This window comes from Larus michahellis, chromosome 5, assembly GCF_964199755.1.
Source record: "Larus michahellis chromosome 5, bLarMic1.1, whole genome shotgun sequence".
NCBI lineage: Eukaryota > Metazoa > Chordata > Aves > Charadriiformes > Laridae > Larus > Larus michahellis.
This window is the reverse complement of record NC_133900.1, coordinates 79,319,222-79,607,579: the sequence shown is the minus strand read 5'-3', so window position 1 is coordinate 79,607,579 and position 288,358 is coordinate 79,319,222.

The following is a 288,358-nucleotide window of genomic DNA, read 5'->3' as shown; positions in this document are numbered from 1 at the left end:
AGTAGGCAAAGTATTAATATAGATGCAAATAACTGCCGTTAGTTTCCATATTCCAGTCTTGGTCCTAGGCCAGTCTTGTCCTGAGTCTGATACAACTGATCCTTTAACATAGTTTCTATAGTCACTAGTTTGCCCTGCCTCTGTTCTAATATGGGAATTAACTGGATTTATGATTGGTGGTGCTTCGTCCTGTTTATTCCACTTTGTAAACAGAGTGCTTGTAAATCACAGATTTTTCAGATCGGGTGATTCATATCGTTAAGGACCTGGTTAGTGTACATATATTCTATACTATATAGTTATACATATTGTCTATAATAGAAAATAGAATGCAATTTGCCAAGAAAACAAAACTGCGGAGCATCAAGAAAAGAAAAAGCACATCAATAACAGCAATTTTGCAAGAAAAGTTGTTGTCTTTGCTGTGTCAAGGCTTGGGACTCACCTACATAATATTCTTCAGGGCGAGAAAAAAATTCTGACTGTCTTTCAATACTTCATCATCATTACACAACACATTTCCTACTGCTACTGTGCTAGGTCCACCAGAGCTAATTGCTTGATGGATGTTTTCTATTTTTCTACTTCTTCTTACTTTTACTTAAGGTCAAACCCTTTTTCTTCATAACAATAGACCAGAAAATAATATGAAACACGTGAGACAAATAATAAAATTGGTAGTGGTGCAGACAAAACACTGCAGCTCTTCTACAGCCAAAAAAACCCACAAAAACCAAAAAAACACAACCCAGTAAGCAAAATGAAGAAACACCACAGAGAATTAACACTTAATGTAGCTGAAAGCTTCAGGAGAAGCCAGTAGGGAGTGCTAATCTTAGGAAAGAGCTTGAAGACAGAGGGAGATGTTCTTCTTTGCCAACATATGGTGTATTGAGGAGCTGAACATGTGAAGAGAAGGAAACGGGAAGGGAAAAATGGAAGGGAAAGCCGGAAGGGAAGAGGGAAAGGAGGAAAATGGAAAAATAAAAAGGAAAAAGGAAAAGGGAAAAATGGGTAGGGGGAGAAAAAAACCATTGTTTTTTAAGTTCTGAAGTGGAAAGTCACCTGTAAAAAATCATGCTACCCACTTGTATTGCTTCTACAGACAACCTCAGGATTATACGTAATTTAGATATCAGTGTTACTTTAGCAAACTGTGAAATGACAACTACCTGAGCTACCTTGTGTGACAGAAAAGTGCTGTATTTCATTAGTGTTTGTGAATCTTTTTTTTACATTTGGACATGAAGTTTTTTAAAAAGTATAATCTCCATAGGTGTAATTGCTAGCCTAAGTTCATGAAGTTATTTTCATAGAACGATTGAATCACAGAATGGTTTGGGTTGGAAGAGATCTTTAAAGGTCATCTGATCCAACCGCCCTGCAATGAGCAGGGACATCTTCAACTAGATCAGGTTGCTCAGAGCCCCGTCCAACCTGACCTTGAAGGTTTCCAGGGATGAGGCATCTACCACCTCTCTGAGAAACCTGGTCCAGTGTCTCACCACCATCATTGTAAAAAATTTCTTCCTTATATCTAGTCTAAATCCTCAGTCCTCCCTCTTTTAGTTTAAAACCATTACCCCTTGTCCGATTGCAACAGGCCCTGCTAAAAATTTTGTCCCCATCTTTCTTATGAGCCCCCTTTAAGCACTGGAAGGCTGCTATAAGGTCTCCCTGGATGGAGCCTTCTCTTCTCCAGGCTGAACAACCCCAACTCTCTCAGCCTGTCCTCACAGCAGAGGTGCTCCAGCCCTCTGATCATCTTCGTGGCCTCCTCTGGACTCACTTCAACAGACCCATGTCTTTCCTGTGCTGAGGGCTCCAGAGCTGGGTGCAGCACTGCAGGTGGAGTCTCACCAGAGCGGAGGAAAGGGGGCAGAATCCCACCCCTCGTCCTGCTGGCCACGTTTCTTTTGATGCAGCCCAGGATGCAGCTGGCCTTCTGGGCTGTGAGCGCACGTTGCTGGCTCACGTCCAGCCTTTCACCCCCCAGCACCCCCAAGTCCTTCTCAGCAGGGCTGCTCTCCATCCCTTCATCCTGGGGGTTGCCCTGACCCAGGTGCAGGACCCTGCACTTGGCCTTGTTGAACCTCATGAGGTTCACATGGTCCCACTTCTCCAGCCTGTCCAGGTCCCTCTGGATGGCATCCATCCCTCAGGTGTGTCAACTGCAACGCTCAGCTGGGCGTTGTCCACAAGCCGGCTGAGGGTGCACCTGATGCCACTGTCCATGTCATTGTTGAAGAGTACTGGTCCCAGCGTGGACCCCTGAGGGATTTTCCCCAGGAAAGTAAGAAAGCCTTTCATGTGGAGACCTATTAGATTCATTAGCATAGCTCAATGCTTAACTTTTTCACTAACATTTTGAGCTTTTACATTATGACACATCCCAGTAAAACGTATACAAATATACGTCTTTAAAAGATGCATTTAACTTAATTCATGCATTCAATTCTTTTTGCAGCTGCTGACAGCACTTTTGGCTTCCTGACTTTCAGGCACTTCTCATCCACCATAAACAACCCCTCACAAAGAAAGTAAATGAAACTGAAACCGTAAACAAATAAGAAAATTGGATTTATTTTCCTGCTTGCTTTGACACACCAGGTATGACAGCAAAACATGACAGAAGTGCAATTTAAAGGTTAAATTCCTTAAGAGGGCCTCTGGGCTTATCATAACATCCAGAGATCTATTTCAATTACTGAAAAAATAGACTTTAAAGTGGATGAATGCACACAGTATATTTGTTCTTTGTTAAAATGTGAGTGAAAAAATTCTTTCCATTATCCTTTTTCATTGAAAGTACACTCCTGTCTGCCTGATAAAATATTTCCTGTTTGTATGCTACAGACTTGCTAAACATTTCCTCTTAAAATTGCAGAGTAAATAAAGACATTTACCTGGGCATATGGCAGAGAATTAGAAGAACTTCCTTGTAAATCTTAACTGGCCTATAAATCTCAGAAAGTGATTAATTTTGACATTTTAAGAGGAATACCAAAAAAAGGAAGGAGAAGACTGAGAGCAAGAGCAGAGGCAGAAGGGCTGGCACTAATATACAAAAAATGAAACAAATGGGTAACCCTTGCATGCCTTAGATATTTGGAAAGTTTCTGAGAGCAGTAGAAAAAATGTTATGCTTGTATCAGTCTTCTATCCTATTCCTTAATGTAACCAAATGCAGTGGGAATCTCTATAGAATCAAGGGACATTTCCGGTACTTACGGGTAAAAGTTGGGATGAAAATACTTTCTTTTTTATTGAAATGCATCTTTTCAGATCTTCTTAAAACTGAAAAACTTTAAAGCTCCTGTTTAGGCAATCTTTAGATTGTGTTACTTTTGAAGTTGAGGAGTCTATTCTCTCATTCACAGCAATAAACCTTATAAGCTTGTAAATGATGAGATTGGAAAAGGTAGAGTCGGTAAACATTCCAGAACGTGACGTCCTTGTCTGAACTAAACGGTGTAAACAATTTTAATGGTTGGTAGATGCTAAATGATGGTAAATATTTTTAATTTTCACGGTAAAAGTGATTTAGACAGATTGAACTTTAAATTGCAGAAATTCTGGACGCTGCCTAGCTCTGTCTTTGCGTATTGTTCGTGACTACGTAGGCAGTCAGAGGGAAACAAATAACCAGTTGTCACTGTCTTTGATAGTTCTTGAATTCTCATTAAGTGCAAAATGGCTCCTGGCCCTTTTTAAGGCAATTAGTTAAGAGCAGAAAAGGGCATCAAACTTATATCAATAATCCTCAGCAGTTGCTAGTAACATCCTAGTGAAATGGACGTTTAACTTCCTCTTGGGCAAGTATACATCATTCTCTGACCTTTTAGTTCTTTGCTAACATCGCCAATGAGGACACAAAATTCTCTCAATGTCAGATGCTGTGTTTTCTGCGGTGCGGACACCAGTCACAAGGAGCTCAGCTGAGACTAACAACTTCTGTAGCACAGGTCACTGAACAACTACCAAATGCTCAAAAAAACCCAGTGACTCCCGACTGCAGAAGATTCAGAGCAGGGAGTTCGAGGTGAAAGACTTCATAAACCGTTTCCATTTCCCTAAGCCATCCAGCCTCCTCCTCCACTCTTTTTCATTATATTTGACATTTTTTAGATTTAATCTTGGTTCCAGACTACTAGCTTGTAGCTGTGGGCTGAGGGGATGAGACTTTTCTGAGCTGTAGAACATATTAAAAGGGAAAAATATGAAAGGTATGTGGGAAATGCAGGCCAGACGGAGTTTAATAGAGTTAGTTGCTAAGCACAGCCACTTTCAGGAAAGAGTCCCATTTCTAATGTTGCTCCTGAAAGCCAAGCCAACTTTGTAACGAGGGGGCTTCTTCTTCAACAACTGCGATTGCTCTGTGAAGCACTGCATGACGTCAGCACCATGGAAGGGACGGAACTGTCACTGAGTTTTAGTCAAAATTGCCGAATTTGCTCCCAACAGGGGGACGGAGTGACTGCAGCTCTCATTATTTGCAGAATGGGCCTTATTTCCTCAGCTGAGCTCTCTCTCATTCTCGTTCTGCACACGTGCAAACTCTCAACCACAAAGTCAACTGGAAAGATACAAAGAAAAGTATAAACAAATGTAAGATGTCTGGCAATGCATCAGGGTATTTCTCCAAGAGGCAAAAAATTAATAGACAATGAAAAGGTACGAATTTTTATTATTTTTATTTCATCTTTTAAAATGCTATGTATGCCCTTGCATAAATTATGTTAAAATATAAGACTAGACTACAGAATAATTTGTCTAGTTTAAGACATTCAGAATAAAACAGTAAGTGACAAGCTAACTCTATACGTACTTACTCTTAGCCCCAAAACCCAAATAGTAATCCCAGCCTGCCACTTCAGTACTCCATGGCAAAATGCGAGACAAACAGTTCAAAGCACTTAGGAAAAGCAATTAGACAGTTTTCTTATTATTACAAAGATCTTTTTACTATTAGCCAATGTTTGTGTGCACGTGGCTTTACAGATTGATAATTTTTTTCTGAATACGAACAGATGTAGTCACACACGCTCGTATGTATACAAAATGAAAATATGGATTCTGGAAATACATAAATAGGTAGCTAGCATTTATTGTATTCATCTGTATACATATATATATATATTCCAAGTGTACGCATAATTGCACGTGTTCCATGCTATATAACTGCGCATACAGATTTTTTATGAGAAAGTGTAGGAAAATCTAGAATACGTGGGTATATGTGTGTATATTTAACTGTTAGAAATACTGCAAGAACACAAATATTTGGAGATGGGTTTACATTACTCAAGCATGCTTGAATAATTCAAATTTACCCCATATTGCACAATAGGCTCTAAAATATAACTATTCAGGTATTGTGATTTAGATACTGAATTTTAGCTAACTACACTGAATTCACTTGGGATGAATGAAAACAACATTTGATCTATTATTGTCTGCCTGTTATGAAGAAGGAATGGGTTTGAAATATATTCTCTATATTACAATATACACCTGCTTTCTGCCCTGAATAATAAGAACCTAACAAAAGGCAACAATTAGTAGTACCTTCAGCCTTGGCTGGTGACTGCATGATGGTTAAAGGTATACAAAGGCTTATATACATTAGAACGTTTATACTTTTTCAGCGCTGCGGGATCCTGCAGTGTGTCTTTTGTAATGAGGAGAACAATATTTTATAAACCTGTCTTGGTTAACTTTTTCGCTTGGTAACAACAGTGTAGTATGTCATATTTCTATGTCAGAGAACACCCATATAGGCATGTAGGCAAGGGTAGTTCATAACTGAAGCATACATGAGCTCTGCTTTACCTTCAGGGGCAGTGCCAGGGCTGCCTGTCCTTAACCAAAAACAGAACAAATTGCCCTCTTTGGGCTGCCTTCCTACAGGTCCCATATCTGAATGCAGTAATGTGTTAGACATCCCAACCCTTTCCTCACCTTTTGGTGTGGGACAGATGGAGAAAATGCACCTGACCTGGACCTGGTCTCTCTGTGCTCGTGGTCACGAACTGGCAGAGGGCCATGCAAACCACACCACTGCTCCATACTAATCTTTCACCTGCCCAAGCCCTGCAGTGGCCAACAGCTCAGAGGCACTACAATTCTTTGCTTTGGAGCAAATGCTGAAATTAAAAATGAAAAAAAAAACAAAACAAAAAAAACAAAAAAAAAAGTGTCTGGTGTTTGTTTTCAAGATGTGGTATGTTGTAAAGTTTTATCCAGCTGACATTTCACCATAGCTCAGATGGAGAATGAGAATGTTAAAATATGGATATTTTCCATGGATCACCAGGCCCGTTTAAAAACAAAAATCAATAAGCTTGCCCACAACAGAAAGATTTCTTGTTAGATTTTTTACCTGCATTCCTCTGACCCTGCTGGGAAAGGCAGAGTGTGCACCCAGGACTGTGACTGAGCACACAACCAACGCAATCTCAGATTTCCTCTGGGAAAACAATCTATCAAAATGTGGCTTCGGACTACAAGAAAGATTTCTCAGCATGAGCACCAAATATCATGGGTACTACAGAAGAGAATACTTTAATTAAAATGTCTCTGGATTATATCTCTAACAATTTCTAAAGTTCTCTTCTCCTCCCTTTTTCACCCAAATTTTATCTTTGAGCCAAGAGGAAAAAAGCACAGAGGAAAAATAGGAATTAATGCTGTATAAAGATAAACACTTAGACAAAAAGAGTCAAAAAATCCCAACAATTCATTAAAGAACCACTACCAAAGTCAGTTAGTAAATTATCTGCAACACCGATTTATAAATTGAGAAAGTTGCTGAGCTATTCCAGCACTTGCAGCTTTTTCTTTCTGTTTCCACCCACTTCAAAATCAATCGACATTAAATGTATTCCAGATACATCTAAATAATACTGTGTGAAATTCACAATTTTTTATTTCATTACATTTAATGATTTCATTTGGGATTGATCTAATCTCTAACCTTCGAGTTTCACTGGTTAGCTATTAGTCAGACGTATACAAAGACAAACCAAGAGAATGATTTAGGAACTATTGTTATAATTGGTCGAGGAAAAGAGAGAAACTGTCTATGCCACTATCTGAGCAGGCGATCTGTCATGTAATATTTTCCTTACAAAAATCTAAAATTTAATTGGCTCTGTCAGTGTACCTCATTATATATTGATGGATGAACAAGTCTTTTGTTTTGAAAGGAGAAAAGGTTATAAAAGACATATTTTTGTGTTCAAAAGTAAAACAACACATGCATTTCCCCAAAGAAGTGGTTAAATCACCATCCCTGGAGGTATTTAAAAGACGGGTAGACATGGTGCTTAGGGACATGTTTTAGTGGTGGTTTTGCCAGTGTTAGCTTGACAGCTGGACTCGATGATCTTAAAGGTCCCTTCCAACCTAGACAATGATTGTATGATTTTAAAATGTATCTTATATGACAGTCATCTTTTCTTTTACAAATGCATACTTCCTTACTCAAAAATGTATCTTCTTCTGAGGCTTGGAGTGATTTAAGTTGACTTCATAATTAGTTAAAAAGAAATAATTTCCGGACTTCAATTATAATAGGCCTATGCCAACAGAAATGGCTTACGTCCTTCTGGTGAATAAACCGTAACGGTAACTCTCCTCCTTCAACTTCTCTCTTCTTGGCTGGCTTCATTTAAAGTCAAGACGGAAAAATAATCATTCAATTCTTTCAAATTGGTAGGATATTATTGCTAACGCTGACAGACAACAACTCGGGCATGCAGGAGAACGCATTGCCCTTACTGTCCAGCTGAACACAAATACCTTTCAATGGGAGACAGGAAAGAGCACAACAGACACACCGAAAAAGCAAATGAAAAGAAAACCCCTTAAAAATATAGAAGAGCATCTTCTTTTGATCTGCAAGCATCACTGAGCGTTTAGAACGAAAACAAGATGGTGACAATTTGTGTGGTGGAACCACTTCATGAAGGAAGGACAATAAAAGGGAGCATTTCCTCTAATGGGGAATGCACAGCAATTCCTCAGGCGCTGTAACTGGCAGCCATAACATAACACACTGGAAGCAATGGGTATTTCAGTCCAGTATGACATTGGACACCCCTGTTTTCACTCATGCCATTCAGTGGACTCACTGCAGGTAAGCACATGCTGGTGCTGAAGCTTTTCTGACCAAAGAAGCAAGGCTGAGTTTGCACCCATACAGCTGGGTTAGCTCATGGAATCTAGAATCACGGAATCACAGAATGGTCAGGGTTGGAAGGGACCTCTGGAGATCATCTAGTCCAACCCCCCTGCCAGAGCAGGGTCACCCAGAGCAGGTGGCACAGGAACGCGTCCAGGACAGTTTTGAATGTCTCCAGAGACGGAGACTCCACCATCTCTCTGGGCAGCCTGTGCCAGGGCTCTGCCACCTTCAGACAGATCTACCTTCAGATGGTCCTCAGATGTCACCTTCAGATGGTCCACCCGGCCCAAAAGTCTGCATATACGATTCATTTCTTTCTAAGGAACCAAACAGCCTACTAAAAACACTGTGACTGTTTCTGTAGAAGTAACTGATATGCTGAGTAAAATTCAGCCCCTTTGACACCAGTGGTAAAACTCTCACTGACATCAGCACAGCAAAAGTTCAGCAAATTTTATTGAATTAGGGTACAGCAGTAGGAAGCAGAAGTGTTTTACATTTTCCTCTGGGTATTTAGTGGGTTGTAAACTTTAGTAGTTGCACAACTCCCATTAGTGTCAATAAGAGAAATGTGACTACGATAGAATCAGTTCTTTCTGAGGATGTTAAGTAACAATGAACTTAAACGTATATACAGCAAAAAGTTTTATTTCAATGAAAAACGTGCCTGTGTTACTTTGTTCCCCCAAGGTCTACCCTAGAATTTAGATGAAAGTTTACTAGTTACCTTGGGAAAATGTAATTTGTGAAAATGGAGCTTGTCACACCAGGGTCAATTTTATTAGAGACCAGCACTTAACATTGCTGGTCATAAATAACACAGCATGTAATTTTGCAAAACTCAGGGAAAAAAATGTAGTTAATACTATAGCTTTTTGAGAGGAATTATAGATGCATAGTCCTTATAGATACAAGAGTACAGAGTGGGTGAGTGGAATATTAGAAAGAATACTTCAGAAAGTAGATGTCTGAAGTAAGATTTAATCTTTAGGGCAAGGACTCTAGCAGATCCTAGAACTGGGAGCAGAAAACCATCTGGCTCCTCTGCAACATAATGAAGGGAGTCTTCTCATAGCTAGTCAAATGGATTATTTACCTGAAAATTTTAGTCTTAAATTGATTTCTGGAGAAAAACAGTGAAAAAGTACGGGCATGAAAGGGAATCGAAAGTATGTTTACTAGCCTGTCAGGTTGTAATTGTTGTTTGATGGTTCCAACACACAGAGATAACAATGTTTCTGAGAAAGAATCAGTCAATCATTGAGAATTTTTGTTGTTCTGCAGATGTCGTTTATTAGTTTATGATCCCGTGAGTCATCAGGTAGACGAATCCTAAGGCAAAAATATGTTCCAAAGATATATTTATGTTGACCACAGAAACTGTTCTGATTGCCCTGAATATCTTACTTTTTAGCAGTTTCATTCACGTGGTGCTTGCAAATACGAGTGGTGTGTAACAGCTCGTCTTAGACAAGCTCACCTTTATTCCATTAGTCTCAGTGGTATCTGAGCTTGCAAATCCCAAAGAAAACATTTCAATACCAACACTGATTATTAAAATGCTGATCATTTTAACAGGCAGAATGAAGGGGAGTGCAAAAAAAAAAAAGATAGAGACAAGTGGGAAATGAAAGCAGCAGCAGTAAAAACATGCAGAATGAGGAATAGAGCCAGAAAAAAAGGGGAGGGAAAAAAAAGTGGGAAAAACCCACACCTGCCTGCTCAGGTTTGGCAGAGGCATGTAGGTTTAGCATCATTTCATTCCAGTGTGAAGCAAAAGTGTTTTAGTACTACTGCCTATGTTCTTTTAGGAAGCTGATTACTTCACACCTAGAATAAACATTTAAATACAAAAGAGAAATTAGGAGTCTTCTATTGTTCCACGACATTTATGTCACACACACACAAGACAAAATGCAATTCCATCGAATTGATCTTTGCTACTTCCCTTTTGCTTCACAAACTAAAACCAGGACTGCGTAGAAGATTAACATATTTTGTTGAAATATTGCTAAAGTAACACTGATTAAATTGTTATACTTACTACTAAAATAAATATAATAATATAATGAAATAAAATTGCTATTTTTTTTTTTTATTTCTTGTCAAGACAGGTGATAACCTTTTCTTTGTTCTTTCAGATTTTTTTTCTTACTTTCACACTGAGACGGGATGCTTGAATTTCCATGATGCTGTGACAGTGCTGAGACGCTCTGAGGAACAGTACATGAGGCACCATTAGTTGCATGATGGTGAATCAGTTGAGAGCCAGCCCCTTGCATCAAGGGTGGCAGGGAGCTGAAGAGGTGTCTTCTAAGCCAGAGCTTGTGGAGCCAGGTCTCAGCGTATCCCTGTCTTTGGTCCTAGAACAGAACCAAAGACACTGAAGAAAATTAACTGAAGACTAATTTCCAACTGTGCCCAAGTGTTGGATTTAAATTTACAAAGGAGTCTGAGTCTCCTAAGCACCACTGGTAAATCCTGCTTCTGATTGTTGTCCAAACGGTGTGCAGGAGCTATGAGATTGACTTGGGAAATATACATGCACTTTTTTATCACATCTAGTCAGACTTCTCCCTATTGCAACTTGTGATTGCTGCCTCTCATTCTCAGGTTCCGCATCTGCGAGAAGAGTCTGTCAGAGCCTCTGCACCACGAGGAGAGTCAAGCCCTGGACCAAGTGCACAGAGAGGTTGTTCCATGTCTCTCCTTACAGATAGTCAGTACCAAATGGCCCACGGCTCTGAGCAACCCAGTCAAACTTTGCACTTAGTCGTTGAAGAGCAAGGTGGTAGACCAGATGACCTCCAGAGGTCCCGTCCAGCCTATTTTCTTCTATGCTCCAAGTTTCTAAAGATTTTAAATAAGAAAAGCCTATTGTTATCCTTGCCCTTCTGTCTGACACTTTTTTTCCTTTATACCTCTGAATTTTTGGAATTTGTGTGTTCCCCATTTGCCTTCATCGTCTTGTGAAAGTTCCTTTCAAATAAAACGCTACTTTTTGCCGTTACTTCTCTTTAGTTCAGAACAAATAGTACTTGCTCCAAGACTATGTCATTAATCCACAGGCTGTAAAAGACTGGCCCAGTGCATGAATTGCAATCGAACTGTGGCATTCTCCACTCCAGTGCCTGTCCAATTTTGTCATAATGTAAGATTTTGCTTTACAGATACATGTACTGTAACTCAGTATAATTTACTTTGATTTGCAACAAAAAAAACCAACAAAAAAATATTCAAAAATCATAAATAACAACAAGGAAATAAGAAAATATTCCTTTTAATTGATCATAAGATAAATAAATTATTCCCATTAATAAAAAAATGATTAAAAGTCTAATTCTGTAAGCATGATGATGATGTAAAGGTTAGAAGCCTGGTAATTCTCCATTATACATTGTATTTTCACTCAAAGATCAGCAGAAGCTCCATTATTAGACGACAGTGCTAAAATGAAACATCCTGCCTGGAGTTAAGAAGGCACGACGTGTTCGTTTGAAAGGAAAGGAGGGCGTCATTTGGTGACACTGCAGGAACCTTCAGAGGAGCAACGGGGTTTCTTTTTTTTTCAGTGCCTCCAATTGACTTCTTACGCATTCAAACGAAGTCACTGAGATTAATTAAATTCAAGATACGATTACAAATCCAGTAATGCACACTTTTGTTTTGGGCCCAAAGCAAAGAGCATACGACAGTAAGCATATATAACCTATTGGTTGCTGGTCGTTCTGTTTTGCTATTTGAACTCCATTTCTTACAGAAACTCAAAACTGTTTCTCCGATCACATTAAGGCTGAAAATACACATATAAATCGACTGTGCTAACGAAGTTTCAGTTATAGTTTTACATACAGTACAAGAGAAATTGAGAATAAAAAAAACCTTAAAAGTTTAAGATAAGATCAAATCATTTCAACATAATTCTACCGCTTAAAGACAGAACATTTCTTTTTATGTGAATCATTTTTCTAATTATGATTTTAAAACTATACCAATTTTCATTAAAAATGTGCATTTCTAAGGTAGAAATCTACTATTATCCTCAAATCTCATTAACATCAATTATATCTATTTTTCATTTCTATCTCATTAAGCTGTATTTCCTTTTAAATTTTTGCCAGCTTTGTGACTGGCTATTGGAGATCCAAAATGAGTGTCCAGTGAACCTCAGTGATCTGTGAACCACAAAACGTTTTGCTTTGTTCCTACTTTCATGTTCTAAATAGAACTTCACCTTGGAAATGGAGCATGGTGTTCAATTGAAATAGTAACATAAGGGAACAGTGGAGAATATAAATTTTTGAAGAACCGAAAGAAGGGGTTTTGGGGTGGGGGAGTGGGCAGGGAGTTGTCTATATTTACATTTTTCTTGCAGTAAAACTAATACTTGGTGCATTGTGCTCACTTTGCCCTGACTAACTGAAGTCCTGACTGATAAACACTTATGTATGTACATAAGTTCTTGAATGCCGTCTGCCATTTTTTTTTGTTTGTTTGGATTTTTTGCTTTCAGCAATACTAATTGGTCTAGGTAATCATGGGTTTCCCTAACGCGCCTCTATTTGAAGACCACATGGTGAATATCTGAGGTTCTTAAATATTTTTTACTATAGATCTATATAGAAAGGTTTCCCTATTCACAAATATAAATGCTATATCCACAAACGGGCCACTTTTATACATCTTGCAACCTGGTGTCCTAAGAGAGGGACAAAACATTCATGGGCAGAACTGGACCCCCGTGAATTCACAAAAGCCAGCCTGCTGCCTAGTCAGTGACTTAAGCAACAAGGGGCTTGAGGAAAGTTCACTCCAGACTCCAACTCCAGTCTCTCTCTCAGACTGTTTTGAGTCATCTTTCGAAAGGTCTTCCAACAGCACTAGAGCATCTGTGAATATAAACCAGAGACACACGGGACCTGTGGACACTATTCTTATTATAGTGTAGGATAAGTTAAAGATCCCTCTCTCCTACTCTCAGTTTTTTGAAGTGAACACTAAGCAGATAGTCAGAGAAGAAGTAGAGGAACACATGTATGCAACAAAGTCATATCCTTCGGATAGTATCCAACGGTGACTTTATCTTAATTCGATACAGTTCCTTTTCCAAACTACTCAAAGTTTATGCGGACAACTGCAGTGACTGCAAAATACCACTGGAGCAATGCTCTGAAGAAAATTTTATGCACACTAACTCTTCCTGTGTTTATACTTCAATTTATTCATCACATATAGGGACAATACCTCTTTTCCATTCTTGAATTCTTGGAGTTCTGGATATATAACTTGTAATGTGAAGACATACTTCACCTGGTTTTGCTTTTGTTCAACATATTGCAGATCCACAGAGTATTAAAAAGTGATCCTTATTAACCAGTGGATCACACCAGCATTTTACCCCCACTATAGGAGTTGTTTACATTGTGTGGCCAATACAGTAGCTCTTCCATATCATGAGTCATTAAGTGCCAGTGGCATCCCTAGCAAGTGCCAGGCCCTTTTCTGCCTAAAATGGCATGGTAAACGACAAGAAATTTTTAAGCTGACTTTCTACAAAGAGTCAAAATTACTCTAGGAACTCTCTACCTTGACTTTTTGGCAAAATTGTATAAAGATACAAAGGCAACTAAATAAAAGTTACACAAACTTGGAGATTAGGATAGATTTCATAATCTCATTTACAAAGACACAGCAATGTTTACTGTGGCTACTTTGACTAGAGAATTTCTGATTTGGTTATCTTCAGCAGAGCCTAATACTCTTAATTCCAGACATCATATTTGGCTTTGCCAAATACTAGCAAGCATAGGTATAGCAAGGGCAATATGCAACCTTGTTGACAGCTTTAAACTATAGTTGCTTAAAACTGTATCTTTAGAGGAAGTAGCTTCTTCAGTTTCACGGAACAACAAGAGGTTCTGCCTTCCCTTGTCTTGCAGGGACAGTTAATTGCTTGGCTCTTCTCACTTGCCTCAAGGCAGCTAAAGCGGTTTTGCAATAGGAGTTGAGAGGCAAGACAGGGAAATTAAATTTGTTCCGATTTCTTATTTCCACTTTGATAATTCTATCCTTTTCCCACTCAAGGCCATAGCTGTGAGAAAGCGATCATTCTCCTTCATTCCTTATTTAAGGATATTCTTTAACCCTCTGACTAGCAGGTTGAAAGAAACTTGAATCAGAACTCCGGTCACTCAGTGCTTATTTTGATACTTTCTTCAGTATGTGCAGGCAAGAGGTGGATAAGCTGATAACAACGGGTTTTTTCTGCAGAAGCAAGATAAATTCTTGCTAATAAGTATTGTATTATTTAAATAATTAAAATAATAAATACATAAAACTTAAACAACAACTATTTTTATATGAAAATTATTATGGAATCATTTACATGATCATTTCACATAATCTTTATCAGAAAAAATATCCTTTCAATGGCTATTGATATGTGTATCAATTTACATATGAAACTTTCTGATTTTTGTTATTTTTCATAGAATCATAGAATCATAAAGTTTTCTAGGTGGAAGGGACCTTTCAGATCATCTAGTTCAACCATCAACCTAACTGACAAAAACCATCACTAAATCGTGTCACTAAGCACTACGTCCACCCGTCTTTTAAATACCTGCAGGTATAACAATTCCACCACTTCCCTGGGCAGCCTGGTCCAGTGCTTAATAACCCTTTCAGTGTAAACATTTTTCTTTATATCTAACCTAAACCTCCCCTGGCACAACTTGAGCCTGTTTCCTCTTGTCCTATCACTTGTTCCTTGGGAGAAGAGACCAACCCCCCCTGGCTACCCCCTCCTTTCAGGGAGCTGTAGAGAGCGAGAAGGTCTCCCCTCAGCCCCCTTTTCTCCAGGCTGAACACCCCCAGCTCCCTCAGCCGCTCCTCACCAGACTTGTGCTCCAGACCCCTCACCAGCTCTGTTGCCCTTCTCTGGACACGCTCCAGCACCTCAGTGTCTTTCTTGTTGTGGGGGCCCAAAACTGGGCACAGCCCTCGAGGTGGGGTCTCACCAGTGCTGAGTACAGGGCGACCATCACTGCTCTAGCCCTGCTGGTCACACTGTTCTTGATGCCAGGATGCTGTTGGCCTTCTTGTCCACCTGGGCACGCTGCTGGCTCATATTCAGCTGGCTGTGGACCAACACCCTGAGGTCCTTTTCCACTGGGCAGCTCTCCGACCACTCTTCCCCAAGCCTGTAGCGCTGCATGGGGTTGTTGTGACCCAAGTGCAGGACCCGGCGCTTGACCTTGTTGAACCTCACACCATTGGCCTTGGCTCATCGATTCAGCCTGTCCAGGTCTCTCTGTAAAACCTTTCTACTCTCAAACGGGTTCACACTCCCACCTAATTTGGTGTCATCTGCAGACTTACTGACAATGCACTCAATCCCCTCATCCAGATCATTGATAAAGATCAGGTTAGTCAAGCAGAACCTCCCTTTCATGAACCCATGCTGACTGGGCCTTATCGCCTGATTGTCCTGTATGTGCCGCATAATGGCACTCAAAATGATCTGCTCCATAACCTTCCCAGGCACCGAGGTCAGGTTGACAGGCCTGTAATTCCCTGGGTCCTCCTTCCAGCCCTTCTTGTGGATGGGCGTCACATTTGTTAGACGCCAGTCAGCTGGGACCTCCCTGGTTAGCCAGGACTACTGACAAATGATGGAAAGTGGGTCCGTGAGCACTTCTGCCAGCTCCCTCAGTACCCTCAGGTGAATCCCATCCGGCTCCATAGACTTGTGTATGTCCAGGGTGATTGAACTGGCTTAATTTCAAAATTGCCTTAGTCTGATTTGTTAAGATGCTAGAGTGCAAAGATCAAAATCGTTACTTTTTTTTAACACCTGAGTCCTCAAAATGGTCACCATTTTAAAATCGACACAGAGCAGCTGTATCCATTATCAGATTAACTGACAGATGGGAACTGAATTTCAAACAACTTCCATTATTTGGTGGGTAACAAGATGATCTTTCTTTACTTCTATTGTGGGTTCCATTCTGAAGATGGAACTGGAACAATATTAATATATTAGAGTGGCCTTGGAGTGTATGAACTAAATTCTTTTTTGATGAAATTAAACTAGATGTGTTTCTAGTGTCTAGCTGATGTACTCCAGTTGCAAATGGGTATTCAGTCCCTGGGGCACAACTAGGATTCATCTGAAGTTGAGGGGAAAAAAGAAAAGATGAAATAGGTACTCTTTAAGTCAGTACCTCACCACCAACTGAACTGCTTTCTAAAGCAGATGTAGACAAATAACCCAATAACATAGACATTTCGCTTTTTTTTTTCGCTTACAGCCAAGCAGCAAGTAAACTATTCCCACTGTCAGGCGCTTAACGTGAGAGCCTGAGAGCCCACGCTTAAACTGATTGTGGCATAGCGATGTTTGGAAGCCACAAGCTGAAATGAATATTCACGCTCAAACAGAATACCATTTTACTTCTCCACTGGGAGTAGAGTGCCACAAGCAGTTATCATGGAAGTATTTGACAAAGTTTTTTAATGGCTGAACCAAACCAGTGACTAAATTTTTCATATGCACTTTGGTGTTCCACTGAATTCAGGCACAGGTAAGTTGCTTCCTTTTACAGAAAGTTCGGTTCGATTGATGAGCTGGGAAAGATACAGCCTTCTTCTCTTACTGTTGCTAGCAGCTTCCAGTTTTAGACTTGACAACTTAGGAACCCAGGCTGAAGAAAAAAGAATGAGATTGTTAGGTTTTGGTAGCGTGTTCTGCCTTTGGGTTAGAGAGAACAACCACTGTTTTGAGATGGGGCTACTACTAAATACTTTGACCAGGGATAAAAAACCATTTTGAGGCGATTCTAGCATTCTCTTAATATAATAAAACACCGTGTTTTACCATTTTTTATATATATCGTCTTCACACCAGCACCTGCATGTGCTTAAATTTGGAAACAATGACAGAATATTCTATCACGTATTCTTTTTCTGCTTGAAAATGGTTATCTGGTTCTTCGGAGTAAGACACAGAGATTCCGTTAGTTATTATCTGTAATAAAACCTACCTAAAGGATAAGTTTCTTTAAAAAAACCCACAGTTTAGCCACATAAGTAAAGCTCTTAGGATGTCGCATAACTTATAATGAGTATTTATCAAAGCACTGAATTTTTCCTGGGTTTTGGTTTCTCTTGCACCTGTTGGTTTTCATTTGATAATGACCATCATCTACTCTTTCACAATTCAAGGAGGAGCTCCGGCTTACAATTTTAACCATGCACTTCAAAAGCATTATGTTTTCAGTAACGCTTTCTGTTCTTATTATGAACATTATCATGAGGACTGATTAATTTTCTGTCATTCTCTGTCCTTGTTACAATTCTTGCTCTGAGAATAAGACATTAAACTTTTCATGTACAATATATTATGCACTTGCTCTACTGCATTAACCTTTCAGATCTTCTGTATTTTAGCAGGCTGGCAATTTTGTTCCTTTTTTAAATTTTGCCAGGGTAGTGGAAGGAAAAGGTAGCAGAGCCAACCAGTCAAATGCCAGGAAAACGACAAGGTCAGTGTAAAATCCGTCTACCCTGTGCAAATGTAGAAGAATATAAGCCTAAATTTTAATGACAATATTATCAGGAGGACAAGAAAATTATGATATTAAGAGTGAATTAGATTGATACAAACCACTTTTTTATTCCTGCTTAAAAGGATAGCTTTGCACCCTGCGATGGTTTCCTAGACTTAACTGGTGCTGTCAGTTCTCATTAGTAGCAAAAATGTCTCCTCCTTTGGATCAGTTCCTTTTGTATAAGCCCGTTGCTTAGTGGCATTATTTATGAAAGGCACGTGACAAGAGAAACTCGACGTGTAATAAATGGATTTATAATGCCCTTTTTAATGCCATAAAGTTAATTCTGGTTGCTAGAGGGACTTTGAATGAAAAGTTTAACTCGTTCATAATCTTCAAAAAGATCATTTAAATGGCTATCTTTGTGCCTAAAGGCCTCTAGCTAATTTAAAACTAAAGTCCAGATAAGCACCAGCTTCTAAGAGCAGAACACTCAGGGATGTTTTGGTGAAACTCCACAAAAAGCCATGAAATCATAAAAAGTGTTCAAGACAAGGCCTGATCAGGAATGTTCCTTGACCATTCCTTTAATCACGTAAAAGTCAGGTAGGGAAATTACTTCTGTAATTCCAACTCCCACCAGAAGGAAATTAAAAAGGTTGCAGATAATATTCCTTTTGTCTCTTCCTCTCATCCTGACATCAGGCTTGAAAAAGAGAGTTTGCAGAAACGCTTTCACATAGTTTAAACATATAATCTAGAGCAGTGTTTCAGTCTCTGTATTTGCCATAGACAAGTTAGTTTAAATCCTTTATTTATTTCATTTCTTTACATTTCAAGAAAACATAAGTACTGTCTGACACCTACAGTGAAAATGAAGTGAATTATTAAGTGAAGAAAAAAGAGAATTATTAATTTTTAGACTATCACCTGATGTCTGGATGGGTTTATTAACAAGCAAATGATAAGATGTAAAGTTTTGACACCAATTTGTGGCATTTGACTCGATATTTTGAACTGAATTGCTAAAAGGCATGTGCACAGCAGAGTAGATTTTATTGCTAGAAATTCTAGTAGCAGCTGATCCTTTGATCTTAAACAAGTCTGAAAAAAACCACCATAATACAGAAGCCTCACTAATGACCAAACTTACTTTTAAAAATATTATCTAATAAGAGCAAAAGTTGAAACCAGCCCCCAAGCTGCTATATTTGGGTATTTCCTGTCTTTAAACCAAAATCCACAAAACCTGAAAATTTTTGTAGAATATTTTCAACAAAATGTTTTTAATTACACAGAACATTGTAATTAATGGAAATTAATTATTAAATTTAATTGTTGGATTATTATGATTCAAACAAAGCATAAAAATTTTATCACAATATTTTTTCCTCATAGTTCTTCAAATTCATAAAAACCACACACCAAACGCTTCACTTCGGAAAAAAAAGGGTCAAAGTAAAGTTAGATAATACGTTCCTAATAAACTACATTTTTGGAACTGGAAAAGAAGTTTTGAATTAATTTTTCTTTCCAATCTTTATTGTTGAATATAGTTTTATTTCAGAGTAGTAGAATAGCCTCACGCAAGTGAGAACAAACTTTTTTTGACAATCTAAACTTATAATCCTTTTGACAATATGGGAGCTGATCCCTTTCCATGCAGATTCATTAACAAAATCACTAGAAATACTAGTCTGTATTTCTCCAAGATAGTCTCAGGATTAGGGTAGTGACAGGGGAAAGTAGGATGGATCATCTGACTGATAAATCTGACAATCGTGGCTTATAGTCTACATTGTCTACCTGTGATACTGACATTTTAGAAATGTACAGGAAGTCTAACAAAATAATAGCAAAAGTAATTAAATGGGAAGGCAATTATTTTTAATTCTGGGATCTGTGTAAATACCAGTCGTGGAGTTTATATTTTTACAGGTTTTTAGCAATTTTCTCCTAAGTGAGATTTAATTAATAAGATTTCTGCTTTACTAACATAAGGTAATGTCTTACAAGAAGAGTTCTGTAATTTGTTTTAAATTTTGCCTGTCACAGAAGGAGGATATGTGATGTATATTTAAATACTAGCTTGGAACTACGGTGGGACTGCTAGACTTTTACGTTTTTTGAAAAAACAGACAGAATCTTTGCTTATTAGTAAGACCATTTGTAAGTCATGTGATCTCTTTTGAGAGAGGTACCTGAATTTACTGCTAGATTCCTGCCTTCCCCAAGCTCAAAGCCTCTTAAGGATTCTGTCTTTCTCAAAGAATTAAAATTTAGAGCGCTGATTTCCTGGGGCAAATAGCAAGTTGGTAAAGTCACTGTGATGGTACAGTCCAGTTGCTGTTTAAAAGAAAAGGTGTTTTACTAATCTCTCCTTGAATTACGTTCTCATATATATCCAGCCATGTTCTGTCCAGGTTCAGTCACTGAAGATCTTTTAGTCTTACATTTTAATTATACTACACACCAGTACCTTTAATAAGATATTTGGTGAAGGGTGAAACATCCTAGGGCAATGCAACAAGTCAGCTTTAAAAAAAAAATCAAGCAGGCTTTATTTTTATGGTCAACCTGATTACAGAGCATGCAATTATGGTTTTGATTAGTATATAGGAATCCCAATATATAATAAGGATGTAATATTCAATGTCATTCTAAAAAGTCTTTCAATAAAACCCTATTTGACTCTATTTTTTTTTAAATGGAGGATATAATAAATCATCAGCCTATCTATCTGTTGAATCTCTCTTTCTAACGGCCTTGTAATGAAGAACCCAACAAACTGTACAAAATACATTGTGAGCTGGAGAATCCTATGGAAGGCTATCTAACAGTAACAGAATGAGCTTTTGCTAAAAGAGAACAAAAGAAATCTAGTTTTCTATCAATCTATTTAAGGCAGGCCACCTGGCATCTCTCCTATGCGCCTGTATCACAGAGTTTGACATGTGTTATCAAGATGTTCCTTCTAGATTATCAGAATCCATTTTAAATCACATTTAGGATCACTGAATAATGGTACTACTTTAGTTAAGTTACTAGCTATAAAAAAGAAAGGGAGGGGGGGATATCCTGTAGCCTTCATGTCTCTCTGATCCTGGCAATGTGATTTTCTATAATTCCCTCAGTTAGTGGGAACTGTCTCACTTATTTTACATTTTTGGCTTTCACAATTATAGCCCAATTTTACAAGGGAAAATTAGTTTCCCTAAGGTATGTATTCTCTTGTTACATGAGAGGTGGGATCCAGACACTGTGAATTCCTGGCAGAGACTTTTACTTTCCTGTGTTTTCTTCATTTGGTGGAAGCTATTTCAATATTATTTTATATTTTGGACCAGAAAAGTTATAAATAAGTTTTAGAAGAGGAAACGTATTTCCTTCCAATCAGAACTCTATTGTTCTACTAAACCTAAGTTCTAGCCCCAGAGGTATATGCACTCTGTATTTTATGATACAGTTCATAAATGTTTCAAGACTAATTTGAAACTAACTATAATTTAGACAAAGCTTTCTGTCCTAAATTAAGTCAAGTTTGCTTAATTAGTCTTTCTCTAGACTAAACGTTGATTAATAACTTCAGCCTTTGTACATTTTCCTATAAATTACTGAAAGGCACTGTATTTTCTTACTTTATGTTTATTGAGTTTACATGTAAAGAGTACGCATTAATTTCACAATTCTACCAATTCAATTTAAGCGTCTTGACCTACATGGAGAAATAGCACTGCAATGTATTTTATTAAAAAGTTCTTCGTTTCTTGTTCAAGTTTGTTTTTATTTTACCCTTGTTCAGTCTTTTGCTCCAGTTCCCTCAATAGCTTTGTCTGTCTTTTCAGTTATTTCAGTGTACAGTCTTTCTGCTGAGTATACAGATAGACGTCATTGTTTACATAGAAAGTGTGATTTTATCTCGAATTAGTTAAGTGAAATGTACATCTGAATCCTGTATTGGTTTAAATTGGGATTATACGGATTAAGTTTAGTAAAATCACGGTTATAACACATACCCACGTAACTAGTGGATATACTTCAGATCCAAAGAATCTCTCTCCACGAGGTACAATAGTAAATAGCTTATTTAAGTTATGCTTTTGTTACCTTTACATGAAGGTAAGAGTCATATTCTCATCTTTATATAGTTTTTTTTCATTTTTTTCTGTCTTTTTCATTCTTTCATTCCCTTCTTTTTTCTTTTCTTTTTTTTTTTTAGTTTATTTTTTGCTAGATTTCCCCACTTTCTCTGGCTTTCTTATCCTCTTTGCAGTATTTTCTACCGTGCCTCTTCCTAAGCCTTGCTTATACCTATTCACCCATATCTACTTTCATGTAACCTTTTCCTTTCTGTTCTTCATTCACTTCTATCCATATTCCTGCTTTCTGCCCCCTGATTCCCTTCACCTCTACTCCCTAGTTGTTTTCGAGCTAGCTGGCCGTCATTCAAACTTCAGTGGAACATCTGTTCGGATGGTACATGGGGCAGAAAGAGCACACTTTGAAGAATGACACAGCCCAAAACACCACAGGGTAGAGTCTATAGGTCAATCTGTTATCTTTGGACATCTCGGGTATGAAAAATGCAAGCTTGATTCTGAACGATAGGATCAGTAAAAGCAGACCGTAAACCTTCTATTATCTCTACCATGTTGCTTTACGTTTTAATCAATTAAGGCTTTTACGTTACCTTTAGGTTATAAAACAATGCTGCTTTAAACACAGATGTGGAAACAAAACGTCTTTAATGGAGAATACGATTTTTGAAGATAGGAAAAGGCTTTGGAGAAACAAGCACAAAGTTATGCCAACTCAAAGGGAGTTCAGTCTGCCGTATCTTGAAAACCACCCTAAAGCCTGATTAAAAATAGGCATGTGAAGCTATTTTAAAAACTCCACACACTCTTATTTTCAGTGTTACTGAGGCTATTGCACAAGAAGAACAATGATGGTTTCCCACATCAAGCCAATATCCCAAAAAATCTTAAATAAGACTGAGTATCTTAACAGTGAAGTTTAGAAGAACATGCTTGGATTAATATTGCTAGGTAATTACTAGATCTGTTTAGACCGTTCTGGGGCATGGGCACAGGAAAAGGTGGAGCTATGTCTGGAATTTTGGTCAGTAAGCAGCAATGCCGATACTCCCTGTTGCTTAAAGATTTCTAGCATATTTTGGTGGTTCTCGCATACAGCTAAGACAAGAAGGAAAACAACAGTAGCAAAAACTAATTAAAGATAAACAACAAAATAAGCAACATCATCTCTTAAAACTGTTATTTCTGCTTTGCTGGTGAGATAAGGCACATGTGAACTCTTGCATTAATTAAACTGTTAATATTACAACTTGGCTTCCTTTACAAGACTCTTCATTAAGCCTTAGTTCCCTTCCTCATTTCTTTTGACTCTGCAGTGGGTTGTATTTGTCTTTCTCCCACCAGCTGCTACCCACCACTGTATAACCATGAATTCTGCATTAATGAAGAAAGTCCTATTACCAATTCAGAACAACTTTTTGTTTACTCGTGTATGACAATGGAGGAAGCAGTGACAAAAAAGGCAACCTTATGTTACTGTCAGAATGTATATTTGATAACATTTGTGACCTTGCGTTTGCTTTTCTTTCTGTGCTTATTTCATCTTTTATTCCTATATAGCCATCTGTGATCCTTACATAGAATATAAATCCTTTCAGGATGTTTGTGCAGCAGAGAATACAACAAGGACACTAAAAATGCAACAGCCGTTAGGCACTATTTGAGTCCAAACAATAACAATAGCGGTAGATTGTGTTTATATGTGCCTTCTGATACTTTACAATTTTTACTGCAAGGCAGAATTTACTGTGCTACCCCAAATATCTGTGTTCAACTCAGCAGCAGATAGGACGTGAGAAAAAATAAGATAACAAAAATGCTCGTGCTGCCATGCTAATGTCATGCTAACTCTAGAAAACTGCTTCATTCTGATAAAACTAAAGGTGTTTTTCTATTCCAGAAAATCTTTGACAAAGAAAAGGTGCATAGCTGCAACTAGCATTTGAACTATACGCACTCAACCATTTGTGGCCCAAATCCCTCGCTCCTATGCATCCGTCCCTTCTCCTTCCTGTCTTTCCTTCTCCTTTGAGTCTTTTCACACGTCTGTCCTAAGAAAGGACAAAGCGGTACAGATGTTATGTTTACATCTTTAAGGATGCAGGAGCTTCTAAGTCAGGGAAAGACAGATATATCAAATCCAGCCTGTGCCTTAAAAGCAAATGGTGTCCACTTGTGAAATACGTATCTGCTTTTGGAACTGTTTCCCCTTTCACAGCTGAGGTGGACAACGAGAAGAGCTGGGATGAGCAGAGAGGGGAACTCTGGACTTGGAGAGAAAAAGGAATGAACCTTAAGAAATCATGAAGGCTCACTGAAGAAACACTTCTTTCTTCTCCAGGGCTGGGAAAGCTGCCCAATATAGTTAGCATTTATATTGCCTGGAAATTACATTAGAACATTTGGGAGAAGTTTTCTTAAAATATGGATGGTTTCAGGGCCAGATTTTTTGGAACCATACACATGCATGGTATATTTGAATATTGTGCAAATATTTATATGTGAGTAATGTATCAGTTATTTTTGTCGGTTGTGCTGAAGCATTTGCTGCATAGACATTTTGTTGCTCTGGAAATCTGGCACTTAAACAGTGATAAAATAGTTTTGCAGACCAGAATAGAGCACTTGGACTCAACTCTCACTTCTAGAGAGAATAATATTGAAAGTAGCAACCATGTGATGCAGATGGACATATTTATCTTCACGTCACCGTTGTGCTTTCAAGAACCGAGATGAGAACATGCAACTGTCTGCTGGTGCGAAGGTGTTCTTTGGGGCCTTTGGCTGAAGAACCACACTCACTCCTTTCTAGATGTCTTCTGGGAGTGGGAGAATTGAAGTAGGGTCACAAGTGCCCAGCTTTGCTGGGACGTGCATAAAGCTCTGTGGAGGAGCGGGGCAAGTCTCTCTTCATGCTGCTCTTCGCGCTGCCAGCTCAGCAGCCACTGGGGCCAAACCAGGCAAGATACATCAACATTTTTAAGAGAAACAGTGTGAAATGGTCAAAGGTTGTAATTTCCAGTCCTTGGGAATTAAAAAATTTCAAGTGTAAAATGTGCCAGAATTTTCTGAATATTCAGATTATTTTCTTAATTTTTCATTTTAATATAATAATAATTTTCAGAATATTTCACAATATTCATACAAATTGACTATACTACGAAATGCTGTCCCTGTTTTTCCTTAGGCATGAAGCTCTGTTTCCTAAAGGCAGATGAGCCATCAGAGGGGGCGATTCAGAAAGGTCAGTTCAGTTTTCTAATTCAGAGTAGGAAATATTGACTCTGAGATTCTTTTCACCTTTTGTGGCTAAACATCTTAATTATTTATTCCGTGGTTCATGTTGCCAAGGACTGTACTTTAATTTCAGGACTTTGAATGGTAGCAAACTACTTCTGTGGGCCTGGGATAGAGATCTCCTTATTTTAAAAACAGAGCCGTAGAAAGGCCTAGTTAAAAGGAGATGGATACACCCATTTTAAGTCGCTTTGTGACTGCTGCTTTCTTTATCTCCCTGCAGATGACTTTTTGCATTGATCAGATAGAAACCGGACCACTTCACTTTTGCATGAACCCGATGCCAGAGGAGATCCCACCCTCTGTCTGACCAAGGGGTATCTCTTCTTCCCCCCATCCTTGTGCTCATGCTAGAATGCGCACGGCCGTACCAGGACTTGTTACTTTAGCAGAGGTTGTAAAAAGAAATACAAGGCTCTTGGGTTCGTGTGGATGACAGGAAGCCACGTTACTAAAAAATAAAAAAAAATGTCATAGAACCATAGAATCGCCTAGGTTGGAAGGGACCTTTCAGATCATCTAGTCCAACCATCAACCTAACTCTGACAAAACCCATCACTAAACCGTATCTCTAATCACTGTGTCTACCCGGCTTTTAAATACCTCCAGGGATGGTGCCTCAACCACTTCCCTGGGCAGCCTGGTCCACTGCTTAACAACCCTTTCAGTGTAAACGTTTTTCCTATATATCTAATCTAAGCCTCCCCTGGCACAACTTGAGGCCGTTTCCTCTTGTCCTATCACCTGTTACCTGGGAGAAGAGACCGACCCCCCTGGCTACCCCCTCCTTTCAGGGAGCTGTAGAGAGCGAGAAGGTCTCCCCTCAGCCTCCTTTTCTCCAGGCTGAACAACTCCTTCATACACTACACGAAATGCAGCAGTTTGTTACCAGCAAATACAGTTTTAAACTGACTCATTTCTTTAAGAGCGAGGAGTCCTTTTAGCAGTTAAAAATGCAGGTTCAAATAATGTTTGAATTTTCCTAACTATATTAGAGAGAGAAGAGTTTACTTTCAAAATGCCTCATCCTACATCTTGAGTCAAAAGCAGTCTTTGACAGTGCCAAATTATCTCATTTCAGTGACAATATACTGCTAAAAGGAACAATCTAAACACTTGCACTAAATGTCAAAAACAGTCTTCGCTTTGCAAAAAATAATAAAATCCCTTTGGCTTTATTTATAGAAATCACATGACAACTCTAAGCTTTTTTACCTACTTTAAACAAAAATATATACTACAATGGGAATGGCAAATGGTTTAGAGAAAGCTAATTAACTTTCTCAACCACAACTTTGCAACGACAATGATTTGATGAAAAAATAGTCCATTTCAAATTTCCGTATAGTTTTCAGTTGAATTTTTAAAGTGGATTGTTTGAAGTGGGGTTTTTTATTTTTATTAAGTAGTTATTACTCAAGGAAAGAAAGTTTGACTAACATGTGAAAACCCCTCACATACTCAATAAAACCAGTATGTTGCTCTGAGCTGTCTTCCTCAACTGGGTGCCTTCCAACCTGACAAGGAAGAAGAAGCCCTGCACAGGCAGGGCAGGCTCCCTCTCCTTTCAGGATGTGCCTCACTGCACAGCGATGGTATCAAGTAATGACACCCTCTAATGAATTAGGAAAAGAGCTTGAGGCAACCTAGAAAACATTCATGAATAGGAAAATTCAGCCAGATGATTTGTTATTGTGTGGTAACAACTTTACGGGACTGGAACACCTCTCTTATGAAGAAAGGTTGAGGGATTTGGGTCTTTTCAGTCTGGAAAAAAGACGTCTGAGGGCAGATCTTATCAACGCTTATAAATACTTAAAGGGCGGGTGTCAGGAGGATGGGGGCAGGCTCTTTTCAGTGGTGCCCAGGGACAGGACAAGAGGTAACGGGCACAAACTTGAGCATAGGAAGTTCCATCTCAACATGAGGAGGAACTTCTTTACTTTGAGGGTGGCAGAGCCCTGGCACAGGCTGCCCAGAGCGGTGGGGGAGTCTCCGTCTCTGGAGACATTCCAAACCCGCCTGGACGCGTTCCTGTGCCACCTGCTCTGGGTGACCCTGCTCTGGCAGGGGGTTGGACTAGATGATCTCCAGAGGTCCCTTCCAACCCTGACCGTGCTGTGACTCTGTGATTCCAGTTGGTCAGTACCTGATGCAGAGTATCTTTTCCCACGTTGGGCTTTGCTGCTGACCTCCTCCGCCTGCCACCGGCGCTGTGGGGTCACTAATCACCGGCATACAGCTTAACATGATTGAATCCCCTGAGCAACGAAACTCTCTTCTTATAAAATAATCTCCTGGTATCCTAGTAAAACAGGCTGCTGCTGGTTTTCCCCAGAGGCTCTGAAAACCAGCTGCCAAGCAAGGTGCAGAGTCCTGGGTGACCCTCCGTCACCGGGATCGATACCGCTCCGGCCCCGGGTCCGAAGTGTTAAACGCATGACTGACATTTTGGTCAGAAGGCTGTTCTGGCTGAAACGCTGGTGATGTTTGCTGTTCGAGGGAAATAAAGATGTCATTCGAAAACTGGAAGAGTCCTGACATCTGAGCGATTGAATTACGCTGTGCCGGCGAGGTGCAGCGGGGAAACAATCAGCAAATAACCAGCCTTTCCAAAGAATACAGTGTATTTCTACAAGCTGTCTAAGACCTGCAAAATATTGCGGCTCTGCAATATAGAATATTTTACGTAGTGAAATCCAGCATTACCACACAAGTCAGAAACATTATAAAATATTTCAAAAAAGGAGCTACGTATTTTATTCATACAGGATGACATTATCTTAGCAGATTAGGTATAATTCTTGCTAAAAAAAGGATGTATTTAAATATTTATATAACTCATTAATCAGGGAAGGAAAAAATATCTCCCTCAGCAATAAAGATTTGTGAATGGCTAATTACCAGAACATATTAATTTTTAACAGATTAATTTTTTTTACCATACATATCTAATATTTGGCATTCATCCTTGCGTCCATAGAAATTTCTGGATGTCTGCAATACTTGGAAAGGGAATTAATCAAGGCAATTACTCATTTTCAGAAGAAGCGATTTATGGGGAAGGATTATATATCCTTTATAGTTCTGACAAACAATGTAAGCACAAAGACTTTGCATGTTTCTTCCCAGCTTTCAGAACGATTTTGGACCCATCGTTTCCACAGTCCGGGTAAAAGAGTTTTCCCTGCCAAACTACTTGATTTTGAGAGTGACTGCTTGTCAGTTGTTGTTTTTCTTGGAAAAAACTTAAAGGATTCAAGCTTGATCTCAGCGCAGACTATTGAGGTGTGGTGGAGTTTTCCATCACAAGCAACACAGAAATTAAGACTTGATGATTTTTCTAAAACACACCTTCTTACTCAAACACAAGTGTACTTAAAAGCAATTTTGGGCCGGCATTGAGCAACAGATCCATTCGGTGAGCACAGTGGTGTCTTCTGGCTGTGCCACCTAGTAACCTAAATCACAGAAAAGTGACTTTTCTTTAAAATTGATTTGTGCTTCCCAGGTAAGCCTACTCAACGTGTCTGCATTTTACAGCCCAGCTGACATTATGGGAAGGACGTTAACTCCCCTGCAGCAGCCTTGCCTGCAGCACTAGTGATGTCTCTCCTTCTGGCCTTTGCTCCGAGCAATTTGCAGCGTGGCTCTTTGCGATCCCCTGCTTTCCTCTCAGACCGGGGCAGCCTGCCATACCTCTCCACTTACCGCCTGGAAACCCTCCCAGAGGGAGGTGCGAGGGCAGACAGGGATGCTAAACGGAAAAGAGGCGTGCTTGACCGTTCTCGCGAGCAAACCGCGGCAAGTAAAGTGGACTCCATCCAGTATTAAATCCAGCCGCTTTTTTGAAAGTCTCTTCATCTCAGTGTTCAGTGCAGCCCCAATTCCCCGTCTGTGCACAAAGAGGGTTGGGCGAGAGGATCCAGGGAGCCCTTCAGCTTTCCCAGAGAGGTTCTTGACTATCTGCTTTACATGTTCTAACTGCAAAAGAATTTTAAATGCTTGCCCTTACTCCCCCCGATCCTGCTGAATAAAGTACCTTGTACCGTCCTATTGTCTCCATTCCCCCCGCAAGAACTGCGTTTTTCTAAAGGCTGTTGTCCCTGCCTATGCCTAGACGCCAAGGTCAGACGGCAGAAGTTATGAGATAGGGGTGGAAAATGGCTCTTTGCAAGAGTCATTGCAGTGACTTCCTGAAGATACCCTCATTCAAAGATCAGAAGGGCGGGTGGGGAAGACAAAGGCACAATCACCAGTTACTGTGAGCTGTTGAGACTCTCTTATAAAGTCACTGGAATGCACGTACTGCACGCAGTTATTTGGTCCCTTAAAGGTTGTGTTGGTTTAGTAAAGAATGAGAGTAAGTTTGTGCTCTAATATGCCGTTACAAAAGTTTTAACTCATCTTCTCTTTTCCTGTTTTCATCTTTTTGTTTTGTGTTTTGCTTTCTTTTTTTTTTAATTCTAAGAACTAGGTAGTGCTCTTCTTAAAGGATGCGATGCTCCTGCATGAAAACGTTTTTCGTATAAAGTGATTAAATTCATCTGGGATACTCAAATCACGTTACTTGTGTAAGTATTGATTATTCTTGCAGAAAAATATTTTTTCGTCCTGCATAAAGCTCAGTTTGTTGTAAGGTGTCTCTTAGGATTTCAAATACTGGATGTTAGAAAAAAATTATCTGATAAATAAATGCTCTGGGCGAATGATAAGCATATAGGTAGTAGTAAACAACACAATTTTGTGAGATAAGGGATGGCTGAAAATTCAAGTTTTAGAAAAAAATGAGAGAACCAGTGTTCTAAGTGTTCTGTACCTTAATTATAAACTTAACACATTCACAAATATCTGCAGTTTAGGCTATATGGCACTGTGCTAACATGCAGAAAAATGTAAAATAAACTCTTTATAAATCCTGTTTATAAGAGCAGAACAATCTATCTTTCACTTTAGAAGCTGTAAAGGCCAGAAAGGATCAAGAAGCAAAAAAAAAATAAAGATTTATTTTTCTATAGTTCAATTTAGTAGCAAATTTAATTATAAAAAATCCACACAAGTTGTATACATGTAAATGAGATTCTCAAAAAAAAAATTGCAACATTATGTATTACTGATATAATTTTAGTATACTCTTCTCCTTTCTTTCCAGTTCGTCTTTGGGAGATGGATTTATCAACAACGTAAATGCAAGATAGGAAAGCCACTGTCCTGTGGTTACCTTTACATATACAGGAATTGCTAGAGGTAAATTGTTCGAAACTGGCTTGATTGCACTTTCACCGTTAATTTTCAAATGTCTTGCTGGGAAATTTTACAGTTTTGTACTGTAAGTAAAATTTACTGCAGTAAAATACTGCAAAATTGCTAGGCTTGAAATGAGTTTTTGTAATTCAAATGTTATTTTCCAAAGTTCTGGTCATAAGGAACATATTAAAGTTATTTTCCCATTTTAGAGCATGACTCCAAGGGTTTGGGCTTTACTAAAGACTGTAAATAATCACTCAGATGTGCTTAAGTGTAGTCACATCAAAACTAAATAATGGTGAAAGGCTAATGTCTGAACTTAACAGCTGAAAATACAGAGTGGTATGAAGAAAAAATAAAGGTTAAAATGAATACTATCTAGAGAAATGACAGAAAGCTGCCATAATGAAAATCAATTTGATGACATACTCTATAACTTTGCTTAGGCATTCTGAAATCTCAGCCCCTTTGTCAGGTAGAACTTGTCCTTCTGAAGGTCTGTGCTGGTCTGGGCTGTTACTTTAAAGCCATTATTTTAAAGACTTCAGAGAGGTACAAAGAAAGTGCAAAGCAGGTCGTCCTGCAGAGGCAACAGCAGGTAATACAGAGCTTAACACAAAGTTCTCGCTGTAGAGGGGGGGACGAAGAGACACTTCCCCGCAGTTACTGATGTTACACGTTAGGAGGGGTCCAGTATTCAGGGGTACTTACACCACCTACACTAACTGTTTCACCCTCATTTTCATTTCCCCAGTCCAGTGTCTGCAGTCTTTCACGTCACCAATACAAATATCTTTATTTCTCAGTACCAGTAATTGCTCGTCTATTGAAATTTAAGTCCTGCTTTGATCTTAAAAATTTTGCATCATTTCACTTCTTCCTGTGTAAGGACACTCCTCTTAGAATTATAGAATCGCCTAGGTTGGAAGGGACCTTTCAGATTATCTAGTCCAACCATCAACCTAACTCTGACAAAACCCATCACTAAACCATATCTCTAAGCATTATGTCTACCCGTCTTTTAAATACCTCCAGGGTACCACCTTTTAAATACCTCTTATCATCATGAAATCCACCCTTTTCTGGTTTCATGTTCATAAGCTGGTAAACACCTCAGAGATACCTCTCTAAGTTTTTCCACATCGCCTCAAGCTGACACTATTCCTCCGGTGTTTTACTGAGCGTGGTTTTCCAAGTCACGGACTTTTTGCATCCAGCTCCCATGTTAATTCCCTCATTAATTAATTCCACAGGCTGAGAGGGTTGGGGTTGTTCAGCCTGGAGAAGAGCAGGCTCCGGGGAGATCTTAGAGCCCCTTCCAGTACCTGAAGGGGGCCTACAGGAAAGCTGGGGAGGGGCTGTTTGCAAGGGCATGTGGCGATAGGATAAGGGGCAATGGCTTTAAACTAGAGCAGGGCAGGTTTAGATCAGACATTGGGAAGAATTTCTTTACACTGAGGGTGGTGAGACACTGGCCCAGGTTGCCTGGAGAGGTGGTGGAGGCCCCATCCCTGGAGACATTCAAGGCCAGGCTTGATGAGGCTCTGAGCAACCTGATCTAGTTGCAGATGTCCCTGCTGACTGCAGGGGGTTGGACTAGATGACCTTTAGAGGTCCCTTCCAACCCAACACATTCTATGATTCATGATTCTATGATCCACTACTGTCCATCTCGTGTCTTCTCTGAGACTCAAGAGTCCACAGAGCTGATACAACACCCCTTCATACCGTCTGCAACCCATTCCCAAAATCCTTCTTTTCCATTGCTTGAAAACTCCCCCCACGTCACTCAAGGGTGAGTGGCTCCCTCAGCCATTGCACCGCCTGCTCTGCTGCATTATAAATAAGAATAAGGCCATTGTTAGTGTAATCTTAGCAGTTATTTGGCACCAACCTGCAGAGATTAATGGAATCCATACAAAAATAGGAAGGAGTACAAACTTTCTAGCCAGACATGTGACACTGTTGGACCAGGCTTACATCATTTTTCATTTTCCACAAAAATGGAGGGAAAAACACTGCAACTGTTGAATGTCTTAAGACATACACAGTACGTATACACATACATATGAAAGACCAGCTTTGCCTTGCAAAGCAATCAGTCTCTTGCAGGATAAAGCTGGCTTTCAAAATTCCAGCCAGGGACTTAAGGAAACTCAGTGTAAATATAAAACCCCACCAGCTATTTTTGGATATACACACATAACACATTCATGTCAGCGAGTACTGGCAGATACAAAACACACCAGTGTAACTGTTAGGTGATCTGAACTCCGAGTGATGGCAAGCAGTGGCTCTAAGTTGTTTTTTTCAAGACACTGGTCAGAGAAAGACAATTTGCTGCTGATCCCAGGAGAAAACTCATAAGCATCTAGGCATTTATTTGCTGAATTTACCTCCAAGTGCAAGTGGGAGTCAGAAACTCATAAAAAGGGTGAACGTTACTCTCCCTCATCGTCCCTTACCAAGCTCTACCTCAAACCTTTGCATTATCCTGACCTTCTGTGGAGGAGAAGTCAAGACTCTTGTTTGTGACATGAACATGATATTTGAGATTTGCTGTCTCCAGGGCCATGGATAAAGTTCTGACTGCTGTTCAATAATTTTCAACTTGCAAACTCATGGTAGTTTTTGCTTCCTATTTAAATGTAAAGGCAAAATTCAGCAATCTCCTGATCGTTCTCTACTGGAGATTTTTTCTTCTAACAACACAGCATCCTTCCCTCATACTTGAGTGTAGTCCTCAATCTAAACAATATTAGGAAACAGCTAGTGGCAATGCTGTTATCAGTCTTTCTAGTAGTGCACAGCTGCTATCTACATATTGGATTATTTTATCCTCTGTACTAAAACTGAGATTGGCATGGCTAAGTGTAAATCTAAATAAAACATATCTTTCCTTGAGAATAACTATACGACTAAGTGAATATTTCTAAGTTTTTTACAGTAAAAGTTCTCTAACGCGTACCTGTGGAACCGTACTCATCCAGCGAAAATATCTGAAAGTTCTTTTTATCCTTATCATTATCTATACCTCATGCTTTCTCAGCATCCAAATGGAAAAATATATTAAGGTGTCAACCTTATCTGACTGAGTGTCAAAGCTAATACCCGTAACAGCCACCTCTGAATATCAGCTCAATTTGTCCCACTGATAAAGTCTGATCTCTATCCACCAGTACATTAATTTCTTTATTTACCTGATGTGTTTAATCCAGCTGCTATGTTAGCACCAAAATTAAAAAGGGAAGAAAGGTCTTACATGGCACGATAGAAAACTATTCCAGTTTCTGTGGGATCACTTTGTGATGACCAAAGCCTTGATTCTGAGGATTCTGAGCTCAGCATTATTGTTAACAGTTTAGCTTTGCTTTTGCTTTTTTTTTTTTTTTTTTTGAGGGGTGGGAGTTAATAAAAGAGAGATGACGGATTACCAAGCGAAAATCATGGATTTTCTTTTTTATCTGAACACATAAAAACTATATAATCTGTTCATAAAGTAGACATTTTTCTTCCTGTTCACTGAAGGCTCGTCTCTAGTTTTCTCAGAACTGTATTAGACCTTGGGGGTCTCAATAAACAAGTAGAAAGTCTTACCACATCTGCACTGGTAATTTCCTTAAAGGCAATTATACCTAAATGCCAAACCTGATTTTTACTTGGCAAAACTTTCATTTAGAGCAATTTCTATTCACTTAACACCATCAAAGCAATTCAAAACTCCTTGTATTTCTCTGAAGATGCTTAAACTCAGAACAGTCTTTTGCATGTCTTGTACAGCAGGCAGAGAACATGAAATTCTCGTCTTGATGAGTTCTGTGGATGTATTTACTTAAGAGTCCTTGCTGAGTAAATTACTCTTACTGGGCTTAGGGTCTTTCTTCAAGCCGAGTTCTTCAAAACAGCTTGAGGGACGGTATCTCTGAACAGTCTGATTGAAAGCACGTGCCAAATGTTTTCTGTAGAGCACTTGCGTGAAGCCAGGTAACTTTTAAATACACAGATGAAGAGTGAGGCATCCATACAAGTTTCTTTAGCAGCATGTGTTGCACATTTGTCATGGTTTCACCTGGGATGGAGTTAATTTTTTTTGCTAGCAGCTGGTGTAATGCTGTGTTTTGGATTTGGGAAGGGAATAGTGCGATGGGGCACTAGTGGTTTTGTTTGTTGCTGAGCTCTCAAGGTCTTTTCTGTTCCTCATCCCCAGCGAGCAGGCTGGTGAGGGGGACAAGAAGTCGGGAGGGGACACAGCTGGGACAGCTGACCCCAACTGACCACAGGGATATTCCGTGTCACGTGACATCATGCTCAGCAATTAAAAGCTGAGGGAATTAAAAGGAAGGGGGGGACGTTGGGAGTGACGGCGTCTGTCTTCCCAAGTCACCGTTACCCACGATGGAGCCCGGCTTTCCTGGAGATGGCTGAGCACCTGCCTGCCCGTGGGAAGCAGGGAATGAATTCCTCCTTTTGCTTCGCTTGTGTGCGCTTTTGCTCTACCTATTAAACTGCCTTTATCTGAACCCACGATTTTTTTTTCACTTTTACTCTTCCGATTCTCTATGGCTGTGTGTTCTAGTCGCTGGCTTGGGTTAAACCATGACAACATTCAGGAGCAAACCAAAATAAACAAAAAAAGCATTTCATAACTTCCTGAACAATCATAACATCTCACTGTTAAGGATTTTCAACCTATTGAATCAAAACAAATTTTTTTTCAAATATTTGAAAAAACTTACCCCCCACCCCAGTGAACCCTGTTTACATGGAAAATTCTAATTTTCTGTAGTAGCTTGTGCCATCTGTGGTGTTTTCAAAAGAAGAGTGTGAGAAAAGGAAAAATTTAAAATTACTATTCATTCTTCTCATGCTTATAAATAGGAAATACACTTTAAAAAAAAAAAAATAGAAAAGAAAATCCAAGCCAGAAAAATGCAAACTCCAAAAAGGACATTTGAGAAAATACAGAAACAATACACATAAAATGACTGTTTGCTATGGAGGCATTTACCCAGCTGAAAAAATATTGTCCAAAGAAATGTTATAGTCTTACTCAAATGACAAAGAAGTCTTGAAACCTTAAATACTCAGAATCCATTTCAATAACTTCAATAATCAAAAGTAGATTTTAATGGCATTTTATTTTGGTTTAACAAAATGAAGCAAGACTAAGCATTTTCGTTTCCTTTCATTTTATAGAAAAAATTATCAATTGATTTCTAACCCTAATCTAAATTTTGGATTTAGATTTAGGATCCGATGCTGATTTCGCTTAAGACCTATATAGAACCGCAGAACCTGTGAAAACTGTGTGATAAATAAATAAATAATTTTATCCTCCGGACCAAAGTTGCATTTCCAGGACATTTACAGAAAGAAATAAAGAACGATATCTTGATCTAAATCTAGCTATAGTTGCAGATATGTACATATGCAAATACACACACTGTATTTATAATGTGACTATGATGTATACAGATATTTTAAATTAATATGCGCCATTATTATTCAGTCATCCCCTATTTATTCAAGTATTTAAAATGGGATGTCCCTAAGTTTGAAGCTATACCATTTCCTTCAAATCTAGCTCTTTGGGTTCCACCTTTAGTTCTGTATAAAGGCTCGGCTCCGAGGCTGCCTGGCTGTGCTCTGCTGGGCACAAGCACCAGCGCAGAAAGGAGAGCGTTCCCTGGAGCTCGGTACTCCGTCGAGTTGAGCCATAGCAGCGAGGTAGCACACATTAGCCGTCACGTAATAAAGCTGAGCCAAAAAAAAAAATGGTTAGATAAACCAAAACAAAAGACTTGCTTAGATCGGTAACGCCACCTGTAATCCTGCCACTGCCGGTTTGGGGAAACATTTTTATAATTTGTGTAATAACAGCAACGTAGGATGCAATTAAGGCAGTGCATCTGCAACGCCATTATTTTAATTGTTATGCCATTAACGGTAAAATGTTGTAGAGCATGCACAGGTGGGAAGGTGAACGAGGAATAATGTTTGTTGCAGACCGTCCCCGAGCCGTAAGTCTGTTGGTATAGTGAAGCGGTACGACGATCACAGTCAGTGCAGGAGCTGCAGCTTTATTCTCTGTGCTGTAATTGCGCTACACAAAGCATTGCGGCGCACAGATTTGTTTTCACCGCATTTAGTGCGTCGTGATTACTGGGCTGTTTCCAGATATATTTTGTCATCTTAGAAGGATGATGGTGTGCATAGGTGGGTAGAGGAGGACTAGTCATTTTAGCTGTTACACGTATTGGTTTAAGTCCAAGAGATTCACAAGTTAGCAAATGTAAACTAGAAAAGAACAATTGCAAACAGATGGTGTACTACAAAACTGGTGAGTGTTTGACAGGATGGTAGCAAAAAGTTCACTGTTTGCAGATATGATTCTGCACTGTCGGGTATGTATTTTGAAAACTGATAGTTTTTTAGCAAATTATTGACATGCCAAAGAGTTGAATTTAATTACCCAGTTCTTAAAGTCAATTTTTTTCCTACTATCTGTGAGCCTTACAAGGAAAATAACTTTTTAAGATTACTGTCAGAGGGCATCCTTTTTCATTTATACATGCTATTCTTTGCAGTTATATTAATCCTTAAAGTTGCATTAGAAAACTTGAAATATATTTTTTAAAAAATCCTTACTTCCTACATCTGAATATCCATATCGGAAATCAGATTTACAGGGATATTTTGTTATTATATTTACTCCATTTTGAACCAGATTTTCAAAAGAGCCATTCCTTGTTACTAGTCACGTGATATAAGGAAAAATGTTTTTAATTATAATGAACTATAAAGGAAATTAACATCTACATTTCAACTACAGACAAATACCACAATAAGTAATGAGGACAACACAGCAATCAGGAAATTAGAAAGGAAAGACCCTGACAAATTTTTGTAACCAGAAAGTAGAAATCTAAAGTTCACAGTGAATTATCATTCTGAAATTTTGGTAGTTGATATTTTATGGATGACATCTCAAAATGAGTCATCACCTCCATTTGAATTGGTCTATAAACAGCAATAATGGGACACAGGCTGCCTGCTGTTTAGTGGATTAAGAGACATTCTGATCCAATTAAGAAATATTACAGTTCTGCAGCTCTTACTAGAAAATATCTGGTGTTTGATTTAGGACTGGGGGACATTTTGAAGAAGCTGATCTGTGTAGAAAATCAATTCAAGTAGCAGCCTGGGAAAAGCTGAAATTAAATGCAAACCTTTAAGCATAGTTTTGGGAAGATTTAAGAGTGCTGTACTTAAGCAGAGCTGTGCGGCCCTTGATAAGCTATTCTTTGTAACTTTAATTTTATGCTTTAATGATCATATAAATTAATAACTTTTTAAAAGCCATGTATACACTACTGTGTCCTATTTTCCATGGAGGAAAATTCAACTATATTTTGCAGGAGCAACATAAAAAAATAAAAATAAAAAAAAAAAAAACCCAAACCAAACCAAACCAAAACCCCACAAACCCCAAAACATGGAAAAACTCAAATAGGTATTTATTCCTTTGGGGAAAAAATAAAATTGAAGACTCCCAAACCCCAAACCTTACATTTAAATATTAACATTGTATTTTCCATGGCTTTTTACCCCATAAAATACATCATAGAATCACAGAATGGTTTGGGTTGGAAGGGACCTTAAAGATCATCCACTTCCAACCCCCTGCCCTGGGCAGGGACACCTCCCACCAGCCCAGGTTGCTCCAAGCCCCGTCCAGCCTGGCCTTGAACACCTCCAGGGATGGGGCAGCCACAGCTTCTCTGGGCAACCTGGGCCAGGGGCTCACCACCCACACAATAAAGAATTTCTTCCTAATATCTCATCTAAATATTTAATCTAATTTAATCTCTTTCAGTTTAAAACCATTACCCCTCGTCCTATGGCTCCCCTCCCTGATCCAGAGTCCCTCCCCATCTCTCCTGGAGCCCCTTTAGGGACTGGAAGGGGCTCTAAGGTCTCCCTGGAGCCTTCTCTTCTCCAGCCTGAACCCCCCCAGCTCTCTCAGCCTGTCCTCACAGCAGAGGGGCTCCAGCCCTCCCAGCATCTTCATGGCCTCCTCTGGGCCTTCTCCAACAGGTCCATGTCCTTCTTAATTTGGGGACCCCAGATCTGGATGCAGCAGTGCAGGTGGGGTCTCGCTTTGAGCAGGACTGCCGCTTATCTCAGTGTACTACCAAACTGCCAAATCGTCATCCCGCATATTACACTGCATCTTGAGAAAAGAGTCACTTAACTGTAATTGAAAATAAAATACTTTAGAACAAGCAGCCAAAGGCAAGCAGATAAAACTGAAATTAGCAAGAGAGTCAAACAGCTTTCCAATATGCTGTTGGATGAGCAATAGATGGAGGTGTAATAGGCCAATAAGTACGCAAATTCCACTGCAGCAGCAGCAAATACTAATTACACCAATCACAAACTTTTGGTGGAAGTGGCATTACATAGCTATATACAGACACACATACATGTTTCATTAATAATGACTTGATATGCACTTTCATAAATTATATATTAATAACCAGTATAAATAATGTGGTTAGATTATATTTTAAATAATAATATATGAACAGTGCTTCATTCATTACACTATATGCAGGTCTCAGAGCAGTGAAAGTCTTGTGTCCTAGCATATCATACTTTGTCCTCAATTTCTTAAAGATGAAGCTGTCATTTTAAGCTTTATAACACCATCTTCTTTCAGGGATCTCACACTGATAGACTGCAAGCAAGAAACTGATAGCCAGCTGAATAGAGAACATCTGGTTGGTTCCGACCATTTTTCCACTATTTATGTTTGTAGACTTTCTACAGCAGTAACTGCAGAAAGATGCCTGGGAGATATGTTTTCACAAAAGCCTTCACATTTCTCACTGGCCTTTTTTCCCTCTTCAGGCACAGAGATGCACAAATCGCATGCTTCATATTCCTTGATGAAATTACTTGAGGATATAGATGGATAGCCTTCTGGAGCTATCTTTTCTGACTGAATATAGCACAGGTGTCACTTAAATGCAGTGAGTATCACGGTAATAATCAGGAAGCATTTCATGCATTTAAAACTCTTTTCCTTTTAAAGATACAGTAAACTGTGGTTCCAATTGCTTTGTGATAACGAAAGCTCAAGATGGGTTGAAAATCATCATGACTGAGCATAAGTAGGAAAACAATTTTCTGCCAGTTTCACGCCTTTATTTCATTTCGACTAGGTAATTTTGAAGACATAGGTGTCAGTTTACAAAACAAAAGCATCCCTTAGTCTTTCTGCCTAGAAAGACCTAGCAAATATTCACAGCTTCTGATGAGGTTAAAAAAGCTGGAGTAAAAAAAAAAAAATAATAGCAAAACTCAGCAAAAATTACCAACAACAACAAAAAATCCCTAAAATTATTTTTATAGTTTAGGCCGCTCTTGGAAACTGCGGATGCAGCTGTATTTTGGAATTGCAGTTCTGCGAAGGAGGATCCCCTTGCAGTGGACAGTCAGTCCTCCCCTGTGTAGGAGAAGCAAGCGGCGTACCCTCCCAGGGGTGCTCCATCCAGCCTGGATGGATGCTCCTGCAGATCCCCATCCTGCCACACTGCTAGACCTTCCACTTGGTTGGCTGAAGTCAGCACTAGCTGATGGCACCTCACAGTGGTTCAGCAGGTATCAGTGCTTCCACAAGTGCCTTCAATTCACCATCTCAGTGATATTCAGCAAGCGTGGGAGAGAACACGCCCTCCTTGCCAATACCTTCATAGTTCATACTGCATCAAAAGAAGCGTGGCCAGCAGATCAAGAGAGGTGATTCTCCCCCTCTACGCTGCTCTTGTGAGACCCCACCTGGAGTACTGCGTCCATCTCTGGAACACTCAGCACAAGAAGGACATGGACCTGTTGGAGCGGGTCCAGAGGAGGGCCATGAAGATGATCAACGGGCTGGAGCCCCTCTGCTATGAAGACAGCCTGAGAGAGTTGGGGTTGTTCAGCCTGGAGAAGAGAAGGCTCCGGGGAGACCTTACAGCCCCTTCCAGTACCTGAAGAGGCCTACAGGAAAGCTGGGGAGGGACTGTTTGCAAGAGCATGAAGCGATAGGACAAGGGGCAATGGCTTTAAACTAGAGCAGGGCAGGTTTAGATCAGACATTAGGCAGAAGTTCTTTACACTGAGGGTGGTGAGACACTGGCCCAGGTTGCCCGGAGAGGTGGTGGAGGCCCCATCCCTGGAGACGTTCAAGGCCAGGCTTGATGAGGCTCTGAGCAACCTGATCTAGTTGCAGATGTCGCTGCTCACTGCAGGGGGGTTGGACTAGATGGCCTTTAGAGGTCCCTTCCAACCCAACACATTCTATGATTCTGTGATTCTATACTCCTTGCACTCTCCAATTTGATGTCCAAGCAGAGGACTGCTCAGAGACTGGAAGAAGTATGTATTATTTCCTTTAAATTAAAGGAAAGAATTTTACTTCTATGCATGTAGAAGTAATACTGCGTAGCTGGTGATTTTAAACAAATATTAGGACTGACCAAGCTACTGACTGCAAACTGATAAAGCTGAAAATAGGTTTACTGAGGAAATAAGCCCAATTTCATATTGTTTGCATGTGCTGGTTTCATTTGGAGCCTACTATAGCAAATTGAAATATTTCCCCTATAAAATTATTTCCCAACCTTAATATGCAATCTGCTTGTTAAAGCATGAGATTTGATTATTCCCACTTGTTTAGATGCACATGTGACTAGCTAGCATGATATAAGCAGTCCTTCACAGTATTTAACTCAGCATTTGACCTTCCAAAGAAACTGTGCACAGATGTTCTGTGCAGTGGATAGGATAATATTCCCATTCTTTTGTTTAAAATTTGCTGCTTAACTTAATTCTAGCATGCTACTATTTTTAATTTTTTTAAAAAATGTGGTTATTTGTGGGAACAGCTGAAAAAAGAGAAGGCTGATTAGTTATCACTATGTATCATCCTAAGGAATAAATTTCATGTCTAAGGAGAAAGAGTAACTGCTCAATTAGGTGATTTAATTTCATTTCAATTTTTTTTTCAGAGGGTTCTCACTGCAAAAAGCAGTAGACTTCACAGAAGCAGAGGCAGCTAGACTTACTGCCACTGTCAAAAAGGTCAGAAATGATGTTTAGGAAACAGAAATGGAACCAAATCCCCAACTCTGGATCAAGGTCAAGACACAAGTTATCGCATGGTTTAATTTTCAGGGATTCAAAATTTTGATTGATGGCTGTGTCTGCATATTTTTCTATGACTATCTTGCTCAAAACGGGAAATTGTGCTCTTTTATTCTTGAGCTAACCCTGTTGTATCTAGTAGAAATCACAGTCTGGCTGAGCAGCTCTGGCTGTATGAAAGCCTGCTTTCTCCAGCGGGTTCTCACAGAGCGAATGAATTTTTCAAAGCAGAGAGAAAGAGAAAGGATGTTATGAGCTTTATGCAGAGAAGCAGACAAGCAGACTACAGGGCTGCTTTCAGCAGGGAAATCTGATACAAAGTACTGTATTTGCTCCTTTGACTTCTTTCCAAAGAAAAGTAAGTAAAATATTATATTATTTTTATAGTTCTAAAAGACACTATTCAGCATCGTACCTTATCTCTATCTACCTGCCTTAATACACCAAGGAATAACTTCTTTTGTGGACTCCCTGGACTGGCATGAGATACAAGGAAACCAGGAATCTCAACATCAGGGACACACCACTGGGGATGGGGTTGCATCGTAGGGATGCTGTGAGGCAGCTACCCCTCTTTTTCACGGTTCCATTAAAGGCATAGCCGGTGTTTTCACTGACACCATCATGCTCACCCATTTATTTTACTGTTATCGATCCCTTTAAACCTTCTATCCATTTTTGTTGTTTCCCTCTTCGCTTTCTACCAAGGATTTTGTGCGGTTTGGCATGTCGGGTTTTTTTTTCGCCATGAAGCTCCGTGTGCTGTCTCAGCCAGCTCGTTTTCTCTCTGGACTTCTAGAGATAATCATTTGTGATTGCAACGACGTGGAGAACTCTGCTATGGGAATGCCATTCAGCAAACCTTACAGGTACAAAATGGTTTTTAATTAGGGTGCATTTCACATACAGATTGCATTATCCCACATGCCAAAATGGCTCTGTTACGGACAATTATTTTAATGTAGTAACAGTGGATTCATACAGGGGCTATTGAGGAAAGAGTACTGGAGAAATGTCAGCCATTGTGAAACCAACAAAACCATTAGAGTCACTCTGAGCTTCTGCTCACCAGCTAAAGTTATTTTATTTGTCAACCTTTAAAATACTACATAAGTGCCACGCTAACACTGTCTTGCCCACTGGAATTACATTAGTGCTGTACACGAGCGCGGCAAGGCAGGCTGCAGCACTCCATATCCACAGCATAACGCATCGAAACGAACGGCTGTTTCGCAGTCAGCCTCAATACGGCAACGATTTTATCTGAGATATCTTTTCCAAGGTCACGCAAGAAAGGCATCTTTGTGCTAAAAACAGAATCCAGATGTCAGCTGAATATAATCAGCCAGAAAAATTTCTGTAGACCCGGCTCCTACCAGCACGTCACCAGGTGAGCGCTTGGCATCCCTCGCTCACGTTTTCAGCCCGAGCCCTTCCCTTCCCCTCCGTCACCTCACGACTTTTTTATGGCACCCATCAAGTGGTCCGAGCTTCCAAAACCTGTCCAAGTCACCCCCTCGGGGGTGGTGAGGTAAGGGATGGGCTGAACAGCCCTGGAGATCCAGCTCAGCTGCGCCCTGGGGGAGCAGGGCTGGCCTCCGCCGCAAAGCTCTGATGGAGTGGAGCGTGTTCACTGTGTTATGGAGCGTGTTCGCGCCCTGTGTATCAATGTCAGACCCCAAACCGCACTAATCTAAAAATAAACAGAGTGAATGGATATTAAACGTGCGTAGCAGTCACTGGAAATCACTAAAGAGTATTTGTAACAAAATGCGAGGGATTTACCGTTCCCATTAGAGTTGATATCAGCTCTGTGGCTAGAAATCCAGGCACTAATGCTCCTAAAACTAAACCGCTCTCCCATTTTCAGTACCATTCTAATAAAATCCAAATGAAGGGATTTAACTGGAAGCCATCCGCAGTGCCACTGACACGCTGCTGTTGGTTATCCCAGGATGTGCAGTATCAACAACTGGGCAGCAGCGCTGAGTGCATGGACAAAATCCAAAAGCCTTTTTTTCAGTGCTTAACCACAGAGGAAATACAGCCTTCTCCCTTGTACAACACATACTGAGCTATAAGGTTGCCAAAATAGCTTGTTATGCGGAAGCCCTGTGCTACCAGAAGATAAAAACACCGAACTAATTGTTTGTATTAGGGCCTGTAGGCCCTGTGGCATTTTATATGCAAATACACTTGGGCTTACATGTGTATTAAGTCAAATCGATGAAATTATCACTGTAGAATGAGCTGAAATGATAGAACATTGCCTTTAATTTGAAAAGGATTTGCAATTCAGCACTTCCATAGAAAGCTAATTGAAATGCACTTACGCTGCTGAAAAGCGGTGATAAATTTATGAAATGCGCACAATTATTTTTAGCTGTCAAAATACTTAAAATCATAAGCTGTAGATAGATAATTAACCAGCTAGTACGACTGAAGACACATGATTTAATTTAAGAGATGAGCCCAAAAGTATCACTACCTGAAATACTACTACCTGAAGATGAGGCTGCGGAAATAAAGATGTAACAATTAAAATGTGCCTCTTGAACAAAGTGTGAAAGCATATGCCTAATTCTAAGCACATGCCTAATTCTAAGCAAGCATATACCTAATTCCGAGCACATGACTACACCAGTAACTTCATCATACTAACGACTCGTACAAGTTTTTAGCAAGGTCTTTAGCAAGGTTTAGCAAGGTGCTGGAGGAGCTACTTAGACAAAACTCTCACTGCATGATTTAGCAAAATTTCAATCACAGCTTGCTTTCTGCGAACACAGGTTTGCTATTTTAATGGATGCCTTGTACCGCAAGGAAGAAGGGAAAGAAGAAAGGCAGAAGTAATGAAAAAGAAACTTAAATTACAGTGAACTTTTCACCTGATAGCAAGTCCATGCCAAATCAAAATGCATAGTCCTAAATAGTTTACTGGCTGTAACAAAAAGCACACTTTTTTTTTTTCTTACAAAGTATATTTACCATTATCCATGTGGTATTTTGTAACAAAATTTTCAGATCAAAGGAATTGTACTGAAGTGCGACAAGTAATCAGTTGCCTAGATTAGCAAAAACACACCAGTGTTACACTGAAGTTATTGAACTGAAAAAATTGAAATATTAAAAGTATTAATGGTATGCTCTATTTCCACAGAAACCTTGTTTCTTCTGTTTTGTTTTTGGTTCTCTTGACTTATTTGCTCATACCTCTATATAAAGGGAAAGAAAGAGGAGGAAAACAGACTTCAACTCATCGCACCACTTGCTGTATTTCTCCTTTACTATCTGACAACAGAAAACGAAATGGGAAAATAGTATGTGATAAGGTTTTCCACTGAAATGGCTGATGTGCTAGGAAGTATCAAAGTTCAAAGAAATAGTTGCAGCAGAGAAAAGGGAGCTTTGGGGGAGCTTCAGGAAAGCCCGAAGCAAATATTTGAAAGTGTTTTTAAAATTAGGTGGAGATATTACTTTTTTTCTTTTCCCTGTACATATAATTTGCATAACAGGTGCACAAATATAGTACTTACTATGTAAATTAAAGAATCCAGTGCTGTGAATTTTCATAATATTTCTGTATTTGTTTCTCTTTCCTGTATTATTTGAAATCTGTGCCTATATAAAGGGTATTTGGACTTTTTTTTACTAAATGGCATGAAGCCAGTATGGACAATGTCAACAATCAAGATGATCTCCTAATACATACAAAAATGTCAAATACCTAGGTCAGATATTTTAGAATGGAGTCTAACAAAATGGGATTCTGTATTTTTTGTTATCTTCACCACATTTGTTTTGTGGCTGAAGTGTATGGGACCACTGATGTGAAAAATTCGAAGGACAAGGTTTCAGAAAACATCTTTTCAGTGTAGAAGACTGAGTGTATAGAATAGCATGTGAAAATGAAAGGAACCAATACCTAAATGCATTTCTCATATTTAGACAAACAGAGCATTAAAAGGAGCAATTCTGGAGATCTATTCCTGAATATGCTTTTTTTTTCTGCTTAACATAGAAATTTTTCTGGGCTTCATACGAGCATAGGGCTAGAAAGGACTTCGTTGGTCAAGTCCAATCACTGTAATCACAGGCACTCATGTTTATTTCACCACAGTCCAAAGAACGTTCAATGCCACCTGCTCAACAAGCTTCAGAAAAACCTTTCATGCCTTGTGACAAGCTTAAGACTCTTCCACTTGAAGGCCACTGAAGAACTCAAGGCTATAAAATGGCTATAAAAGATAAAAGAGAACAGAAAAGACCGAAGACCATTGCATCATCAGGGATATTTCAAAGTGGTGGCTAGAACACAGCTCATCTGAAACAACAACGCTTAATGTAAGACCCTATCTTTACTGGGATTTTAGGTATGTATAAGGAGCTGAGAGGAGGGAAAACTTCTGCACTTGTAATTCGAGATTGTTTTCCATACTAAGAGCAGTAATTACTCCCTAAACTCAAAAGGCTACTTATTGTCTATTGTCCTACTCAGTAATTCAGTGTTCTAACATAAACACCTTGCTAGTTTTCAGGTGTGGTAGCACCATTTTGTTTTAGATTTGCCTCATCATATACAAAATGTTTAATTTCTGGCTATTGCTAAGAAAATTTGTCCCAAGTCACAACAAGAGAAGACGGACTGCCATTTAACTTTTCCTGAATATCATCTCAAATGTAAATTTTCAGTATTTTCAGAAGGATTGCATTTGTTTCTCTTTTATTTTTTCATTTCATAGACGTTCACTACTAAACTTCAGAAGTAGTATTATAAACATGGCCATGAAATCCAGAAGTACCTAGAACATCAGATTAACGCGGCTAAAATTCATGTAGTTCTACAAATGTATAACTATTTCGCAATGCATTAAAAAATGCCAAAGTCCCCGAGTGACTTCTGTTTTGTAGTCCAACATGACGAAAAACGGTATAAGGATAAAGATTACTCAAGGACAGCAGTGAGACACAGTTAACGTGCTTTATTTACAGTTTTCCTCCGAAGATGCGAAGTGTCAAGAGAAGGAAGATGAAAAGAACGTGAAGTTTTACTTTACCTTGAATTTCCTGAAAGTAGTTGGTATGTTTAAAGTAAGTGATGTGTACTTATATTCCTTTCATGACCCCCAGGACAATTCCACTGCCCAGAGGTTACGTGAAGGAAAAGGCAGGCCTGTATCAACTCTGACTTCCAACTTCCATTGAAGAGCACTCCTAAGTCTTGGGTAGGTAGCCAGTCTCCCAGATCGAGAGTTGAATTTCATGTCCAGCTGCCCACCCTTAATGACAGAGCAAATTAAAAAATCTGTCTTCCTCAAAATTTGTGTTTGAAATCCAGATCAAAAAGCTGTGGCTTAGAACCATTTCTACCCTGGTGTTATTTGAAAATCAAGTATTTTTCTATGAGCTCACATTCCAGTTATGCCCACAAGGATCTGAGCTATATTGGTACATAAAGTTGATAACATTAAGGGAAAACAGAAAATCAGGGTATTGAAAACACAAGTGAAAGATCATACCAGCGTGCCCGAACGTAATATTATTTTAATTTTATTATTGTTTCATTTGTTTAACTGTATTGACATCAACAGAATTATTTCCAATATTCACAGTCAAGTTACTTTAACTACAAAAGTAGCTAAAAAACATGAGCTGATGTGGTACACGCTCCCTCTCACTGTGATACTTCATAGCATGTAGTGGCACACTTTGCAGGTATGCTGTCTCCTAGATTCTGGGAAAAAAGAAAAAAAAAAAAGAATAAAAAGGATGACCATTATTACTCTTACTCAATAATGATCTTTTCAAGCTGTGAATTCTAGGTCCCACCCAGAGAAAGCCCATCTTCACATGTATACAAATCCATAAAAATGTATTGGAACATAGAAGAGGTAGGTTTTTTAAGAACCTATTTTATAGAACCTATATTAATATTATTTTAATAAATGTAACTCATGAATATTTAATTTCCTATGTCTTCCTAGCGAATTCAAAAAGGGATTTTAAAGCTACTCAGGATATCTCAGACTTTATTATTAGGAACTGAATTGGGTTTTTTGCAGACATTTTTATTTCTATGAAATGTTTTCCATTTTACAAATTTAACACAAGTAAATCAGATCTTGATTCTATTTTTAGGTTAGTTAATTATGAATATTGACAAAAAGAATACTTACTATTTCTTAAGGTATTTTAAATAGAAATTATTAAGACATTTCATTTATTTCATTACTGATAGATTGAAATTGATAAGCAAACATACATTTCCTGCAAGCTCAATTGTCATTATTAAGGTATAAAACCGAGACCTTTATTTAATTACATCATCCATATCCATCCAGTCATTTAATCTTGTCTGTAAATATGAAAATTATTCCAATATCAAACCTTATAGTTCTTTACACTTGAAGTACAATTGTTTTAAAAAAATAATAAAAAGAGAGAGAATTAATTATGAATATCACTTTAGAACATTTTTGCAAATATATTTTTTTGTTGGTTTTTTCCTACAAATTCTGTTATGCCGCAAATTTTAATTTGGCAAGAGAGGAACAACACCTTATACATAGAGTCAGGAACTTACAGTTATTTTCAGTAACATTCTAGTGGTCTAAGCAGCTACCACTGTTAAAGGTGATACCAACACTTGTGGTCCACATTAGCTACTTTTTGCTAATTAACAATAAAAATACAGTTATAATTGTTGCACACAGACTTCTTAGCATCTGCCCCTCTTCTCTGCTGTTGTTGTTAGACACCCAGAAAAGGCAGAGGCTGAAGCTGAGGGCCCTTCTTCCGCCGGTGGGTGTTGGGTGAGTCACCTTCACCGGGAGGAGCAGACAGCCGATGGGATGTGTGTTGGTGTGTAGGGGTGCTCTTCCACTTTGGTTCACTTAGCAACACTTTCCAACATTTTCAAGAAGTCTGATGCTGACACTGATCTGTCTGTAACTTAAGTTATGCAGTGATTACTTCTCTTTACTGAACATGGTGCAGTTTTGCGGGGTAACAACTGCACAATAGCAGAAAGGTGAGCTGAAACTAAGAACAAGTCAGAGGTTAGTCATCTGAGCACTAGACAACTTTGCTGTTACATGCAGGAAAAGCTAGACAAGAGGCATCTAAACCACTGGCAATATGCTGTCACAGCTGAAACCAAACTAAAACAAGCTGAGGCCAAGTCAAGTCGAGACAAGGCCTGACACGTCCTTATGTTGCTTCGCTAGCACAAGGCTTGTGCTAAGCAGTGGTAACACCTTATGTGCTGTTCTCCTGGGCTATTGGGTATGCTTGAAAAAAAAGTAATTTTGCTCTAAAACCCCGTTTTTGGGTTACCCTACATCATGCAAGTATTGAAACTCATCATGGGTCGGAGGTGCTATGGCTCAGAATTTGATTTTTGCTTGTGTTCATAGGAGCAATGGCTGGTCATCAGACAGGGTACGTCATTAGACTATTCAGGGGCATCAATAACGTCAAGTCAGGTCTGGCAATAGTTATGTAGGGCTGAATTCACAAACTGAAGGTTCTTTACCCTGGGATAAATCAGCAAATGCTTTGAAGATTAATAGATCCCCCTCAGGGTACAGCAAATGGATGTGTTACTATAATGCGAGCGGTATCTCCAGGGACCATGTGACTCTCCGTGCAAGGTAATCGATGTCTCCAGTGAGGCAACAATGGCTTCTGAACTAAATTTAGAAACTGTATCACCGATAAAGAACCTTCAGTGTATTCCTATTATTTCAAATACCAAGTTCTAAGTTCTGTAAGTATTTATTATTGCAAGATCCAAAGAATAGTTTATACTAAAACAATAATAAAAGGCTCATAGACTTGTGACGTAAGTTGGGTGACATTGACAATTTCTGTGTTTTATATGGTGCAAGAAAGATTTTTCTTAATCACTTACCTTTAGGCAACTGGTGAAATAAAGCATTTAGTCAGTCAATCAGTGAGATTTGGGGTTTTTTTTTAATTTTTGTGTAGTGAAAAGAGTGAAGTGTTAGTGTGTGTAAGTTTTGGTTAGGATTACTTCAATGGCACGTATTTTACAAATCCCCTATTATTGCATAGCACAAGTTTTTGTGAAAAAGAAGTTTTCCTCTTGAGAAAAATATTTTCTGTTTCCAGAACTATTTTTACAAGTCTTCAGTAGTGAATAGCTCACTGAGGGAGACACAGATTTGCAATTATTGGGTGATTTAGTCTTGTCTTGTTGTTTGTTTTTTTTTTAAATTCTGAAATAAAGCAGAAGAACTAAGATACTCACAGGTCAAGGGACTCTCAGGACGTGTCTGCATTAGTATTTTACTTTGAATAAGGAGTGTGCTTTTGAAAAGGATCCTGTTTATTCTCACTTCCCACAGTGTATTTGTATTGTGGAACTGTCTCACAACCTGGGTCGCTACCAGTGACACTAAAGAAGATGTGCTTCCTATTTTCCAATTGATATGCTCCACTATTATTTTCTGATTGCTAATGAGTTCTCACACTATGGGATCGGCTGTGATTAGTTCAAGATAAACCCCTCAGAACGCCCATAGAGTGGATTTGGGGCACAGAATGCCTATAGGGTGGATCTGGAGCGTTTGACACAAACAGTCCGGCGTCAAAGTTTTGCTCCTGCTGTTCTGGGCCAAGTGCTACTGAGAACCTGGCTTGAGGCGTCAACGAAACTGAACAGGAGAGGAGGAATTAGTGGCTGGACAACTGCCACAATCACTTCAATTGTCCAGTCACCTCCTGGCCAGATCCTGGAAGTGAATTGTTGCTTTTTTTGGATATAAGAATTCTATTGTCCTGTCCCACTGGATCCCCAATTTTGACAAAAGTTTATTCTCCGGTGTGAACAGACATTAGTACTACCAGAACTGAGAAATCATGCTAACTGAGAAATCATGCTATATTTTGTACGTTGAAAAGCGGTAATAATATCATTTTTAAATAAAAAAAAAGCGAGTATAGAACTAAAGGCAATTAAACCTCCCTGAGGTTATCTCTGAATCCATGGATGAAATCCTGATCCTGTTGACTGAAGTCCATCAATTCTTGCCACTTCAGCTGAAGCACAGGGTGGCCTAGATGAGACCTGACATCCACAAAAGTGAAAATCCTGTTGGTCAGCATCTCCCCAGCATCACCAGCCTCTCTTTTCTCATTGTGATGGTCTTTATGGTGCAATCCCTTCTCATTTCATCTGTTTCTCTTTCACGGGCAGAAGCCAGTACAAAGCTGTGTCCTTCCGTGGGAATTGCTGTAATGTTTATTTTCAGAGGAGTTTGGGCATTTTTTATGACAGGTTGATTATATGATGAAAAGAAAGGTTCAGAAAGGAGACTGAATGCCACTGATTCAATTTCCAGAGCATTATTTTTTTGGCAAATAGTTAAAATTATAATTTAAAATGTTTAAGGTCATATAGTATACTAAAGAAGTCAAAGAATGAGTTGGGAAGAAAACATTCCCTGAAGCAAAATACCAGATACTCTGGAAGTGAGAAACATCCAGCGAACCAACCTGTGTATTATTTAACATTTCCCATGCAAAAAGCAAATACCACTTGAATTGGAAACTTAGTGCACAGTCATCCACACGTATGACTTTGCTTGCAGCTGGTCTTGACCACAGGAGCTAGTGGTATCAGAAACTTTGTTATTCACTCAGAAGGAAATTGCTTGCCTTTGAAGATCTGTACAGACAATACCAGCCTGTGCAAAGACTGGAATGTTGCTTCCACTCTCCAAGTGGGAATCACATAAATTTGAAGCCGTAGATAGCTGTTCTCTCAGTACTCGTGGAGAAGGGTGTCTCAAGCTGCTTTTAGGAGTACTATAACTGTTCATAGAAATTTGAGTTTGTATCTGGAATGTTTATCTGATACCTACCGTGACCTACCGAGTCCAAAGATTACAAGAAAATTTCTCACCTCCCCCATGGAAAGCATTTGAACAACACTGTAGATTACCCAGCATTCCATCTTCGCTCATTTTTTTCACTGTTTAGTGCAAAAAAGATGTGTTACACACATTCATTCATATACTACCTGCTAGGAAAGATATGAATACGAGTGATTGAATTGCATTTGGGTTTTATGCTGAATGTAAGCGAGTACGGAATACTAATGCAAGCATAAAGGCACTGCAACTACAGCCATTTGTCAGTTTTGGAGCTCTGTTTGCAGTCAGATTGGAAGGACAGTAACAGAAAGGTTTTCCAAACCCTTCTCAGTTCTGGTTTTCTCTTAGTGTAGTTTTGTGCCTAGCACTTCTGGCGCTGATTTTAAATTTTAGTTAATTTTAAAATCGTACATTATTTAATTTTGTATTCCACTGAGCTAAAACACGAGACCAAAGTTGCACACCTAAGTCATGAATTGCCAAAGTGAAACATAGTTAACATTACCACTTTCATCCTGTGGATAAACCTTCTAATGCTGCAACTCTGTGGACTTTTACCCCGTAGGTTATAGGAAACCTATATTATTATATTATTTCTTTTCAAAAAATCAAAAACAGCTTTCTCTTCCCACAAAAACTACTGAGATGTTAAAGATTATTCCCTGTTTAAATCAAAAGTCAAAATCTTTTGCGCATTTTCAAGTTATGAAAAAAAAGGACACTCTATACCTACCTCTAGGATAGCTGGGAAGGGGAGGGGAGGGAAGGGGGAAACAACCACCAATTTAAACAAATCAAGCTGCAGTCTTTAGTTGTGTAACGTCTACTTGGAATATTCTAGTGAACTAATTGCTCTCCTTTGTTGGGTCTGTTTGTCCTTTTTTTTTTTTTATCTTTGGTCTTAGAATTATTTCCTAATGAAAAATGGCAGGCTTTATAGCATAGCCATGGGAAAATTTGATTAAAAACCAAAATCACGAAATTTTCTCCTGCAAAATATACATAATCCTAAATGTTAAAGGGGTTTAATCTCTTTTTTTCACCTTTTCTGATAGAAGAGAGCATAGTTATAATATATACCCATAGTTATAATATAGCTTTATAAGTCTTATTTTTTTTTAGTGGAGAATAATTTGAAGTGCTGTCACAGATGAACTGTTTATGCTCTTCAGTTTGTATTTAATCTAATAACATCCTAGAGAGGACTGATCTCATTCACATCTAATTTTGGTCAACAGAATGTCTTTTCATTATATTTCATGTTCTTTTCAATATTATTACCCAGGAAAAATCACAAATATTTTTCTTCTTATTATTCACACTGACTGTCTTCCCTTCAGGATGTCTCATTTTTATCTTACTTTGATAATTCCCTTTAATTTACATATGCTTGTTGGTAGGCTGCAAATTAACTCAAGTGGAAAAAAAAAAAAATCTATAAAAAAGAGACCCAAGTGCCATTAGGGAAAGCTCAGTGAAAAGTTATGCTTAAAATGCGATGGTAGTCAAAGCAAACAGAATGATAGCATGAATAAAGAATGGGTTTATGATAATAACGGAAGAATTACCATGCCATTTTATAAATAGATTGTAAACTTTCACCCACAGCTCTGTTTTCAGCCTGGCCCCAGTGAAATCATGGCAAACTTATCTTCTGAGTCCAGCAGGGGAAGGATTTCATTTGGAGAGGGCTCTGAACGCGGGCGTCAGAAACTCCCTGCCCAGTCACTGCTGCATCAACGGTGGGGTAGGATACTGGTCAGACTGGAGGAAGGTGAATAAAATCATATGGAGAGGTGATGGGTACTTTTCTACGCTATTACACTGTCTTTTCACAATCGTAATATTCAATAAAGTCACATAAAATAATAAATACACAAACAAATAAATAAATAAATGGTGGTAGCATACATTCTTACAGAATGTTTTCCCCTTGATTAACCTATATTTTTGTCTTTTCTAAAACAACATTCCTTTATTTCTAACTTGCTCATTGTTAACACTGGTTATAGTCCTGTGTCGAAATCCATAGAACAGGTTTAGGACCCTCCAGCATCCATTTGGTTTGACTTTACATTTTTGGGGGGGAAGCTGAGGAAATCAAAACAAAAGCAATGACCCTTCTGCTTTCCGTATGGCACTATGATAAACATTTTGAAGCATATGTTATGGAACAGATGCAAAAAAAGTAGCTTAAATAAATTGTGCTGGCATCCGGTGTAGTATAATCATCTGAAACTGTCACATTAATGGTTCCAGCTTATCCTGCAAAAGCAAAATGTGATAAAAATAGCCAGAACAAGCAAACACTTACTGGAACAGTAATTCAGTGTATGGAAGTGATTGTTTGAATACTTCACTTACACAGCATATCAGTTAGTATTGGCACTAAAATAGATAGTAAAACACTGAAGCTTGACTAAGAATGACTCCATAATTCCTCCGAAATAACGCCTGTTCCTTGGCGGCTACAGTCCTTTGTGTAATCCGTACCAGCCCAGACTGACTGCCAGAATCAGTTAACCGCCAAAATCCCCAAACCTCCCCGAATTTATATACATCTGCTTGTCACAAAATGCTTATTGAAATCAACAGACTTACAACTGATTGCTGTCAGATAATCACAGTTTAATTCCGAGGAATCTTTTTCATCTTGTGCATTGTTTGGCTTGGATTACATGGTGTGAAACGAAACAAATCTGGCCTTACTGTTAGTACAGTTAATTTAAAGTGGATCAACACTATTGTGAGGAGGGCAACTGAAAGAAATAGTGCAGTCCTGGTCTATATTTCTTCCTTGCCTACAGAATTATTACTTATCTCTAGCTTCTAAATAAGTTGTGGCATGTTATAAACATAATTTACTATCGAGCTTGACAATAAATGAAAAGAGTAATTTACTGCTCATCACACACCTCCAATTTTAGAAAGCCAAAATGAAGGGGGAAAAAAATCTTATTGGCCATGTTACTAATTATTTATATGTCTCATTAAAAGCTCAACATTTTATTCACTGCAGCTATATGATTCACCACCCTTATCTTCAACTACCACCTACTGCTTTGCCCTTCCTTAACTTTAGAAGTTGCATTAGAGGGTTTTGTAAAGATAACTGGACGTGTACGTATTTATTGTAAACCAACTAGTTAGGAAATAAATCCGTTCATACCTGCGGTGCATGTTATTATCATCACAAACACTTGCTGCGTATTTCTACTTCTTTTCTTCTTCTTCGCGCTTCAGAAAATGCATGGGTGAGATTCCTCTCCCTTTTCTCCACAGCTGACTAATAGCTGTGAGTATTCAGGGGGAAAAATGATACTTAAACTGCTCATTTTGAGGTAAATTAGATTGTGATATTTTTATTGGATACAGGAAAACAAGTTCCTATTTAAACAAAATGCAATAAAACTAAAGGAAGAACACAAACATTAGAAATGTTGGTATGATAATGCCGTTATCTTGGCAGACAGTTAAAGACAAAACATGCAACAAAAGATAAATTTGAATCGGGAAAGTAGTCAGAACACTGCCCCTTTTGCAAAAGAAATGTCACGGAGAAGGAGTTCATAAATCCGCATTCAGCCGATGTGTTACAGCGAACTCAAATAACAATAGCTGCAAAGACTGCATTATCGCATTACCCACTTCTACCTGTTTAAACATTATGAGGGAAAGGTAATACCTGCTCCTATTTACCAAGCAGCAAATGAAAGGGCAGAATGTTCCTGTTTCCTGTGGAACTGGCTGACCCTTGTTCTCCAGGAGAACAGTTTGCTGCTAATAGGAAAAATAAACAACAGATGGCCTGGAGGGAGGTTTTGGTTCTTTTTTTTTTCTTTTAATGGGTTTTTACTTAACAGAAATCTGTTGCTTAAAGTAGGTCATTGTTAGCTGGGGATAAAGAACTACAATAGGTCTTAGCAGTTTAGATTAATTGGTGAGAAAGACCACCAGCCTGCCAGGATTGCTTGGCTGCCTGAGGAAAAATTAATTTTTTAAGGAAAATATTGGAGTTTAAGTTCTTTGTTTTAGCAGAAATTTCACCCTTTCTGTTCTGCGTGTTTGGTTTCTGATAACTAGAACATAAATTCAAGAGTTTTCTGTGTTTCATTTCGGGTTTTGGGATTGTTCGATGTTTGCTTTTTATCTGAGCTCCAGGATAGAAACGTAGCAATCGTATAATACCAAAATGCAGGAAATCAGTGCAACTCCCTATCATAACAGTTTTCCATACCGTGTCTGGATACTTTAATATATTTCCTGACTATATCTCAGGGTTTGCATTTTTGAAAGAAAACGGGTGTTCTTTTAAGGGATAAACCCAAGACATTAAGATATAGGGCAGGGTTGGGAGGCATGAATTGATAACTGCAGTGAAATATTGTGAATACAACTTATACAGCACAGCACAACATTCCAGATAGCTTCAAAACCTTGTCTTTGTGTGGATGGACCAGGAATCAATCAAAATCTGCAGAATATTTTCCAGCACGTAATTTCATATTTCAAACCCACTAAAGGTTTCTGACGAAGAGAGAGGACAGCAAGTAAATGAAGCTGCTTTTTTTTTTTTTTCTCCCCACTAGTAATCTCATCCCTGAACTGTTAAGAATCTTCTTTTTTATGGTACTGAAAGCTAAAAGAAGCACAGCTTCTGACTGTAGCCAGAAAATATAGCTTCCCATAACCTGTGTGGTTAACTTCTGTACCGGCGCGTATGTCACCACCGAACCTTAATGTAGACATATCTCTCGAACTCGGAAACTGCAAAGTTCAAAAGAGAAGAGAAATGGAAACAGAGTAATGATAAACATGGAAAATAGACTCATAGACTCATAGACTCATAGAATCTTCTTCATGGTTGGAAAGGGTCTTTGAGATCATTGAGTTCAACCATACATGCACCAAAAAAACAAAAAAAAACAAAAAAAACCACAACCAACCAACCTACAATCTCTGCCACTAGAGCATGCCCTGAAGTGTCACATCCAGACGTTTCTTAAACACCTCTAGGGATGGTGACTCAACCACCTCCCTGGGCAGGCTGTTCCAGTGCCTGACCACTCTTTCAGTAAAGTAATTCTTCCTAATATCTAATCTAAACCTCCCCTGCCGCAACTTCAGACCATTTCCTCTGGTCCTGTCATGATTCACCTGGGAGAAGAGGCCAACACCCACCTCTCTCCAACCTCCTTTCAGGGAGTTGTAGAGGGCAATGAGGTAAAATAAAGAGAGAACTCATGCTTTCTTTTTGTTGGGAAGTCTTCTGGTAAATTGCAGTATAGCAAATAAGGCATCCAATAGAGAGCACCCAAAAAAAGGATGGTCCAGCAGTGGACTAGAAACTGAAAACACTGTATCAGGTGGGTCTGGGTACAAAACTGCTTTACTCAGGAGAGAATCCAGAGGAAAAAATTAAAAGAAGAAAGAAAAAAAAAAGGGGGGAGGAGCCAAAGCAGTTTGTTCTGTGTCACACGCGCTGTTCCAGCTGATGGGTAAAAGCATTGTGCTGTAGACAGAAACAGAGAGCGAGCTCCAAAAAAGTGAAGGGGACAGAGAAAGATGGACAACAAAATGTACAGAGCAAAATCTTACAGCTACCCCAGACTCTCCATCCAAACAAAATGATTCTTAGGGGGAAGACTTTAATATGAAACCACATCTTCACCGCAGAGACTGGTAGTTGACGGGGTGCAGCGTTCCCTTCGTAGCACCGAGGAAGGCTAAAACCTGCAGACGGAGCAGGAGAAAAACAGGGAGGGACGGTTTAAGCTTAGTCCGAAAGAACCTTTACACCCCAGCAAGAATGAGAACCACCCAAAGACGGATCAGAAGCAAGGAATATGTAGTTATTAAAAACATAAAGTAAAATTCCGTCTCTGTAACGACTTGCGGAGACACCGTCAGCACAGCATTTGGCTGACTGTTCACATTGATTAGGGAACTGAAGATTTAAACAGTTTCATCCTGTTTGAGTTTGGTTGTTTCAGCAGACAATAATGCAGACAGTGTCAAAAGTCTTTGGGGACTATGGGAGAGCAGATGACATCTCTACTGCAAACCTGGCGTTTTTCTCTATGGCAATTTCTCACTCTCGAGCAGTTTCTAATTCTTTACCCCTGGTGCTAAGGCAGAGGTGAGAACACAAGTACTGATACATTAGTTCTCTTTCTCATATCCAAGAAAGTGACAATGATGAAAAATACATACTAGCACGTATAGTGAAAATGAAAACCTGTCTAATTTTGGTGTGAACTACACTGGAAAGAATAAACCCAAAGACAATGATGAAAGAAAGGGGAAGGATGTAATACAAAAAAAAAGCCAGGTTCATTGATCTGTTAAAATACATATTAGTGTTCATCTGTATAACACAAGGATTCAAATGGGTGGTGTTTAACGACTGTGGTAAAAAGAGCCTGATGGGAATCCATATTTAAGTGTGTTCTCAGTAAGTGCAAATGCAAATACATGCATAAATACTTTTTTTTTCCACCTTAAAAGTAAACAACAGAATGCTCCAAGTGATTGTCAGGTCAATGCATTGAAGCAAGAAAACCAAATATTCCTATGGTGGATGTTGATTAAAATATAAGAGTAATGATATAAAATGTATGGGATGATTTGCATAACTGAAATATCAAGATGGAACATGTACAGGCTTACATGGAAAAGATCCAAAAGCAGGGAGCAGTGGCCGGGGGTGGAGACTGTTATGCATCAAGGTGGTTTACATTTGATGACAACTACAGTTCACCAAAGAAGAGGTAATAGCGGGCTTCTTTGCTGAAGGAATCTTTTATACATTTCTATCTTCCTGCTTTTGTCTCTTAAAAATATCCCTGGCAGGAAAGTATAAGAGTCTAGTCATTGGGAGAGTAAAAAAGGTGAAAAAATCAGAACAAATGAATGAGAACAGACCAAGGTCAACACGCTCTGGAACAATGTGCGCTATTGAAGTACACCTCAGTAGTATTTAACATAATGGTGCAGGTATATCAAAGGAAAAGGCAGGGAAGTTTTCTTCCTGTTGTTTTGATTTTATTGAAGAAGTGACATGCCTGTTTATGAAAATTATAAAAGAATAATAATAATTTACAGAATTTTCGTAGTTCCAGAAGCAGGCATGCAAACAACCCAATTTAAAATTCGTGAAGAGCTGTTTTCCTACAAAGAGTTATTTCACTAATTACCACTATAATAAATAAAGCTTGTTGATCAATACTATATAATAAACTTATTAGTGTAAAAACAAGCTGAAATGTGCACGGTGAGAAAAAAGGAATATTTAGCTGAAAAAAGAGATGTGATTCAGAGGCTTGTGGGCTGTGCATGTGTTTTAATTATCTACTCACATTTGAAGCTTGTGCCTTGATAGAAACAGAATGAAAGGAAAATGCTGAAAAGATTTTTATTTTCTTAACATAAGGCAGTTAGAGTGAAGCGAGAACAGAAAAAGTATTGACTTGTAGATTTTACTTTCCTTGTGTAATTCAAAACAAGATTAAAAATTTAAAATTGACCTCAAGATAAGAAAGAACAGTGGCTATACCTGTGCGTTATATGCTTCGTGTCAGAAACCAATCAACAAACCCAACACAAAATCTGCTATTGCTAACCAAAGCCATGGATAGAGGATCAGCCACTAAATAAAAAAATAATTAGTACTTTCTCCTATAGCAATAGCTTTGCTCCTCTTAGGCTTCAGTATTGAATATATTAAAAAAAAAAAAAAAAAGTTAAGTTTCTAAAACTTTCTTTTAAAAAGATATTTAGAGGCATTATTTTTTAAGATGTTGGTCCAAAATGACATAGGAATTGAGTATCTAGATATTTTTGGAGAGCTGAGCCCCAGAGTCCTGAAGAAGTTAACTAATGTAATGAAACTCTCAATGACAGGAACACCTGGGTTGGTGTGGCAATACTCGGGCTGCGTCATTCAAGGGTACATCAAGATAGCAATTCAACTTCTTGAGAAGAGATCCAGGTATAAAACACACCTTTTTACATGCATTGATTTCTGTGGGAAGGAAATCGTACAAGCAGACCAAGACAGTAGAACCCCTTTGGTGAGGTGTGACCTGAATGTTTGGAAAATGAAGACCTCTGGAGGCTCTTGGAAAGGCAGTGGACGTGCAGTCTACGTTTACCAGCTGGTTCCATATTTCAAAATTGCTTATAACTACAATAACTTGTGACTGAATAACTTAACTTCATGGTTTCCACTAGAACCTATTCAGTCACACTTCCATGGAAATATTTGCAAAATGGCGGAATAAATTTTAGAGGACTTCCCAGAGGCATATGGACGCTAAAAGAGACAAGCTTAGAGGGATTTTGAAATAGCACCTAACTACACTGTTCCATTGCAATGGAAACTTGGCATATAGGGAGTGTTATAGTGCTCTTACAGTAGAGCACAAAATGGGATACAGCCAGAAATTAAATATTTAAATGCAAGAACAAAGACAGAAATCCCATGTGACAAGAGTTATCTAGCAGCGAAGGCGCTTACGTTCACTCAGTACTTATTTTAGATTCTAGAGCTCTTTAAGCAACAGTTTTGGCTCTGGAGAAGTTGAGCCGAGTTCCTGCTTAACTTGCTTTGCACTCCAAAGACATGCTGGGAGAGCTATCTAGACTCCATCCAAATCACTAATAGTCATGACTTAGTAGAAGTTTTGAACTTAATGATTTGTGTTTTGTTGTTGTTGCCACTTATATAAAATTTACCCCAAATCTTGGCCACTTTAAGTACCACATTGCACTCAATCAGATTTCAAATAAGAACACTTTTAATAGGAACATTTATATAGCCTTCAGCCTTAAACTATTTTAAGACATTTCACTGCATTCAGTTTTTCTCTAGTAAAACTAAATTAGATTGTTAACATTTATTGCTATTTTCCCCTATTACTTAAAATGACCTAAAAAGAACATATAAAACATTAAATGGAGACCAGAGGCATTCTAACAAATTATCTTATTACCCATATTTTTTTCCTAACTCTCTAAACCATCTGGGTTACTGGGTTTTACTTCTGTGTATTTTTGTGTATATCTTTCGAGTCTATGCATTGTAGAACAACCAGGTACAAATCCACACGATATGGGAGGGGTGTAAGATCTCACAGTTCTGTTTTGGCTGTACATATATAAGTAGATTTCTAAACTACCTGACTACGTTAAAACACCCACAAATTTAGCCTGTGGTCCAAAGAAATCCTGCTAGAGTTCCTGTGTTACTACCCATCCAAGTTCCAATGTGCTTAACTCAGCACTTTCCAGGCACACTGCATATTAGACGCTACGCAAATTATTGTGCACTGCTAAACAAAGAGGGATCAGTTGTCCTCTAACTGGAATCCATGGAAGATGGCAATCAGCCTCACTGAAGCCGCTATGCAATCCTCAGCCTTGTTTTATACTATGGGGCCATAGGAAAACCCGTAGCCACTTTTTAAAATGTATGAAGTTTGTTGCTAATTACAGCCTTTGATAATGTGCTGCATACTCGTTAGCTGCTGTTTCAGCTCGTAACGCGAAGAAAGGAATGCAATAGAGCCACCAGGAAAAAGGGGGATACTGGGGAAACTGGGTGGAAAAGAAACAAGTGATCAGAGAGAAGCAAACATGAGCACAAGAAAAAATAATGGGCAAAGGGAAAGGAGACCATCAAGACCCAAGACTTAAACCTGTACTAGAAAATGGAAACAGGATGGTATGTCCTCTCTTCTACTTTGACCATCAGCCATCTAAACCCCATAGTTAACAGGTAAGTCAGACCTGTTTCTTCATCCAAAAAATTCCCAAGGTCAAACTAGTCAACTCTGCACAGCTTAAAAGGACTATGCACCACAATGATGGGCTCACCAGGATTCACTTATATGACAACAGGGTTTGCAATTAGCTTAGTAAAATAGTTCTCTGATCAATGCTCAGCTGATAAAAAGACAAAAATAGTAAGGAAAATCTAGAAAAGGAACTGAGCACAAAGACAAACTCTGTGTCAATGGTAGGATTGGTTTTAATAATCCTTAATTAAGTCATGAACTTACTGGTACAAAGTGTTTCAAAGATGAAAAAGGATATACTGACTCAAAAGAGAAATTAATGCATAGAGAAAAAATCCACCCGATATCGATTGAAAATGATTGTTTGTATACTGTCTTCATCTTCAGAAATTCCTGTCCTTGTTTGCTGGGCCTGAATGATACAGCAGGAGACGGATCATTCAAAATGTTTCCGTCTCTAATATATCTATTACTGACGATTTTCAGAGAAAAGCTACTGGGGATGCCCAAAGTATAGTAAATTTTAAAAAAGAAAGGGAGAAGTGTGGAAAAAAAAAAGAAAGAGGTGTGTGTGTGCGCGTGTGAAATGTTTTTCAAGTATCTGATCTTTTCCTGTTATGGAAAATTTCCATCTTTCAAAGTTACCACATCACTGTTTGTATTAATATTTAGTATTGTTGTCTCTGGTTTTTGTATAATTTTATTATGTATTTTTTATGACTGTATGAAGGACTCCTCCCCAAAGACCTTCTCATTTTGAACATCCTAAATACTTTGACAACAATAGAGGAAATTGTATACGCAAGGGAGGATGCTTATGGTTTTTGAATATGAGCCATTTTCTAGAAATTATTCTAGAAAGGGATCAACATCTGTTGTGTGTCCTTAACAGAGGTGATACAAGTACTTTCAGAAAGCTGTTGTCTGTGTCTTCCAGCATTTCTGGACAACATTACCTAAGGGTAATCTGTGACATTTCACCCTGCTCTGGAAACCAGACATCAACAAATCAAGGTATTTATTGCCATTTCAGAACCTCTGTCTTTGACATCTCTAAGAACCCTCTATGTATTCTTGGTGATTTTAAACCTTCCCCCTCAAAATATTAAATTCTGCAAGCAACGTTGTTAGGATGTCAGTACATAAGACTCTATTTATACTTTACAGGCTCAAATAAAAACCCTGAATGGAGCTACAAAAAAAGAACAGAATGGGACCTATTTTCAAAGTATATCATATCAAATTTATGCTGAGATGGGCTGCTCGCTTATTTAAAAGTTCTTTGGGTGATTTCTGAGATGATAAGTAACACTTTCGAACATGATATATCATACATTTATACCTTTAATCCATTTTGACATGACATTGAAGGTACCTATTCCTTTGTCCAATCCTTCATTATACATGTTCTTTCTGCTGACAATAGTTACTTATCATAAGTTCATGTTTGACATATTTAGTGAACAGATCTACAGCTTCCATGCTTGCAAATTTGCGTCTAATCCCCAGCTCAAGACAATTTTAATTTAGCATTTTATTGCAATTTTCAACACACTCCACAGTAAGGCAAAGTTTAAAATTGTGTGAAATGCGAGCAAAATTGTCTCATAAAAAGTGTATTGTTTTCTCTCTTTCTTTCTCTCTTTCTTTCTCTTTCTTTCTTTCTTTCTTTCTTTCTTTCTTTCTTTCTTTCTTTCTTTCTTTCTTTCTTTCTTTCTTTCTTTCTTTCTTTCTTTCTTTTCTTTTCTTTTCTTTTCTTTTCTTTTCTTTTCTTTTCTTTTCTTTTTTCTTTTCTTTTCTTCTCTTTTCTTTTCTTTTCTTTTCTTTTCTTTTCTTTTCTTTTCTTTTCTTTTCTTTTCTTTTCTTTTCTTTTCTTTTCTTTTCTTTTCTTTTCTTTTCTTTTCTTTTCTTTTCTTTTCTTTTCTTTTCTTTTCTTTTCTTTTCTTTTCTTTTCTTTTCTTTTCTTTTCTTTTCTTTCCTTTTTCGCCAGAATGGAGTGGAGCAACACTTGACAGTTTAATCTATCCTAGCCATGTCTGTCACGTGATTCTAAAAATGTTTGGTTTTCCTCCCAAGGCAGTTCTGTTGTACTGTTACACTGTACGAATGAATCGGAGCCAAAATACCATCTATTCTTAGGTCACTCTTCATATCTGAAGAATTATTGTCTTCTCACCAGTGCAGTATGGATCATTCAAAATATTTCAGTCTCTAATCTCAGTATCTATTAGATTAGATACTAATTCCTTCTTACTCTCCTGCACAGAAATACAGCCGTCTTCACAGGGTGTCAGTGTGATTAAATGGCAAAAATGGACTTAGAAAGTTCAACCCATTGCTGAGGATTTTGAGTTATGGTGGAGGAAGCACAGCAGTAGATACACTTCCCAACCCATTGCTGCAGTTCCATTGTTTGAGGACTGTAAAGGACTGCTTATGGACTGGTTTAAGCCAGTTTTGTTACAGCAAGAAACAGAGTGAAGTTTTCAGCAGCTCTTTCATTATAAAACCAAAGCCAGAATTGTTCCAAGTGAAGCTGTGAAAGACGTACACATTCACACCACCTTGTCTATTGTTACTGGTCCTTGCTGGAGCTGTGGGGATCTCAGGAGACAAGGAAACTGGAGAAGTGACACACTGTGAATCACTGATATCTGAGCTTTACCTTATTATATTGAACTCCGTTACCAGTAACAGCCACAAAAATCGAGCTATTAATCACTTTGAGTCCTCAACATCACTGAGCAGCTGAGAGGAAAGGGGAAGGAGTATGGCCAATAACAGCAAGCTGAAATAACATTTTCAGGAGAAAATATGTTGGAAGGATAAGCAGAGACCCAGCCATCCTTACAGAACGGGTTGTAAACATAAAGAAATATTTCACTCGTGAAGCAGAATGTTCTGCAGATTTGTTAGAAGACGGAGCCTGCTCCCTTCCTCTCTCCTCCTCCATCCCGCATCTGCTAAGTATTAAGTTTTACAGACATAGAAATAGAAACAAGACTTTGTCTCCTCTTTGAATTTTTTGTTCGGGAATATTAGGGCTTCCCATTATCCTGTCCACTTGGTAGGTTAATCCGTGTGGTAGCCGCCTATAAATTATGTTGCTACTCACGTCCTTCTTTGCTGCCCAGAGGTTTCTGCAGGGGAGAAGCACAGGCCCAGAGGGATGCTGAGAGAGCAGCCACCCACAGGGATGCTGCCGTGCCACCTCTGCTCAGTTCGGATGTCAGGGTACGCCTCACTGTATTTATTTCGGTACCACAAAAAGCTGTCTCATTAGATCCAAACATCGTTTTGTCACTGTGCTCAAAACCAACAATTCTGTTTTGGTCCTAGAAAGGCAGCATGCTCCTCCACTCAGCTTCATTAGGTGTGACAAGAGGTTGATGATGAGGTGCCGTTTCTAGACACCAAACTGGATTTGACCGAGCTTTTCTCTACAAAGAGAAAAGCTCAGTCATACTGTACTATATGCAGATTTGCCCTTTCACAGAACTTAAGAGTTCTGACTGTTATGGTAGTGCCTTGTCCTGCTTCCCTTATCTGAGAAGAACTGAATTTTGTATAAACAAATTTTTAAGAATCCCATAGTCAATGAATAATGTTATTTTATTATTATACTAAACATCTGTTTTGACCTACACCATGAATTTCTTGGTTTCATGTATTATTCCGAGCCTATATTGCCCTACTAAGATAACTTGGGATTTGTCCTTTTTTTTTTCTTTTTTTTTTTTAATCCATTTCTACAAGGGAAAAATTAAATTACTAACTTTTTGTCTAAGGAGTACTGCACAGTTGTCTGCTTATATATGACTGTATTGATTTTCAGTGTGGTTTAGTGCATTGGTTTTATGCATTGTGTCTAGAGTGATGATAGTGAGTAGAATTCATATTTTTTTCATATTCATATTTGTATTCATGTTCATACTCTTTTTATTATTATTGTTATTGTTATTATTATTATTATTATTGTTATTATTATTATTATTATTATTATTATTATTATTATTATTATTATTATTATTATTATTATTATTACATCTTCAAGAACCATATAACATGGGGTTCACTAATTCAGGGAATGATATACTGAATATCTTGCACTCTTTTGAACGCATTACAGAGTTCAGAAATCTGACCTTTCAAGTAAGGAAAAAAAACGAGTTATTTCATTATTCAGGAAAGTTATATGGAAACAAATAATTCATATTAAAAACAGAACTAAGCAGATAATTTCTAAGAAGTTACTTGTCTTTTTTTCTTTGTTCTGCAAAATGTTGATAAATGGATCATAAAGTCGTCTTTCAAAAATTATTACGTTTCCTTACACTTCTTCAAGATGTCTTTAGAAATCTGAATAATTTATGAAGAAAGCTGCAAGCGATGATGCGTGCTTTGTCTATGAACTGTGTGCTAGGTTCTGGAGCTAAACTAGAACCTGTAATACCCGATAATCTTTTCTGTATGTAAGCTGATAAAAGGAGTTAATTCCAGAGCAGTAGCTCATGAGAAAGATTACAAGTTGTAAATCCTTACATTTAGGCCTTACCAACAAGTGTAAAAGTCTGGAGGTGGGTTTTGGAGTGTAATATGTGCAAATGAGTATAACGAAAAAAAAGAATGTAGATATTTTATGGAGATAAAATGATGAGGGTGACGGCACACTACACAACTTACCTTGTGCCTCTAAAGACACTCCTGCGTCAGGCACCTTTAAAGACGGTCTCGGTGCTGAATTTGTCTGATCTCAAAAAAGGTAAAAGATTAATAGTGCCAGTGATCCCATAATACAGTTCGAAATACACATAGAAGAGGTGCTGTTGTGCCCATAGCTTCCCTGGGTTTTATTCCAACTATTCTAGCCATATTATAAAACATCTAACTGTTACCCAAAATAAATGTCTTGCATACGGCAAGATCAGCACCTGAGAAGCGTATCTCCTACTACTCATTTTGACATAGTAGTCTATTTTTAGTAACTCAAAATGCAAGTAGTGTTTTCATTTGATAAATCATCTGTTTATAACTAAATATTGTAACTGATTCACATTTTGCAATATGACATTCAAAGCGGCTATATAAAATGTACTTTAACAATTGTTAACCGACATCGGTTAAAGTTAGGGGGAAGTATAAGTATTTGCTATCTCAACAACAAAAAAAAGTCACAGCTTAAGGTAACATCACGATGTCACAAGAAACATTCCATATCAGAATACAGCTGGTTTTTTATTGGTCTTATATGGTCTCCATTGCCACCGAGATATAAAGATCACCTGAAGGGTGGGCTGAATTCTGTGTTAGTTACTAAGTGAAAGCCAGGAATAAAACTTGACTGTCTTCAGGCTCCTCCTGCATCTCCTGAAAGTTGTCTGAAAGTTGGAACGTTTTTTAAAAAACTTTGAACTTGCTACAGAACAGTTATTTCCCATACTAAAATGTGTATCCAGTTTAATAAGTATCTAAATAGAATCTAACCATGTCTAGCAGGGTAAGGAAAATTTAAGAAACTGACAAATAATCAATGGCCAATCAAATGAGGTAAACCTTAAAGTTATGTGATAAGAAAAATAGGGTAAACTTCTTCATACTGAAGTAGAATTGGTCACTAGAATAATGATAATTTCAATTCGCAGAAGCTGTTTTGTATCTCAACCTGGAACACTGAGTCATTCTTATCACTGAACACTTCCTTTGGTTTGTATTAAACTTCTAAATTATTTTCTTTGGCATGCTAACAGATGATATAGCAACTTCTGGATCTAGCATGTTGGTCAGTTAGGTTAATTTTTCAGGATGTGGAACTTTATGTTGCTCAGGGAACTCACTTAAACAGTGCATTCCAGCCTTAATATAAGTGTGCAATCCCCCCCAAAAATAGCCAATAATATTCTTTCTAAAACATCTGTCAGCATTATCCACAGTTAAAGGTTAGTTTCTGAATGTTCTTACTGTGAATATAAGGTGTGCTTTTTTTTTTTTCTTTCCCCAAGGTCTAATTAGGGTATTAAATCATTGTCTGCAAAGGAATTGATAAATACTTTCTGATTCTGCACCATTTACCTTGCTTGTTTCATAAATAAAAAGAACTCTAATAATAGTACACACAGCAGGGAAAAAATGTATTTGTTTCTAATGCATCCAATTTATACTACACTTATAGGATTTTCCTAGAGCACATATAGCACATCATATGGCAAACTACTCATTAATAAATACGAGCTACTTCCTATATAGACATGTGAACAAATAGACAAAAGACAGATAAATCAAGACAATGTCAACATGAAAGAACAAGACTCTACTAGAAGCAGTGACCACAGGCAATTACTTTTTTTTTGGATTGTTTTTAAATGCTGTCAGAAAGTTTTTAATAAATTTTAAACACATGAATTGAATTTTTGAAATACCTTGCTTGAAAGAAGCCTTAACCCTATCAAAGTGTGGCAAACTGCAACAGAGACTAAGGGAAAGGAGATCATTCATTTATTTCTGCTTCAAATACATTTGAATAAGTAAAGAGTTAAAAAAAAATATTCTTTTTATGTATATAATTTAATATTTCTAATATCTTGAGCCTGCCTGCTGTCAGTCATGTAATGTGTAAACTGCATTTTCAGCATCCAAGCCCTTCTTTCCCTTTGTATCCCTACCTTTTTAGAAACAGTATGGCACAAATGCAGTTGCTGGGAGAGATTCAAGGGGATAATTTGCGGATGAATAGGTCATCAACTTTTACTGTATACGATGCAGCTCTGGGCCATCTATGACTTGTAGAATGTATTTGGTATTCAAGTTACTAATTCTGAATACAGCACAAATAGGTCAGTGTCTGGGCATGTATTTATACGTATATAAAAACACACACCTCTGTATTCCCAGCTTTCTTACCAATATATGTATTGCATAGAATTTGCTTTGCCAAATTCTACTTAATACCCATTTCTGTGGTAACTCTTCTTTGTTGGAGTACCTTTAAACAAAAGCAGCGGAACAAAGTGATCAAGCTGATTCATGAGCAATTAAACCGACCATAACATTATTTTCGCAGCTCCAGGACACCTTCTGGTCTATGGTTTAAGCTGTATCACAAGCATACAATGATGATCTTTCTATTAATTTTTCTCTTCTGCAACAATTCTGCTCTTTGCAACAGCTGCTGAAAGGTCTAAACCGGACAGAAGAATAGAGAGGAGCAGAGCTGACACCAGCTGTTCCAGAAAAGCCAGAATATAACACAGCTCCATGTCCTGGAAAATGAAAAGCAAAGGACAAATTCTGGTCTGGGGGAACATGAAAGCCAATGAGTTTTTAGCAAGACTTTGCTTGTGGAGTTCAAGATTTTCTTACCTGTGTGATGTACAAGAATCTTGGGTTTCCTGGGCTGCATCAAAAGCAGAATGGGCAGCAGGTCAAGGGAGGTGATTCTGCCCCTCTGCTCCACTCTGGTGAGACCCCACCTGCAGCGCTGCGTCCAGCTCTGGGGCCTCAGCACAAGAAGGACATGGACCTGTTGGAGCAGGTCCAGAGGAGGGCCACAAAGCTGCTCAGAGGGCTGGAGCCCCTCTGCTGTGAGGACAGACTGAGAGAGTTGGGGGTGTTCCGCCTGGAGAAGAGAAGGCTCCAGGGAGACCTTATAGCGGCCTTCCAGTACCTGAAGGGGGCTACGGGAAAGCTGGGGAGGGACTCTTTATCAGGGAGTGTAGTGATAGGACGAGGGCTGATGGTTTTAAACTGAAAGAGGGTAGATTTAGATTAGGTATTAGGAAGAAACTCTTCACTCTGAGGGTGGTGAGCCCCTGGCCCAGGTTGCCCAGAGAAGCTGTGGCTGCCCCATCCCTGGAGGGGTTCAAGGCCAGGCTGGACGGGGCTTGGAGCAACCTGGTCTGGTGGGAGGTGTCCCTGCCCAGGGCAGGGGGTTGGAACGAGATGGTCTTTAAAGTCCCTTCTAAAAAACCATTCTATGATTCTATGAATCTGTCTGTACCAATAACACTTGAAAGTGATCCTCTTTGCCTAGCAGCACAGATCTAGCCCCTTCTTCTTAGTAAAACATATGCTCCTGCGGTGCATGTATACGTGTCCTGGAATTTCTTGCATTCAAGACATTATGTCATATTACGATACTGTTTCCAGATATCAATTTCCTTTTGCCAGATAAAACAAAAAGACTGAACTTCCCCAAAGAAACAAGAAAAGCCACCTACTCAATATACCACACAGTTCCAGAGCTGGGTGTGGTTTTAGCCAAAACTGTTCTTTCTGCTGGAAAATGGAGCTCCATGGTGAGCTGTACTGTGACCAAACACTGAACTGAAGCACTGATTTTGTTACTAAACCAGAAACCATGTTTTCTTTTTAGGTTTAATTCCAAACCCTTTTGATTAAGATACTGTGTAAACACAAAAAATGGGGTTTTAACTTCTGAAATGAATTGTACTCTTTGTTCTCTTTACAACCGTCCACTGATATGCCCTATTTACAGGAGGAGCTTAGTGCTTTTGTTCAGTTAGCCATACCGGGAACAAACGCCGCCGCACCATTTGCAGGACTGGGCGACGCGGAGGAGTTCTGCGTTACGTGATACGGCACCAAGATCTGCACGAATAGGTTCTCATTGGCGTACACCAAGTCAATCTAAGCAAAGTAGGCCTCTATATACCTCTTAGCCATTGTTAATAGTTTCTGCCTAGTATTATGTCCCAGGTGGAAATGACTAAATGGAACAAATAGACTTTTCTTTTACCTTTTCTGCCTTCATATTGTTTTTACCCTTTTACAGGCTGGAGGAGCTTTAAACTCATGCAGAGGGGATCTATCTGCTTGTTACAATAATTTCCCCAAATCACCAGCAATTTAATGTGATATTTATTTATAACTTGCTCAGCCCTAAAGTGCGGACGTGTAAGATCCTCTCCAAGCACATTGTCTTACCGGCTCCCACCTCAGGCTATGGACAGGCTCAAAGCCCTGCAGGTCAGAAGGCTCCTGGCATCCAAGTCGACAAAGATGTGGGAAAGCACTGGAAGCTAGCTGGATTTCAGTCCTCATCTTGGAAAAATATCTGTACAATGTGTGCCCTGTAGCCATGGCAGCCAACTGAAGTGTCCTATAGAGATGCCGGATCTGGGCCTCATTCATCCAGGCTCAGCTACGAGCAGCAGCCCAGGTACAGCAGCAGAGAGATTACTTATCCTGCGACTTACGTGTATGCCTCTGGCACGGACAAATCCTCTCTCTAAATATGCTGTCAAAGCGTGCCTTGCTAATATCTTTGTTGTTCAGGTAAGGTTGACCTCTGGAATTTTATAATTATTCTTAAGAAACGGTAATGGCAAAAATAGCAACAGATTGTTCTACCTTTCTGTGAATTTTCTTATTGCTGGCAATTGCTAGCCCTTCGAGTCTTACTGAGGGTTTCATTTATAGAAGAAAACTGGCAAAGTACAAGATTTTGATCGGTTTTTACCTAATCCCTATTGGCTCGTTTTATTCCAATTATAATTCTTCTAAAGAGCTGGAAGTTTCTATTTATTTTTTTTTCCGTAATTACTTCGGAAAATATTCTGACAGCCTGACTGTTACAGAAGTCTGACTGCTAGAAAACAAGCATTGCAGCAAGGGAGAACAGATACTATTTTACCTAATGCTTATATCCACGGGTCTTGTAGAAATGCACATTTGCAAAAGCGCACTCTGAAAGGCATTTCCACACAGAATTATCTGGACTGCATATGCAAATGAGATGCTATAAATAAACACAGCAACTCCTTAGTCAAAAGTTAGCCCACCAAAATAATGCTGCACAAAAAATTTCTCCTGCTTTGACTTTTTCCCAGATTCATTTAAAATTTTCATCTGAGACAGTCTGTGGCCAGTGTTTGAATTGTACTTACAGTTAAGTTTCTAGTTTATATTTGAGATAACGCAATATAAAAAAGAAAAGAAAAGGAAATAACTCCATGAAACTACCGAATTTCGTCGAGCTCTATGTATCATCCACAGATTTGCTGAGGTTCACTCTGAACTGGGAGTGGGCACACTGGAAATTCTAATTCACAGGAGGAAATTAGGTGAATTATAGTCTCTGCCAGTAAGACAGATTGAACAAAACGGCTGTTGTGGTTTTGTATTATGGCCTTTCAGCTAGGGAAATCTGCCCTGAAAAATAATAATACCCTCTAGAATATAAGCAGAGCACTAGTACTCTCTGATTCTTTAGTGAAAGTACCAAACAAACATAAATTCTCTCTGTCTGCTTCTTGCCTACTTAAATTATGTTTTTCTTTCGACGCTAATAACTCCTTCAAAAAAAAAATTATAAGAGAGAGACACACACACCCCACTTATCTTGAGTTTAGATATTTTAGTTTTAACGTCAGATTTTTCATCTGAGTAACTAAACTTCTGTGTATATATCTCTCAGGAGGAAAGTCATTCACAAATAAATGTAATTTAAACATTCTCAAATTTGGGAGTAGGCACCGACTATTTTGCCTGGCATGCAATTCGCTTTTCTGGTTCTAAAATTCTTTTACCCTCCCTTGTCTCCGTGCTCTGTTGTGCAGCACTACATACTTCTCCTTCCCATTTAGTCTCTCTTCCCTTTCCTTCAGGAAAGATTAAATCTTACCGCAAATTATTCCTGCCTTATCACATTGAGCCATATTTTACGGGCAGGGCAAGCTTTGGCCTATAATGTCAACTGGCACATAAAGCAAATGGGATGCCATTTGTAGGTTTATCTCAAAGATTTGTAGGGGTATTTTCAAATTGCTCCTGGCAGCATAGATTTCTAATTTGCCTTCTATTAAGGAAACTGCTAAAGAAATGGTTAAGACTTGCTGATTATCAAAACCTCGGTGAGTATCAAGCATTTTCCCTCTAAAATTGTTGTAATGGTAGGAAGCAACAGGGAATTATGGTACATCCGTGTCTAAAGAGCCTTGGCAGGTTCTTTTTTTCCATAACATTGCACAATACTTTAGTATGGGTTTAAACTTCATAGAGCATTTTAAGTCAACAGGAGATATCTTACTAAAATCCCTTGATAATGTCGTTTTCTATTCTGATGTGGCTAAGTACTATTATTATTATATTTGTAACGAAAGACTGTCCAGAAGCCGCAGTCATGACTGAAGCCATGTTCTCGTAGGGATTATAGAAACACACAGGATGACACGACTTTCAAAAACTGATGACCAGGCAATTAGCAATAAATTGTAGTCAATATTATTGTATGCAATTTACTATAATCTCAAAAAACAGTTTCTTTAAGTTACAGCCTCTCCAACCATAGAGCTAACAGTGATAGCACATCGTTTTTACTGAAGTCAAGATACTGACTTTACCAGGACAGAATTTAGTTGCTCTGCCTGGTTTACCACAATTTACCAATAGCCCTTATTGTGTGAGGAAGCCAGTACTCTTCCTGCATGGTACGTGAGAACCACAGATTCTGAAAAATTGTTAAATTTAGTAATAATTCCTAGTGTAGGCATATCATATGATATTAAATGCAGCTTCCCTTTTGCTTACACATTTAATTTTGACGAAGAGCCAAACGTGTTTTTTCAGTCCATTAGACTTTAATTTCTTAATTTGTTAAGTAACTGATCTTACTTCGCAAAGGGACTTTGCCCATGGAAACGGGACTTTTCCAGCAAATTCATTACACGTTTTCTTGGTGGAGGGTTTTTTATTTGCAAGCAAACATTTGCTAGTGTCATAATCCCACCTAATATATTCTTGGGTCCTACGTAAGTTTCATTTTTATCATAGCAAACACATTCATTTTTTTGAAGTTTCACTTTTACAGTTAAAATATAGACATGAAAGACTTTATTTTTATTTTTTATAAAGATGCCACTAAGTAATCAGAAAGATGTCTGCATAGAATTACTGAAATGTTCTTATTGAGCGAAGAGGCCACAATTTTCACATGAATTCTGTGGGGTAGGCTAAGATAACTACTCTCCTTTTGACTTGCAATAGAAATCAGAACTCTGGAGTATTGTAGATACCAGAGTAACCAGTCAGCTCATGTACCAGTGCACAGCAGATTAGGGGGGGTGGGGGTGTCGCCAGTAGCTTTAGTACATTAACACAGCCCATCACGATAGCAGAGGGTTCTGCAGAGAGGGTTTGACACAGGGAAAAGAGAGCGCTTCTGCTTCTGAGAAAAGGCTTCCTGCTCTTGCATGTAGAAGGATTTCATTAATGAGTCATTCCATAAACAGCAGATGGTATGAAGAGTGTAAACACATGAAGATACCCATGAAACTAAGACAGAAGGTCAAGGATCCCGGTGGAGTAGCGCAAAGGCTAACAGAGCCAAAAAAGAGCTAACCATCGCCTCAGCTGGTGTAAACCAGAGTAACTGTCGATAACAGCCCAGCCGTCCTGATTTACAAACTCTGGGGATCCCCCCTGAATGCTGCTCCCCGATTGTCAGCCATGTCGTCTCTGCATCCTTTTTTTGGGTATTCTGGATATTATCAATTATATTTTAGTAATTCATTGGCATAAGATGTCCATTATGATCCGCAGAGAATCGCTCTGCGCAACTCGAACATTTCCCCAGGGGTAGTTGTGCAAGAGTGAAATAAAAGAGCTAAGGGCATGGACAATGTTGGGTTCATGAAGGTCAGCAAAAAACAAAAGGGACAGGCCTTGCAAGATTTTGTTTCCTGCTGAGAAAAATGGGGATGTGACAACATCTCAGTGATTGCACAGTAACTTTAAGATACCTAATCTAGTTGTAAATTACTCTGCTTTTGTACAGGTGGCAGTTCAGCCTTGAAGTTCACCGCAAGCTAATTTACCTTGCAGAGACCGTCCTGCAGACTTGCTGGTAAATGATATTTTGCGGAAGTAGTAAACTTTAAGTAGAAAAAGTAGCAAATACACTGCTGCCAGTCATTCCGCACATTAGGACTATTGTGGAGTATGTTCATGAAGACAAAATAAAATAATAATTAAAAAAAAAAACATAAAAAAAAACCCCAAAATATAAAAAACAGAGACTGAAGTATTAAGCTGAGCAGAAAGCTGGAGTAATCAAGCAATACTGATAATGTTAGTCTGTTTGAACAATTTAAACAATTTTTCATCTCCTTTTGTATTTGGTCAATAACTTTTCCGTTCTATATTTGATCAGCTACGTTCAGTTCAGTCTTACGGTAATGACATAGAATCATAGAATGATGTTTTTTTAGAAGGGACCTTGAAGATCAACTAGTTCCAATCCCCCTGCCATGGGCAAGGACACTTCCCACTGACCAGGTTGATGTCTTCTGGATAGTCTAATGTATTATTCACCCCTATATGCAATCAGCTCATGGAGAGGAAAGTAGAAGAGAAGAGACAGAGAAAATATGCCTTCGGAGCTGTACAGAGCATGAATTTCTACTAAGCCATGGAGAGGTCCCAGGAGCTTTATGGCATTGTGGAAAGTTAGAGCCAGCCAGCAAAAATATTTGAACAGGGGAAAAAAGCAGTTTAAAAGACCAGGAGAGGAAAATGTTGAGGGTAACACAGTAAAGTCAAGCAGTAGATTATAGTAACGAGACCCATGTTGTTACTGTAAAATGTGATTTTTTTGTCTAATCTTATTACTTTTTACCACAAAAAGCAACTCGTTTGGGTGGCGTCCCAAGTTGCCATCCTATCCCTTTTGCTCCTTCCTCCCTGTCGGCTTATCTCCAGTGAGCCAACGTCCCCCTCATGCTCTCTGCAGTATGACTTGCTCCGCAGGGGGGGAACCTGCTCTTCTGCTACCGCTGCTCGTGACCTAAATAGTGCAGCCGGTCTGGCAAACTCAGCAGATGAAAAGGACAGAACACGCGTTCCAGGCTAAAATTCAGCCTCATCTGCAGTCTGAGGTTGAACTAAGATTTTAATTTGGGGCAGTGTTTTGCATTTCTGGGTGGGTGGAATGCTGCTGGAGACAAACAGAGCAGCAGCGGTCCAGAAATCTCCCTCCCCAGGGACCCTTCTTGCAGTTTCGGAGTGAAAGAAATGGGACGGTGATGGGACTGCGTGGAAGAATTCACCCTCAAGATTTCGTAACTTTCTGAGCTGATAGCACAACAGGGTGAATCAACATTAAGCTGCTCCGCAAAAAAAAAAAAAAAAAAAAAAAAAAAATTAAAAATCTACTGACGTGAAATTTCGGTCATTTACTGCAATTTAGCAGACGGCGCTTCACTAAATCTGGGCAGTGCTGTTTCATAGGATGCATACAGAAAGGGTATTTGAAAGGCCAGACCCCACTGTTTCTTGGCTGTAAAAATCAGAGACGAAAAAAAGATAAGGGCACTTGAATTGAGCAGTCTCATTACCAGTTTGATTTGGCATTTTTAATGTTCGTGAAGCACCACTGACTGAATTGTAATCGATGTTGTGGGGTTTTTTAAATGTCTGAAAGTATGTAATGATATAACTTCCAAGAAAGACATGACAGTGGAAAACAACCTCGCTCCAGTAAATGCTGTTGAAATGCAGAACAGGAAAGAGAGGGGATGATTATGTTTCTGTGCTGAGCTCGTGCCTCCCTTGCACATGGAGAAGTGCCTCCTAGGGTAACATGGCATTTCTGTATACTGCACATCATTTATAGCATCGCAAACGAATCATACACCAATTTTAGCATTTAAAAGCACACATATGAGGAGCTTCCCACTAGTATTTACAACCCTTGAATGGAAAGGTGCGTAAAAGGAGTATAAAAGGGTTGCTTTCCCAGTGACTGCCCTGGGTTAAGGACGTGTTTCTATGCCAATCCGTAGAGCATTGCATAAATGTATCCTCCCTTATTTCTCCTTTTACGACTCATTCAGTAGAGGTGCTTGAGGTAAAGATCCCTGGATTTGCACTTTGAAGAAGTAGGAGCTGAGTGGTTTTGGTTGAGAGATTGCGAATCTGAATTTCCCCTTCAGTGCATAGGACAAGGCTCCTCTGTTTCAAGAAGTTTTTGATTGATGTGATGGTATATTATTTAATAGTGGATTTAGTCTTACGCTAAACAAATTATATGATAATGTTAATGCAGCTGTTTTTGTATGTGCATTCTCCTTATTTGTCTATGAACTTTGATGTACGTACATTAACTCGAGTGGGTCTTGAGACAGCTTTGCTTTTTTTCCCCTGCAGAGTGCGTGTATTCACGTGCCAAACAGAGATGGCGAAGTAAATTCCTGCTGGAATTTCTCAAGCACCACCTGTTCCCCCCCATAACTCCGCTTCTAAATAACTACAGTTTGCCAGCGGAAATCGGATGGAAGAAGCAGAAAAGGTAAAATTACAAGCTTGTCAATAAACCCAGTTAATAGACCTTAGAACTTATCCCTAAGGCCTAAACGCGCAGGCAACTACATTGTACAGAGGAACTGAAAAGATTTTAAGTGCCCTAAATATATATAGTTATACTCGCTCATCTTACATAACTCCCTTCTAAGTGTTCCATTTTACTCCCTGAAGGATTTGGTAATCTTTTTTCTTCACAGGCATTTCCTCTTCGTTGCAGAGATTTGATGAATTGGTCAGGGACGAGAACACTGCAAGGTGACTTAGGCAGCTGTTCATACAGCTTGGGTTTTGACTATTCAGTGGATGTTCGCACTGTCAGTAATTTGCATAAGAAACCTGTGGATATGCACATGTCTATAAAATTGTTCATTCAGCCAACGTGAATAATGGTTGGCAACGACATACAAATGGGTGAAGATCAGTTCCGCATAAAGCCCAAGCTTTAGAAAAAGGCTTGGGGTCAGATTCAAATTGTGCGTAAGCCTCATGTATAGTAAATCTCATCCAGATAAAAGTATCCTACTTGAATCTGACTAATAATATTGTCAAGCTCAGTAGTCTAAAATATCAACTTTAGTCCTTCACTTGGACGAAGACGGGAGTTGTGGTTGATAATTTACAGTGTCATGGATGCTAGAAAGAACAGGAGGGTCAAGGGACAGTTTCTTTCCCTCTTATAAACTCCATGGTCTCCAGTCAGACCGTACTTAACTTTAACGAATAATGATCTGGCAATCACAATAAAAAAACCTGTCTTCGTGTCCAGGAGAAAGGAATTGTTAATAATCTATATATGTAATATACTGTATATAATACACCGTATACCTCCTATAGAGAAAGATTTCCCTGAAGTCAACCTGTAGCTGGAGTTTGAAATTGAAAAGCTATTTGTGCCTGTTGTTTACTTCATAAGTAAACAATGAATTAATCAAAGGGCCTTTTAAGCCCTGTGACTCACAGATATAGGAGGGAGACACTTTTTGAACACCTGCCTCATAAATCCTGTTGTTCCACAGTCATAAAAATCAAAAATTATAAACTTTGTGATATTAGATCTTCTAAATTAGAGTGGTATCACCACTCATAAAAATGAGGAACTTTGTTAGGCAAGCTTTCAGAAGTACTCGAAAATATTTATATTTTTTTTTAATATTTTCCTTTTGTTCTTGGAAGTGTAAAAAAAAAATAAAAATGCAGCTCATGGGTAAGAGCTGTAACTTCTCAAATCAGTCCAAACCTTTTATGCTGTGAAAATAAAGAGGCTTACGCTTGACATGGTACCGTATTGTAGTTACAGAGTACTAATATTTTAAAAGGGCAAAATAAAACTTTTTTGAATAAATAATACTCTGTGGTTGCTGAAAATAAATGGGTAAAAGCAGGTAGGTAGAAGATTTCTCTGCTGGATCGGTGATTCTTCTGTTGTCCCAGTGGGATGTATAAGTGATATTTCACAGCCTAGAACACGCAAGTACAAGTTATTCCCTGGTCAATGGTCTTTCACCATGATATCGTTTATTGCTAATCACGATTTTTGTTACACATATTTAATTTCGAACTTTTCCATTCTTCTATTGAAACAATAGAACTATGTTAACGATCTTTAAAAAGCATACTGTAGTTTCAGTTTTAAAATTCTTCATTTGAAAGCATTGGTTTTTTACCAATCATATCCAAAAGCCAGGATTTCATTCCCAAGAAGCAACTTAAGAAACGGCAGCTGCAACATCTATGGCATTCCTTATCATTCTTTACACCAAGACGTAACAAAGTATTTACTTCAACAGTTTCAATTCAGTTAAGAATTTAGCTGAGCTTTTTATTTTTAAAGGGCATCTTTAAAGGATGCATATATTTTTTGAAGGATGCATAAAATTAGATATGATCACTGACTAAAATGCAAACTTTATTCTTTTACCTTTTGAAACTTAGTACAGTGATGGTCATATTTTGCTTCTTTCAAAGAACTCGCAAATTTAAAAAACCTACCAGGCATATATGAATAATTCAATAGTAGCATATAATTTTGGATCAAGTACCAAAATACTAAACAATCACACCAAGGGATTTGATATTCTTTGCTCAATGCAGTACTATATATTTGTGCAGAGTTATGCTGCATTATAATTGTGAAATACATTTTTAATCAGCCAAAGCATGAAGTGGCTTTGTATTTTAGCCCCAATTTTTCATTTCAAATGATGATTCTCCTGATGAGTTTTGCAATGTCTCTTCCTGGACCCGGAGGTAAAAATTGCCCAGACCAAGAATTCTTCAGTTGAGAAATGTGATGATGAACTCTCCCACCTAAATTCTAAATTTTCACCTAATAATATTGCTTAGTCCGTGCATTTTTGTAGGGAATGCGTATGATACCACATGATGAACAGAGGAGAGGTGGAACTGCATCATACCAGTGTTGCAACCTTGATGGTGCTCCATCAGCCTTTCTGTGTCGTCAGTCTGGCAGCAGCTACATCCAATCCATCTGAATAACGATATGTTGGCCGGAGTGAGCTATTCATTCAAAGATTAATAGTATACTCCTACTTGCAGGGCTTCAATTAATACTTCTAGTCTGAATAGCTATTCCATAGGGTCATCAAACCTGGCCTTTCTAACTTCTCTGGTGGAAGAGGAGATGGCATCTGCTTTTGAAGGCCTTATTTTAGGTGTATCAAAGTATTTAAGTGTAAAGGAAGTTTACTTTTTTGTTCACATCTCAGGGAAACAAAAGGTAGTACATAGAATTTTAAAAGTGGATTAAAAACTAAATTTTTATCTAATTATCTACAAGCTATTTCACTGGATATAAGTCACAAAACGCAGGGTGCCTGTGAGCAACTTCACATCCATTATTCTTCAGTGATTTACCTGCCATGAAAGAGATGATAAGTTCACACAGAGAAGGTGAGAAGTAAAAGCCATAAACTCTAAACGAAAACTTTGCACGGCATGAAAAAAGATCCTTTTTCAATCAGTGAGCCTGTCTCATGAAGGTTGACTTTTATATGATGGATGAACGTGGACCACTACTCTTTACTTTAGTACACCCATGTCAGACTACCTCACATAGAGCAGTTTTCTTGATTAGTTCAGCTTATGGAGATAGATGTCTCCCCTTCTGGTTAGCAGTCCATATTTTGGTGCCAAACTGTGTAAATTCTAATCCCAATATCTGCAGTAAGTGGTTGCCTGGTGACTGAAGTGTGAAATAAAGTGCCACACACATCTCATCTTGGTAAATATTTTTTCTTTATTGAATGTTTTCTTGTTTATTTATTGAATTTGGGGTTGGGGGAAAAAAAATGAGATCAACCATTTCCAGTGCTGGAAATTTTTAGAAAAATCACTTCGCTGCAATCCAGCATCCATAAAACAACATTTTCTTTTTTTCAGTAGAGAAGACTGGAAATCATGAATGAAAGCACTGATAAGAATTTGGATTGTGAAAATGGGGATGGTCCTGTGAATCTCAGTCCGTTGGGTCTATCCGTTTCCCAATCTTCTGTCATCAGGTGGAATGAATGGTGCCGTTGCATCTGTGCTGCATCCCCTTTACAAGAATTTCACACTGTGGCTTGGGAACATGCTCAGTTTATACAAATTATTTGGCAATTTTTAGCAGCCAAATTCTGACAAATTATAACAACTTTAGGGGAAAAAGAAGGGATTATGAGAACAGAGAGAGATACTTTGCTGAACTCAGAGGTGCTGTATTTATCACACGGAATACTTTTGTTTTAAAGCCTAGGGGCGCCATTCCTCCCAACTAGGTCTGGATTCTGGAATCTGCCTGCAGCCAAATGAAAGCTTACCTTTAAATCTGCAGATGCTGTGTGGCCATAGACTTTACAGCCAGTATATTTCAGATAAAAAAAAAAAAAAAAAAAAAGGCCCATTGGCGTGAAACTGAGTTATTATGCATTTTGCACATCTCTACTACTATACAAAACTCTGATTTACTTCCAAAAATATTGTTGCAACTCTTTTGTTCCCCAAATTTTGTTCTGAATATGTGCGGCATTTAAAAAATGAAGAATATGGATATGTTAAAAAGAAAAAAAAAAAACAACCAACCCATACTGTTCCTATTGGTAATGTATTTTCTTCTCTACCCTCTCTGAGAGCTTTGTTGGACTGGATCAGGTGACAACCTGGAAATTTCTGTTACATAATGAATCCGGCACAGCAAATTGCTGAGGGTCACTGGGAAAATATTTCTCATTTTTTTAAATGGTGGGTTTAATCTCAAATACTCCTAAGGAGGAATCTGCTGGAAACATCACTAGTTACTGAACCATTTTTCTATTTGATAACATCCCTACGAGGGTTCAAAGAGAAGGTCAAATACACAGTAACTACAGGTCACTGCAATTTCTGTGAGACTGGTGCACAAAGAGGGACACTTAAGGAAAGGAAGGAAAAAGAAGAAAGTCTGGAGCTGAGCAGGAAATATTTGTTTCTGTCCTAGGGGCATTTTTGAAATTTCAAATGTTTTTTTCCTCTCGTGGATTGGAGCAAAAAGTCAACAGCTCAATTTTCTTTTTCAATCCTAGAATCAGACAAACTGATGAGGGTCGAACTCTCTCTACATGTTACATGTATGTTTGTGCGCGTGTGTGTGCACATACATATGTACTACATTATTTTCCTCTGCAACAAGACCATGCCACCACTGCAGGCTCCCGAACACAGAGCCGTGCAGCAAACACAAGGGAAGAAAGGGGCAGGATGAAGAGGCAGAGCTGCTGGCAGAGGAAACAGGGTGCTTTAGGGCTAGGAGGATGGTCTCGGATGCTGTCGATACCCAGTGGAGATCTGGGTCCTTTTGAGAGCAGTTTGGTGTAGGAGCCTGACCTGATTTGGGGGTATATGACCCAAAAAAAGTTCCGTTCTGATCCCCTCTTGCGTATCAGAGGGACATTTGTCTTTCAATACTATATTAAACAAGAATTATTTGGTGAGAGAAAATCTTTAGTTCCTCAGGTCTCTTTAACACTATAGTAATATTAAAATTATACCTTGGCAAAAGGCAGTTAAGTGGTTTTGGCAGAATTAGTGAAAAGAGTTGATTTGATACAAAACAGCATTAAAAAGGTTTCACAATAAAATGTGTATTCTTTCATATGAGTTTTCTATTGCTAATTTATCTATCATAGTGTTTTAGAGGTGCTTTGATGACTATCCACTGAGGAAGAATCCAGGTGTGCCAAACAAGTTAAGCAAGCTCCATATTCAAGACAGAAGAATCGGTACAGTTGGGAAAAGCTGAGACATGGAGTGAAATAGCAAAATAACAATAATAAGTCATTATTGTGGTTGAACCCCAGCTGGCAACTGGGACCACGCAGCCGCTGGCCTACTCCCCCACAGCGGGATGGGGAGAGAATCAGCAGGGTGTAAGTAAGAAAACTCTTGGGTTGAGATAAAGATAGTTTAATAAGGAAAGCAAAAGCTGCGTGTACAAGCAAAGCAAAAGAAGGAATTCCTTTACTACTTCCCATTGTCAGGTAGATGTTCAGCCATCTCCAGGAAAGCAGGGCTGCATCACGCTTAACAGTGACTTGGGAAAACAAACACCATCACTCCAAACATCCCGTCCCCTTTCTTCTTCTTCTTTGCCCACCTTTATATACTGAATATGATGTAATATGGTATGGAATATCCCTTTGGTCAGTTGGGATCAGCTGTCCCGGCTGCGTCCCATCCCAGCTTCTTGTGCCGGCCCAGCCGACTCGTTGGTGGGGTGGTGTGAGGAGCAGAAAAGGCCTTGATGCTGTGTAAGCGCTGCTCAGCAGGAACTAAACCATCCCTGTGTTATCAACACCATTTTCAGCACAAAACCAAAACAGACCATACTAGCTACAATGAAGAAAATTAACGCTATGCCAGCCAAAACCAGCACAGCCATCATGAACATGTGTTACAGCATGATGTCAAAGATTTCCCAGAGATCCAATCTTAAAGGAGTTCTGAAAATGAAGGATTGAATTTTTTCAGAATTACCCAGTATGCAATGTTTAGAAGCTCACTACTATGATGTAGTTAAAGAACCAATAGAGGAAAATATTTTCCAGGAGCAAGATTGCCTGTTAAAATGCAAGTTTCTACCAAATAGAAGAGGAAAGCATCAAGAGCCGCAGTGAAATTCCAGAAGTTCAGTGGGTCCTGTGAAACAAAATGTTCTTGCTTCAAGCCTAGGGGAAGAAAAGATCTATCATCTTGATAACCATGCCTATGCCTTGTGGCATTTCAAGGAAATGATACAGCTTGAAGAGAAACTACTTCAACACTTATCCATCATTTTGTTAAAAGCCAAAATTTCCATATCCTTTTTTTTCACCTTTCTCCCTCCCATTTTCTTCCTCTTCTATGTTTCCTCTGCATTTTGTTTCTTCACATTCAGTTATTTCTCATTGTTTCTCTTTCTTTTGTTCCTTCTATTTGCATCTCTTTAGAATAGGTTGTACAAAGCACTTATATTACCCAATTAATGAACTCCACATACATTACATTGTCTGATACAGACTGGAATGAGAATACTGCACAAGTACTATAAAGCTTTAACACAAACTCTGTAATGGTTTTGCCTTTTTTTTTCAGGGAAGGGGGGATTTAACTACACTTTATGTATATATGCATGTTTGCACATGCTTACATATATTTGTTTATACAAAAAATATTTTATTATATGGTTTTTCAGGCTGTTAATTCCTCGGATTGTGAGGAAAATCTAGCAATCCATCAATTAGCAATTGAATTAATCAGATTTAAACTTATGTAAAAGAAAAATAAACTTACGGCTTTCTAAATCAAAGTTCAAGCCATAAGTTAATTTGGGGGTATTTAGACGCTCCAGTTTTATCCTGTTCTTGTTATGAGTTTTTCTCTTTTGTTCTTTGGAGAAAAAGACTTGCTCGTCAACAAAATAAAACAAGCTAAATACTGTTTAAACTCCCAGGAGATGAGATTTTTTTTCAAGTCTCTTAATTATCCAGACATTCTTGCAGCCATGAATGTGGTTCTTAAGCCAAACAAAAGTCTAGAATCAAAATAGCATGAGAACTGTACAGTCTCTTTAAGTATTGGTTGATGGCCTTTTCAAGCCTCATACTTTGTGAAGATTAGGAACCTACTGCCTGATTTACAGGCCAATTTTAATGTCTTGTTATGCAGGTAACAAGAGTTGTTATTTAACCATTCAGTTTCTCACATCACTAAAGGAAGCTAGAAGTTTCTTACAAAAAAACATCATCCTTCTCTCTGCCAGTCTCTGCCAGTCTGATTATCAAGTTATTCAATATACCTTAGTTTTAGCTTGCTTTTTAGTAATAAGGCTCAAAGAATTATTGAATGAAGAAGAATCACAAGGAGGAAGGGGGTGGTTTTCCTTCTTTGCAACAATTTTAATATCTGATCAACAGAAGACAGGCCTCAAAATTGCCTAATGTTATTACCTCCAGCGCTATTTGTTTTAGTTTGAGTCAAAACTCCAAAGCTTCAACGATTTCTTGAAATTTATTATGATGAATTTGTATATGTGTGTTGGCATGTGGAAAAAGAGGGTTACGGGCAAAGGGAAGATATTCAATAAAATGTGCTTTAAGTATTCTAAGACTTGCTTTTATATTCTCTAAAACATAGAGCTAAAATTCAACAGCAACAAAATAAGGTGTATTTACATTAATAGATTCACCCCTTCAAACCTTGTAGTCTAAATTGGGATGGGTCTCCGTAGGATTCTCCTTTTTTTTCTTCTCTTTACTGGGGGGCTGTCACAACTAGCTCAGACTTGGCAGCCAACTTTCAGATCAATATGTTTAATAATATCAGGCAAAAAGTTCTCATGGAAATCAGTAAGCGTCTTTCTACCGAATGGAATGTGGGTTTTGCTACATAAGAAAAAAGGAAAATTAAGTATTCCTCTTTCTTTAACATTGTCAGGAGCTTAGATGAGAGGATTTGTCCCCTGAGAAACTCTGCTTGAATCTGTAAGTACTCCACTGTGATCTGAGAGTATCTCACCACTTTGTACAACATGACACGAGCCTCTGATGGCATAAAATACCGAAAAACACCCCTCACCTTCCATGGAGAAACACAACACATTTAAAATAAATTAAGTGTGGGTTGAGCACTCTGCCAAGAGACAACATCCCTAATTGGCAGCTGCTGTTACAGCAGAGAAGGGTGATTAGAGATGAGAGAGTAGTAATTCTCCACAGAAAGGAACTGTCTGATATTATTAAAAATTACCTGCTTGTCACAGATGTTCACTCTGCTTATTTTTAGCACGAGTTTGAGTTTGAAAGGCTGGAATCAAAATTTATCATTACTCAACACACAAGGAATGTTTTTGGCAGACATTTGTACACTATCAGCAGAAAATGAACTAAAATGCTTGACAAGTGGTAAAAATTCAGAGTAATACATGAAGGTGTTTGTAAGAGCAGCTTTTCTCCAAGTGTTTTCTGGCAGAGATGGCATTAGCATGCTATAACACTGGAGGAAAAAGGGGGAAAAACCTCAGGCAAGAATAAGAAGAAAAGGGATGAGGCATAAAAATGGAGACAGATACAGCAAAACAGAAGAAAAAACTATCTCTGATAGTAAAAATAAAACAGTCAGAAGAAGTTTGTGAAAAGCATTTAGAACATATTCCTGAGTTGTATTTCAGGGAAGGTCAATATTAATTTTTAAGTAAGGTAACGTTCATCACTAATGACCTCCCTTCCTCCCATTCCCATACTTATTCTTTTTACAAGTTGATAATTTTTTAGCTGGGCTTGGAAGGCAACATCCCAACAATGTCACTATTTAAAAAATAATGCAAATATAAATAAAATGAATTCCCTGATGGCCGTTGACCATAAACCTAAGACTTGTGTGACTCTGGGTACCTCTTGCTTACAGCGAAGGCACCGCACAGTGTGCAAGTGTTCTCTTTCACCGCGTGATGTCAGAACCTAAAAAGAAAAATAGTGGGCCTTAGAAAGTCTAAGAATAAACAAAAGGCAATGAAATGGAAACTAAAGGATATCAAAGGATAACAATGGCATTTTGAAGTCTGTGACACAGCTTTGCTGCAAAAATAGGAGTAAAGAAGGAATACTCTAAAATATTTTCATATGGAATTTAGTTTGCATGTGAACACTAGCATCTGACGAGCTGCCAAAGCGCTAGACTATAGATACTTCTCTGTTCCTCTTCAGTGCCTATTTAAAAGATTCAAAGATTTTGAATGGAGGCCTCTCTCAGTGCTTCAGAGTCCCGATGCCGACTACTGCTGGAGCACCTTTTTCCTCTTCCCGTGCTGGCTGCAGCTGCTACTCCATCTGCACTCCTCTCAACTGGCAGAGATGAGGAGATTACTAAAAGTAAGGCTAAAGAGTTTCTCCAAGTGGCTTAGCTTTTTCTGTACCCCATGAAAAACACAAATGGCTACGAGTGGACCAGTTGCAGGCGAGTATCTGGATAGTCAGTAAACCCCTCATAAAGAACAGAATAAACCCGAGGTTTGGACTTAGTATCAGATAATTTTTTTTTAAGTGTCACGACCTACTTAGTCCCATTTAAGAAATATTTAGCTTTTTCAAAGTTATTTTGACACAGTAGGTGTAAAAACAGTCAGAACCCCCACAGACTTCGAAATCATAACTCAGCAAGATGCCTGGAGGAGAGTCTTAAGCATTAAAGATGTTTACGCACGTAGAGCCATATGCGTATTCTAATTACACTGGACTTACTTTGAGTTACTTTTGATTTATGTCAATGCCAATAAGAACAGAAACTGGATCTTCAAGGCCATTATCCTTCTCCTTTTGAAGGTGATAGCAAAATTTGTATTGATTCCAAAAGACATGGTCTTTTTTTCTTTTTTTCTTTTGTTTTTTTAATGTAGCAAGATAGCCAGAAGTGGTAAGTACAAGTTGCTGACATTAACAAACCAATCATGAAATACAATTTTTCTAAACCGAAAAAAACATCACTGATTATAGCTTTGGAAAACCCCACAAGATAAATTTTACTCAATTCAATATTGTTGCAAAGAGTCAATTACAGCTAAGAACACAGTTGTTTCTTTGCACCCGTTAAAACAGTACTAGCAGAGTATAATATTGCAACCATAATAATAATAGGTCTGTATATTTGACATGGGTAAAAAAAATAACATAAAATAAGATGAGAGCTCATGATTCAAGGGGTTTTTTTAAGTATTTTCAATATTTTTCAGGTATGTATCACAGCAGTAAATAAACCCACTGCTGTAAAATGGTGAAGTATAAGGTTCTTTTCCTTTCATCCAACTTCACAATCAAGAATACACAACATAATTAGAACCCCAAGGGATGGCATAACAATATTTCATGAGGGATAGATATGAAGAACACCAAGTTTATAAGAACAAGTAAGGGATAAATCAGAATATTATTAGTCTCTTTTTTGCATGCTCAGACATTTGGTTTGGACACCCAAGTGAGAATTTATGAAAAAAATGTGCATATTTGGAGAGAGAGCTTTCGCATATTCCTTTTTAGTTTATTTGAGCATTTAAACTATATGCACTTTGCTCTCCATTCAAAAGAATTAATTTGTATCCTTACGTCATTGTTGGTACTCGACGAAAAAAATACGCTTCACCTATGTAGCCATCAGTAAGGGAACACATTCAAAAGTCTTTATTATAAAATACTGTGGTGATGAAAACATAGCAACTTATGGCCGTGGAAAGATCACTAGAAACGACTTGTCTGACTTTATTGGTACTTCCGTGGTCTGTAGCCAGCCAGAGAGCAGCCATGACACGTTATAGAAACCTGAAAGTTACTTTGTGCTGTAACTTTCCTCCAGACAATTCCTTTTCTTCCACTTGAGCTCAGGGCAAAAAAAAGAGGAACAGAAAAGCGGTGTGATCGGGTAAATCTTTTTCAATGGATAACAGCTTTTCCCTAGCGAAAGCCGGTTCTAACATTGACGTTCCAGGAGTTTCAACCAAAGCGAAAGGTGAAACAATAGTTGTTAAAGACTCTATTGCAGCTAAATTTCCTCCACTAACTGAGGTTTATCTTGCCTGGTATAATACCAAAGTGTGTAATGCCGATGTTTATAGTTTGTGAGACTGATCAGAAGCTATAAATGGAAATGGCTTCTTCTGGTTTTCAAGGATGAGTCTGACTGTTAGATATTATACCCTATATAGTGAATGTAGCTATATAAATATATTAAAAGATCTATATTAAAAAAAGCACCATGTATATATTCTATACTATACATATTTTTTACTATATAGCTATATTGTACACTATGTATTGCATACTATAATTACATACTAATTCATACCTATATTAATTATTTACTATTAATTATACATTATATTTTTTTATATACTGTATCATAAAGCACATCTGTAGGGTTTCCTAAGTTCCTGAATTCATGTAGTAAAGCACAAGATTATTGAAAAAAGGTAAACAGTGGTCTTATTCAGGACACTATGAGAGACAGAACTGATTTATTAGAGCATTCAGGATACAAGATTTTAATTCCAGACTACGTGTTTCCTTTGGAAGCACACCTTTTTTTTTCCCTATCTTGAGCATGTAACACAAAGCAGTCGTCCAATTGTCCTTGGTATTTGCATTCATATATAAAACGATGAGTTATCAGAAAGCCCAAATACTCGTTTGAAGATGATTCTGATTTAAGTTAAAATGTTACTAGAAAATTTAATGCACTTTTTTTAAAGAAGTCTGAAAGTATTTTTACTAGATTACTAATAAATGCAGTATTGAATTATTTTGTTTAAACTCGTTTAATGTTGCAGAAAAGACAAGTGGTAAAATATACGAAGCATTTACAGGACATTGGAGTCTGAGTTCTGGTTTTAAAGTGATTTAAAAATGTACAAGCCTGAATCCTGTTTACTTTCAACAAGATTTAGACTTCACGGTTACTCTTAAAAATTTTATCAAATTTTTAAGAACTGAATAAGAAACACACAAGTAAAAAAAACCAAAAACAACCTACTATGCCAGTCAAAGTATACTTCTTGGGTTTATTCCTGTTTTCCCACAGTTAAAAAATAATTCCAGAATGACTGACTATGGAAATAAATATAATTATCTCATTAAATTTGCCTTATTATATGAACAGGAAAGAAAAGACATAGGAAAAAGGCAAGATAAAAAGCTACTATGGAAAAAATAATATATGTTCCTTATGTTATGCATCTATTCTCTTTTCCTTGTATTTCAGTTGTCTTTTTTTTTAAAAAAAGAGTATATACTATTTTCATACAACTTATGCTGAAGTGATACCTTGTGATTTGAAGAGACATAGGTAATTGCACTTTTTTGAGCTGGGTAATTATATTAGGGTGCCAAAAGATTTTGCTGAAAGACTAAAAACAAGTGACCTGCAGATTGACCTGTTACTGCTGTATTGAACTTAATTATGTATATCATAGAGGCACGGGAGCAAACAGCTAGAACAATGCCAGAAGGAAGGAGAAACATCTTTCAAGTGGCTCATTTCTGTAATTCAAGGAAAGGTGCTATAATTTTTTGCTGAAATACTGTGTATGAGCAACCCTGGCAAAGGAAATCTTAATGACAGGAATATTCAGTGGTGACTTATGGCCTGTGCCCAAGTTCGAGGCTTGGTCCCTAAGAAGATACCAAACTAGGAGAATTACAGATGGGGCAATCATGAATACAGAGAAGAGAGAGTAATAAAGGAATCCCATAATCAGAAAGCTGCCTCTGGGCACTGCCAGGAAGAATATTTTTTATGTCATTTGTCACAAGCTCTCTAGTTGTTGAGGCTTAAAGTAAGAGGAAAGTTTATCTCATTGTGAATAGATGTACTGGCTTCCATTAATTCTACAAGTCATCTTAGGCCAAAATTAATCTCTGAGTTGTAAATTTATTCTTCAGAAGTCCAGAAGTTAATTCAAGGTCCAGTCGTAGGTTCTAAGTTCATCCCTCTGTCTGGCGAGAACAGTGCTTCAGCCACTTCAGAGCCTTCTGAGTTAACTTTGGAGTATGAAAAAGAGAATGAAGAGGGGTTGAGCACCGTACATAATATCATGAGGTGGGTAGGGAGAAGCATATTTTTGTAATATAAATATACCTGCCAGGAACAGGTCCCACAGAAGGACAGGAATCCCTTTGTATGAAACAAAAAGATCACAGAAATAATGGTTATACTAAAGGCAACATTGAATTTTCATTCCTTGACAAGGAAAAAAAAATCACAGTAAAGAAAACCCTAGCAATATTTGACTGGTGGAGTTTGATGTTCTTCACCCAGTTCCATTAGTTCCTGGTTTTCCATTCTGGAGAAGGGGACACAAAAAAGTTGTGCAGTGAAATACAGAAGTTTGGCTCAGCTCCACTGGTAAATTCATCTTCTATTGTACTAAGACTACACCTCCTTAATGAGAGCACGGATCTTAATAATACTACAGGATCCTCTGCCTGTCTTTTAGAATTACAAACCATTATTTTACGTGCATGTAATGTATCTAAAGTACCCCTTAACATGTTGAAACCAGAGACTTAGGCTTAAGGATGTCATTCTGCTTTATGAAGACTGGGTGCGATTTATTCAGATTATTTTAAATTAAAAAAAAATATATATATGTGAAGGATGTGTCAGACTGCAGCCATGTAAAGATGATCTAATTCTTTAGTTAATTTGATATCCTCACTATTTTAACCAGGCTACTGATTCAAAATTTGTCAGAGTATCACATTTTTTCAGAGCTCTCGCAAGTCTGATGAGCTTGCCTCCCTAATGAAAGAGCTCAGTGATCGGGCTTAAATTTGAAAGTAAGTTATTCCACGTACTGCTTCTCTTCTGGAGATATGGTCTTGTGCCACGGATGTGCAATTTTCATTAGCTTTAATAGAATTCGTTTCTGCCCACCCAGAGAACAATTTACTGCAATGTGTCACTTAATTTTAGAGAGGATATTTTAGGCTACGTGATGACGTGCTTATATAGGACTAACATGAAAATGGTTTCAAACTTCTTCCTTTAAGTGTGACATTTCAAACTTACATTTACACTACATAGATAAAGCACAGAATGGGGAGGGGGGGGGGAATTTCAGAAAAGCAAGACAGCTAACGCTGGCTACAGCAACTTAGATCTGAAAAAAATGTGTGTAAATTACTACGAAACCACAATTTAAAACAAAAGGTTGAAAAATCATTAGGTTAACTGAGAGCACCCAGTGGTAAGCGTTTATGTATGCTGACTGCTTGACTCACCTATAGGCGTCCTACAATATTCCATAGGTGTAATTTCACAAAGTGAATTTTTGCATCTGACTCTAAAAACCCTGTTGCAGATTACTCCTTCCTCAGGTCCACGAGGGTAAATCTGGCTACCTTCACCGGCATTCAGAGACACAACCAGTCCAAAGCTGAAAAGAGTTTTGCGTTCCATCATGATGCTCTTTTCCAAAACTCAGGCAAATTCCTTCTCTAACTAAAACATCGGGTGCCCGAAGGGAGCAGAAATCAAAGGCTAATCATTATTTCTGAAAAAAATACTAGGGTTATTCTGGCTCCTGGCATCATCCTGTTGGTCATCCTTGCCCCCAGCAGGTAGAATCCCCTGATTGAAGTAGAAAAGTGGTGTGGGTAGTGGTAGGCAGAACAGGGAATTAGATTTGGCTTCTGTTTTTTCAGTCCCCGACTGTATTTCTCTGCACTTGTGTCAAATTGTCATCGTAGGAGCCTGCGCTCCCTGTAAGTACCTGGCATCTAATGTACACGCTGGTAAGAAACCAGGCAATTTAAATTCATGCAAAGGTGGATACAGTGGTGAAAGAACTGAAAACTTGTTTTGGAAAACAAGCTCCACTGAAATAATTACATAAAACCTCTGGAAATCAGGGACTATTTGTCTGCTTTTCTATAGCAACCTCCAGCAGTTGAAGATTGCTGCAATATTGTTAGGCTGTAAAGGATGGGGGAGGGACAGAGCGGAACTTTCTTAACATGTTTAGAAAAAAAATCACTCTCTTCTTTTCAGTGAAGCCTTCCATTATACTAAGGTGATAGAGAGAGACATATTTCTATATAATGCTTCAGGATTTTACTTCATAAAGCCTAGGTGAAGCTGATGTGCCCTTTCCTACAATAAACAAAATAAAACACAGATTGCCTCTAAAACTACATAAACTTACAGTACTGCTGAATGGAATTCTATTTAGTCATTTACTATCGTGATTATTAACAGGCTTCAACTATGTGTTTTGCACTGAAATGAAAAATAAATATTACAAGTGCTACATTATTAATCCCCGTCCCTTTTAGGCTACAGGTAAAAAACAAGGCAAGAATATTTATGTGGGTGAAACAACTTCAAATACCGCTCGCATGCACAATAGCAGCTCATTACGTAGCGCAGCCTGCAGACTGAAAAACAGCAACTGTGCACAAAAATACCCTTTTTGAAAACCAAATGGATTAGAATATCTTCGCTTCCAAAAGGCAATAAAGGCCACATTCACCATTATTTTGCATAAGCTTTAGTTAGATCAGTTGATGTGCTCAATCTTCTTTAAACATGTGAAAACAAGTTATTTTCTGGTAGTGGTGCTTTAATATCTTTTCATACAAGTCTATTTATTTTTTCAAAATGTTAAGGAACTAACAAGACCAAACATTTAAGAAAATTTTGCCACTGTAAAATCCCAAGGTAGCTACGAAGCCAGACTTGTTTCATTTAAACTTAGAGATGAAGGATGAAAGACCTAAAAGATGAAGACCTAAAAAAGTTCAAATACCAGTTGATTTCAAATGAGGCTCAAATCAGGACAATACTCTGCCTCATATAACATTTAGCCATTATTTTGGCACTCTGCAGAGAGAAAATCGCAACTTCTGTGAACTCATTAAAGTTTCAACCACCATGACTCAGATTTCATTGATTTCACTGAAAGCGGCTGGCTAGGTGCAAAAAATGAATCCTTGTTCCCTAAATCTACACGTGTTTCTGCTGAAAGCTTTGAAACACCTAGCTCCTTACCTGTAGACCTGCATGGGAAAATTTCCTCCTGAGTAACATCTTTTCCCATTTGTGTACTGACGCATTTAGTAATTCTCTGTGCCTTCTTTCCCTGTTCTTAATTTTCCAATTCCCTGCAGAATAAGGAAACACCTCCTCGAGCTTCTTTCTCACTGATAATTCTGTACTCCAGCCCAATACAAGGTATTTTACTGGCTTCCGTCAAAGAAAAATGAAAGCTTTCTAACCACTTCCATTTAAATGCAGAGTTATTTTCATGCAGAGCTTTTCCTCAGTGAGAGGAACCACAGATGTAGTGGCTTGTAGCTGTCATTACCGTGTCATAGATAGATTACTGGATTATGCTTTTCAGAAGGCAAACGTAAACTTACCTTTACTTATTTTGAAAACCGTAAAGAAACTCTACCATTATATAAAATCACTTCAACGGGGGTTTATTTTCTTTTGCTTCTCCTAGCCACAATAACATCCTATTCCCCTGTTTCATGTTGCTGCTGTGAGACTCTCTTTCACATTTAATTACTTTCAAACTCTTCATTTATCTTTGGAATGGTATTCAGTGGCATGCTGGATTTACAATAAATCATTCTTATTCTCCCTATATATAGTTGGCTAATGGATATGTATATATTGGGCTTTTAGTCTTCTGTTCAGGACTCCTTTCTGGCCAGTATCACCAAAATCTTTAGTCAAAATATTGTGCAGCACAAGAAGCATAAAGCATGTTTAGTTTTCACATCCGTAGCAATGTATCACTGAGGAATGAAAGAAAATGGAAGGAGATTTACAATCTTGTGCTTTTATTGCATGACAGAAGTCCCCAGGACAGATGAGAGACTGGAAAATGTAGGCCTGTTTTCTATTTTTGATGGAAACATATACAGTGAGATTTCCCTGGGCTGCCAAGGGAATGATACACAGAATGTGAACTTCTCCACACTATACCAAAATAAATATTGTTTTTAAATAGTAAGTAGGAATCTACACCATTTCATATGTTTATGATGTATTTGTTCGTTATGAAGCAATGGCGTAGCAAAGCTTCAATAAACCTTAATCAGCTTTACTGTAACAATTTTTTGTAGATGTATTTAAAATTGCAAGAAATACCAATCAAACATGAAACAGACCGTGGAAAACTATTTTGTAGGAAGTGGAAGTAATTTGGAGCTGGGACAAAGTCAAAGAAATACTGTTCATCTTTTTAATAAATTACGGAGGGAGTAAGTATTCATGTATTTACACTTTTTTTCTTTCTTATATATGCAAAAATATGCTACCTTATCTATTCTAACACATCTTCTGGACTTCCACAAGCAGAAAGAAAGTTGGAAGCTTCTCAGAAAAGTAAATGTGATTCATATCTTTATCTCAAGCTGTTTCATTGTGCTATCTCAATTTAATTGGGTTTCTTGCTAACAATTTCAAAGACCTTTACTGAGAAAGTCTGCTCCATATAGCGTCCGGCAAGCATAACCAGAATCAATGTAATGACACAAATGTAGTAAGAAAACGTTAGATGCACACAATGCGTTCGATCTTCTCTTCTAGTGTCACCTGGTGTAACCACAACTGATAGAACAATCCAAATAGAGTGCCTTTAAATCTGTGGAGGCTCAGTTCAAATGACCGCTCAGAATTCTCACAGGTCGCAGCTCCGCTCACTCTACGAAGCACACCGTTTCAGAATACAGCTAATTGCACAAACAGCCTATTTGACTTACCTAATATTGTCGCAAAATTCAAGACAAAAAATCAGAAAAGCTCTAAGCTAATATAGCCTAGAAAGTTCAGATCTTTTTTTTGACATACAGCTACTCTCGAATCCAGCATCCCGACTAAAAATTTAGGCTTGAGACTATTATCTCAATCTAATCCCTGAGATAACTTAATTAGAAAAAAAAAAAAAATGGAAAGAAAAAACAGAATGAAAAAATTGCATATGTAAGAGCCTATCCCAATACACAAAAAACCAGAGGAACAAATTACAAGTTCTTAAGAAAACTAGACCAACTGCAAAGTTCACTGCTATTTAGATCCCAGGTGCTAATTAACTAATCAAAGGCTTTCAAGTGGATCAGGCCAATCAGAGAAGGATCTCAATAAGAGACTCCCAGATGCAGATATAATGCCAGGAGCAGAGTTAGAGCCCCTTTATCAATTAAGGAGAAGGTGATGGGGTAAGTGAGCTTATAGTTTGGTGAAGATTTCTTAGTGGTTGTGAGGACTGTTGTAGGTTTCTTTCTCTTGCGTTCATAAGTAACACTAAAACAAGAGGCTGGCTTGACCCAGTGTATGTAGAAACCAGTATAAGGAGTCTCCTTTTGACGTCAGAGCAAAGCTATGAAGGTAGAATTACAAAAGGAAGGCAAGGGCTACTGAGATTGTTGTTTCAATTACCGCATGCGTAACTACCTTCCTTCTGGGGAAGTGATACATATACATACGTGTGTACTTCAATTAAATTCAAAGTGTTCAAAAAGATTTTTAGCCCTCTAGGCATGATGGGGTGTCCTAAGAGACATGAGAGAAAATAAAACTTTTCTCTTACTAGAAAGCACTTCTGTATCTCGGAGGATGTTAGTTGAAAGCAGGAACCTCTAATTATTAAGAGCATAGCTCTGACAGAGGAAGCTATAGAATCAGGTACATAAACAGCTGATCTCGTAACCTCAGAGGATGTAAAAAAAAAAAAACAAAAAACTTAACTACAAAATGCATTAGCATAGAATCTTTTACATTCAAAAAGACCTTTAAGATCAAGTCTGTTCCAATGTTTGATAATCCTTTCAGTGAAGAAATTTTTCCTAATGTCCAATCTAAACCTTCCCTGGTGCAACTTGAGGCCATTTCCTCTTGTCCTATCGCCTGTTACTTGGGAGAAGAGACCAACCCCCATCTCTCTACCCCCTCCTTTCAGGGAGTTGTAGAGAGCGAGAAGGTCTCCCCTCAGCCTCCTTTTCCCCAGGCTGAACACCCCCAGCTCCCTCAGCCGCTCCTCATAAAGCGACTAACTTTGCTGTCCTTCTCTGGACACGCTCCAGCACCTCAATGTCCTTCTTGTACTGAAGGACCCAAAACTGAACACTGTATTTGAGGTGCTTCATATGTGTTTCACTACAGCTATATTGCTACTGGCTTTTTCTTGGTTTACAAAACTACGTCTTGACATGTCTCCCGTTACGTCTCTGCTGATTAGTGCACTGCTCTCACTTTACAGCTGTTACTCTTCGCATTTAAATTTATGACCCGCATGTAAGCAAGGAATCCACAAAGATCACACTTTCATTTATGTCCTGACTGTAGATCCAGAGTTCATTTCCTTTTACTAGACCTCTGATATTCATACGAGTTTCTGTGAAGCTCGCTGAAGCCCAAAGGCTTTGAGACAGCCCTCGAACATGACTGTGACTCCTTAACCGGGGATGGATGGTACTGGAGCGTGTTCTGGTTGATCGGAAACTTTTAATGTATGGATGGCTTAAGACAATAAAGGATTCTTCAGGTTTTATAATTCGTCTTGGTGTTTAAGTCCAAAACAAAAATCTGTAACCTACTGGTATGTTGTTGCTTTCGAAGCTTTTTCTTTTACAGAGTTTGAGCTTAGTTTCAGGAAATGTCTCACATTTTCCCAATCAGTGCTGCGTTGCTCAGGAGCATTGCTGGGTTGCACTGTAATGCTTCTGCAGGTGTATGTGATAAATGGCCAGTGAATTTTATATGGATAAGCTGTTAGATCCACCACAGCATGTATGGTTAGTGGGAACTGTAAGGACTGGAAGAGAAATAAACAGTTGTAAAAGATATAAAGGATCAGTTTACAAGGCACTAAGCACCATATAATGAGTTTCAATTTGAACAGGGCTCTGCCTTGTTAGAACTTATAAGTTGAGGATTTTCTGATATTCAAATTAAATTACAATAGCTGCAAGCAGTGTTCAGGGCTACTACAGCTACTCAGTTGCAAAGCCAGGGGATTTGATAATGTATACGGTCTTTCCCTGGAGGTCAAAAATGTAATTATGAAAAAGTTCTGAACTGAAAAATAGTCTTGTCATCTGTTTTCATGAGAGATAAAAGATCACCTTAAGGTGAAGAGGTTACAGATAAGAAGGAAAATTAAATTTAAAAAGCCCAACATGACCAACAGTAGAGCTGCCGAAGAACAGTAAGAACAAAATTAAATATTATAATTAGAAGGGGAAATCATTCTACCTTTACTAGACATATGCTATTAAAATATTTAACTCATCTCCTGATTAATTCACTGGATGATGTGAAGATTATTATAGAGGTGATAAATCAGTAGATTAATATATATTCAGCAGGGATATATGAGGTAGGACTGAATGAAACTCCCTAGTTCAACAGGAGACCAGTTAGCCCCTTTTCACTATATTTGGTCTAGCGCAATGTATCTTCTTTTACATGTGGCTCTAAATTATCATACTGTCTTAACTCCAAATGAGGGGAATATAGCGGTTGGAAACAGGCTTCTGGTGCAAGCAGCTTTAGCTATTATTCTAAATGTTTCTTCCCGATTTTTTTTGAAGAAATTTTTGGGCATACCTTGGTAAACTAATTCTTCTTAATTCTCTAATGAAAGGTGACGCTGTCCCTAACCGTTCCTCAGCACACCGCGTTCCCTTGTATCAACAGAAAAGTATATCCTTCGGACTCGTCACATACTTGTCGTATTCCACTCATTCCACTCAACTGTATTAAATGGCCTCAACCTTTGGAGTTGCAGTTTGCTGCAAAGTTTTCCACGACAAGGCTCTCTTAGAGGAGGCTGGGAAAACTATTCAATGTTCACATAATGTCTTTAGCATTCTTCATTGTTTATATTTGGAAGACTTGCAAATTGGAACCTTTAGGATGAATAAGGGTATTTGGAACAGCTGGGAGGCAAAAAAAAAAAAAAATCCAATAAAAAAACTAAAAAAAATTTAAAGGTGGAAAAGTTTTTGTTTTGTTTTGTTTTTAAATAATTCCCCAGATAACAAATAACCAGATAGTGAAGAAATGCGGACATGAAATAGGGAGCTCATATTTAAGCTGTGTCTGAACAGGAACATTTTTTCTTATCCTTAGGAATTTTCACTTACACTGATATATTTTCATGTAATAATGTTTTAAAGCAGAACAGAGAAAATTTTTTCTTTCGGTGCCTCTACTTGCCTCATTAAGTAACATAAGAATCTATATCATGTGGCCGGAATCAGGGACGTGGTCATGATGCTCCCTACGCTGAAATGAAAATGTGACTTTTAAGTTTGGTAAATGACAAAACTGTACTACCTAAGGAGAAGGGTAAGAAAAATGGTTTATCAAGTAGGCACAGACTCTTAGCTACACAACAAATTGCAAAGGTCCTGCCAACCTCTAATTGCTTTGGCAGGAAGTGGAGAAGATCCGGATCTGTAACTAAGCCATTTTACTCACTGTTTAACTACAATTTTAGTTAACTTAAGAAAAGAGCTTTAAATTAAGGTAGCGTAGTAATGCATTATGTCTAGCCACACCTTGAAGGATGCATGTAATTACAGTGAAGCAGAGAAGGACAAACATCTAGTGGATTTTCGTTGCTGCAGTAGTCAGTTTTGATTGAGTCTACACTGGTGAGGAATCTAAGACGAGGCAATGCACCATTTTTTAAATGCCCTTTGTGATCCATACTATGGATTGCAATTGCAGTACTGAGTGTTCAGGAGAGAAGTTAAGTACTCGAAGTTTGACTGTCTGGAAATGGGGCAGAGAAGCAATCCCTGATAAACCTGACCAAATCAAAACCATAGATTTCAGGGGATGGTCAGTCCACCAACCTGCGTGCTTGGCATATACTCAACAAAAAGATTTTTCCTGTACTTCAAGATAGTGCCATGATCCCTTCCTCACAGTCATCACTCCAGACTATTTGCTACTCAAAAGGTAGGATAATGAGAAGGTAAAAAACATGCAGAAGGAAGAAGGTGCAGGAACAAGTTCGATAAAGGGAAGATGAGAATAAGAAGATATTGGAAGTCAATGTGCAGGAATGGAGGAAGGGAAGAGTGATAAAAAGTCAGATTAAAAGACACTATTGGCTTTCAGCATGGCTGCCCAAAAACCAGTATGATAAGCCTTTGTTAATGTTCCTTCAGGGGTTATCAAATGATTTCTTTCGGCTGGAATGGGGAGAGGAGGAGAAGGAATGGGCCTGAGACTAATGACAGAGGATATAAGTGTTTTCTATGCTAAACTACTTAATGAACTGGCATTAAAATCACAGTTCCACTAGTATTGTCTTAAATACTACTACTCAAACAATAGTGGTACCATGCAACAAGTGCTGAGTCTATTTTGGGGATATACAAGACAATGAAAATGTATCCCTGTATTTACCAGGGATAATTCATAGCAGACTAGCATCCTGATCCTTTCTTTTTCTGGGAAAAATCTAATTTGTTACATTCTATTTGTCTAAAACTGTATTATATCTGGATCTCAAGCATTGCATTCTGGGAAGTTTGGAAATTAGACAGGAGATAATGAGGTTCAGCTGAGACTTTGAAGAGAGGAGACAGAAGTCAGCTGGTTATATTGAAAGCTGAGTAATGTGTAAAGAGAAATTAGCAGACCATTTCCTTAATGATCTGGTGTAGGACGATTGCTATTGAACAGATTCATTAGCAAAGTTGGTAAAAGTAGGAAAAGTATGTTAACTAATTTTACCATTGACACAAAGTTGGAAGACATCATTAGTACTGAAGAGTTACAATATTTTACAGGAAGATGAGGATGACTAAGGAATAAAGAAACAGGAATAGGATTGAAATAATCATATCAAAGTCAATGTATGAGCTGACAGTAATAGACGAGCCACTCTTTATTAGCAGCTCCAGCCTGGTATTGGCTTTGAGTTCGATGAGTAGGACAGAAGGAGGAATTTTCTGTCTATTGACCACTGAGTAATTATGAGGCAGCAATGCAACAAGACTCTGAAGATTGCAGGTCCCTCTCAAAACGCTTCATGTGAGCTCTTTTCGGTTGAAATGGGGCAGTATCAACAGTCTCATAGATGGCTCTAGACTTCCTGGTATACTGTTCGTTGTTCTGTAGAGGAAGGAGAGGGGAAAAAAGTTATATTCTTAGTCTCCCTTACAAAAGGAGTCAAAGACTTGGCTTTTTAAGCCAAGCAAACAAAAAAACTGAAAGGACAGAAAAGAAAAGTTGTGCACTGTAAATCACAATCATTCACTGAATTCCAAGGACAGAATATTCTGATATTTTGGGTTGGTGACATTGTCTGTAGCAAGAACATAAAATGGCATGACATTATGCCATGCATAATTCTGCGTTTGATCAAGTATATATGCCACTTCTCTTTGGTTGGACCTCCACAGATGTTTTTAATTCATTGGGGAAAAGAGAAGGATAGAAGGACTACTTTAACTAAATTCTGGCCCAAGAATACGTAAGTATAAACTGACTATAAATAAAGTTACTCTTGAAAATTAGAAGGAGGATTTTAATCACCAAAGGGCTGATTCTGTAACAGCGTTCAAATGGCTGCACTGAAGCAGAAAAGCTCTTTCTCTGAAAGGTAGAACTTTAAAAGGATTATACAGTGTATTTGTTTGTCATATCAGGGACTAAACTTGATAAACTTCCTAGTTGTTTACTGTCATCAATTACACACAACTGGAGTTACTTCAATAACTTGTTTTCCTAAACACAGTCAGTGAACTGAGATCTTAAGGATTCAAAGGATGCGCATAATCACATAGTCTGGTGCCTTGTGGAACGTGGTACCGCAAAAGCCATGTCACACTGATCACTTGCTGTTTCCAGGGCTGATTTGACGCTCTTCTCCTTTTCGATGAAACGGGACAGTGGAGTTGTAGGCATCTGGCATGCATACTCGATCAAAATCCCGAATACTGATGAGGTCAGAATTGTACATCATTATCTGCAATTTACCCAATATCTGAGACACTGATGTTTTCCTTTTTCATTTCCATGCCAACATCTGTAAAAGGAATAGAAAATGGCACAAAGTTAAGCTGTTGAAAGAGAGCTTTAATACTTAGAGAAGACGGTCTGGTGATAACTTCTGATTAGAGTTTTGCTAAAAATTAAAAGGGGTCATCAGTATTGCATTTTTCAATTCTTTGAGATGTCACTGTACTAGCTATATTTCTTTTGATGATATCATTAAAACCAATTCTGCAAATGAAAGGAGTTAGGCTGGAAGAAGGCCTTTTCTGCTCTTATCTTCTACCGTACAGGTACAAGGACTTTTGTACTCTTGACAGACTACCCTTAACAGTTTTTCTAATATGTAATCCTAGATTTACTCTGTCTAGTACCTGAGAAATAAAGAAAATATAATAGCAATTATTCTTGCACAATACCTTGATACTTTTTTAACAGAAATGAAAAAAAAATACTTTTATTGTTGGGTTTTTTTTTCTTTCTACATAATCATAAAATTAGATGTAGTCTGAATTATGGCATCCTTACGAGAGTATTTCCAAAGCAGAAACGTAAACACAAGAAGTTTTAACACTGCAAAATTTTTGTAGAGGTCGGCAGGATTTGTCTTCTTTCTTCTGCAGGAATGAGACTAAGCCCCAGAAATGGTGCATACGCATCTCCATGTCGTGGAGCAGTTCCAAAATCCAGAATGACTTGGTCAGAGGTCATTTGTTGGTTCAGTTTTCCACAGTGCCCTTCTCTATTCACATCATCTCAGTTTTTCACCAGGCTCTAGAATAACAAGAGAGGAATTTTTAATTCCACAACATAGAACATGAAGCCTTTTAGATAATTAATATTTTCACATGTATTACTTAGAGAGACTCTTATAAATCTCGCTCCCTGTTGTGGAAGGATAATTTTAGTCCGGAGTCCCCATCTCCTCCTAAACCCTACTGTTATAGTTTGATTCTTCTTTTCAGGGGTTTTCTGAAGGTAAAAGTCACATTAAGAGTGTATGTTGCAAAAAATGTAGGAATCCTATCAGTACTAGCACTTTCAAAGCTAGGGAAGTCTTGCATCACCTTTCTCTGCAAATTCTGAAGATCAAAAAAGCACGTGGAAGGTTGCGGAAAGCAAATGGCAAGTGAGCAGGTGAAAGCAGGATGGACTTTGCTTCCTCTCTGTGACTCCTGGAAAAGCGTCTACTTAATTTTCTGCTTCTTCATGCAGAAACCCTAATATACCCCATAGGAACATATAAGTTCTACGAACCAGGAGGCGGCGGTTTTTAAAGATGATCTTCGTGCATGTTTACATATACAGGCTTTTCATCAACAACACTGAATGCTAGCAGTTTTTGCAATTTAAAGTAAACAAACTGGGGAAAGCAAACTAATAATCATGTAACGCAATTGCCTGTTAACTAACCCACAATTGTGTGCAACTGTGCAGATTTTTGAATATAACTGAGCATATAATGATCCTCTTAAAAAAACCAAAACACTCCTCTGCTAGGGGATAGAGCAGATGCCAGATTTAGCACTGAAGCAAATCGGGAAAAAAAAAAAATCCATTGATTACAGCAACCGATCCTGACATCGTTTTATATAGAGTTCTCCATGGCTTTGTAATAGTCCTTATCCACATTTGCTGCATTGCCAAACTTGGCACTGAGCCCCGTATCTGCAGATCCCACAACATTAAATATTTAGGTTAAAGCAAGTAAAGAAAAAAAAAAAAAAAGCTAGTCAAACAAATCTTGCATTCACTTGGCTGAATACACTGACCGTTTGTCAGTATAGTAAACACATTGCATTTAGCGGCACCGTGGAATTATAGTAGCATTTTACCAATGCCTTTAACTGGTATTTGGTAAGTGGCAGAAGGACACCTGAACAAACACTTTTGCCAGCCGTAGTATTATGTGATAGAAAAGGCAAAATAAGATAGCTATTCACTTACTGATAAGGGATTTTTAAAAAGAGATGAGATGATAACCGCGGGCGTGATTCGGTAAGAAAAGGTAGCGAAGCGTTCTGTGTTTGGGGAAAATCTGTAAAAGCACTGAGGAAAACTGTACTTGGGGACAGCTAAAGGTGTAAGCTTCAGAAGAAACCACAGTGGTGCACAGGGGCTGTGTGATCTCTTCTAGCCTGTGCCTTTGACAGTGGGTGTCATAAGGAAGAACCCTTGTGATCCCATAAATACCATTTCCCAGAAGAATCCTGACAAAAATAGGAGGCTGCCTAGTTGAACAGGCAGATAATGTAGCCATAAAATGTGTTAATAAGTAATCAGCAATTTGTCAGCATTCTCCTAGGGTGCCAAGATCTCTAAGGGTAAATTATTATGGGATTACAGATCCAGAACATTTGAGAAGGGACTTGAAAAATTTCTTGGGGCAATTCTTCAAGAAAACGTGAAACCCGTAATGAGTTAACATGGAAGTGGAAATAATATGTGACACTGTCTTATTGTACCATGTTTTCAGCCTTATAGGTATTGTGCAGACCTAAATGACTTTTCAGTTGTGTAATAAAATAAAGGTGTCTTATTGAATCGTTTGGTGAAGAGGTGCTCAGATTTGCAATGGTGTCAAGTTCTTATCAAGGAATTAGACACAAATAACTTGAATTGCAATATTGCAATATCACAGATTGTCAGATTATTTATGCTGGGCTCATTAATGAGAGTCTTCGTTCCTCCTTCTTAAAATTTGTGAATTAAAAGATCCATTTTCTTTCCATCTAAAATCCCCCCACAACATAAAAATAGTAGTAAAAACAAATCTCAGGTGACGATTAAGCTGGTTCTATTTTCTGATACATGCAGTATTTCTTGTGCTTCAGAAAGGAGTGCTGCAGTGTAAAATGTGCTTTTTGACCCTTAAAATACCCAGGGGACTGATTACTTTTAAAAAGTAACAGGAATGTACTGAGCAGCAGATGAAAAGTCTATGTGTGGAGAGTGGGAAAGAAACCTAATGTATATGGAAGTACAGAAGAAATGCCGATTCACCACTTTTGGGAATCACGATGAAGTACCCTGCACAGAGCCCTTGCGATGAGCCAGGATCAAGCTGGCTGTAGGAGCAAAGCAGAATATCTGCGTACGTGTGGTGCTGCGTTTAAGTAAATTAACCTCACTGAAAGCATGCTCATTAGTTCAATTTTACAGAGTCTAACTAACCTGACAACGGTGTTCCCCCTTCCAGCTGGTACGCCTGCGCAGCCCCGCACGCGGCGGTGGGAAGACAGCAGACCCATGGATGGTGGGCTGAATGCACAAAGCACTTGGGTAGCCAGTGTTATGGTTTGTATCGGTGGCACTCCTTTGATTTCGTTAAACGCAGGTAAATTGCAGAAAGATGCAGGGGAAATGACATCATAGTTATCTAGAAAGAGATTATTTCCATTGGCAGCAAAATGGTGGAGTTGGGGGCAAGGCCATAAAATGAGACTAAAAAATACAGCGTAATTTGAAAAAGATTTCGGGGCGGGGGAGGGGGGGGAAGAAAGTTAGATAACGTGAAAATGTTCACAAATTAATTTTGATTTCATTGAACTGCTTTTCCTCCCCTCAAAATCACAACATGTAAAAGAAGCAATTTCAAGATGAATATTCCAGAAGCGTATTTAAAATCACTCTTATGAAATTTCCCTTAATACAGAAAAAGTTCAAAATTCATCAATTTAACAATTAGATTAATTGAAAATATAGCAAAAAAATCACTTTCAGTTTCACCTAAGTATGGTTTCTGGTAACATCAGCAAAAATACTATTTGTTTAGCCCTATTTCAGATTGATTTCTGTGCGTTAAAGGCAAATTGTTTAATCTTTTTCATTTGCAACTGCACATTCAAAATGTTACTTCTGAATTCCACAAGGTTATTCAGAATGTGGACATCAGTGAATGCTTGGCAATGGCAGCAAGGTATGAGAAACTGTGAATCAGCTGGGAGTAACCCTATCGAAAAGTGGCATTCTGTGTGATAATGTAAAGAAGACAATTAAGCTTTCAGCATTCATAAATGTAATCTCGCTGATCTTTTATGTCCCGTTTAGATTGCCAATTATTTGTGAGGCATTTTCATTCCTCTAAATATTGCAAATCATGATAAAACGCTTCTTATGGGAAACACAGTAATCCTTTGAAAGAAGATATTAGGCAGCCCAACCAGCAAGACGACATGTACCAAACTGCTACTGGATCATGTATGGGCAATAATGCAAAGTGAACTCATGGGATGAGACCCCAGGTAATTCTGGGAGCGCTGTGATTTAGCATTTGACAAGCACGTTTGCTGTTGGTATTTGCTGACTTTGGCAACGTTTTTACGACATGTCATGCCAATAAAGCTACAACGCTAATGAACTCGTCTCAACATGAAAACACGTATCACTTTGTACACTATTAGGCTGATTTATGATGACCTTTTTTTTTTATTTGCCTTCTATGGGGTGAAGAAAGAAAACCACCTTCAGACACTAGCCCTAGCTGACTGTCCAGAGCAACTCACGAGCGTTTGCTCGACAAATCTACAACCATCGGTCAAGTGATAACCTGTCAGCTGGGAGAATAATGTTCTTTTTCTATGAAATACTCATTTCCTCTTTGCTATTCTTTTCTTCTATCCTCCTCCTTCTTATTGCAGTTATCTTAAGGGTGGATCACCACTCCAAACTGTTACCCTGCTTTATCTGTTTTCTAGACAGGGAATCCAGATTTCATAGGCCCAGTACTGCTTTTACGGGTCTAGAGATTGCCTTATCAAGCGTCATGAGTAGGAAGTCAGTAAATAGAGGAGGTCAATAAATATACCTATGACCTTCATTGACACTTTTTTGCTGCTTACTAAAATTTGATACTGAAACCACAGATATTGTTCAGGCTCACAAAATGTGTACTCACCTCTGAGCTTCCATTATATACTTGCTAATAGTCTTTAAAAATACTATATAGCCTTAATTAAATCCTGATGTTTTTAAAGTCCCCAGTGGCACAATCTAACCTTTCTATTGCCTCTTTTGCTTAATTTAGGGGTAGTTTCTGTTCTTAAATTGGTTTCAGAATGATGAAATAACGCAAAAAGACCTATACTTGGAAAGAAAAAAAATATCTTCCCAATAAACTGCAGTTTTACGCTCATTTATTCTAACCTTAAATGTTCCCGTTATGAGAAAAATGACACAAGAGGACACGTGAATGCGTAAAAACATGGATTATATCATAGTATGTGAGTCTCCTTTTTACTTTAATTTTGCTATGTCTGAAAAAGCTCCATTTATTGAATGTAAGCCTGTTCTTGGTATATTCAATGTTAGTTTACTCATTTCATGTTTGTATATAGTCACTGCCTCTTGTGGAAAACTGTGTGTAAGTGTGTAGGAAAAAAATTGCATTACTTTAAAGTAAACCAAGAAACCTACTTTTGCCAAAGGGTCCGTAGGTGTGAGTCATGTGAGCAGCTCTAAAGGTCTCTTGCCTGCAAGGGTAAGAATCTCTGAAGCGTCCTGATCGGAGTGGTGCTTATGTAAGTTCAATGATACACACAGATTTTACCTTTGAATCAATGAGACTTACAGGCCATGAAACACAATGATACTAATAATCATGAATGATAAAAATTCTGACTGTATCGAGGGAGAAGAGGGTGATATCCAGCCATTTTGAAGAGCTTAATTCAGTGTCCATGTATCTATTTCTTAAGAGGTAGCACGATTCAGCTGCAGTGGTCAGTCAGCTCATAGTAACATCAAGGAGCACTGAAGCAATCAAGTCCTAGCAATCACAGTGAATCATGAAGCTGACAGTTACTCCGGAATGGTTTGCATATCTGTTTTAGCCATCCCCCTTCAAAAATAAAGAAAAAAAAAAAAACCAAACCAAAAACCAACACAAAGCCCATGTCTCAGTAACATGATATGACTCAAATAGGAAAAAAAATCCGCCTCAAAGTAATAATATGCCATAGGAAAAGAGCTCCATTATCATTCCCTTGCTACTGATCTCTTCATCCAGTAAAACCAGGAAAAGAATAAAGGTTTCTTTATAACCCAACAGAAAACAAATGCTATTACAGTTACGAACTCTATCTAATCATATTATCGTTGGTTGATGTCTGGCTTTCAATAAGTTGTGCTTGAGTGTCCACACCGATGCTTTTTGCATAGAACAGAATTAGAATACGCTGGCACGAGGAACTGACAATATTAGAGACTCGCGAGAACACTGGTTGAAGAATAATAAACAAAATTCCAGAAAGGGTTCCAAAGGACACAGATATATACAGCTGTAACATTAAACCTAGCTATCTCTTTCACTGCTACCACATGCCACAGGTGTGGAATAGGTAAAATTATGTAGTGAGGGAGCGTTGACAGGTCTGTATCCATACATCATTCCTATTGAATTGCATATGTGCACCTTTTATTTATTTAGGTATTTTTGTTATTACTTTTGGATGTGTTTCAGCAAGTTAGAATTTCTAATTGACTTAATGGAAACATTCTGAAAAAAAAATAATCTTTTCTGAGAACATTTTGCTTATGCCTTTGACATTTGCCTGTTTTTCTTCTTATTAGGAGTATTTGCATGAAAAACAGAGAGCACAGAAGTTCATTCGGTTCCAAGATCTATTTCCCACCTGAAGTCAGAATCAATTCCATATTAACTAATTGAACTTCAATGGATTTTACGTAGATTTTATAATTACAGAAATACGCTGCTTAATGCGGGAGAGAAGAAGGTGAAACTGGCCTCAAGCCAGTTCAGCAATCTCCTGCTCGCAGGCTAAATCCCGGTACGAGTTAAAATAGCCTCAGGCTTTCTGTAACGTGCACCAGATGGTAGGAGCCCTTAGAGGCAATTACATTGGCAGGGATGACTGGAGCATGGTGTGCTCCAAGCAGAGTCCTTCCTGCCCCAGTACGTTTCCAATAAGCATTTCCTTCGCCAGTTTGCTGCAATGACAGCTTTACGTTGCTCAGAGATTTCTCCCATGTGGGATAAATCCCCAGTTAGTCAGAACAGGTTTAATTCTGCTTACAACTGCTAAAGCGATACACGGCCAACTTGGCTTAGACTAGGAATTGGCCCCCACAGCCATAGCTAATGAATAAGCAATAGTCCAGTGCTGTATGACATCAGTTTTGTGTGTGGTGGTTTGTTTTGTTTTTTTTTTTTAAAATTATTCTATTTTTTTCTCCATTCTTGTAACAGTTCATACCTACAGATAATCTGTATGGAAAAATGATTTCTGGTACCTACCCTGAATTGCTTTTCCTTTAATTGCCATTCACACCCACTTGTCCAATTAGCACAGTTCCACTGGAAAAAAAACGCGTCCCCCTCCTGAAACTTCAGGTTAACATTCAGGACAGCGTTTCGACAGCCTGCATTCTCAGGCCTTATGGATCTAAGCTCTCAGCCTGTCCTCATAGCTCATAACCTTTAATCCTGACATCAATCTCAGCGCTCAGTTCAATTACTACAGTGCTGTGTTCTGAAAGCTGGCAGAGGCTCAAGGGAAGTTTGTGAAAACTTGCAAGTTTCTCATTCATTTTCATTAGAAAACTGGAAAGACACAAATTTCCTTCAGATGTTCTCCAGAATTCCTCCTGCTCATCAGTGAGGTATTGAATAGCATGTTTAGTGTGGTTGAAAAATTGCAGAAAACAGCTCTGGTTGTGTTACTGATTTCTGCAGGTCGGCACAAGCCCTGCACACATTTTTAAATTCCTTTCAGGAGTGCCTGGTGATGTTTTGTTTTTTTTTTTTACTTTAATCTAGTGTCTGATGTGAATGTATGGCTCCAACACTAAAAGTGTTTAAAAGTTGCTCACCAGAGTCTTCATTTTCATAGAATCACAGAATGGTTTGGGTTGGAAGGGACCTTAAAAATCAACTAGTTCCAACCCCCTGCCCTGGGCAGGGACACCTCCCACTTGACCAGGCTGCTCAAAGCCCCATCCAGCTTGGTCATTTTGTGTATTGCAGGTTCACAGTCTGTTTCTAGCTCAGAAGATTATACCACAATAGTTATTTCTACATTTCTGCCTTTCAGAAAACAAAAAATGCAAGCTGAGGAGCTTTTATGGGGTATAGATTCTGGCATTTGAGAGCAATGTGTATTTTAAAATGGTGATTATATCTGAGATGAAAAAACTGAGAAAAGCTTGGCAGTATTTCTTTAAGATCCTGTTTTCCCTGAGAATTGCTCCACAGCCATTGATAAAATATACCTTCTCCCTAGCGTCCAAATATTCTGTCCTGAGCCTTAGGGCTTAGAAGAGCAAAACTAGAGCAGGGCAGGTTTAGATTAGACATTAGGAAGAAGTTCTTTACACTGAGGGTGGTGAGACACTGGCACAGGTTGCCCAGAGAGGTGGTGGAGGCCCCATCCCTGGAGACATTCAAGGCCAGGCTGGATGAGGCTCTGAACAACCTGATCTAGTTGAAGATGCCCCTGCTGACTGCAGGGGGTTGGACCAGATGGCCTTTAGAGGTCCCTTCCAACCCAACACATTCTATGATTCTAAAACGAGAAGGGCAATTCACAGATTGAACTGAAATGGATGAGGTCATAATCACACTTTTATTTTAGAAAGTAGCCCCCCGACTACCTGTAGCTTACCAGCAAGAGCAGGGAGACCCGATGATAAGCCGTATACACAGTTTGAGTGCTGGAGAAAGGGAGGTGCCAAAACAGAGCCTACGCATCATCGTCATAAGTGTCTTCAGAAAAACTAATTACTTGTCCAGCCTGAAGATATCAAATTGCTTTTTGTGACTGAGATGTCTCTCTAAGAAGCTGGCAGAGAGAGCATATTTTCTGGAAAGTGGGGCTTTTTCTCTACCTGAGCCCAGCAAGGTATCTAGGTTTGGTCTCCGAAGACTTTTTTCTTTGGTCCATTAAGTGGTAGAGCTTGGCGTTGGCCTGAAGCTTTATTTTCCTATAAATTTTCATAGCCTTTGTATTTTCATAGACCACTTTGTATTCCACTGTTTCCTGGCCTTTCTGATACATTCTGTACAGTGTGAAAAACAAGTCTTCGCCTTCATTAACGTCATGGGTCTCCACCTCATCATGAAACGCTGATTTCCTCATTGCTTTATATTTACTACATTACACACTCCGCAGTGATATACACTAGTGAAGCCAGGGTTGTCTCAGCTTCACTTGTGGATAACACCAGCAGAGTTCTGGTTTTCTGTCATCTGCAGGTCAAGCAAAGAATATTGAAAATGTATAATTTGCCAAATACACAAGTTGAATATTTTTCTTCCAAAATGTATGTTTTGAAAAAATAAAGCCAACAGTTATCGTAAACACAACACTTACTGCTCTGTTTTACTTGGTTTCATGATAAAATATAAAAAAAAAACCCCAAAGCAACGCAACACTGAAGACAGGTAAACAATTTGAACTTGGACTGTCTAACTGTAAAGAGAAATTAAACAAGCTAATATTGCTAGTGTAATGTTTTCTGATTGGTAACTAGTAGGTAAAGTAACCCATACTGTTTCTAGAAAAAAAATATCCATATGTTACAACTCTTTTCTTTCCTTCTCTTTCCTTCTTTCCTTCTTTCTTTCTTTTCCTTTCTGAAAGTTAAGATCTATGGGATCTTATGTATCATTCTCAGTTTATTAGTCTATAACTTTATGATATTTTATCAGCTTGGCAAACTGGAATGCAATAATGTTGTAAATTGTATTGACGGCCTCTTCATTCTTAAGTCTCATTTTTTATTGTACCTGTATCTCGTACAAATTGGCACACAAGATCCTATTAGATTAGACAGCTAGATTGATTGACATACAAAAAATATTAAATGTCACTGTATTTTGATGAAGGTCAATCAATACCAGTTTACTAGAAATTTCCTAGTAGGCACTTCTCAGATTTCAGACCTTTAAGCCCTTTTTTTGAAGAAAAATATTTTTTAAAGGATCAGATTTTAAAATATCTAGAAAACAGGGTGTTTGTTACAATTTTGACACCCACTGGAAGCCTGTAGAGTGATTAATTCATCCTATACAGTATTATATAAACCTCTTGGTCATTAACTACCATCAACATTTCTCAGGGACCAAATACATTCCTGTCATTCAATAATGACGATGACTTAATAATATTAATCGTATTATCATTAATATGATAATATTAAATCATAATACTATAAGGGAGAGATGATGTTGTGACATAACTGTTGGTCACTGGTAGTGAGCTGATGCCCACTGTGTGGGAACCACCATTCTACAACACATGCTACTTTATTATTCACCAACGCTAACAAAGTCATAGTCTGTGTTACTAAGATAAAACTAAGTTCATTACATATTTTAAATCAAAATATGTCGTTATCAAACAGTAAAAGCCCTGTAGGTTTTATTTATTATATTATCTTGATCCTTTCTTTCTATTACTGGATCCTTTCCTGTTAAGGTGAAATCCTTAAAAACAGCAAACACCTAAATGTAGAGTTCTTCCTGAGCAAAGGCTGGTAGGTTTTCATCTTGAGGGTTAGCAGGGGTCTTGCATTATTATTTCTTTTCTTTTGAAAAACGATCTTGCATGACAGACACATCGATGACGAGAGCGTTTCTTAACTCTGAATTTTACTTTCAAATTACAAAAAAAGTAATATAATACAGGTGGACTGGATACAGGGCAACTTGCCCAAGGTAATTGTGAATTTTTATTTGTTTTTTTTTGTTTAACGTTACAACAATTTTATTTTTACAACAACAATTGGTTGTCTATTTGCAAGGTCCATATGTAATCAAAAAGCATTTGCAAGTGTAGTAACATTTGTTGTAAACCTCACCTTTACACTCTTTGTTCTGTCTCCTGGAGAACGCATTTTTAAGAAAAACTGTTGAAAAACTGTTCAGATACTTTATGTTGAAACTAAATGAACATTTTTGTACTATTACAAAGATGTTCGCACGCTGTATTTTTTTTCCTTCTTTCCTTTACCAGGTTTTAGAAACATAGGTTTTAAGACAAAATGAACATGACTTGCACAAGTTAATTTTAAATTTCACATTTAAGTGAAAAGAGTTTCTTTCTCTAAGAAACTACTTAGAGTGAACCTGACCGGAGTAGAGGAAACTTGGATTACCTTTTGCCTCTTAGATTTAGCATGAGATGGACATTTTTCTGGGATACCAAATCTGATTCACGTACCTTCCCACTGATTTACACTGAGGAAGGGAGACATTTCGAGGATGAAGTCACCAAGGTTGTCAGGCTTCCTTCTACTTGTGATAGAAAGCCAAAAGTGGGAGGGGGTGGAAGGAGTGTAGGGAACTGCTGGATCTCCTAGCACACAACATGTCAGAAGATCCATTTTCTTGAATTTGTGTTCTGATTTTCTCTTTGTGGAGAGGCTTTTTAGTCTCTTAGTCTTCGACTTAGTTCCTCCACAGTAAACACCCCCTTCTGGCTCCCTGTGATCACCTTAATCTTTCCCTTCCCTCCTCATATCAATATTACAGCTTTTTGTCCTTCATCCTGCTTTTCTTTTAAGCCAAAATCTTCATCTTTATAGGATATACCCAGAACATAAAACTTGCACCACAGAGAGTCTTGGTCCCAGCTTACATTCTGACTCATCCTGACTTTCTGACTTCCTTTTCTCTTCTTTAAAGACCACTTTTCTCCTGCTATACAATTTCTACAACGCTTATTTGTGCATGAAATTCTCTAAAATATTTTTTCCTTCCTGCTGAAAGGGACAAAGTTGAAGTGGATCAATGCTAAAGGGTTGTGATAGTATCTCAGCATCAGTAGAAACACTTTTTCTTTCCGGCCATATTATGATATAAGCCACGTGGCAAAGTGTACTAGGAGGCATTTACCACACCTGCATTTAGAGACAACAGAGTACAGTCAACCACAAACCAGGTTTCAAGTTTTAAATACAGCTGAATTCCACCTAAAAGCACAATTTTGCACTGTGGTTTTCAAAGACAATGCATATCAGGTGCTTTCTGTTCTGATTCTCAAGTGATATACTCCTTAGGATCAATATTTGTCTCATTAGTGGCAAGTTTAGAAATTGCAGGAACCTGGCCTTCCTTAGGTTCTTGCAGGCCTGTCAAATTGCTTGACAAACCATGCATGTCGTCGCCTACTCCAAAGCTATATTACAAAAATAAAATGAGGTGTAAAGTCAAAGAGACCAAATGAGCAAGCGAGTGGATGTTATGAAGGAAAAATGGCACAATGATTGGAGTGCAACAGTACACACAAAAAATTTACATTGATTTTCTTCTAATCTGACAAAGTGCGTGTACAATTTTTTTTTTTGGTATTTAACCAGTTGACAGCATTTAAAAGTATTTCCCGCACCAGTTACATGAATCGTTTGGCTATCATAAAAAATCCCATTCCTGGTGTGTAAAGCAGCACGTGGAGATGAAAGAAAGGAAGTTTGAACCCGTGTGCAGACCTCGTGAATAAGAATCAGCAGCTCCTACACATAAGGATTCATACTGGTCAGTGAGAGAATACCGTCAGTTAGGAAGGATTTTTGAGATTAAGCCTTTCTGCAACCCCTTGCCCAACAGGCAGGAGAATGTTAGCTAAAAACAATAGCTAAAAAAACGTATTTAGAAAGCATAACCATTTTAGAAGTGGAAATATTCAAACTTCTTCCTTATAATGGCAACACATTTAGCTTGTTAATCAACGAGAAAAAAAAAAAACAGTTGAGGCAAACTGGTTTACAACAGCGACGTCTTGGGATAGCAACAGCCTGTTGGGGAATGCCTCCAGTTTCCTCAGTCTTCCCATCTTCGTCTGCCAGAATTTCCTTGGTTTAAGAATGTTAAAAATTCCGAATCCTGTTGACTTCTCTATGTTTGAATATTTCTTCCTTCCTATTGAAATAGTTATATTGACTGACTTACCTGTTTAGCTAGTAAATTTTTTTGTTGTCGCATCCTTTTTTCTACTAGGCTTCAGGAGAGAAGAAGGTTCACATGCCAACTAAATTTTCTTTGTCATGCACAGGCCAAACAATCTCAAAACTCTCTGCAGTCTCATTCTCTTATAAATCCATCTTTGCATTTGTCTTTTTCTGGCACACCAAGAAGGATGTGGATATGGGCGTGACTGCTTCAAATTGACAGACCTGGATTTAGGTGTCTGCACATAGCTGGCTGTGTTTTCTCTGAACTCCTAGAACTGTTCAATAAATAGTCATCCTAGAACTATTTACTCCATCGGTGGAGCCTGGAGAGTGATTCAACTCACCCTCAAATACATTTTGACTTCTACAATACAGCTCAGTTCTCTAACGACATGCATCTTCTGTCACCCCAGCAACAGTTAACATCGGTGAGGACAATCTGCACCAGGAGACACAGGGAGCTTACGTTACGTTTGCACTGAACCTCAGGTCAGCTTGCTCACCTATTATATCTGTTGCTAACTTGCTTACTAAAGGTGGGGTCAGATAAAAGGAGATGCTTCCTCTCCCAAGGAATACTTAATCCAAGGAAGATCTACAGTATCGTTAACTTCCAAAACCTGATGACTTTTAAGCTTAGGGTGGAGGCAATGCTAGGATGTGGCAACAATAGAGGACACTCTGTTTATCATGCAGAGAATTAAATGCAATCCTACGTGCACCACAGGATTGTTGACCCAGGGAGCAGGTTTCGCACAGTTACATATAGTTCAGGGAGCTCCTGGAACTAAGAAAAAAAAGAAGTAGGAGTGTCTAAACTCAGCTAACAGCAAAGAGAAACAGGGATTCATGGGTGGGACCTACAGGAACACTGCAGATGCTGGATCACAGAAAGTCATCTGGTTCCTAAGCTTTTGCTAAATAACCTCTATTGCCGATGTCAGAGAGAATACAGAACTCAACAGGCTTTTGGTTTGATTGGGTCTCTTATGAGCTTATGGTTACCTGAGATGCTTGGACGTATCTTGGCCTTCAGCTGCCAGTCTATTAGGGTTACCATATATCCTGCAGATGTCCTGAAGATGTTACAATGAATTCAGACAGCTGAATTTAGCCTTTGCTGGCTGAGTAGCTCTGTAGACTTCAGTGGCTGTAATAAGCTATATAACCAGGACTCAACCGATTTCTGGAACGGAGGTGTCTAGTGCCATTTGAGATGCCCTAGACAATTCCAGTTGTTGTGTTTATGACATAGGTTTGATGTCATGCCATATCTGACAGCTCTGAGTAGAGGTGTTAATGCCCTAGAGCATCTCAAATGTCACAGGATGTTAAGTTATAAGCCAACAGAATCAAGGCCTCGCTGAGAATAATGAGATTTAAATAAGATGAGGTAAATACGCACAGATGCTGAGAACTAGGTTTGGTCAAAAATTGGTGGCTGCTGCCATTTCAGATGTTCCAGACTGTCTGAAATATGTTTATAGGACAGGCAGATTTAACAGATGACTTATCTTCTTTACCAGCAGTTGGTACTTAGGTGTGACACGCCAGAGCATCTCAAAAGGCACTGGAGGACTGACTTTGTGCAACTGATTGAACTCTTAAACTATGCAGATAAAAAAATTCAGGTTTCTCCCACCCTAGATATTCAAGTCCTCCTTATTTGGACAGATTTGTTTTCTACCTATAAAAATGCTGAATTAATTTTAAGGCTTTAAGCCACAAAACCACTTTTACGCATAAGAAATTTCAGTGGGGAAACACCTCCAGAGAAATGATTATCCTTAAATTCAAACTGTAACCAACACTTACAGGAGGTCCTGATACACAGTGTATACATGCATTTACATATGTCTGTGAGATGATTTTTTTAAGTTAGTATATACACATGCACAGTAAGCTTGAAACGTATTTTGAGAAAGGAGAAAAATGAGGCATCTGAATCCCTGACCTCGTGCTACAACTACAGGATCCTATCGTGTATCTGTTTCATAGGACACCATCGTATTTATGCTGAATGAAATCTCTTCTGTAGCTACTATGCAGGGTAAATAAGGGTTGTAAATTCAGATCCTTATTAAACTAGTCATGGCTAGTGATTTTTTTGTTCTTCTCATTCCATTTGTCTCAACATTTATAATTTAAGTGTAAACAGAGACTTTGTGGGACACCTAATCCGACTATATTAGCATGAAAGGATGTATTTGCAAGGGCAAGCAGCAAAATGCGTGGAGGAGGTTTCGCCTTATTTGTAGGGGGTGCCTCCATCCAGTCTGAGGTCTGGAATCGTTCCAGGAGGAAATAACCTGGACTAAGGAACAAGAGGCTAAGTAGCATCTTTTCAAAGAAAGAGGAGGGGGCAAGGAACATTTGGATCAAGACCCAGACAAGTCAACAATGAAATTTTTTTTTTTTTTAAAAAAATAAACAAATATGATACTAAGATGTTTAAAGAGAATAAGAATCTTCAAAGTACACAAAATTGTGTTTCTGTTCAGCACTGGTGAGTCCTCATTTGATGCGAATATCTACATTTGGTCACTGTGTTTCAAGAAAGTGCAAAGAAAATGAAGATGCAAGGAGCGATCAGGGATAAGACATGGTTTAAGAGGAAAGACTGAAATAATTGGAGTTGTTCAGCCTGAAAAAAAAAATGGGAAGGAGGAAGGGAGTGAAGTCATAACAGCCTCCAGTACATATATATTTTTTCAAAAGTAAAAGGAATAATTTGGGTTTTGTGCCCAAAATCAACTTGACATGAAGTTATACACCTAAGCACAAGCAAGTGAGAGTCAAAGTAAAAATTTGGGAGAAAAGTCCTGATAGTAAGCACAGTGAATGAATAAGAATAAATTTCCCAGGAAAGCTGCAGATTTTCTGTCATTGCAGAAATGCCAGAGTAGTTAAACAAACGTCTGTCAAATGACCTGAAGTATGGAGGTGGATTAGGAAACCTTTCACGTTCCGTATCAACCCCATTCTTCACTATATAGGTTTGAGAAATAACGAGTTATATACTCAGTTTTAATAAACAAATTGAGTAGAATTTAAGTTAAAAAAAAAGGTATGACTTGGCACTGCTGGCTAGTCGGGAAATTAGACACAAAATCTTTACCTCATTAGTCATTGTTTTATCACTGTCTTACCTTTCAAGGTATTAACAGTGATGCTGCGCAAGATGCGACCATGTTGAGACAGCATGAGGTTCTTTATGATCTCCAAACCGCATCGTTCAGCAGCTCACAGCTGATATTTTAAGAGTCAATGCTCGCCCTCAAATCTCCCAATTTCCACAAATTCCTTCCATTTTGTTGCTATAAATAGTGTCAGTATCAAAAAATGCCATTACTTACACAAAAATGTTGGGTTTAGAATGTACATACTGGAGTTACTGATTTAGTAATCAGTGGCAAAAGTGACATTTACTGCTTTGCTTAATTTCATGTTTTCATAATGTGTTCTTCAGTCTCATCCGTTTTTTAATGTCAGTGTTCTCTATATATTAAATAATTAATGTACTCTAATTTTCCTCAAGTTTAATTTCAACCTTTAGTCTTTAGTTTTGTCTCTGATAATAGAACACCATATGAAGAAAAAAACCCCAGATTTCTCTCCTAGCCTATGATGGAATACATAAATAATGGAGGGTAGTGGTATGGCATATCTATACTCGCTTTACCGTATAATTGTGGATTAGGTTTGAATCTTCTTCTCCAAAATTCCTTTTCCTCTAGGCTTAGGCTAGACTTATTAATACTTTAATGTAGAGATTTTGCAGGTGTGAGGCTTAATTACGACATACGTTGGTTCTGATTGAATAAATTACATGACTAAATCCAACTTTGGATCCAGAACAGTGCAAGTTATATTAGAAAGTCATTATATTTGGAAGCTGGAGCAAGACACTATAGCTAAAAGGCAATTGGATGAAATTAGTTTTGAGATTACAAAACTTTAAGCAGAATTTAGGAAGTGAATATTAACATGTGCATTTTATTACAACCCTCTCCTCTCTTTTTCCATTTATTAGTTACTTTAGATATCAGTGAAATAAGACACATAAAAGACTCCCACGCCAACTTGCACCATTGCACTTTGGCTCTGCTCGAGCTCGTAAAAGTGCTCTCCTGTGTCTCAGACACTGGTGAATCAAAGCTCAGACCATCGTGTGGGCTACAATAAACTCTCTGTTCTTCTGACTTGTTTTCATCAATGATATTTTGTTTCCTACAGCTGTGTGTCACAGAAAATATGCAGCTGTCTTGTACAGGGCTCCAAGTATTACTAATCTAAATGGTTAGCACTATCTTCAAGGCATCGTAAGAACAATCAATGAAGCCCAGGGAATTCTGTCTTTTATAAACAAGTGTTTAATACTTCAAGACTACTGAATGAGACTGCGCAAGGCTATGAATAATTGTACCTGAGGGCTTATACAATTTTAAAGACTGAGAAATGTGTCTGCTATCACAATATCTGCTATCTTCGGATACCTCTCAGCTCTACTGCCAGCCTTTCATGAATATTCCACAGTGCAAGGCTTGTTTTCTATGGCTCTGTGTGAAATCTTTTGTTTTCATTCTCTGTGCTTCCTTTCGTGCTGATAAAGTGTTATGAGTGCATGAAATACTTCCCAAGTGACTAACATAACGTGCCCAATGCCGGCGGAGCTCTAAGGAAGCGTGCTCCTTTTGCTGAATGCAAAAAGGGAGATATCAGTAACAGCATTATAAACTACACGTTTTTAACAAAAATAATATAATAGCAATGCATCAACCTAGCAGGAAGTGCAAATAAATCATTGGAGTTAGGAAATCAGAGCCATGCACAGAAGATTAAATTTATTCATACTGTTCTTTTCCTGTCTTTTTTATTCATTACGTATCACAAAAATGACATGCAATGTCTCAGTCATATTTCAGGTATATGTCTGCCAATTTTTTTAGGCAAATCCTTACTTAGATAAGGGCTTCCCTTGAAGGAAAAGTGAGCATTTACCTGGGCAAAACCTTCTACGCTTGCTCTTATTAGGCAGGTTGCAGCTGTCCGTAGAGATATAACTCATTACCTGACAGATCACTTGAGGTGATTCTACAGATGTGTGAGCAGACACAGAAAACATCATCCAATATGAATACCAGCCCTCTGTAGATGCTGGCACCAGCAGCCACTGGGACATATCGTGTCAGTACCTCGCATAGTTTATTTATGATACCTTCCATTAGCAGTGCTGGATCAGATCTGTTCAAACAACATCTACTTTGCACGCATGCGATATTTGCGAGTGGACTTCTGCAAAGGCATATGTTCCGTCTGTCTCCCAAAAATTCAGCTGATTCACTCCAGCTTTAAGACTTGATTTATCCTGCACATAAATGCTTTTGTGCATGTATATATGAATTTCGTGTGCTATGTATGGGAAGCCTAGGCAAATCTTCCTTAAGGAATTCTTTACATGCTGCTGGCACAGATCATGGTATAAGTACATATTATAATGTATCTTGAATGATGTTTAAGACCATGTTGTAACAGCCGGTGAAAGTCAACGCAACTGTAATGACTAAAATGGAGGTACTCTGATTTACAGAAGATATAGCTATTGTCAATTTGTTGGCTGTACTCAACACGTGGAAGTCACTTTAAAACAATATTACCATAAATAAGAACAGATATGTACACTAGATTGCTCCTTCTCTAAGTCACTAAGATTCAAGAAGAGGTAAGAACTCTGGCTTAGAAAAGCAAGGAAAAGTTTAAGTAACTAAAAGCTGACCCATCCCTAGTATCTCCATATGGAAAACTAAAACTTAGGATTCTCTATCTGCCTGGTTTTCTTGGAGTTATATACTGCTGCCCACGCACTCAGTTAGGATGTAACCAGAAGGAATCACAGTGTGTAGTGAAGGTTCCTATTGCGTGGAATCAACTGCAACATAAATCAACTGATTTGTTTCACAATATGTCTGGTTTTCAACACTTACGATTTTCAACAACAAAATGTGGGATTCAGATAACCAAAAGAGTAACACCCCTTCCAAAAGGGCTGTATTCAAAAGATACGTAGTCTCGGAATTCTGAGAGATGCTGCCAGTGACTTGCTCATCTCCACCCTTGCAGAAAGTCACTCTGGAGGCCTGGATGGCTGTGACCTACAGGAGACAAATTGACCCATTCAGAGAAGTGACTGCCCCATCTGAAAAGATCAGGTCTTACTGACTAAAGAGATCAATTATTGTAATCAGTGAATGGCAATACTTTAACTCCAATCCCTGCTCATCCACCAAAAAATATCATGTCTCTGCAGCACTGTTTTTCTGCTAGATCACACGGATGAAATGTCAAACCAGAAAAGTCAATGTCCTTTCCTCATTTCATATATGCTTCAGACCCTGCCTTTACTTCTTTCTGTCCGGAGAAGAAAAGAGAGAAAGCATCTGGCTCTAGACCAAGTTTCTTCTGCCATAGGACCTCTGGATATTCTTCTTCAGAAAAGCTTCTTTTTAACATGAGCCTGGATAAACAACCAGGAATTCCGGAAGAGAGCCAGTTTGTAGTACTCTCTTTTTCAGTCTCGGTCGTGTTATCAAGGTGCACTTGGATGGAAATAGGGTGTAAATGTTCACTGACTCAGGTCTGTGTTATTTTGGTAGTACGTGTAAACATCAATCCCCAGCTAAGAACCAACTACACTCAGCGGGATATTAAAATTCATAACAGAATAACAAAAGAACTGAGCAATGTGGATCTCAGCCTGTGCCTTGGTAGTTTCCTGGTTTATTACTACTTACAGCTTTCATTGCAGTTTTGCTCAAAGGCTCCTTTACAGGATCAAACCTTATTTTGTCTGGCTCTGTGAGAACAATACAATATGTGTATCTAAAAAAATCCGCAGAACCATCATCCTGATGGCTATCACTCATTTGTTAGTTCCATGTTGCATGGTTGTAAGATAGTCTGTGCCCAGCTTCCCCTTTGCCTAACCATTCTTATTCTCCTTCAGCACAATATCTCCCAAAGTATACGTAACAATCCCACTCTGCTCCCAGATCACTTATAACTGCCAGCTTGGATGAATTTGTCACTGTGTCCCTCTAGTTTTACTTCTTTGGAATTATATATACATATATATGTATATACAGAGAGAGAGAGAGATGACATCTTACATTTTACACTCGATTTCATGGTTCTTTTAATTAGGTCAGAGTTCAACAGCAAAATAGACTGGTTTTTATTTTCCATACGCATTTTCTATGCTATGTGGATTTTCTATACTATGTGGGACTACAGGTGCTAAAACCAATTTGATATCAAACCTTAGTCCATACTGGTACAAAGGCAAAGTCAAAGCTCAGGGTAGAAGTGCTGATTGGATAAACATTAAGCTTTTGCTTGTTAATTCTAATATTTTGGACTCCTTGTCTCAAAAATAAGAAGTGGATCAAAGCCCAAGATGTGTACACTTATCTTAATCTTATACTTGACAGCAGGCCAACATTCTTCAAAACAAGAGCTTTGAGAGGTATTTCCAACCAAAGATGTCCTGGTTTTAAGTCTATGATTAACAGAAATATGTAAGTTTTTTTCCTATATATTAAAGGAGCTCAAGATCATATTGAAGGCAAATCTACCAATATATGTACACAACATAAGACCAGCTTCATAGCCCATAAAAATTACTAGATTAGAATCATCGAGTTAAATTTTTTGAATAGGAAACAGAATCTGAACAACGCCGAAAGCATATCAGTTAATGAAATGTCAAAACAAAGCAGCCTGAAGAGAAATACAAAACTTTGAAAGGCACAGACAGTCATTAAATTAGAAAAAAAAAACATTTTTGTCATAAAGAATTACTTTGGGTCCTGTCTGTTAATGCTTCCTTTGGGAAAATGTCAAACAACAATAAAGACTAGCAACTGAAAAAAACACAGAAATTTCAGACGTTTTCCTCAGAATTGCTCTACAAGTTTTAATGATTTGGTTGAGTATTATATCGTCTGATGTAATACACAATATGAAACACAAAATAATTATATACAACTAAGAGGTGAGCACTATCACTCAGGGATATCTAGGATTAAGTATACCGGGCTGACCATAGAATCTAGTAAGAAGAGAATTGTGCAAATGTATTTGTCGGATATCTGTGCTGCACTGAAGCTGTTCCACCTCCTTCTCGCTCTTGGCTCTGAGAAAGTCGCATCACGCAGAGCAAAAGTTCTTTCCTAAATTTCTTGAGATTATCTGAAAAAAATGCTTCATCTCAGAGAAATCTCTTTCTGAATAACAACTGCTTATTTCCCAAGCGATGGTCATCTTGTTAAATCCAGCTCCTCCTTTTCAGAATCCATTTCCGTGCAGTTCAAGAACTTCCTCCACTGCTGCGACTGTCCTCCCATATATGTGTCTGAAAAGAAATTACGACTGTTTTAGAATAAAGTAGAACTCCAGCTAATGCTAACTCTACATATGGGTATATGTTAGGGTCAACTAGCAAAATAGTAATATTAATAATAATTATTATTATTAATATTATTAATTATAATATTTATATTAAATATAATTTAATAATTAATATTATTAATGATATTATTAATAATAATATTAATAAAATATTATTAATAATAATTATTAGTAGTAATAATAATAATAATAATAAAGCAAAAGACAAGGATCACTTGACTGTATATGACATTCTAAAAGCAGCTTATGAAAACCTGCTGAATAAGCTCCATTAGTCAATAGGGACTAAGTTCCAGGATACTAAAACTCAGCTCACTTTTCTCTGACCACAGGAGTGAAAATTCATGTTTACTTCAGTGACGACTCTCTATATTAAGTTATCTATGCGTTTAACAATTTTTGCAGGCATTCAGTTTATATTTTCAGAATGCTTTGAAAAAAAAGACCAGACATTACAGACAATTACGTGCAACGTGCAGATAATTTCAATTTTCTTTTCAGACCAAGTCTGCCAGACAGATGGCCCTGGAACCAGCATTGTTGACTAAAAATTAGATACTCAAATGATACAGAAAGAGAAGCAAACAAATTACCATTGTCAAAAAGGGGCTCAGGAACATTTCATGCACCAACAACCACAAGGTTAAGAATGAACCCGTAAGCGCAGGTAAGCAATACTGATGTATGTGAGGATTCCAGGTTTGTTTTTTTTGTTGTTGTTTTGATTTGGTTTGGGCTTTTTACAATGATTTCCAGCAAGAGCAAGACTGAAAACTAAAAACCATTCCAATTCATATTTGGGTACTTTTTTCTGAAATGCTCAGACGCTGCAGTCAGCGAGTTCTACCACTGCCTTCCAAAGCAGGGGATTACAAGCACCATAAACCTTAGCTCTTGCAGGGAGAACAAAAAAAAAAAAAAACAAACAACTAAGCAACAGCCCCCAAAACCCATCCACCAAAAAATACAGAACACCGATGGGAAATCATAAAATTTAGGAAAATTAGACCATGATTATTGATGACACTTAGCCAAAATCTGGTTTTATAAGTGACTTAAAGTCTCACCCAATTTCTTGACTGGAGGGGTGCGCAGGGAATGACTGAGCTTTCGGAGACGCTATCCAGACCTGCCGCAGGTATACAACACGAGGCTGCGCGCTCTGAGCCTGCCTTATGATCCCTTCCACAGAGGGTGAGGTGCGGTGACGGTAGAGGTCCTGTACTTTTTAGGCCAGTGTTTTAGCCCAAACAGTTTGTGGGGTCTTCTGGTAGATGACAAACAGGAGGTGGCATAAGCGGTGCCCTGTATGCAGATGCCAGTCACAACATGCACCTCTCTTCTGGGAGGCAAGCCACCAGCAGAAAGCCATAATAAATGAAAAGGTTGAAGAAAAGAAAGCAAACATACCTCAGGAAGTATCAAACAGTTAAGGAGACATCCGCCTTTGAAGCACCTGGGTAAAGTTCTTCTTGTGCCTACAAGCGTGGAGCTCCTCAGCAGTTTCTGACCCAGAGAGCTGTTAGGCTCCGTGCATTCGGCCAGTTCCAGTATTTCCAAGCCACAGCAAGTCTTTCTGCTTGAACGTAAAAAGCTAAAAACAAGTTTAAGAGAGATATAGAAATATCAAAGTCATTACTAATCAAATGAGTCCTTCAAACCAGTGCCATTCCTGCCAGCTGTTGAATATTAAATGAGGCAAGACACAGACATGACTGAGAGCCTGAAGCCTTGCCCTTCTGATCAGTGCCTGGAGGAAGAGAGTTTCCGGCCACTGAAGTAGTCAACCAGTACCTGACAAGCCATTCATTAAAACAGAACGGTCTATTAATGTCTCTCCTTGTTTCAAGGTTACCACATAAATCAAATTACAAAACCCAAGACCTTTAGGAAGATGAGTAGAGCAATATGGTCCAGAAAAATGACAAGCTATAAGAACTGCTTGTGAAAAAAAAACCAAAACAAAAAACCAAGACCAAGCCCTGAAATAGAACAATAATCATGACATAATTGACGTGACTGAAGTCCAGGAACAATGAAGTTTTAATAAATTGTTACTAAACGTCTCTAAAACCAAAAACTGTTCTTAGATGATACCGCTCTTTTCTCTTAAAAGAAAAATGTTCTTGAGAAATCTACAGCAGGAAAATACTAATAAGTGACAACAATTATAAGTCTACCATGAACTTTGAAGAGAAACTCTGTTCCACAGAACAAGCCAGTCCTCCCAGCTACTGCGCAGAATTTTGATGTTCTTTTCGCAGCAACTTAATTTGTTTTCTTCGGTGGGTCCTGGTAGCTGAAGTGTGTTACAGTCCTGTAGTGCAAAAGTGAAAGATATTTATGCCAACATTTGTGGCCAAAAGCTACATTAAATATGGTCAATTACTTTCATTGAGCACGAAAAAGAGAGGACGTCGAGCCAGTTTGCTGGAGAACAATGAAGCTCTTGTGCCTGCAGACTACGTGGAGCATAAATTGCAGCACAGTGAGAAAACTGGACTTTAAAAAGTACATTTATTTTCTCAGAACACCTGACAACTACCTGTAATCCAACTACTTTGCTAAAAATCCAGTTGTTGACAGCCTTAAAATGGTTATTATTTTTCAGTGCCACAGATATACCTCGTTACAACTATTATTAACAAGCCCACTAATGTGTTTAAAACTTAAATAGCAACGGTTGTTGCTGGAAAGGTATTTTACACAGCTGGACGAAAACTTGTAGTAAACCTCAAGGACTTCAGACTGTGTAAATAATATTCAGTGGATGTTCTGTAAGCTGATTTTTTTTTTTTTTTGGTTGTGTTTGTCTGAGTTTGTGAAATACATCTTCCAGGCAGCTGCCTCAGCTTTGAGCTCCTACACAGATAGCAAACTTCTGTTCTCCTGACTAGGGCTGGATGATCTCACTTGAGGTTATGTCTCCAGCATCTTTCAACGCAGATCCAAGGTGGGGCAATATATGCTCTATCTCAACATTGAGACAATGAGAGTTGGCTGAATATCAAAACAATCATTTACCGGAGCTAGTTTGTTCAAACGTCAATGCTTGTGGGTGATCTTTTTCAGAGTTTGCTTGGGCTATGTGTGTCTTTTGGATGTGAAAAGTTGTTCCGTAAATCAGGCAACAAATGCTTTATTCATGAGAATGCAGGCTTTGGGGGTTTTTTGCCTTCTTTTTTTTTTTTTTCCCCCCTTTCATTTCTGGTAGGCCAATTAGGCCCCAGTAATTATGAAATGCACATAAAGTAACAAGGACAAAGTTTAGCCAGACTTGAACCTTCAACGCTACGGATTAAGTGTAGGTAAAGGTGAAGAGGCGTTGTTTGTAGATTATCCAAGACAGCATGTCAGGACTAGGGAGTGAAGGAAAACCTGTGCAGCACTGAGAAGAAAGAAGTTTTGTAATTTTAGGACTACTGGGGGCTATACATCATGAATATCTATGGTGAACACAAATAGCTGGAGTAGCAGCCTGACAGATAAATGTATGCAATAAATGATACTGAGAGGTCATGAAGGAGTCAACTAGGCCTAGCACCTGCTGTGGATATAGCAAAGAAGCTCTAATCAAGATCAAGCCAAACTATATTAACTCTCTCCTAGCCAGCAAATAAAATTACTCTCCTACGACCTTTCTTCTAAACATCTTTAATGTTGATGTAAACAAGTCATAGGCTATAAGAGAAACGATTTTTTAGAAGGGCTAGGATGTTATCTAAACATTTATCCAAAACACACACATGAAAGGGTACTACATATTAATAAGTATATATATATAATATATATATTTTGCAGATGAGCTAAATATTTTTGCCTTTTCGTAAAACCACAAAAAGACACATAGAGTTAGCTGATTTTAACTTGTATGAGAAAACTGTTTACTCTAGAGTCTAGGCCACTTAACCAAGCCAAAAATCTGAATCCAATTTAAAAAGCAAATAGCAGACCAAATATATCATTAGCTGAGGAAGCATTCTAGCTGCTCAGCCAAGTCAAAAAATAACCTCCTAAAGCTTGAAACAAAACCGTATTAATATAGGAGTGTTATACAGAAAACATCCATTATACGGATCGTACCAAATAAACCATTATACAGTCCTCAGAGGTTCCAGTCTGCACAGCGAAATTAAAGCAGGGATTTAAAAACGTTGAAAACCTGTTCCGACTTGTCTGATTTGGACAGATTAAATCAGATGCAAACAGCTTTTCATAGCATTTACAGGGAAAACTTATGGTAGCCAATTATATTTCTAAGTGCTATAAAGCATACACGATGAGACTGAAATATCAGCAATTCCAGACTATTTCCTTACGGTTGTTATAAATGCTTTCTAAGCAATCTCACAAAAAAAAAAAACCAACAAACAGGACATTGAAAGGACAATTAAGCGTTCTGCGTTTAAAATAAAAACAAACAAAATCTTGCTCTCAAGCTGTAAACACACAAAACCTTCATTGTGGGTTCATATCTTAGAAAAGTCTGGTCCTTTCAGATCAAGTGATTTATTATTTTTTTTTCAGAGTAACTCTGTTATCTTACACATAGACTGAATGCTACAGCCATTAGGTTGCAGAATAGATTTCAGGTACCATCTCCTTCTGAGAGAATTTCTCTTGTGTCTGAGAAATTCCCAATGAAAATTTCCTGAAAAATAATGTATTTCAGACAAATTACTGCTAACTGGTATTCCAACTAGCTCTGTCAATAGCGGCATACTAGTGAAAAGCAGACCTGGATCAAAGACAAATACGAAATCAGTTATTACAGCCCACTTGGTTTTATTAACAATATATTGTCTAGTCAAAAAAGTAAAAGAAACAAAACCCACCATCACCACCACCATCCCCAAAACGTGAAAGCATATTGGACTATACCAGAAGGCCTAAAACTGACAAAGAGACAAAGAAGCATTCTCCAGAAGCCATCTTGATTCCACCTTTGACAGGCATACAGCTACGGAATACCATAGTCCATTAAAATTAACCCTGTTATTTCGATATTCAATTAGCCGGCTAGCTGTATCCATGTATAAACTGTCCGCAATGGTCCTTATCCAACATTCACCATTGTTTGAAAATCATGTTAGTTACGGAGAGTCTCACCTCTTTTCATGTTGCCAGTCAATAAGCCAGTCTTTTCTAAATGGGAAAACTCCTAATAAACGCAAAACAAATGTTATTTCTGCGCCGCCAGCTGGCATAGGAATATGCATGCACCTATGAAAAAGAGCAATTTCCAAAAAATCTGAGCGCACCTAAACCTGTGAGCATTCTCCAAGTAAATGAAAATGGACACAGATGTGTCAGATCGGTACAACCATCCGATTTTTGAACAAGTGTTCACAAAGACTGCATTTTGGTATCCAGCTGCCTGCATTCGTCTGTGTCCCATTGCCAAATGGTCACAATATTTACCTCTGAAGTAGTTTTCAGAAAGAATATAGGGTAGCTATTATTACAGCTGTGTCACAGGTATGAGAAGCAAATAAAACAGAAACCAGAAGTGTTATTTCCATAAATGCTATTATTTTTCATAGGAAAAATGATCACACACTAATAATATACAAAGTCAAATACTTGAGGCTTTGTACATTATTAAGTTACTGAAATAAGATATGCCAATACTTCAACTAGTATACATATATTTATAGTAAATCAAAATTTAATCTACAGTTGCCTTCCTTCCCCTGCAAATTATACACTCTCCAAAGCAGCTCCTTCTTAGCACAAACACAAATGCACCAGAATTACAATTACACTTTAACTGATATTGGAGAGAACCACAATTGGTTTTCAAACCCAACAGGAATTAAATATGGAGAAGAGAAATCATCCTTTGGGATGGAAATAGGACAACTGGTAAAGCTCCAAGATTTTTTGAAATCTCTTCATTTCAATGGACTATTACATATCAATTTTGTAACAATACCCTACCATTTTCAGAGATGTGTAAAATAAATACATTTGAAGTAGATAGTTTCAAGCCTGAAAACTCTAAAAAGCTAATGCTGAAAAACATGAATGTTAAATGTTTAAAGAGTTTTGGAACTTTGGCGGAACAGAGATTTTTTGTTTGTTTTTAATTCCTGGGCTTTGTTCAAATGACGCTGACCTTGTTTTTCAAACCATTTCAATTCCTGTGAAGCCACAAATCCTACCAGAAAGGCACTCCAGGGAGGTAATGGCAGCTCCACTGTTCTTCCACATGCCTTACTCAGTAGTTTCAATGACACGCACCTTAAAGTGCACAAGGATTTCTAAGTTCTTAGATGGGTCATGTAACCTTCGGCTACTACTGCATTTGAGATCCTTCTTTAGGATCGAAAGCTAATATCTTCGAAATGATCAGGTGGAGGGTATAGGTGGAACATTCTTTGTGTGCCCGTAAGAGTGCTAATCACAGAAGAGTTCTTAGCATGGTCTCTTCACCACTTTGTTCAGGCAAGCAAATCATGCAAATCATGCCTGCTTTAGAAATTTTCCTTTCCTCCCATCTACATCCCTTCAACCTTCATCGCAGGTGATGGAATCGCACAGTTTTGTCCTAAAGCTAGCCCTCCTGCACTTCTACAGGACTCACTTTTGCAATATGTTTCTATTTCTATTTTAGGGAAAGTAAATAACGAGCCTGGTAATAAAGTTCTTGGAAGGTCTAAATTGCAACTGGGCTCAGTGGGTGTCAAATAACAGAAGCTCTTCAACTAGACATGTACGGAGCTGGGTTCCAGACGAAGAGATCTCACAGCCATCAGCATGTAATCCCTTCTTTTTCAAGTGCCTTGCAAGATGACAGCTGTGATGCACGAATATTGAGAATGGAAAAGGCCATTCAGCCCACCGAGGTTCCTCCTTTCCTTGTACATTATTTTCCCCAGACACATACAATCATTACTTGAATGACCCTAGTGTTTTCTGCGTTCACAACTTTGCCCTGTGGGGACTTCTCACATTTATTATTCGGCAACTGAAAAAAGTGTTTCTCATCTCCTTGCCTGAATTCATTTTTCTTTCACTTCCTATTATGCTAGCGACTCACTCATCTGTAGCAGGCTGAACACAGTCACTTCAGGTTTAGTTTTCAGAGTGGCATCGCATTTTTATTCTTAATAAGACTGTTTTTTAGCTAATGTTCTATCTTGGTGCTTTAATTTGTTCTTGAAGGAGCTGTCAGTCAGCCAATTTACCTTTGTACTGCCTGGGTCCAGCGAGCAGATGCAGATAATAAATAATGAAAAAAAGCAGAAAGAAAACCTCTTTAGAAACACTGGAACTTCAAAGCGTTGCATTATCCTCCCAAATCTTAAAGTAAAGAGGCGCAGAACTACAGTATATTTCATCTGGAGTTTCCTACAGAGGGATTTGTCCTTAGATTTCTAAGCAGCCTCAAAAAAAAGACTCATTCACATATTTAACCTCAGAATGTGGGTCATAAGCTCTGGTTCAGTATTTTCACCTTTGAAAATCTTGTCCTGTTAAAATTCCAAGCGTCCTAAGAAAAAATTGTTTGCCTTTGTGGCAGCTAGCACTGACCTCCTATTCATTAAGCAGGAAATAAAACCTCTTGTATTCAGAATCAAATGATCATCTTGTTTGCCCAGTTTGTTTCTACAGTCTTTAGATGCCGAAAATGTGAATAACTAAGGTATTTTCTGGCTTGAAGCTTGGCAGCATTTTCAGTTTGTGTTTCAGAAGATTTCAGATCCATTGGAAATACTATGAGCAATCTTTAAAATTCCTTTTTACCTCTTAAATTTATAGTAATATTGATTTATTTTGGTTTTCAACTACCTTGTCTTACCAGGTTTCTTAGTTGAATGTGACAGTACTGTAGGACATTTTGTAACTTTATTATTATTACACCTCCTTTGTTTTGTCAGCATTAATTACGTTGTGTCAGTATTTCTGTTTTCAGTTCTACTACTCAAGGCTCGACCACCCCCGTCCCCAAAGTCTTTACGAAATTCATTATTTTAACAAAAATTAGTGAAAATAATCAGAAAACTCAATAGTGGGCTGAGAAAGATAAGCTTTTTTCCCTTTCTTTACCAATATTCATTAGTGTGATTTTTGCTAACAAAATAATATTCTTAGAAACCTTATTAACTATAAAAATTCCCAAACAGAAGAATACTACATGAAAGTGCAGCAAGGTATTAGCCTGTATCGTTAACGTACAACATAAAGGTAGAATAATCCAATATTGGAACATATACTGTTTTAATCTTTGGATAAATTATATTTGCCTCCCTTTTTAGTGTTTTACTTTATTCAGCAAGAAACGTTAGCAATTCTCTTTTTAAAGTGGTTATTCCAGCCCAAAGCAAAAAAAAAAAAAGGTCAAGTTTTTGCAGGCTTGAAATGTTTGTAAGGTGTAACACAATCAGAATCTTCATTTTCTCTTTTTAATTTTTTTTAAGATTACAGATGAGTATTCATACGCTATAGGGAAGGGAAGGGAAGGGAAGGGAAGGGAAGGGAAGGGAAGGGAAGGGAAGGGAAGGGAAGGGAAGGGAAGGGAAGGGAAGGGAAGGGAAGGGAAGGGAAGGGAAGGGAAGGGAAGGGAAGGGAAGGGAAGGGAAGGGAAGGGAAGGGAAGGGAAGGGAAGGGAAGGGAAGGGAAGGGAAGGGAAGGGAAGGGAAGGGAAGGGAAGGGAAGGGAAGGGAAGGGAAGGGAAGGGAAGGGGTCTTACAGAAATACTATACCCCATCCAGATGTCATCTAGATTTAATGGAATCCATATTGGTTTAAAGTCTGAAGAAAAAAATCCACACAACCTTCCCTTACTTAGGACCTGATTATAACAGCTACTGTGTACTGTCTCATCCCTTTGATTTAGGGCTTTCATGGATCGAAATTTCTGTGGCCTTTGTATCTGTGAAATTTGTCCTGAAGAATTAGAAGAATCTATAAAATAATCTGTGATTTTCAGAAATCTGGCAATATTGTTAGAGCTTCTGAAGCAGCTGAGCTGCTGCCATACCGAGGGCATAGCACACGTGTGGTCAGTCTGTTACTTCCGAAAGCGCTGAATTTTCTGTGCATGCTCCATACAGGTGTTTTGTACAGCTGCAAGGAAACACAGAATTACTGCGCAAAGCACAAAACATCTGTAATGTGCATAAGCAGCAGATTTTGTGCTTGTTGTCAGCGACTTTTCTTTCAAAAGAATGATGGAGAAAAATATAGATGTTTTTCATCAACTACACTGAGTTGCTCAGTCGCCCCTTACATCTGGCATGGAAAATATCTGGCTTTGAAGAATACATCCTCAGACCGTCTCCAGGACACTAGAATACCAAGACGTCCAGCCCATTAAGCCTCTATTTTGATGTCTGACAGGCAAACAATTTCTTACCAATCGTTTCATGGTATGAGGAAAAATGTTCTCAATGAAAATGATGTCCTAAACTAGTTCATTGCCAAGAGTTTCTGACTTCCCAAAATCATAATTTTCCCATGTTTGCCTATCTCAATTCTTATCCTTACGTTAATCTTTAAAAATGGAAGGTGGTGTTACGTGGTTTGAAAGAAACTTGCAGATGGCATGAATACAATTTGGGCCACCCAGATGATTGAGAGTTCCCCTTTCAATGGCCCTTATCTCTTGAAAAAGCAGCCTGAGTTCACAAGTCACCAACACAAGTCAACTTTTCTCCTGGAAACTAATAGCCATTGCCCAGTGCCCAGGAAGACACATGAGCTTGGGCACAGAATGATACTACTATGTCTATGTGGCTTCTGAAAAGGAGCTTACACATGTATGGCTAACAAAAAGCTTGGACTTTGCAGGTAGGCAGTGTAGATTATGGTAGACTCAGATCATGGTACCTTGGTACCACAAGGTGCTTTGGGTAAAGGCATAAGATCACTTTATCTGACAAATACGGACTAATCTAACCATAAGAAAACGTTTTCATTAGGCCTTGAAATTACTGATGTTGAATTTCACTATGGTCCTTCTTCAAATCGCCCTTTCTGAAGTTGCTTATTCTACTCCCATATATGTTCTTCATATTTCCAAATTATTTATGGAGGTGTCACACATGACAACCACCCCCTCAAAGCCCCAGTGTGACCTCTAACTTATACAGGACTTTACTATTTATCCCAGGTTTTGTTTTCTCTCTCAGCCAATTATTATTCCTTCAAGAAATTGTCTCATGGAGCTGTCATGAAGACCTCCATTAGTTTATATGGAAAATTAATTAATAAATTGGTTCCATTAGTAGATTTTGAGCACCAAGGCAGTCAGAGTCCTCCTGTCAGAGGTCCTTCTGCTGTATTTTCAGATTTTTATGGTCAGAGTGGCTCTCGATAAAGCAAATCTCCAGAAATTACCTCTGCTGGAAAACAGGTAGCACAGGTATGACTTTAAGGAAGACCCAGTAACTGGATAAAGAGTTTTGTTGTTTTTTAAAATAAATTAACTTTCCATTCCAGGATGGTGATTAATCAGAAGAGACTGGTCTTGGGAAAGTTGAGGGGAGGCATGACAGATGCGTGGAAGGACTAAGATCTCCAACATCTTAAGAAGCCTCTAAATACTACTCAGAGTGTTCTTGATTTGTAGAGCATGTGCTTTAGGACTGTTACAAGAAATCACGTATCCTTTCTTTACAATCCTGTAAAAACAAAAAATCCTTTAAGAGAGGGACTCATTTCACCTCCAGTTAATTTGAATGCAAAGAAGTACTACAGTTTTCCCAGTTCGACTCCGGGTAACTCTGGGTGAATGGTGATTTTATCTGGAAGTCATTCAATTATACTACAAATAAATAAAGGATTAGAATTTATATGTAATGGTTTTTGTATAACTGATGAATAAAGGATTGCAAGTACAATTACAATAAAAATTACTGTCAGAAAAAAATATGCTATTTTAGCAAAAATTAAAAATTTCCTAGAATTTTCTTGCCCTTACAAGATCAGGTTCGCTGACACAATCCACATAACTTTACATTTTCGTATACATTCAATTTAAATAGCTCAGATACTGCACTGTGATTAAAATGATGAAGCAATACACCCAGATGGACCAAAGGCTGCATCAGTCACAGCAGGTCAGGTCAACTGGCCAGCAGCACGATCAGAAGCCACATTGAAAGGACCGATTACGGAACAGTGAAGGAACCTTGACTCCTACAAAATTTAAGTTCACTTTTTGGAGATCCCTTGGCTGCTTGCAGATGGACAGGTGTTTCTTAAAATTTGAGACATGCCGATTTCAAAGTTATTTATCGAGGCTTGTGACTGATGTTGGATGTTAGCAGAATAATATGGTTAATAAAAGCCTAAATACTGTGTGATCTCCTGAAGAAAACTTAAAAAAAGGTCTTGCTCTTGATTTCTTTTTCAAATTAATGTAAACATTTCTTTCATTGCTGATGACTGCAAGGAACACTGTGGTTTGTGTAATTTTGTCCTTGCCATTGCTGGATTCAGGGACAAAGAAATAAATTTTTTTATCCGGGGTTTATTATCATACATGGAAAAAACATAAATATGCTTTGTTCTTGCTACTGCCATGTAGACAAAGATGAATGCTTTTTTTTTTTTTTGCTAGCTTTGCTGCTTTTGCCAAGCAGAGATGAATATTATCTTATCTTTTTTGTTTTGCTTAACAAAATCCTGCCCCAAGATGAAGCCAAGGCCAAGGGCAGACAAATATTTCACATGGAAAAGAAAGATAAGTAAATATTCACCATAGGGATATTTGCTCCTGCATGGAAATGCTAGTGAGAATCAGGTGAAGAAAACAAGTGTCTTTCTTTACATCTTTTTGATTCTCTCTTTAACACGAGCATTCTCATTAGGAGCACCAGAGCCATTTTTCCGCTATCTGGAAATATCCTGTAAAACATTCCTGCTCTGTACTGAGTTAGTGCAACTGCCCTTTACTCACAAAGAGCGCTTAAAAGACTGGGTACATTATGCCAGATACAAGAACTTCATTATATTACTGAGAAAAGAGGAAAACAATTAATATTGTGTTCAAAGGAATATTATATCTTTCTCACTGAGCTTAGCAGTCCAGAAGGTCATATTTTAAGAGTATGAAGCCTTTATTCATCCAAATTACTTAAATGGAACTATTTTTGTGAGCAAAAGTGCTTTCAACTGGACTTGGAGATAAAATTCTTATCAACTCCTAGATACGAATTGTTACGAAGCTAGATTTCAAACACTGTTCGTCGCATGGACAGGAAATTTCAAATCCAGAACTGCATCTGAATTTCCTAGTTTCACAGCATTTTGACCTGGGTTTTTGTTCAAGTTCGGGAGTGAAGAGAGCATTCACAAGGACTTAAAATGCGATCAGACTTTATCTCACGATTTTATTATATCGCTGTTGGTCCAGATTCTGCAATACCTCCGGGGAGCTTCCAGTGAAAATCAGTGTGTGCATACGTTTCTGTATTTGTTTGTGTGTGTGTGTGTGCATTTCTGTTGTGTTCCCCCGTCACCAGTTAAACTCTGGTGTTTAACTGAACAGGTTCCAGAAAGTTCCAGAGGTTCCAGAGGTTCCAGAACTACTCAAATGTGACTTGAACTCCTTCTGTCAGGACTTCACTTTGTGGTGATCAGACACGACTTACCTGACCGTGCCTTTTATCTAAACCACCTCCGCTAGACCATCAGTACCATTGATTTGTTTTATTTTAGGTATTTTTTTTGTTTTAGAAAAGATAGATAGATCTCTCCAAATGCACCTGAGGGTTTGTTACTGTGGTTTTAAGTCACAATTTCTAAGCATTCAAAAGAGGCCAGACAGCGTGCTAAGAGTTGGAATTCCTACTTAATAATTTAGTAAAGACTGTGTCTTTAAAAGTAATGTTATTTGAACTTATATTTATTGTGGCCACAAAACTAGCCAATTGCAAACAGTTTATAGAGCTTCTACACAGCTTCAGTAACAGTAGAGTTAAAATAACACCTTGATAACAAATAACCTTTAAAATTTCCTTAATAACTTCGAAGTAGGAAGCAAGGAAAACCAAGCTGTTACAAGCCTTTATTGTCAAACATATTTTCAAAATATGCCTTGCTCACCCAGTTATTTGAATTCATTACACCCAAATGGTAAGAATTTCAGCCGCTGAAAACAGTGGCTGTTGCTTATTTTTAAAATAAATAAATAAATAAACTAAGAATGCATCTGATGCTAGTTATAGCTACATTATGACAATCACTGCTGGCAGCTTAACTTTCATTTATGCAAAGTTTATGCACATAAGACTTTAATAGTTCAGAAGAAAGGAACTAAAAATAAATGGAACATCAGCAGTAATCAAACCATGACTATATTCTGGTGGCACCATTTCAACTATTATTAATGCCACATTTCCAAAAGGACATAAAATGAACGTAACTTTTTTTCAAGAAAGAAAACACAATAAAAATGATGACTATCAAAGGGATAAACTAAGTAATGGTAGACAAATGCTCAGCTCATTAAAATCCAGATAGATTAGTTGTGCTATGACCTGCCTTACTGTTCCAAATCAGTGAATCTTCTGTGACTGAACTCTATTTAATCTCACTAAAGCTCTGTAAAAACCCCGCAGTCTGTTCATACGGTACTGAAAGATAGGTGGATGCTGTGCAAACTCCCTACAGATGAAAACTAACAACCTAACAGCATAATCAGATGTACGAAAATTTACACCAGCAGGAGACACTGAACATATTCTGCAATAGCTGCAACTGTTCTTAACTAGCTGTGTGTGAAACACCTCGTGTGAAATGCAGTTTTCACGCCGGCTTGAAAACTAGCAGAAGAGAAAGATTGAAAAACTTGGTCTTAGTAAGCAAAGGAAAAAGGCTCCTTGGTTCCCATTAATTTTTAGTGGAATTAGATGTCTCATTTCTTGTACAGCTGCTTATCACTTATGGAATCAAACTATCACAGTTCTTCATTTCCTTTTGCAAATGACAAGTTATTCCGTGAAGTTAATAGGCTTTCTATTTGCTTAATATTGCATTAAATGCTTATCATGTATTTTAAAAAATTTCAATATGCAATGCTTGTACCTGGCAAAAGAAAGCACTAAATTATGCAGTAAAGCCTCAGACAGGGTAATATTAGATGGTGGAGAGTTGTAGATTTTCTTCCTATGAATAGAGGTATAACCTCAAGCCTCAAACCTCATTGATGTCAATACAATGGGGTAAAGAACATAGGGAAAATTATTTATGTTCAAAATTGGATGAGGATTTTATTCAAGACTGCAGACTCAAATTCCAAACATATGCAGGACAGATTTTCTGTGTAGTCTGGTATATTTTAAAAAAAAATAATAATAAAAAAAATAAATTCTATTCTTACCTGGGTAGGATGCACAGTTGCTGGCCACCAAGTCTGCATCGACCTGTGAGGATTTTATTCAGCTACCTGTCCCTAGCATCTGATGCTATCTTAGATGCCTCAGAGTACCAGGCCAAGCTCATGGGGCTGGGCTGTATATAACATCTGTGGAAAAACCTGATGTTCTGAACCAGAAGCTGTGTAGGATGTGGGATGTCTGGGGGCATCTCAAATAGGAAGAGATGCCTATGGGTGGCCAACCAAATCAAGTACCAAAGTCCAAGAGACTTTTAAAATTGAAGATAAATCCTGAATATTTAACTTGATTTTTTATGTCTCTGTAAATAAAAGCAATGCACACAGTATTTCCTGACATTAATTTTCAAATAATAGGGGTAGGGAGGAAGAAAAGTGATGTTGCTCATTATCCTGTAAGACTTACAAAGGCATTATAATGAGCACTACTGGTAATTTATGTAGATCTTCCAGGTTAGATTCTAGTCTTAAGCAAAGCCTATTTCAAGTAAAACCATCCTTTTTTTTCTATTTATGAATAATAACCAGTCTAAATTAAATAAAAACTTGTTCCAAATGAATAAAACCCAAAAAATATTTCAAAGTAATTACTCTGAGCTAATCAGATTTGATCTGTAATCTGGGATACTGGCTACTTGGAGCAGATCTTTTCTTCTCATTGAACTAACTCCAACCCATTAAAAAAATGATGAAATCTAGGTTAACACTAATGTAGAAATGTTTTTCCTTCCTGAACAGTAGCTAAACTCTTTCTGGTACATATTTCTTTCAGCCATACATCAGATTGGATACTATCAACAAAAATTATTTCATTCTAAGAACCTGTGTATCTTTTAACTACAACTAAAAAAACCCCAAGTTTCACATTGACTGAAATAAAAGTAACAAAATAAGGTGCCTTGTTGCTGGTAAAGAGTCTATTCTATCACTGACACGATGCTTTTGTATAAATTTTAGGACTGAACTTTCACCCTATACATCTCCCATCCCGTTGTATACATATCATTAACATCAGTACCATGGGTTACAGTGTAGTGACACACGTACATGTATAGAAATGTGAATAGCTGAGAAAACACAGAGCCTTTTTGCAAAACTCAAAGCTTGATAGTTTCTTATCCTAGAAGCTATAGAAATGTGAGAATCAGACTAACATATAACATATGCATAACAGACTAAAATTAATGTGAATTCACTCTGCAAAGATGAAGGACCATCCGAAAAGATGTATTGTGTGGAGTTAAACAGCCTTTGAGACAGGAGTATCGATGTAATTTAAGCGAGTTTCCTATTTACTGTGCTTTAGTCTGCATTGTGAAGCCTTCTCAGAAAGTAGAAATTGGATTTTTTAAATTTTTTTTTTCATGAAACTGAAGTAGAAGGTGAACTCTCGGAATCACATAATGCACTCCAGCTGCAAATGGGCATTCCTTCTTTGGAACCAGACTACAGATGGTCTGATGTTAAAAAAATAAAATTTAAAAAAAAAATGTGTACTGCGAACACCATACGTGTAAGCGTGAATTTTAGGAACATCTCAAGAGGCCCGAAAAGAATTAATGGTACTGTGATATTGAGGTCTGATATCTGAAATGCTCTGAAGTCAAGAGTAACTACTGCATTCCCAATGTCAGCAAACCATTATTTAACATTGATACTTGACAAAATGTCAGATATTGAGCTTTCTATTAACCTATGACTGAATAGTCTCCCTTGTATCCCAGCCCAACATAACTGAGAGCAGGGGATTCCAGTTAGAGAAGAAATAACTCTGAGATGATAGTTTAAGTAAATGACAATGATTTAAAAACTGCCCAAATGCTTGGAATTTCAGAAGAATTTCTATTGGATTACTCAACACAATTCACATAAGACTATTAAAAATGCATAATAAATACTTCTCATTTAACTACAAGGACAAATTAATCTCATCTGTGTAACAAATATTTTATATATGTAAATACTTTTATATTTACAGATACCAAAGTGACTACATTTAAAATGTTAAAGATATTTTAATCTGCCTCGATTCTCACCTCTGTGGGTATTTTTTCTCTTAATGGCTATGAAAGAAAATAGTGTCATTAATTCATATATGATAAATGAGATTCTAAATAAATAAGAACTGGGTTTAAAATTGTATCTGATTTTCTGAATTCTTGAGGAACACTAAACTTTATTCGTGTATTATTAATTCGATGAAGTGCAGTCATTCAAAATCTATAGACCTGCATATATTCAGCTAAGTATCTTGCTCGGTGTCTTCAAAGGATAAGGAATGAATATAAGTAGGCGGGAGAGCTGTTTCTAACCCTTGGACTAATGCTATGAACAACTGTCCAGAGATTAAGCCAATCTCTACTAGGGAGGCCAAACACCTTCCTGCAAACAGGCAGAAGTGACCAGCTACACGAACGTGCGTGGAGCAAGCATTCAAAGAAGAAAGGCTGAGTTACAATGCTTGGGATTTTTTGAGATATTTACATTCACTTAGAATCATAGAATCATAGAATGTGTTGGGTTGGAAGGGACCTCTAAAGGCCATCTAGTCCAACCTCCCCTGCAGTGAGCAGGGACATCGTCAACTAGATCAGGTTGCTCAGAGCCTCATCAAGCCTGGCCTTGAATGTCTCCAGGGATGGGGCCTCCACCACCTCTCTGGGCAACCTGTGCCAGTGTCTCACCACCCTCAGTGTAAAGAACTTCTGCCTAATGTCTAATCTAAACCCACCCTGCTCTAGTTTAAAACCATTGCCCCTCATCCTATCGCTACGTGCCCTTGCAAACAGCCCCTCCCCAGATTTCCTGTAGCCCCTTCAGGTACTGGAAGGGTCTCTAAGGTCTCCCCGGAGCCTTCTCTTCTCCAGGCTGAACACCCCCAACTCTCTCAGCCTGTCCTCACAGCAGAGGGGCTCCAGCCCTTTGATCATCTTCGTGGCCCTCCTCTGGACCTGCTCCAACAGGTCCATGTCCTTCTTGTGCTGAGGGTTCCAGAGTTGGACTTCCAAATCTCCTTGCCTTTTCTCTGGAAGTCTCTTTATGTTGTGGAAATGTGCAGTTGACAGCTAACTGAAGGTCTTGTTGCAGGCATGCCTTTTATGCCTGGGAATGAAATAAGTAGAGAGACTGGAAAATATGTAATCTCTCTAGATAATGCAGAAGCAACAAGAAAATAGTCTTTGACTTCAAGAGCCGTGGTACAGGATCACTTACCAAACAAGTATTCACATGTACAAGATAGAAATGTGGTTATTGGTAAGTAACTTTCCCCTTTCTTTGTTATCAGTGAACTTTTCAACTGGAAAAAACCAAGATGAGATGCTGACTTTAGCCATATTGCTTTCGCATTCTTTTTGCATTGATGTAGTGTCACTTTTGAAATCATGCCAGGCTAAAATAAGCACCCCACTTCTCTGCCTTGGAAAATCTGGCTCCCCCATCTTCATCGCCTACCTGAGCTGGGATTTACGTAGCTTTTGGCAAGCACAAATGAGGCTTCTCACCCAAATACCTGAACATATATTTAAGCCAATCCCATGCCAATCCCATGCACACATACACACACATTTGCCAAATACCATTGATTTTATTGTCTCGTTGTGTAAAAAGATATATAAAATTCAGCTTCATACTCTTTTCCTTATTTTCATGCTGTCTGTATAAGAACCCCGCTCCTTCTGTTAATCAGTGTGCTGCTGTCTGCTGTAAAACCCACAAGACAGGATAAAAAAAAATGCTGAAGTCCTCAGTTTCAGGGTCACAACAGCAAGCGTGGCTGTGATCAGTTCACCACCAGTAAGTAACTGTATAATCACTGCATAATGCATTGCTAAAACCAGAAGGATAGCGATGTCTCTGATTTTTTATGGAACGTGTTTAGTCAAAGGCATCACTACAATTTGCTTAAAAGATGTATGTCTAAGCCACCACCTTATTTCTAAATATTCTCCCTTAGCAGCAAAAAGAGCTGTTGTTTTCCAAATAATGAAGCATTTTTTCAGATTTTGAAATTTCAATAGGCTTCAGTCTACCTAGGAAACTCAGAGACTCCTAGAAGACATCTGTCTGCTTCGAAAAGCTGGGTCTGCACAAATGACCTGGATATTAATACTGAATATTAATACTGTTGGTTTTGGCGATGATCTCACCACTGCATTTACTTCCAACGACATAGCCATAAGAAATTCTTTTTAGGAAGACACATGGCAGACCTACGATAACCACAGAAAATCATTAGCACCATATAAAGTATTGTTAAATCCTTTCGCTATTCTGGAAAACTCGCTCTTCTCTATTTCTAATTAGAGACATTGATTAAATACTTAGCAAGAAATCAGTTAAAATCTTGTGTACCATTACTTTTTAAAATTTATTTTGTGGATGAAAGCTGAGCTAGCTGTTGTCTGCATAGCCAAGAAAGGAAGGAATGAACAAAGAAACATATGAAACAAGAATGAATGAAGGAACAAAGGGAGAGACAAGAGAAGAGCAACATTGGGAGAACCCAAAGGACCTGGTTTTCCCCACATGGAAATCATAAACATCTATGAGAATAGGATGAAACTTGGATAGAATAAAGGTAAAGATAAATGCACGGAGCTTAGGCGGTGCCTGTGTGGACATTTAGGATGGGCGACTGGCTCCTGAAGCTGAACGCCTCACTTAGTATAGGTGAAAACATTCCACAAAAATTATTCTACATTTCATCTCCTCATTCTTTCTATGCCTGAATTTGGAAGATGACATTTTATGGTTCTGTGCAGTAATCAGTTGTAACAACCATCATCAGAATTACAAGAAAGCACGTCTCTCCTTCAGTAGCAGCTGTGGGAGAGATCGAGGATTATCCTCCTCGATTTAATCCATGTCCCCACTGGCACCAGGGTTTTCCCCAGCCCCAGCTAGGGAGGCGTTTGTGCATCTGGAGGTGGCAGGCTAATGCACAGCCCAGAGTGTGAAACTATCCTGTGTGAAACTACCGGGAGAGTGAGACATAATGAATAGCTGTATTGAGCTTAGAAGCGTAGGAGAAGGTGAATGAAAAATAGGAAGACAAGGAACAAAGTGAGAAATAAGAAAGGGTAGAAAATGAAAGGACTGTATTCATACGTATTAAATGTGTGCAAAGTCACTTGCCATTAAACACAGTAAAAATTAGACGGGACGTCATTGTCCATCTGACTCCATTTATCTGCTAATCAACACTTTTTATATTTGTAATCCCGAACTCTCATTTTAAACCCACATTAATGAGATGATCAGGCTGTTTTACTACCGCCTTATGAACCCTGCCAAAGAGAACTCATTTTCTCAGCTCATTTGCTGCAGTATCAGTCCATTGTTTCATCCTGACCAGACTGTTATAACATTGCTTCTGTCTCACCTGTTAGTTTAAAATTACACAGATGGATAAATTAAAGTGCTTTGACATTCCGGTACTCAGCTTTTTGGCTGAGGAATCTGCTTCTCATTGTCAGTAACCAAAACAGTGGTTTCAAAATATTAATATTTATCCATTTTAACGCAACTAAATTTTCTTCTACTGATCACCTAGTTTCGTCAGTACTGGAGTGGTTTGTTGTGCTTTTCCATATCTTTTATTCTTCTTACTGTGAGGGTTCTTGCTTGTATCTGCAAACCAATACATTTCTTGTAACCGTCTTCTTTTTAAGCAAACACAATGAGGTTCATTTTGACTTTTAAAATCAATGTTATGCCAGGAGCAGCAGTCTTGTATGCCTTTTTTTTTTTTTTGGGAGTCTTGTGTTTCATACATACAGGGTTTGCTACTGTTGAGCCTCAGACTTCTGGTCTCCATCTCAAGTTTTAAAGCACATTACAGTATGTTGCGTGTGCCGACCCTAGCTAAAACTATGCCAGCATTTCCATAATAAAAGCTCTTATTTCCAGGGGTTCCAGCTGTACATTCAGCTGTAAAAACGTGCACTAGGCTAAAATTGGATGTACAGCATTTCAATGTGAAATTAATACAAATTAAAAAAAAAAAAACATTCCACTTGATGATTTCTGAGCTATAATTTCTGAAAAAGTAGTAGTCTGTGAGATTCCTCGTTGCCCTCTCATCTTGTAAATCAAAAAGCAATTCAACTTTTTTAAAGTAATTATGTAATTAAGTGATGAGCCTGTTTCTGCTTCCACAGAAGGCTTGCTCTGTACCTTAGACATGGGAATTGCTTTTCATGTATACGGCAGAGGTGAGCGTATGTACTCGTTTACCGAGAAGAATTCAAAAATGACACGCTGTCATCCTGCCTACACAGTTCACTGCTACTGATGGTTTTTTGCTCATCAGAATCCTGCTCCTGCAAAAGCAGGGATGTGTACATCAGTACATAATTTTGGTTTCCTGGCAGGGGGCAGAACTCATAATGCACTCTGTCTTAAACTAGCTGTGGAAACCTTGTCGCTTTACTTTATCTTTTGTGCTTTGCGCAGTACTTTTACTTCACTTAGAATAAAGGTAGAAATAATACTAAGTCACAGAATCACAGAATGGTTGGGGTTGGAAGGGACCTTAAAGATCATCCATTTCCACCCCCCTGCCCTGGGCAGGGACACCTCCCACCAGACCAGGTTGCTCCAAGCCCCATCCAGCCTGGCCTTGAACCCCTCCAGGGATGGGGCAGCCACAGCTTCTCTGGGCAGCCTGGGCCAGGGGCTCACCGCCCTCATAGTGAAAAATTTCTTCCTAATATCCAATGCAAATCTACCCTCTTCCAGTTTGAAGCCATTACCCCTCATCTTATCATTACATGCCCTTGTAAAAAGGTCCTCTGCAGCTTTCTTGTAGGCCCCCTACAATAGTAAATTGAATTCTGCCAGGTCTTCCTGTTTCTCCCTACTTCTATCTGTACAGTTCCATGTTGCTTTCCTAGGCCCATTCTCTGTGATCCCATGTTATGCACCTTGCCTGCCTAAATGCCAAATTCTGACTCAGGTGATGCACTGTTTTCGTCCTTTCCTTTATGCGGATTTTTCTCTCTGACAAGGATATCTATGACTTATCCATACCTTACTGATGGACCTTTTCGAGAAGAACACTATATAACTTTCGGAGAATTAATTGCATTTGTTCTGCTAGTGGGCAGGCTTCACCACAACTTGTACCTGTTCCGCAGTCACAGGGCAGATTTGGAAACAAGGGTTTAGAGGTATCTGGACCCCACAGGTTGCTGGTCTCCCTCCTGGATGGGCAAAGAAAGCAAAAAGAAACTGTCTGCTTATTCAGGGGCACTGTATCTTTGTTAACACCATTGTGCAATGGTGAATAAAAAATGGAATATAAATATATGAACCAATGAGTCTCCTGATGCTAAATGTGCTGCAATTGTGTCGTGAGTCAGTTACAGACATTTAGAAACAGGTCCTCCCTTCATCACCAATTGTCGTTACATCTGAACACCCATTCCATAAGTATTTCTTGTCAGAAGAAAAAGTACATTTATGTGCATGAAAAATCAAGGTTAAAGCAATCTAGGGTAGCACAATAAAACAATTAAGAAGTTCCTTTTTACTGATAAGGCAAATGAGCAGCCAACAAAATATTTTTATCTACCCAATTATTTCTTGCACTGATGTATGTTGAGATGCTCAAATATGCATGTAGGGCAACAGAAGCTGAAGTATAACACTCTTTAAAGTGTTCAGCAGAAAAGAGGTAAGAGAAGCTTCTTTAAAGGCTTTGGGAGTGCCCCTTGTTCCTTCTAATAAGTTTAAAATGAATCAAAACAACACAAATTATGGATAAAACCACTGGTTTACATAACCTTACCTTATATCTATACAATAGTTTCAGATACAACAGCAAACTATATAAAACAATGAAGAGCAGAAGACCACATTCCCAAATCCAATTACTGTGTCTTCTTATTTTGTGTAGAATACAAAATTGAATGGAAAAGGAAAGTAAGGAGGTTACTGGTAAAAAAAAATAGGTTAAAATTCTGAATGTTTATAAGACAGTTGCTGATTTCATTTTCCACGAGCTGAAGCCTATAAAGCATTTTGCTTGGTAGCACACAAAATAGTGAAGTATACTACACAGCCTAAAGTGTAAAATACATAAACAGGAAAAGCTAACGATTCCACGCTGGTGGGAGAAAACAGGGTCCCCAGGTTAAGTGAGAGGAAATATGACTATTTATCAGTTGTATAATCTTAATAACGCACAGGAGTACTTTAAAAACACGAAGAATGTTCCTGGCTTGGGAGCCGGATCCCACTGTGTTCTGTTTTTCAAGAGTGAGTAAAGGTCCAGAAGCCTTACGGTTCCGTGCCTTATTGTCATATTCTGGGATGTTCCGTCTATAGGTAAGGCTCTGCTTGCTTTTCTTTCTTTTAAGGAAAAGTGCGAGAAAGGAAAGAAAAAAAGAAAAGCAAGCCAACACTCCTTCAGGAACTTAAATATATGGCTGCTAGTCACATGAAGGTCTGGACTAGTGTATGAACAGGGTCAGAGAGTGACTCCCCATCAAAATCATCACCCTTTCCTTGTCCCTTTGTACAAGGGAAAATCCTGGGAAAATGGGCAACAGGAGGTGGAAAAAAGTGACTCATAAACTAGGACCACCAACAGATAACATATATTCTTCGTGGAACCATTGCAAATTGCTGCGCACTCTGCTACCCATGGATACAGTAGATGTGAGTATCCCACTCACTTCTTGGTATTTTAATGAACCAAGAAGGAATTTCATAGGAGGGTAAAACTGGTCTAAATCCACCTTTTAGCATCCCTGGGCTGAGTACGGTTCCAGACAGAGAGGAAGCATATACATTTTTTAGAACATAAAATTTAACAGCATTTTTTGTATTCATTGCTATATGAGGGTTTTCATGAAAAAAAACAACAACCAAACACATGAAAAAGGTCTGCAGGCCACTGATCCATTGCTAATGGCTAACTGGCATCCATGAACATTTTGAGGAGTCTGGTGAGGCAGGAATTAACATTGCAAAAAAAGGGCTCAGAACTTCCAAACCCCCTATAGCTGTGCTGGCGTGATGCATAGACACTGGATACTGGCACATGGATAATTCTGTATACGATATAATCATATAAATACAATTTCTGCTTGTCGTTTGAATCCCTTAGCTGGGGTCTGCAGCATCCTTTACTGGCAGCCAAAGCCAAACAACTGTCTCTTATCAAGTCTACGAGCAACCCAGGACTTGCAGAAATAAAAGACCTACCAGCAAGAAAAAGAGGAAAATTTTGTTTACTGTCCTTTTGGTCTGTACAGAAGGATGTAAAACATCTTACAAAACATTAATACTGCCCATTTAACCTGACTACGTGTGTAGGCAGGGGAAGGGGGAGTTTGTTTGCTTTTCATAGCAGCAACGGCTTTTAAAGAGACAGAATGAAACCCTGATCCCATTAAAGTTAATTGAGGTCAAAGTCATCAATTTGAAAGGATTCAAGATTTCAATGTCTTGCTAGTCAAGCCATTCATTTCTGTGACCTCTACAGCAATTTTTTATTGTCATATACCTTTTATATAAATACCCTCCACAAATATTACATAGCCTATTACTCATTTCTGTTGCTACAGATGACTCCCTTCTTATTATGTAGCACTGACATCTAGATTGTCTCCTCTTTCTGCACTGTCAGTATAGGTATAGGGTAAGATTTTTGCGGAAGAGCTGGAAATAAGAAGAAGTAATCACTAAGCTTTTTAAAGATCACCAAGGAGCGATGGAGAGGTCACTATCGGTGGTGGATGGACAACATCTTTGTGTTATAGAACTGAGTGTTAGACCACGCGTAGATTTAGAACATGCTATTTTCTTCTATAAAAGTGGCAGTTTATTCAGCAAAATAAAAGTCTAACCAAAGAATCTCTGGAAAAGCAGAAGGATCTTCAAGACTAACATTTGATCAAGCAGCATAAATTCATTCCGTGCGTAAGGAGGAGTCTACAAGTAACTGGAATGTGTTAACTTATTTTCACTTGAAGTCATTGACTTAAAGTGTCTTTACATTACTTCGTGTTTTTATCAATATATGCCTGCAGGATAATCCAATGATCTTCTTTCACTTTTCACCTTCTGTCCCCTTTGCTTCCCTTCCCTGTTCCTTCTGTTTGACTGAAGAGAAAAAAGGATGGGGCCAATAAGTCAGAACATAAGAAAGAAGGAAGGTACCTTTAAAAGTCTTTAAATACAAATTTTGCATAATTTGGTATTTTTAACCCATAAATTTAAAGGAATAACCTGGGGAAAAAAGCCTAGGAAATATGTAAAAATTTTAAAAAAATTAAATGTTGAAGAAACTGTGGAATGTTTTGAACAACAAATAGTTCTTGTACTTATCGAGTCATAGTGTGAAAAGTCAAAGATCTTAGTATGCCTGCAGTTTTCCCTCAGTGTCTTCATACAATGAAGCTCTGTTCATCTCTCACTAATTAGGCAGATTTGTCAGAATTCCTCAAAGACCACGTTCGGTCTGGTTCTAGGGGTAAAGCTAAGAGATGTATAATCTATGTTTACAATAAACAGCATGAAAAAGTGGCTGAGGAAAACCTTTTCTTTACTTCTGGAGCTGAGGGCCAGTGAAAAGCACTGCATTAAATCGTTCAAAAAGGAAAGTAACCGAGCATTCCAAAATGCTGCATGGCAAACAGCTTAGAATGAAAAATCCCATTACTCTGGAGTTGGAGAGGTAAATTTCCTGGAACCAGACTCACCAGTGTATTTTTGTAGTGTGTTACTACAACACAAGCAAACAATAACTGCAGGTACTCAGGTTGTTTTGTGTATTTTATTCTGGTTTGTTGACTCTCATATCTGTACTCTTCCCTCTCGGTGCTTGGCTTTTTCTCCTTCTCAGAAAACATGCCGTGAGTTGGCAGTTAGTTTTTTACCTTTCTCCCTCTTTACCTACGGCCTGCATTCGAAGAGCCTTTGATGTCTGTGTGCAAAAGATAACGTTGATCTCCTGCAGCCCCGGGAGTAGCGGGCTTCAGTCAGAGAGACACCCTGCAGCGATCCTCTCAGCTGGGGAGAAGGAGGAGTTCTCCCAACACTAAACCAAAATTTGTTGCAAAAAAAAAAAAAAAAAAAAAAAGAAAGCTATTGAAATGCTTTCCCCCCGCCCAACCCCTCCCTTGCAAGTCTACAAGTCCGTTTTGTGCTTTCTTGTTCTCTAGTTGTCATGTTTTTGTTTCCTGCTGTATGCAACATCAAGCACAATAGCAGCATGGAAAATATTTATTATCGCTAGTGCGATTCCTCTCACATTAAATAGCTTATATTCTAAATGAGTGGATATGAAAAGAATTTAATTTTATTAGGGATGAAAGTCCTGAGAAAGAATTCTGGAATAAAGATTTCACTGTAAAGAAGACGTGCCAGTGAAAGAATAGGTATTACTTAAAGGCTAACTGTTTCATTAGCTGTGAGAAAACTTTTCTGCAGAACTTCTGTAACAGTTAATCCTATTCACAGGCCCTATCTGTAGGTTGTTTTGGAATTTCTGCGTTAACAGGTAAAAGGGAATTTTTCCTTTCTCCTCTGACAAATGTTTGTGTTACACAAAAAGGAAAAAAAAAAGCCAGCAAAAACCCAGAAAAAAACCCCAAACATGTTTAACTCTAAGTCTACCAGTCCACCACTCTTCATCACTCTCTTTATTTCAGTGTTTTACTGTATAAATTGATGCAACGCAAAACCTTTTCCAATGCTAGAGGGAAAATCTGCAAAAGCATGGACTCTTGTACAAATCATTCCAGTCCATCAGAAAAAAATGCAAACATTCCTTTCTATCTACTAATATAAATATTATTAATACATATACTCTATAGGTATGGGTTATAGAATTACCGAATACCAGGCTGGAAGGGACCTCAAGGACCATCTGGTCCAACCTTTCTTGGCAAAGGCACGGTCTAGACAAGATGGCCCAGCACCCTGTCCAGCTGCATCTTAAAATTGTCCAGTGTTGGGGAATCCACCACTTCCTTGGGGAGATTATTCCAATGGCTGATTGTTCTCATTGGGAAAAATTTTCCTTTTGTGTCCAATCGGAATCTCGCCAGCAGTACCTTGTACCCATTACCCCTCGTCTTTTCCATGTGACTCCTTGTAAAAAGGGAGTCTCCATCTTCTTTGTAGCCACCCTTTCAATACTGGAACGTGGTGATAAGGTCTCCCCTGAGCCTTCTTTTCTCAAGGCTGAACAAACCCAGTTCTCTCAGGCCTTTCCTCACACAGCAGGCTGCCCAGTCCTTTGACTATCTTGGTGGCCTTTCTCTGGACCCTCTCCAGCCTCTCCACGTCTTTCCTGTATAGCGGGGACCAAAATTGAACACAGGATTCCAGGTGTGAGTAGAGTGGGATAATGACTTCTTTGTCTCTGCTGGTGAAGGCCTTGTCGATGCCACCCAGCATCCTGTTGGCTTTCTTTGCCGCAGCAGCACACTGTTCACTCGTATTGAGCTTGTTGTCCACCAGGACCCCAAGATCCCTTTCCACAGAGCTGCTCCCCAGCCGGGTAGATCCCAGCCTGTGCTGCGCTCCTGGATTATGTTTTCCCAGGTGCAAGACCTGACACTTGTCCTTGTGGAACTTCATGAAGTTCTTGTTAGCCCACTCTTACAGCCTCTCCAGGTCTTCCTGCAGGATGGCTCTCCATGTGTCCACTTCCCCACTCAGTTTGGCGTCATCAGCAAACTTCATCAGGGTACACTTGATCCCATCATCAATTAAACGATCAATTAATTTATCATCAATTAATGATTCCATCTACTTCTACATTGCATTTGCATAGATAAGAACAGCTTATAAAGTGTGTTTACATATATGTACATACACACTCTAAATTTTGATGGATAATGAGTCATAGAAACAAGGAGAAAAATAACTAGAAAGTCTGGATTTAGTCATTAATATTTTAATTCTGAAAGTAAACATTCTAATAGTAAAAAATGATATGTTTAATGTGTGATATGGAAATACTTGTAGTATACTAAATATGTACACGTTATGCTTGCATTCTATACTATATATATACACACACACATACAAACACATGTACATGCACTGAGAATGTATGCCTTATATTTAGAATAAATATATTGGCAATAATTGGTCAAATCCATTGTCATCCCAAAGTGCTTAATGTGCAATTGTAATAGTGAGCTGTGTTTGTTTGCTTATTCCATTTGAAGGTATGTATCAAATACGTTTATCAGGGTTCACACTGACGTAAAATACTAGTTTCGGTAGAAAAGAGATCGTGTAACGGGAATCTGAGTGACAAGGACTCAGTTTGCTCTCCCACTGTGCTGATCTAATATCTGCCTGCTGCCAAATGGGCTGGTCCCACTTTCCCTTTTCCCTTGCTTGCTCTCAGACGCTCCATCGCTTCCCTTTTAGTACTACCAGCATTAATCTAACCTCACGGCCCGCTGACCACGGTTAATATGATCAAACTGCCTCTTAGACAAGACGAAAATAAGTTGCAGGAAGAAAGATGAAATGTCTGGACCACCTGGAAGACTTCAAAAGAGATGTAGCTTATTAAAGATGGCATAAATGTTCCCGGAGTGGTTCTTTCCAATGAAAGTAACTTGAGATGCAAGTTATGGCAAAACAGCAGTCTCCGACAGAGAACTTGTCATATAAACCTCCAGAAGCCATCTGGAAAGGGAGGATAGAGACCTTCCTGATTTAATTTTAAGGGAAATACATAAAATGCAGTTTTTTAGTCGTTTTCGTCAGCATCTTTTTATATCAATGTAACTCTTTTTTTGAGAAATAGCAATTCAAGTGGTGCTTTTGCGCCCTGACACATTCCTCGGTGTGTTCAGAGGGATGTAGTCTGTTCCACTTGCCGTCCAGGCCAGGGATTTAGAAAGGAAGAAGCGTCACCCCATCACCAGCAAAGCTCTTCATCGCACAGGAGGGCACTGAGGTGTCCCATCTCTGTTCTGAGGGAGTTTGTCATAGTGACGAAACCCAGTAATTTCTAACATTTGTGGCAAAATTAGCTGTAATCCTCACGCCTACCAGAGTTTTAATTCTGGTCTAAACCAAGCAGTATCTGAACGTCCACTGATATGATCCATGAATGAATGTTCCAACACAAGAATCAAATGCATGTATTTTTTGAATGGAGCATGGCACACAACTGCCTCCAGTGCTTCTAAGCCCAGCTTCAGTAATACCGCAAGTTAGTATGGATGGACATAGGGAAAAAAGGCTGAGAACATGCACTTAGGGTAAGGCAACATTGACAATTTTCTCAGCTGTGTCATGCCTATAAAAAGGTCTGGGAATAATTGCACTGTAGTTGCCTGAGTATTTGGTAGCATCAAGAACCAAGCAGTTTTCCAAAGTGCCTGAAAACTTTGGTCAGCAGCTGCAAAGATATTTTTGAAGCTAACTAAAGATGGATCTAAGTACCAAAATGAGTGGATTCAACCATAATTTGTATTTTAAAAACGTTTAAGTTTCTTGGGCACTGAAGACTGGCTGAAATGCTAATCATGAAAATGCTTTCTCATGTAGATTATCAACTGTATTTTTTAATAAGTACTACTGAATAACTTGCCTAAAATAGCAAAAATTAGGCTACATGTTTGGTCTCAATCTTACTTTAACTCCAGCTGCAAGAGAGAACCTTTTGTACTTTACTGTGTTCAAAAAGACCAGGAAATTTGGGGGCAAATCCAATCTTTAGGGTCATATACTTTTATCTTCTGTATTTCTCTAGCTATAGAATTTTATTTTTGTTCCTCCTGTGTAGAGCCCACTAACTAAATTAACTCTTCCAGAATGGCTTTTTGTCTTGATGTGAAAATGTCATACAATGGACAATCCAATACTTCCCTTGATAGAATGTTCCAACTTCAAATTGCTTTTTACAAGCATTTCTCAAGAGGCAGCAAGAGATCCTTCGATTTTAATACATGATACACCCTAACATAAAAATGAGGTAGTAAAAGTAATTCCAGTTGGTTTCTATATGAAGTTCACTAAAGTCAATTGAAGAACCAATGCCTTTTTGTTTAGCTACGTCAAGAAATCTGTATAAATGGCAATTGTAGGCCCGGGTTTACGTAGTAGAGAGTCTACTTTTAGATACAATGCAGTAAAAACAAAGGATCACCATAAATATCAACGGAGATTTTTCACATTTCTGTGTGTTTACCTGAAAAAAAATCTGTACAAAGTTTTAAACAGTTGAATTAATGGAAGCCTTAAGAAGTACTTAAAAAGTACTGGAACTAGAATGGAACTGGAATGGAACTAGATGACCTTTAATGTCCCTTCCAACCTGAACCATTCTATGATTCTACGATTCTAAGTACAGCCACATCGAAAAGCTGCAAACATCAGAGAAACATGGACCAAGCTTCATAGGAAAAAAAGGAAACAATGAAATCCAACTTGAAAATCTAACATATTTATGAATTCTGAATGTTTTCTTACACTTAACAGAAATTAATATTTTTGAAAGAGGTGAAAGTGTATAAAACTGAGGGGCAATCTTGGCAAAAAAAAAAAAGATATATGGTCTTGGAAGGTCATACAGTACAAACAAACCCACGATATCATAGAATCATAGAATCATAGAATCATAGAATTGTTGAGGTTGGAAGGGACCTTTAAGATCATCGAGTCCAACCTTTAGCCTACCCTGACAAGAGCCACTTCTAAACCGTGTCCCTCAGTGCCCCATCTACCCTTTTTTTAAACACCTCCAGAGATGGTGAATCCACCACCTCCCTGGGCAGCCTATTCCAATGTTTAATAACCCTTTCAGTGAAAAAATGTCTCCTAATATCTAATCTAAACCTCCCCTGACGTAACTTGAACCCGTTTCCCCTCGTCCTATCACTTGTCACCAGGGAGAAGAGGTCAGCCCCCACCTCTCTACAACCTCCTTTCAGGTAGTTGTAGAGGGTGATAAGGTCTCCCCTCAGCCTCCTCTTCTCCAGGCTAAACAACCCCAGCTCCCTCAGTCGTTCTTCATAAGGTTTGTCCTCCAGGCCCCTCACCAGCTTTGTAGCCCTTCTCTGGACACGCTCCAACACCTCAATGTCCCTCTTGTAGCGAGGGGCCCAAAACTGAACGCAGTACTCGAGGTGGGGCCTCACCAGTGCCGAGTACAGGGGGATGATCACTTCCCTAGGCCGGCTCACCACACTATTCCTGATACAGGCTAGGATGCTGTTGGCCTTCTTGGCCACCTGGGCACACTGCTGGCTCATATTCAGCCGGCTGTCCACCAACACCCCCAAGTCCTTTTCTGTCGAGCTGCTTTCAAGCCATTCTGCCCCAATCCTGTAGCACTGCATGGGGTTGTTGTGACCCAAGTGCAGGACCCGGCACTTGGCCTTGTTGAACCTCATACCATTGGTCTCAGCCCATCGGTCCAGCCTGTCCAGATCCCTCTGCAGAGCCAACCTACCCTCAAGCAGATCAACACGCCCGCCCAGCTTAGTGTCATCTGCGAACTTACTGAGGGTGCATTCGATCCCTTCATCCAGATCATTGATAAAGATATTAAAGAGAACCGGCCCCAGCACCGAACCCTGGGGGACACCACTTGTGACTGGACACCAACTGGATTTAACTCCATTTACCACCACTCTCTGGGCACGGCCATCCAGCCAGTTTTTTACCCAGCGAAGAGTACACCTGTCCAGGCCATGAGCAGCCAGTTTCTCCAGGAGAATGCTGTGGGAAACGGTGTCAAAAGCTTTGCAAAAATCCAAGTAGATAACATCCACAGCTTTTCCCTCATCCACTAAGTGGGTCACCTTATCATAGAAGGATATTAGGTTTGATAGGCATGACCTGCCCTTCACAAACCCATGCTGACTGGGCCTGATCACCCTGTTCTCCTGCATGTGCCGTGTAATGGCACTGAGGAGGATCTGTTCCATGACCTTCCCAGGCACCGAGGTCAGACTGACTGGCCTGTAGTTCCCCGGATCCTCCTTCCGGCCCTTCTTGTGGATGGCTGTCACATTTGCTAACCTCCAGTCAGCTGGGACCTCCCCGGTTGTCCAGGACTGCTCATAAATGATACCAAGTGGCCTGGCGAGCACCTCCGCCAGCTCTTTCAATACCCTTGGGTGGATCCCATCCGGCCCCATAGATTTGTGCACCTCCAGGTGCTGAAGCAGGTCCCTCACCATTTCCCTTTGGATTAGAGGGGCTTCATTCTGCTCCCCATCCCTGTCTTCTAGTTCAGGGGTCTGGGTGCTCAGGGAACAACTGGTCCTACTGCTGAAGACTGAGGCAAAGACTTCATTAAGTACCTCAGCCTTTTCCTCATCCTTGGTCACTATGTTGCCGGCCCCATCTACTAGAGGACAGAGATAATCCTTAGTCCTCTTCCTATTGCTAATATATTTATAGAAGCTTTTTTTGTTGTCCTTGACAACAGAAGCCAGGTTTAGCTCCAGCTGGGCTTTGGCCCTCCTGATTTTTTCCCTACATAGCTTAACTACCTCTTTGTAGTCGTCTTGAGTGGCCTGCCCTTCCTTCCAGAGGCCATAGATCCTCTTTTTTTCCCGAAGTTGCAACACTAGCTCCCTGTTTAGCCAGGCCGGCCTTTTTCCCCGACGGCTTGTCTTCTGGCACATGGGGACAGCCTGCTCCTGCGCCTTTAAGACTTCCTTCTTGAAAATCATCCAGGCTTCCTGGGCTCCTTTGCCCTGGAGGACTGCCTCCCAGGGGACTTTGTCAACCAGGCTCCTGAAAAGCCCAAAGTCCGCCCTCCGGAAGTCCAAGGTAGCAGTTCTGCTGACCCCTCTCCTTGCTTCTCGCAGAATCGAAAACTCTATCATTTCATGGTCACTGTTCCCAAGACAGCCTCCAACCTTCACATCCCCCACAAGACCTTCCCTATTTACAAACAACAGATCCAGCAGGGCACCTTCCCTAGTTGGCTCTCTCACTAGCTGTGTCAGGAAGTTATCCCCAGCACATTCCAGGAACCTTCTAGACTGTTCCCTCCCTGCTGTATTGTATTCCCAGCAGATGTCCGGCAAATTGAAGTCCCCCACGAGGACAAGAGCTCGCGATCTTGAGACTTCTCCCAGCCGTTTATAGAATATTTCATCTGCCTCCTCATCCTGATTGGGCGGTCTATAACAGACTCCTACTACGATATCCGCCTTGTTAGCCCTGCCCCTGATTCTTACCCATAAACACTCAACCCCATTATCACCATCATTAAGTTCAAAGCATTCGTAACACTCCTTAACATACAGGGCCACACCCCCGCCTCTCCTTGCTTGCCTATCCTTCCTGAAGAGCCTATAGGCATCCATGGCAGCACTATAGCTATGTGAGTCATCCCACCACGTTTCTGTGATGGCGACTACATCGTAGTTTCCCTGCTGCACGATGGCCTCCAGCTCGTCCTGCTTATTCCCCATGCTGCGTGCATTAGTGTAGATGCACTTCAGTTGGGTTAATTGTCCTGCCACTTTCTTGGGGGGACAGGCCCTAATTTGCACCTGGTCATTCTCGGACACTACTGTAGTTACCAAATTATCACTACTCCTTGTGTCTATGCTGCCACACAATTCACTATCCCCCACCATCGCTGAGGCAGGCTGCAAGACCTTGCTATCACTTATACCCATGAGCACTGCTATGTTGCTCCCAGGCACCACTTTTGTGATCCTGGTTTCGTCCCCATCCCCCATCATCATGTCCCGCCATGTAGAAATACTGATAGTGAAATACACATCTGCTTTACATCATGGAAAGAAAGATAAGGGTCCCTTTCTGTATAGCACTTGATTACACATTTGCAATATGACGCACAGTTTTGGGCACCTCAACAGAAGAAACTTTTCAAGAAATTGGGGGAAATGATCGAATGACTAGAAGGCTTGATTTATGAGTTACAGTACATCTAAGCAGATAAACAGTAAATATAGTGGTATGAATACCTTACAACTACTACGAAATGTTCATAAATATTACAAGGCTGCTTCAGAGGAATAAAGATTGATAGCCTCTTGAAAGGGATAAATTCTTTATTCATACCACTCAGATCGATGCTGTTCTCAGGGTGAGACACTCCACAGTGAGCAGAGGAGGCAGGATCAATCTTTACACACATAAAAGAAATATTTTTAATTGTAATTGTATACGGAATAGAAAAAAAAAATGAAGAGAACTAAACATCAGAACAGGAAAAAAATCTACTGATGATCGAAGATCATTTGAAAAAAAAACCAAAACAACAGATATCACAACTAAAAATGACTTTACAAATTGACGAAGTGGCCTTCCCGGGATGAAGAGTAGTATATTTCACTATTCTGGTTCTGAAGTTTGAGGCATGTACTAGAGTCCTGCTGTCAGACTCTCCTTACCCCAGTTTTCTCTTCTTATATCCATTCACAGTGTTTTTTGCGAAGTTCAAGTTCCCAGACCATTATTCCGAGTTGTTCCTTTTGGCACAAGTAACCTACAGTTTACCTCATTCTTTGAAAATATACAGGATACTTTTTATTTTCTTTCAATAGCTAACCCTGGCTGTCACAAGCAGCCCGATTTTACTCACAGACAGACAATGCTCGTAGCCAAAGTGCTTTTATTTGTTGTCAGACTACGTCAACGCATTTCATCTGAAGTGGAAAGGTGGAAAGAAAAATGTGTATAAAATATTAATGACCTCACTGTTGCATACTCATTATTTCAATATGAAAAAATGAGGCATAAAGAAATCAAATATAATGAGGCCATTATAAAAGAAGAAACAAGGTAATCAATTTCTAATATATACCACCACTACAATCATATTAGCTATAATTTAAACAAAGTAATCTGCTTTTGTTAGATATGCAAAATGCAAATGAGACATTTTAGTAGTGCTCCCGTCTCTTGCAGAAGTCACAGCAGTGATGCTAATGAGGAGGTGATAAAGGTTAATAAACATTTTCTTTTATTATAGTGTTAACTTTTTTAAGCTATAAAATTTTGGTTTGACAACTTCCTTTCAAGCTTGAAAATACCACTTTAGATAAAACTAAGCTTTTCCTTTCACAAGCACAAACAGAAAAGTATTTATACACACCTGTGACACTTGCCTTTTTCCTGAAGCAGCCACGCAATATCATCATCATCACCACGTTGTGGCTCTGTATGAGTGATAAATCAAACAATGGAACAACGATCAGGTTTTTGAACTTTTCCTGATGCACTTATCAATGCTTTAGAGGTAAATCGCTGTAAAAACAAATGCTCAAATGTAATTCCTACAAGTGTATGTGCATTACTAATTTATCCTCTTTTCGAGTTTCATTTGAGGTCATATTATGCCCTCTGAGAATAGAGAATACTGTACGCTATTATCTGCAGTTGGGCTTGAATGATAACATTTATGGAACCAAAGCTTCAGCAAAAACTAGTGGATAGAAGAATACATAAAATACACCGAAATTAGTACAAGAAGGAAAAGCCAGGTAAGGAAGCCTTTGCATTCAATCTTCTTTTTAGTGTTTTTTAAGATAACTAAACTCTCAGCACTAGCATGGCTTAAAAGTAAAATAAAACAAATAAAGTAAAATAAAAAATAAAATAAAATAAAATAAAATAAAATAAAATAAAATAAAATAAAATAAAATAAAATAAAATAAAATAAAATAAATACAATAAAATACAATACAATACAATAAAATACAATACAATAAAATACAATAAAATACAATAAAATACAATAAAGTAAAATAAAATGCATCACATTTTAGTGCTAAATCTTGGGGATTCTTAAAACTCTGGGGAGATGTTTAAAAGCACTGCTTGGGCAAAACCGGATAAAAATAATAGAAGGGTCGCTTTGTCCTTGAACACTTGTCAGTGAGAAAATACAGCAACTACGCCCTAAAGAGCCAACAGAGCATATTCAGTCTAAATGGGGCTGCTGTTGTCCTTTTTTCAGAAAATAGGCTGCGAAGGAAATTCTATAGGAAAGTTCGATATTTCCATCCCATTTTTAAACAAAAGATAGGATTTAATAGACTTGGAATGAATATTCAAGCACATGAGTGCCCATCTGAACCAAAAATCTGAGGGCAAATTTTTTAAATACAAATTAATTTGTTTCAGCGGCGGTTCCCTTATCACCTTCAGCAGCCGTAGTCATTAGGAACACTTTCAAAAGCCTTAGCTCTAAACGTCCGAAGCTTAGACTCCATTTATCAAACTACATAACCCAGTTTCAAATCTTCACAATTTCTGTGGGAAATTAAATTTTTTATATATATATATATATATGGAACTTATAAAGCAATGACATCTACGATTTTCTCCAAATCAAGCTCACTGCAGATAAATTGGTAGCTTATAAATTTTGCTGTATCAGCTCAAAACCTCTTAAAAAGGTAGCTGCCCTAAGGACCATTAAACTAACAGGGGGTACAAAGTAAATCTGAAAACTGGTTTTAGTTGTAAATAAGCTTCTATCCATTCATAGCTGGCAATAACCACCTGGAAGGATATCATCTGCGATACCAACTAGTTTTAAAACAATGTCTGCTTTCTGCTTTGATTTGGGTAATCAAAGGAGCAATCAGACGTTCAGTTTTGGTATTACAGCTTTTTTCTTGGCTCTTAAAAAGTATTTAAGGTGTGTTTTAAACAAGCTTACATCCTCTTCAATAGTTCAGCTATACGTTATTTTTAAAAATGGATTTCAGAGTGATTTTATAGCCAATTCTGGGAAACGTGTTCTTCCGGAAAATTAAGCCTTGGGTTTCTGGGCTAAATAAAAAAAAAAAAAAAAAAAGTGGAAAAACTCTCTATTTAAATTTGCCTTTGTCCTTCGAAGTTCTTTCTGCCTTATTTCAAGGCCACCCCAGGGGCTGCTTTGGGTTCATTGTTGGAACTTCGTATGCAAAGTTACCAACCACAATTCACTCAGGGCTTCGGTGGACTGATGCTGATAACTTTATTCTATGCCTTTTTGACCTCTGGGTTAGACCACTGAAAAGCTTTATTTTATTACCTCTTTCATGAAATGCTGTCTGAGCTCTTGCTAACACAAAAAGCTGTTAAAAGCATTTTAAGACACAATAAGCAGCCTCAGTTTAATCTGATGGTCTTTGGGAAGTTAGATCAATACTTATTGTCAAACATTTATTAAATTTTGTAATTGCCATAGCTTCCAGCATATTCTGGAACATGTATTTTGTTGACCCCAGATTTGCCTATTCACAGGTAAAGATTTTTATCTTCTATACTACTAATTTGTGTCTCGCTTCCACACTAGTTTGAAATTCATTTAGAGACTGCATTCAAAGCTTGTTCAATAAGCTTGGGGGGTAAAAAAAAAAGAAAAACGAAAATCTGAACTCCATTTTCTTTTGTTTTCTTTTTTTTTTTTCTTTAATTAACTCTAGTTAACCCTAGCTCCCTCTGGCAGAGTGATTTTGTCCATGGCATTTCTTCACAAAATAGAGCACGAGTTTGCATGACAGGTATTACAGAAGCTTGGTTAGTATTTTGCTGCCAGAAAAGCACGTTGGCCCTGGATTGCCAGCGCAATCGAGCAGATGAATAAATTCCTTGAACTCAGCTTAGCCCGGTGTCTGTAATAGCCCCAATACTAGAGCACCACATACCACAGCACCCGTCCAGTGGGGTGGTCGCAGGCATAAATAAGCACAATGCAAATGAATGCTGCTGGTCTAGGCACTTCACGTGAGACATAAGACTCTCAGATACTGGCGACTGAGAGAAATCCTAAGCAAGCTCTTCCCTTTCCTTTCACTCTTTCTTTCACTCTCTCTCTCTCTTTTAGCAGCAAGATTTAAGGTGTCTAAAAGAACACGGCTTGACAAGGAGAGACTGAACAGCTAGACATTTGAACTTTTATTGACCACAAGACAATAAAAAAAAAAAAGGGGGGGGGGGGGGAATAGAAAAAAACCCAACTATGCCTCTATAAAAAGGTCTGTCTCCTAAAACAGGCTATGAGGTCACTAGTAAGGCAACATAAAAACAATTACCATTGACTTACACCTAAAGTTCTAATGTGAAGAGCTTTAATGATATAATCTGTTGACTTTCATACTTCTAAAATTAGAAAAATACACAACGATGCTTGTCAAACATTCGGCAACACTTCTGACTCTGGACCTGATTAAAAAGAAGCAATGTCTGTTGAGAAATGAAATATTCTTCCGCTTTATTAAAACCAAACATTTCAGCAAGCTGTAGCCTACATATTACATGGAAATCTATAAAATTCCAGTAACGTAATTTTTGTGACTAATCCAATAATGAGACAGCACAGTCAAACAAGACCTTGGAAATAACCAAAAAAGGGAAAATATGTTCAAAGGCAACAGATCTATATTTTTTAAATAACAGCTACAAAGCTGGGTAGATTCAAACAATAATCATTTATCATAAGAAAACAGAGCAAGGGATTTAGGAGTGGGATCTCAATCTAGAATTAGAATGTAGCAGAACATAGTTCAAGAATAAAAATTAGTTTCTTGTCCAAATAAAAATCACCAGAAGGAAGATTAAGACATTCAACTTAAGGAACAAGTCTGAAAAAAGATGAACGCTGAAGAAAAACTCTGGATTATTTTGAATATGAAGAACTAATTTATAATTTAAAAAAAAAAAATTGTTTTACAAATTAACTTACAAATCCTTTTGAAAAAGATGTCATTATTTTGATTAAATTGACCAAAACACTTCTATCTTTTATGCACCTTAAACATTTTTGATACCCTATTGATGATAGCACTATTTCTCTCTGACACATTGAAAAATATCACTGTCTATCTGCGTGAATTATCAGTTCGACCTCATTTGGTGGCCATCCGATGTTAAACTACTCAAGATTTCCATTTTATTGAAAGTGCCAACTGCTGTCTCCATTAATGACTGTTAAGTCAATCGACCACAGAAGACTCAGCGACTGGTAGCTGAGCCATTGCACGGCATGGAGCTCCTGTAGTGTCTCTGGAAGACGTATAACATAGAATCTATCTATGGAAAGGAAAAAGAAATGTCAGTGTTATGAGTCCTAATCATAAATTTGAACTAATATCATTAATTAATCTCCTCTTTTCAAAGATTTCCAAGGGAAGAACATTTCACCTACACCTGTCTAGCCTTGCTTCTCCACATTGTACACCCCCCTCCTCCCAAAATACTCATTGCAGCTAAAACAGCGACCCCTGAAAGCATTGCTATACTCTGAATGCAGCTGTATCAGTCAGTACATGGTATCTGAAGTTACACAGTACGCTGACACCTCTATTGCTGTGATTAATTTTGTTTGATGCTCTAGGGAAAAACCTTTCACTTTATTGCAACCAGTTTATTTTTCTTATTGTTACAGAAAAGCAGGTCTCCGTTTGCTTCTTTCTGCTTCATTTTTCCAAGGAAGAAGGCAGTAGCTAAACCCTGCTAAAGTGAAATATTTTGGAGGATTCCCTGTCCCCATGTGAACGAAATGTTTCATGTCTTATATCACCTTCCATTTCCACTCAGATTTGGCCACAAATGTCCCTTCAGACTTTGAGGTGAATGAACAGTTTCATTTGGGCTAGAACATTTATTTCAAGAGAATTCCAATGATGTTGTCTAAAAGGTAAAATACGTGTTTAGGCAAAATGAAAGCTCTGAGGCTGAACACCTAGTTGAGCAATTTTAACTGCACGTATAATCAAGATTTTCATAACTCTTTCCCCTTTACATGGTTATGTGAGTTCAAAAGATATTGCTCAGCTAAATGCACCTCGGGAGGTGCACCAGTACAGGTTAGTGGTTGACCTGCTGGAGAGCAGCTCTGCAGAGAGAGACCTGGGAGTCCTGGTGGACAACAGCAATGTGCCCTTGTGTCCAAGAAGGCCAGTGGTCTCCTGGGGTGCATTAAAAAGAGCATGGCCAGCAGGTCAAGGGAGGTCATCCTCCCCCTCTATTCTGCCCTGGGGAGGTCACACCTGGAGTACTGTGTCCTGTTTGGGGCTCCTCAGTTCAAGAAAGACAAGGAACTACTGGAAAGAGTCCAGCGGAGGGCTACAAAGATGATCAAGGGACTGGAGCACCTCTCTGATGAGGAAAGGCTGAGAGACCTGGTGCTGTTTAGCCTGGAGAAGAGAAGACTGAGAGGGGATCTCATCAACGATTATCAATATCTAAAGGGCGGGTGTCAAGACAACAGGGCCAGACTCTTCTCAGTGGTGCCCAGCAACAGGACAAGGGGCAACAGGCACAATATCTTCCACACAATTCACAATATTTTCAAGAATTTGAACAAGACCTCACATCTAATAAAATATTTTATAAAAGAGGGTGTTTTCTGATGAAAAATGGTTTTAGTAAAAGCAGTGCATTCTGTATTATCTACTCCATTTTTTTAATCTACTTTTTGCTTGTCTGCTGTCCTTCAGCAGTTTAAAGGACTATCAGTAAAGATTTTTTGTGGGCTTTTTTTTCTTCCCCTCTGGTCACTACTAAACCTTAATATTTCATTGAACTGTTCTGCTAAAAAGCTGGAACACTCTCATTAAAATTGGCTCCACTTGGAAATCTCAAAGCATATATTTCAGTGAATGTGAAATTTCCTGAGCTAAATTTGGCTTGGCTATACCCAAATGATCCTGTAAGCATGCAGACTATACAGTTCTTTAAAACGTGAGCTATAAATAAATAAATGAAACCCCTTTTAGATGTTTTTGTTGAAAAGATTTCTGCATATATCACATATGGACCTATTGTTTCATTTTTCAAGTCCTACCCTCTCTCCACAATTAACATGAAGGCCAATTTTCCTTTTTCATTTTTCTCGCCATCTTCTCTGCTATTCCAAATTCATCCATTTTTTGTTTGCTTGTTTATGTCATCTTTGTTGTCTTGTCTTAGTATGGTTTACCTTTCTTTCAAGGTTTTTATTTTTTTAAATCATTCTAATGATTTTTTTTTTTTTCACCTCAGGCTAATATTCACAATATGCTAAACGGCACATATCCATCTGGAAAGAGATCGCCAAAGTAAACCGTATGGTATTCATTAACGTGAATTGATGGAAGGTGCCATGTTTTCACACCATACCAAGAAGTTATATACATACACATTCCCTTAAGGAAAGTCGCTATGTCAATAACCTAATAAGCCAGGCTGACAAAAAACTTTTAGTCCTAATACTCAATGAGTGGTTTACAATCTGTACACCTCACGCAAAGAAGTACTTTCCTTAGTTTCTGTCTTTCTAAGTAGACACTACTATGGTAGCATCTACCATAAATAAGGCCTATTTTCTAGGATGACATGTGTTCATATTCCATAAACTGCCATAAGTAAAATGAAGTAATCTGATTTCTTTTAAAAAAAAGAAAAAAAAAAAGTCTAACAACAAATAAATAATCAGGGAGAGAAATTGTTACTTGATTTTAAGGGAACTAATAGATTAACCACATGCACATGCTTCACTGGACCAGGGCCTGTTGTGCTCAGCACTAAAGAAAATAATTTGTCTTGCAAGTCGTTTTGTGCTTACACAGGTTCCCATCACAGCTGAAGTACATCACAGCTCCGAGCAGTGCCACTGAAAGTTCAGACTGGTCCTAGTTTAAATTCCATCTCGCCTTCTTTAAGCATCTGTTTACTTCCATACTCTCTGCGTTCCTCCCAGTTGGAGCAGCTGTTTTTTCTCTCAGCTCTGCAATGCCTATTGCCTATCTTACATTAATTTAAAAGAATATAGGTCTGCAGTCTTCACCTCTTTTTTTAAAAAAAACCTCTTTTTCTCCAGAGCAAGAAAATTAATGAATGTTCCAGCAAAAACTGGTCTAAAGTAAATTATTCTGAAATATCAAGAGTTCAGAGAATGAATGCTTAAAAACATGTCATACCATGAAAATTGCCAAATAAAAAATTTAGAAACAAATACTAATTATATACGTGAATGCTGAAATACGTATAAATTATATATACCAGAAACGTACATTTTAATACAAATACATAAATGGATAAAGCTTTTTTTCTCATGTTTTAAATGAGAAATACGCTTCTGATGCATTATTTTGCTGTAATCTTATCCTTTATTTCTACCCTGAAGGCGTAATCTCTCATTTGTAACACTGGGTTTGCAACTGTGCTAGTGCTACAGGCATGAAGTGAGAAGGAACAATTCTTTAGGTGAGAAAATACAGAAAGGTGAAAGGAACTCTTAGAGAAAGGAGTATAATAGTCTCAGAGAATAAATTAAATAATTGAGAATTAGAAAAAACAGCAGTACGGATACATTTCTAATTAGAGGACTCACTGGAGTTCTCAACCAGGAGACAGCAGCTCTTTCTTTAAAGGAGATTTTGCTGTATCTTGTATTCCTATTTGAGAATGTGAATTAGCACTAAGAGTCTGTATAAACCTTGTTATGACTAAGTTTGATGAGCCCTTCCACCAGGTGACGAGCAATTATTAGCGAACGGTTACTCTCTCTTTACTCCCTTACCTCCTCACTCACGGAGGTGGACACATCAGCCTTGAGAGCAGACCCTGCCCGGCACCTACCTCCTGCCTCGGGACGGTGACCAGCTGTGTTGGCTCAGGGAGAAAAGAGATTGCAGCAGCAAATTTTTTCCCTCCTTGGAAGACGGAAGGCACAAGTGGAAGATTGTTTGGGAGAGACTCCTTCTCTGAGCCAACGTGCATACACACTGCACATGGGTAAATTTAAACCTGCCGCAAAAAAATGATATATATTATACACATATATTAAGGGTAGGAGGGAGGTAAATCTTAACCATTAAAGCGTTCTAAATAAGAAGGTAACTCTAGTATGAAGAGAGCTAAATATAGGGTGAAGTACTCACATTGCCTACATTAGGAGCCTCTGCTTCCAGTATTCTAAATGCAACAAGGTAAAGACTAATTTCAAGCACATCCTACTCTATTAAAAATTTAGCATAAGATGCTTCAGGTTCATCCTACGCAGAACGAAACCTCTGGGTGCTAGATGTTAACATCACCTACAGGTAGACGGACTTCAATCTGGTTGAGCACCAAACCCTGTCATTTCTTTTGAGATCAGCATTGGTACGAGAAACAAACATTCAAAACAAAACAAGGGTTCGACCGTGAGTTCAAATTATACCTTTTTTAAGGTTATGAAAAAACCCATTCTGATTCTAAACCTGGCCAATTACTTTTTTAAAAAATTGCATTTTCATACCTCTTAATCATCTGATACCATTCTTAGGGAATGTGTTTGTTTTCTTTTTAAGCATAGATTTTAAAATTGCCATAACCAGCTGTATGGTTACAAGTCGTGTATTAATGCTGGTTTTGCTATTGTTTTCCCCTAATGTATATCAGATTGATTCACTTCAGCTGAACTTCATAACCCTTACGTTTTAATCTTGTGTGCAATAACGACGATGCACTGTTCCAGCAAGCATCTTTTTAAACAAAGAAGCTTGGGAGCGACACTGAAAACCAAAATGTGGAAAAATTGAAGGGGATACAGAATGATGTGTTTACCCTTGGTAAACAACTTTTGAATTAGAAAAATCTGGATCAAGAGGGAAAAAAAGAAAAATTGCTTCCTGCATCTGTGATGGATGTTTACAGAGTTATAAAACATTTTACTGTAAACCATGTGCCTAGAGGAATTTGAGAGATTTGCCAATTTTCTACACCAGATCTGCATCTATTGAGGAATAGCATGCTTCTTCAGCTTCTTTTGTGTAGTGCGTTGCACAAACTTATCTCAAAGCATTTCACAAGCCAGTCCAACAAATAAGTAGCTATAAAAGGAAAGCATGACTGTGAATAGACACTGATGAAGGTTAAAAAGGAGAAGTTTTCAAAGGAACTCTAAAGCTGATGGATAGCCCTCAGTTTCATGGGTTTCTATTACATACATCTGGTTTTACAGAGCGGAACTACATTTTTATTTTGAAATTATATTTCATATAAAGAAAAGTGTAGAAACATTTATGGACTGATTCTATTTGAAGGAATGGCTAAAGGTAATGCAATTTAATATGGATGTAGCTCCACCATTAACACAAATAATACCATTACTAACAAGAGCTGGCAGCAGCAATCAGGTTTGCACAGATTTTTGTTTTTGTTTGTAGCTTTTTATTTAATAAAATATCAGGAAACAGCTTTGTGGTTCCAGTGTTTATTATTTTTGTGCATTCTACTTGAAGTGGGAACCGCAAGTACGTGACAAATGGATTGATATATTGTCTACAAGTCTCAGGGTAACTGTAGAGCCTTTGCTAAATGCTAAATTATAGTTCTTACTACTTATAATCCTCTGAACACATATCCCCCAAAGTAAAAAACGAGTTAAAGTAAATAAATAAAATAGCGAGCCTCAATATACCATACTGGGTCAACTATTTGTGTTTGATTTCCTCTTCTATTAGCCTGCAAGTCCTTTTTACATATGGTCCAGTAGTTCTACTCTATGACACTTCACATTTCTACTGTCCTAAAAACTGATTGATTTTTCTTTCCTATTCCTTTACACCTGCAGTGCACAACTGCCATCAGTTACATACAAAATGTCCTCAGCAGAGTAAAAATATACTTGCATAAAAGTCTTTCAGGGTTTAATATCTTGGCCTCTTCTAATGGTCTGTAATAAAAGTGGCAAAATACTGCATCCCTGAAGCAGAAGGACACCTATCTGCCATATTTACCATGGTGCGAACAAAAACATATTTCTATAAACAGCAAGTCCTCTTTAGATTTCCAAGGAAAGCCTTCTTCATGGCAAATATTTTCTCTTTGTAACGTATGCTTTCTTTATCCATGTAATGATTTATCCTTTCCCAGTAGAAATAGAAAATTACGTTCCTTTTAGTATAGTAGAACATCATTATGTCTTTCTTCGGGACCTTTTGTAATCTTGGAACACCTCGCCCTTTCAGCTGTGTATGCAACATAATGCTGTCTAAAACTCTTAGCTTTCAGATTTGTCCTCTTCTGGATTTCTTCCAGTTTTTTTGTTTGTTTGTCTGTTTGCTTGTTTCCTAGCGTCTTCCAAACAAAACTGGACACAGTAGTCCAAGCCAAAGTCTCAGCAGTGCCAAGTAAAGCAACTTCTAGGCAGTGACGTACAGTAGTCAATAATGTAGAGGGGAGGGAAAATGGCATACAAAACCAGATTGCTTAGAAAAGGAGGAGATAAAAAGCATCAGTTTTGATTCAGTAGCAGTAGACTGTTTCCAGAAATGAAGAATTTTGTCAACCTCTCTTTTTTCCTTTTTTTTTTTTTTTTAAAGGAAACGTTAGTCATTTGAAATGCAGACAGAATGATTTTATATTGTTGGAGATGATAGGGCTGGGTTTTACAACAGCTAGGGTAGAAATTTAAAATTTCATTTAGAGAATCTGTTACAGAATCCTCATGTTAGATCTAGGAGAAGATGGACTTAATTTCCCTACCTAATATTGGAAGTAGGGGGAAAAAAATTTTAAGGAAAAAAATACAAAAAAGATCAAGTCAGCATAGCCCCCAAATTCCTAGCCAAACACGGGGATAAACAACAAAAGGTTCTTCCAGAATAGGAAACCTGCATATAATTGTAGGAAAGAAAAATCACAGATTAATCTAAAAAGCTAATTGACAGTACGCAAACAGAACATTTGGGTAGATGATGTCTCCATTTGGGTGGACTGAGATCTTCCTCGATGCATCAAAGGACGGAGAAAGAAAGATGTAAGGCATAATTCCATGCACCTTGAACAGTTTTGATATCTCTAGGAGCATCTATAAAATTATATACATCTAATCTGCTTATGAATGGAAAGGGAGAGTTGGTAGTGCCATAGTACTCCTTCAGCCTCCTAAAAATCGGCCAGTCTTTCCTTAGAAAGGAAACACCACGTTGTGCATAGGTCAGTACGCGTACATTTGGGGAAGGAAACAAAGAAAGGAAAGAAAGAACAGGAGCAACAAAAAAAATGCGTATGATGCTAGGTATGCACGGATTCTTTTTTTATAGCGTATTGTGAAAAAGCTCCAAACCTGCAACTGCCTCAGGCAAGCAAAAAAGGCTTATAAAAGAAATATCCTGTCAAATGATTTTCACTAAAGTACAGAGTAATCTTCCAGTGGAAGTGGTAGCTGACCCATCACTTGAGATATTTTGAACAAGACTTAATAAAATTTTAGAGGCTAGGTTAAAAAACTAACCTTGACTACAGATCATGGACTAAAATATACAGACCACGGACTAGAATACTTAACATGTTTTTACTTATATCTAGACTCCAATATTTAATGCTGCTGGTACAGTTTTAAAGGCCACATGCATTAATTTTCTGTGGCACATACAGGGAGAGTTTTTGTGTCTAGGTAAGCTTATTTTAAAACATACAAAACCTAGTAATACTTATTCAACTTATTTTATTGCAAATTCCATGGATTTTATATTGAAATCACGTGGATGAGACATGAATAGTTGAAACTATTTTACAGACGTAAATATGCGTGTGTAACGCTAGATGTTGGATAACACATTTAACGTTAGTCCATGAGCTGCATGTTTTATATAAACATGTTATTTATAGGATATGTTACCTGTATCTTCGTATATGTTATGCATTTTTGTAATTTGTTCTAGACAGTATCTGCATCCAGAAGTTAAAAAAAACCCGACCCCAAACTATGTAAGGAACAGATTCTACCTATAAGATATTATCAAATAGGACTTGGTAAGGGAGTGCACATCAAAAAAAACAGCTGCCACGCACACCGCACCACTTACTATGTGGTTAAAATGACTAGGGCAACACGAAGTTATCTGCCGTAGGAGTGAGAGAACATCTGCTCTGATTTGTTTCATCAGCACAAATCCTGTTGACTTCTTACAAAAGCATGTTTGGATCCCCAAAGCAGAAATGTCCATCTTCCCCCATTTTTGTCTCTTAATTTCCACGCTGCACGTAGAACCTACTTACTCAGATCAAGGTGAGCCTCTGATTGGTTTATGAAGTTATAAATATATAAAATATTTAAATCAAAGAAGGTTGAAAGCTAAGGTTGAGCTTTACTATACTGCATCCTCTCTTCTAGAATAATTATACACAAGAGCTAAGGGCTGCTCACTTTTCAAACGAGTCTGAGTAATAGACATTTCCATTTGTGGCTTTAACCTACCATCAGAGCCTTTTTGAAAGTTTAAGACCTGCATTATTTGTCATGAGCGCCAGAGTTTTTTGATCAGTTTTTTTGAATTCCATTTTTGGTTTTGTGTGGCTGTGACACAACTTTCTAAATTCACCTCTGTGTTGTCAGCTGACAGACAGCTATAAAGTCATTCCTTAAACTCTCAAAACAAGGATTATTTTTAGGGACATAAAGACTTTGTGTTGATTTGTCATGAGGTTTTATCGAATATGATGTACTGTTAAGTGCAGTATGAAAGCATTTTCCGAAGACCATCATTTCGTTCAAAATTGGCATGAGGAGCATAGGGTAAATTGGATGCCCTAGAAAGCTAGTCACAGTCACCCGCCTAACACGGTAGGTGCAACCAGGTCTTTTTGCAAAATGTCTACCTTAAAAAGAAAAGGCTAATTTAATTGCAGAAACACAGGATCCTCTCACTGTGGGAAACAGCTTTCTCCCTGGCAGTATCCTCACAGGGTTACTTTATGCATTTTAGTGGCCTGAGATGCCCACCGGGGAACTTGCTGAGAACCATTCAAACCACCGAAGTTAAGAGGTTCATTGTCCTGCACTTGTTTTAGAACTATTTACGTTTAGTTTCTTCATACCTACCCATCACGATCATTTTGATTTTGGTCATTTTGTTTTGTACCAGTGTTTCTGATGAGGCAAAAGGTTACATCATGCCCTCTAACCCACCATCACTCACATGTTTATTGAAACCTTTGGAGAACTCGTGCCAGCTTTGTAAAGCATACCCACACTTTACCAAGCCTTATTAAATATTTAAATGTATTATATGGTATAATTATATAATATAGTATAACGGCAATTTTTATGTTATAATATTTTACGCATAGATTATATAATTCATGCTTTATCAATATCTTGTTTATAACATTTGATTGGCACAGAAATAGTTGTACTTGACAGCCTACAGTTCCTGACCAGCCCTGAAGCTTTTCTAAAAGTTGGTTCTTTTAGGAATAATTATAAGCTGCAATTCAAGCACGTAGGAGAGCTAGAAATATAGAACCAGTGACTACACGAACACCTAAAAGAAATTTAGCAGTCAGTCAAGCAAAATAATCATGGGTAGACCAAAGAAAGGGGGCTTTGCCAGATAAACCAAGAATTATGCTATTAGCATGTTATTTGCTGGCAAATGTAGAAATCTCTACATTCACACTGTGACTATGAATCACAGGCATAGCATCTACGTTGCGTCAGCATGAATTCTTGAAAGATCCAGTTTGTCTATACTGCAAGTCTCTCCGGAAATCTGGCTGAGACACGGGAAGGCCTGCCACCCCAGCAGCAAGTTCCCTGTATACGTCCAGTCTCTGTAAGGATCTGCAATCTTTCAGTCCCACTGTTTGCAAAAGGTAGGCAGAATAATTGCTTCCAAAGGATCGAACTGAAAAGAATTAAAAGAATTGGTCAAAATACTGAGATGAGGCACAAGCCTCCCAGTTTATAGTTCAGTCCAGTATCTTCTCCAACCAGATGAGATCCGTACCACCTTACATTCATCCTGGGATTTATTTTCTCCCCAGATAAGACAAGAAATAATAGAAAATTAAAAAAAAAAAAATAATAATTCACTCTTTTTTTCTGAACAAGAACTTGGTATAGCTCAGGACTGAAGAGGACATTTCCCTTTCGTCTGCTTGTTTAATGAACTCTGATGTTGTGACTTAACTTTTAAATACTTTAAAAATGCTGATATTGCTGAAAGAAAAAGCTTCCATCTCTTTTCATGTTGTTTAAACTTTTTTTTCTTTTTTTTGGATAAAAAGTCTAATGTTTTCATAGGATTAAAGAAGAATACAGCTATTGAGGTTATTTGGGAAGGGACCTGTCATCTGAGCCCTAGTCCAACCTCCTGCTCAGAGCTAACCTCAAAGTCAGACCAGGTTGCACAAAGCCCTGTTCAGTCAAGTTCTGGAGATGTCCAGGAACAGAGATTTCACTACAGCTCTGAGAAACACGGCTCAGTGCTTAACCACCTTATATAAAACTTCTCTGTGAACACCTTCACTTTGGGACCATTATCTCTTCTCCTTTTGTGACACATCTCAAAGATTTTAGCCCTTCTCCGCGATTTTCTGATTAACTGTCTCACGTAGCACAAGGCCGAAGTTTGGTTCCACCTTCCCTCAGCCTCCTCTTCTGCAGGCAAGCAGTTTCCTCAGTTTCTCCCCATATATCACGTGCTGTAGCTCACTGGCCATCTAATTTTCCCTCCGCTGGACTTTGTCCAGTTTTCAATCTCTCTCTCATACCAGGGGACCCAAAATTGGTCAGGGTACTCTGGATATGAATGGCTTATGAAGTAACCACTTCCACCAGCCCACTAGCTACGCTTTTGATAATGCAGTCCAGCAAACAGCCTTCATTGCTATGACTGTCAAAACAATTTTTTAAAAGGCAGTTAAAGTAAAAACGAAAAAATAATAACAATCTGGAAGCTTTTTTCCCAAGGTCTGATTTCCCAGGAAATTTTGGAGGCTTGTTCTTGCTGTTCTCTTCCAGTATAAAATCGCGTGAAAATGGTGGAAGCTGTCTTTGAAACAAACAAGCAAAATTGGAATAATAATTCCCGCCGAGTACTGCTTCATAACTCTTTTCCTAAGAGCAAGTTCCTGCTGCAGCAGCTTTTCTCACCTAGAAGTTTAGCCAGTCTCAATTCCCACTGAGGGGACTGTAACCTAGTGAAATAATTAAGTTCGTACCAGTGGCACAAAAAAAAACATTTTTGGATGTTCATGGATGCCCTAATTTGATATAAGACAGAATTTCAGCTTCTGAGAACTTTCTAAAAGATTGGTCTCTGCTCTCCTTCCCCCCATCAGTTACTATGGATAAATAGCGGATTACAAGTTAGGCAGCTTATTAAGGCTCTCACTAATCCTAGGGGTTTTCAAAAAGCTTGGGGGTTAGCTATAATTGGGTTTGTGTTGAACTTGACCAGAACATTATACCAGAGCGGCTGTACTGCTTCCAAGGCTGGAAAAGAGACACTTAGACTAGCTGCCTTTACTTATAAACAACAGCAACAAACAGCAAGAACAAAAAGATCTATTTTTCCCTTCGTTCAGTAAATACATCTAAAAGCGCGTTTGGTGCTGTTCCGCTCATTTCAATAGTCCCAGTAGGGATGAATTTGAAAAAATATCTCTGCCTCAGAGGAAAAAATCATTCCTGAGCATTGCCTTTTGTGGGTGTCATTTTTCTAACGTACACTTTTTATGCAAAAAAAACTTCCAGAGCCAAAAATAAAAAGGAATAACTATCAGAAAGCAGTGAGGAGAAAAAGAAAAACAAAAGTTTCACAAATAGTATCATCCCTTTCACAAGTAAGCAATTTTAATTATTTTTTTTTCTGCCTAATAAACTCCTTGGGTAAACATTTGTTCACAGTCAACACATTTAAAAATGTAAAGCAATACCAAGACAGCTACATATACCAGCAGATCCCGTATCAGGATGACAGTCATCAAACCCAATAAAGTCACACATTGTTTGAGGGAGAAACTGACATCAGGTGAATAAATGACATTCTCCAAATACCCAGAACTAATTTTATAGAATAGTAATCAAATAGGAAGACACTATTTGATGTCTTAGGGGGACAAATACTGGCCCTTTCAAAGAGGATTTGGCCACTGAGCAAGAATTTATCTTCCAGTTTTCTCTTTTCATCAAGATGAATGAGGTGGAATAAAATATGGATTTATTGACTCTGAGGACTGGAAATAGTAAGACTTGTTCTTTTTTTTTTTTCAGTAAATTAAACTCAGAAATTACTCAGAAGATAGAGTGTGTGTGTAGTCCATTTCTTTTGGTTACTTTTCAAACCATACATGAATGCTTTGGAATGAAATACTTCTGATTGGCCAGGAGAAATAGTTATTTAAATAAAAACGTAATACTGGTTTTCATTTAATACTTTTCTGGTCTCCACTCTCCTATTTACACCGGTATGAACTAAATCAGATAGATGTGTTCCAGAGAGAGAGCCTTATAGCAAAAGACCCTCTGAGCAAGCAGTAACAGCATACGATTCTCTAAGTGAACAGCATTAAGGGAAGAGACTGGGCACAAAAGAAAACAGAAAGAGGTTGTTAATAGTTTTCACAAATATTTTTATCTTTTAGGGTTGGTTTTTTCCCTGATTTTCTTTTTCTGACAGCTTACTTTCTCTATTATTTCCTGATCTTTCTAGGAAGGGGCATGTAAATGGAGAGATGTCAGGGAAAGGAACATTTCTGGGGACCATGATCTCGTAGTGCTCACCAAGGGAAATGCTGCAGTTCAGTACAGCGTGGCAGTGCAAGAGATGAGAGGAGAGGAGATGAGATGAGATGCTGGGAAATGATGAGTGAGAAAAAAAACCTTCAGAGGTGACCCTTCGGACAGATTACTGTAAAATGAGCCTATGTGCCTTTTGTTGACATATTTCAAGAAAATTGCTGTATGGCATGTCATACGATTCCAGTACAGATGTTTTCATGTTTATGGATGTACGTGTCCACAAAATTACAGAAACACAATATATTCTGACTGAGAGGAAAGGAATTTCCTCTCTCTTTTAAGGTTGCCTTTCATGTTCTACATATATAAAAACTCAAACCGAAGGAAAGAGCTTTGGAACAAATATATATTGATAATCAAAGCCTAAATAATACAACTGATCATGCATTTGCTCATAATTACAGACAGTGCTTTCCAGGACATTTACTGATTAGTATGTGCAAGCATAATCCCCTAAAATTTCTTCAAGGTTAGTCATATGAGAAAGGCCAAGGTAGACATAATTAGCTTTATTTTGCTAAAAACAAAGAAATAAATGTTTGCTGGGGAAAAAAAAAAAAAAAAAACGAGTGGTTGTTATTCAGTACGTAGTCTGTTGCTCTGCTTTAGTTTGGGGTATTTTTATGCTGTCACAATAGCCTATGGTTCTTAATATCTTCATGAAAGTAACTTCAAAAAGAAGAAATTAAGAGAAAGCAGCAAGTGAGCACTTGGTGGCAGAGCGCTGTGTGCATTCTGTTATCTGTCAGGCACGGGTGTTGTATATATATGTATATGTTTTTCTTCAATATAATCAGTCCCAGAGGGACCATTCAGAGCCTGCTGAACCAAGTGATCACAAAGGGCATGTATGATCTCCGACCAGTTTGGTGCTGTTAGGACATTTAAGTACAATTTATTCCATTTGCATTATGGCAGAAGGAATACCAGGGAACCACGGTAACTTTGGAGTAATTGAAATTCCTTAGAAGATTTCATTTTAGCTACAGCTAACTAAATTAGGAAAGATTCATTTAGCAAACTGCACGTATTATCTAGGGCTTCATATTTGCCATTGCAATAAATTATATTTAAGCCAAAACTATAAAAGGCCACTTCTTGTCATTTTGTTTTACAATGATAAACGTAAATGTTGGCACAGATATATAGAGAGAGGACATTTTCAAAAGGGCCATAATTGTTAATAAATCGCTTAATGAATAAATAAATCTTTTAAATTGTTTGGTCTCCAACGCTTAGATACACTCGTGCAAACAGAGATCATCAGCGACAGATCAGAACTGGTCTGTGTGTGACTATGAATAGCTGTGTCTAATTTAACGCACCGTCTTTTGTAATTCTTCCACTCACTCCTTACTGTAGCGAACAGATTTAGCTGTGGGATTACAGTGTTTAAATGACTAAAGCTATCACGTAGCCATATATCTTTATAGGTCTGTTTTTTTTTTTTCTGGGAGAATCACCAAACGACTTATTTACTAAGCTTCTTAACATTCCATTGACTTTATCACGCTGAAGACAGAAATGCAGGCAAAATTAATTTCCTTCAACAGTTTCGTTCACGGGAGAAGAAAACGCTTCCTTCTGTTCGACTGCCTGAGGCTCGCTTCTTGGATACAGAAAAACGACGTTGGCATAAACTGCTGTTTTAGGCTTATAACCTCATCCAGCTGGCACCCAGAGGCTATAAACGTCAAGGTGCCACTCAAAGTGATGAACTTAATAAGCACATACCGGGGATGATATTAGCTCTAATACTGCCAATGAATGCGGGCTGTTATGAAAGTTTTTGTGGGCTTGCATTCCTTGGCCAAAAAAAAAAAAAAAAAAAGAGTCCTTACTCCAATCCATAAACCAGGGTAAATAACAGCCATTGGCCCTCAAAGATGTCTGTATATTAACCCCATTAAGTAGTTATACCTCTTATAACTGCGTGATGAAATGGAGCTGACAGATTCCCTTATGCTATGTGTAGAGCCTAAAGCATTTTTTTCTCCATTATTCTCCAGTTTTAGATCTGTAGAAAAAGTGTTAGGTAAGGTATGTGTTAGTAAAAGAAAACACACTTTTCAGAATATTTAAATTTAAACTAAACTCGCATTTCAATTAAACAAACTTATAATTACTTAACAAACCATTTAGATACGATTCAAAATAAAATATGAAAAATGCACTTCTACCTTGAGTCCTTAAATGAATCATGATTTCTTGTCTGAAACAAAAACACAGTTTTATAAGCATCTGTGTCAAAAAAAAAGCATCTAAAAAAGTAATTCCCATGGGATGTCAGGTGCACTTTTTGACACCGGGTGATCCTAGAGTTACTTCCAAAACCGATTATTTTACTACATTAACTTGTGTCAGCTGGAGCACAACTACTGCATCTCAGTCTTTTTAACGTATAAGCTAAATTACATGTTTATTTTTAAATAAGTTTTATATGGAATATATAATTTACTAAACTATAAATGTATTTAGGGGTATATAAACATGCATATAAATATGCCAGTTTATATTATTTAGACCAAAATTTTCATACTTAGTACTTTTAAGCCCTTCAAAAAAATTAATTATCTATGTGTAGTTTCCTTCATCTGACAATCTTTCAATATAACAGACGATGTAACACTTATTAAAGCTAACACCAGTGATGTTTATACAAATGAGAGTTGTCGTGAATTAGAGATGTAACTTATTCCTGGAGGAATTTAAATTCAGCTTTTACTGAAAACTCTCACTGGATGTCCGCAATATTTTTGCACAGTCAGAGGGAGAACTCAAAGGTTTATTATTTTTTTTTAATGACAGGTCAAAATTCTTTCAGCTGCAGAGGTCTATAATCTGTTGTGAGAACATTCATGGCATTGAAGACGGGCCTCCACAGAATTGCGTGTCGCTCTTTGTAAAGAAACGACATTTTAAGCCCGATCCTTACCGTACTTGGTGCTAGTTGGTGACCTGGTGCATGGATCACACCCCGGTAACCTGAACCTTGTGCTTACACTTTTGTGGTTTTCTTCTATTTGATTCTAGTCTCTTTTTGAGTGTAACTGCATGTTCTGGCACCGATAAACTTCATCGGGGCAGCAAGTAGACAGTCCCGTTCCATCTGCAGCCCAGTGGTGATTTTACATCCATCGGGCTGGTTCAACTCAGTTCGTCAGCTGAGAGCTGAGAATCCATTTGCAAATGCACATCCAGGCTTACGTGCCCCAGAGACTGCCCAGAGGGTAGCTAGATGACTGACTCCAAGAAGCGAAGTGGAACACAAAGTTACTTTCATATTCTGAATAAAAATATCATCTCCGCGGCTTGACAGCCGAACGTTATCCAGCCAACCAAAACTATGTGCTCATTCACTGTCTCTGCTATTAGATTATCACCGCCACTACGCCTTTGAAAAGCACTACACACATCTTTCATTTTCTCTGTTCCTGAATAAACAAACTCCTGATAGATGAAATCCCTGCTGATCCGCTAACATAAGGCTGTAGATGTGGAAGGCTGGGAAAAGGAAAGCTTCAGACTTGAATAATAAATGCCTCAGCTACGCCATGACACAGCGACCAAAAGTCTTTTTAATAGAATCAAATTATGTGATTTCTAAAATGTAAGTATAATTAGCAAACATCCTATTGCCACATAACAGCAAATCTCTCTTTTAAAGACAAAAAGATGGTAATATGTGTTTAATTATACAACAAGGCTGTTTTAAGTTGTGTCTGGATTTTTTTTTTTAATTACATTTCTGCTTTGGGTTTCATATGCAAATATATGAATAAGTAGAGTAGACACTAGACAAATTTGTTACAGCAACTGAGAACCAAGAGAGCTATCTGATTAACACACACTGAATGAAAAGAAAGAAAATATTCAGTAGAGGGTAAGCCAAGGAAACAACTGGCAATGCATTGACTTGAGAACAAATTAATTTATATTGTAAGCATCTATAATTTATGTTGGAAGCTTTTTTTTTTAACCAAAATCTACACAGAACTTTTGCTCTGTGAATAGATATGAGATGGACACTGTCTGTTGTATCCTATGTCCCGATAGTTCAAACTACTTGGGTTGTACCTGATTAATGACATAAGTGGTGTAACAAAGGGGAAAACAACGCCCCCAGCAAAGTTTAAAAATTATTTTATGTACTCATCAGGCAGTAGTTCTCAATATATATAGCCTACAATAGCCCAGAAAATGAGTAGATATTATTTCAGAGAACGATATTCTGATAATTGATTTTATTGATGATGAGGGTGTAGAAGATACTGCGGGATGTTCCAATGTGCACATGATTACCCTCCTCTATACAGAGGAGTCTTTTGGTACTGTTACAGATCCTTAGGCATTTCGTACTCCTCCGTTCTAACCATTTCCCCATAAAGCCCTGGCAGCGCACATTCTAATACCGTGTAAACAAAGTACTGCCCGCCTTAGACGAGGAAAGTGCAAGTGTATAGGTTGCCCATTTGAGAGTACCACTACATTTAACTGAGCATTAATATTGTAATGGAAGAATCTTATAAAAATTAATGTGCACTTCCTACAATGCAACAAAAATGAAAGGTGCAATTTGTCCTATTATACTTGATTTATTACTATACAGTAAGGAGAAATGAAATACCGGGTAAGGTATACTTTTATTGTGTTTGTTTTGGAGTTTATGGGTTTATGTTCACAACATAAAAGGTACAGTTTCTCAATTAAGAAAGACCATCACTTCAGTTAAATGTCCATCCTAATTCAGAGATTCATTCAAGACATTTGGGGAAAAGAAAAGCAGCTGCAGGTAACAATGGGAAAATGCATCGTAATTGGTATAATTCTGTCTTATGCACAGAATTGATTAAAATGCTGATTCCATCAAGGGAAAATGTAATTGGGATAAAGTTAAGGAAAAGCAGTATTTTTAATGTGTTATTTGGGAGTTTTTAACAAGAATTCTAACAATAACTATTGGCCTATGGAAGAAAGAGCTGGTAAAATCGATGAGTGATGCAAACACAAGTCTCCAATAATTATTCTGTGCTGTATTTGCAAAGAAGTGGAATTATAGGATTAACTCTTTGGGGCATTTTTTTCTATTTATTTGAAAAAGATGGAAAATAATGGGAATATTGTTAAAACAGCAAAATATTGCAGCGATTAATCTGTAAAGACGTAAGGAACATTTACGTCTCAGAAGAGATGACCCCAGAGTTTTATGGCCTCCAGACAATTTATTTTAAATAAATCCTGGGAAATACAGAACTGAGTTGAATACAAGTTTGCCTAATTAAATTAATGCAGAGGTATTTCTATACAACATATTTGACTGGTGTTTATTTAACACTGAACTAAAACAGCACAGTTTATTATCAGAATCAGAATCAGAATCACGGAATGGGTGAGGTTGGCAGGGACCTCTGGAGGTCATCTTGTCCAACCACCCTGCTCAAGCATGGCCGCCTAGAGACAGTTGCCCAGGACCACGTCCAGATGCTTTTTGTATATATCCAAGAAGAGAGACTCCAAGGACGGATCAATTTTAAAAGAACTGAAAACACTGAGTGTCAGAACCCAAAAGTCACTACTGCTGAGAAATCAACATAGAACTGAACTTCCTCATGAGGTTCTGTAGGCATTGATATCAATAAAATTCATAATTTTCATTATGAATTTGGAAGTGAATAGAAATTCAGTGTTTATAAAATTACTAAAGCGTGTTAAGAAATTATGTATACAGGTAACCGCACAATAATTTGAAAATTAATTTGAAAAACTGACCCATTCAAATAAAATTCATTTAATGTAAGACAAATGCGGAGACGCAGACACACTAGCAAGGAGTGCAAGCGATAACTGATTTTGATGGAAACTGAAAGTAGATAAATTAAAATTGGAGGTGAGAAAGGAAAAGCCTGTATTTTTGAAAGAATGTCTGGCTAACAAAACTTAGTAGGAAATAGCTTTCATGATGAATATTTCCAAAATATACTGGTTTTCCTTCCAACCTATTCTAGACTGAACAAACATTTTAATTAGAATTATTTCTCCCCTCTATGAAAATTGTGGATTGTTCTTTTGACATGCTTTATTTCAGTTCAAGCTTTTATTTATTTTGTGTGAACAAAATGGAAAAGAAATTTGTTTTCATCTTGAAAACATGAACATCTGGGTTTTCCCCGAAAAATACAGTTGAAATAAACCCTTTACTGCAAAGGACTGCAATACTACCAGACTGATATTACAGAATTTAAAAAAAAAATAAAAATCACACCTACCTCTACTGATTAGCTGTTGATACACATTATTAACATCAATTCAGCATGTCCAGATGTCTTGCAATCAAGTTTGGCCTTCTTTTTGGAAGACGTGCTTCTGTTTGACAGAAGTTATCAGATCAAATATAAGGGCAACTTGGTGAAATGTAATGACCCGAGATATACAGAGCGTCAGGCTATATGATCTAATGGTCCCTTCTGGCTTCAGAGTCTATAAAAATCTATTAATCTTTTATACCCAAGGCTAGTGCGAGTGCAGCCATTAGACCAAGATTTATTTGCAACAGACCACCACAGGGGAAATCTAAAATTTATTTGAAATGACCTTTCAATTCTGAAGTTCAATTTGTCCACTATTGCATGCCTTTTAACCTCTCGACATGTCTTTCTTGGTCCAAAAGAGGGATCTCAGGAGGCAGAAGAAGGCAAAGACAACAAATACTAATTTTTATACTTAGAAATGCTTTCAGTGCCCTCTGGGCCAGCAATAAAACAGGCAACCAGGATCAATTCAGTGACCAGCTCTTAATATCATAGCAAGAAAAATCTTTCACACTCAGGTGAGTATCAGCCAGAAGGGGATTTGCAGCAGACAGGATGAGTTCGATGTAAGCTATGTGCTCTCCATAATGTTACACACAGGTAAATTCTGTTCAAATACACGTATTCCATGTGCCTTGAAATGCAAAAAAAAAAAATAATAAAAAAAAAAAATACCAGCATCTTTTTGCTTTAAATGAACCTGAACTACTTTATCAAAAGTTTCTGCCAGCCAGACACATTTATGTGAGTAATCTTAGATTCTAATTAGTTGGGCGTACTGCCAATAACTCACACACATTGAAGAAAGACCGTAGTAAATCCATAAGTCTTTTGCCATATATTGGGGTGATGAGACACAGTATGAAGGCTCAGCACATTATTTCTAAAATTCTCTTTTGAGCAGAGGATCTGTGAGCAGCACTGTCAAAATCTTAGTAACTGAGGGTTTGTGCGTTTATTTTTCTCTACTCTTTGCTTCTCACTGTTTTAAAAGTGACTTTGTGAAACATTATCATAGTAGTCAGTAACAATGAAAGCATAATATTTCTAAATACAAGTAGCACATTCTACATTACATGATATTTACACTACTTGATACACTGATATTTGGTCTCCAAGCTGATAAAATATGGCTTTGATGGATGGAAAATTCAGTGGGTAAAGAACTGGTTTGACGGCCGCACCCAAAGAGTGGCTGTCAATGGGTCCATGTCCAAGTGGAGGCCAGTGACAAGTGGAGTCCCTCAAGGATCAGTACTGGGACCGGGCTTGTTTAACATCTTCGTCAGAGACATGGACGGTGGCATTGAGTGCACCCTCAGCAAGTTTGCTGACGACACCAAGCTCTGTGGGGCGGCTGACACGCTGGAGGGAAGGGATGCCGTCCAGAGGGACCTTGACAGGCTGGAGAGGTGGGCCCATGCCAACCTCATGAAGTTCAACAAGACCAAGTGCAAGGTCCCCCATCTGGGTCGGGGCAATCCCAAGCACCAACATGGGCTGGGCAGTGACTGGCTTGAGAGCAGCCCTGAAGAAAAGGACTTGAGGGTGCTCGTAGATGAGAAGCTCAACATGAGCAGTCAGTGTGCACTAGCAGCCCAGAAAGCCAATCGTATCCTGGGCTGCATCAGGAGAAGCGTGGCCAGCAGATCGAGGGAGGTGATTCTCCCCCTCTGCTCCACTCTCGTGAGACCCCACCTGGAGTACTGCGTCCAATTCTGGAGCCCCTACTACAAGGGAGATATGGACGTGCTGGAATGTGTCCAGAGAAGGGCCACAAGGATGATCAGAGGGCTGGAGCACCTCTCCCATGAGGACAGACTGAGAGAGTTGGGGCTGTTCAGTCTGGAGAAAAGAAGGCTCTGAGGAAACCTTATAGTGGCCTACCAGTATCGTAAGGGGGCCTACAAGAAAGCTGGGGAGGGACTTTTTAGGATGTCGGGTAATGGTAGGACTAGAGGGAATGGATTAAAACTAGAGATGGGAACGATTCAGATTGGACGTTAGGAAGAAGTTCTTCACCATGAGGGTGGTGAGACACCGGAACAGGTTGCCCAGAGAAGCTGTGGCTGCCCCATCGCTGGAGGGGTTCAAGGCCAGGCTGGATGGGGCTCTGAGCAACCTGGTCTGGTGGGAGGTGTCCCTGCCCAGGGCAGGGGGGTTGGAACTGGATGATCTTTGAGGTCCCTTCCAACCCTGACGATTCTATGATTCTATGAATATTTACTTTAGAGTAAATCTGCATTCGCAAAGCAACAGAATAAAATGGAAAAAGCTTACATTGCAAAACATATCATTCTTTCTGTCAGGTCAAAAGGATGGGACTGCTACTCTGCACTGGTTGTAAAAGTGAGGGACACAGTCCAGAGGGATGGGATGCACCATATAAAGCCCCAAAACATGCCTTCCTGCAAGAAGCTCAGAGCAGAGCCCGCACAGATGCCCACGGTAAGCTGTACACCTGGTTAACTGAAATAGCTGTTACAATAAAGTCCTGCCGCTGCACCGCGATCTGTCTTAATGGTAAGGTGGGAGGAGGCACTTACTCCAGGGTTTCTTGGATTTATGTATCTAACTTCCAGTATTCAGTCTGAAAAAGCTAGACTGTAAAAGTCAGCTTTAGGGAGGGGATTAGTTCTTCTTTTAGTTCTCTAAATCACAGCCCCACACTATCATGCTGCTGTTGCTTCCAGCCAGGCACCACTCCGTCTCTTCAGCAGCTGAGGTGATTCAGCTCCAGATGGCTATCTGTTAGGTAGCTTTAGGGGGAAAATCAGCAATAAACTCTGGATCCTGGTGATGAGTTTGCCTCATCTCACATGCCCAAAGATAACTTTCCAGGCGGAAGCAGTGAACTTTGTGAAGTTTTTAAAGTGAAAGATAAGCAACTTCCCTTCCCTCCTTCATGCCCTAAGTGAGGATGATGACTCTGGATGTTTTGATGACACTGAAGGAGTACTAGTGTTGCTATCAGACAGGTGAGAAGGATCATCAAAGAAGCAACTTCCAGTATGAAGCATAACACCTTGCTCCTTCTTATTTCCAGCTATCAGTGAAGTGAAACTCTCATGAAGTTAAAATCAGGCCAACATGTCTTAACTACATTAAATAACACCTGTTTTATTTATATGCATGCCATTTATTACTTTTTCATAATTTCTGACCCAGCCTGTAATATAGCAAATTATATGCAACATAAAAGAAAACACATAAATCTAGAAAGAATATTGCCCAGACAAAATGTTTCACAGATTTCATATTCTGTGGGCAGAGCAACCTCTTCTTACAGGGTAAGGCAGCAGAGACTTTTTGCTTTCAAATTCCCTTTGTTCAAGTGAGAAGTGCTGATAAGCAGCATAATTGGCTTAGGCCTGTGTTGCTAGATTTGATTCAACAAATAAGGACAAAAGAATCGACAACAACAAAATACTCCTGCAGCATGATCGCCAGAAGAATATGAGTTTGTGACTTATCTGTGAAGTCCTTGTTTACCTTGCTAACCATCTGTTCAGGCTCTGAGCGTTCTTCTCCGTGTGCTACTTATTATTTTTTTTTTCTGTAAGAAGTTCAGAGACCTCTTTCCCTCTTTCAGATGCTTTAAACATTACCTCTGCCTACATCTCTCCTTTTATCTCTTCCTGCTCCTTACAGTCTTTCTGAATTTCCTTCATCCCTCCTCTTTCCATTCTCATACCAGACTTGTTTCGTCATGCTGACCACCACAGCCGGAAGAACCATCCCGTGCAAGAAACTCTTGGAAAAAACTGTGTGTTTCTTAACACAGATACTGGGCTGACTGTGAAATCGTTTTCAGAAAAGGAATTTATTTCCATTTGTCACACACAAGGCATATACTGCTGTATGCCAGGTACATGAAAGGATGAATGGCTCGTGTCATGGACTGTGAAATAGGTCATGTCATTGCCCTGAAGCTGGTGTTTTTGAAAGCAGTGCCACCACAGGCAGCCCCCTGCTGATTCACCTTTGAGGATGGGCGTCCCTGCAGATGCACTGGTCATTCCTGCCTCAACTGCCACCCGTATATCCCCAAATGCATTATGTTGGAATGTATTCTATTTGCTAGCTTGCTTCATTATTCTATTTGCTAGCTTGCTTCATTTTATGTTCTCTGACTAAAAGTCCCTGGAGTCTTTGTTTATAAGCAAACTATCTAATGTAGAGCATTGTATTCATTCTCTGCCTCAAGGATCTGGATTTATGAACGCTGAATGTGAATATCAAAGCGTCAAGCCACTGATTTCATCCGTGATGAGGCTGGATGGGGCTTTGAGCAACCTGGTCTAGTGGGAGGTGTTCCTGCCCATGGCAGGGGGGTTGGAAATAGATGAGGTCCCTTCCAACCCAAACCATTCTATGATTCTATGATAAAACCATAAACACGTGTGTTTACATATATACATAAATATATATATGTACCTAAATATACACACATATATTTACCTTTCAAAAATCTAGCATACCACTCTGACACCAAAGTCTGACCTCACATGTATGCAATTGCACTGCTTCCAGCAAGGAATTAGGATATATACATCTTTAGGAAGAATTTATCCTATAAAGTATTTCCCATGTCTGTTTTCATAAAAGATAAGGCTTAGTCTAATCAAGAGTCTATCATAACTTCTTTTAAATGTATGCATTTTATAAACAAACAAATAACAAAATATTAAAATACAATTAATCACAATCAGTTGCATGTTAAAATGAATCTTATTTCAACAAACAAGGCAACTATATCTAATGCTATTTAACAAAATGGTTCGACGCTTCAGTTCTCTTTCTGTGTACGTCAAGTAGAAATAATGCATTTCCAAACAAGATGGTTTCATTTTACGTGTACATACATATTTGCCAAGTTTTTTTTGCTCATGAGATTACTGGGATTGACATGAAGGAGCAAGATATGAGTAAATCACAGGCATTCTCCTGTAGCTTTCCTCTGTAACACTGGGTATTTATAAATGTTATGAAAGTGAATCATTAACACAAATTTGGCCAACGAAGCACACAGTGCTTCTCTTTGACAAAGCCCTATTCCTACGTAACTCTGAGTTTCCAGCTCTGATGTGTGTGTTAGACCACGTACAAAGCACTGTGTCTGCCTTTGGGCCCCCCAGTGCAAGAAAGACATCAATAAAAGGGAGTGAGTCGAGGGGCTGAAGCTGATGGGGAACTGAAGCACCCACCCTGTGAGCAGAGGCTACAACACGGGGGCTTGTTTGGCCTAGAGAAGGGTTGGCCTCATGGGGGGTATGAGAGTGGCCCCCCAGGACCTACAGGGTGGCTGTTGAGAAGACTGAGTCAGGTTCTTCACACTGGTGCACGGTGGCAGGACTACTGGATTTCTCTTTCATTTTACCAACGCTATTGTTTCCTTTGTTTATCATATTTATGAAGTGATAGAGGAAGCTGAAAAAGTTTTATTCGGAATAGACATAGAAATAGAGAATCGTAGAAAAAGGGACTCTGTGTAGAGGAAGAAGTGGTGGATACAGAAGGAAAGGAGAGGTATTGCTTCTAAGGGACGCTGTGTAGAGGAAGAAGTGGTGAATATAGAAAGAAAGGAGAGGTATTGCTTCTTCAGAGAAGGGAAAATATACACAGAAATATCTATATGGCTATATGGTTTCCATCAAAGTTGGAAGTCTGGATACTCCTGAGGCTTGCCAATCTCAAACCATTTGTTATCATTAACTATCTGCATGTGACCGATTGTTGCTACTTTTCTGTCCATACTCCAACTTTCTACCGAATCCTCCATAAACTTACTTTCTGGTTGTGCTTTGCATATTTAACTTTTGCTGTCTATACCATGTTAAGTCTTGTGCTCTCATCTGTGGTACTGAGTATGTGCTGAAAATCGGATCTGTATCCAGTGCACCTGGCTTTCTTGAAATACATTTCTTTGAAGGATTTATACTTTTTGTACGGTTTGTGGGCTGTTCTTTTTTTTATTCACTGAAGCAGACTAGAATCATGCTAGAAATGAAAAAAAAAATAAAAATCCCAACCCCACAGGAAGTAATAAGATGTTATGCAACATACAGGAATACTAATCACGGTGTTTTCAAACATTCTTGTTTACTCCTTGATCAGATTTGCAGCATTCGGCTGAGACCAAACTAGAAATGACAAATAAAGCTAGCTTCCCATACAGCCGTAAGCCTTCATAGGTTAGAAGTCCCTCGGGACACTTGAAAAAATGAAGACAACGTTGACGCTAATAGCATTATGATCATTTACACCGCTGGGACCTGTACCAGGAGATGTGAGGAGGAATACTGCTGGCTACCCTCTTCTTCTCTTTAACCTCCTGATTTGCTCCTACTACTTTACTTACATATGCATAAACAAAACGTACTCTATCTTATCTTGAAAAGAACAGGCACACACCTCACTGCCTTTTATTTTTTTCATTTTCAGCTCTAATTTCAGTGAATATGTTGTAGCACTGAATAGTTTTTCTCTCTTCCAGATCCATCTGGACTATTTACAGGCTAGTTTTACCCTCTGTATTCCACTAGGCTGTTCTTGGTCAAGTCTCTAATAACCTCTGGTAACCCAAAACTCAGAATCATACATCTCACTAAGTCAGGTGCCTTTGGCAATGGTCCCTTTCCTGAAATCTTATTATCTGTTCACTGATGCCATCGTGTCTCAATTCTTTTTGAACACCCCTGCTCATTCTTTTGGACTGTCTTCTGAACTATATTTTCATTCATCAATCAAAGCTTTGCAGCAGTTGCATTGGTCTCTCACTGGTTTTCTTCTTCTGACATAAATATTAAGTCTCGTAACACCTTTCTGCAAATTACAAAACAGATACACTCCTGATGCACGTTTTCTCATTTTTTACTTTTACAGGTAACACCTTCCATCAATACCCACAATCCAAATGATATCCTAAGCGTAATCTGAAAACCCAGTTTCCCTCTGAGTCAGCACATCCAAGTAGTTTGCACATCTATGATATTTGCCTTCCATTGCCATCCAGGCGGCGAAATCTCTCATCCAGGCATTTATCAGCTCACGTCTCAATTTGTGTCATGTTTTCTACAACCTTGAAAAATACAGTTCTCTTCCACTCATGCATATTGAAAGGCCTCGGAGGACTTGTCTGTGTGGTCTCTTGCAGACTGACATCACTGAGATGTGTCGAATACGAACTGATCAAAAATGTATGTGTAACAGCAGCCCAGCAGGGCTCACCAGCTTGAGCCTAACAGCTTGCGGCTGACTCAGGGAGTCTCCCACCTCTGTCTACCAAATACCTCATCGTCATAAGCAGACTGGCATGGAGATGGTACACGGGACACAGCACTTCAAGGAGGAAAGAGCTGGGAAGAACTTTCAATGTCAACAAGAAACGATGGAAAGCAACCTGCACCGTAAGTATTAATCATAGAATAGCGCAGGTTGGAAGGGACCTCAGAAGATCATCTGGTCCAACTTTTCATGGGAAAGGAAGGCTAGATGAGACTATCTAGTACGTTGTCCAATTGCATCTTGAAAACCTCCAGTGACAGAAGCTAAAACCTCTCCTGGTGCAACTAGTACCCTTTGCCCCTTGTCTTCTCCATGTGACTCCTTGTGAAGAGAAGGCTCCATCCTCTTTTTAGTCACCATTTAAGTACTTTCCAGAGAATGAAAGTTCAGTCAAGTTAAAGTATGGTATCCAAGCTCTGGATCAGTGCAATAATTACAGGATGTGACCTCAACTTTGACCCATAGCTGGATAATTTTGATAAAATTTTTCACCAGCGGATTCTCAGATTGTCAAGAATCAGAAACCCTAAAAGCTTCTGTATGTGAACATGCACATCATGCCAAGAAAAAAAGAATTCGAGGTTTTGTAAAATTATTAATACTCTTGCATAAGACCTATACTAGCGTGATCGTAGAATCTGATGTACTGCTTCTGAAAATGCACTTGGGGCAGGAAACACTGACACTGACATTACAAAATTACCTTTCAGCATAGGATTATTCATTAACAGTAGGCATGTCCTTACGTGCACTTAGATATAACTCTCTCTGCAATGCCAAAAAAAAATTAATTGCTGTATGGTGCTGAGTTCAACTCTAATTGGCATTAATTAGGAACATGAATCATGTGTGTGAGAAAGGAAGATATTGTTAAATTAGAGTTCTCTCTTAATTCTTTCTTGTTAAACTCTGCTTCAGCTTTAAAAGATACTCCTCTGTCACAGTGACAGCAAATGACAAGCTGTCTTGCTCTGCATCCTCGGAGAAGGCTATGAAGACATCAGTCCTTTCGAATCTGTCATCCTTTGTGATTCCCCCTCCTGTCTAATGTGTTGTTCGTCTTCACAATTATCTTTCGTTCCCTTAAATTAGACTTTTCCATATGATGTTTTCTTTAAATATGAACTACAGTCATTGTCTGGAAATTATGCCTTTGGGAGATTTATTTTTCTCCAACTTGTTCCTTTCTACATTTTGTAACGTAGGGAAAATATGCTTTTGTTTCTCTCTGAAAAAAATGAATATGACCTTAGGAAAAAGTAAAGCCAAAACAGAGTACTAATTGCCAAAGATGAACTGCTATAAAATTGCAGAGTGTTGCCATATTTAGGTAGACGATATGTGCTGCTAAAAACAAAAACATTACAGTAGTGCAGGCAGCCAAAAACCTGGGACAATTTACCCAAATCTGCTTCATTATTTTATATTTTAAGTTCATGTCTGTATGTAGTCCTGGTTTCAGATCTGAAAGTAAAGCATTACTAAGGCTTAATATAGACGTTTACGAGCTTATAGAAGCAAGTTCATGATGCTACTGCTATTTGTGCATCTCTACTTCTAAAAATTGTACGAGCTTGTGTATTAGGTAACTTATTATTTTCGTTAAATAGCATATATTATTATAATTTCATGACATTATAGAACAATAGAGAACTTTACTATCATATACTCAATGAGTTCTATTATTTATATTTGAGTTTCATTGTATTGCTTTTGCTTTCTTTCAGATTTATCATATTGATGTAATTTAGCATAATCTTAATTGTTTATAGAAAACTGATGTGGGTCAGTGCCCCACATCATGCATCACAATGCCCCAGAAGGTGAATCACATGTACTGTAGATTTTAAAATGGCAAGAAATTTAATGGGTATAGATGAACTTGATTGTGAATATATAAGAGAGCAACTGAACTTTCGTTTCCATCCGTAGCCTAAGAGGATACATCTCCACCACGTAAAGAAGGTGCATGAGTTGGCAGGGTGATGCTGCGCCAGACCTTACATCAACGTGGTACCAACACATCAGGACATTGTCATAACATCCTGCTTGCCTTGGCTAGAGTGTTTCTCAGTCCAGTGCGTAATAAAACCAGCTGATTTCTATGTCCCATTCCACATTTAGTTCTCACCTTTGCATCAGCGTCAGTCCTTGTATACACATTTTTATTTAAATGTTCGGGACCGTCGAGTTCAGACAAATCTACACCCACAGAGAGGCTTCCATAGTCCCACGAACCTCAACAGGTTTCAAATATTCAAAGCCACTACAATGTTCAGCAAAGGAAAAGCAACGTCAACGTAGGTCTTAGGGCGTGCTGAGCTAGTCCTGTAAAATTGTGTTCTGATAGGCCAGATTAGGTCCCAATTTGGCTTGTACTCTTCCAAAGAGCTGGGGAAAAATAGTGCTTCATTTGCTCTTATTTCAAGACAAGACAGATAGTAAACCAGCTTAATTCCTCTCTAATTCACACAGGTATTAGGGCTGACTAGCTGCATGAGGCACACACACCTCGACAGCGCACGGTGGGGTACATTACTGCCGCGCTCCCAAATCCTCCGGATGCTACCCTCACCCTTCAAGCAGAATATCTCACAGTCCACCAAAATTAGCTCTCCGTTACTCTCAACAAATCACAGACTTGGCTTCCCTCATAAGCTACCTTTATTCATCTCATTGTTCTGGTGCTCAGTTGTATATTAATCCACCGCCAATTTCCAAATTAGTAACGTATTTTTCATGTAAAGCAGTCCTGGGTTCTTTTTTTCTTTTGTGGAAAAAAACCCCAGCAAACCAACAAACCAGAACAAAATAAAACCGAAAACAAATAGACTTCTTCCCTCCCTGTCCCCGCTCCCCCCATAAAAAACACTCCAAAACTTAAAGAGGTTTTGGAAAATATTTTATTGATATTAAAAAGTGCTGTAAATTTTGAAGTGTATTTATTTGTGCTGTTTTTTTCCTACGGAACATGTTAGTAAGAGAATTAGAACCTTTCTAGAAATTATACTTTCAGAGAAATCCTGAATACATGCCTGGAAATTAGGTTTTAGAAAATATCCAAAGGCAATTGGGAAAAGACAGTTTAAATATAAAACCAAAATACTATTTAAAATTTATTCTGACTCTTCAGACGTAAGTTCTTTGTTCAAATCCTGAAGAGCAAAACCAGCAACAAATCTGCTAACGTTATAAATCAGTCCTCTGACCTTTTAAGTTGAATGTATTAGCTTTGCTGAGACTTTAATTTCACTGCTTCGTATGTGAGGCAACTTTAGGTCAGATGGACATGCTATAGAGTTGTGCACAGTATATATCTATACAATAGCAATATATTTTTCTTAGATATATATGTATTCTGTGTTTAACCACTCAATAGCAGCTGACTGTTGGAGAGTTGGGACCTGTCATTTTATAACTTGGATTGTTTCTTATCGTTATTTCTCCTGTTTTTGTTGTTGTCTTTGTAGCATTTAAATGTTGCGACCTTTTCAAGCAGGAACTTTCCCTCCTCCCTTACATTCTAGTCATTCCTTCCTCGCCCCAGAGTCAGCTTTTTTTAGAGGTGGCTTGAGTTTTGTTTCTGCTTTGACCCGGCACCAAATTCAGATCGGCACGTGGCTTGGGGGTTGGGGAAAGGGATCGGTTGTTGAACCACATCTGTATGACTGGCAGGTAAAACCACTCACCCAAAAGGCAAACTGTCTTCTCCAGAGCGTGGGTCAGTAGAAAATATTGGCCATTTCATTCAAATACTTAAATAATCCTCTTCATTCCCACACATACTCTGAAAGAGAATTTCCAGAGGTCTGCCTATTTAAAATCTGTTAAAAAAGCACAGGAGAAAACAACCTCTGCCATATTTAAAACAATTACACAACCTGAAAAGCTACTGTAACTGGTACAGGTTTTGCATAATTTCATTTTTGGAAACGTGTTGATATATATATACACACACACGTATGCAAGGTTTCGTATTAATCCATACATTGTTATTGGATCTTTTATTATAAAAGATGAAAAAAACTTCACAAGTACAGGCAGCTATCTTCAGCATACTGGACAGAAGTGTTAGCCTCACTTCCCACCTAAGGAAAGCGAACAACAAACTTCCCAAAGCTAGCAAAAAGTTTGTAGATGAGCTTGGAATCAAACTACGCGGTGTTACTTCTTGTAGCTGAATTTTCCACCAAACCCAGCAGTTAGCAGGGCTACGCCACAGGCCAGACGTGCCATGGGCTGCAATTCAATCTGACCCCTGTAACTGTGCGAGTGATGGCAAAGGGGCAGAGGGATGTCAGCCACCTCCCTTCCCCCATCACATTAGTCAGTAGATACCTGTAGCTGATGAGAGATCGCCAAGGGCTAAGAATAGCTCTGTTTCCTTTATAGCCATGGTAATTCCCACTCTTCCTAGAAAGAGACTATCGATACGGGGATCTATGAATACACCAGTCCCACCCACAAGCATCCCTGCACCGTGAAACTTCTCTCATGGATGGTTTAAGGATGTGCAAAGCAGCTCTTACCCCACTCTGGATGACCAGCAGGCTGACTACAGCCTCACACGTAAATGCAGGAATAAGGACTTCAACAGGATGCTCAGATTTATTGTGAAGACTTCAAAACGTGGGGAAAAAACCAAAGACGCTTCATCACACAAAACCATTACTAGTGATTGTTTCGTACTTCATTTCCAACATTGTTCAAGTATTGTTTTAATATTTATGAAAAAAGGAAATTATTAAAGGCTTAAAAAGCTCGTATCATTGCTACTGCCATCTTCAAACTACCAAGGCCAATCAGATAAGCATGTTTCTGCCTATTTAGGTGCAAAATTTTGCTACTAAGCTGGACTAAAAGGTTAATTTCTCCCATGTCTTAGTTGGCTTTTACATGGGATTTAGCAGCAACAAAAAGAAATGAGAATAAAATTGCTTTCCAGTTTTTTTCCTCTTATGTAAGCAGGTTTTGCAAGCAATTTAGAGAAATGTTATTAACAAGAGAACAGGGGATCCCTGAGAGAGTACTTTTTAGTAAATTGCAGTCCACATGGAAAAACAAATCATTGTGAACCATTCTGCTAAGCTCTTCTATTAGTTAAGGGCTAGTAATTCTGATAGCAACATACAGAACCATTTTGGCAACTTAGTGCTGCAATTTCCTTTGAAGTAGTCAATTAATTGATAATAAGGGTGCATCTGTCATCACATAACTTCATTTACTTAACCTTTTTGCATTAGGGCTATCTGAGAGTACACACGTACCATAAATGCTCTATTTACCTCAATCCAAGATAACCAGTCAATTCAGAAATGCTACATCCATTTCGCGGGACAGGAGAGCCACCAAAACACGAATGTCTTTTCTTACCTTCACATGTCAGTACAGTTTTGGATGGTTGATTTCTGGTCTTACACACACAGAAATAAGGTTTTTACCATGTCTGAAGGTGTAAACCCAGCTGTGCCCCAGAAGAGATACCCAGAAAACTGTGCAAGCACTGAAGAGCAGATGTCCATGCTAGCAACGAGTTAACACGCAGACAGGAGACAACAGCATAGCTAGGAACAAGCCAAAGCTCTCAACAACTCAGTTTGTAAGCTCGTCAACAGGGTTGTTTCAGAACCATGCATCCCCTAAATATTTAGTGACAGCCTTGAAAAATAGCAACTATGCTGTTCAAAAATGCATGGGAGAGGGTGGCCCAATTAGCCAAGGTCTCTCTGATTTTACTGCCTTCTTGATGAAGGGATATAAAAATCAATGTTTAAGCATATTATGACCACAGCTATAAAACGACAAGTGCAGTCTTGAAGGCCGGTTCTCTGATAAACTCAAAAACTTCAAAGGCATGGAGCTGGCAAGAAGACTTGAGCCATTCTCATATCTAAGATGTTTCAGATCTGTGTTTACGGGTTAGGCCTATTAATAAACAAGTTTTGTTTCTCTCAAATATATGCACTTGTGATCGCCCAAATCTGTCAAAATCAAAGTTTCATTAAAAACTGAAGCAGAGGGACAGCTAATGGGAGGACCACAGAGGAGGATTTCCTGGCTGCTTGTCAAATATCTGGTTGGGGTTTTTTTTCCCTGTGATTTGAAAACTATTTTTGTGCAGCATTTCAAACAACAAAATCAATATTCACATTCATTGAAATAGCTAACAAGTAAGAGATATGTATTGTTTGTATACTTTTCCATGTGAGGTCAATAGGTTAATTACACAAGTAAAAACTCTAAATTGTCTAGAGACTACTGAACTGTATAAATAAACAAAGTATTCTGCAAAGTGTATTTAACGTCCATGCAATTTATTCCTTTTTCATTCAGCGGAAAGAGCAGTGGGGATTTTTGTAGCAATTTTCTGTGCTTTCTGCTTGAGAAAGTCTGCAGCCTCAGTCATTTGTATTTGAAGTTGATTAGGATGAAGTCAGAGCACTCACATTTTTTTAACAGCTTCTGAGAGTGTTTAGCTCAGGGGCAGGAAGAAGAAAAACAAATATTCCTGACAAATATTTGGTCTCGAAAGCATTTCCCTAAAAGTACAACTGTGTGTGTGGTCAGAAAAGGCACACTCAAGTCTACTGACAGACATGTCTTCCGACACCCGGTAGTTAATGAAGGCGGGCCTTGATAGAAGTTGTTCTGATCAAAGCATCACTTAAAATAGTCTACCTGAGAATTCAGATTAAACTTCTGTTGAAGCTTATAATTTGTGCTAAAAAGGTTAGGAATTTACTAATAGAGATGTTAACTGTACGCTGAGAAACTAAGTTTAAAAATTATATAAAAAATATCGCTGATTTCCAGGGGAATTTTTGTCCATTTGAACAAAATGTATTCTCAAAGTAAAGTATGACATAGACTGTATTTTCTTATTCTCAGCTGCAGTGATGCTTAAAATATGCTCGCACTGACAGTAATTGTAGTTTCAGTGACAGTCATTGTAGTTTCAGTTTGCCTTAGGAACCCCCTAAACTAAACTCGGGACCTCTGTGTCCAGCACTGTGCTACTAAAACAAAACTTGAAACGGAGCTCATTTGCTGTACATGAAGCCCGCAGTTAAGCAAGAGCTCATTCAACAAATGCCATGCTAGTTTTTTCCTTCGAAAACATCATGCATGGAAATACAAAGTTTTCAGGCAAGAGAACAGAACTTCTGCATCAACCTGACAATATCCAGGCCAAGGTAGCAAGGGTTCTCTGCATCGAGAAACTCAACAAAATCTTAAAATTTAGCTTCTCTTCAGTTAATTCCTTTAACGCTATGCATATTAAAAATGTATCAGTGGGGAAAGACATTTTAAATATCAAGAAATGTAGGAAAACATTGCTCTAGGAAATTAGATTTGTTATTTAAGCGCTTTATTTCTGAAAATTTCCCCCTCCCCTATTTTATCTTGCGGGATGATATTGAAAATTACAGCTTTTTCTTTTCTCCAGCATTTGTTACGATGCCTGTATCACAAGTATAAACAGTAGTCATCATTAAACTTAAAGTAACTTGCAATTTTTATTGTAATATGTAGGATCAGTGTGGTTTTGGAGGCTGTGTTTTGGTAAGACTGGTCTCCATTTGAATTGGTACTTGAACATCTTAGCAGTAGCTACCTTATCAGAAAAACATAAAGTGAAATTTCATCAAAAAAAAAAAAGTCTGAGCAGTGGCGATGTGGTGTCCCTCTTGTATAGTTTCTTACTTGTTTTATGCATCAAAGATGAAACAAAAATATTTCACAAATAAATTACGTTCTGAGGAGCACAGAGTCAATCCTGGCATATAACAATATAACCTACCATTAAAAAGACTCCCTCCCCCTTATAAATGTCCTTTGCCTGTACAAATTTATCATAGTGCATTTTCATTTTCTGCATTTGATACATTTTCAGCAATCTGGTACCTGTCACAACTAATACCTACGCAATTTTGAAGATTCAATGTTTATGAAAGTAAAAGCTTGGTAGTCTAGTCTATTGGACTGGTTTGTGGCAATACAAGCCAGCAGAGAAGCAACCTCTGGTTCTTCTGACAATGTCAGCACCATGAGATTAAATACCATAAGTTTTTAGTGCATGTGCAAAAAATAACTGCAGTAGAACGAGCACTATAAATCTGAACATACACAACTGATGTGTTGAAAGCGGGCACTTTTCAAAACAAATGACACTCGGGAATTCCTAAATTTTCACTTTCCTAGTTTAAACTTTTGTTGCATTTATTACTCAAACAAGGGACTCTTGTTAATTACTGTGATCTATGTAGATTGGCACCAGCCGCATACACGTGTTCCCCAGCTTCTCGTAGACATTTATTGTTATATGGCTACTAATTGCACAGCTGTCACTCTCTTTTACGGTCTGAGCCATACTGTTTGTGTTATTTATACCAAGTAAGCATCTTGGCTTGTTCAAAGGGAAACAATGAAATCTTTTGTGCTAAGATACCACATCTTCAAAGCTCTGTGTTTGCATATGGAAGTTATCCGAAGTAGGACTGCGGTGATTACGGCCAATGCCAGTAGCGTGTAAGGTATCTAACCAAAACTTAAATGAAACTGAAGCACGTGGGCCCGAAACTGTGACCTTAACCAAACACGCATGTGCACATACACATCTTTTCCTCCTTCAACTTGCTCTCACACTACATCTCTCCCTCTCTTACACAAGCTGTTGCATCTACTTGGAGTCCTGTTTCTTTGCAGGTGTAAAACTCTCCCACCTTGAGCAAGACGACACATTTCTCCTGCAAAAGCCCTATTTGGATCCTGGAAGGAGGCATGGTTCTACAGAAACCCTCAGGCGCATTTAATAAGCAATTTTTAAAACATTTTACAGCTGTAAAATTGGTCTGACTGCAATCGCAGCAGTAGCTGATTAAAATTGAAACCAGGAAGACTGTGTGTACCTTTTAATTGCTTAGGAGTGAAAGTCCTTTCCATGAGAAACCTGAATCCAGTGTCTATTTTGGCCTGAATATTTCCTGGAAGATTCTCCTGATTAGCCGGGCAGGAATATTTCAGTTCACTTCTCCTCTTGAATCTTAGAAAATGGACAGCTTTATCTGATCAAAGTTACACAAACCAGTTTCGAAACTAGACAGATTATAAAATAAGGCTTTGCTTTGAAAAATTGAAATAATTTTTCAAACAAAAAATAAAAAATATGAGTTACTTCATATATGACAGTTGACAATTTAGTTTTGCAAAAGGATTTTTTTTTTTTTTCCTTCTAAGGTCTTTGCATGAGGTACCGAAAGCTGATATTGAATCATTGCTTTTTGTTGGCTTTATTATCAAACTGAATTTGTCCATAATAATTAATATTACCTGTATAATCTGAACATATCAATTGACACCTAGAATCCTGTATTATCATTATGATAGTGTTATTGAACCTATACAAAATATATCATAAATTCTACTTCAATAAAATAACAGCGAATCATTAATTTCATTTGATTTCTGTTTCCTTTATCATAGATTTTAGAACATTAAGCCCCTCGTAAGAAAATTTTAAAAATCCACAACTGCAATAATCACTTTTATCAGCATAGTGACAAAGAAGCATCAGTTCAGTCTGCCTTATTTGGAACTAGTCAAATGCTAAAATTTGCCTAGCATCATCACTTGTCCTTTAATCAGGACTCTTCTGTTCTTAAAATAGATCTGACTAAACGCCTCAATTCTACTGCCAAGAAAACTCAGTCTATACTTTTTCTTTCTTTTCTTGAAAATCTAGTGATTTTATTTTTCAAAACCCATTTACTTCATTGTCTGTACAAAATATGCCAAAGATGTTCTCATTAATAATACCATAATTTCCTGCAAATGACAGGGAATAGGGTAGTCGTAATGATTCTTATTAAAGAAGAGCAACTCAGGTACCCTATGTTTCCTTTAATATCGTGGGGTTTTCTCCCTTTTCCCTAAAAAGAGGTCTATTTACTTTCTTTCTTTTTCCCATAGCAAAACAAATAAATGATGTAGCATACAGCAGGCTCCCCCGTCATAGCCATCACCAGCCCATAGCCATTCCTACCTCATACTGACTTTGATCCTCTATCACTAAGCAGCTGGTGCCACGAGTGGTACCCAGCAAGCTTCACGGTGGAAGCATCTTTGATTTGTTTCTGTCCACATTCCTCCTTTGCCAGGAATATTTCTCCCGCCCTGTACAACAAAGGTATACCCAGTATATCTTCCCCTAACTCCCTGTTTGCTCACTTATGAGAAACCTTCTGATCCACCAGCTGAAACACTCATCAAGCCTTTTCCACAAAGGATATCAACAATGTTTTTGCCATCTTGCTTTTCAGCTTCCCGTTCCACACAGATTTAGAGAATATACTGGCCCCTTCACACTTTTTTATGTCAATTTTTATATGCTCCCATTTGACACCAGCAGCCACTTTTATTTCACTAAAATCTTCTGTCAGATGCTTCCAAAACTTAACCTCATATATACTCCTTGCATTGAAAATACTTTTTCCTGGAAACTTTCCTTGAAATAACTAAAAAATATCTATTTATGTCTATTTAGGATTTTTCAGTTTGTTCAGCATACATAAAGAGTCAGGAAATAACTTTTCCAAAAAGCCAGTTTGTGAATTGATTTAGAATTGTTCACTTACTGTTTTCCTAAGGAGCTGGCATCTGTGGTATGACCCTGGCCATCTAAAGCACTTGACGTAATTTATCTTCAAGCGAACGATATAACACTTATATTTGACTCAATTAAACGTAGAAATAAAACAAATTTCATTTCATGGTAGAAGGTTTTAATTATGCTTTATCTTTTTCTAAGCACATAATTGTGGGGAGAGAGACTGAACGACAAAGGATCCAAGTGGATTTCTATGACATCACGCATCATACTGGAACAAATGCTTAATCTGGAATGATCATAAATTTTACACATCACAGATTTTCATTCCCAAAGGATACTGTCCTGACTGCAGGTAAACTAGGACAGCTCAGTGATCCGATATTAACATAACACACTTCTTCACTTAGACTTGAGTTCATGACAAGTCTGACCTCCTGAAACAAATATTCCATTCCTACTGCAAAATATAGATATAAATCACAGGCTATTGTGACTGTTCCTTGTTTTGAGATTGGACTAGCAGTATTTCTGACAGTAGAGGAACCAAAACCAGTACCGGACTCTAGTGGTTCACTCAAAATACGTGCATTTCTCAGCCAGGAAAAAGTATATGACACAATAGGGTCATATCTAAATTCTGGTAATACTCAAACTAAATAGCGTAATGCTATTACATGTGTGGTAAACTAGAATATTGTCTCTGACTGTATAGAAAAAAAAAGCTATGAAGTCATTTGGAAAATGAACAACAATTTAAAGGCCCATTTCAAAGAGCACCTGTGTGAGTAAAGAAATGCAGTGACCTTTGCATACGTATTTTGCTGCACCAAAACAATTAATTGCTGTTTGCCATTCCCATTAATCTCCAGACACCATTCAAACATGATAATGATGAGACTGAATAAACACCCTGGAGCTGTAAATCACCTTAAAATTCCCGAATCAGTTGAATTACATTATGAATTGTTAAATCTCCTGTTTCGATTCCCAACTACTTTTTATGAACAATTGGGTAAATATCTTTAGTAGCAATCAATCAAACAGCACTTTTACCTTTGTAAAGGTTGAGGACTAACATGAATTAGGTAGATTTCAAAAATTAGATACAAGGAATCGAGTATTTTTATGCTTAGTATTATCTTTATCAGGAGTTAAGAGTTATTCTAAAGAGCCTGACAACCTGTATGACAGATACAACAGGATATAGAGCACACAAGGGATCATCGTGTTGATGACGCAAATCGACATCGGAACTGAAATTGTAAATGTCTTCAGTATGTATTTTCTCTTCTATTTTCATTACTTTTTTCTGTATGACAAAGCTAGTGCCTCCAAGTTAATTCCTGACATAATTTGTAACAGAGATATCAGGAAAACGGCTTCAAACTATCTCAGCAACCCAAATCCCTAACTTAAAGATACTTGAAAAAAACTTCCTTACAATGCACACACAAAGACATATACAGTATTCAATGAGTGAAAACCATTTCAACAGGCCCAGCAGCCGTGTCCACTGCAGACCAGAAAACCCCTTTGAGACCCTACTGACTTCTCAGTAAAAATCCCAGCAGAAGCTCAACTAATTTTCAAATTCGAAACTTAGGTCTGAAGTGTTTGCCCAGGTTTCACAGGTATTTTCTTGTTCTGTCATTTGGTCATGAATTTTTATACTTTCACAGCCCCCAGAAGGATACTGCACTGACTGAAGGTAAACCAGGATAGCTCAGTGAAATATTTTTGATGCACACACTCCATACTGAAGAAGTACATATATTGATTTTCTGTAATACACTCCCAGACACAAATGCACTCCTTTTCCTGCATATTGTTTCTCATGTGCTGACTCCAGCCGAAATGCAATCAAAGAGACCTTGTGCAGGCAAAGGGATCTGTCATTTAGAGTATTAAAATCACATTATTTAAAGTCAAGTTCTGCTCTGGATCTCAGTGCCTGACTGCCTTAAAGGAAGGCTAATCCTTACACCAGGGCAGACTGCAGCCAGAAGGACGTGGTTTTACACTGCAAAAAATACCAGCCAGTCCACATTCCTCAGCGACTCGGTGAGGATTTGCTAAGAGTGAGAAAAATTGATCATTTCTGCCACCTTGTTCGTTTGCTTTTGTTTTAACTAGATAGAAAATTTTTCTTCTGCTTCTAACTACCTAGCATAAAACCTAATATTAAACTGATAGCATTTGTGCTTTTCAGTGAGCAATTCCATTCTGTAAAGTGTCAGTACTCAACATTAAAAAAGAAAAAATGTATTGTTTATCTCAACCTCATTAAAACCTCTAGAACCAGAAAGAAGAAATTCATGAGGAATATCTCAATAGCTATTTTATATAAGGGTTCGCCCAGTTTCCGGCAAAATGCTTGGTGTTTCCAACTTATCTTCTTCTTCTTCCACTTCCGTTACCTTAGCCTAGTCTTACAAGATTTAGCCATTAAAAGCACTCATAAGTCACCAAGAAGTAACTGTCGAAACACATTCCCAGCTCCCAACTCCCTCCCAGCTCCACAAAACACTGAAGAAAGGTTCTGCCTGTGCCAGGGTGCCACTTTATTAAAACGTTAATGCTCAATTTTTAACCTCAGGGTGTGAAAAAGAAAATAGCTGCTAATGTGCTGGTGAGTAGAGAGTGGCAGGTTTCCCAAAATATTTAATAATAACCACATGAAATCTAGGGGAAGAATGCAGACAGAGATCTTTGATTTAAACATTTATTACCCTGCAAGAACGTTAGAGGTAATAAATCTTTTTCTTTTTTTTTTTTTTTAATTTGTTTAGGCTTAAAATATGAATTCTCTTAATTTAAAGTTACAAGAAATCTAAACTTTTGAAAATACAATAATTCACAGTTCAAGTAGACAAATTAGCTTTTGCTCTACAGGGAAATGTGATCTTTCCCTTCCTGGAAAGATGGAAACGCGCACCACAAGACATCACCTGTACGTTTTGGTTCACCCAAACGTTGCTCTGACAGAGCTGATTAAGAACCCAGCAGTGCATGGGAATACTCAAAGCGATTCTTGTCTGCAGTCTTCTGTCTAGCATGCAGTAGAGTCACCTCCATCTAGGTCAGCCTTCTTCACCGAGACCAACTGAAAAGACACAAAAATGGAATTTTTTCCCTCACTGTTGTCAACTCAAATCTTGGAGATGCTTCTTGAAAAAAAAACATTTTCCAAAAACAAACTTTAACATACAACAAAGAATTTAATTTTTCAATAAAGCCTTGGAAGAGAACACCCTGGACAAGTGCTAAACAGAAGTATTGCTACATTTGCAAATTTTTTTTGCAAAATTCTGCCAATTAGTCAGGTATTATCAAATCTTGCAACAGAAATCAGCAGTTGGATCGCTCCTGATCCAAACACAGGCAAAGGGCTCAAAACTGGGTATTGGGGTTAGAATTCCATCATGCATGAAATTGCTTTTCCAGAAAACCCCTAACTTGGGATGGTTGCGTATCAACTTGTTCGCCTCAGTGGCAAGTCACTGAGGTGTTGCTCTTGCAGCGTCCACACCAAGAGGACAATGTTCATGCGCATCCTCCCTGTGCAGGCCCACGTTTGCAAAGCAACGCTGAGGCTGCGAGAGGAACACTTCGACACACCAACAGAAAGATTAGTACAGCTTTAGTAACCAAAAGTACTCTCATAACAGTAGGCATGCAATTTCCATTCCGGCTTCAAGTTCAGTATAACAGACCAGTAAATCGGGGTGTAGATGAGCTGCTTATTTTGACCCCCTTCCTTATCCAACATGGATATATTCTGGCTTTTCAGGTTTTTGATATGCAAATAAGGTAAAAAAAAACCCAACAATTTCCTGGTTTTGTAGCTGCTCAAACACACATTAGAAAAGAACATTGTTTGAATTGAAAAATGCTGATTATGAACACAATCCAAATCTACTTTCTCAACTAAACTATACAGCTAGCAACAAGAAGAAATATGTTTTAAGATGTTTTCTAAACAAGCCTCATTTCTGAAAAATCTTCACGCCACCTGCCTTAACCCAAACGTTACTGATCAGAGGCACTCTAAAGAATGAAGGCTTAAAAAAATATGCATTTCCAAGATAACCTTACAATAAATAACTGAAATAGGGGAGAATTCTACAAACACAGGCATCAATAAAGGAAGCATATAAGAGGAAATAACAATTCTGCATTGTTACAGTAGAGTAAGATAATTCTTTTTCCTTGTGAAAACATTCAAAATAAATTAGTGTCTTGTTTATTCTTCCAAAAGAAGAGTTTTTTATCCCAGAAAAAAACGTGAACTTAAAGACAAGAAAACAGAGCACTGGTAAGCCACTTGGTCCTGGACAGAAGCAGATGACTATGGGCACAATTATCTGCTGTATCCCACATCCCAGCCGAATGAGCAGAATGTGAGATAGCTACGTGCTTCCGGAGCTGAGATACTCACACTGTGCTCACGAACTCATAAAATGGAGCATTTTTATGAAGATGATAGTAGACACTGAAGAACATACCAGGCATGCAACCTATATGAAAAGGATTATTACCCACATATGTACAGTCCATGAGCAGAGACCAACACTAGAAGTAACATGTCAGTAAGCTTTTCACCTCAGAAAGTACAACTGAAAAGAGCTCTTCCTGTTTTATAACAGACAGCACTACATGGGTTCCCTGTTTACAAAGCAGGGTAGACCAGAAGACATCTTCTGAAGATTTCACTGCACACGGGCAGATTTGAGTCAAAGAAAGCAAAAGGCACCTCTGTTCCTCGCTAGATTGTTGTATCTGGCCAAAAATCCAAACTGAATTAGACAAAGCAGATTTTTCTAGTCATTTTGTTAAGAGAGTGGGAGAACTGTGGAATCAGGTAAGCATTTCCACAAACTATAAACTTGTTCTCTTCATTTTCAAAACTGACAGTGTGTCCTCAGTACAATTACTTTGTGCTTATGTGGCTGTTTTCTGTCATCCTTGTTTTGGCTAAGGCAACATTCAGGGTAGTGCAACCCTGAAAGGAGAAATGGATACTAAATTCAACCCTGAAAAGCTTATTGCAAATAACTGAGAACCACTCAACGTGCCACTTCCATCAAAGAAAGCTTGGACTTCGGAGAGGCTATCACCTTATCAAAGCACTTGTCCATTCAATAATTGCGATGAGGGACAATGCTACAGTCAATATTAAGGGAGGCTGTTATGACACAGAAACTGTAACGAAGTTATTATGTAGTCAAGGTTTACAACCAGGTCCTCAGATATCCAAAACCAGGAACTGGGCAGGAATTTAGGGCTCGAGGAGCAAACACATCATTACCTTAGAAGCAAGGAGATATAAAAATCTGCAGGATTTATTAATTTATCTTCATGCAAGTCAGTAAGTACTTTACTCATGTTGTTGGTGTTGTAGCGGAATTTATTTTTTAAACCTGCAAAAACATCTCAAAATTGACAATATGCTTTTGCTATCAAAGGCACGAGTGTGTCAAACTGACATAGGATTTAAGGGATACAGTGATGTGTAATTCAGAATATTTAATTTGGAATGAACAGAAGTGAAAGTAAGGTAATTTTAAAAAAGAATAGATTTGGTTTATATATAAGATTAAAAATCAGCGAGGTTTCTCTGGAAAAATGGGTTGTCATTCCTTGAAACTGATTGGGTTAATGTCACAGTTCCAGTCATAGGTTCAGAAGGAATGTAACTAATCTGTATGCAATAGTATCAAAATATATTAAGAACAATGACCCTGTCAGGAACTACACTTGGTTTCCAGATGTATTAGAATTGATTATATTCTCCAGATTCTTTAGGAGATGACATTTTCCAAATTCAAGACTCCTCTAACGTGTTCTGCAATAAGGAACCAGCACTCTGCCTGCACACAACTGAAGTGCTAAAATCCAGTTTCAGAGAACTGATGTCAACCCTCTTAGCAGCAGGAAACTACAAGAAAATCATAGTTTTCATTGCATAAATTATTTTGAATAGGAAGTAGGATCATAGAATTAAACCAGTCACCTGGATGACTGAACACAGTTGCCTAATATTCAAAGTAAATATTAATTTAATAACTGCACCAAACACCACATACAGACATCAACTTCATATTCACTCTCTAAAAACATCTAAGCTTTCTATTTGTATCCTTAATTTCCTTATGACCATCCATACTCATTAGTTCTCATGCCAGCAATATTCCTTAGGTCCCTCCCTAGTGCTTTCTTCCTCGTTGTGTTTACTGACAGCGATTATTCTAGTTGTCACCTCAGTTTTCTTACCACTAAGCTAAACGTTAGAAATGTCTCAATCCCTCCTCCCACTTCAGTCAATCTTTTCCTGTGTGTGTTCCAGACTGAATTAATTTTTGCTGAGTGTAAGGGACAAGAGTTATATGCATGTAGGTAACACGATTTACACACATATTTTAACTCAGGAATTTAAATTTCCATTTCTATAAGTAATAGACTAGAAATTAAATTGTCCTCTTTTTTTTTTTAAATTTATTTTTTTCATGTGTAAGACCATGCAGAACCTCAGAAAACTGCACTTGCGCTTCAGAGGGACTGGATACTGTGCCCTATATTCCAAACCAAAATATGTTCACTGATGGAGATAAATTCTGAAAAAGCAAGTCCAAAGGAAAAAAAAAAGATGCAAAAGTGAAATTACTTAAAATAAGATAAAGATTTGAAATTTTTTTACCAATTAAATACATTGTTCTACACAATTCAAACTTCTTTTAGTATGGCATACTGAAATTCTTAAGATTCAACTAACAGTGGATAAGGGGTATTGTAGGTATCTCATGAGCAACAGCTGGGAGAAATTCTTTATTTCTGTTTTTCATCCCTTCTGAAGTAAAAGAAACACAATTTATTCAATTAATGAAGCACTACCAAATAGGCTTAATAGAGCTCCTAAGTTTTGCTTACAGTCTAGCCCTCCAAGATTGGACTTTGTAGGTGAGATAATAAGCACGCTCCTCTCCTACAGACATTAGCAACTGCTTACCAGTTTTAGCACTTCGTGTAGCCTCCTCTTACACATGACTTGTTTGCACAACACGTAGTTCTGACCACGTAGTTGAACACGTGGAACCAGTGAACTTGTGCTTTCGCTGTCACCACGGAGGGTGGGTACAGGTGAAGAAAGCAAAATGGTACCAAAGTGGGGGTTTATTTGCATCAGGGTACAATCTTGCCATTGGCTCATAGCCAGAACGTTAATTGTATTCCAACTTCCTGGTGTTATTCCAACACCTGGGACTGATATGACCTCAAACATGTTCCCTTTAAGTAGAATAATTTTTGTCTGTAAACTGCTTCTAGATTACTCTAGAAAACTGATATTAAGCTAATGTTCACTAGCTTACAGTTCACTTTTCCACTAAGAGACATATGGACAGATTCAATATCTGTGTGGATTAGATACAAATGACATCCAGAAACTAGTTGTATTCTACACCAATTTGAGTGGATTTGAGTTCTGCAGAAGGTAAATTAATTTTTTGTTCAAGTACTTCACCAAACTACTTGGGCTCAAACATTTTACAACACATCAGTCTTTGTAGGAACAACAAAGAAAAAGGAAGACCTGTTTCCTCAACAGGGAAATAATTTCATCCAAGCTGAAGTGGGCTTATGTGATCCTCAGAAAATAACACCTATCACGGTTTTAATTTTCTGAACGAGTAATTTTTTTAAAATATACACAACCAATGGTGACTGCTTTCCAAACTACATATAGCATACGAGCACTCTGACGTAAAAAATAGATTCATCCTAATAAAAATATTTTTTCTGTCTAAAAATTAGTTATTATTCCTTATTATTATATTCAACACACAGAAAGTATTGTTGGAGAAATGCCTCAATACAGATCAAGAAAGTGAAGCTACAGCACAGAAATCTATACCAAGTAGCGGAAGACTTATGTTGAAGTTCCAGCAGTTTGAATGTGTAAGTACAATGTTTCCAGACATTCTCTTCAAAGCCAATTTTATAGTTAACATGTACATTCTTACAAAATCCAAACAAATAGTACATTCTTTCCTTAAAACAGTTTTATCACATTTTTAGGGAATTTGCAAAACAACAGTGGAGAACAATTTCACACCTCATTTCCCCAAATAAGCTGTTGATGAACCCAACTAAAGAACTAATGAATGTATGAATTCAGGGAAAAAAAATTTTTGCTTTTCATACTGTGCACTATATCAACAGGAATTCTTGGAATGTGGATCCTTCCATTTTCTGGATTGTAAAAATAACATAGCTATATCATTACATTTCCTTTTAATTTTGTGGACAAACAGAATAACAAAAGCAAAACTCTTCCAAACTTTCAGAAATAATCTAAAAGTGTAATCATTCACTTTGATAAAATTGGTATAACTACCTTAAACTTTGTAGAATTTTTCAGATTCAATATCCAACTTTCCTCTTTCTTTAACCTGATAGAATCTTTATCATAACTTTTGTTCTTATAAGGTCAAAGGAAAACACACAAATTTGATTCTGAGGTGAAAAATCTAACTTTATAAAATGATGACTTTCTGGTCCCAAGTAATCCTTTTCATTGCATAACCAGAAATGACGACTTTGAAAAGTCTTCACTAAAAGGCTGTATTTCGTTATCTTTGGATAAATAAGGAAGTGCCAATAAAAGCCACTTGAATTACATATTTTTTGCCTAAGCTTTTGTCTGTCAGCATTGTGAAAGATATTAATAAATGGCAAAACTCTGTGTATATTTGCATACTTAGGGTTCTTTAGTCAAAAGATGACTGCTTTGAATGTTCACCAAATTAGTTATTTTGCTTAAAAAATCCAATACTTATTACAATACTTATTAATTTTTCTTTCTGGCAAATAACAGGTGGACAATTGTTTCCTAAAAATTAAATTTTTTTTTTTTTTTAAAAAGTGCAATATGACCTTTTAAGATGTGACTTAACTCTTACTTGGACTAGTTGCCTGTCATTCCAGGTGGTGTCAGTACTCATTGTTTTAAGATTCCTGCACCGTAAATGTAGGGAATGTTATCTAAGGATAGGAAAAACATCTTTATTTTTTTAGTGGTCTTATTTGCTTCTGCAGTAAATACTATTATTTGAATGTAGCATTTTGAATATGATAACCAGAATGAGACAACAGCTGAAATAACACTTGAGGAAGAGAAGTCATTCAGCAGACAGTCATTATTGCTATTCAGATAGAGACACACAATCAGCAGAAGAACTAGGAAAAGCAAGAAAACAGAGTTTACTGCAGGATAAGAGCAGCAGGACTTGGATTACAAGAAAGAGATGAGGGTGAAAAGTGATGTTGATGATAAAAAAAGTACTCCTTTCATTCTTTTTTCGTCTTCCTTTAGTACTTGATGGAGCATTCTGTGGGCTAATAGGTAACATCAATAATGGACACTGGTCCTTGAACTCTCATACTTGTTTTAAAAAGAACAAAAAAATGTGTAGTTTAGGGTAGATGATATACAGGACAAGTATAACAACTTTTTAGGTGCTCACTGGAAGAGGATTTTCCATTGCAGTCAGAGAACTTCTCAACAGGGGATGGTTCCTGTGATGGTCAAATCCTGCAGTCATCATGTTTGCCGACCCATGGTTGAGATCTGCATCATGACTCCACTCTAGTTTTGGGCTTCCTACATAAAAACCGAGATAAGCAGGTACAGAAGGACATGTGCTAAACTCTGTTTCCAGGAGGAGCAAGGATGCAGCCACATCTCAGGGTTTAAAGAACTATCAACAACTATCAAAATCGTAACACTTCCATAGTTCATATTTTACTATTAATTATACCCAAGCAATTCCATGCCATTGAGCAACATCTGCTACAGCAATGTCTGCTATAACCAGACTTTGCTTGTCTACCAGTACTACAAAAACTCTATTATTAAAGATGATTTCCTTTTCACAGGTGCCGTAGGAGAACTTGTTCTTCTACAATATACACACTCCTGCATTATTTACTGTTTGTATTCATATGCAAACTTTACATTCTACTAACTTTTGTATTAATATACTAATTATACACACTTTAGTTCTAAGCCCATCTTTACATAAAAACAGAGTGCACGTTTCCATCTTTGCCATAACTCTGGATTTGTCCTTAGCCCTAAACTTTATTCTTCTGTTCAAGGTTTAAAAAAAAATATTAGAAAAAGGAACAGGAAACATATGAGAAGAAAGAAGGTATAAAAGGACAGGCAAAGCTTCCTGGTGGCCTGTTTACAACTCAAAATTGTTTTATAATTAAATACCTAGGGAGCCTGTTGCTTTGAACAGTACGAGAAGCACAGTTCTGCATAGTTTTGCATGTCTACTATGTCTAGTTTTCACTGCATTAACTTCTGCTGCATTGGCAGGCAAAAAAACAACATTATTTCACTAAAAAATTGTGTATCTGGGTATGTCCTCAGGTAGCGGCCTAAAAAAATTCTCTTCAGTGGCAGTAAATTTTTCAAAATAGACAAAGGGAATTAGGAGCTTGTTTTCAAAGTGCTGACAGGATGGTTATCTCCCTTTGATGCTTCAAAAACACTAGTCTAGAAACTGTCTTGGTTTCTTTCTAGTCTCTGCGGCTCAGCTATTAAACACAGGGCATCAGTCTTTTCCTATTCTGCTGATACAGATAGCAAAGGTTCACATTACAACTGGTTTGCTACTTCAGCAGCTGCGAGGGGCCTGTGGTCAGCTGCAGGGAATTCTCATCCTACAGCAGCACTGATTAGATTTTAAGAAAAAAGGAAAAAGCTTTCCTGTCTTAAGGCAGGACAGCATGCCTCCATCTCAGTTATTATGAACGAGTTTTGGTGTGCAGACTGAGAAAAGGTAAGTATCTCCCACAAATAGGCTTTAAAGAGTTTCATAAATTATTTATAAAACACTGAAATGTGCTGCTCCATTAGCCAGGGCTGTTGCCTAATACTGAAACAAGCGCTCCTTTATCATACCCTTTTCTGTCAGCAGAGAAAGATCAGCATCAAGCAGTAAGCTGAGGACAGAAGGGTACCCCAATTGTAAAAATTGCTCTTCTACAACTGGAACAATGCTCGCATCCTGCTCTTAGATGCAGGAAGGCTTCCATCAGGGACAGAAACCCAAACACGCACAGAGCAGCAGTTTATGAAATGGGATGATGCATCCTAGAGTACAGGTGTAATACAGTGGGTAAGCAGATGCCTTCAGCTTCAGTCCTGCCACTATTTGATTCCACTCCAGTGCAGTGTGGAAGGCTATTCTTACTGTAAAATACGCATTAACTTCTATTCTACCTTGTAAGACGCTATACATGTTGAATCATAGAATAGTTTGTGTTGGAAGGGACCTTAAAGATCACCTAGTTCCATCCCCCTGCCCTGGGCAGGGACACCTCCCCCAGACCAAGTTGCTCAAAGCCCCGTCCAGCCTGGCCTTGAACACCTCCAGGGATGGGGCAGCCACAGCTTCTCTGGGCAACCTGGGCCAGGGGCTCACCACCCTCACAGTAAAGAATCTGCATAAGAAAAGCTGTATTGCCCAGATTATTGATAGATGTATTGATAGAGTAACTTTGAAACAAGACAAAAGCTTTTATACAAAAACATATGAAAGTGTAAGAAGGTAAAAGAGATTCTTCCTGTGTCTACCCAACCCTGACTTGTACTTCTTCACTTTACATGAAGATGGCTTCATGTTATTTAAGTGACAATAGATGGTGGGTCATTTTTCAGTTACTTTCTCTCACTTGACATCCAGAATTGTCAGAACACCTTAATTCAGTAGGGGTACTTGGATAACATCTAATCCATTACTGTAGCACTTGTGGGTAACATGTGGAACATTTGATTGTATTGCATACAAAACTCTTCCTTGACATGATAAAATTTAACAGCCAGAGCGCTTGTTAAAACTGAAGTTAGCTAGGTATCTACTTTAACCAAACAGGCTCTATTGGCTGGGAGAGCACTTTCAAGCTACAGTGCAGATGACACAAGTGGAAGACGCATGATGTAGTGAAACATGATGATTTTCCTCATTTTATAGGTCTGTGGGTATAAAAAAATGTATTCCACTATGTAGCAGAATAAAATTCTCTACCCCTCCATGTCAAATTTCAAAGGCTTATCTGTGAGCTGTCAGAAAAACGATTAGCTTAGTGGTCAGAGCACAGGTCCTACAGCTGAGATACTCAGGGTTCCAACTCTAGATTTGACCTCAGTTCATAGACTGGCTAGAGTTGTAAGGGACCTTAAAGGTCACACAGTTCCCACCCCCCTGCCACAGGCAGGGACACCTCCTACTAGACCAGGTTGTTCAAAGCCCCATCCAGCCTGGCCTTGAACACCTCCAGGGATGGGGCAGCCACAGCTTCTCTGGGCAACCTGTTCCAGTGTCTCACCACCCTCACAGGAAAGCATTTCTTCCTAGTATCTAATCTAAATCTCCCCTCTTTCAGTTTGAAATCATTACCCCTTGTCCTGTTGCTCCACTCCCAGATAGAGTCCCTCCCCATCTTTCCTGTAGGCCCCCTTTAGTTACTGGAAGGCCACTACAAGGTCTCCCCGGAGCCTCCTCTCCTCCAGACTGAACACCACCACCTCTCTCAGCCTGTCCTCACAGCAGAGGGGCTCCAGCCCCCAGTCATCTTCATGGCCTCCTCTGGACCCATTCCAATAGGTCCATGCCTTTCTTATGTTGGAGGCCCCAGAGCTGGACGCAGTACTCCACATGGAGGTTTCACGAAAGGGGAGTAGAGGGGGCATCATCCTGTGAATTTCAAGAAGCGACTTACAGGAAGATCTTTCATAGTACTGTAGGAAATAAATGCTGCTTAAACTCAAAGGGATTTGCAGTAGCTATTGGTTTAGGCTTTATGTGTTTGGCCTTTTTTTGTTAAGTATCCGGTTCTTACATGTGTCAAATTAATAACATTGAATACTTTGAATATCAACACTAATACTTAAATACGTGTAACATTATTCTCTGTTCTTACTCTCAGACTGTATGCATTTCCTGCTGTCCAAAGCTATTTCCAGTTATTACAGAACTATAATCTAAATATTGCCAAATAGTTTTCCTGAATTTTACTCATTCATGGTGTGTTCTCCAAGCGTCCTGCCAGTGGCCCACCAATTTTCCTTCTCCATTTTATCAGTGTTAGGTAAGATGCCCCCGGCTTTAAGATTTATTGAGTTTGTAATGAACTTGGCTCTAAATTACTTAAGATCAATCACTAACTTCCTCATGTGATCCTATCTGGGACTGTGGACCTGCCTGGTACGTGGTCAAAGTTTATCTGTTGCAGGTACCTATTCTAAGTATTCTAACTTGAATACAACCCTTTTTCTGTTTAAGGTATGAAGTTCTCTGTTGCTCCCTTTTGTGATTCAGTTGAAGTTTTAATACTGAATCACGACTATTCCACAAATTCCCATCAAAGAGACAGGAAGTATCTAAGATGTTGATTACGAACTTCAGATGTATAGATTTTAAACAGCAGAGTTCACATCTTCTATTTGACATTGTTAAAAATCAATGAAGATTTAAGGTGTTAATCTCTAGAATTCACATGAAATTTAAGTTTTAACAAAGAGTCAGAAGCACACATTTCAATCTTCACCTGATCTTCATGATTGCACTTGCCCCATTTTGTTTCAGTTCAACATGATGGTCCCAACTTCAGCAGTTTGCTAGACAGTACAGACAAATGACACTTTACTACTCTTGTTTGTTGAGGTAAAATGTCTCTTGCCAAGACGTTATCAGAATTCATAATCCTATTTTGATGAATGTAACAACACCTTAGTATTACTTTTTCCAGCAATTCATTTCAGAGAACTTGGCTTTTTTCTCAGATGCAAGTATTAATACAGGGGCTTTTCTCAACTTCCTGTTTTGGGTTTTTTTCATTTTACGGTAAAAGTTGTTAGAGTTTGTACAGTTGTTAGAGTTTTAGAGTTGTTAACTAAAACTACAAAATTTTTGTCCAAAATTATATAGGTATTAGAGCCAGCTGCTAAAAAGGTGTTTGGAAAAACTAGGCCACATCTCACTTAGAGCACTAATGCCTGTATCACAGCTAAAAAACAAAACTGGTTGCTTCTAGCTTATAAATACCAGTCACCTAACTCATAATCGTGTTCCTCAAAAACAGTCAATATCATGCCTAAGTTATTATGTGGGCTGCATTTGGGTCATCAATCAAGTTTGTACAAACTCGGAAAACACATGAAATCATTACTGAATAAAAGAGAATGCTGAATTAGTGTGTTGCCTATCTAGGGCAGTTTCAGTTCTTTCTTATGCATGTCCTAGGATAATAAAAACATTATTCCCCTGTGACATCCTTTCTAGAAAAAGGAAAATGATATATGGAAATATAAACACTCATACGCACCCAAAAGGCAGCAGAGATTGTCTGGCACGCTTGGCTCTCCTGAATCAAAGAGAAAACAAAGCAAATACTGCATTTTCCCCACTTGTACCATTTGTTTCAGGAAGAAAGGGAACCATTTTAAAACAGCGAAACACATTCAGGAAAACGTGAGTTCCTTATTGCAAAGACAAGGTGATCAAAGGTTTAGCAGAAGTGTGAGCCAGTGACTACTGTCTTTCATAACAAAGGCACCCCCATGAAAGCACCTCAAATTCTTCCTGATACACCTCAGAGGAGCTCTGGTGGTGGTCTACAAAATGCAGGAAGGTTACCATGGGGGACACAGTTTAGTGGGAATCCAGTGATTGCTATTTGGTAAGACAAAGGACTGTGGAAAAGTCTGTGAAAAAATAATGCCTTAGATATTAAAAAATGAATGAATATTCAAACAAACTCTAGGCTCATTAATAGTTTTCAGCGCGGATACGTTCAACTAAATTTTTATTATACTTTGCCTACACAAAGACAAATCTCTCCTTACAATACTCAGAATAATTTTTCTACAAACTTTATATACTACACATACCATCAAATTCACATGTCGTAATATTAATATAACTGACAACTGATAAACTTAGAATCATAGAGTTGTTTAGGTCTGAAGAGACCTTTAAGATCAAGTCCAACCATTAACCTATCACTGCAAAGTCCACCATTAAACCACGTCCCTCAGCACCACATCTACACGTCTTTTAAATGCCTCCAGGGATGGCGATTCCCCCACTTCCCTGGGCAGCCTGTTCCAGTGCTTGACAACCCTTTCAGTGAAGAAAAAAACTGGAACCAAGATGTTCCTGTGACTTCATTCTTGGGTCTTTTTTTGAAATAGTAATTTAAAACTTCCACAAAGGTCCACTATGAGAGCTATATAGTAGTTGCTGTAACAGACCTTGCCTATTCTGCCTTGTTGCCTGAATCAGCCCATGTGGTATCTTCCAGCACGATTTTGGCCCTATGTACTAGTAAAATAAATTAGACAAGTGGTTTGTAAGGTAGCTAGGTAAAGTAACATGCTTGTGCTGTTTACAGAGAGTACAATCCTTTAATGCTTATTCCACTGATAAATAATTGAGAGATTGACAATAACTCACACTGCCTTCTAAAAAGGGCTAACATTAAACACTGCTGTACCTGTGCAAGAGAAGGCCCTGCTGAACAAAAACACATCTGTTCTACCCCAGCAACGTACTTCGGTGTTTTGCTGTTTAGTTCCTGCCTTGTGGCAGGACTGTTAACACAGTGCAATTATATAGTATAAAACCAATGTTACAGAGCACAGATTCAAGTTTATGTTGGATATAAGCATACTTTTCACATGTAGTGCTGTATTTCCTTTATCTATGGGGGAAACAGTAAGGAAAAAATCAGAATGTTAATGTTCTATGGCTATTACATACTTATTTCACACTGGTGCTAATTGAAAGTAACTGGGAGATCAGGGTGAAGACTCCCACAGATCCTGAAGCATCACAGAATCTGATGCCCTCTGTCTCCCAAGAGAATATAGTCATTTTGCCCCTCAGATCCATTCTCCCACAGCTCTTTATAATCCTGTCGCTCTGGGAAACTACACATAGGCACCCCGCTACATTTTACCAAAGAAGAAGTTACCTATAGGATAGAAATCACTCTGCAATGCCCCTGTATTTAAGATACAGAAAGAAAACAGGCCAGGACAAGCCACCTTGTCTGTGTACACTCAGGGTGCATTAAGGTTTTCAGAAGTTGTGTAGCGATATTTATGGAACTACTGTTGTGGTTTGGGCCAGGCTGGCCAATGACAAGACAACCCATGCTCTCCCCCACCTCTTGCTCCAAAGAGAGGAAGAAGAGAGATAAAGAGACCTGCGAGTTTAGAAAAGAACTATACTACTTTAATGAAACATTAATAATAAAAAGGAAATAATGAAATAGATATAATATATAAAAATAGATACAAAACAGGATCTAGTTCCTAGGAAGATGCCACTGTCAGGCACTGGGAATGTTCCAGACTGGACTCAGTGACAAATGGGAACTGGAACGCACTGACCGGGATCAAAAGGCAGATGAGCCAACGGGGTCCTCCTCAGACGTCAATCATTGAAGAGCCCACTGGAGACGATCCAAAGAAGAAGAGCCCCTGGAGAAGAGTCCTTCAACAGGAGCCAACCTGCCCCCTTGGCTCCCTCAGCTTTCATACCGAGCATGGCCGACGGGCTGGAACACCCGATTGGTCGGTTTGGGTCACCTGACCTGTCCACAGGTGTGACCCTCCCACAGGGTGAACACCCGGGTCAGCTGCCCCTGGTTGCCACGGCAACGAGCGGGAGCAGGGGCCTCTCCCACTGAGCAGAATACCACCAATTTTATTAAGTAAAGCTTACGTAGAAGAAAAAAAAATAATAAAAATATTAGAATCACATTTATAGATTGAAAAAAGAAAGCATGGCTGACGGTTAATTAGCAACATCATTACCATGTGAATTTTTAACTGGAAATTTGTAAATTTATTTTTTTTTTTCCTAGAAAATATCTGTTGTAGAAAAAGAATGTGTCAAGTTCCAAGCTAATCTACAAAACACTAACCTAAGAGAAAACAGGTTTTGTTTTGGCTTTTAGGAGTTTGTTTCCAATTGTTTATCTTGCTTCCTTTTTCACGTACGCATTCTAAAGATGTCAACAGATGTTCCTTTAGCAAATAACTGTGTCCACTGAGTTTGTGAAAACTTTCTCTACCCAGATCGTCTCTCAGCTTTTTTTGCATCTCCTTGCAATGTCTCCAAGTCCAGAAGACTTCTGTGTTTTATAATAAGATTTTATAATTTTTATAATTTATAATTCTTTATAATAAGAATTCTGAAGCAATTTAGAAAATCAGACAAGACACATTATATGGTTTTATTGTTATTATTTTACAAAATTCTCACTACCCTGACATTTGAACTGAATGATTATGATTACTTTGCTTAGCATAAGATGGCATTATTTTCTGTATTTTAAAAATTGCACATTTAAGAAATATTTTACTTGATGCACTTAGTAACTAACGTTCTACTTCTTTAAGCATAATAATGACGTATTCTGTAGCAGTTTCCAAACAGTGCTACAGGTGGAGTTAAAATATTTTTCTGTCGTGGTAGTTAAAAATAAACAAGTGATAATGTGAAATCACATCAAAATCACACTAGCCACCCAAGAATCTCAAATTACTAAGGCAGAGACTGTCTGGGTATTGCTTGGCTTGAAAAATAATTTAAATAAAATAAAATAAAATAAAATAAAATAAAATAAAATAAAATAAAATAAAATAAAATAAAATAAAATACTAAAAGAGACAGAACATTGCTGTGTGGAAAGGGCAGATTCTGTGGGGATGAAAACTGCCTCTGGTCTTATTATCTTATTTATAATCAAGCTGGAAGTAGAGCAGACTTGGCATTCTGGTCAGAATGGTAAACAGTAACTTCTCAGAGCATGCCATTCACTTTCAGGATGCCCTTTTGTTGCTTGATGTATGTTATTTCTTTTGTTGTTATTGTTCACAAATAACAAAGATACGTACACATTGCAATTACAGATTTATCAAATTTCTACAATTATGGGTCTGCACATTTCTCAAATAAATTGTTAAATACTAGCTTCACTGCCAGAACACTCGGTCAATAGCTCAGTGTAGCAAACCACCAGTTAGGTTTGATTATACAGAATAATTATATGGCATGAGCATTGAAATTAGAAATGCGTAATGTAAAATGTGATGATTATTTCTAACATGGGACTAAATTGAATAAAAAAGGCTTTAGTGATCTGGAACAGATCTTAGTGTTGTATGATCTGGGTTGGCCTAATCTTTTTTCCATCTAGTAAAGCTTGAAAAAGCTAACGTTCTGCTCACCTTTTTGCTAAAAATCAGCCAACAAGCTACATTTACACACCAGATGTTTCTTCTTTTTCTGTCAATATGTAGCTACACAAAGCAGAAGCAGATGCCAGCGCAGCCGAGAGCTGAATTATCTCACAAATACCTTAGCACTGCAAAATAGCCATATTGATATTTGATGACAATATACAATCCAATCCAAAATTTGATCCAGTAATGCCTGTGCCTTCTTGCATTAGATTAGTTTAGATGAAAAATGCCAAACCCAAATACACAACAAAATGAAGGTTCTGAAACAAACTGAGAGGAGCTAGGGGAGTACACTTTACCTTTGGCCCTCTGCCATCTTTTGGCACTTTGTCACTCTGTCTGGAACTATTATAAAGAAAAGGAAAAAAAGCCTTGAGTATAAGACCATTAATTATGAACATTTTTAGGCTCATTTCTGACTTAAAATGGCAGGTTAAACTGAGAGGAAAGGATCAAACTTTTTTAGCAGAAAATGTGAAGGAGTGCATCTAATCCTGATCGGCTGTTGCATTCTAACTCATTTCATATAGATACTAATAAATCATCATTCTCTGTATCTTTGATTTCCTTTTAAGTAAAACATAGCAACCAGCAAGATAATTCAGCTCCTTTTGCTGAGTATGGGATATAGACTTAAGGCACAAGCTTGGAAATACATATAATATCTGTGTATCCTAATTCTTGAGAATGCTCTACAGAAGTAAAACTGTCCATAAAATTTCTGTAGGATGAGGCCCTTCGGAAACTTCCTGTTACTTTTTTTTTTGCATAGGCACAGCCAGTGGTGCCACCTACAGTTGAGCTTGCTTGAGGCTTTCCATTACAAGACTTCATTTTTGGTTACATATAGCTTGACAAAACTGATATTTTTGGTAGAAATTATCTTTATCTTAGAGTACTTGTCAGTATTGTTGGTTTCACCACAAGCACTTCTACCATTTCTGAGGGTATGACAGATGATCTATACACTTTCTTGCCATTGAGAAGAGGAAAAAAATTAAAAACCCATAAACCCATAACACCACGTGCAACAGTCTTGTTGAAAATTTCCAGCACTCCCCTATTTCAGGTCAAATCTGAAGAGTCCAGCTGCAGTGAAGCACCGTATGAGGGACAGAAGAGAACTGTAATGTGAGAATTATGAGGTGGGAAGAGGAGGAAATTGAGTGAAAAATCAGAAGGCCACTCGGTCTGGAGAAGAGGTTAGGCTGAGGACAGAAACAGAGATGGAAGAGTAGACAACAACTAAGGCAAACGGGTCAGAATTAGAGAAATTTTTCGTTAAATATTCTTTTCCCTGAAACCTGAAATGTAGCATACGCTTTCCAAATATTTTACTAAGACTTTTATTATTTCCTTTCAGCAAATACATGTGAAACCTAAAACTAGCAAATATGCCTGATCCATCCCTTTCCAGTTTTGGCCCAGAGAATTGAGGACTTAGACCTGTCTAAGAAACTGTAATTATTTAAGGTGGTAGAACTTCATAGCATGGGGGTAGATATTTCATTCCCACTGACAGAGTATGCTGGTTGGCTTTTCTTTAAAATTTAGGAAATTACAACTGGAAATCTATGGCTGAAGGCCATAAAACATACAAAATGGATACTCAATATGTGATGCCTGGTGCCCCTTCCTTGCTCCCAATTACTTTCACCTGCATGCGCTTGTGTATTTCTCTAGGCTTACATTCCAAATACCCAAATTGGAATACAGACTACACTATTCTTAGTGTTGCAAAAACATTATTGCTCTTTCTCCAGACCATGTGTACTATGGTGACTAGTGACAGAAGGCAAACATTTTTGTTTTCAAAAGAAGGCTTGAAATTTTCATCAAAAAGCTTAAATTCACATTGAAAAGAGCCTTGTGACCATATTCCACTCTCTACACTGAAAGGGACAAAATTTATGATTAGAAATTATATCATAAATCATGCAGCAATATTGTTTCTTTATTTTTCTTTATCATTTTTCATGTTTGTCCTGATAAACATATTTAATTATTTAACTAACTAATATTTAACAGTCTTACAAAAAATGGAGTCTTACAAAAAATGGAGTCTTACAATATGGAGGGCTTGATAAAAACTTAATTTCTCTGTAGCAATTTCAGAATGGCATATTGAGGTAAATGACAGGGAATATTTTTTTGATCCAGGTTAACATCCCAAATGCTTAACAGATGCCCCAAAGAAAATGACCCACATTGAAACAAATGGTGACTTTGCTGACACAACACCAATTTACCAATTTACTTCAGTTTGACTTTATGGAGCCAATCTGTCACAACCTTCCAGACAAGTTCAACCCTGGGCATGCTTCCTCAGATGTATTTCTTTTAGCTGCTGTGAAGGACCTGACAGAAAGTTGAGAAGATCGTGAAATGGTGGTACTTTGAGTCACCTCAAGTGATGCTATTCTATATTTGAAACAGTGACTGCAGTAGCTGCTCTACCTCATTTCGCTGAAACAAATTTTCCTCTCCTTCAGTCACTTGTGATTAGCCTGTGCAAGAGTGTTTACAAATAATAATTGCTCTCCAGGATGTTAACACAGGAACACAGAAGTAAGGATGCGTGGGTTGTTCTCTCCCATTACACGCACTCAATCTGTGTCTACTTAGTTAGCTATGCAAAAGGAGAATATCAGCAGTGAAAGGCATGAAGTGCAGCTGCCCAAAGTTAGGTGCAGAGGAGGTGCAGAGATAAGAAATACTCCAAAACGAATTGGTCACCAGGCTGCTCACTACTGGACTGTTTCTTTGGTTTACTTCTAACTGACAGACAAGGTTATTTTGGAATATTTTTTTTTTGACACATCAAAACTAAATGAGCTTTGGATCATACCGTCTTTATCTTGTTTATCTCCAGAGTTTACCCAGGAGACAAGAGCAGTGTACGGGTGGATCACCATGAACACTAACCAGAGGACTAACAGGAGGCAAGAGAGTTGGGGCCAGATTTTGTCTTCTTTGCGAGCTGCTAATGACTGCATTTTCCTTTGAAAGGAAAGATGACAGAAACCAGTAGCTCACATGTTTCTTTTATTAACACAAATGAAGGCAATGTCAGTCACCTTCAAACTTCTGACAGCTAACTTTAATGAATAAGTAATAACTGAGGCGCCATGAAAAAAAAAAAAAAAGGTGTTAATTTAAAGTTTGAAGTCATTTGTCCTAAACACAGCAAGTTTATACAACATTCAACACATTTTTCTGGTAGTGACATCTTTCTGCTAGGGGCACAAAGTAAGTATGCTGTACTGTCAATTCCAAATTATTATTTTGCCTGCTTGAGCTTCCCTAATGCTGTATCAGTCATTAGACCATTCACTTAAACATTGCTTCAGATACTTCCCTGGTTAAAAAGATTAGATAGTCTGCTCAGATTTGTCTATCTTTTCCTCCCGTGACATTGAAATAAAGGTACTCCTTGTCCAGTTGAAATACTTGATATTTTTCATAAAACGACTTTTATTTTATAAGTACTTATACACATCTACCCACCAAGCTATCAGGGTTTACACTCTACAGTGAACAAAACAGTATGTTCCCTAAGATATGAGCAACCTGACGGCCTAACAGTCAAAAAAGCCTAACCCAAAAATTAAACATGAAAATAGTAGCATTGATTCGAAGGAAATATCATGTAGAGTATACTGAAGTAAGGCCTTATGTTTTGTTATCATCAGAGACTATTAGAGAACTGTTTGAAAATCTGTGCTATCATTTCTTTTTAATTTTAAGGTTTTTAATATTTTTTTCAAGTATATGGTAAAAAAAAAAAAAAAAAGTCTTTTAAATTCCTAGACAACAAGTGACTTGAGTTTAAAGTTACTAAAATTTACCTAGCTAACAAATAACACGACAAATTTTAGGACTGATCTGTTTCTTCGTACTTATAGAGTATTTGTAAACTTCTCTGAATCTTAGAAGACACGTTTTCTTTCCTATAAGTTTGGTATCACATTTATTAGCTGTGATTAGTGCACTGAAAAAAGAGGATGTAAACAATGAACAGTGGCAAGTTCCATTACAATCTCTATGGACCTTTTCCTTTATAAAGATCTTTTCAAAGCAGTTGTATTTTTGAGACTAGGTCTATCCCGAAGGAAGACATAATAGCTTTATTAGTAGAAAATGTCAAATGTGAAAATCAGAAAAAGATAAATAGTATATATATATTTGTACTGTAAAAATGCTTAGAGATGGAGAACCAAAAATCTTCATGGGTTAACTATTTCTGTTTTATTTATCAAGGATAAATTTAACAATTTATAAATGGTCAATAACAGGAACCATAACTAAGAGAACAATGTTCATTACTCAAGGGAATATTTTATAAAGAAATAGTCTTGACATGTGCAGATCAAGTACTATAAATAATCTAAAACAAGTTTCATGTCCAGTTTCTCCTTTGGTATCGTAAATAGGTAATACTTTGTCTTCAGGAATATCTAAACTAAAAAATTAACAGAAGACGCTGGAAGTTATCTAAAAGATCAGATTGTTTAAATTACAATGGAATGCTCCTAGGCATTCAGGTAATTACAGAGAAGGGTTACATTTAATTCTTTGACAACAATTTAGAATTTACTTCATCTGAGTTGATGTATTTATAGTTATTTATTCTAAGATTCAAGTGCTGAACTGAAAAATTCCTCAGCCTTTTGTGCTGTGCTGCAATGCCTCTGTGGTTTTCAGCTATGTTTGGTGCAGAGGTGAATATGATTAACTGTGATATTTGGTGTATGAAGGAAGAGCTGGAAGGAGACAGTGTTTATACAGTGTTTATAACCCATTCTTTCTGTAAACAGGGAAAACAAAATGCTTTTTTTCCTTTATTGTTCTAGTACCTTTTACGAGTTGGTCTAAATAACATCTTCAGCTCGTTTCACCTTATTTAATACCTTGCATCACACCTCTAATTGTTTTAATTCTTTTAATAGTAAATTCTCAGAGCATCTTTAAATTGACTGCTGGTTGGGATTTTTTTCTTTTCATCCGTCTGTTTCCTAAGGCAACACTTCTATTTCATGAGTTTTTAATAGGTGTAATTTAAAGCTACCTCACAGTACTTTAAAAAGATGATCAGTTCCTTACAAATATTTAAAATGGTATTCAAACTTCAGAAGTTATAATACATGTCATTGACCTCTTATGTCAACTTCTTTTGTCCTTTGATTGTCTTTTTTAATTTTGTAAGAAATTGCTGAAATTACCAGACTATGTTAATTCTGTAATTAATATGAGACTTTTGATCACAGATTATTTTTTTTTATATATTATTTTAATCACTTGTAGCATCAGGCTACATAAGTAGATTGGACATAAACCATTAGTAATGAAAAAAGCTTTTCGTTAAAAAAAATTGGAAACTATTAAAGAAAAATTTAAGATCAGTAAACATTCATTTGAATGTTTTCTCTGTTTAATCTCAGGCATTTCAAGGGGAAAAATGGCACATCAATGAAAGGAAATATGAGGTAGATGCAACTTTGCCCTGGTTTAAGAACTTAATGCATTCTGTAGGATATTTAAACCAGCGTTTGCTAAAATTATAAGACCTTAGTGGATTTATAGAATACAATACTTCCATATCTGTACTGGTGAGAACTTTTAACATCTATCATTATTAAGATCTATCAAGAGGTATTAAGAACCATGCCTGGGGTCTTACTGTTTTCTTTACACTCAAGGCTGACCTGATAACTGAAGGTTTATGGTTGGGTTGTTTGGTTTTTTTCCCTTTAGGGTGGCCTAACTCTTCATCTTTCCTTACAACTCCTTTGCAGCAGATAGATAGGCAAAGCCAGGCAGCCAAAAATGTGACTTCCAGGAAAGAAAGCTTCCATTCCTTGCAAGTACCTCCCAATAATATCTTGAGGAGAGCTTCCAGGATATATCTCCCTTTTCCACTTGTCTGTGCAGGAAACAGTCCCTTGGTTGATTTGCTTAGAATTTCAAGGGATCCCAAACAAATAACCGTTTCATTTGTTCATCCATGGCCCATCAAGTCTAAGTGAGCATATGTTGCACAGATGCTTTATGCATGCACGGTAAATCTGATGTATCTATCTAAAACATATCTAAACCTCAGCACTTTTGGGCCCGTGGTGCTTCCTGACCTCTAAGCCAAAGCAAATTTTTGGACATGTATTTTAACATGTATTGTGGCAGCAAAAAAGCCTAAGAAAAATTAGCAACATAGTCAACACAAATAGACATAAGTACAGACAGCACGTACGTCTGAAAAATAGACTTAAACCAAAGTAAGAAAAAAATAATCAAAATGTATTCTAAGGTATTATTATTTTTGGAATATAATGTCTGGTTAACGGCTACTTGTTCAGAACATCTATAAAACCATAGGAAACAAAGCAAAATGTGAAAGAGGAAGACAGATAGTCTGTAAACAATGATGTTCTTAAGGCAACTTTTCCTCAATCCTTTAGGTCACTGTTTGTCTGAAAGACTGATGACCAGTTGAGACACTTTCATGAAAAAAAAACTAACAACCCACCTTAAAAATATCCAAAGGCACTACAAAAGATAAATAAGTAAATAAAATGGTGTTTTTCTGAGGTTGTTCAAAATGCCAAATTTGGATCAGCGGACACATTCTTGCCTCAACTAAATGGAATGTTTACTGAGCCCTCTAGCAGGAACGATCTGGAAACTCAATTATTAATGAGATGTGGTAAATCTTACGTGCCTGAAAACTCTCCATATTTAATTTACTGGTGCCTTCCTAATCCATCTCGCTATACTAGCAGGGGAATAAATTCAATGATCTAAGCAGTGTTTCTTCCCTATCTCTGATTTCTGTGAATCTGTGTTCTTCATGCTGATGATCACTAAAGGGATTATCCATGAATCAGGACCATGTAAATATGCACAGATATAAATATCCATAAAGGATAGGCTTATTTTTTTCAGAATGTATAATATTTAATTCCTAATCAGTCAGTGAGGTTCACTAAAATTTAAACATGAACAGAAGTAAAATCATCATAGGGTTTTCCTGTTTGCTTGTTCATTCTTGCTAATCACCCTAAAATCAATTTGTAAGTTGACTATATTTTGTTACTGAAGCAAAATAACAATTACAGGAGGCTTACAGTGCTATGAGAAGGTATAAAGTTTCTGAACATTTCAGCATATATGGAATAAAACTGTGAATCTGTTACTAGAGAATATATAAAAAATATTAAATTTTTAACACATCACATTCGTGAATCATATTTTTAGTGTATGATGTATCTCATTCATTTTAAGGCTCATCAATGCAATATTAATCTACATTATCTTTAGTTGAATTATAAATAAAGTGTGAGAGTCAAAGGACTTATTTTTTTTTTATAGATAAACCACATTATGCTGAAATACCTTTGCTCCTTATCATCCCATCCTTCCCTTTGAAACTGTGTCACAGTCAAAATTCGCTACTTCAGCTGAAGTCATTCTTCTGTTTAAATATGTCACGGTCACCTTGGGAAAGACCATTACCATTCATGGATAGACTACGGAGATATCAAAAGCTGCGATAATTCGAATTAAGAGGAGCTGTTTGTGAGACACTTAAAAACACATGTTTTTCCAGAAGTGTTCTGGCTAATTACTGTCTCCTAGGTAGAACAGTAGTTTCTGATGTGTGCACTGAAACCCAAATGGTGTGAGATCAGACAGTACACCTAACTTCTCCAGCATGTTTTATCACACTTGGAAGAAGCTGGGACACTTGGGTGGGCTCGTCTCAGTGTATAAAATGAACAGAGCTGCAGGTTGAGTATTTTCAGTCAGGGTTCCTACTTCTATAAATAGATTCTTCTGTTCACTTTTAAATAGTAGAAGCTCATTCATCAAGACTTTCTGTTTTGTGGAGGCATTTGAAAAAAAGTTGGGTAAGGAGTGTGGTACCCCCAGGTAACTACAGATATTAATTTTTTTTAATCCCAAAAAAATAATTTGTTGTATGAAAAAAAAAAAAAGTGTTTGAATTTTTTCTATATTTCAAATCTGGCATACAAAATGTAATTTTCAGTAGGTGGCCCTTTGAAAACGAGGAATGTTTTGAAAGTGTATATTTTTTTTTCCAAATCACTGCCACACTAGATAAAGTGGATGGTTATCCTTGACTTTACTGTAAGAAAAGATTTTTTCATCTGCTTATATGTCTGTGGCCATTGTAAACCACCAGTGCTGGTTGCCTTTTACAGGCAAGGAATGAAGCATGGCAAATTGTGGGTAAGGGCACGCCACCTTTTGCAAGAAGAAAGAAAGAAAAAGGAAAGTACAATGTGAAACATTTAACAGAGGAGATTCCATTGCTATACAGCTGAAGCCACTGCAGTAAAAGTAATTTAAAATTGTATTCTGAAAGGTAGCTAGCTTTCAATTCTTAAACAACAGAATCCAATTTTGACAAACCCAGAAGTGAAACAATATTATTATAAGGGTATATTGGTTTCTATAAACGATATGTGACACCGAATGTATGAAATCTTGTCAAAGCTATCTTAAAGGCTCATAAGTGATACTTACTACAAAATGGTAGTATCACAAAATATCCACTGCTTGCTGTTCTTTATGGATACTTAACTGCACAAATAAGAAAAAAACTTCAACATTCTGTATAACTCAAGGCTACAAGAAAAGGGTATTACATTTTCTTTCGTGTGATAAATCTGGGATCCTAACTACAGCTCCTCCGACATTGTGGAGTAGGAGAGACCCAAAACTGGAGAACCAGAGATGTAGGGAGACAATCAAAAAAGCTTGAAAAACATTCTCAGAAAGCTAGCATACTACACTTAATGTATGTCTTTTCCTTAAAATTCTCTACTTGCCGAAAGGAATAAAGAATTCAACTTTGACAACTCCAGGTAATGATAGCACAGCTTTGTAGTTGTCAATGAATTCACTTAAACTTCAAAAAAACAACGTGAAAAGACACAATCTGCAGTACCAAGCTAAAAGGTACATGAGAAGGTAAACAATGCAAGACAAAAGCAGAAAAGTCATAGTTCTTCATAAGGAAGAAAAAGAACATCCCTTGTTTGAGGTGACTGAAGGGAATCTAGGGGCATTTATGCATTTAAAGGCGTTTTGTACTGAATCCTGAGGCAGTTACAGTCATTGCTTTTGAGGTGTCAGGGACAGATCAGAATAGGAAGGAAATATGATTGTTTTTTAAACGCATGTCACCAGCTGGGGAATTAGGATTTTAGTATAGAACCGACTTAAATTTCGGTCCTATAAGTTATTTTTTCTCCTGGTTGTTCTGCATAAGGGAACCTCAACAAAAGTGACCCTCCATTTGATGAAATATTACCATAAGCAGAGAAACAAATGATCAAAACAGGATGCTAGTTTAAAACTATCATATTGGAGTTTTAAAGGGCTATTGAAAACATTATCCAGTTTAAAATACACATTGTCCATTTTAAAATAGGTTAAAACAAACATCCGGTTTAAAATATACATTCTTTATAGTTGCTGTTTGATATCAAACAAGAAGTTATTCTATTGAATCAGACCGTACTGCTCCTTAATGATGAGCATATACTGCTTAGTGGCACTTTTTTATATTCATGTGCGGCTGTGAGTTTGACGTGGCATCATTGTTCTGTTCGCATTACGGGTTGCCAACAGATGAGCAGCACAGCAGAGTTATTCTGTGGATCTAAGTCTGAACTGTCTGAAAATTGAAGCAAAATATGATGGAACACCATCAGCTCACGTGCTAAGATTCCAAAATCCTTGCAATGGTGATACACTTGAGTTACTGCATAACTTTCCTGTGTCTGTTGCAGAGTTTGCAGACTGTAATGCTGTATTGAGCACAAGCATGAAAATACCTGATTGAGCATTATACAAGAACCATTGAAACATTTATATAAAATGACGTTTTGTTTCTAATGCATAATGAGCTGCCCCTCAGACAACCGGCAATTCAAAACTCATTGTTCTTTTCAAGTGCTGTGCAGATTTTTTTTCAGCACATTTTAAATCAATCACCACCGTTTTTTACATTAACTGCACTAAATCCTTTCCTCCTACTCAGTTCATCTCGTTCCTCACAAATAGCTTAAACTGTAGAAAGTACTTTGCACCTGCTGTTAGACAGAGTGTGTCTTGCAAATAAAACCTTCTAAAATTATATTGTAATAGTCAGCTTCTGTAAATTAAGGTAGTTCTTTTGGGCTCAGTGAAGTTTCACTGATTTACAGCTGCTAAGGTTCTGGCCCCGTGGTTTCTCCAATAATTACTGAGATGTTCCGACTGCAGAGACAGAGAACTCGTTCTGCTTTTCAAGAGTTTATTTGAATCTCTTGTCTTCTTGTCATTTCAGAGTGTTCTTGACACATGAACCACAGCCAAACCCAGCAACTCAAAATTCAGTGAAAATTGGTGATTGTCTCCTATTTCGTAATGATAATATCAAACAACGAATCGCTAAAAACTCACTAACAAATGTCTCTCAACTTGTATGACTTTTTTGTTGAATTAATATATTTTCTACACTTGGGAATAGCCAGTGGCAAATGTCTTAATAAGATAAGATTTCCAGAGAAAAGTTATTGGGCCAACAGATATCATTTGAAAAACAGACATATAAGCCTTTGTGAAGTAGAAGGTATGTTTAGAAAACCAAACATAGGAGGTTTAATTGACTGAAATGTGGTGTTTTCGCTCATTTTTCTTCTGTTTCTTCTTTGATGATAAGTCCAGATGAAAAGAAGCTTTCTGGTTCTACCCATCTTCAGCTTACCTACAACGGTCACTGTCTCGTTAGTCTTTCAGCTGAATATTAATGAGTATTTTCTGACATTTTATAGGCTTCAAGTATTTTCTCACTCTTTAGCATTCTGAGAAAGACATAACCAAGAAAAGATGCAAAACCAAAAAACAGGCAAAAACCAGTCCAGGGTTAATGATATGAGGGAACTGAGGTGGCTGAGATCCGTGTAGTCGCTACACAAATAGACCGATATATTTTTTCAGTTGGCCCTACACAGTGGAAGACTTCTCCGTGCAGGAGATTTTGCCAGGAACTAAACCTCATCTGATGACTACAGATAAAAATGGGATAGTGAGTGAAATGGAAAAGGATATGGCAAAGCAGTATTTTTGCTGCTATGCTGTAAATACATTTCTTCTCATTAACTGATGAAATGTTTTACTATGCTTACAATTTAATTTACTCTCCTGTTAGGACTACAGCTATTACACCAGGGTACATGGAAGTGGGGACAGCTATGAAAAGGAATTCCATATAGAAACACATTAACATATAAACTTCAAAAGTAATTAGTACATTATGCTATTACCCTTTTATTTTTAGGATAATAAAACTTTCTGCTTAAGAAGACACAAACTTCTCTACTCTCAAAAGACTAATAAATCATTGTTTAAAGTACACGGAGGAGTCTCGATCTGGCATCTGAGAAGAAGAAAAATTGCTTTGATTTTTTATCCCTTTTGATCTTTTATTTCTGCTGGTATTTTTCATATGCATTAAACAAACTCCTATTTCTCAGTGAAATGACAGTAATGAAATGTCCAGCCATTTTTCAAAAGTAACACTGTTTCTATTACACCTATCATCGATAATAAGTGTATTGAGAATAGCAGGCAGGCAGAGCATTAAACTAGCTTAAAGATATATTAAGAAGATGTCAAAGAGAATACAAGGGAGATAAGCCTTCTGAAGCTATACACTAATAAACCCCTGAAAAGAAATGAAAGTAGGGAAGAAAAAAAATCATTATTGCAAAATTCATTTTAACAGAGGAGGAAATAAAGAGATTGGAATTTAGCAAGTACTAATAAATTGCTATGGGTGTAATTTGCCCATCAGAATAAGAACTGCGAAAGCCTCGCCAGTCCCCTGACACAGATGGCGGGGTATGAAATAAGGAATGGAGTTCTATAACCGTGAAATGCTGTCGAACTGAATTCTTCACAGTGCCTCTTTGGGAAGGGTCAGTTCAAAGACAGTACAATTTTGGCGTACAAAAACCGCGCAAAATATCCTGCGCTCCCTTTTACCTCAGAGGAACTGTAGAAGAGCTGCGGTAAGATGCCCCAAATCTGATTCCTCTTGGTTTTTCTCTGCACTGAAGTTATCTTTATTCAGGCTTTGCATGTGTTTTAGAGAGAATGTCTTGGGTTGGGTTAGAAACACAAGTCTGAGAAACCAAACTTTAGAGTTTTGGGGAGCAGAGTATAGGGCAGTGTCCCCATGCTGGACGTGAGAGATGCCAGAATGCTGATGTGGACGCAGGAAGGCAGTCAACACAAAGAGTGTAGCCTCAGGGTTCCAAACCCAGTGACACTGCGCTTCTGCTACTCTGAAACTAGAAGGTCTGATTTTCCGAAGCCATCCCCTACGCTCAAAGGCTCCAATGCCTAAAGCATTTGACATTGCCCTTTTCACTGGGAGAGGGGTGGAGAAAGAGGAAATGAGGCTGTTACTAAGCCACTGTAAAATGTGAATTTTTGTTATGAGTCCTTTGCTACAAATAATTTCCTGGCTGATCATTAGAAGATTGCTATGCATTAAAAAAAAAAAAAAAAAAAAAAGATTATGATGACCAGAAAATCAAAACACAACAGACCTCTTTGTAGACCTCTTTTAAAAATTAAATTGAAAAGGAATATAAATTTGCAGGAAGTTTCTCTGTCACTTTGATTAATAATGTTTGTGCTTGCATGTACTACCAATTCATTTGCTGAGGTCAGAGTGTCTGTGAGGATGGTATTGTGCATACAGAAAACATCTGCTCTAAAGCCTGCTGATGTTTAGAAAACATTTGTAAAGCTTTGCTCCCCATGCGCTGCTGTATTTAACTCCTTACGGATGTTTGCAGTCCAGACTGCAAGACAGTCCAGTCTGACAGAACCAAAAGGAGTATGGGAGCCAAATTATCTATGTTTTGTGTAATTATAAAATTTCAGAGCAATTACTACAGTATTGCCAGCTCAGATCTTTCAGAATTTCATGCAGGCCATCCCCCATACTGTGTAGGTCTCAAAAACCTACAATCCCAGTGCTTTCGACATTGCATTTGCAAATAATTCTTCTTCCTAAAAGGGTGACTAGGCTTTTTATACAAAGCTGCTTTTGAACAACTTTCAAGCACAAATTAATAATACCTTTATTATTTGATATTTAATATTGAAGGATATAAAAGTGCTAAAATAAACCATCAGATCACATAGATCGAGAATTCTTCATCTTGTTAATGAATTTACTGTAAGTATGCAGCACTCAAATAGGAAAAAAAGAGTGCAGTAATAATTCTAGATATGAGTTAAAATTCTGTATCTGCTCTTAGTCATAAAATAAATCCGATGCTCTACTGTTATTTTGGAAGTGTAGATAAACTACTAAAATGGCCACCCTAAATCCAATATCCGTGAGTAAAGGCAGAACCTGCCTCAGGATTTCTAAAACAGAAAATCTTCATTGGGTCTGGGAACTCTATGGCAAGTCTCAGCCTCCTTTGACTTCCACTTCCCTTTACAAGACTGAGCTTAGAAGTCACAATACGCACAAGAAGAATTAGAAGGCTCTCTTTCAAACTTATAAATGGTTAAATTACAATTTATTTCCTTTTATTTTGAGAGTCAATTGGCATTAAAAAAAATTGTCTGCCCTCCTCCATTTTCAAAGTAAATTTCGGTTCTTTCTTCAACAGTATCATTTTCGGAGTCACGAGTTAAAATAATTACAACCAATTACAATAATTGCAAATCCCATTTTTAATTTGTTTATCTGCATTACTTTATGTCCTGAAAAGGTAATTGAAGTAGCTATATGAAGTTCACAAGGTTTTGAGATAGACCCAGACAGAAGCCCATATCTGAGCAGTATAGAACATTTTTCTTTCAATGGACTTAGGAGTCCTTGGGCTTTAATATTTCCTGCCTTATTTAATGAGTGCCTTAAAAACCCCTAAACGCACATTGCGTAGGCAAGAAATGTTCTCTGCTAAAATCTTTTATAAGTTCTTATTTTAAATCTGAGTTCACAAAACACGGAATAAAGCATATTTTAGTTCAATGTTTCATACGGACAATTTAATAGGCCGCCTTTCACCATCTTTGTGAAATTGCTTTAGTACGGAGATATCAGTACCTAGGTGCATTACCCATTATACCAACAAAATAATTAGTCACAAGTATTTAAGTGTTCTCCATCATACAATTATTTTTACTAGTGTAATATCAAGGTCTTGACATTAAAGTGAAAAACAGTGCTTCCTAAAAAAGCCCCCATTCCTTAGTGTCATCCTCACTACTTTCTCTGGACGGAGCCAATGTGTGTAGGATATTTGAACAATAAAACTCTTTGATGTTGATAAAAGTTTATTTTTAGTCTGGAGTTACATAGCTTTGTGATTTCACTTGACTCACCACCATGGACTAAGAGGATGTAAAAGTCACTAGCATTTTTGTAGAACTATGCACTCAATTTAATAATAAATCCTATCATTTTTACTCCAGAATCTCCTTGGCATTACAGTTACTATAGCTTTACGAAAAACTATGCAAGACGATATTAAAAATAAAAAGAAGAAGGAAAAGGAATTTTAAACAGATTTTTCAAAGAATGATTGTTTATCCACTTCTGTAAATTTGCACATCCTACTATGTATTGCAATCACACATATTTGGACACATAATTCACAGTTTGGTGTAACTCATGCAGATGAGGTCCTTTTATAAAATATGTAGCTTTAGATTCTGAGGTCAGGAATTCCCAGTCAGAAATGGGTTGGGCTTATTCTCAGACGTTTCACTGTTTCAGCAAAGCCAAAATATTTCATGGAAAAGCATATACAGAGACAAAGATTGCAAGGGGAAGGTTTGCGAAGTCACATACTTCCAAGTCAGAGACACGGAGAAAAGAACAAAGGAATGAATGAAGGGAAAAAAAAACCCAAATTTTGAAACTTAAAAACTATCACAAAGAGGAAAATATTATTCTTTAGCCCTTTCTACCCATAAAAAAGCAGTGAAGTATGTCATTAGACTTAGGTGGTTTTGTAGACTGAGCTTTGTTATATAAAGAGTGAAAGTATAGGACCACGTTGAACACTGATATCAAAAAAGTAGTCAAGAACAGCTTAAATCTACATCAGAACTATTTCTGATGGTCATTTGAATGTAAGGGAGGTAAGAAAACTTCATTTATGGCACATGAAAATTGTTCATTCTGAGTCATTATCTAATAAATATAATTACTTAAGATTTTAGTTCAACTCCTCTGACATTTTCTGCCAGTTATCATTTTATTTATTCTTAACTGAAAGATTCAAAATCTCTGACATTCAATGAAATTTGCCCAGAATTACACCAGTTCACTTCCATTCATGCCCTAAATATTTTGGTAGACTACTGAGATGCCAAAAATTTAGAGCTAAGGCCAGTGAAAGCTGAGATTCTTCGTAGCTTCCGATTAGAAAGAGAAAAACTACACACAGTTTGTGACCCTGGAGGCACAAGATCATGTCTCATTATTACTGGCAGTGAATCATTTTGCTGATAATGAATATCTGACCTACTGTTTTATTATATTTGACACATTTAGCTTATTCACTACCTACCAAACTACCATGGCAGAAAGATTTGCCAGACTACAGTGAGAACAAAAAGCAAATTCTTTTCATTTCAAATATTCCATCGGAGAAAAATATATGTTGCTTGCAAATTCACACCAAGTTTTGACAGGAATCGTGTGGGGTTATACAACAAGAAGAATAAATTACCGAGCATTTTTTTGAAAATATTTCAGTACATTGTAATAAGCCCGTATCAACTATTTTATCTTTGTGTGGTAGCTGTTACTATTCACATGATGAATAGCAGAGAAGAGATTGCAGAGTTATTAACCATTTGCAGATCGATTTATTAAAAATACAGGGACAGGCAGACAAATAGTGCATTCAGTCCATCTGAGAGCTTTTTTGCTGTCATGATACTGTAAGGTCATTCAGCCCCCTACGGTAAAGATCTTCTCCCCGTGCCTCACTGTCCATTTACCCTCCTTGCATTTATGTCATGGCTCTGTTACTCAGCCCTCACTCCTACAAGCTTTTGTTCTGCAGAGTTACGGGTTTCCAGCCTCACGTGAACACCGGTCATTTAGTGACCCCAGACAAATGCCTTCTCCCACTGCCTGTGTAACAGCATTCAGGTTTTTCGCAATGAGCTCATTGCTTAGATTACTAGGGACAAATTTAGAAGCCTATACCTAGCCGTTAAAAAAAAATAAAATAATCTGATGAAAATTAACTTGCTTCTTGGCTGATTTAATTTTGTTATGATTTATCCTCACAGAACTTTCATAAAATCGTAGAATCACAGAATCATAGAATGGTTTGGGTTGGAAGGGACCTTAAAGATCATCCAGTCCCACCCCCCTGCCCTGGGCAGGGACACCTCCCACCAGACCAGGCTGCTCAAAGCCCCGTCCAGCCTGGTCTTACCCTTAGCTATCAAAGAGAGTCTAAATAACAGAAAAGTCTGGGTTTCGTAGGCAGTATAGGTGTGTATTATACACAGACATATGCAAGGCAGCCCACCTACTGACATAAATATGTAGGTGATTTACAATGAAAATTTTCTGAAGACCTGATTGAATATCAGTAAGAGCCACTGGAAAAGTGGCTAAAGCCTCCACTAAAACAGCTCTTCAAGGGCAAATAAACACACTTGTATAACCCATGGGCAGGAATCAGAGGTGTGGGTAGAGATACTGCTGTGATTGCAGCTGGATTAGACTATTTTCCTAGGCTCTTACTGTCCTTGTTCTCCTCCTACAACAAAAGAAGAATCTATTGTTTTGCCAAAATAACCATATATACCCAGTCCCTCCCTCTGCCACTTCTGTCAAAGTGATTCATCAGGCTAGCGTGAATGCTTAAAGAGTATGGATGTTCTGGTTTGGCTTTAAAATATTACCATTTTGGTAGAACTAGATGAAGGAGCAATGCCATGGAGAGTTATGCTGAGGTGGCGTCACATCTGGATAAAGGACAGCAAGAATCCGAGGATAAATAGGGGTGGTAACTTTTTAACACGTTTTGGCTGTAACCACTCCAGAACAATACGGCTGATCAAATATTAGCACACAGCTCTGGCAGAGCAGTTCACCAGTATTATTAATCCTGTGAAGCAACGTCCCTTTTATCTGCCTACTAATCAAAATGTTTACCCTTCACAATCAAGTAGTTAATTTATACGTGAGCCCTGGAGTAGATATAAGTCCAAAATTGCCTATATAACCCAGTAAGCCACAAACCCATGTAATTATCCGAAGTGCAAAAACATAAACCTCTATGGAAAATAACAGCCGTTGAACTTCATGCAACACCGCAAAAGGAGTCATACTCTCCTGCTAATCTCAAATTCAGCTACTGTTTTACAGCCATCAGGATTTTAAAATAGGGGCATCTTCATGGCAGTGTGGATCTGTTAGGAGGACATTTGTGTTTGCCTGCGTATATATCAATACTGTCTTCCCTCCGGTCCCATCGCAAGCTGCAGCCATGGAAAACTGATCAAAAATCATCCTCCTAACAAGATGTGCCCACAATTGACTTTTCAGAGCCAAGATCTAAGACCAGCTCCTTTCCCTTAAAAACAGGAGCAGGAATACTATTTATCTATGGGTGATCAATATGTAAATATAGATGTCAAACGGCAGGTAGATGAAGAAATGATATTTAAATAAGATGAGATGTGTATATACTTTGTGAATTAGCTCTAACAGGTTTGCAAATTAATCTGTCTCGTTTTGCTGCACTTTTAATTATTTGTTACTTTCTACTCATTTTTAACAACAGGTATTTAGTAAACTTTTTAAGAAACCTGTGAATTTGGAGTACTTCAGATTTTATCATGAACATGTAATGATAGTATCTTTCTTTTTTACATAATAGGGGTTTCTAAATTAATCTAGCGAACGTGAAATCAAACCAGTGCTCTGATTCGGATGACATTTTTCACCTAATGTAGATCACCCAGAAAAGAAGGTAATTAAAGAAGCCTCTGAATTAGAGCATGAACCTGAGAAACCTTTAATTTCCTGTAGTGTTGAACATCTGTAGCCATTAACCTAAGATTAAGTTGTGGGTGTTCAGATATTCAGTAACTCTGCAGTACAGGTTCAATTATCTGCATGGAGGTGTGCTGGATGAGATGCCGCAGCTGACAACATTGACTTCCTTCTTTCTTTTTCTTCGTCAACAACATATTAATAAAATATATTTATTGCAGCAGAACATAATAATATATTTCTTGATACCACTGAAGTGCTTTGGTAATAAAGGTGCAATATACAAATGCTGTCTAGGGAATATATTTTGATCAATAATAATATATGGTCATTGTATAGTGTAATAAATTTGTATTCCATTTTATATCATTGATTGTTTTCTGTCTGTTTTTAACACACAAAAAAAATATCATTTCAGTAAGTTATTGTCAAAATTTGAAAATAGCTGAAACTTGACCTTTCTTAGCAAGATAATCAGTGTCCATGGCTTTTACTGGCATGATCAAAGCCTTTACTTTATTTCCTTTGGAGTATATTTCATATAAGAAAAGGCTGTCCGCCGGCCACATTGAAAGCCTATGGTGTAGGAAGTGGCTGAGCACGTAAATTTTCAAAACTAGCTACCGTCACAGGTCTGTCAAATCCGCAGCATGGTTTGGCACTTCAACAGAGAGCACAGAAATGTTAGCTGGAGGTCAGTGAGGCAAGAGGTGGCTTCCCGAATCTTTTCCAAATTTAAGCTTTCATTTAGTAGTGATTATTCCTCCCAATCACTTCAGCTATCCATAGTGCCTTCCAAGTGGGTAAAATATAAGGAAGAATATTTTCTTTTTAAAGAGAAAATTCTCTGAAATGTAGTAAAGCCATGATGTCCCATTTTTAGCTTCAGACACTGCAAACTGCTTATTTCTCCCTTGTTTCCTATTCCTGTCACTGATAAATGGTCCCACTAGATTCATTTCTGGGTCCTTGACCTTGTTTTAATTGACAGAATGAGAATATTCCCTCTCCTGCTGATTTGTCACTCGCTTGGTGTGCAACTTGTGCATTTTAGCCACTCCCGATCTTATTATTAATATAATTGCATTTATTACAATTTATCAGCTATTTACAATGCTTTCCATTGACTGGAAGTGGCATAAAGAGACAGTACTTTGAAGCGGGTTAGGAAATAAAACAAGACTTGCTTGCATACATCAACAGGAAAAAATAAAGAGGATTTAAAGAGAGTCTTCCTCAATTTATTAAAGTGGATGGAAATTGTTCTTGTGAACAACCTCTCTTATCCCAGCATAACAAGGTATCCTCCTTGTCAGAAGGAACCTCCTAAATATGATTTCAAAGACAGGAGTTCAAAGAGAGATAAATTTATTTCTGAACTGTGTATAAAACAAAATCCTGTCAGGGCGAGATACAGCTCAGGAGTTCATGTCAAAGAAAACACCACAGCATGGGATACTGGTGGAGCAAGCACAGCCAGCAGTTCCATGTTCAGTGGGATCTTGTACCCGCCAATATTTGCAGCACGGTTCAGTGGCGTGGTTGAGGTGGATGTATGGGATGGCTCATTCCTCACATTCACCAAAGAGGTGGTTTTCCAGCCTTTCACTTATCACAGAATCATAGAACCATAGAACGGTTTGGGTTGGAAGGGACCTTAAAGACCATCCAGTTCCAACCCCCCTGCCCTGGGCAGGGACACCTCCCACCAGACCAGGTTGCTCCAAGCCCCGTCCAGCCTGGCCTTGAACCCCTCCAGGGATGGGGCAGCCACAGCTTCTCTGGGCAGCCTGGGCCAGGGGCTCACCACCCTCACAGCAAAGAATTTCTTCCTAATATCCCATCTAAATCTCCCCTCTTTCAGTTTAAAACTGTTACACCTTGTCCTAGCACTCCACACCCCCATCAAGAGTCCCTCCCCAGCTTTCCTGGAGCCCCTTTAGGGACTGGAAGGGGCTCTAAGGTCTCCCCGGAGCCTTCACTTCTCCAGCCTGAACAATCCCTACTCCCTCAGCACTGTTAAGTAACCTTCAAACTAGTTTCTGAAGCTGACAAGTTAATGATATTTCATATGGCTTTTTGGTGACAAAGATACCTTTTCCTTACTCTGGAAGCATCAGCACTGGGGTTTTTTTGTCAGCATTCTCTGAGCACCCTATTCAGTAATCAGTTCCTGTGAAAGCATCTGATAAACATTGAAACAGGAGTTTCTGGCATCGTCCATGTTCTCTTTCATGACCAGATGATGTACTTTGCTGTAAACTATGTGGTACAGCCTGAGAGTAAATTAAAATAAGTATCTTTCTAGCCCACTTAGATGCTGCTGCTTTGTAAAGGCATATTCCAACACACGCACCAAAGGCAACGTTGCAAAACAGTGCATTTTTTTCAAGACTTTTTCATTTTGTAGTTGGTAGATCATCTACATCTGAGTGAGTGAAGGTGAGGGTGTTGTTTTCTTTTGCTATGATCTAGCCATTTTATTTTCTACCCTATACACGTGTTTTTAATTAGGGCATCAGTAATGCTTATCCCAAACAGTGGTTTTAATGGCTGAATGCTACTGTATGCTTTAAAGTCACTGATAAGCTAAACCTGACAACTCTCTCTCTCTCTCTTTTTAATGTCATTTTAGTATTAAAAAAATCTAATTAAAAGTGGTAATGCATCATTAATATGCTTCTCTTTAACTAGAGCCTGGGATTTGAAGGTGAAAGTTGATTTTGAAGCCGTTTGCCTTTTAACTAATTCCTCACCTTTCCTCTTTTCCCAGTTTGCGGTAGGAAACAGAAATGCATCTGGACCTAAGATAATTCTACCCAACAGTATTTTCAGAGAGGTGATTATATGAAGCCTATAAAATTTAATCTTGTATGCAAAGCATCAGGCGGTGATCCTTTACTCCGGGTGAAATCAATGAAACGGGGGATGCCTACAGCCACTGCCCAAAGGAGATGCCCGTGCAATGGCTATGGAGGTGCTGGGAAACTGGAGCCACTGGGTTACAGCTGATGGCTCTGGAGAACTTTGCCCTGGGGGGGTTGGGGCCCTGGGGGCTGCTGATGGAGGGACTTGGCAAGCAAAGGCCCAATCCTGCTGCTCCAGCCGTGGAGATGATAAACCCGTGGAGGGAAAAAGATTTGACTTGGGGACGGATGAATATTCAAAATGCTGTAATGCTTTCAGCTGCGTGCTGGACTGGGACGAGGCCTGAAATTTTTAATGCGAGGTCAGATTATTACGATGTTAAACCCAATAATCGAGCCTGCAGAGACAAGGAGTGGAGACTGTAATCGATAGATGGTCAGACTGTCGTAGCCTTTTCAGTTTTGCGGTTTGCAGGGGCAAAGGGGTAAAGTTTGTAACAGATACATGATACCTGATCTTTTTTTTTCTTTATAATGTTAGCCTCAATAACCTTCTCTGCAGGGGGGAGAGATGGATTTTTACTGAACACACGGTCTTACAGTGTCGACCCTAATGTTCGGATCGAAGGGCAGAGTTTGTAATGTGTGCAATGCTGCGGCTGCGGTGATGTTAAAAGTAGACTTTATAACGGATATGTATTCATACAGTGTCTTCCAGAAGCAAGGGTGACATATATGGATATGGTGTAAGGGATATGGTGTAAGCGAGAAATTTGTAGAGTGGAGATGATGGTTGGACTCCATGATCCCAAGGGTCTTTTCCAACCTAAATGATTCTCTGATTCTATATTAGGCACAACTGGCCGAGTTTGGACAGCGTGGGCAGCCAGGTGCCCTGTGTGGGAGGAGGCTGTGTCCTCCCCTCTGCCGTGTCCAGCCGGCTCTGACGCGGATGGAATGACCCATTGCGTACCAAAACTGCCAGCAGCCAGAGGAGCACCTGGTGCCTCTGCTCAAACCTTTTTCAGAAAGGGCAGTAGACACACACGGGAGGCACATGGGAAGGGATGTTTTTGGAGAAAGAGCTGGAGACACAGTCATGGAAAAAAATTGCGCTGCCGCCAGGGGACTGCAGCCCTTGGAGGACCCAGGCCAGAGCAGGGGAGCAGTAAGAAGCGAGGTTCAATGGAGGAAAATGAGTAAGAAGCAAAGAATGGTAGAAATAAACCGCTACACACAGATCCCAACCTCCTGCACTGCCCGTCACCTCACCGAGGGAACTGGAAGGGATGGAGGGTAATGTGGTGAAGAACTGAAGCTGAGACAGAGAAGAGGGGATGAAAGGTATTTCCTTTTTTTTTTTTTTAATTGTTTGCCTTCTCTTTTTTTCCCCAAGACATGAATCAGGAATTAAAAATATATGTTAATTGGCTATAACTTATATGAAATTAAATTCCCTGTGTTGACACTCAACACTCAACAGACATGTTACAAGAACAGACTAGAAACAATCCCCAGCTCTAAAAACAATTCACACAACATTCGTATGCAGTGCCTTTCAGTGTTAGATTAAAATTTTCAGAAGAAATCAGACTTTCTCATATCAGCTTTTTTTTTTTGTCTTTTCTAACTCAGCTTCAATTTGGCTTTTCAAAACTTACATAAAATTCTCACATATTCACTCTTTCATTTCAATACATATCGCTTTCAAGCAACCATACGTTACTTAAGAATTTAAAACTTATAGTAATCTTATAGTAATGTTGATTTGAATTCTTTTTCTCTATTATCACAGAGACATGTATTTATCCAAGAGAGCTAGCCTAAGGGAGGAAAAAAAGAAAAAGAAAGGAAAAAAAGGGTAAGACAAACCAGATAACTTCATAGTGAGTGACCTGAAAAGTTCAATTTTTAAGCCAACCCAAAATCATTTTTTAACAGAAGCAAATATTTGTTTTTATTACACAGAAATGTGCTTTTGAGGGGCACTTAAACAACCTTTTGGAATTAATAAAATTCCTTTAACTGTTTGACTATTACACCATCAGAGTATGTAAAGAACATCTCTAAAACAGTATAATCCAATCCGAAAATGGAAAAATATAGACAGAAGAAGGACTTACTGTGTGTACAGAGAAGTGGCCTATGTGGAACCTTCACTCCCATTGGCCTAATTCTTGAGTGAAAAAGTTGCATTAATGAAATGCATTTCCCTAATTCTCTAATTCAAATCAAAGGATTAAAGTTTGCCATATCAAGCAGGACATTTAGGTAATTGGACTTTGCACAGTGAGTCAGTGCTCTGTGTTCAAACTTAGCTATCTTCAAAGGGACATCATAAGGATTAATAGATAATTTTTGTACAACGCTCAGTAATGTGTCGCTGATGAGGAACATTAGTTAGTGCTATTTTGCCTAAGTAAATGGTTAAATTAAAATATATCAGTTACACCACAGATGCAGTTTTAGAGGCTTGACAGACCTGTACATATTTGTACAACCTGAGATTTTACTCCTCAGGATTGCCCTCATGGAAGAACGGTCACTGATTCCCTGTAAAGAGACTCAGTTTTCCTTCTGGCTCTAAGCCCAAGCTGCTATAAAAGGGCCAGGATATAAGAAAAGGAAAAGCTGGTGCCACAGTTCTCAGGCCTCTCACTTGTGGCAGTGCTAGGCAGCCAAATATGACCGAAAGCTGATAAAAACGACACAAATTGCCCCAGGAATATTTGTGTATTAAGAGCCAGAAGGCCTTGACATTTGCATGTTATGTTCAGTTATAAGACATCAGGGTTAGAGTCCTACGCTATTTCATTGGCAAATTTCCATTAAAAATACGTATTTTAAGAACAGTTACCTTTTGGGTTTGTGCCTGATTCTTACGCTCGATAGTTAACATTAAAAATACTGCAGGCAAAACCTAAGGCTATTTTTCGACTGGTAGTTTTTAATTATTTTCTTTACCGACATGTATTAATGAGCAGGTTGTAAACAAAAGGAATTTAGCTTTGTTTCAATTAAAAAACAAACAAACAAACAAACAAACAAACAAAACACAAAAAAAACCAAAAGCCCGTAGGCATGGCAGGTGCTCTTTACCATTTTGTTTTCATGAAATATTTAAAAGGAAGAAAAAATCACACAATGCTTCATCTTTGCTGAAAGCAAGACATATCTCAGTGTTAAATCTTGGGCTATATTTGTAAATCAGCCCTGTTTCCCCTGTGAATCACCAGCATTGTCATTCTGTGGATCACCTTGAGGAGCTTCTTAAAACCCCACTCAGCTATCCAAGAGCAGAGATGTTCTGCAGGGCTATTAAAACCTCCAAAAATAGCAGGTGTTCTTAGCAAAAATATTGAAATCTCTGGGGTTTTTCTAGGGTATGTGAACATTTCCCGGCATGTCCTTTAATAGGATGGTCACTGCGATCCTTTGCTTAAAATCCAAGCATGGGTATTGTACCTTCAATTATGCAGTCAAAGATCCTAACGGGGAAGAGGGGAACATATTTTCAATCAGAAACTGAGTATTTCATGCCGTCATGAATATTTAAATAAGCCAGATGAAATTCATCTGATGTAATCTAATTTTGTTCAAAGCAGTTGCTAATTATTTTAAAACCTATATCTTCCGTGCTTGGTAAAAATATTTTATCGCTATTTGAGGCATCAGATCTTCGCCTACAAAAGCCACGTTTACATACAATATCAAGATTATTTTCTTAAAAAAAAAAAAAAAAAGAACAAAACAGAACAAATACAGGGTTCTTCTACAGCTTTAGGCAGAGGCTTGGATTTAAAAACCAAGGTGTTAATAGCTGGAAGATGCTATGGAGGTGTTTGCACTGGGGCACGGAACTATTCCCATGGCCGGTTCAGTGCTAAAATAGCCACCCTTCCATACTGAGTCCTCCCCGGATAAAGCTCAGATGTCCCCAGTGTTTGGTTTTAAGCACACTTCAAAAGGTACTTAGCTGCCTCGGGTATAGGTTTGGAACCTCCACGAATTCCATTTGTCCTTGTGGTGATTGCGCCAAGCGGACAACAAAGGTCAGTTGTAAGGGGAGCTCCGGCTGGCTTTGGATTTGCCCCACACAAAGGCAGAGAGCATTTGTAGGAATTAGTTTGCAGAAAGCAACCTGCACTTTGCAGTCGTAGCGGACGGCAAGGTTTCTGTGGAAAGCAGCCTGGCATTTGGAGAACTAGCAAGCAAAAAACTAACAATATTTCAAAGCGACTAATGCTCCATTAGTGAAGCACTCTGTAAACAGCAGGTGACATCCCTCAGCCCCAGACTACTGTGGTCTAAACAGGTAAAGCCGTCAAAGGGTGCGAGAAAGGAACGCTATCATCCTTGCTTCGGATATTAGGAATTAAAGTAAAGATCAAGCAACCTGTCCGAGGTCAATCAGAAATGGTCTAACAAAGACAGAGACTGGACAGAGTTTTCTTATTCCTGGTCTAACCCTTAGAATATAAAGTCATTCTAACTCCTAAAATACTTAAATGCAGTACAGTCAGTTTTAATTGTTTGATTGCTTTTGTTTTTCTTAAAGGCAAAAGATCTCACAAACTGCCGGGCTTCTGCACGATGTAAGATCACAATATTTAGTGTTTAGTATCATTACCAAAAATAAAAATCTATGAGAAACAAAAGGAATCACGGGCCTCCTTCACTGTCTTCTATTTAGGTTGTGGGAAAAGGAAACTCTATGAGTTTTACTCCAGAAGTCGAACTGTTGTGGTGGATAACCAGCGTAATGAGGGATGGAAGAAGCATTCTGCAGGGAATACTGTCACATAAATAATAACAAAGTGTTTAATTAGTGTCTAATATGAAATAAACAAGAACGATATGAGATCTTGGCCTGACTGTCTGAGTGCAAATAGCTTTGGTGATTCATTGCTAACAGCTGATTAACCAATCACGCTTTTTCTTTTATGGATTTAAAGCTGGTGGTCTTTGTTTTGGCTTAGTCCCTTGTTTTAAAACTAGAAAAGAGATTTGAATAAAACTAGGGTGTTTTTTTTTCATTTTGTTGTGTATCATCAAAACCCGTTTTGATAGATGCAGAAGAAGCATCATGAAGTTCCTTTATCTAACTCATGTAGGTGACATATTTCCCATTGTAGCCCTGGAATTAAGTAATACAGGAATAACAATCACATCAACGCAAAGGAGGAGAACTACCATTCAGCGTTTGGTAATTATTACTCAGCTCTGTGTTTTGCAAAAGACCCGGTCTTCTATTTCTGTGCATTGTCTGCCATCTCCTCGACTTAAAAAATACATTTCAACAGTCAAGGAGATAGAATAGCGAACAGTTCAGAGTATAAAAATAATCTTGCAATGTTAAAAAATAAATGTCTTCTGTAAGTTTAACTTTGCCCTTTTTTTACAAAGCAATTTCTCATTTCTCACAACAGACTCTAGAGGAGTGTACCGGTGCTGAATGAATTAAACATTGCTCAGCCCTGAGATGACTGTGGCAGAGGATGCCTTCTCCATTCACAGAATCACAGAATCACAGAATGGTCGGGGTTGGAAGGGACCTCTGGAGATCATCTAGTCCAACCCCCTGCCAGAGCAGGGTCACCCACAGCAGGTGGCACAGGAACGCGTCCAGGCGGGTCTGGAATGTCTCCAGAGATGGAGACTCCACCACCTCTCTGGGCAGCCTGTGCCAGGGCTCTGCCACCCTCAAAGTAAAGAAGTTCCTCCTCATGTTTAGGTGGAACTTCCTATGTTCAAGTTTGTGCCCGTTACCTCTTGTCCTGTCCCCGGGCACCACTGAAAAGAGCCTGCCCCCATCCTCCTGACACCGACCCTTTAGGTATTTATAAGCGTTGATAAGATCCGCCCTCAGTTGTCTTTTTTCCAGACTGAAGAGACCCAAATCCTTCACCCTTTCTTCATAAGAGAGGTGTGTTCCAGTCCGCTCATCATCTTGGTAGCCCTTTGCCGCGCCCTCTCCAGCAGTTCCCTGTCCCTCTTGAACCGGGGAGCCCAGAACTGGCCACAGCGTTCCAGATGCGGCCTCACCAAGGCATTGCACATGGTGGTTTGTGGGTTGTTAACATCTCACGGATTCAGTCTGTTGAGAGGGCAGTAAGACACCTTTCTTCAAACTACTGCATGTTTTCTTTTGCCCACCTTTTATTCACTGAATGTTGGGCAGTGAATAACCAAGGCTCCTGCTGACACGGAAAAATACAAAACAAATTCTCTAAGACAAGTTTATTCAGCAATGCAGTGGATATAGCTCCGAACTCATTTGGATGCAATAAATTGAAAAGCAGACGGACTCAGGTACTACTCACAAACGCATACCACTCCAAATGAATTAATTTATCGTCTGGAGTGTACACTGCTCCTGAGAGGCTGTTTTAGGTTCACTTAAAGCACCTGACAAGCAGCACTGCAAAGTCACGGCGTTGCTGGGCGCTGCAGAGCTTATGGCCTTGCAGTGAAAATCCTTCTCTGATTTTTTTCAGACCAGAGCCTGGATGGTGCCTTCGGTGATTTGTAGTAACACTGATCTCGTTCTGTGGGGTTCTTGCTTCCGCCACCCTGTTCACATAAATGCGGAGTGAGATTTTCAGATTGATATTAATGACGAAACAGCAGAGTAGTGGAGGAAAGGAGCGGTCTCTAGACACAGCGTCCCACATCAACACCAGGTAGGATGAAACACGATCAAAGTGTAAATATGAAAGAGAACAATAACCAGGTAGTGAACGTTGTTTCCCACTAATTACAGTCATAAGCAATCTGTGATCTGCCAGGGCAGGAAAATGTCTTCCATGGGACGTGTGTACTTGTTAGCAAGCAAGCATTAACCCAGCATAATGAGTCTCGCTCGAAGCTGTTGCTGGAAGCCCCACGCTGTTATCCATATGCTGGATGCCTCCCATAAAAATGTTGATTGGGAACTTACTGTACCAGGAACCTTTGGGATTTTATGTTTTTTTTTCAGCTATAAGGCACCATTTGGCCTCAATGCGGGAGGTTCTGAAGCGGGCACAAGAGAAGAAACAACTAAGGGCTAAGTCTCAGTGTGATTTTCACGAAGGTAGATTCAGAGTAATTCCATTGGCTTCCCTCGTGTTGGCTAAAACCAGAATTTTATTAGCTTTTAGAGACACAGCAATTACTAGCATTTGTAATACAGATCCTAATTACAGAAACTAAGATCTACCTCTACAACACCCCACTGTCAGTGAAAAATTGGGGTAAATGCCTTATCCCAGTCAAGCCCATAGGCTCTAGGCCAATGGTTTTAGGGGAGCTAAGTTTTTTCTTCTGTACTGTAATAATCATTAGCATGATTTTAATTTGCAAAGGAGCAAGACTTTATTCCATTCAGGTGTTACTATTTTGAAAATGACATTCTTAACTGACAGGTCATGTTTTATTATTTCTCAGAATTCCATTTCTTGTTATTATTATTCTTACATTATAATGTAAATAAGGCTTTTCTTTGTTGCTCTTTATACCCTTCAGGTGATATTTGTTCTTTTACCTTCTCCTCTCTAATCATCACCTCCCATAGATACACGTATTTACTTTTGTAATCTTTCCTCATCAGTCAACACCTCTGTCATATTCACATACCATCAGCTCTTCTCTGAACTTCCTGCATAGTTAAAATACATGTGCCGTAACAGGACAGCAAAATTTAACTGAAATGTAGTTTTCTTTTGAAATTAAACACATTGTCACCCTGTTCTCTATTCTACAGTCATAGGATGTACTGTATTAGTCTTGTTTTAGCTTGTTTTTAGCTCTTTTTCTTTGTTTTTACCTTTTGATGGTCAATTTTTTTTCAGAATTGCGAGTTTACAGGTTACCTTACTTTCAACGTCATTAATGTGCTTTGATTTTTCCACCCACAACCTCCTTCCAGTGTTAGTGATGAATTTGCTACATACACCTGCATTAAAAGAATTAGATATTTGAGACCAAACAAGTTTTTTATTCCCACTAACTGTTTTTGGTTTTTTTTTTTTACCCTTACTTATTTTCACTCAGCTGGCTTTTAAGGTACAGAGATCGAGGATATATTTGAACCCAAAGCTGGTTGGGATGCACTGAACTAATTAATCTGTTGTAAAATGTTTCTGATTTCCTGGATTTAATCTCGCTTTGTGTATCATGATAATAATACCCAGAGCTATGCAGCAAGTACTCTTGAAAAGAGGCTCTGACATTCAACAGCCGGCAGATCCTGAAAATTCTGATGTCTTTGTCAGATTAATCAAGTTCGAGTGTGTTTAAATTACTCATTTAAGTATTTGTTGAGAGTAGGTTCTCCTTTTCTATACGGGTACATGTGTAATTATTCTCAAATACAAAGCATTTATCAAATTTATGAAAAAAAAAAAAAAAGCAAGCATAGTTTTAAAAGTCTATGGGCTCTTCGTGGTACGTTTCATAGCAGGCCAATGGCCCAATATTGTTCTCTGAGAACATTTTAAGTGGGAGAATAGCAGACAGTAGCAAATAAAACTTGTATGTCTAGAACTCCCATAGGGAAAACAACGTGTATAAAAAGGTTCTGGCGGCGTGGAAATGTTGATCATCGATGTTCATTTTCAGAAACAATACATGCTATACTTACTTTTAATTATTTAGAAAACCTTAGCCAGACAAGCATGCAAAATAAGAAAATTAATTCAGTGTTGTGTTTTCTGCTGGAGTAGGAATTCCTGTACTTTTAAACTACTTCCACTTACTTGTCCTTCTGAAAAACTCTTTTAGTGGTGAGCCGAAGACTACAGTGACTGTGAAAAAATATTATTTTTACAGAAATGTTGATGTAATTTCTATCTTTTTTTTTTTCCTCCCAGAAAGGCGCACAGGTTTGTGCTGATTTCTTCATACAGAAACAATAATACTTCCAGACTGGGCGCAACACTGATTTCTGTGATCCAATGCAATCTCCGTAACTGGTTTTGCAAGTACAAATGGAGATACTGAAGTGAACGATTAATTTTTCCAGGCTGACTGGTAACTGTTTGGAACACAGAAGTTGTGCCTTGGGTTTTAACAAGTATCTCCTGTTTCGCTTTTTAGTTTAAAGCTAAAAGGAATTCTTAAATCTATTGTTTCACAAAGGTTTTTTTAGAGGGCAGCTGGTTGACTCTGGTACAATATAAACTGTACCAGCCCTTTTGGTTGTACAGGGAGTGCCGTTCTACCCAGCTCAGTCACCAGGAGACAGATGTCTTGGCTCTGTTTCCCTTGGCTTCTCATTCCAAGCAAGCTGCTAAAACACAATGCTTGTTTACCCAAAACCTGCAGCTTTTTGCCTGGCAAGCCCCTGAGGGCTGCTGCTCTAGATTCACACGTCTGGAGGAATGGGCTGGCCATGGGCTTTCTGTCCATGCAGATAATTAGAGATTTTTTCACCTTACTGCTCCCCCTTAAAATCCAAACTGTGAGGTTTCCATCTAGATCCGTCAATAACCTACAAAATGCATGATATTTTTAGTGTCTAATGCCAACAACACACACCTGCCTACAAAGCCAAATAAATAATGTCCAATGATGTTTCAGTCACCACGCAAGTCTTCTTTAGGATCCAGGTGAGCCCCATATTTTAAATTATTTCACCGCTGAGAGAGCACAGCAGAAAAAATACATCACTTTTGTTACAGGAAGCTGCAGAGAAATGTGCCTCCATTGGCCTTACTGACCAGAATATCCAGGTTTACGGGGCTTCTTTAGGGTGGAGAAATCGTACCTGCCTGTTTCACCATAACAGTACAGCAAAGATTTCAAATTTAATCCATTAAGAGGGTCTGAGATGGAGTAAGAATACGTAACTCAATCGGGACGGTATTTCACCAGTAAAGCCTCCCACGCCGTTTGCATATTTTACCCAGTATATTTATTCGTTTTATGCAGTGATTCTAGGAACATGGAATGAAATCCAGAACTCTTTCCTTCTAGGAAGTCTTCTCATAACAACGTAACAAAATCTTTTCTTACTGGTTTTTCTTTTTGCTCCCTGAAGCTTTGTAGAAAACAATGCAACAGGAATTGCCTTTCTCTTTTCATAGCCTGGGAAGCCAGAGAAATGAGCTCAATTATCTTGCTGAGGAAAGCAGTGAAGTCAGCAACCCAACTTCTTGCATGTTAAGAGCAAATATTTGCCTTTTACATAGGAGATATCACACAACCCTCCCTGCCCAATTATATTTTAACACAATAAAATACGGCAAATACCAGGGCTGTGAAGCAAGAAATGCAGTAAATGATGTTGCTCTTCGAATCTCAGTTTTACCAAAGCGCTATACCGCTCTTTAAAGAGGAGCACTCTGTCACAGCACCATATCTTAAACATGGAACAGCACTGAAACACATTTTAAGGAAAACAACAACAACAAAAAAGACATTTCTGAATGCAGTTAGGATCCCTATGAATTCTGAATGCAATTAGAATCCCCTACACACCTTTCCTTGGTGTCACAAAACTGGTGCCTTGGATTCCAGGAAACCCATTGGGAAGTGTTAACTCCCTCTCCTCCGTGTTCAGGGAACGGAGCTCACCCATTCCGGTCAGTGTATCCACTTCAAAGCCAGAATGTGATCCCTTTCGTACGTATGAACTCAAGTAGCTGAAATAAAAGTACAAATGAAGATGCACAAGCAAGGTGGTGTGCTTTTTTTTTAGTATAAAAGTTTTAAATGAATGTCTTTTTATGATGACAAATATAAAATAGCTTGATAATTGAAAGAATAAACCAGTTTCCTCCTTGACATCTATGTCCTTATGGCATATCCTGACACAAAAGAAGAGGACAAAAAGAGTTACAAAATAAAATGGAAGAAGATTGCAAAAGTAAAATAAAAGTTTCTACATATTGCCTGAAGGACTATATTCTCTGTGCCAGTAAGAGCATTAAGGGGGTTACAGAGTATAACTTTTTACTTCAGGGAAAGAGCCATCTTTAAGTTAACAAGCTCGCTCTATTGTAGAAAGATCTTTGCAAATAGATTCTTCTTGTTCATTGCTGTAGGGAAGAGAGCATCTTTGTTAGCTATAAAGTCCTCAGGGCTGCGACAGTAGTTATGATGTGTCCGTATAGTTTCTAGCACTATGGTACTTTCATGTTTGGTTGTAGTTTATGTTTTCTAACATAACTTCTGGTTACTATCTACTCTTTAGCTTCGGCAAGACTGAAAATAAAGAGCCTTTCCCTCAGAATGGGATATTTGAATACCGTCTCTCCAAGGGACAGACTGTTTGGATCCTGTTGCTATCCTACACACTTTTGTCAGGCATCGGAAGTTTCACAGAGACGTTCCTTAATACTAACGTGAGCTGTGACACAGGCAGGCTGAACGAGAATTTACATATTACAAACGTAAGACAAGCAGATGGATGCGGAGCGGTGGGCAATGCAAAGAAAGAGTAAGTCATTGCTAGTCAGCAGCGCAGGCAACGGGCTCCGTCGCTGAATCTCAACCGGTGTCAAGCTCCTATGCATCGTTTAATTAACGTTGCTCAAGCGACACCAACATAAGCAGGTGTAAGACTGAGAACGATCAACCAGTTATAGTAAGGAAAAAAGACCCCACGTACATTTATCAAACAGATTTTAAGACTTCCCCCATGCGGTACTTTCTTTTTAAAAGAATAGTTGGATACAAGTTAAACTGCACATTCTGTAGAGTTTATATTTGTATATTTTTTTTATATATTTCTACATTCTTGCTGATATATTCATATAAATAAACATATAAATTCTGTATAAACATTATTACAGTTATCCTGGGCATTACCCAGGAAGAAAACTACATCTTCTAATGTCATTATTTAAATCCTTTTAACATTATGAAATGTTACTTAATGGTAAATTGAAGATTACTAGTTATGTTTAGCAGCATCTTTGAAGGTAATTGTACTCAATTTGGAAAGGTAGTGTTAAACTTCTATTAAGGAGCTGGATCTTTGATCAGAACTTGACAGATGTTGCGCTTTCTGAAAGAAATTGAGGTTATTTCTATTCCACCCTCATATGAAATAGAGATATTTATTGTTATACCTTCAAAACGTAGCATTAAGAAAACGACACACATTTCAGCCTAATGCATGTGCACTTCAAAATGCCGGTGATTTGAATAGTATAAGAACCAAGACCAGGACATGTGAATTTCTATTTGTAAAACCATATTACTTTGGTTTGCTTGTATCTAAGATGAGCTTGTGCTGTACAAAATGATTTAATAAAGAGAGCTGAGCTTTTCTAGATAGGCACTTGTTTACTCGTGGAAGTGTACTGAGGATAAAGCATAACTTAGAAGAAGTGCCTCCGCTACAATCACACTTGGGATGTTTATCTCTCACCCACCAATATATCTGGTACAACACAAAGACCAGCTTCCTTGAAATGTATTCTGGTCATGCAACACTTGTTTTCAGAGCTTCATGCTGCTGCGGAAAAAGTACTCGTGTATACGAGACGCAGAATAAGCTGGTTGAAGCTATGAATTTACAGATAGGTGTTTCAAATTGTTACATAAGGCGATATGAAATGTACAGACAAATCCTCTTTACGTGAAAAAAAAAATGCTGTAAAAAAGCATCTATTAATTAATTTTTAAATGGATTTCTTTGGTGATGTTTTTTAGATGTGTTTCCGTCCATCTTAAAGCAATTTTTTAAAAATTATTTAGATTTTTTGCTACAGGAAAGATCTATTTAACACAGAGGCATTTCTTAGAATCATAGAATAGTTCAGGCTGGAAGGGACCTTTAAAGGCCACCCAGTCCAACCCCCCTGCAATGAGCAGGGACATCTTCAACTCGAGCAGGTTGCTTAGAGCCCCATCCAACCTGACCTTGAATATTTCATCTACCACCTCTCTGGGCAACCTGTGCCGGTGTTTCACTGGTCCCAGAGCTGGGTGCAGCACTGCAGGTGGGGTCTCACCAGAGCAGAGCAGAGGGGCAGAATCACCCCCCTCAACCTGCTGGCCACGCTGCTTTTGATGCAGCCCAGAATATGGTTGGCTTTCTGGGCTGCAAATGCACACTGTCAGCTCATGTCCAGCTTTTCACCCACCAGTACCCCCAGGTCTTTCTCGGCAGGGCTGCTCTCCATCCCTTCATCCCCAGCCTGTATTGATGCTGTGGGTTGTCCCGACCCAGGTGCAGGACCCTGCACTTGGCCTTGTTGAACCTCATGAGGTTTCTCCAGCCTGTCCAGGTCCCCCTAGATGGCATCCCGCCCCTCAGGTGTGTCAACTGCACCACTCAGCTGGGTGTCATCCACAGACTTGCTGAGGATGCACTGTTAAACAGTACTGGTCCCAACACAGGACCCCTGACGGACACCACTTGACACTGTTCTCCATCTGGACATTGAGCCATTGACCACTACCCTCTGGATGTGACCATCCAACCAATTCCTCACCCACTGAACAGTCGACCCATCAAATCCATGTCTCCCCAATTTAGAGAGAAGGATGTTGTGGGGGACCGTGTCAAACGACTTGCAGAAATCCAGATGGATGATATCTGTAGCTCTTCCCTTGTCCACTGATGTAGTCACTCCATCATAGAGGGCCACTACATTGGTCAGACAATATTTAGTTAATGATCATATGCAATCTTTGAAGCAGAATGGATACATTTTAACAATTGCAGATGAGAAATCTTCACTTTATTCAAATTAAAGCACATATGTACAATTATTAGTGATTTCTTAACATTTGTAGTGGCTATTTGACATTTTACTTCAAGACTAAATATGCAAATACTTAGAATAAATACAAGAGGAAATTTTATTCTCTTTTTCTTTTAAACCCCACGTAAATCCCACCCCCGATTTCAAAATTCAAAATGAATTTTGAGTATTTGAGAATTTGGAGTATTAAGTGGCAGTCATATAATTACATGCATGTTCCTCTCTGCTGGCTTACGCTGGAAAACTATAAAATAATCACTGAAGAGAATCACAGCAGAGATCAGTCACCAAAGACCAAGAGTTGTTTTTTTTTTTCAAAAAAGGCAAGAAAAAGTAACTTAGAGACTGTTATGGGACAAATGTTTGATGTCCCACAGTTAGTGTTTTGACTAGCGGGAAACAATTTATGGTAGCTTCCAGGGAACTGTAAATTGCCCTGGTCCTGCCGCAAGGATGGTGAGGAAAAGTTTAGCATAGCTGGCTCTACAGCACAGAGCTGAGAGGCGCAGCCTCCAGTGAGCCTGGTAAGTCAATTCCACAGCCCGTTTCATGCCAAGGGCAGATAAGCACACACACAGGTGAAACACCTGGTAAAACTGTGTCATCTGGAGGTGAATCCAATGGATATAAGAATGAAAGCATATTCCTACGCTTAAGTAGGAATGATGTGTTGATCGTTTTAGAAAAGCTGTCTCAGGTAACATGCAGTTACTGGAACTTGGCATGCCCACTAATTTACTCAGGAAATTTCTCTTCTTCTGTATCTGACACGCCACATCTTTCTGTGTCAACGAACTGTACTATTCCACCTATCCAGACTTGTGCCTTCATACCAACACACCCTAGGTCCAAATCATCTAGATCTAGGGCGCTTTTCAGCTCCTTCCACCTGGCCCCAGGAGCCCACCTCACCCTCACATCACCAGGGCTCTAGAAAGGCCCCTCATGGAAGCTGCAGCATGGTCCAGACAGGTTCCCAGACAGGACAATCAGGAGCAGAAGGACCAGGCCTGCCATGCTGTTCAGCTACTTGACAATATTTTTGCCCCGTGCCTTTGGCATGTTTTTCGCCTTCCTCCCCAGTCACCCTGTCTGTGTTGGCTCATACGCCAGCATAACATCTGAGTGACTCAGGTAATCTGCAAACACTAGAAAAGGAAAAAGAAAAATCTCTGTCCTTCAGACAAGTGAGAGACCTTTGATTAAATGTGATCTCCAAAAGCCAATATCTGATCTCTAACTTCCTAAATCTTTCTAATAAAACAGAAAAAAGCCAAATTCCTTCTCCTCAAATTAAATCATAGTGGGCAGGTATATGGGATATAAAATAGGATCATTCATAATAGGGCAAAACAAAAGTAATCATGTTCAGATAGAGACAGACTGAGTTATCCTTCTCTGAATTTATATCAGCTCATGCTTAGCTTGCTGAAAATGGAGCTCCTGTGACTCTACAAGACATATGCTTTTCACGTGTCGGCTCTGTAGGATGACAGCACAATATATGGTTTCCATACTGCACAGTCACCAGCACGAAGACTGAAGCTACTCCTGCCTCCCATCTGATCTCTTCACAAGACATTACCTGTGAACACAAAACATGAGTTCCTCTGCTAGTTGCATATCAGTCAAGACAACATCAATATTTAATTTTGTCTCCTTTTCCTTCTCTTTTCCAACATATATGTAAATAATTTAACAAAAAGCATCTGGAGAAGGTCTTTCTGGGTCCTTCTCTCTCATTGATACTCCTACTCAGCACAGCACTCTACAGTAGCTCAACTAACATTAGTTACTTGGATATAATCTAAATAACTCAAGTAACAAATCCATTTTGTGAGACGGACCAATTTCCTTGGCATCAAAGCAAGGGAAAGTTATCAGTGTGTGCTCCCCAGACAATAACCCTATAGCTGTCAGCTCCTCTATGTGCTGACGTTTAGCAAAGTTGGAGCAGATTTCGTTCAAATGTATTTAGTTTGAAACTGCTTCAGTAGAACAAATGACTGGAGCTCTGGGATGTTTTCTACAGCAAGGCACTGAGTTTGACCACCTGATTTCAAATGCTGCATGACTCAAACCCCTGTGGAGTAGACTGAAAATGTGATGGTACTCTTGAGTGTTTAATAGTGCAGGAAGGAACATGGTGACAAGCAGTAGCCTGATCTAAAACTAGAAGATGTTAAGCTCTGAAAATCCTTATTCTCCCTCTGTGCATTCTTTCATCTGGTCTCCTATTTTGTTTGTGTTTTCCTCTTTTTAACTGCCTTGTCGTGTTTATAGAGTCTCTCAAGAACATCTGCTTTCTTTCCCATCAAAGAGAAAAAAAAAGTGAAACATATTCATAACAGAGAAAGAATAATAACTACATGCATTATTATCAAAGCAGTGGCATTGTTCAGAGCTGCACCATTGTGTGAGGCACACAGAGGATGCCCACATCAGGCGGAGGAGCGCAGTACAAAAGCGTTCTGAAGAAGTGCTCTGACAGCCCAGGATGGCACGACATGGCATGGCTCTTCTGAGTGACCAACAGGCCAGCAGGTCGAGGGAGGTGATTCTGCCCCTCTACTCTGCTCTGGTGAGACCCCACCTAGAGCACTGTGCCCAGCTCTGGAGTCCTCAGCACGAGAAGGACATGGACCTGTTGGAACGGGTACAGCAGACAGCTACGAAGATGATCAGAGGGCTGGAGCCTCTCTGCTGTGAGGACAGGCTGAGAGAGTTGGGGGTGTTCAGCCTGGAGAAGAGAAGGCTCCAGGGAGACCTTATAGCGGCCTTCCAGTCCCTAAAGGGGCTACAGGAAGGATGGGGAGGGACTCTATCAGGGAGTGTAATGATAGGACACAGGGAAACGGCCTCAAACTGAAAGAGGGGAGATTTAGATTGGATATCAGGAAAAAATTCTTTACTGTGAGGGTGGTGAGACACTGGCACAGGTTGCCCAGGGAAGCTGTCAATCCCCCATCCCTGGAGGTGTTCAAGGCCAGGCTGGACGGGGCTTTGAGCAGCCTGGTCTTGTGGGAGGTGTCCCTGACCAGGGCAGGAGGTTGGAACTGGATGATCTTTGAGGTCCCTTCCAGCCTGAACCATTCTGTGATTTTGTGACCACCGTTGGCTCTGCAGGTCCCTCAGGCAGCCTGCTGACAAGAGAGCCCCAAAGCGTTGTCACTCAGGTGGTCATTTCAGGATTGTGCTCAGATGCCTTCTGGTTCTTAGGCAGAGTCAGCCCATTTGGCAGCACCATTACATCCCTCGTCACTGCCCGAGACAGGAAAAATTTAAGCAAACAAAACTGAACCGATAAGGGGAAGCAGGTAAGACCCTGGCCCAGGTTGCCCAGAGAAGCTGTGGCTGCCCCATCCCTGGAGGTGTTGAAGGCCAGGCTGGATGGGGCTTGGAGCAACCTGGTCTGGTGGGAGGTGTCCCTGCCCAGGGCAGGGGGGTTGGAACTACATGATATTAAAGGTCCCTTCCAACCCAACCCATTCCATGATTCTACGATTCTGTGTACTTCTAACCAGCACTATGTCTTTCTCTACAGTTTGAGGCACCAATACGAGCGAAATGCCTCCTGTATCTGAGGAGGAATATATATGCTACCATAGATTTTCTCTAAATCCAGTTAAACCAGTTAACCAATAAAAACAAATTCACGCTCCAAACCCAAATGAAAAGTCAGAGGATATATCTTTTTGTTCATGAGAATATCATTAGTTTTCAGTATATTAAGGGTAAAGTGTTGCCTCATCAGAATGTTAATTTTACCTTTAATAGCCTCCCTGACAGGGCTATAACAACAAGAGTGTCAAAACTGGCCTTTTGCCTTTTTTTGCAGTGCCGTGTTTTTAGGAAGAAAACCATGTCTAAACAAACTCTGTTAATCAGAGCAGATTTGTAAGCCATTAACAAAATAGTTTGATTCAAACTGTTTCCATGAATGCCAAAATAGCAACAGGCCCCTCTTAGGCTGCGACTAAGGGGTTAGCCTTCACACAAAGGTACCAACAGTACTCTAAGAATTTCAGCTGTAATAGCCATGAATTCTCACATACATATTTCTCCCTCAAGCAATTTTTCCAAAGCCTTGCTTTATGTTTGAGTTTTAAAATCATTAGGTTTGCTGACCTTTCTTCCAATCTGTCTTTAAGACTACTTCTGCTACGAATCTCATAAAATCCAGCATTTGCTAAGCATCTGCTTTGGAATTACTTTGTCTTATGCTAAAGTGCACTTCTGTTACCATTTTCTACAGCTCCCGTTCCTTTTTTATTCTCTTTAATTTCCATATGTACAACACTTTTGTACATTTTGCCAGCACCAAAAAGAATGAAATTCAATTATTATTTGTGTATACTCTCTCCAGGTATAAATCTTTGCCGGCATGACTCCTAGCCAATGATTTTTATCTTGAAAGTCTGTCGTATAAACAGAAAACTTCACAGGGTATGGAATAAACTTGGGAAAGCCAGTAAACCTGCATTACTATTAATTGGGACTCCTATCTTGCATGGGTGACTTGGCAACTTGGCAGCAGTTCTGGCGCTCAGAAGTACTATCTGATTCCCACGAGTTGCCGCCGTACGTCAGCAGAAGGTTGGAATTGCTACCGCACAAGCAGAGCTCCTGCATCTCCCTTAGTTGTGATGCCCAACGAGAGCACACGCAGTCTGGTACCCTAGCTGGGATGGAGCGCGCTCCGAGCCTTTACGCTGACTTCTCCACGCAGGAAGCAATCTGCCGTCCTCCTTTCCTTCCCTTGCTGCCTTTTGAGCATTCACAGCCTGAAATGTTCCAAGGAAAAAGAAAGGAAATTTTAAAGTGAAGGAATTTAAAAAGAGAAAGAAAGAGCCACAAGTCTTCCGAACTTTCGGTCTGAATGGAAATAAAGAGTCACCTCTGTTTCAGTGAAACTGAGAAAATATGCATAAATACATTTTTATACACATGGTTATAAATTTATATTATACACATGGTTATAAATTTATATGTATTATACATTTATATTTATTGCTGAAATCTTAGCATTAAAAACATGGAGAGAGGGATTTTGTGCAGACAATTTGACAAATACTCAGCGGTGAGGGTTAGAGACACTGTGATGTGGAGCCACTTTGTTCACACGTAGACCAGTGGAGTGCCAGCGACGTGCCTTTGTGTGCGCAATAGCTGTGTAGGCATCTGGAAGAGCTGCTACAAAAAACAGGGAGTGGAAGGTAGAATTTGGGTGTGGAATTTGACGATGCAGAATCGGACGTTGCATATTGTAAATCGCAATCCTATGTGCTGCGCTGCCAAGAAATCCCAGGAAGAAGACCGTATGTTCAGTGCACAAAGACGGATAGGTGGTGAAAGGACACAGTAAGCAAAACTGGGCAAAGGCATTTAACATTAGTTTCTCTATGGGTCTATCTCTGCAGAGAAAATCAGAAAGCTTGCTAGAGCAGTTACAACAGCTATAACAAAATCTGGACCTCTAACTTTTCTCTTCCACTCTGCGACATCCTTGCACTCTGCCTCACATCAGCTTTGTGTCCCCAAGTACTGAAAGTGAAGCCTATATCATACTATCCACTATGCTGAGTCTCATCACTTTATTAAAAAATATGATTTAAAAAAATCTGTGTTTTTTTCTGTGTTTCAAACATATTAAAAATAAAAATCCCCTCTTTTCATTTCAGAAATAGGACAATAAAACAAATCTGGAAGTCCTTAACAAGCACAGTAGCTGGAGTTGTACACTTGTTTACAGAAAAAAAAACAGATGACCAATGCCCTGGCAACAAATATAATCAGCAGTTTCAATAGAACTTGCTTGTTAAACTGATTCATAGCTTTGCATGGTATAATGACTTTATTGCCATTTATTACGGAGGGACATGAGATAACAAGAGATGCTTTATCTTTTCTTTATTTTTTTCAGACAATGGCATTATTTGTTAACAGGGTTTGATGATAGAAACAGCAAAGTCAGCTACAGCATGGATTAACATGAACAATAAACACTTCCTGAATGTTTCATTCAAAGCCAAAAGATAACAATCACGGTTTTGAACCAAGGGATGGGAGTTTCAAATCAGTTGGAGGGATAATTTCCAGAATGCCTAGAAAATGCCAGTCCATGATAGTTTAAATTAATTGTAAATAGCAAGCAATAGGCTGTTTGTTTGTTTTCTAAAAATAAAGAAGTACTTTGTAGGTGATTGATAAGTTTAGCTTGACTTGAACGTGAAAAACTGCAATGCCTATTGAAGTCTAGATACATTTTACTGGAAAGAATTCAGATATGCCATTGTTGTTGTGTATGGGTAGAGAGCAAAGCAAAAAAATCACAAATAGAAAAGAAATTGATGTAAACTAAGTAACTTCTGAAAACACATTCATTCAGCTAGTCACATTTAACCTTCTTAAAATAAATCTGGCTGTATACACACAAGCTGAGAGAAAGTGCTACAAGTCCCAGGAAAAATAAAAAATATTTTCTCATGTGTTTTTTCCTAGTAAACAAGACATCCTTCCAGTTAAACCTTATCCCATTGTAGTCACAGAGCATGACTGGGAAGCAGCCACAGCTGGTAACTTCACTTCTAATGCCAAGGGTCCAGATTGGGTGAACTGAAACGTGACTGTAATTGCTACCAGAAGGAGTTTCTGGTCATAGTTACAGATCACCTCTCAGAAAAAGAGGAGAATACAGGTCCCCATCCCTGGAGATGTTCAAGGCCAGGCTGGATGAGGCTCTGAGCAACGTGATCTAGTTGAAGATGTCCCTGCTGACTGCAGGGGGGTTGGACTAGATGGCCTTTAGAGGTCCCTTCCAACCCAACACATTCTATGATTCTAAAGCAAGGAAGCGTGCTCGTGGTACATGCTGCTCCAACATTAGATCAGCAATGCAGCCAGTACCAATGTGGGACCCTACAGGAGGGGAAGATGGTTTTATTTAAAGTAAAAACTAAAATAAACCAAATTTTGCTCATTGCTCTCTCACAGTCTCACAGTCACAATCACCAGAATAAGTCTGTCCAGCTGTTGGGCACCAGGGCAGGGGTGGATCTTCAAGTGTCCAGCCAGCCATTGGGTTCTGCAATGCTGGTGTCCAGCTGATAGGTCCTTTGCAATGCCCTGGAGGACAAGGAAAGCCAGCTGCCAAGTCCTCCTCACCTCCCCAGGCTATCCTTAGGCTGGCAACCATGTGCAGGTTTCAGTTATGCCATTTTGGACCCTTCTGGAGCTGACAGTGACCTCCATTGTGTCCCACTTATGTGAATCATCAGGGTTTGTTCACTGTTCTTTGTCTCCAGACCCCTCTGTCCTGTAGAACTGCAGGTAGATGGGCTGGGATGTTGATGACATGCTAATGTGGGTGCCAGTGATGCAGGCTGTGCTGAGAGCCCTGTCCCTGCTGTGTGTCCCTGCTGGTGCCTCCCAGACCCAAACCTTCCCCATCGTTCTCCATTCACACTATCTGGGTCTTTCTATTACAATTTGCCACACGCTGGGCTTACACCTAGTCAGTACAAACATTATGCAAAACGACCTGTATTTGCAGGCAGATAAATGACATCATTATCAAGTGGAGCTGTAAATTTTGCCATTTTTCTGAAATGTCACACTAGGTTCACCAGAACACCTGCTATAGAGGCAGATTCTCCCACGCACTGCAGTCCTGTTGCACTCACATTGAAAAAAATCCGATTCGAAATACACTAAGAAAAGTGTTTCAAAAGAAGCATTCTTCTTCAGGAGAACTTTCATGTGATGTGGCGATCCTTTTGTCCCATGCTTCCCTGTTTCTGGATATAGGACAACACAGCACAGTTGAGACTTCTCTGTTTCTCGGCCCTTCAGAATAACTGAAAGTAAGTGAGAAAAGCATCTGGGCTGCTTTAGCAGCAGCCCTGAAATTGGCAACATGATAAGAATAACATTTACGCAACCTTATGGACCCCTTCAGTCTCCTTCTAATTACCCTGCTGGGCAATATTGTTTTCTTCTTCTGATGAACTCACCCAGAGAATTTATTTAGGAAGAGCTATAAAGACCCACATGTACTACAGAGTAAAATTACCTTCAATTACTGTTGGAAACATTTTACATCTACTCCTTTTTACAGCAACTAACAGTAGTGCTCTATCCCATAGTGACTCAGTAATTGTGCTTTATCACTTTCTAAATGCAGTTTGCAGGGGTGGGCGATTCTGCGTAGACCAAATCTCTACAAAAACTATTTCTGACTTACTGATGTGTCTTGTAAAAGATAAGTGCAAAGACAATTACAGACGGCATTTGTGCTTACACAGAAATGTTACAGCACGCAATTCCTCAATCTTGTGTGACCACAAAAAGATAAATGAACTGCAAAATGCCTTTATTGTCTTTATTTCCAGAAGTCAGTCCGCCCATTTCATTAGGTATCTGTGCAAGGCGGCTCATCAATACATCTGATTGAGATTGAGATGCTCTCAGAGGTTGTCTGTGTATAGCAAAGTCTGAGACTCCCTGGATGAAAACAGTTTGCAAGTATGGCGAACAAGAACATAGCTGAATATGCAATATAAAAGGAATGGTTGCTGTTCAAATATAGAAATATTTCTCTAACATCAGCTTGCCTCATAGTTAAAATAGCTCAATGTATAGGCAAAGCTTAGGTAGCTGTGACCCTTTCGGGTTTTGCTTTCTTTACATTTTTTGTTTCCCTATTCCTATCTGATTGTATACTTATCAACAGGAGCACATCATTTCTCCTGTCATTTCTGATGCTTTATGAAAAAATGCATTCATTCTTAGCCTTGCTGTCTACGGCAATGAGCTTAATGAAATCCGCCTAACAGCTTTCAAGCCCACTGGTGTGTATCGGCCAAACCTCACACAGAAATAGAGACCAGAAAGAGTTAACAGTCCTGCAAGTGAAATGAATAGGAGAGAGAGAAAGGTTTTGAAAGTAGCATTTCCAGGTGCCTTCAGAGATGTAACAGCAACAGCACGAACTTTTGTCTCGTTAGAGAACACAGAGTGTACACAGAGAAAACTGTTAACAAAACCAGTCTGAACTTTCAATCAATCTTCCCATCCAGGAGGACAGGGGTAGCAGCCTTCATTAATTCCACTCCTTACACAACTAGATATTTATGCTGAGGAAGTTGTTCCTAGCATTCTGTTATACCTCCGCTTATCTTCTAGAACAAAACAAGCAAGAGAGCTTCCTCCAAGTAGTACTGTACTAATGGTCCAATCCAACAGGAATGCAAGATTTCCTCTGAATAATTTTCAGATTTTGATGGCTTTCAGATTTTTTCAGACTTTGATGGCTTGTAAGCTTTAAAATAGTCGAAACAAGGATTTCTTCAGAGATCTGTGTAGACTGCTATGCAGCCTGATACAATCTGGTTTTGAGAGGAAACTCATATTTTTTATTTTTTATTTATTTTTTATTACAATATTACATCGTTATTCCTACTCACCAAGTAAGTGAAAACTTCCAAGAAATTTCCAAGGGCACCACACTTAAGTTCACAAAAATTATTAATGACAGGTTATGCAGGTTATGAGCTCACTTGACAGATTTTTTTTTAATTAAAAAAAAGGTCGGAAAACTCGATGGCCAGCAGGTTTAGTTATCTGGATTGTATCCTCTGTTTAGGCAGTCTTACTGAGAATTAGTTATGTCCATAGTGCAACGGGGACTGATTCTTAAAGATAATCTCCACCTGAGACTCAGTTTTGCCAAAAAAAATCATAATGATATAATAAATATAATGATATTTCAGTTTCTTTACAGTATTGCTATGTCATGTAAGACTACAGAAGTTTTCAGTGACTTTGATTTTTTTAAAACAGATATTCAAATATTGATTTTTTTCTATTTTTCTTTTTTAAACCGGCTTCATGCTGCTATATTATTTATAACAAACACCTGGAAAAAAAACAATAGGAACGAGAAAGAGGAAATGCTAGCTCCCCACCAGATGAAATTATTTGCCCAAAATTACGCAAATAACCAGTATCAGATTTGGAAGCACGGATCCTTTTAGTGGGGTCCTCCCGGCAGATGAAAAAGTATGAGCAAACCACACCTCCCCAGTTACCTAAAGAACTATCTCAACCCTTTCAGTGTCCTATGTTGGAAAGCTCTTCTGTAAGATTTCATATCTTTTGGACGGTTTTGCTGTGTTTGAAATATCACAAGAAGAGAGTTCTAATAAAGTTCTGACAAGTGAAGTGGGAAATATAAAGACACAGAAGTATTATTCCAGCAATATATAGTCAGAAAATATACTCGCTCTGGGAATGCCCAATGTTCTAGCTCATCGTTCCTTCATTTGCACCTTTTCACTTGTCTTTGACATAAGTGATCAAGGTGATGTAGTGATCAAACTTCGATGTAAACAAATCTCCACAATAAAGTGTTTTCTTGATGTTCCACCATTTTATGGCTCTTCCTTAACTTGTTTATTGACTTTACAAATAGCTCCAATCCAAGCTTTCCTTTTTAAAAATCAGAACACCATCACAGTAACATTTTAACTCATATGGTGAAAAGAATCACTAAGTGCATTTAAAACTACTGGAAGGCATTTTTAAATCTGTTCATGAACCCCAAACTCTTAACAGCAAGCTCGTAATTGTACTACTTCTGAAAAAAACTACTGATTGTACTGCTCATAATGGTTCAGCCATGGATCTATTAACCAGCCACTGGTGCTCTCCACCAGTATAAGATGACGGATGACACATACACTCTGAAACCATATGTATTTTTGATTAAAGAAAAAACAAAACAACCAATCGTTCCTACTTTCCGTTCACTAGTTTGCTCTGTGGCTCTGGTACACACAAACCAGGGTTCCTTCAGAGGAAACTAAAGCAGAAGCTCTCCTCTGGCTGAATCCAGGTGCACAGCACGTGCCTCATGACTAGTGGGCATGTAAGTGTAAAGCTAAGAGGAAGTTTTCAGTGGGTTTGAAACACGTGGTTAATGGAGATGCTCAGCCCAGGCATTGGGCTAAATCCGAAAGCAAAACTCCCAGCACTATATAGTGTAAGTGTAGGGGCCTCGGACACAACTGTTTCTACCTGTAGATCTGCTGCTGTTGAGCCAAGTTACAATTTAATGCTTACACAACCATACAAGACAATAATGTAGAGCCATGGTAAAAATTCTGAGTGTGGTCCAGCTTTGTAAATAATAATGACACCTATCTTTATTGCAGGTCTATTCATTTTTCTGCAACTGCTTCACAGAGGATGACAATGTCGCACTCCTTATCGTAACGACATAAAAAATAAAGCACACCAAGGAGGAGAGCCAGCAGTCCAGGGCAGAAGTGGAAGAACTGAAATTTGAAGTCCACAATTAATTCTGAATCTCCTGGGCTCACACCAGAAATAGTAAATTGAACTTGAAAATGATAATTTCAGGCAGAACAGTGTGGCACAACAACTGTGTTACAAGAAAATACGGGGGCAGGGGGGGTTGGTCGAATTTTCATTAAACTAGTATATAAGCTAAAGAGAAACTCTTCTATAAGTCATCCAAACCAGTTCACAAATAAAATCTATAAAGTGTCAGAATAACCCCAATTTAAATTAAAGCTTTAAAGATTTTGTTCAAATCTTACAGGAAAATTTGCATGTGGCCTTAGCTAACGTGTTTTATTTTAACGTAAAATCACCAAGTATTATAGTGTTTTAATAAAATACATGTATTTTAAGATATTCTTTTTCTAACTATGTTTTACATCGTTCGTGTGGTTTTTCTCACCACTAGTACTCTCCTTTGTTTAATCCCATATTTGCTTTATGTGTAAACACAGTGTGCAGCTATCTCCAGGACTACCAAGCTGCCAAGAAATTTGGCCTAGTAACATATCAACCAATGGATTTATGACAGAGCAGTAGTAGTACCCTTTACAACACGTATCTTCTGCAAACTGGCGAGCCATTTAATTTGTCAGTACCCCATATCATACTCGATAGATTTGTACATCTATAGTTGCTGGGTCATATAATGTAAATATACGTCAATTTATTTTGTGACATTGCTTTCTTCAAATATAGTTTTGCAAACTGATTTTTCAATTAGAATCATCTTGTGAATTAATTAAAATAATTATATAAGAGCTTTTGCCGTTATAAGTCAAATGCCTTTCATCAACAATATAATCTTGCCAGACAGACTGCATTTAAAACTGGCATAATTCCTTAAGATATTGTATTCTTGATTACATTACTAAACAGACATAACCAAAATAGTTTTGATATCCGTATTTCTATTGTGCTTATTAACAAAAGAAGAACTCAAAATGTGAGATATTTGATTGGATTACAAGCCAACAGTGAAGGTTTTATTCCTGAAAAAAAGGGACCCTTAAAGACATATAGGAACTGATCTTAATGGTAGCAAATGATTATATTTATTTTTGCAGGATTTCTCTAGAGTCTCTGTTGCTTCATAAGTAAGTTGCTTTCGTATTCATATTATACTGAATAATGAAAACGTTCATATTAATATAAACTGAATAAATGGTGTAATAGGAAACAGTAAATTACTACTGGAAAACTAGCTTACAAGTATATAAGACTGATGAATTGCTTAGTTTTCTCAAAATTAAGGAACAGATGGAAGTGGAAAAATCTGGAAATAACATTATTTCTTAGAACACGTTATTTATTTTATATTATCTTCGTCTGTTTTTCTCTGCAAGAGTGATCTTTTATGTAAAATATTATTCTGAATACTAGGAAAGGAAGTAGTGGAGAAAAAAAGAGTCTCAGAAACAGAAGAGCTGAGGTGAGAAGAGCCTCTGGAAATTGCCTGCTCAGAGCAGGGTGAGCTACAGCAGGCTGCTCAGGGTCTTGTCCAACCAGGGTTCGACTATTTCCAAGGGTGAAGGCTTCACAACCTCTCTAGGCAACCTACGAATGCTCACCCATAGAGTAAACCCAAAAATTGATTGTTCTCGGATTTCAATCACAGAAACTATTATTAATTTCTGATCTAAATATCTATGAGTGCCTTCCTAGTCAGTGCCTTTCAAAGCCACAGTCTGATGTGAAAATCAGTTCACCAATGTATTCACAGTCGGCATGAAATCAGGGAGGGAAGCTGTATTCAAGGTTTCTCAATGAAATAGGCAGGAGGAATCCGTTTTACATTCATGCCAGAAAGTAGGTAAAAAATCTGAGAGATCTTCAAAGGATAGCTTTTCACCAGTGAAGTCATGGCAGGTTACCAGAGACAGAGAGATGCTCGCACTGTCATTAGGGCACGTTTTATACATAAAGATCACAAAATCACAGACTGGCAGGGGTTGGAAGGGCCCTCTGGAGATCATCTAGTCCAACCCCCTGCCAGAGCAGGGTCACCCACAGCAGGTGGCCCAGGAACACCTCCAGGTGGGTTTGGAATGTCTCCAGAGACGGAGACTCCACCACCTCTCTGGGCAGCCTGGGCCAGGGCTCTGCCACCCTCAAAGTAAAGAAGCTCCTCCTCATGTTTAGATGGGACTTCCCATTTTCAAGTTTGTGCCCGTTAACTCTTGTCCTGCTCAGGAGCTGTTTTTTTTCCCAATACCTCTGTGAATGCTAAGAACTTTTAAATAAAGTCCCATTTCCATTTGGGCTATGAAAATTAGCCAACCAGGAGCTTCTGGAAAGATCAGGCCATTCTATTCTTCCCTAAAATTATATTGTCGGGGTGCAATCAAATCCAGCACTCAAAAAAGGCACTACTGAAAACCTGTTATATGTCAAGTAATACATTAGAGCTTGCCTGTTACGATTTGTGTCTGCTGAAAGACACACAGTAGACTCTATAAATGCCTCTAAATGAATCATAGAGTCATTATAGAATCACAGAATGGATCAGGTTGTAATGACCTTAAAGATCACCCGGTTCCAACCCCCTGCCCTGGGCAGGGACACCTCCCACCAGACCGGGTTGCTCCAAGCCCCGTCCAGCCTGGCCTTGAACCCCTCCAGGGATGGGGCAGCCACAGCTTCTCTGGGCAGCCTGGGACAGGGGCTCACCACCCTCACAGGAAAGAATTTCTTCCTGAAATCAATGGAGTTGGCTTTGAAAAAAGAACAACAACAACAAAAAACAACAACAAAAAAAGCCATCTGCTGGGACCCTTGAATTTTAACTTTATTAACCTTCCAAGTTTTATATCCTCTCAGGGCCTCGCTCACCAGATTCTTCCTCAGCGCCATGGTGACCTCAATTTATTAAATTAAACAACAGCCCAGGTTGTCCCAAGCTCCCAGACACCAGCTCTCCCCCACGGCCCCGCGGGAGGCAGCACCCCTCCTTCCCGCCGCCGCCATCGCTCCCGTGAAGGAGCATCCCTCCTTCCCGCCGCCGCCGCCGCCATCGCTCCCGTGAAGGAGCATCCCTCCTTCCCCCCGCCGCCGCCGCCATCGCTCCCGGGAAGGAGCACCCCCCCTTCCCGACCGTCCTGCCGCAGGGGGGAGGCGCGGAGGGAGGAGGGAGGTGGAGGGCGGGCCGGCCCGGCTGCTCCCGGCAGCTGCTGCTGGGCGGGCCGGGGCTCGGCGCTCCCCTCAGGTGAGGGGCGGCGGCGGCGGGCGGCTGGTGGCGGCCCGGGGGGTGCCGAGTGATCTGAAAGCAAACATAAAGTGGTAGCTTTGTGTCATTCAACTGAATGCAGTTATACATAGTTTTCAAAGTGTGGTTGTGTGTATATTTATTTATACACACACTTACATACATGCATGGGTTTATTTAGATGTGTAGGCCTTGTGATCACCTCGATTTATGCCTACATCTAAAGACACATTTTTTCAACAACTTCCATACTTTCCATACGGATAGTATCAAAACACCTAAAAGCTTTTACAAGTTGTTGTTTTGTTTTTTTTTTTTTATTGAAGGAAAAATAAAATGAAAGTGCTCACCGTTCTGAACAGAAGCCATTTTGGAGCTGCAGCTGTGTATACGATAGCTGATGCCTGCTGATTTAGTCTGCAGCGGAATCGTGTTCCCCCTGCCATCGTTGTGAAGCTCCTGTAATTGCAGGTATTTGGGTTAAAAGCTGTATTCAAACCACATTCGTTCTCATTCTCATTCTGATTTGTTTTCCAACTCCAGTGCGGTGTTGAAACCACGCTTAAATTGAAACCACTCTGAATGATAGGTTCTCTAAACAGTGGGCTGCTCTGGTGATGCGGTGGCTGTTGCGTACCGTACCGTACCATTGCGAGACCATCAAATGAAAATATTCCAACATCAGTGTTTGCTGGTTTTATAAAGAAAGAACAGGGAGAAGGGTGTTCTTTGTATTTTCTAAAATACAACACACAAGCAATTTATTTTCTGGTACAAATTGAGGTTTCACATAAAAGGCCTCCAGAATCAGATTTTATACCAATGAACAGGAGAAATATACCACAGTATAAAAATGTTTATGTGAAACATCCACTTCTAATCCTCTTTTTTGCTAGTGATTTTAATATTGAAAATAGAGGAAGGAACAAAAATCAGATGCATAATTTTAAGCTCTGTTTTGAGTGACTGTCAAACTAATATCTAAGTTTGTAGACAATCCGTACCTGGTGTTTTAATTCAGGGTCAGCTGTGAAAGAATATCAACAAAGAAAAAAGAAAAAAGATGAGGAATGTGGATGAAGGAATGGAACACAAAAGTCCCTCATTTGGAATTTTTTTTTTTTAAATTCCGTTGGACTACAAATCAATGTGTAAAAATTAAATTTAATTGACACAAATGTAGAAAAAAAAAGAACAGGACAAGGAACAGAATAAAATATTCTGATTATATGATGAAATTAATTAAACATTTTTATACCTTGTTTTCTACGCAAAAATCTTGGCAGAAGCCAAGTTTCATTTCATATAGCAGTACAAAGGATCTGGTCAAAGGCCCATTGAATTAATTGCGATTCTTGCTATCCACTTCAGTGAGTCATGTATTTAACCTTTAATGATTCAAAAATACTAAAGGCATTCTAAAAAAAATGCTAAGTTTAATAGATGCCAACTACAAAATACAGCATGTACTGACCAGGTTTTCATAGTTATCTAGAAGAAAACCTACCATTGATTTGAAGAAGGGAGAGAAATGGCCCTCTCTCATATAAATCTGAAATGGCCCTCTCTCATAAACCTGAATATCGAGTTTAATAATAGATTCTTCAAATTTTAAGCCAATTTGAATACATTACTCAGGATTTCAGCTTCTTTCTATCCCATTAGAAGTTATAAAGAAAAAATAAGAAGTGCTTTATTTTACCACGTTATACCTGCAGCTATGCCTCTGTGTAGTCAGAGACTAGAGCATTACAGTCTGCCATATAAACAGCAGTTAGGTAATGTTATTATTAAAGATCAGTATAAACATTAAAAAATGTTAGGAACCATATATAAGTTAATGACTCAGTCTCAGATATAATTCTTTGAACAGAATAAATTGCCACTATTGCCAGACGCAAATGTTTTTTTACAAAGGATCAACATTTCAACAGTTGCAGTAGATTCATCTTAGTAGAGGAGAATATTCTCACAGTATAGATGCAAAGTAGCAATCTACAGAAATAGTTTAAACTAGGAAAATGCCAAGAATGACAGTCTTCCAAGATTTTTTTGTGAAAATACTACTATATATAAAAATTTAAATTATAAGAAAGAATTCTCGGAGTGCTCTTAGAAGATATGGTTGTTGCTCTGACTCAACAAAACATTTGCAAATGTGTTCAAGTCTCTCACTGTTCCGAAAACTACCTTATGAAAGAAGGGTGTTAGCTGAATATTGGTCTGGAAAGCAATTTGTTAGCAGAAAAGTATTGCAGGGAAAATTGAAACTTCATTTATCACGGCTCGCATTATCGGCATCTGCCAGACCTTCTGTGCTGCATGCTGGTTTCTGTAGTGAGGCCACCGAGGAGAACAGGAGCATGAGATGATGAAACCAGGATGCCCATGAGGCACTGCAGCATTTTGTCGGACAAGGATTAGTCTTGAACCAATTCCCAAGCAACATGAACATGATTATTTGCAGTATTCAAGAGTGTTTGAACCATCCCCATGCCCTGAAGGATATTTCTGAAGGAGAGAGTGGAAGAGAGGAAAGGGAAAACGTCAGTTCCAGGTTAAAAGAACCTAAGGTATGTTCTCTACTAATATAACTTCTAGTGAAAATCGGCTCATTTATAAATGCTTTTCATCTTTCTCATCTCCTTGAAATCTTCTGTTGGAACCACTGTCTCGTCTTAATGGCTTCATTGCAGGGGGATTACTTTTGTCCTCAGCTTCTTTTCCTCTGAAAATCGTTACTGGCCTGTGCAGGGACAGGTAATGAGGAGCCCCTGATGTGAGAGCAGATGCTCCCACCAGCAAGTCAGCAGAGGTCATCACTCTTGTCTACGTTATGGGAAGATGTGTCCTTTTAGGGACTTCTGTCACAGCAGTCTATATCCTGCCAGTTCCAGCTCCAGGAACAAATCAGGGATTTAGTTCCAACAAGTCATAAAAAGCTTTTTGCAAAAGGCCATTTGTACTAAAAGCATATGACAGCAGAGAAGCACTTCCCACCAAAAGGAATTTCACCACAGATACCTGTCACCTTTCTTAAGTTTGTATTCATAAAGGTAGGGAAAAAGCTGTTATTCTATTTGTGGTTGATATTCAGACTTTACAGCCTGCCTGGTGTTGTGTCGTATGAGGAAGCTTCAAGATGTTTTCATTATCAAGTGGCACTTAAGTCTAACCTGCTCACATAAAGTAGATCTTTGGTAGACTCCGTACAAGCAGGAGTAATATATTCTTATTTTATGTGTAATGGAATTTGTTCAATGAATGTAGATTGAACAAAGAAGTTCTAGATTTTCCCCTTTTTTATGCCAGTACGTGGAAGTGGTAAAAGTGACCAATTTGCTTTTCTATACGTGTTATTGCAATTATGCAGTCTCCATTATCATTTCTAAAACAGAACGTCAGCAACTTGATTTCTTCTTTGACCAATAATCCAGCACTGCCACTGCTCTGCAAACAAGCAGCTTCGGGATCTGATTTTTCACCATGGTCTGCACTGCTGGATTCCTGCCTAAGCTCTGACCCTCACCCCTCTTAATGAACAGAAACTCATTCTACATGGCTGTCATTCTTGCAATAATATTTTCTCAAGTAAACCAAAAGTAAAGGTGTTGCCAACATCATCTTTTTTTCATCATCCTGTCATTTTTCCTCTAGGTTCTTTGTGGATCTCTGTCTCGTACACTGTAAGAGAGGAGTACATTGTAACTGACACATTTGTGGTTTTAACCCAATGATTATGCCCTGTGCTGCAAACTTAGAACATTATTAAAGAAGTTAAGCAGTTAAAAGATTTCCTGCTTAGACATACTAATATAAACCCAGTATAAGTCTTGTCTGAACAGGATGTATCCATATATTAATACAATAGCCAACTTTTACATGAAGTTGAGGTTAAGTTCCACAAAAAGAACAATATTTTGGCCTCCATTTATATCACTGAAAGCTCCACGAGTTTAATGGGCTTTCACACGTGTAAACAGGACAGACATCTGGGCCAAATCCAGCTCTGGAATAATAGCTCCATTGCCTTTAGTGCTGGCTTTCACCCAACATGCATAAACGGGGACCTGATGGAGATTTTTCCTAGTATTTTAAGATTTTATATCAGCTGTTTTCCAACAGGATTTCTGGAGAGAACAAGTCAGATGGACCATTTTTTTTAGGCAAACCCTGCTTTTCAAAAAATGTTATTAATGTTACTTCTCTATGAATGTTCTAACTTGATATCCATAAACTAAATGCTACGTGTTCAGAAAAAAAAAAGGTTTAAGTCAATTTCTACAATGAATAGAGTTATATTTTCCTAAGTTTTTAATTTGCAGAAGTCATTGGTCACTTGGAGTATGAAAGTTCAGCTTTAAAATTTGTTAGAAACCCAGATTTTCTGGGGATGGGGCCTGTTTAATAGATTTCTAACAGAGTACCCAAACCACAGTACAAATAATCACTTGTACTTCTGGAAAGCTACAGCCAACATGTCTTTTCCATTAGGTTTTTTTGCATAGGTGTATGAGGTTTTAGTAACTTCTGGTAAATGTTACTTATGGCAGAGAGCGTTTGTTCTAATCCAAACCAATGTGCTATATAAAGGTTAGGGACGAAGATACTGGAAAATTCTTCATTCCTATGATTATGCTCTAATTTTAGAGGGAAATAGCGGCTTTCTGTATTATAAAAGTGTCATATACTACTCTGAGGATCGTAGTAAACAATATAAAGCATTCCCACTCCTCTGCGTTACAAGTATATGAAATCTTAAAAAACAAATATCACCTGTATATTACCTGAAGTTATTATTTAGAAAGTCCCCTGCTACCTTTATAGCATTTCCAAGTTATCTCGGTCTCTGAGCAGCTCAGTTTTCAAAGGAAATCACCAAAATGTAGGCAGTTGTCTGTACAATCAATACAGATAATCACTACAACTCTAGGATTTCATTATATGAACAGTTTTGCACATATGAAATAGCCGTGTACCAATGAATGTTCACATCTCTAAAAAAAAAAAAGCTATATATCCTTTATACCCTTTCAACAGAAAAGAGGAAAGCAAATAGGTCATTACAAAGACTGACAACTTGTTCTTCACAATCCTTACAAGGTTTCTTCCAGGGACAAAGTTACAGCGGGTCATTCCCAGACTGGAACATGGAGAAACATGAAAAGGAAGATGACAAAGGTGGAATCAGATGAGAACAAAAACCAGTGGCAGTGAATGAGAATGAAAGCAAGACCAGAAGCAAGCTGTTTTAAAGTATTAGAAAAAAAGTGAAAAAGAAAACAAATTGTCACTTTGGCAGTAAGATTTAAAAGAAAAAAAAAAGGAATTGGGAACTCTCATTTGATTGCTTATATATATACAGTTTAAAACATTGTAAAATTAAAAAAAAAAATAAATACTGGATTCAATGTATTGTAGATAGCCAAATGGAGCTACAGTATACGAATAGACAAAGGCAAAAAAACCCGAAACCAAACCCAGAATTTCTTCACTAAAAGAATGTAAAAAAATGCTGAATGTACAGGTGAGTCCCATATATTCTTCTATATGGGAAAAAAAATGTAAAAAGAAATTCAAAATATAGCCTAACTTGCTATGAAATGCAATGGAGTAATAAACATGTGAACTTGCATTGTAGAACCCATGATGACCTTGTTCATTAGAATAAAATTCCCAATCCCAAATACCTTGATAAACTTTTCTGATGTCTTGCAATTAGAATGGGAAAAAAAATTTAAATTTATTCAGCAGTTTCAAGAAACAAAACTTATTTGTGACCGATTGGGTAAACAATTTGCAACTAAAACAAATTAATTTTCCTACATATTTAAAACAAAACATACTGACTGTTACAAAGTAATGCTGTCACTTTGAACTTAATCTATGTAAAAACAGCCTGCAAAACCAAAACCATAAAAATTTATCGGCCTTAAAATTAAGAAATGTTTATGTTACCTAAGTAAAATTGCTGTTCTAGCATTCATACAGAAGAAGGACTGAGTCAGTGTGGAAGAGGTTCAAAGAAGAGCAGCTAGGTTACATTGTAACAAGTAACAGCTTTTAAAATTCATTGATGTTGTTCACGATCTGTTGTTTATACATGCCATATAACCTTCACCACAGTCATTAACAGTGATACCATCATTTGAGATGGTTGCAATTTAATTCATTATGTGAAGTGTTCTGCCATGTCATAGAATGTCAGAGAGGAATTTATTGAAATGCTTCATTCACCCGTCCACATTTTATGGTATAATGCCTTCCCAGCAGTTCAATGCTACCTACCTTTTTCATTTTTCTAGCATTCCTACTTTTGTAACATTTTTAAAGATGGACCGGCACTTTAAGAAGCCGTTTCAATGCTTCGAGTACTTCACAACTACGCCATTTTGGTTATTCGACCAAAATCACATTTCTCCAAGCGTTCTGTTGAATTTACCACTAAAGCAGAATTCCAGAATGTGATATTATATGAGAAAAACAAAACAAAACTAAACAAGGTCATCAATGTTTGACTTGTACCCATGTTATCCCTCAGGACTCAGATGTAAGAAGAAATGTGTTTGTTTTCTGTGAGAAGCATCCCCGTGGGTGAGCAGAAGGAATAATCCAACAGCCTGGCTCACAAAGGCCGGTACAGAATTATGGAGTTCAGCCTGTAACCCCTCTCTGTGCCATCCTAACTCTTCAGCTTCATTCCAACACACCACACACCTCCTCTGGAGCCAAGTCTTGCTTAAAAACTGTCCACGGTTACCGAGAGAGAAGCCACAAAGGTGCAGGAGCTCTGCCAATAACAATCCTCCCTGCTGAAGGAAAGCAGCTGCAGGTACTGTTGAGGGATGGCTCATGCTCCATACAAGCCATGATATGGTAGTGGTTATGTTTCAGAGCAGAATAACAGTGTTTGATAGGTTTTGTTTTCTGCTCCTCATCCTTAATGAAAGGACAGATCAATAGAAACGCTTTCACTGGGAAAGGAGCACGGGTTGTGTTACAGCCATCTACAGATCGGGATCATCTCCCAGGAGAGTCCTTCATGAAAAAGCATAACAATAAGAAAGCAAACAAAGAAAACGGATGTTAAAACAGGTAAACTTTCAATAAATATGTGCAAACTCAATGTTGAATGACAGCTGTCTGCTTTTGCAGGGAGCTCAGGCACTCAATAAGCACAAGTTATGCTAAAGTGAGGAAGGCAGCAAGGCCAAGTGGAGGTTGACACCAGTTTTTGTTGCTGTACAATGTATTGTTCCATGGTTTCCTTGTGTAAGATGGCAGAGGGGATAGGTTTTGGGAAGGGAATGGCTTCTGGGCTTCTTAATAGATTCAGAGTTCTCAAATGGATTTAGAGATCTCAAAAATCCTGTATTTTCAGGAGACAGAAAATAGACGGAGATAGAAATGCCAGATCGCTGTTGAGCTTGGATGTCTGGACTATGAACTATATATGTTAACCACTCAAGAAAACCCAAGCACGGATGATCAAGTAGCAGGTCTACGTAAAAGTTGCTCTGAATTCTGATCAGTTGTTTAGAAAAGAAAAAAAAAAAAGAGGAAACATAAAAAAATAAAATAAACAAAACCTGGTGTTAGTGTGACTTTATTTAAGGAGAATGATAATTAGTTATCACATAATGGAAAAAATAATAATACATAATTAATATATAAACACTCAGAAAACATTTTCTTATTCACTAAGCTCTGTGGCGTTTTTTTCCTGGAACCTTTTCTCGGAAAAATTAATTAAAATAAATGAAGTATGCTTCAAGTATGATTTCAGACTTTTAATGGTTCTGACATCAAGTACCCTTGTTTCATGGCACAATAGGTAGCCTTTGTTTTGTTTTTATTATTACAGAACCCCTTCTGTTCTCTCCCCTGTATTCTGTGTAATGGCATCCATTATTACAAAAGAAATGACTTAACGTCACTTACACTTAGAGGAAAGTTGACACATTCATAGGATGTTTTCACAAAATGTTTGGTTAAAAAGTGAAAATGCTGCCATGTTTTATAAATGGGAATATAATAACTTTTTAAAAGGCAGTTGTTGTGCTAACAGTTTGCTCACTTGAGAATGTGACTTCATCTCCTTTAGAGCTGCAAAATCTGAGAAGAGAATGCATTGGTTTTCTGTTGTAAGAAAATACTATCCCTTCACATCCTGGATTAGCAGGGACCAGGTTTCTCTGTCATGTCACAAACAGGACAAAGAAATAAAGAACGTGTCCTGTATACAATTAGAAATGTCTTGCAAACACTCATCTCGTTGTCCAAGCTGATCTTCATTGATGCAATCAAGAAATTTCAGAGTTTTTCTTTCCTTTATATATAATTTCCCCATTTTCTCGGTGTGATGAGTTGACAGAAAACTGCAACTTCATGGCAGTTGGAAATACAGTTTGTAAGAAAGCAGAGACTATAGGGTTCAATATTGATCTTTTTATTTCTGGTTCAGTAGACGTATTTATGTGAGGGGACAAGGAAAATTTATGTCCGAAGTTTTAAAGCAAGACTGATCTTTAAAGGAGGAAATGAATTGAAACTCCGTATGCAGTATTTGTCATGTGCAATGCAATCCAAATATCTCATTTGGAACCAGACTCTGTCTCATCTTTACACATACGGCCTCAACACCACAGCTGTACATTGCCAAGCAGTGATTATTTCAGCCTCTCCAATGAATGTGAGAGGCAAGGTCCTCCTATAACAGTCATTATTTAATTTTCAGTTCAACTACAGCTGCTGTAAATGACACCCCCCACCACCAAAATGTGAGGACTTTAGGAGAGCTGCTTCCAGTAGTAGTCTTGCTGCTTTTCTTCCGTGATGGAAAACATATGGATTGAACTATTCTTAGCTTTCAATACAAAAAATATGGAAGTTAATGAAAATCTGACACCATCTATTTCAAACTAGAAAAGAAAAATGTTGCGCTGTAGGAACATAGCGTCACTTCTATATTATGTTTAGTCTGGTATCAGGCTCCTGATTGAGGCCAGTAACCGTTGTTTCAAGGTAAGACGCATGACAACAGAGAGATAGAATAGTTTGGGTTAGAAGGGACCTTTAAATGTCATCTACTCCAACCCCCTTTCAATGAGCAACCTCATTACTTTCTACCTCTAGTGCTTTGATAACAAAAATGTATTCAATTATCGTGAATACATACTTATGGAACTAAATTTTATTAACAAAGATAGCTTTAGACAATTAAAGTTCAAGTGGAAATTGAAGTTCATGTTGATTAGGAACATCAAATAACAAGCTGAGAAAGAGGCAAATTAATAGACTGTAACAAAAATCCATGAGAAGATCAAATTTTTTTTATCCAATTGAAATCTTTTGAATATCTGATCTACCTTAGCTTAGAAGGCAAAAGTCATGTATTTATTTATATTTCAGAACACAAATCAGAACTCATCCTGGCAAGATCTGAAATAAAACTGTTTTGATTTCTTCGTCAACAGAGGAAAAAAAGACTCATGAAATTGTTACTCATATAAACTGTGTAATGAAAACAAATTTTTGCATGGCATTGAAAAATTCATCATCTATAACAGTAATGCATGTCTAAGCTGTATGAGTTATTCCCCGTGGAACATATTAAAAAGAAGGAACAGATTTTGAATTGTTCTGCTCTGTTTTGCAGGCCATAAAGTCCATATTCACAGACTAGTAATAATTGCAGCACTCAGTGTTACAATGCCTATGACAGATGAGGCAGTCAAGATTGTTTAGTTAAATGACTGTTTCCTAGATAACTGAGGAGGAGGAGGAGGAGGAAGAGGTGGAGGAGGAGGAGGAGTGGTGGTGGTGAAAGTAGGATTGACGTAGGTCTTAGTCAATCAGTAGGCAATGCTAGAGAGCGGGATGCTTCTGGAATTCTCTCTCCCATGCTTACAACATGTTACAAAATGTTGGGTCATCTACAGAAGACTGGGTTACTCATTCTTTTCTTCTGACAAGTAACCAGAGAAGGACTTGGCAGCGGTACTCAATTTTGCATAACTTTCTGAAAACCAGATCAGTCTCCAAAGTAACAAGAGAGCTGGTTCAGGCTTATTCCTTACTTAAAGAGATTCAAGTCCATCCATGTTTCTTTTCCAAAAGAGTAGTGTAAATACCAAACTAGGGAGCAACCAGGAAGACCCTTATTTGTTTTGGGATAGAAGATTCTGGGCTCTACAAAGAAAGGCAACAAAAGTGTACAGCTTAGGATAAAGCCAAGAGACAGATAGTAGAATGATAAAAACGTTAATATTTGTTTCTCGTGTTAGCCATGTATTATAAACTAGAGATATAAAACCAAAGAAAATATAAAAATTTAACCTGAAAGCAGGCATGAGCAGCAGTGTTTTTGTTCTTTCAATTCAGTGACCTAACTACTGCATAATGTACCTTTTTTCAGTGTCCAGAAATGTTTTTTATTATTATTTTACAAATTATAATAATTTTATTGTAATTTAATTGTCGGGCAGGATTCACCACACCATTTCTCAACACTGTTGCTTTATTGTGTCATTAATAAGAGAAATCCCATCTTTTTGTTGTGAAGTAGAGGGACACCAGTTAAACTTGTCAGATGTATCATAGGCACTCATTAGAGTCAAAACATCACTATCCCTACGAGAAATTTATTACATCTAACAAAATATGCCTGTTCCTGAAGTTTATCAGAGGATGTTATATGTCAGCAGGGATTGACTACAGAATTGTTAATCTCTTCCCTATCTGTATATATCCAAATCTTCTGCTGATGATAATCCTTTTCTTGTTTTTAACAGTATTCGTTCTGTCTCTTCGTATGACAGTATTGTGAAAAAAATTGTTCACGTCTTGCTGTGCCTAACTTAGTTTGACCCTCCCAGGGTCAAGAGGTGTGAGGCTGGCCAGCCCTTCAGAATTTATAGTTCTCATGTACCTTTAAATAGTTTGTTTTTAATGAAAATGGGGACGAGGTGCCTAGTTGGAATAAAAATCTGAAATCTGTTGTACAAAATGAGAGTATTGGGAAAAGCTTTTGCTGGACAGACTTTCACAGAAGAATCTAGAAATCTCTTAAAACATCTAAAACTATCAAAGGAGCTGCGTGAGAATAGTTGCTGGTGAAGAATATAGTTTCTGACTAAACCTTATTGGAAGGCGGTTTTTTTAGTTTGAAGTTTTCACGTGGGACTTTTGAGCTGTTCCAGGAAAGGCTAATCAAATCTGTGAGCTGACTCTTAGCAAAGATAAGGTAAAGTGGGAGATGCTTTGGTCCAGAGAAAAAACTTGTTTAAGACTCTTCATCTCCCTGACAAAACTCATGCTGCCTTCAGCATAGTCTGGCACTTCAGCTCCCATGGCTATAAACAGCTCAGAAATGGTCAGCTAAAAAAATGCAAACATAGAAGTGGAAAAACTGGATTTAGGGATAGGAGAACAAAGAGATCATAGTATTTCATGTATGTAAAAGAAAAGAGAAGTCATAAAATCAGACATAACGTGACGTTGCAGACCAATGAAGACAAAGCAGGATGTATGCTCGCAAATATGTAACAGCCCAAGTCAGATCCTGAAGTGAGGGAGAAGAAGTTATCAACATATTCCTCCCGGCAAAGGACTCGGATGATGAAAAGTTGCTGCTACGCACAGCCACATACAGGCACACACTAACATGAAGCCACCAACCTTAGGACCCAGCGGAGCAGTGGCAAAGTGAGCCTAAAACAGGGAAAAGAGTTAGATACTAGAAAGTGCACGTGCAACAAATTTAGCTGTATTACTGTTACTGAGAATTTTGTATTTATAGGGATGTTAATTTCTTTATTTCCTTTTTCTTTCTTTTTCTGGACTAGTAGTGATTCCTGGATTAGGCTATTATGATTTTATCTATACAAATGAATTTTTGACTTTACATATAAGGTGTGTTACATTTTTGCATAAAGGAAGATTTTGAGGATACCACAAATTGCACCAGTGAACAGAGTCATAAAATGCTTACACTTTCTTAAATTACCTTAAATTACCATAAAAGGTAAAATAAAACACATCAAGTATGAAATTAAGAACCAAGGAACTGAGATTGACAATGTCCCAAGAGACAAAGAGGCACCTTAGATTACTTCATACAAATGGAAGAGCAGTACAAAAACCTGAGGGGAAAACCAACACTGAAATAATTTGAAAAATCTCTAAATGCTATGATGTTATTGTATTTCTACAACAACAAAAAAAAAAAAGTCAAGATTGAACCTGTCAGCAAGTTATTTAAGGTTTTTGAGTGATCCCTGGGTGAAGGACCACAACAAAAGAAGTTAGGGTATGTCTATAGCTGTAGGTGGTAATCACATTTTCAGACGACTGTGCGAAATGACTGCGAGGTAATGATTGTGCTATTGCTGCGATGGGGCAGGGCTACAGCAAACGCTTCTTTCTGTCATCTGTAATGGACATTGCCTTGCCCCTCCTCTACTTAAAAGCAATATAAAGTTCTCTTTCAAAAGACTTTCTTAGGTCTATTTGCTGTTACACCTACATTCATTACCTTAATCTCTTTATTTTCTAATGGGATCGCACTTGGGCTTCTTTATTTAAGGAGGGTAGTCATTTTATTAGCTTCTTGTTTGTTTGCTCTTCATCATCTCGAAGGGAGTGTTGCTTAACATACGTAATGACTGTAATTCTGAGAGTGGCTGTCCTGAAGCTGTTGATCTAGTACAATCATCGTTGCTGTATTAAAACTGACTACCTCGGGGAGTGAATCTGGTCCAAAGCAGCTTAAAAAACTCATTATTTCTTGATGACTTTTGTCAGTAGAACAAAATTCTAGTCCAGGCACGGAAAAAGAGGAAATGGAACTTCCCATGTATTTTGCTTTCCTTGGGTTTCTACAAACCCTCATCAAAATGAAGTATTTCAGCCGTCATCATTGTAGAACCCAAACGCTTTATAGTACATCTCTTAAATCTGTCAACCTATCCCTACCGTACAGGTCTGGAATTGATATGACTATTTTTTCAAGGGAGCTTTCTGAGAATTGAGTATATGTGGAATTATTCACCCAAGATCAACTTTGGATCTTCAAAAACACTAATTATTGTCAACCTTGGACTCTCAGTTTTTGATAGTGAAGATCTTTAATTATCTGAGATTGTGCTGTAACCTCTGTTTGTGGATGCTCAGAGATCTGGTACCAAGATTATGTCCAGTTCTTATAAGGTTCTGAAAAACAAGTACTATCTTCCTTTGTCTCTTGAGGTTAAATCCTATAAGATTTCTCAGGACACGCTTCACCAATAATCATAAAAATAGATAACTCTCTTGATAAAGTGGCTGTTTGGTGTTTTTTAAAGCATGGTTAACGATAACATTTTATTTAGTATTCAACAAGTTAAAGAACTCCAACTAGGAGACAGAGATCTCAGACTGATTTTCTCGTCCTTTGAGGAGGCTAAAATGAAGAGTGTCTGAAACTCCAGAGACGCGAGCATGTGAAGTAGTAGATGCGTGTTCTCCATAAATCTGTTCCTCTGTACAAAAACACTGTTTAAGACTCAATCGGTAAGAAGGACTCAGAAATGTTGATTATGCAAGTGGTTAAAATAATGTTAGCTATTTCCAGTGTGCCTTATATTTTCAGTCCTAAGTACCAAATGTTCAGTTTCAAAGCATATGTTGATTTTAACTGTCATCAAGCTGGAGTCTTCAGTGACTAAGTCTGCTCTGAATAAGAGAGAATATACACATATGGTTTCCCTGGAAGAGAGCACACAAGGAATTATCACTCTGCAAAAATGTGTGTATGCTGGTTTTCCTCTGTTTCAGGAAAAAATAATTTCCAGTAGTCTAACTTTTATTTTATTACCACTGTTCCCAAACTCTTCTCTTGCTTGCATCAGTTTTATGCTCAGATGCTTTCCTGTATAGCAGGAAAAATAATATATTTCAGGCAATTGTGCTCTCGTCACATTCTGTAAAGCATTAGAGATGTACAGAGCATAGGGAGAAGTATCAATATATAGACAAAGGGGAGGCAGTTGTATCAGATTTTTTTAACATACAGGAATAACTTCCTCTATTTTACAAATACAAACCCTGGAATATAGAAACAGCAATCTGAAAAACTCAGTCGAAATGTCGTTTTCTGGATGAAGGGGAGAAGGGAGAATATTTTAATAAACTGCATAGGTAGAAGCTCTGGATTTATTTTCTGTGGAAACTGAAATTTTAAATACACTTTTAAAAAAGCTAATCTGCAAGAGCATTGTACCAAATATGTCCAGGAAACAAAGAGGATCTTCTATCAAAAAAATCAACATAATTGCAGGAGACAAGTGAAGACAGGCAAAAAAGTATCTCAGACATGAAGAAGCAGCTTCTTGCAATGAAAAGAATGGTTTCAAGTTATCAGCTGTAGAAAATTCAACAGAGATTTCTGGCTGGCTCAGGAAATGAAATTTCCTATCACTGATAATAAAGGCATATGAAGGTTTTCTTGTGAGAAGAGAAAGGAACTGTTTAAGGATTCTGTTCTTATTATCATGGATTAAGCTATAAATTAAGAAACTATTTTGAATATTAAAAAGCCTGAATAATAAGTATTGTAATGAATTAAATAAACCCTTTCAAATGACATCATCTATTAAAATTTGTACACTTTTGTCCATCATTTATTACGGTGGGTCAAATTCTACTTAATCTTTATTCAGAGGCACTCCTCTCCATCATTATGAGTTTTGCTCATCTATGTTGGAACAACCGAATTTCACGTACAGCGTTCAGCTCTTCATCCTCTATTAAAAACCTGCTAACAGCGCTGCTTGCACAGAATGACTGATACCAGTGGCCACATTCTGAATGCAGTTTCTGTATCTCATACACAAAACTTCACATTTGCCCCAGTTCAGGACCTACTCTGATGTCCTTCAGGGTGCTCTCTTTAATCCTGGTCCTCAGGACAACCAGCATCCTGTTTAGCTGGTTCTTTGGCGTGTATCAGAATAGTTTCATATGTTCAACGCAATCATGTGCCAGATTGAGGTGATATCTTAACGTACCACCCATGTACGCGCAAATCTGATCGGAATGTTTCCTGAAAGGGTGTGGAAGAAGGGAATGCCAAAGAAGTATCACCCCTTGGAGAAGCGGCCTGGCAATTTCAACTCACAGTTGAATGGTTCAACTCTCATCTCTTCTAGGACTGGCTAGGAGAGATCCTTTGTCAGCATCTCTCAAACTTGCTTGGCTATTATACGTTAAAAATATTCACTTAGAGTTATTGAAAGATCTGATTTCTGTTGAGGCAATGAAGAGTTGATCAAAACCTTGCACAAAACTTTGTCAATAACAAACATTTGGGGGTTTGTCCTGACATTAAGTGTTTTCCCAGCAACGTGTCCTTGATAAGAAGGCTGCCAATGGCATTTTTGAATCACACTGAACACAAGAGAGCAAAAATGACAGACTTTGAGAGCTGCTCGCAGTCTCACGTTCAGAGGTCTGTGTCACACAAGGGGATACAGGACTGGCCCTGGTCCCTGCTCCAGTGGGGAAGGGGGTTAATAATCATGTACCTTACATGTCATCAACTTCTTGTCATAATCCCAAACTGCATAGTTAGGCTTTACACATTAAACTTTATATAGTCTTATTTCCTCTCTGAATGAACTTTCAGCATCACATGGAGATGCATTATTAAATGTACAGCCAGAGCTTTCCAAGATATTGAGGATAAGTAGTTGCTGCTTTGATTTCACACTCAGTTCTTTGGAGCCAGTTGAGAAGAACATTTATGTGTGGTCAAGGAAAGGCAAGAATTCTAGCATTCCGATTTGTAGTAATATATTTTGTTAGAGGTCTTTTTTCTTTCAGCTGTAAAAAGAGAAGCAGGTATCTACAACCAGTTCATATTGGAGGAAGTTTTATGGTGCTCATTTTTACCAGTGCAGATTATCTTTAAATCAGGTAATTATGGTATGAGGAAATACCCGTAAATAAGCGTTGTAATGAATTAAATAAACTCTTTCAAATGGCATCGTCTATTAAAATTTTTACGCTTTTGTCCATCCTTTATTACTGTGGGTCAAATTCTACTTAATCTTTATTCACAGACATACGGTATTTGTCCTTTCAGAGGCCTTTTACTTATTTCCCATGCTGCATAATACATATACAGAAAGCATTCTCTGCAAAAAAAAGCCGATTGCCTTCCTGGTATAATCTGGAAGTCTAAATCAGGCTAAAAAATCTAGAAACCTATTCTGCTGAGGCAGATTTTGAACTAGCATAACCTGGTCTAACACCACTGAGATGAGTAAACTGCAAAATCTAGTCAAGGCTAACCTACTGGTTCTAACAAAACAAGTGTTTTTAATAATAAGTGTATGATAGCCTGATTTTTCAATTCCCTAGAGCTTTGTACCAATGCTTCCTTGATATAAAGTTGATAGGTCTGGTTAGAGATTACTGCAATCTCACATAAAGCTTCAGCGTCCCACCTGCTTGCTCAGAACACATGTACTGCGACAGTTACGACCACAGAGGTGCTGTGGCCCCATAGCACATCCCTCCCAGTAAATCCACCACTCTGTATTGCCTCTGCAGAAACCCTGCTGTGCAGGACACCACTGGCAAAGTGTTTAGCCAGGTTTGTTAGTTTGTTTGTTTTCTGGAGATTAAAGGAGACACTGCGTATTGAAACAGGAAAACAAAAGAAAAGGCTGGGTTTTCTCACATTCCTAACAATCCTTGAGGGCTAGACCCTTCCACAGCCAATAAATTGGTTTAACCCCTCCACAGAGCCCCGTGGTTCCAATTGGTCTTTCTGGGACTTGTCTATGAAGCGAGGACCTTAGCTGAGCTTTGGGATGGATGAGCATCTCCTCTTGCACGGCATTTCATTTTCCAAGTTTGTGATTTCCCTTGTCTTTAATAGCGACGAGGGCATTGTTCTTTACATTGTGTGAGGATTACTGTGAGATTTCATTGGGTGCCTTTCCTGAAGCTGGCAGATTTTTGCCTGTAGGGAAATAATTGAACAAAAGTTAATAACCACATAAGGAATAGTCTGTGTTAGGATAATGCCACTGTACAAAAAAAAGAATAAGTCACCAAATAATATGCTTTAGAAAGGATCTTTTTCTAGACAACTGAGCTTGTATCAAGATTTAATTAAAAGTGTATTATTCCATTTCCACTTCATTACATTATTATCTGTTCATCTCATCGAAGGATCTTTAGAGACCAGATTAGTCTGAGATTTTCACAGTATCAGAATATCATAAAATGAGAAGTAAATTTAAATCTAAACATATTAGTTGGTGAGTGGAACAGGATAGAACTGTAAAAGCAACAGTTAGTTGCTTTTAATGACAAGATCTAACCCTTGGGTGCCTCTGGCTGGTGGTTCCAATGAGTCCAATGTTGTGGTGAATAGTTATGGATTACTAAGCAAAGGAGAGCGGATTAGTAAAAGAATAACACGTGTCAGCAGGGTTTAGATTCCTGCAATGGATAAACTGTCACCTAAAGGGGACTTCAGTTACGTGTGGGACGGAAAATACTACAGCTATTTTCTACAGAAGAGACCAGGCACCATCTCTTTCCATCACTGTACAGAGAAGCCAACAAGTCTAACCTAGGGCACAGGTTTGGGGCAGGGACAGGCAAGAATATCACACTTGAACCTTACCTGGCTCCTGGTAACCATATGAAAACTTAATTATTTGTTTTAATCTGAACGGGTTTTTTTAAAATATTGCAGTCTCCCTAAGTACCTGTTTCTTTTAGAGACTTACACTGCGATACCAAGACATGAGGGAGGTGGCGAGGAGTTGCATTCTTATTATCATACTTTTGTCCAGCAAGCGTTAAGAAGAGACGGAGCAAAGTAGCCGTTACTTATCATCACTTGAGTTTTTTCTAGGTGTGGAGGTTTTTCTACTGGAGTGGAGTTACAGTTGGTATGCTAATGCGAAAGGTGTTTGGGCTCCACCGAAGGCCAGTGTCACAGCAAGATGTACACTGCCTCATTAACATCGTTTATGAAATGACCCAACGATTCATTTATACTTTACTAGTGCATTACCATTGCTAAACTGTATTTTTCTTGTCTGTAGTTTCTTCCAGATACAAATGTTAGCTATTTAAATTGCTATTAGTTACTTTCAAAGGTATATAAACTGTTGAAGGGGTGCCTATGCAACTGTATATGAAATCTATTAGCATATTCTGGATTATGCCAGGTAAGTTTATGTGTAAAGTAATACTGTTTGCCAAGTTACTAAGGGTTTCTTCAGTATCTCCTTTCCTGCCCCCTTCACATCACATTACACGTCACTTTTTTTTTCTAGTCTCCTGAGACAGTAGGCAAAAATATCTTGGCAATGGATCATACTCCAAAGATTTTCATTCGTGGTCTTGATGTCAATAGGATTTGGGTAGGAAAATCACCAAGAACATGATGATTGTGAACAGTGCTTTGAAGTCCTGTCCAGTCCTTGTCCAGTCCTTATCCTCTGTGCTTTAGAAGGTTTTAACTTGGCATCTGTCATATCCACCAAATTGGAGTTTATCACGCTCGTTGATTAGCACTGCTGCACTGGATTTAGCCAGGGGTAACCTTTAACACCAAAGGAGTTAAAAGCGATATTAGTCTTGTGTTGCCTGACCTAAAAAGCAGAGACGTCAGACCTCCAGGGAATAGAATAGACAAGTAAGAAAAGTGTGTGGCGTTATGAAGGAAAAAGACAAATAATGAATTAATCCTTGGCTTTCTTTTCTGGAAGTCACTGATGATGCGTTCAGAATAGTCAAACAGCCTTTTTATTCATCCACTTTCAAGACATGGACATTAGTTTGGCCTGTCTGTACTTTAAGAACTAAGAAGCTCCTTAAAACAGAGGGTCTAAACGACGCTCCCTCAACGCTGCGTGTGCTGTGACGCAGCACCTTTGCTAAGCCTGCCTGTGACAAATGGTGAGGCTCTGAACTTTAAAGGACAATGGACAGGTTTGAATTATTATGCTGTACCCAGTTAAAAATAGGGAGAATAGCCATTCTCATCCATAAGAATCTGCCACTTCATATAACTAAGTTCTGGCAGACTACATCCAGCAGGTGTGTTTTAATTAAATTTCTCCTTTATTACATCAGGAAGAGTGTGCAGTCTCTGCGGCTCTTCTCCGCCTTGCCCTCCCCTCCTCCCCCCCGATCTCTTTGAGTAGCTGAGACTCTCTCTGGGAAAAGGTTAGACAATACCCCTAAGTACGGACTAGAATTTACTAGAAGATCTTCAAATAAAAGTAAAGCCGTGGGAAAATATGCCCTTTGATGAACCAAATTGTTGTATTTAAACAGTTAGTTCAAGGAAAGAAAATGACTTTTGGTCCCTGTCTATAGAGTTCATTTGGCAACACTTTCTGAAATCGAACTATGAAAAAAATATCTTAGAACTAGTATAGTCTTGGAAGTAATTTTAACATATTATTTAAGCTTAAATTACAGATAATTTAAACACTTGTAAAATGTATTTTTACTGGCCAGTTTATTCACTAACATCTACTGGTGTTTTCCAGCTCATCAAAAAGTAATCTTGTATATACTTGGCCTTGCTGGTTGCTAGGGATCTATATAGAAAATAGAAGCCCCATTATGCTGAAAAATGCAAGACAAAGAATTTCACAGCACGTTAAAGACATTAATTTAGTATAAACCTGGAAGCTATGTTTTAAAATGTAAGCTAGGACTTAAAATAAGTTTAAAAATGGATATATGATGTAGTATAAATGGAAAAAGAAGTAAGCACTAGGATAGCATCACAAAATAAACAAACTCGAACACAGAAATACAATCGTAGTTTTTGCCATATGCCCTAAATGAATTGCTACGCTATTAATTTCAACTCATTACGGCAACATTTCCTTTCCTCTTTTAAAATTTCGTTTCCTTTCATTTCTTCACTGAATCTAATCCTTTCTAATTTCTCTTAATGTCCCTACCTTTTAAGGAAAAATAAATAAGTAAAATACCCCACACACTTCAAATGAACCAGGAACAAGCAAACTGGCATTTCACAGAAATTCTGTATTTGTCTATGACTTGTATTTTATGGTAACTACAATGATGAGGCATCAGGATGTGTGTTTGAAATCTTTTTTCTCTGTAATCCATTAGCTAATACGGGATTTGCTTTTCTTTGGTTTCTTGTTTCGGGAGGGCGGGACTAAAACAAGCCCAGGAAGAGATGTTGGAAAAGTTTGTCTCATAACCAGGACCATTTCAAACATATTTTAAATTTTATTTTCATTTCCATTGCATGGAAGTTCAGTTTATTCACATGACAGTTTAACAGGATAAACCATTCTTGAAATCAAATATTTTGTAAGTGAATAATAATAAATGACTACGAGTGAAAGTGAATTAAAACCAATAAAAATATATTTTAGGCCCAAAGTGAATTCCAATGATAACCATTTCATTTACGTCCTGAATTAGTGCAAGTTTATTTTGAACTGTTCTACAGAGAAAAAAAAATATATGGTTTCATATTATGGCATCCCATATGATCCAGACCGTTCACTGCAGTTTTGAAAATGAGTATTTTGGCATTCCTAAAACTGCAATGTTTCATTCTGATTTGTTGGAATGGCCTGAAGCACTGCGATGTGAATCACTTAAGAAATAAAACTTCGTTTTCCTGTGGTGCACCTAATGTGCAATAGGTTCTGTAGCGCCAGACCACCCGCACCCCTCCTTACCCTGCGAGATAATACGCACATCAAACTTTGCACTATAAGTGACATTACGGAAGATAAAGCACCGCAGGGATGCTGCCCCGTATGAAGGATGGGACTGGAGGGGTTACTTGCCTCATAAGGAAATCCATGTACCATAAGAAAATGCAGCCAGTTCTACTACTACTACTAAATTAAAATTCTCTGCTTTGGCTCAAATAAAAATTAAAATGAAGTATATGCTAATTTTTGAAAGGATAATATATTTTTTGGCATTATAAAAAGCTTCTCACAGAAATCAGTTTTCCAGAAGCTACATTTTCTGTTGGGAAATTCCAATGGAAAACTCATATCCAGCTCTGGTTATAAATAAACTTCTTAAAATCACTCAGAATCTGTTCTGCCTGATGCTATACGTGGCTATAAGAAATGTACTGGACTGGGTTTTTTTAACCCGTTCTATTCCCTAAAGCCAAGCAGAACAGCACAATGCCCTCCCCCGTGAAAGCCCTGAGCAGCCTGCAGGGTGCCTGGAGATGCTGGGGATGGCGTGTCCTGCCATCCCTGGGGGGGGGACAGCCACGGTGGGGTCACACCGCGCAGGCAGAACCTCCCAGGGCACCAATGCCGTGGGGCTGCCTGGTGATCCACCTCCCAGCACCCTCACAGGCTCGTAAACTCTATCAGCCCTGGCAACACGTGTTAGAGCCAACAGGGCTGCGCTGAGCCATTACCCCTGAAAGTTGGAGCACCAGCCTTTGCATTGGGAAATCAGCTGGTTTTCCAGGGGAAAAAAAAAAAAATAAAAAATCTGCTCGTGGTTTGTTGGTTTTGCCGAAGACCTTATCTACCCGAGACAAAATGCATCAGTGCTGACAAATTGCCGCTGCTGACCACATCTTGCTTCTGCATCAACAGGAAGCTTGGGACTGGGGAGTGCTCTTGAGAAAATTGAGCAGCTGTGATAAATTTCTCTCAGCATTTCTGAACTTGAAGGGATGAAATAGAAAATGTGTGTACCATACTGACACAGGCACTTACAGGAGAGAGACAATGGAAGGTGGAACAAAGAGAAGTTGAAAGAACATGCTGAGGGTTCAGGCTTTCTTCATCAGAGCCCACCGAGAGAAATTTCTCTGGCAGTGAGTATGCATATTCCTGATGTTAAGGTCTACGAGACAAAACAAAGTAAAAAAAAAAAGATTACTTCCCTCTGTAAGAGACGGACTGTAAATTCCCTGACGAGGGGCAGAAGGCCCTCCAAGCCTTCGACGGAATGCCTCACACACTTGCAAGGAAATAATTAACGCAGGCCTGGCCTTCAAAGAACTGATAAGGCTCACACTTCTGGCGCCTGGAAGTGTGGGAGACCTGTCCTGTGAAGACAGGATAGTTCTGCCACTCGTGTGGTGAGCTTGCTAGTTCTCAGTTCATGAGGCCATTGTGTCCCATGAGTGACCTTTGCTTCATTATCCGTGAAATGCCTATGAAAGCGCACACCCTGCATATGCTAATGAAGATTACAGACATCATGCTAAACATGTATGACTATGGCACTCATCTCTCCACCCAAATCATGCCACACGTCACCTGGGAGAAGGGAGAAACCTGAGACAAGGCTGTCCTCGGCAAGGGGGGCGGACCATGCTAATGCAGCAAACAGAAAAGGGGAAAATAAGTGCCCCTAAGGGGGAACAAAGAAGAAACAAAAGAAGAAGATAGTGCCTGGGAAGATTCCCTGAAAAAGGCGCGGGAACCAGGACCGGTGATCTCTTTATCTCTGTCTTTTTTCTCTGTCTTTTCCTTTCTCTATCCCTCAGTTTCTCTTTTCTCTTAGAATTGTTAAGTAACAGTTAGAGTTGTTAAGTAACAGCCTTAAGTAGGACCTTAAGTACCGCTTGCCGTAAGTTGTCCTATCCCTGTTGTTCAGTAACACAATGCACACCTCACCATTTCCCATAATTTGTTATATACCTAACCAATTATCGTGGACTTGTTAGGACCTATACTAACCATTTGGGGAAGCTAATAAATGTTTGTATATGGACCTTGAGATTTATCCCACCTTAGTCCGCGCCGTTGGGAATTTACGCATCTGAAGTCACTTACCCCCCCTCTTTCCTGAGAGTGGGATGTGACACCCTCATGCGTTGTGTCAATGTGAGACTCCATGTGAGCATTCTCCCATGGAATAAGCAGGTTGGTTTGCTTTCAGTGTTGGGGAGGAGAGAGAGGGAAGGTCCGTTTCCTAGAGCACCTCAGAAGATAGGAGCTTGGGGCACTCACGCTGCAGGGACTGACACTGGCACTGAAAGCCCCCCACTCCTGCCCCGCTGCACCCTCAGGGGAGCTGAACTGGAAGAAATAAAACCACACTGAAAAAGCTGTAATATAGACTGTTGTGATTTGCCATCGCCCAAACACTACTTCATGTATTCCAGGTTCTACATATACATCTTCTGGGGGGGACCTATCTTATACTGTGCAGGTGACACATCAGATATATTCTTTACTTCTTCATTACTCGATTCAGGTGCTTTTATGTTTTCTTTCCTCCTTTCCGACCCTTATGGATTTGCAGCCTTATGCCAGCTCCCGCACACCATTGCCACTGTTGCCTTTGACTTCTGCCTGCTAACTTAGCTGCTTTAACAAGATACTCCATATTCTCTTTCTACTTCAAGATAATTGGATTGGAGTTAGTTGTATACTAAAAAGAGTGCATTTCTATCAATCAGGCTCCATACCTGCAACCACTTGATCCACCATGTGGTCAAATGCCGTTTTAACATTTTAATAAATCTTTCTGCGTGAAAGAGCGTCTTTTAAACTTACTTTTATGTTTCTGTCTCTTTCCACTACAAACTGTTTGGTTGCCACCTCCATACATTCTGGACGTCCCTGACTTCGGTTGGATTCACCCAATTTAGATTTTATAGTCACTTGCATGATGGCTGAACGGAGCTGGTGTGGGACCAGGGAAGTTACAGTAAACATATTCATGTTAATTGCTCCGTAGTAATGTATAATAAAATATTTGTACAGCAGCTACCAGTCTATTTTGTACTGCCATCAGCATTTGCTGGTTTTATATTAATAGA